Source organism: Sebastes fasciatus, chromosome 15 (genome assembly GCF_043250625.1).
Source record: "Sebastes fasciatus isolate fSebFas1 chromosome 15, fSebFas1.pri, whole genome shotgun sequence".
In the NCBI taxonomy this organism is placed as follows: domain Eukaryota; kingdom Metazoa; phylum Chordata; class Actinopteri; order Perciformes; family Sebastidae; genus Sebastes; species Sebastes fasciatus.
The window spans coordinates 10197826-10461520 of record NC_133809.1 but is presented as its reverse complement, the minus strand read 5'-3'; the positions used below and the strand labels follow the sequence as shown (position 1 = coordinate 10461520).

Sequence of the window (263695 nt, the reverse complement as noted above, 5' to 3'; positions counted from 1 at the left end):
TCTGCAGGATGCAGCGGTCAGGTGACTGTGACTCAGCCTCCAGTAGTGACATCTACTCCAGGATCCACCGTCTCTCTCACCTGTAAGACCAGCCGAGCTGTTTACAAAGACAGTGATGATGCTGATTATTTTACGTTAGGTGATGATGATGAAGAATCTATGCACTGGTATCAACAGAAATCTGGACAGCCTCCAAAGCTCCTAATAAAATATGTGAGCACACGTGAATCAGGAACAGCAGCTCGGTTTAGTGGCAGTGGAAGCAGCTCTGACTTCACTTTGACCATCAGTGGAGTTCAGACTGAAGACGCAGCAGTTTATTACTGTCAGAGTGCCCACCGTATAAACAGTGCTTGGGTGTTCACACAGTGATTTGTAGTCGTACAAAAACCTCCCTCAGTCCGACTGCAGAGACACTGAGCTGTTACAGCAGGAACCGACTGCAGCTGCTGAAGAGGAAGAGACTCTGACACAGACCACTGAACACAGAGCTGACAGGAACCTCACCAAGCACACACTACACATTCACACTAATAACTTCATTAAAAACATTATTAAAATATCTAATAACACATCATGTCCTGTTCACATTTACTCTCAGCTAAAGAGACAAATGTTGCCTGATCACATATTTGAGTCATGATTTATTCCTCCCTAAAAATCAAGTTCACATTATTCTCCACATTGTTTTTAATCAAAAAAAGATGTATTATTTACTTTTCTTTACTGTAATGTAATATCACTCTCTATTCCAATTTAAAAAGGAGAACTATATATATTTACATGATTAATTCAAAGCTTCCCTTACCAAATATAAATTTATTCAAGTGTTCTATTAGTATACTTATTTTAAACTTAAAATAAGAGACTATACTTTCAGTTTATGTTTTTATGTACTTATCAGAGATATATTTAAGTATACTTTGCTTATTACAATTACAGAAAAGTATAGTATACTTGGCTTATACTTTTACTTCTTTTGATCAAGATATACTTAAAAGTATAATTAAGTGTTCTTGCCTTATAGGTCTACAGAAAGGTATACTTGTCTTGTAGTTGTACTAATTTTTTGATAGAGTAGCCTATTAAAGTGTGTGAGAGTTTGTAAACTAATGCTTTGATATGAATTTACTTCAATTCATCAAGAATTGTCTACTTTATTGGATTCTTTGTTCACCGTGGAGACGTGTGAGAAAAATGTATTTTTTTTTTTATCATCACAAAACATCAAGTCAAATAGCAAAAGGAGCAAGTCTCTTTATGTAATACATAAATCATTGGCTAAGTACTATAAGTTAAAGTATACAAAGTGTACTTTCATAAAGTAAAAAGTGGGCTACATGTATATAACTAGTAAACTAACAGTAGTGTGGGGGGTTGACGCTCAATGGTCACCTTGGATTTACTCGTGTACATTTACTTGAGAAGGAAAAACTTCCACAGGACTCCGTTGTAAAAAAGGATAAAAAACAAAAATCTTTATTCCACATTTTTGTAGTATCTTCTTACAGGAGGATTCAAAGCTAAGTTGTCCTAATTAGCAAACTGTACTACGGTAAGAAAACCGTGTGGCTCGGTCCTTAACTTGAGCCTCAACTGAACAAACCACTGTTTGTCAACAGAAAGCTTATATAGTGTTGCCTTTACAAAGTAACACACAAAGACATTGCATCAAGATGAATTAAATCAAATGATCATTAAATGACTTTTAACCTTTTAACATATTAATTACTAGGAATTAACTTATTCAATGAAATCACTTATTTATCTCACATACATAAAATACGGATTGTGCTTATTTATTGAACTAAAACATGTATACTAAACTTGGCTCCCACAGTACACTTATAAATTCACTTGTAGTATAGTTCATATTATATTTGCAGTATAAAATAAAACTTGGATGTAAACTAGTTGTGTACTCAAAGTTTACTACTCTTACATTTAAAGTATACTTTTATAAAGTGTGCCCATTTAGTCCAAAGAAGTATTGAAGTAATGCACTTACAAGTATACTACTAGTACATTGATATTAGTATATTTATTACATAAAGTATATTTGGGATTATACTTGAACTATACTTCAATTTATTTCATAAAATAAACTTGGAAGTATACTTCTTTTTTGTAAGGGATATCAGGTTTAATACTGACATGATCAAGAAGGTATTTTTCATAATGAATATGTTATAAAATAAATACAAAGACACTCATTTATTATAATCCACAGTTTTATTTAATGATGGTTTAATGTTCATGCCACATTTCTGATGAATGAATAGTTTCTCTTTGAGTGAAAATCATTTAATGAACATAAAGAAGAATATGCAGAAGATGAGTATTAGAAAGCAACATGCAGAGTAAAACACTGAGTAGAGAGCTGTGAAACATACAGAAACATGTGAACAGAGGAGATCTGGAGCTTCATCCAGATCTCTGTCAAAGAAGCGGCATCATTTGCAGACAGGAAGTGTTGCTGAAGCTCTACTCTGAGCAGCGGTCAGGCTCCAGGCTTTGAGTGACAGGCCTCTGTCCATTCAGACTGGCCTCACAGCTCACTGAGCACGCCTTCCTCCACTGTTCTGCAAGGAGGCTCAGGGTGCTGCTCCAGCTGTAGTGGCCGTCCCTCCCAAGGACCTCCAGGCTGTGTGACGCCCCTGAGGAGCTGCTGCTGCCCCCCACCTTCCAGCCCAGCGTCCAGGCTGAGGGGAAGCCCCCGCTGGCCAGACACACCAGTGTGGCACTGCCCTGCTTCAGCTCCTCTCTGGAGGGGGGGAGGACGGTCAGGGTGGGCTGCACCACACCCACTGGAGGAGAGAGAGGGGGAGGAGAGGGGGGGAGAAAAGACAAAGCAATGAGAGTGAAGGCTTGGTAATAAAGAAACATCACATCCTGCTCATTTATTATATTTGATCAAATAAAACAGAATAACTTGAGCTGCTGCTGCTGCACTCATAAATCACTCAGTATCTCACCATCAGCCTCATGATTCAAGTGTGAATGCAACTAAAAAGGTTCATCGATGACGATTATTGATGACATCTTCGTATGTGTTTCATAACGTGTGACAGTGAATAACTCGTCCCTGAGATGATTTTCTTCTGTTTAAACTGACAGTTAAATACAGTTAAAACCTTTGTCATCTGTCTCTTTCACTTCCTGTTCACTATATGTAAAATGAATGAACCGTGAACACAAAGATGAGCTGCATTTACCGATAAAATCACATTTGTGTTCAACAGGAATCCACATTAGAATTTAATTCAATATATTGTTTTTTATATTTACAAAATAAACGAATCAAAGAATTTAACAAACACATTTTCTGTAAAGTTTAAATAAATTTGTCTTTAAAATGTTTTTAAAGCCAATATTAAATACATCTAATTACAAATAGAATATTAGAAAAATAATAATTATTAATCTTATTATCTACATTACTGAATGAATATTGATTTCGGTAAAATTTCTTCTCAGATTATGAGATCAGCTTAATAAAACAACATAAATTATCAACAACATAAAACACTGAACTTGATCAAATTACAATGCAGTATTTGATAAAAAAATAATATTTGCTATATGTTGTATAAATAATAAATCTCTGGTACTTATAGTTAATGATGAGTTTGGTTCCTCCACCAAAAGTCCACCACAGTGATACAAACTCATTAAGTGGCCGTACAAAAACCTCCTGCACTGTGACCAAGCATCTATCCACTGAAAATACTCTCTGCTTTCTCAATTAACACAGAAACATTTATACTTTATTGAATCTACAAACATTAAATTAATGATTTCAATTGAAATTATTGTATAAATGAAGATTATTTCTTTAATTTTGCTTTACTTTTCTACACCAGACAGAGAAACGATCACAGTCTCCTTGTAACACAGTCATTTTTAAACAGTTTTATATCAGTTGCTACATGGTTAAATGAACATGATGCTTTTTAATAATAATAATAACTTATAAACTCATATTAAGCAGATCTGAAATATGTTATTTATCTTCAGTAAACCCTGTCAGTAGATTAAAGGCAGACAAACAGACATATCATACCAACTACAGTGGACACAAACTCATCCTTAAATCGTCAACTGCACTTCTAATATAAATATGTTTCTTCTATTATCCATTCAGATGATAGATGGTGTAAATCCAAGCAGTATTCCTCCTGATTTAGTGTCCCACGTTGCCTTCAGTGTGTTGAGAGCAGAGAAATGATTTCCATAGAGAGGAGGCTTTGCATCGTCAGCTGATCCTCCAGTGAACTGAGAAGGTTTATAGTCCTGTGAGTTCAACACTGCAGGACTCAGATGTGTCAGTCAACACAGCAGAAAGCACAACCAGCATGACTCTCATCACCATCCTCATCTGGACGCTGGCCTGCTGCTGTTTTACAGGTTCATTCACTCAGCAACATTTCAGACATGATGTGCTGCCTTTTCTCTCATTTATTTCTGCTGATAAATGAATGATTTGTTTTTGTCTGCAGGATGCAGCGGTCAGGTGACTGTGACTCAGCCTCCAGTAGTGACATCTACTCCAGGATCCACCGTCTCTCTCACCTGTAAGACCAGCCAAGCTGTTTACACAGAGAGTACTTATGGTGATCGTATGTTCTGGTATCAACAGAAATCTGGACAGCCTCCAAAGCTCCTAATAAGATTTGTTAGCACACGTGTATCAGGAACAGCAGCTCGGTTTAGTGGCAGTGGAATCAGATCTGACTTCACTTTGACCATCAGTGGAGTTCAGACTGAAGACGCAGCAGTTTATTACTGTCAGAGTCTCCACCGTATAAACAGTGCTTGGGTGTTCACGCATTGATTTGTAGTCGTACAAAAACCTCCCTCAGTCCGACTGCAGAGACACTGAGCTGTTACAGCAGGAACCGACTGCAGCTGCTGAAGAGGAAGAGACTCTGACACAGACCACTGAACACAGAGCTGACAGGAACCTCACCAAGCACACACTACACATTCACACTAATAACTTCATTAAAAAGATTATTAAAATATCTAATAACACATCATGTTCTGTTCACATTTACTCTCAGCTAAAGAGACAAATGTTGCCTGATCACATATTTGACTCATGATTTCCTCCTACCTAAAAATCAAGTTCTCATTATTCTCCACGTTTTTTTTTTAATTAAAAAAAAAATGTATTATTTACTTTTCTTAACTGTAATGTAATATCACTCTCTATACCAATTTAAAAGGGAGAACTATATATATTTACATGATGAATTCAAAGCTTACCTTACCAAATAGAAGTTTATTCAAGTGTGCTATTTAATATACTTATTTTCAACTTAAAATAGGAGAATATACTTTCAGTTTACTTTTTTATGTACTCATCAGATATACTTAAGTATACTTATCTCATTACAATTACAGTAACGTATAGTATACTTGGATTATACTTTTACTTCTTTTGATCGAGATATACTTAAGAAAAGTATAATTAAGTATTCTTGCCTTATAGGCCTACAGAAAGGTATACTTGACTTGTAGTTGAACTAACTTTTTGATAGAGTAGCCTATTAAAGTGTGTGAGAGTTTGTAAATGAATGTTTTGATATGAATTTACTTCAATTCATCAAGAATTTTCTACGTTGTTGGATTCTTCGTTCACCGTGGAGACATGTGAGAAAAATATATTATTTTTTTTATCATCACAAAACATCGTCAAATAGCAAAAGGAGCAAGTCTCTTTATGTAATACATAAATAATTGGCAAAGTACTATAAGTTAAAGTATACAAAGTGAACTTTCATAAACTAAAAAGTGGGCTACAAGTATATAACTATTAAACTAAGAGTATACCTATTCACTTGTAATATACTTGAACTTTGCTTAACTTCATAAAATATACTTGAAGTATACTACACTGTAAAAACTCTAACTCGTATTTGTTGGCATAAAAAAGCGTTTCAAGTTGTTAAGACTTTGAAATATACGTTATTAACATTTGAGTCAAACATATGAGTCAGTCCAGCAAATCAGACTTTAAGTTGGCGTCAAAACCATTAAGTGAGTTCATAATACTTCTATCTTTCAGTTGTGAACACAGACTGTAGGTTGCAAGTCAACACAAGGGGCGAAAGTTCAGATAACTCTCGTGTCTTTGTTGTGAATGGAGGGAAAGACAACTTTCAGAGTTGAAGTTTGAAGTACTCCGCCTCCAGTCTGTCTGTCTCATGGAGCTCCAGTCTGTCTGCACCGGAGCTGCAGTCTGTCTGTCTGTCTCATGGAGCTGCAGTCTGTCTGTCTCATGGAGCTCCAGTCTGACTCCACACAGGTACGTTTAACTTATTTTTCGTTTGATATAGTTGAAATTGTGTCATATTTGTATTCAGAGTTCTATGGTGTGATACATTAACAGATACTGTAGACATTACCATGACAACAGTTAACGTAAACACTAGTAACGTTAGCTTAATTAGCTAAAGCTAAAGCTAGCGACTAGCTGATGCTAGCGAGGCTTGTATGGACAAGAAGCTTTCAAACAGGGAGGACGTTGTTTCTGACTGGTTAGTCTGAATGGTATTAATGTGTTGTAACGTTACGGTAACGTGTCGGTACAGTATTACAGCTACAGGGGTAGTTAGCTGCGTCCATATGTCAACGGCTAAACTGCGCTACCCGTTAAGCTGTTAATGCTAACGGGACATTGTGGTCATTCTAGCCGGTGTTGGTGAGTAACGGTTGTAACGGTAGTGTTGTTGTTTCAACTAAAGTGTCCGTTAGTTAGCTGAATGCTTCGTGTCTTAACTAGAAAGCCACTAGGAGAGTTTAGACCTCCTCAAGGACAAATGCCCGTCGCCCGTAGCGGCCACAGTCAAGTCCGTCCGCCCGTCTTCCGTCCCCCTCCGGTTAACACTGTTAGCTCTGTCAGCACTATTGCCTCAGATGCACTGACACAACGGGCCTTGTTTTTACGGTGTGCCCCACAATTAGCTCTATTAGCTCTGTTAGCACCGTTAGCCCGGCTAGCCACCGCCATTTCGGCTCTGCACCTCCATGTGTGCTTGTGAGGTCAGAGTGGAGGAGTGGAGCAGTGGAGAGCCATGTGCAGACTCTTCGCATAAGCTATTCTAAAAATTATAACTTCATAACTCCAAATGAATGGGACAGAATATTGTATTAAATTTGTCAAAATACTGTGAATTCCAGAGAGCAGTCTACTGTTTACAATTACATTAAATTGATATGTTTAAAACTTATTAAGAACCTGTTTGAGCGACATTAACCACATCATTAATTATTCTACCACTGCCTGCTTTGCTAATTTCCAGCAAATTGTCACCTTTGTCTTTCAGATTGAAATGAATGCAGTCACAGAAACCTTTCCGGATTTTGCTGCTTTGGTCCATTGGTGGAATTATGGACAATGAGGTTTGAGTGAAAACACACTTTTTTCAATAAGACTGAGCAAAAAATGTGCTTCTCATGCTGTCCACAAAACACCAGCAGATGATGGCATGTCAATTTGATAACCAAAGTCTTTTCAAGCCAGTGTTACATGTGGAGAAAGTAACTGACATCAAAACACCTTCTTTGGATGATGTCCTTTTGCATTTTAGGTCTTTCAAGCTTGTGGAGAACATCTATGCAGACACTGAGATTTTCGATCCTGAGGCTCTCAACAACCATCATCCATTGACTGCATACACAGTGGGAGGGAAGATACTGGTGACCCCAAAAGTGTGCCTGCTGCATTGAAGGGACGCAGAATGGTGAGTATACTGATTACTCTTCATAGATTGAGTCTGTTGCTTCTGCTCTCGTCAGTAGGCACCCCTGTCTTCAAGAACCGGGCAGTGTAACGGGGTATGATGGATGGAAAATGAGCATAAAATACAAACTTGGTAATTACAGGTCCAAGCTACGTAACGCAGGCTGCATTGAGGTCAGCATTAACCGGAGAAGAAGCGGTGAAGATGATGGTGCAGGTCCTTCTTTGAAGAGAGCAAAGCGAGGGGAGATTAACTATGTTCCTGACCACCCAGATACCCATACTGATGACTTGCTGGAGGAGGAAAGACTAGCTCTGGTTGAGGAGTTAAAGAAGAGGAATAAGAATGTTGCACTCATAAAGCAACAGATGGAGGTGACATTCTCCCTGAGGCGCAAGGAGATTGTGGAGCTAGTGCCTATGGTGTCAGAGGTTCAGGAGCGGTGGCCTGCTCTGTTTTACGAGGCAGAGGTAAGCAGCTGAGCCAATAATATATTATGTTGTGTTTCAGATTTAGTCTTTGCAAAATAAGAATCTGAAGTTGTTTACTTCCGTTAACCCTCATCCTACCAACTGGGGTACCGGCAGACCCCAGAGGTATACTTTTTGTCATATCTCACATGCTTTGTTCTATCATTTAAATTTTTCATCACTTTGTCAATCAATTTGTTCCTTATGACTTCATATCATTGTTTTCTGTTTTAATTAGTGATTTTTAAAAATACCAATGTATTGGGGTCCTGGGGGTCCCACCAAAAGCACCCAATTGCAGCCTATGCAGTTAAAATAGGTCAAATATAATAGATAAATCAAATGTTTGCCATGGGTCCTAATTTAACTAATTTATTATTAGTGTAATTAATGTCATCCTTCAGATGACATTAATTACACTAATAATGTTTTGAGATGGCATAAGTTAACATGGTGCTATGATGGTTGTTTCTTACAGCAGATTTTTCTTGGGGACCCCAGGATGAGGGTTAATAAAATACATATTTTAACATGAGGATGGTGTTGAAATTGTATTGACTTTGTATTGGACATTTACGTTTGCTGTTCTGTTGTTGTTCAACAGATCAGGGAAGAGTTTCTTCGGCTCACCAACAAGGACCTAATAGACAACTTCGGAGCAGCCATTAATCAGCACACTCCTAGGCTCCTTAAACTCTATCGGGCTAGGCGGACAGCTTTCCCGCCTGAGATGGATCAACTCCTTAACAGACTGGATGAAGAGGTGAATTTCTAGACTTAATAATCTCATTATTCTGGACATTATGGAAATAAATGTATAAAAAGGAATTTTTTTTTTCTTTTTATAAAGCTGCACTAATCAATATTTTTAAATAAACATTGGGTCAAATTTGAGGTGTTGCTCATAGTGACAAACCATCAGAATAACCCCACTGTACACTACCTAAGGGACAGACAAAGATAGCGACAAGGTGGTGAAGAAAGTGGAACATCTAACAGCTAAGAAGCCAGCTATTTATATCAGGAGTTAAAAGGAGTAAATCTTAAGACTTTCATTCAACAGGTATTTGCTGGATGTGGAAGAGGACAGCTGTTTGCCACATAATCAACCTTATAAGGCCATAATATATCAAGTGTGTGATTGTTTCAGTCTGTTGAGTTCTGCATCTAAGTGGGCAAAAATAAATAAATGCAGCTTTAACACAAACCGGGAAGCATGTTTCCATGTTTGTTCTCAGCTTTCTTCATGTTTGTTACATCTTGGTGTAACTTTTCTCCCAACCCTTTGTGTTTCAGACATCTGACATCACAGCACATCGACAGACTGCAGCCTTGAAGGGCCTCCCCTTGTATCTCCGTAACAGTCATGAGAAGCTGTTCAGGAACTGTCTGGTGAGTGGTTATTAGTAGAAAATGTAAATATTTATTATTATTCTGTTATTAAAAATAGACTCTCTTTGACTTCAACCTTTGCCTCTGCCATTTTGTCCCATTCTAGTCTATCCATCCCAGTATCCTCCTTGTTCTCTTTATCTGTCCCAATGCCCACAGTGTCTTCAAGAGTTGTACTTTGCTTGCTATTAGTTGATTCAATTGGTTTCATGTATATGGGGGTTAAATCTTTGGTTGCGGGGTATGAGATGGAAATGTTTAACCCTAAGAGATCCACATAGACCCGTTTTCGTTTTTTCTTTAGGGGGGACAGCAGGCCAGCAGTATATGTAATTAATTAAAATAAATTGTTCCATGCCCACTTATGTCTCATAAGTTGTTGCAGCATCAAACTACATGTGATTATCATAAAGTGGGCATGTCTGTAAAGGGGAGACTCGTGGGTACCCATAGAACCCATTTACATTCACATATCTGGAGGTCAGAGGTCAAAATGACCCCTTCTTCCCTCTCCTAAATGTAGACTAATTTGGAGCATTATTTAGCCTCCTTCCCGCTAACATGACATGGTTGGTGCCATTGGATTCCTTAGGTTGTCTAGTTTCATATGAGACAGTATCTTCACTCTAGCTTTAAAACTGAGCCGCTACAACCTCTCAAAGACAGTAATGTCGGTCGAGATAGCCGGCGATCCCGCTGGTTTCAGAGGGTTAAAATATCAAACATATAAGTAATTCAAGGTAGGAAATTAGCTTTATACAGTATTTGGAATAATTTGCGTTATAAATTAATCTGAGCCACAGTATTTTAATGCCAAATGTCTTTCAGTTTGATTTACTATTCATGCGTTGGTCATTTTTTGTCTGTCATCACAAGGCCACTGACCCAGAAGAGGAGCAGACGAAGGGCCTCATCGTGGGTATCCTCACTGTGTTGGAGGATGATGACAGTTCAGCTCCTGCAACAGTCATTAATGTTGCTGTTGTTGTAGAAGAAGACATCGTCCTCCAGGATCTCCCTGACCTGCCAACGGCTTTTGCTTACCTCTTTGGGCTGATCTACGCTTTAAACCTCCAGTACCCAAAAGAACTGAGGTACACATTCGAAACCATTCAAAAGGTTTTCATGGGACTTGGAACTGATCTCTGCAAGAGTCCGATCCCTCAAAATCAAACTTCTTCAGTGAATCCACCGAGTTAGCTGATAATGTTGGGTCTGGGACAGTTTTGAATTGCAGAGGTTCCTGTTGCCCCTTGTAGAATGACTTAAATCTCGGTTGCCTGAGATGGATCCTCCTCTACCTCCTCTGATTTTAAGTTCAATCTCCCCACCTCTCCTCTCCCTTTTCCCGTTTCTCCATTTCTCTCGCCATCTTCTTTCCTCTCTCAATCGGTCACCTTAACTTGTCTAACTTTCTTACTTAATTTGCATATTCTCCCAATCTCACTCAAATTCTGACCTCTAAAACTCTCCCCTTCTGTCCAGCCAACACGATAACTGTCTCTGCAACTCACAAACTTGTATCTACCTCGAACTCCTCTTCTATGTCTCATTACCTGCCCATCTCTTGCGCTCCGACGTGCCTGAATGCTCTCTTACATTTATCCTGCACCTTATTGGATATTGTTAACCACGTGGCTTATGTTAAGATTGAATAGTGTGTAAATTGATGACACACACCATTGGGCTGCCTTGTTATTTTATTGTTAAAGTTTTATTAGATTGACAGTTCTGGATCACAGTTGTTCTGTTTGGAGTTCCATTTCAACCCATGAGCTACTTCTTGTGGTAACTGAATCTTCTTATGTTTTGTATTTTATCATGGTTTATTACACGGCGTTGTTGAATACTCGATTCTGATTGGTTAATTACGGCGTTCTGCGGTCTGTTATTTCTTTATAGCAGACCGTTGCTATGGGCGCAGCTCTGATGTCAGACTCTGACAGACCGTTTTGTGTCAAATTATTGATTTCTTAAGTAAGTAGCCGTGTAATAAGCGGGATAATGTACAGCTAGCGGGTCATTGTTGTGAAAGAATCCCCTTCAGGGCGATGCCGCTCAACGTTCCTTTTACAACAATGACCGGCTCGCTGTACATTATCCCTTACGTAGATGAGTGTACTCTTTTTAGTAGTCTCACTGTCGAAGTGCTGACTTTTCCCTTTAACTTTATCTTACTAAGGTCACAACTGCTACCTCATTGTATTATGGTGTTCAAGATGTGATTCATACTAGTATACAATGTTAAGTGCTTCATGTTAGTTAAGTGCTAAGACTGGGACAGTTATGGGTCTCAGCAGTTACTTGGCCTTGTTCCAAAGGTTTGGATAGGCTGTGTTTTAATTAATTAAAAAAAGAAGTTTTGAAGGTAGATGTTGCATCTGTAATTATTTATAATTTGATGGGTAGTTATTGGTCCTAATTTATATATTTGACTTACCTTAACTGTTGCAGTGCACAATTTGAAGTTACTCTAACCTATTCCACTAAATGAACTCAACTGAAATGAAGTGGGTACTATGTACAGGTTTAAGTTACTGCAACTAGAGTTAAGTTAACAGAAGTAAGGATTCAAAGTTGTTACAATATGAAATTATAAATTACTGCAACTTGAGTTGAGTTAACAGAAATGAGAATTGAAAGTTGAGCAAACTCAAAAGCAAAACTTAAAATGTTATGTTTAATTGCCCAACTTAAAACTCTGCTGAAGTTTGTTACTTTACAATTTTGAGTTCTGCTAGCTTTTTTTTTTTTACAGTGTACTTTGTCGTGAGGGTTTTCATTTTCCACAGAGAGGAGAATCAGTTGAAGTTATAAAACCAGTTAATTTCTTTCTACTCTTCATAAAATAAAAGAGCAAACACTTCATGAAGTTATGTATCAGTGAAATCTTTATTAGCAACAACATCAGTGATCAACATGACAGTTATTAAGCTCACTCACATGAAGCTGCTGAGCGACACACATTCCTCTCTAAGTTGTTGTTGTCCAACACTTTACAGCAGTGTTGTTCTCTGTCACACAAAGATTCAGTTTCCTCTATAAGCATTCAAACTGCTATTGATCAGAGCTGCTCCCCCCCACACAGAGCTCCTGTCCTGGGCTTCAGCCGGCCCCTCTAGCCCTTACACTGGCTCCTGTGGAGGGACTGGGTCTGGCTGTGGTCCTTATGAAGGACCCTGCAGGAGTACAGCTCTCCTTCCATCCAGCGCTCCTGGCTCAGGCTCATGGTGCTGCTGCTGCTGTAGCGGCCGCTCTTCTCCTCCTCTGAGCTGCTCAGGACCCCCTCCGTCACCTCCGTACCGTCCACCTGCCAGCTCACCACGGCTCCCTGAGGAGAGTAGCCGGTCAGCAGGCAGGCCAGCGTGGCCGAGCCCCCAGAGAGCTGCTCGGAGGAGGGGGGAAGCAGAGAGACTGAGGGCCTGACCATGGTGCCAGCTGGAGGGGAGAGCAGAGACACACAAGGAGCAGATGAACTTCCACTGTAGGACAGACAGCTGGACATGAGACAGTTATGATACCTGACAGAGGTTAACACTACTGTGGATCAGCTGTGTGCATGATACTGTGATCAGACAGAGGAGAGGAGCTGACACATGGCAGGAAATGAGGGGTTAACATATAAAACACAATAGTAAAACTTTGTTTTATATTTAAAGTAATGAATCTTCTACTGTGGAACTCTTCATAAATATTTAATAATTAATATGCAACATGACTTATCTGTGATTTTAAATGAGAACATTGTATTAATCATTAAATTAAATATTCTTTGTAATGTGTGACAGTAAATGATTCATCGCTGTGATGCAAATGTAACATCTGTATTCAGTTATAGACTTTATCATCTGTCTGTTTCACTTCCTTTTCTCCACTTTAAACTAACGAACTGCGAAGTCAAACTACAGCGATAATAAATGAACATATGAACTCTTAAATTTGTTTTAAAAACATTTGCAACAGTTTTTATACCTAACAATCATTTAAATGTTACAGTAAAACATAAAACATAAATAACTTGAAATTAAATTTTGCCGTTATTTTCTGAACATTAAAATGTTCCTACAACCAATTACAACCAAACTTTACTAAACAAATATCTGATTGGAAAAAAGCGAAAGTTATTCTGCATATATTTCACCATAACATCTTCTTTAATACTAACAGAATATTAATATTAATATTTTCCTAAACTTCAATGCCAGCCAAGCTTAATAGACAGCAAAAAATAATATCAACAACATGTAAATTATCCAAAATAATTTTTCATTTCAAAAAATTCTGATGCAAAATTTAGTATTAAAAGAATATTTCATGTTGTATAAATTAAAAATCTCTGGTACTTACAGTTAATGATGAGTTTGGTTCCTCCACCAAAAGTGTACCACAGTGATACAAACTCATTAAGTGGCCGTACAAAAACCTCCTGCACTGTGAACAAGCATCTATCCACTGAAAATACTCTCTGCTTTTTCAATTAACACATAAACAATTATACTTTATTGAATCTACAAAGATTTATTTAATGAAATGGATTGAAATTATTGTATAAATGAAGATCATTTTTATAATTTTTCTTTATTTTTCTACACCAGACAGAGAAACGATCACAGTCTCCTTGTAACAAAGTCATTTTTTCACAGTTTTATATCAGCTGCTACATGGTTAAATGAACATGATGCTTTTGAATAATAATAACTCATAAACTCATATTAAGCAGAACTGAAATATGCTATTTATCTCCAGTAAACCCTGTCAGTAGATTAAAGGCAGACAAACAGACATATCATACCAACCACAGTGGACACAAACTCATCCTTAAATCCTCAACTGCACTTCTAATATAAATATGTTTCTTCTATTATCCATTCAGATGATAGATGGTGTAAATCCAATCAGTATTCCTCCTGATTTAGTGTCCCACGTTGCCTTCAGTGTGTTGAGAGCAGAGAAATCATTTCCATAGAGAGGAGGCTTTGCATCGTCAGCTGATCCTCCAGTGAACTGAGAAGGTTTATAGTCCTGTGAGTTCAACACTGCAGGACTCAGATGTGTCAGTCAACACAGCAGAAAGCACAACCAGCATGACTCTCATCACCATCCTCATCTGGACGCTGGCCTGCTGCTGTTTTACAGGTTCATTCACTCAGCAACATTTCAGACATGATGTGCTGCCTTTTCTCTCATTTATTTCTGCTGATCAATGAATGATTTGTTTTTGTCTGCAGGATGCAGCGGTCAGGTGACTGTGACTCAGCCTCCAGTAGTGACATCTACTCCAGGATCCACCGTCTCTCTCACCTGTAAGACCAGCCGAGCTGTTCACAGATGGTCTAGTGGAGCTGAGGAGATGCACTGGTATCAACAGAAATCTGGACAGCCTCCAAAGCTCATAATAAGACATGTGAGCACACGTGTATCAGGAACAGCAGCTCGGTTTAGTGGCAGTGGAAGCAGCTCTGACTTCACTTTGACCATCAGTGGAGTTCAGACTGAAGACGCAGTAGTTTATTACTGTCAGAGTGCCCACAGCGGTAATGTGTTCACACAGTGATTTGTAGTCGTACAAAAACCTCCCTCAGTCTGACTGCAGAGACACTGAGCTGTTACAGCAGGAACCGACTGCAGCTGCTGAAGAGGAAGAGACTCTGACACAGACCACTGAACACAGAGCTGACAGGAACCTCACCAAGCACACACCTTATTTTTAATTCTCCTTCTCACTTCAAAGTATAACGTTTACCATTCTCAGATTGGAGCAGAGACTTCTTCTCTACTTTCTCATTTTCTATTCCTTCATTAGCTCCCTGACCATCCTTCACAGTGACAGAGACTAAGGTTGCAAAAGTGTTGTTTATGCCCCAATTCAGAAAATCTGGATTTTTTTTAAAGTACTTTTTTTCATCCGACACCACCTACCTCAAAGCAAACCCCAACTTTGCTCTCATTTCTTGGCTATAAAATATTTTGCTTTTGACTCTAGCCATCGTGTTTAAACAAGCTAGTGGCTGTTCTTGTGTCTCGACCCCAAACCAGGAAGTGTGACCTGTATTCCTTTACCAAATAGAAGTCTATTCAAGTGTGCTATTAGTATATTTATTTTAAACTTAAAATAACACAACAACATTACTTTTTATGTACTTATCAGAGATATAATTAAGATATACTTCTGTACATATACTTCCTCCTGAATGTCAGCTGTCTCCAGTTACAATTCACCATGTAGAAATTAAACAGGTCTCTTCATACAAATACCTGAGTTATGATAGACTCCACCCTATCATGCACCCCTCACATTGAATTTACCTGTAAGAAGATACAGCAGATCATTTACTTTCTTCGCAGACTCAGATTATTTGGAGCCAGTAGCCAGATTATTTTTCTATTTTTCAGTTCAGTGATTCAGAGTGTCCTGTTGTACTGCAGCACAGCCTGGCTCAGTAGTCTATCTGTAAAACTTAAAACTAAACTTTATAGCCAAATCAAAATCTGCACAAAGATCATTGGCCAACCTGTGACAGTCTCCTTTCAAGCAGCTCACAACAAGAGCATGCTCAGACAGGCCAACAGCATCTCTTCTGATCCCTTACATGGTTTAAATGGGGAATATCAACTTCTGCCCTCCAAGAGGCGATTCAGAGTCCCTACATTTAACCTGCATCAGGCTAAAGAACGCTTTTGTCCATCAGTCCATCTGGTTGCTAAATAATAATGAATGTGCTGCTAAAGACATGTAAATCCAGAGGACAGATGGTCAGTTTGTAATGGGTTATGTATGAATAATTGTGATGTGTTTTGTTTTTTTGTCTGATGGGTCTTACTTCTCTGTTTGTTTATGGTAACAGTATGTCTATTGTATGTGTACTTTTTCTCCAACTGAGCTGCCTATGGATGCAAAATGAATTTAGTGCAAACTGACAATAAAGTTGTATCATATAGTAAACTTGTCAGTATGAGCCAAGTATACTTAGACTTTTCCTTATACTTGTCAGTATGAGCCAACTACACTTTGACTTTTCTGTATACTTTAACCCTATTTTATCTACCATACAGGTATCGAGAGGGCACCTTCAATGCGTTTTATAAAAAAAACAAAGAAACATGATGTGACCCCTGACCCATCTGGATTAACAGACTGAAGTACACGATCATGAAAAGAGCTAAGAGTTAGCCAGAGTTGTTGTGAACCTGGACAGCCAGCAGAGAGCAGCCTGCATCTATTTATGACCTTTGGGAAACTTTGCAAAGACAGAAACAGCAGAGAGATGAGGAACAGAGAGTCTAAAGTTTCTACATGTTCTTAGTCAGTCCACAGGGAGACGGAGCCTTGACCTACTCCACCTCATCTCTCCCTTTCAGTTTCACAAGAACAGGTGTGCGTTTGCCTTCTTAAATGTATTTTTGCATGATTTTACTGCATCACTGCTCCTCACAGTTTAAGTTCTCCTGTCACAGAGAGTCTGAACTGTTTTCATGCACTCACACTGAAAACTGCATCAGGATGATGTTGTCAATAACTCTGATTGTCGTGTTGGGTTTTCTGAGTCAGGGTGAGAGATTCTGAAAATGTATCTGACATTGTGGCTTTAATTGATGTCTAATTTATTATCATCTAAACTGCTGATTCTCAAGGTTTATATTTCATTTCTCATTTCAGAGACTTCTGCAAACAAATTTCTGACTCAGGCTGACAAATCCAAGTCTGTTAGTGTTGGAGGGACCGTGAGCATCAGCGCCACAGGGAGTTCAGATATTGGTGCTGATCTCAGTTGGTACCTTCAGAAACCTGGACAGGCTCCCAAACTCCTTATATACACTACATCAACTCTCTTCTCAGGGACTGCGTCTCGATTCAGTGGCAGTAGCTCTGGTTCTGACTACACTTTAACCATCACAGGTGTTCAGACTGACGATGCTGGAGATTACTACTGTCTGGGCGCTCATGGTGGAGCGTTTACACAGTGATTTAGAGCCTTACAAAAACCTCCTTCAGTTTGACTGAAGTGAAACTGGCCTGCTGCAGGTGCAGAGGGTTGGTGAAGAGACTGTGATGAGGAGAACTGGTCCAGTGAACACAACACAAGAGTCATCAAGCAGAACCACAATGAATCTAAATAAAACTGGAACAAACTCACAGACGCTCTTCATCTACAGTTTAAATTTATAATCTTGTCATTCAGTCTCTTTATAAGTAAACTGGGGAGGTTAAACTCTTGCTGGACTATAGCCACTGATATCAAAACATGTTGAAAAGTGTTTCTACAAACAGCTGCACAAAACAATTAATTATTTAATTTTGCTTTACTTTTCTTCACCAGACAGAGAAACGATCACAGTCTCCTTGTAACAAAGTAATTTTTTCATAGTTTTATATCAGTTGCTACATGGTTAAATGAACATGATGCTTTTTAATAATAATAATAATAACTTATAAACTCATATTAAGCAGATCTGAAATATGTTATTTATCTCCAGTAAACCCTGTCAGTAGATTAAAGGCAGACAAACAGACATATCATACCAACCACAGTGGACACAAACTCATCCTTAAATCCTCAACTGCACTTCTAATATAAATATGTTTCTTCTATTATCCATTCAGATGATAGATGGTGTAAATCCAAGCAGTATTCCTCCTGATTTAGTGTCCCACGTTGCCTTCAGTGTGTTGAGAGCAGAGAAATGATTTCCATAGAGAGGAGGCTTTGCATCGTCAGCTGATCCTCCAGTGAACTGAGAAGGTTTATAGTCCTGTGAGTTCAACACTGCAGGACTCAGATGTGTCAGTCAACACAGCAGAAAGCACAACCAGCATGACTCTCATCACCATCCTCATCTGGACGCTGGCCTGCTGCTGTTTTACAGGTTCATTCACTCAGCAACATTTCAGACATGATGTGCTGCCTTTTCTCTCATTTATTTCTGCTGATAAATGAATGATTTGTTTTTGTCTGCAGGATGCAGCGGTCAGGTGACTGTGACTCAGCCTCCAGTAGTGACATCTACTCCAGGATCCACTGTCTCTCTCACCTGTAAGACCAGCCAAGCTGTTTACAGCCACAGTAGTCTTGGTGATTATATGTTCTGGTATCAACAGAAATCTGGACAGCCTCCAAAGCTTCTAATAAGACATGCGAGCACACGTGAATCAGGAACAGCAGCTCGGTTTAGTGGCAGTGGAAGCAGCTCTGACTTCACTTTGACCATCAGTGGAGTTCAGACTGAAGACGCAGCAGTTTATTACTGTCAGAGTGCCCACAGCGGTAATGTGTTCACACAGTGATTTGTAGTCGTACAAAAACCTCCCTCAGTCCGACTGCAGAGACACTGAGCTGTTACAGCAGGAACCGACTGCAGCTGCTGAAGAGGAAGAGACTCTGACACAGACCACTGAACACAGAGCTGACAGGAACCTCACCAAGCACACACCTTATATTTAATTCTGCTTCTCCCTTCAAAGTATAACGTTTACCATTCTCAGATTGGAGCAGAGACTTCTCCTCTAGTTTCTTATGTTCTATTGCTTCATTGGCTCCCTGACCATCCTTCACAGTGACGGAGCCTAAGGTTGCAAAAGTGTTGTTTATGCCCCAATTCAGAAAATCTGGATTTTTTTTAAAGTACTTTTTTTCATCCGACACCACCTACCTCAAAGCCAATCCCAACTTTGCTCTCATTTCTTGGCTATAAAATATTTTGCTTTTTGACTCTAGCCATCGTGTTTAAACAAGCTACTTGGTGTTCTTGTGTCTCGACCCCAAACCAGGAAGTGTGACCTGTATTCCCTACCAAATAGAAGTCTATTCAAGTGTGCTATTAGTATATTTATTTGAAACTTAAAATAACACAACAACATTACTTTTTATGTACTTATCAGAGATATACTTAAGATATACTTCTGTACATATACTTCCTCCTGAACTTCAGCTGCCTCCAGTTACAATTCACAATGTAGAAATTAAACAGGTCTCTTCATACAAATACCTGAGTTATGATAGACTCCACCCTATCATGGACCCCTCACATTGAATTTACCTGTAAGAAGATACAGCAGATCATTTACTTTCTTCGCAGACTCAGATTATTTGGAGCCAGGAGCCAGATTATTTTTCTATTTTTCAGTTCAGTGATTCAGAGTGTCCTGTTGTACTGCAGCACAGCCTGGCTCAGTAGTCTCTCTGTAAAACTTAAAACTAAACTTTATAGCCAAATCAAAATCTGCACAAAGATCATTGGCCAATCTGTGAAAGCCTCCTTTCAAGCAGCTCACAACAAGAGTATGCTCAGACAGGCCAACAGCATCTCTTCTGATCCCTTACATGTTTTAAATGGGGAATATCAACTTCTGCCCTCCAAGAGGCGATTCAGAGTCCTTACATTTAACCTGCATCAGGCTAAAGATCGCTTTTGTCTATCAGTCCATCTGGTTGCTCAATAATAATTAATGTGCTGCTAAAGACATGTAAATCCAGAGGACAGATGGTCATTTTATAATGAGTTATGTATGAATAATTGTGATGTGTTTTGTTTTTTGTCTGATGGGTCTTACTTGTCTGTTTGTTTATGGTAACAGTATGTCTATTGTATACTTTTTCTCAAACTGAGCTGCCTATGGATGCAAAAGGAATTTAGTGTAAACTGAAAATAAAGTTGTATCATATCGTAAACTTGCCAGTATGAGCCAAGTATACTTTGACTTTTCTGTATACTTGTCAGTATGAGCCAAGTATACTTTGACTTTTCTGTATACTTTATCCTATTTTACCTACCATACAGGTATCCAGAGGGCACCTTTAATGCGTTTTATAAAAAAAACAAAGAAACATGATGTGACCCCTGACCCCACAAGACCACAGTGTCACAGCTGAAGCATCTGGATTAACAGACTGAAGTACACGATCATGAAAAGAGCTAAGAGTTAGCCAGAGTTGTTGTGAACCTGGACAGCCAGCAGAGAGCAAACTGCATCTATTTATGGCCTTTGGGAAACTTTGTAAAGACAGAAACAGCAGAGAGATGAGGAACAGAGAGTCTAAAGTTTCTACATGTTCTTAGTCAGTCCACAGGGAGACGGAGCCTCGACTTACTCCACCTCATCTCTCCCTTTCAGTTTCACAAGAACAGCTGTGGGTTTGCCTTCTTAAATGTATTTTTGCATGTTTTTACTGCATCACTGCTCCTCACAGTTTAAGTTCTCCTGTCACAGAGAGTCTGAACTGTTTTCATGCACTCACACTGAAAACTGCATCAGGATGATGTTGTCAATAACTCTGATTGTTGTGTTGGGTTTTCTGAGTCAGGGTGAGAGATTCTGAAAATGTATCTGACATTGTGGTTTTAATTGATGTCTAATTTATTATCATCTAAACTGCTGATTCTCAAGGTTTATATTTCATTTCTCATTTCAGAGACTTCTGCAAACAAGTTTCTGACTCAGGCTGACAAATCCAAGTCTGTTAGTGTTGGAGGGACCGTGAGCATCAGCGCCACAGGGAGTTCAGATATTGGTGCTGATCTCAGTTGGTACCTTCAGAAACCTGGACAGGCTCCCAAACTCCTTATATACTCTACATCAACTCTCTTCTCAGGGACTGCGTCTTGATTCAGAGGCAGTAGATCTGGTTCTCACTACACTTTAACCATCACAGGTGTTCAGACTGACGATGCTGGAGATTACTTCTGTCTGGGCGCCCATGGTGGAGCGTTCACACAGTGATTTAGAGCCGTACAAAAACCTCCTGCAGTTTGACTGAAGTGAAACCGGCCTGCTGCAGGTGCAGAGGGTTGGTGAAGAGACTGTGATGAGGAGAACTGGTCCAGTGAACACAACACAGGAGTCATCAAGCAGAACCACAATGAATCTAAATAAGACTGGAACAAACTCACAGACGCTCTTCCATACACAGTTTAAAATTATAATCTTGTCATTCAGTCTCTTTATAAGTAAACTGGGGAGATTAAACTCTTGTTGGACTATAGCCACTGATATCAAAACATGTTGAAAAGTGTTTCTACCAACAGCTGCACAAAAAAATCTAATATAACAGAAAATTCTAATTTACTAATCTTCATTATAAAAATCCAAAATATTTCATTTTCTAAACAGAGCCTTTCCTTTCAAAATATCACAAAGTAGTAAAAAATACAACCACTAACAAAGAACATGATGTACTAAAAGGTATAGTATATGATGTTTGATACTGATATGACCAAGAAGGTATTTTTCATAATAAATTTATATTAAAGGAAATACAAAGACAGTGACTAATCCACAGTTTTATTTAATGATGGTTTAATGTTCATGCCACATTTCTGATGAATGAACAGTTCATGTTGGAGTGAAACTAAACTAAAATTCAGTTTACTTTGAAAAGTATTGAACATAACATGCAGAAGATCCATATAAGAAAGCAGCCTGCATACTGAATTGAAATTATTGTATAAATGAAGATTAATTATTAAATTTTTCTTTACTTTTCTACACCAGACAGAGAAACGATCACAGTCTCCTTGTAACAAAGTCATTTTTTCACAGTTTTATATCAGTTGCTACATGGTTGAATGAACATGATGCTTTTTAATAAACTTCTAATATAAATATGTTTCTTCTATTATCCATTCAGATGATAGATGGTGTAAATCCAAGCAGTATTCCTCCTGATTTAGTGTCCCACGTTGCCTTCAGTGTGTTGAGAGCAGAGAAATGATTTCCATAGAGAGGAGGCTTTGCATCGTCAGCTGATCCTCCAGTGAACTGAGAAGGTTTATAGTCCTGTGAGTTCAACACTGCAGGACTCAGATGTGTCAGTCAACACAGCAGAAAGCACAACCAGCATGACTCTCATCACCATCCTCATCTGGACGCTGGCCTGCTGCTGTTTTACAGGTTCATTCACTCAGCAACATTTCAGACATGATGTGCTGCCTTTTCTCTCATTTATTTCTGCTGATCAATGAATGATTTGTTTTTGTCTGCAGGATGCAGCGGTCAGGTGACTGTGACTCAGCCTCCAGTAGTGACATCTACTCCAGGATCCACCGTCTCTCTCACCTGTAAGACCAGCCAAGCTGTTTACAGCCACAGTAGTTATGGTCATTATATGTTCTGGTATCAACAGAAATCTGGACAGCCTCCAAAGCTCCTAATAAAATTTGCGAGCACACGTGAATCAGGAACAGCAGCTCGGTTTAGTGGCAGTGGAAGCAGCTCTGACTTCACTTTGACCATCAGTGGAGTTCAGACTGAAGACGCAGCAGTTTATTACTGTCAGAGTTACCATAGCGACCCAGTGTTCACACAGTGATTTGTAGTCGTACAAAAACCTCCCTCAGTCCGACTGCAGAGACACTGAGCTGTTACAGCAGGAACCGACTGCAGCTGCTGAAGAGGAAGAGACTCTGACACAGACCACTGAACACAGAGCTGACAGGAACCTCACCAAGCACACACTACACATTCACACTAATAACTTCATTAAAGAGATTATTAAAATATCTAATAACACATCATGTTCTGTTCACATTTACTCTCAGCTAAAGAGACAAATGTTGCCTGATCACATATTTGAGTCATGATTTCTTCCTCCCTAAAAGTAAAGTTCCCATTATTCTCCACGTATTTTTTAATAAAAAAAAAGATGTATTATTTACTTTTCTTTACTATAATGTAATATCACTCTCTATACCAATTTAAAAAATATAAATATTGATATTTACATGATGAATCTTTAAGCAAGTGTGCTATTAGTATACTGTACTTATTTAAAACTTGAGAGAGAGAGTATACTTTCAGTTTACTTTTTATGTACTTATCAGAGATATACTTATGTATAGTATACTTGGATTATACTTGTCCTTAATCTTTTGATTGAGATATACTTAAGAAAAGTATAATTAAGTATTCTTGCCTTATAAGCCTACAGAAAGGTATACTTGGCTTGTAGTTGTATTAACTTTTTGATAGAGTATCCTATTAAAGTGTGTGAGAGTTTGTAAAAGAATGTTTTGATATGAATTTACTTCAATTCATCAAGAATTTCTTCGTTCACCGTGGAGATGCTGGTAATGTTATGTTGTACAGTTTACACTTCAAAAAAACTTAAATTAATTTCTAATTAAGGTGAACATTTTAAGGGATTGTTGTCCCTTAAAATGCACAAATTTGAAGTGGAAGCATGCAGATGATCAAGTAAAAATCCTTATCAAGGCAGGTTTACTGTATAATAGCCATAGATAATAGCCGATGTAACAGGATCAGCTCCTCTATCACATGCAGAGTCAGTTGAACAGTCTGCAGAGTAAAACACTGCAGATCATGTAAAGTCATAACAAAACACATGGACTTGTTCTCTGTCACTTCCTTGTTGATCGATGATGGAGATTCGAAGTTCGGCAATTTTAAATTGATGCAAAAGGATGAATGATAGTTTTTGTTGTTTGGACCAATGAAACCACACACACATTCATCACACACACACACCTGAGTGACGTATACCTCAGGTCCCACTGGGACTGTTGATGTTTTCCTTCTGTCAACCCTCAGAGGACTGTTTCTCTTATTGTGAAAAGCCTGTCTTGAATGAGCCTAACAAACTGAACCAGGATCAGTCTGTTTCATAAAGACACTCAGAGCTGATCAGAGCCTGAATTCATCAAAATGTGTCAGAGGAGGAAATCAGTCTGAACCGGACAAAAACTTTCAGAGTGACACATGTTTGTTCCCTCTTTTAGGATGAAGAGTGAAAGGATTTTATCAACTTTCCTAACAGGAGATGACTCATATCTCAGCTGAAATGTATCAGAGCTGCAGAGGAGTTTGACCTGTCAGCAGCTGCTGGTGGAGCTCACACTGATGTTTTGGGAACGCTTGATGACATTAAACTTATTCAAAGATCTTTGAATAATATAGACCAACAATACAGACCAACTGAGACAGTTTCTCTGTGCTGAAGCTCTGAGACTGCTGAATGAACAAAGGGCATGGAGGAGACGAGAACTGGAGAACATGGAACAAACACTTGGTGAATATAAAATCAACTAGTAATTGTAGTTGATGTAGTAGTTGCAGTAATAGGTGTCGTAGTTGTAGTTTTATTAGTAGTCATTGTGGTAGCACTAGTAGTTGTTGTAGTAACTTAAGTAGTAGTAGTAGTTGTTTTTGTTGTTGTTGTTGTAGTAGTAGTCATAAAAATGTCATAGTATAGTATGCCATAACAAGTTTTTGTACTTTGTTATTTGTCTTTCTCTGTATAATATCGTTTGGTCTTTTTTATATATGTCCCTGCACATGTCTTCACTTGTTTTGTAATCACTTTATAACACAATAAAAAAATTAAATAATAAAAAGAAAACGTATTCAAAGATCTTTTGGGACAAAAAGCTGAATAATATGATTTATTTATCTATAAACACAACTTTGGGGTGAAGCCCTGAATTTGATTGAAACATTTAAGTCAAGTCAAGTCAATTTTATTTGTATAACCCAATATCACAAATCACAACGTTGCCTTTACAATCTGTACAGGTTACGACACCCCCTGTCCTTTTAAGTACGACCATCTCATCGAATGAGGAAAAACTCCCCTAAAACAACCCCTTTAACAGGGAAAAAATATGGAGGAAACCTCAGGAGGAGCAACAGAGGAGGGATCCCTCTTCCAGGACAGACAGAAGTGCATTTAAGTCCCTTTAAGGGATAGTTACCACTTCTTCAATCAATCTTTAAACCATGCAGATAATGCATTAAAAACCCCTTAACAAGAAAGAGGACTGGTTCAAAATAAAAGCCAGAAAAAATAAAGTTTTTGAAGATTTAAAATAAACTAAATTGAGGAGATAACCAAGAAGAGAATATTGGATCGTGTTTTCTCAACTGTAAGAGCCGTAGAGGGGACATTATCATATTTTATTATTTTTAGGTTTATCCAGCAACATGATCTGACCTCTGACCCTGACCTGAAGTACATGATCAAGAAAAGAGCTAAGGACTGAATACAAAATCAATCTCATGTCAATCTGGAGTTGTTGTGAACCTGCACAGCCAGCAGATGGCACCATTGCTGCACTTTCCTTTTTTTTACACATGATCTGACCCCTGACCCCACAAGACCACAGTGTCACAGCTGAAGCATCTGGATTAACTGACTGAAATACACCATCATGATAAGAGCTAAGAGTTAGCCAGAGTTGTTGTGAACCTGGACAGCCAGCAGAGAGCAACCTGCATCTATTTATGACCTTTGGGAAACTTTGCAAAGACAGAAACAGCAGACCGCATCAGGCTAAAGAATGCTTTTGTCCATCAGTCCATCTGGTTGCTAAATAATAATTAATATGCTGCTAAAGACATGTAAATCCAGAGGACAGATGGTAATTTTGTAATGAGTTATGTATGAATAATTTTAATGTGTTTTGTTTTTTGTCTGATGGGTCTTACTTGTCTGTTTGTCTATGGTAACAGTATGTCTATTGTATGTGTACTTTTTCTCAAACTGAGCTGCCTATGGATGCAAAATGAATTTAGTGCAAACTGACAATGAAGTTGTATCGTATCGTAAACTTGTCAGTATGAGCCAAGTATACTTAGACTTTTCTGTATACTTGTCAGTATGAGCCAAGTATACTTAGACTTTTCTGTATATTTTATCATATTTTATCTACCATACAGGTATCCAGAGGGCACCTTTGCTGTGTTCTTTTTAAAAATAAAAATGATGTGACCCCTGACCCATCTGGATTAACAGACTGAAGTACACGATCATGAAAAGAGCTAAGAGTTAGCCAGAGTTGTTGTGAACCTGGACAGCCAGCAGAGAGCAGCCTGCATCTATTTATGACCTTTGGGGAACTTTGCAAAGACAGAAACAGCAGAGAGATGAGGAACAGAGAGTCTAAAGTTTCTACATGTTATTAGTCAGTCCACAGGGAGACGGAGCCTCGACTTACTCCACCTCATCTCTCCCTTTCAGTTTCACAAGAACAGGTGTGGGTTTGCCTTCTTAAATGTATTTTTGCATGTTTTTACTGCATCACTGCTCCTCACAGTTTAAGTTCTCATGTCACAGAGAGTCTGAACTGTTTTCATGCACTCACACTGAAAACTGCATCAGGATGATGTTGTCAATAACTCTGATTGTCGTGTTGGGTTTTCTGAGTCAGGGTGAGAGATTCTGAAAATGTATCTGACATTGTGGCTTTAATTGATGTCTAATTTATTATCATCTAAACTGCTGATTATCAAGGTTTATATTTCATTTCTCATTTCAGAGACTTCTGCAAACAAGTTTCTGACTCAGGCTGACAAATCCAAATCTGTTAGTGTTGGAGGGACCGTGAGCATCAGCGCCACAGGGAGTTCAGATATTGCTGCTGATCTCAGTTGGTACCTTCAGAAACCTGGACAGGCTCCCAAACTCCTTATATACAAAGCATCAACTCTCTTCTCAGGGACTGCGTCTCGATTCAGTGGCAGTAGATCTGGTTCTCACTACACTTTAACCATCACAGGTGTTCAGACTGACGATGCTGGAGATTACTACTGTCTGGGCTACCATGATGGCAATGTGTTCACACAGTGATTTAGAGCCGTACAAAAACCTCCTTCAGTTTGACTGAAGTGAAACCGGCCTGCTGCAGGTGCAGAGGGTTGGTGAAGAGACTGTGATGAGGAGAACTGGTCCAGTGAACACAACACAAGAGTCATCAAGCAGAACCACAATGAATCTAAATAAAACTAGAATAAACTCACAGACACTCTTCCATATACAGTTTAAACTTATATTATTGTCTCTTTATGTGTAAACTGGGAGGTTAAATTCTTGTTGGACTATAGCCACTGATATCAAAACATGTTGAAAAGTGTTTCTACCAACAGCTGCACAAAACAATCTAATGTAACAAGAGTTGAAACAGAAACAAGATTAAAAAAAAATACAAACATCTCCTGTACTATCAGGTGTAGTATATCAGGTTTGATTATGAGATGATCAATTAGTTATTTTTCATAATGAATATGTTATAAAAAACAAACATTAAATTAATGGTATTAATTAAAATTATTGTATAAATGAAGATTATTTCTTTAATTTTTCTTTACTTTTCTACACCAGACAGAGAAACGATCACAGTCTCCTTGTAACAAAGTCATTTTTCACAGTTTTATATCAGTTGCTACATGGTTAAATGAACATGATGCTTTTATATAATAATAATAACTCATAAACTCATATTAAGCAGAACTGAAATATGTTATTTATCTCCAGTAAACCCTGTCAGTAGATTAAAGGCAGACAAACAGACATATCATACCAACCACAGTGGACACAAACTCATCCTTAAATCCTCAACTGCACTTCTAATATAAATATGTTTCTTCTATTATCCATTCAGATGATAGATGGTGTAAATCCAAGCAGTCTTCCTCCTGATTTAGTGTCCCACGTTGCCTTCAGTGTGTTGAGAGCAGAGAAATGATTTCCATAGAGAGGAGGCTTTGCATCGTCAGCTGATCCTCCAGTGAACTGAGAAGGTTTATAGTCCTGTGAGTTCAACACTGCAGGACTCAGATGTGTCAGTCAACACAGCAGAAAGCACAACCAGCATGACTCTCATCACCATCCTCATCTGGACGCTGGCCTGCTGCTGTTTTACAGGTTCATTCACTCAGCAACATTTCAGACATGATGTGCTGCCTTTTCTCTCATTTATTTCTGCTGATAAATGAATGATTTGTTTTTGTCTGCAGGATGCAGCGGTCAGGTGACTGTGACTCAGCCTCCAGTAGTGACATCTACTCCAGGATCCACCGTCTCTCTCACCTGTAAGACCAGCCAAGCTGTTTATTCCAACTGTGGTGGTGGTGCTCATTGTATGAGCTGGTATCAACAGAAATCTGGAGAGAGTCCAAAGCTCCTCATAAAACAAGTTAGCACAAGGCATTCAGGAACAGCAGCTCGGTTTAGTGGCAGTGGAAGCAGCTCTGACTTCACTTTGACCATCAGTGGAGTTCAGACTGAAGACGCAGCAGTTTATTATTGTCAGAGTCAACATCAAATAAACAGTGCTTGGGTGTTCACACAGTGATTTGCAGTCGTACAAAAACCTCCCTCAGTCCGACTGCAGAGACACTGAGCTGTTACAGCAGGAACCGACTGCAGCTGCTGAAGAGGAAGAGACTCTGACACAGACCACTGAACACAGAGCTGACAGGAACCTCACCAAGCACACACTACACATTCACACTAACAACTTCATTAAACACATTATTAAAATATCTAATAACACATCATGTTCTGTTCACATTTACTCTCAGATAAAGAGACAAATGTTGCCTGATCACATATCTGAGTCATGATTTATTCTTCCCTAAAAAAATAAAGTTCACATTATTCTCCAAGTTTTCCTTAATAAAAAAAAGATGTATTATTTACTTTTCTTTACTGTAATGTAATATCACTCTCTATACCAATTTAAAAAGGAGAACTATATATATGTAAATGATGAATTCAAAGCTTCCCTTACCAAATAGAAGTTTATTCAAGTGTGCTATTAGTATACTTATTTTCAACTTAAAATAAGAGACAATACTTTCAGTTTACTTTTCTTGTACTTATCAGAGATATACTTAAGTATACTTAGCTTATTACAATTACAGTAAAGTATAGTATACTTGGTTTATACTTTTACTTAATCTTTTGATCGAGATATACTTAAGAAAAGTATAATTAAGTGTTCTTACCTTATAGGCCTACAGAAAGGTATACTTGGCTTGTAGTTGTACTAACTTTTTGATAGAGTAGTGTAATGGCAATTTTCATATCTGGAGTTTAACACTGTACCTTTAGATAATCTCAGGGCCTCACATGTTCAACTTCGTCACCATAGGACAGTGACCTGACATTTTAGTTCTCTGTAACTGCAAACAACAGATTGCTGAAATACTTGTTATGTCTTGTGATGCTCTGTTGTCTGCTGTGTGCTGACGCATTGATACACTTTCTATCCTTCTCTTCTTTTCTTCTTTGCACTTATCTTCATGTTATGCTTTAAATGTATAAATGCTGACTACTCTTTGTATTCGGGGCTCACTTGCCACAGTCCACAACAGGTGGCTGTGCTCGTGAGTCCATCTGCAGATGTTTTAGTTATTAATGTATGCCTTTTTATTAAATTCACTGAAAGACAAGTTGTTACGTTGGTTTGTGTCTTGTTTTAACAGAAACTGCCACCACAGTAGCCTCTTAAAGTGTGTGAGAGTTTGTAAACAAATGTTTTGATATGAATTTACTTCAATTCATCAAGAATTTTTTACGTTTTGGGATTCTTCGTTCACCGTGTAGACATGTGAGAAAAATGTATTTCTTTTTTTATCATCAAAAAACATCAAGTCAAATAGCAAAAGGAGAAAGTCTCTTTATGTAATACATAAATCATTGGCTAAGTACTATAAGGTAAAGTATACAAAGTGTACTTTCATAAACTAAAAAGTGGGCTACAAGTATATAACTATTAAACTAAGAGTATACCTATTCACTTGTAGTATACTTGAACTTTACTTAACTTCATAAAATAAACTCTAAGTATACTACTTCTTCGTGAGGGTTTTAATTTTCCACAGAGAGGAGAATCAGTTGAAGTTATAAAACCAGTTAATTTCTTTCTACTCTTCATAAAATAAAAGAGCAAACACTTCATGAAGTTATGTATCAGTGAAATCTTTATTAGCAACAACATCAGTGATCAACATGACAGTTATTAAGCTCACTCACATGAAGCTGCTGAGCGACACGCATTCCTCTCTAAGTTGTTGTTGTCCAACACTTTACAGCAGTGTTGTTCTCTGTCACACAAAGCTTCAGTTTCCTCTACAAGCATTCAAACTGCTATTGATCAGAGCTGCTCCCCCCCACACAGAGCTCCTGTCCTGGGCTTCAGCCGGCCCCTCTAGCCCGTACACTGGCTCCTGTGGAGGGACTGGGTCTGGCTGTGGCCCTGATGGAGGACCCTGCAGGAGTACAGCTCTCCTTCCATCCAGCGCTCCTTGCTCAGGCTCAGGGTGCTGCTGCTGCTGTAGCGGCCGCTCTTCTCCTCCTCTGAGCTGCTCAGGACCCCCTCCGTCACCTCCGTACCGTCCACCTGCCAGCTCACCACGGCTCCCTGAGGAGAGTAGCCGGTCAGCAGGCAGGCCAGCGTGGCCGAGCCCCCAGAGAGCTGCTCAGAGGAGGGGGGAAGCAGAGAGACTGAGGGCCTGACCATGAGGCCAGCTGGAGGGGAGAGCAGAGACACACAAGGAGCAGATGAACTTCCACTGTAGGACAGACAGCTGGACATGAGACAGTTATGATACCTGACAGAGGTTAACACTACTGTGGATCAGCTGTGTGCATGATACTGTGATCAGACAGAGGAGAGGAGCTGACACATGGCAGGAAATGAGGAGTTAACATATAAAACACAATAGTAAAACTTTGTTTTTTATTTAAAGTAATGAATCTTCTACTGTGGAACTCTTCATAAATATCTAATAATTAATATGCAACATGACTTATCTGTGAATTTAAAAAGGAACATTGTATTAATGATCATTGAACTAAATCTTGCTATCTTCTTTATAATGTGTGACAGTAAATGATTCATCGCTGCGATGCAAATGTAACATCTGTATTCAGTTATAGACTTTGTCATCTGTCTGTTTCACTTCCTTTTCACCACTTTGAACTAACGAACTGTGAAGTCAAACTACAGCGATAATAAATGAACATATGAACTCTTAAATTTGTTTTAACGGCATTTGCAACAGATTTTATACCTAACAATCGTTTAAATGTTACAGTAAAACATAAAACATAAATAACTTGAAATTAATTTTTGCTGTTATTTTCTGAACATTAAAATGTTCCTGCAGAACAAATTTACAACCAAACTTTATTAAACAAATAAATTATTGGAAAAAAAGCGAAAATTATTCTGCATATATTTCACCATAACATCTTCTTTAATACTAAAAGAATATACATTTTTTCCTAAACTTCAATGCCAGCCGAGCTTAATAGACAGCAAAAAATAATATCCACATGTAAATTATCCAAAATATTTTTTGTTTTATAAAATTCGGATGCAAAAGTTAGTATTAAAAGAATATTTCATGTTGTATAAATTATAAATCTCTGGTACTTACAGTTAATGATGAGTTTGGTTCCTCCACCAAAAGTCCACCACAGTGATACAAACTCATTAAGTGGCCGTACAAAAACCTCCTGCACTGTGAACAAGCATCTATCCACTGAAAATACTCTCTGCTTTCTCAATTAACACAGAAACATTTATACGTTATTGATTTTACAAACATTAAATGAATGATATGGATTGAAATTATTGTATAAATTAAGATTATTTCTTTAATTTTGCTTTACTTTTCTACACCAGACAGAGAAACGATCACAGTCTCCTTGTAAGAAAGTCATTTTTTCACAGTTTTATATCAGTTGCTACATGGTTAAATGAACATGATGCTTTTTAATGATAATAATTTATAAACCCATATTAAAAAGAATTGAAATATGTTATTTATCTCCAGTAAACCCTGTCAGTAGATTACAGGCAGACAAACAGACATATCATACCAACCACAGTGGACACAAACTCATCCTTAAATCCTCAACTGCACTTCTAATATAAATATGTTTCTTCTATTATCCATTCAGATGATAGATGGTGTAAATCCAAGCAGTATTCCTCCTGATTTAGTGTCCCACGTTGCCTTCAGTGTGTTGAGAGCAGAGAAATCATTTCCATAGAGAGGAGGCTTTGCATCGTCAGCTGATCCTCCAGTGAACTGAGAAGGTTTATAGTCCTGTGAGTTCAACACTGCAGGACTCAGATGTGTCAGTCAACACAGCAGAAAGCACAACCAGCATGACTCTCATCACCATCCTCATCTGGACGCTGGCCTGCTGCTGTTTTACAGGTTCATTCACTCAGCAACATTTCAGACATGATGTGCTGCCTTTTCTCTCATTTATTTCTGCTGATAAATGAATGATTTGTTTTTGTCTGCAGGATGCAGCGGTCAGGTGACTGTGACTCAGCCTCCAGTAGTGACATCTACTCCAGGATCCACCGTCTCTCTCACCTGTAAGACCAGCCAAGCTGTTCCAACTTATAGTGGTGCTAATTGTTTATCTTGGTATCAACAGAAATCTGGAGAGAGTCCAAAGCTTCTAATAAAACTTGTGAGCACACGTGAATCAGGAACAGCAGCTCGGTTTAGTGGCAGTGGAAGCAGCTCTGACTTCACTTTGACCATCAGTGGAGTTCAGACTGAAGACGCAGCAGTTTATTACTGTCAGAGTTACCACAACGGACCAGTGTTCACACAGTGATTTAGAGCCGTACAAAAACCTCCCTCAGTCCGACTGCAGAGACACTGAGCTGTTACAGCAGGAACCGACTGCAGCTGCTGAAGAGGAAGAGACTCTGACACAGACCACTGAACACAGAGCTGACAGGAACCTCACCAAGCACACACTACACATTCACACTAATAACTTCATTAAAAACATTATTAAAATATCTAATAACACATCATGTTCTGTTCACATTTACTCTCAGCTAAAGAGACAAATGTTGCCTGATCACATATTTGAGTCATGATTTCTTCCTCCCTAAAAATCAAGTTCTCGTTATTCTCCACGTTTTAAAAAAAAAAAAAAAGTATTATTTACTTTTCTTTACTGAAATGTAATATCACTCTCTATACCAATTTAAAAAGGAGAACTATATATATATACATGATGAATTCAAAGCTGCCCTTACCAAACAGAAGTTTATTCAAGTGTGCTATTAGTATACTTATTTTCAACTTAAAATAAGACACTATACTTTCAGTTTACTTTTTTATGTACTCATCAGAGATATACTTAAGTATACTTAGCTTAATACAATTATAGTAAAGTATAGTATACTTGGCTTATACTTTTACTTCGTTTGATCGAGATATACTTAAGAAAAGTATAATTAAGTGTTCTTGCCTTATAGGCCTACAGAAAGGTATACTTGGCTTGTAGTCGTACTAACTTTTTGATAGAGAAGCCTATTAAAGTGTGTGAGAGTTTGTAAAAGAACGTTTTGATATGAATTTACTTCAATTCATCGAGAATTTTTTACGTTTTGGGATTTTTCGTTCACCGTGGAGACATGAGAGTAAAATGTATTTTTTTTTTTATCATCACAAAACATCGAGTCAAATAGCAAAAGGAGCAAGTTTCTTTATGTAATACATAAATCATTAGCTAAGTACTATAAGTTAAAGTATACAAAGTGAACTTTCATAAACTAAAAAGTGGGCTCCAAGTATATAACTATTAAACTAAGAGTATACCTATTCACTTGTAGTATACTTGAACTTTACTTAACTTCATAAAATAAACTCTAAGTATACTACTTTGTCGTGAGGGTTTTCATTTTCCACAGAGAGGAGAATCAGTTGAAGTTATAAAACCAGTTAATTTCTTTCTACTCTTCATAAAATAAAAGAGCAAACACTTGATGAAGTTATGTATCAGTGAAATCTTTATTAGCAACAACATCAGTGATCAACATGACAGTTATTAAGCTCACTCACATGAAGCTGCTGAGCGACACACATTCCTCTCTAAGTTGTTGTTGTCCAACACTTTACAGCAGTGTTGTTCTCTGTCACACAAAGCTTCAGTTTCCTCTACAAGCATTCAAACTGCTATTGATCAGAGCTGCTCCCCCCCACACAGAGCTCCTGTCCTGGGCTTCAGCCGGCCCCTCTAGCCCTTACACTGGCTCCTGTGGAGGGACTGGGTCTGGCTGTGGTCCTGATGGAGGACCCTGCAGGAGTACAGCTCTCCTTCCATCCAGCGCTCCTGGCTCAGGCTCAGGGTGCTGCTGCTGCTGTAGCGGCCGCTCTTCTCCTCCTCTGAGCTGCTCAGGACCCCCTCCGTCACCTCCGTACCGTCCACCTGCCAGCTCACCACGGCTCCCTGAGGAGAGTAGCCGGTCAGCAGGCAGGCCAGCGTGGCCGAGCCCCCAGAGAGCTGCTCAGAGGAGGGGGGAAGCAGAGAGACTGAGGGCCTGACCATGGTGCCAGCTGGAGGGGAGAGCAGAGACACACAAGGAGCAGATGAACTTCCACTGTAGGACAGACAGCTGGACATGAGACAGTTATGATACCTGACAGAGGTTAACACTACTGTGGATCAGCTGTGTGCATGATACTGTGATCAGACAGAGGAGAGGAGCTGACACATGGCAGGAAATGAGGAGTTAACATATAAAACACAATAGTAAAACTTTGTTTTATATTTAAAGTAATGAATCTTCTACTGTGGAACTCTTCATAAATATCTAATAATTAATATGCAACATGACTTATCTGTGATTTTAAATGGGAACATTGTATTAATGATCATTAAATTAAATTTCTTTTATAATGTGTGACAGTAAATGATTCATCGCTGCGATGCAAATGTAACATCTGTATTCAGTTATAGACTTTATCATCTGTCTGTTTCACTTCCTTTTCACCACTTTAAACTAACGAACTGTGAAGTCAAACTACAGCGATAATAAATGAACATATGAACTCATAAAATTTGTTTTAACGGCATTTGCAACAGTTTTTATACCTAACAATCGTTTAAATGTTACAGTAAAACATAAAACATAAATAACTTGAAATTAAATTTTGCTGTTATTTTCTGAACATTAAAATGTTCCTGCAGAACAAATTTACAACCAAACTTTATTAAACCAATATATTATTGGAAAAAAAGCAAAAATTATTCTGCATATATTTCACCATAACTTCTTCTTTAATACTAAAAGAATATTAATATTAATATTTTCCTAAACTTCAATACCAGCCAAGATTAATAGACGATAAAAAATATCCACAACATGTAAATTATCCAAAATATTTTTTGTTTTATAAAATTCGGATGCAAAAGTTAGAACTAAAAGAATATTTCATGTTGTATAAATTATAAATCTCTGGTACTTACAGTTAATGATGAGTTTGGTTCATCCACCAAAAGTGTACCACAGTGATACAAACTCATTAAGTGGCCGTGCAAAAACCTCCTGCACTGTGAACAAGCATCTATCCACTGAAAATACTCTCTGCTTTTTATAACAATACAGAAAACTTCTTACTTTATTGAATCTATAAATATTAAATTAATGATATCAATTGAAATTATTGTATAAATGAAGATAATTTATTTAATTTTCTTTACTTTTCTACACCAGACAGAGAAACGATCACAGTCTCCTTGTAACAAAGTCATTTTTAAACAGTTTTATATCAGTTGCTACATGGTTAAATGAACATGATGCTTTTTAATAATAATAATAAGTCATAAACTCATATTAAGCAGATCTGAAATATGTTATTTATCTACAGTAAACCCTGTCAGTAGATCAAAGGCAGACAAACAGACATATCATACCAACCACAGTGGACACAAACTCATCCTTAAATCCTCAACTGCACTTCTAATATAAATATGTTTCTTCTATTTTCCATTCAGATGATAGATGGTGTAAATCCAAGCAGTATTCCTCCTGATTTAGTGTCCCACGTTGCCTTCAGTGTGTTGAGAGCAGAGAAATGATTTCCATAGAGAGGAGGCTTTGCATCGTCAGCTGATCCTCCAGTGAACTGAGAAGGTTTATAGTCCTGTGAGTTCAACACTGCAGGACTCAGATGTGTCAGTCAACACAGCAGAAAGCACAACCAGCATGACTCTCATCACCATCCTCATCTGGACGCTGGCCTGCTGCTGTTTTACAGGTTCATTCACTCAGCAACATTTCAGACATGATGTGCTGCCTTTTCTCTCATTTATTTCTGCTGATCAATGAATGATTTGTTTTTGTCTGCAGGATGCAGCGGTCAGGTGACTGTGACTCAGCCTCCAGTAGTGACATCTACTCCAGGATCCACCGTCTCTCTCACCTGTAAGACCAGCCGAGCTGTTTACAAAGACAGTGATGATGCTGATTATTTTACGTTAGGTGATGATGATGAAGAATCTATGCACTGGTATCAACAGAAATCTGGACAGCCTCCAAAGCTCCTAATAAAATATGTGAGCACACGTGAATCAGGAACAGCAGCTCGGTTTAGTGGCAGTGGAAGCAGCTCTGACTTCACTTTGACCATCAGTGGAGTTCAGACTGAAGACGCAGCAGTTTATTACTGTCAGAGTGCCCACCGTATAAACAGTGCTTGGGTGTTCACACAGTGATTTGTAGTCGTACAAAAACCTCCCTCAGTCCGACTGCAGAGACACTGAGCTGTTACAGCAGGAACCGACTGCAGCTGCTGAAGAGGAAGAGACTCTGACACAGACCACTGAACACAGAGCTGACAGGAACCTCACCAAGCACACACTACACATTCACACTAATAACTTCATTAAAAACATTATTAAAATATCTAATAACACATCATGTCCTGTTCACATTTACTCTCAGCTAAAGAGACAAATGTTGCCTGATCACATATTTGAGTCATGATTTATTCCTCCCTAAAAATCAAGTTCACATTATTCTCCACATTGTTTTTAATCAAAAAAAGATGTATTATTTACTTTTCTTTACTGTAATGTAATATCACTCTCTATTCCAATTTAAAAAGGAGAACTATATATATTTACATGATTAATTCAAAGCTTCCCTTACCAAATATAAATTTATTCAAGTGTTCTATTAGTATACTTATTTTAAACTTAAAATAAGAGACTATACTTTCAGTTTATGTTTTTATGTACTTATCAGAGATATATTTAAGTATACTTTGCTTATTACAATTACAGAAAAGTATAGTATACTTGGCTTATACTTTTACTTCTTTTGATCAAGATATACTTAAAAGTATAATTAAGTGTTCTTGCCTTATAGGTCTACAGAAAGGTATACTTGTCTTGTAGTTGTACTAATTTTTTGATAGAGTAGCCTATTAAAGTGTGTGAGAGTTTGTAAACTAATGCTTTGATATGAATTTACTTCAATTCATCAAGAATTGTCTACTTTATTGGATTCTTTGTTCACCGTGGAGACGTGTGAGAAAAATGTATTTTTTTTTTTATCATCACAAAACATCAAGTCAAATAGCAAAAGGAGCAAGTCTCTTTATGTAATACATAAATCATTGGCTAAGTACTATAAGTTAAAGTATACAAAGTGTACTTTCATAAAGTAAAAAGTGGGCTACATGTATATAACTAGTAAACTAACAGTAGTGTGGGGGGTTGACGCTCAATGGTCACCTTGGATTTACTCGTGTACATTTACTTGAGAAGGAAAAACTTCCACAGGACTCCGTTGTAAAAAAGGATAAAAAACAAAAATCTTTATTCCACATTTTTGTAGTATCTTCTTACAGGAGGATTCAAAGCTAAGTTGTCCTAATTAGCAAACTGTACTACGGTAAGAAAACCGTGTGGCTCGGTCCTTAACTTGAGCCTCAACTGAACAAACCACTGTTTGTCAACAGAAAGCTTATATAGTGTTGCCTTTACAAAGTAACACACAAAGACATTGCATCAAGATGAATTAAATCAAATGATCATTAAATGACTTTTAACCTTTTAACATATTAATTACTAGGAATTAACTTATTCAATGAAATCACTTATTTATCTCACATACATAAAATACGGATTGTGCTTATTTATTGAACTAAAACATGTATACTAAACTTGGCTCCCACAGTACACTTATAAATTCACTTGTAGTATAGTTCATATTATATTTGCAGTATAAAATAAAACTTGGATGTAAACTAGTTGTGTACTCAAAGTTTACTACTCTTACATTTAAAGTATACTTTTATAAAGTGTGCCCATTTAGTCCAAAGAAGTATTGAAGTAATGCACTTACAAGTATACTACTAGTACATTGATATTAGTATATTTATTACATAAAGTATATTTGGGATTATACTTGAACTATACTTCAATTTATTTCATAAAATAAACTTGGAAGTATACTTCTTTTTTGTAAGGGATATCAGGTTTAATACTGACATGATCAAGAAGGTATTTTTCATAATGAATATGTTATAAAATAAATACAAAGACACTCATTTATTATAATCCACAGTTTTATTTAATGATGGTTTAATGTTCATGCCACATTTCTGATGAATGAATAGTTTCTCTTTGAGTGAAAATCATTTAATGAACATAAAGAAGAATATGCAGAAGATGAGTATTAGAAAGCAACATGCAGAGTAAAACACTGAGTAGAGAGCTGTGAAACATACAGAAACATGTGAACAGAGGAGATCTGGAGCTTCATCCAGATCTCTGTCAAAGAAGCGGCATCATTTGCAGACAGGAAGTGTTGCTGAAGCTCTACTCTGAGCAGCGGTCAGGCTCCAGGCTTTGAGTGACAGGCCTCTGTCCATTCAGACTGGCCTCACAGCTCACTGAGCACGCCTTCCTCCACTGTTCTGCAAGGAGGCTCAGGGTGCTGCTCCAGCTGTAGTGGCCGTCCCTCCCAAGGACCTCCAGGCTGTGTGACGCCCCTGAGGAGCTGCTGCTGCCCCCCACCTTCCAGCCCAGCGTCCAGGCTGAGGGGAAGCCCCCGCTGGCCAGACACACCAGTGTGGCACTGCCCTGCTTCAGCTCCTCTCTGGAGGGGGGGAGGACGGTCAGGGTGGGCTGCACCACACCCACTGGAGGAGAGAGAGGGGGAGGAGAGGGGGGGAGAAAAGACAAAGCAATGAGAGTGAAGGCTTGGTAATAAAGAAACATCACATCCTGCTCATTTATTATATTTGATCAAATAAAACAGAATAACTTGAGCTGCTGCTGCTGCACTCATAAATCACTCAGTATCTCACCATCAGCCTCATGATTCAAGTGTGAATGCAACTAAAAAGGTTCATCGATGACGATTATTGATGACATCTTCGTATGTGTTTCATAACGTGTGACAGTGAATAACTCGTCCCTGAGATGATTTTCTTCTGTTTAAACTGACAGTTAAATACAGTTAAAACCTTTGTCATCTGTCTCTTTCACTTCCTGTTCACTATATGTAAAATGAATGAACCGTGAACACAAAGATGAGCTGCATTTACCGATAAAATCACATTTGTGTTCAACAGGAATCCACATTAGAATTTAATTCAATATATTGTTTTTTATATTTACAAAATAAACGAATCAAAGAATTTAACAAACACATTTTCTGTAAAGTTTAAATAAATTTGTCTTTAAAATGTTTTTAAAGCCAATATTAAATACATCTAATTACAAATAGAATATTAGAAAAATAATAATTATTAATCTTATTATCTACATTACTGAATGAATATTGATTTCGGTAAAATTTCTTCTCAGATTATGAGATCAGCTTAATAAAACAACATAAATTATCAACAACATAAAACACTGAACTTGATCAAATTACAATGCAGTATTTGATAAAAAAATAATATTTGCTATATGTTGTATAAATAATAAATCTCTGGTACTTATAGTTAATGATGAGTTTGGTTCCTCCACCAAAAGTCCACCACAGTGATACAAACTCATTAAGTGGCCGTACAAAAACCTCCTGCACTGTGACCAAGCATCTATCCACTGAAAATACTCTCTGCTTTCTCAATTAACACAGAAACATTTATACTTTATTGAATCTACAAACATTAAATTAATGATTTCAATTGAAATTATTGTATAAATGAAGATTATTTCTTTAATTTTGCTTTACTTTTCTACACCAGACAGAGAAACGATCACAGTCTCCTTGTAACACAGTCATTTTTAAACAGTTTTATATCAGTTGCTACATGGTTAAATGAACATGATGCTTTTTAATAATAATAATAACTTATAAACTCATATTAAGCAGATCTGAAATATGTTATTTATCTTCAGTAAACCCTGTCAGTAGATTAAAGGCAGACAAACAGACATATCATACCAACTACAGTGGACACAAACTCATCCTTAAATCGTCAACTGCACTTCTAATATAAATATGTTTCTTCTATTATCCATTCAGATGATAGATGGTGTAAATCCAAGCAGTATTCCTCCTGATTTAGTGTCCCACGTTGCCTTCAGTGTGTTGAGAGCAGAGAAATGATTTCCATAGAGAGGAGGCTTTGCATCGTCAGCTGATCCTCCAGTGAACTGAGAAGGTTTATAGTCCTGTGAGTTCAACACTGCAGGACTCAGATGTGTCAGTCAACACAGCAGAAAGCACAACCAGCATGACTCTCATCACCATCCTCATCTGGACGCTGGCCTGCTGCTGTTTTACAGGTTCATTCACTCAGCAACATTTCAGACATGATGTGCTGCCTTTTCTCTCATTTATTTCTGCTGATAAATGAATGATTTGTTTTTGTCTGCAGGATGCAGCGGTCAGGTGACTGTGACTCAGCCTCCAGTAGTGACATCTACTCCAGGATCCACCGTCTCTCTCACCTGTAAGACCAGCCAAGCTGTTTACACAGAGAGTACTTATGGTGATCGTATGTTCTGGTATCAACAGAAATCTGGACAGCCTCCAAAGCTCCTAATAAGATTTGTTAGCACACGTGTATCAGGAACAGCAGCTCGGTTTAGTGGCAGTGGAATCAGATCTGACTTCACTTTGACCATCAGTGGAGTTCAGACTGAAGACGCAGCAGTTTATTACTGTCAGAGTCTCCACCGTATAAACAGTGCTTGGGTGTTCACGCATTGATTTGTAGTCGTACAAAAACCTCCCTCAGTCCGACTGCAGAGACACTGAGCTGTTACAGCAGGAACCGACTGCAGCTGCTGAAGAGGAAGAGACTCTGACACAGACCACTGAACACAGAGCTGACAGGAACCTCACCAAGCACACACTACACATTCACACTAATAACTTCATTAAAAAGATTATTAAAATATCTAATAACACATCATGTTCTGTTCACATTTACTCTCAGCTAAAGAGACAAATGTTGCCTGATCACATATTTGACTCATGATTTCCTCCTACCTAAAAATCAAGTTCTCATTATTCTCCACGTTTTTTTTTTAATTAAAAAAAAAATGTATTATTTACTTTTCTTAACTGTAATGTAATATCACTCTCTATACCAATTTAAAAGGGAGAACTATATATATTTACATGATGAATTCAAAGCTTACCTTACCAAATAGAAGTTTATTCAAGTGTGCTATTTAATATACTTATTTTCAACTTAAAATAGGAGAATATACTTTCAGTTTACTTTTTTATGTACTCATCAGATATACTTAAGTATACTTATCTCATTACAATTACAGTAACGTATAGTATACTTGGATTATACTTTTACTTCTTTTGATCGAGATATACTTAAGAAAAGTATAATTAAGTATTCTTGCCTTATAGGCCTACAGAAAGGTATACTTGACTTGTAGTTGAACTAACTTTTTGATAGAGTAGCCTATTAAAGTGTGTGAGAGTTTGTAAATGAATGTTTTGATATGAATTTACTTCAATTCATCAAGAATTTTCTACGTTGTTGGATTCTTCGTTCACCGTGGAGACATGTGAGAAAAATATATTATTTTTTTTATCATCACAAAACATCGTCAAATAGCAAAAGGAGCAAGTCTCTTTATGTAATACATAAATAATTGGCAAAGTACTATAAGTTAAAGTATACAAAGTGAACTTTCATAAACTAAAAAGTGGGCTACAAGTATATAACTATTAAACTAAGAGTATACCTATTCACTTGTAATATACTTGAACTTTGCTTAACTTCATAAAATATACTTGAAGTATACTACACTGTAAAAACTCTAACTCGTATTTGTTGGCATAAAAAAGCGTTTCAAGTTGTTAAGACTTTGAAATATACGTTATTAACATTTGAGTCAAACATATGAGTCAGTCCAGCAAATCAGACTTTAAGTTGGCGTCAAAACCATTAAGTGAGTTCATAATACTTCTATCTTTCAGTTGTGAACACAGACTGTAGGTTGCAAGTCAACACAAGGGGCGAAAGTTCAGATAACTCTCGTGTCTTTGTTGTGAATGGAGGGAAAGACAACTTTCAGAGTTGAAGTTTGAAGTACTCCGCCTCCAGTCTGTCTGTCTCATGGAGCTCCAGTCTGTCTGCACCGGAGCTGCAGTCTGTCTGTCTGTCTCATGGAGCTGCAGTCTGTCTGTCTCATGGAGCTCCAGTCTGACTCCACACAGGTACGTTTAACTTATTTTTCGTTTGATATAGTTGAAATTGTGTCATATTTGTATTCAGAGTTCTATGGTGTGATACATTAACAGATACTGTAGACATTACCATGACAACAGTTAACGTAAACACTAGTAACGTTAGCTTAATTAGCTAAAGCTAAAGCTAGCGACTAGCTGATGCTAGCGAGGCTTGTATGGACAAGAAGCTTTCAAACAGGGAGGACGTTGTTTCTGACTGGTTAGTCTGAATGGTATTAATGTGTTGTAACGTTACGGTAACGTGTCGGTACAGTATTACAGCTACAGGGGTAGTTAGCTGCGTCCATATGTCAACGGCTAAACTGCGCTACCCGTTAAGCTGTTAATGCTAACGGGACATTGTGGTCATTCTAGCCGGTGTTGGTGAGTAACGGTTGTAACGGTAGTGTTGTTGTTTCAACTAAAGTGTCCGTTAGTTAGCTGAATGCTTCGTGTCTTAACTAGAAAGCCACTAGGAGAGTTTAGACCTCCTCAAGGACAAATGCCCGTCGCCCGTAGCGGCCACAGTCAAGTCCGTCCGCCCGTCTTCCGTCCCCCTCCGGTTAACACTGTTAGCTCTGTCAGCACTATTGCCTCAGATGCACTGACACAACGGGCCTTGTTTTTACGGTGTGCCCCACAATTAGCTCTATTAGCTCTGTTAGCACCGTTAGCCCGGCTAGCCACCGCCATTTCGGCTCTGCACCTCCATGTGTGCTTGTGAGGTCAGAGTGGAGGAGTGGAGCAGTGGAGAGCCATGTGCAGACTCTTCGCATAAGCTATTCTAAAAATTATAACTTCATAACTCCAAATGAATGGGACAGAATATTGTATTAAATTTGTCAAAATACTGTGAATTCCAGAGAGCAGTCTACTGTTTACAATTACATTAAATTGATATGTTTAAAACTTATTAAGAACCTGTTTGAGCGACATTAACCACATCATTAATTATTCTACCACTGCCTGCTTTGCTAATTTCCAGCAAATTGTCACCTTTGTCTTTCAGATTGAAATGAATGCAGTCACAGAAACCTTTCCGGATTTTGCTGCTTTGGTCCATTGGTGGAATTATGGACAATGAGGTTTGAGTGAAAACACACTTTTTTCAATAAGACTGAGCAAAAAATGTGCTTCTCATGCTGTCCACAAAACACCAGCAGATGATGGCATGTCAATTTGATAACCAAAGTCTTTTCAAGCCAGTGTTACATGTGGAGAAAGTAACTGACATCAAAACACCTTCTTTGGATGATGTCCTTTTGCATTTTAGGTCTTTCAAGCTTGTGGAGAACATCTATGCAGACACTGAGATTTTCGATCCTGAGGCTCTCAACAACCATCATCCATTGACTGCATACACAGTGGGAGGGAAGATACTGGTGACCCCAAAAGTGTGCCTGCTGCATTGAAGGGACGCAGAATGGTGAGTATACTGATTACTCTTCATAGATTGAGTCTGTTGCTTCTGCTCTCGTCAGTAGGCACCCCTGTCTTCAAGAACCGGGCAGTGTAACGGGGTATGATGGATGGAAAATGAGCATAAAATACAAACTTGGTAATTACAGGTCCAAGCTACGTAACGCAGGCTGCATTGAGGTCAGCATTAACCGGAGAAGAAGCGGTGAAGATGATGGTGCAGGTCCTTCTTTGAAGAGAGCAAAGCGAGGGGAGATTAACTATGTTCCTGACCACCCAGATACCCATACTGATGACTTGCTGGAGGAGGAAAGACTAGCTCTGGTTGAGGAGTTAAAGAAGAGGAATAAGAATGTTGCACTCATAAAGCAACAGATGGAGGTGACATTCTCCCTGAGGCGCAAGGAGATTGTGGAGCTAGTGCCTATGGTGTCAGAGGTTCAGGAGCGGTGGCCTGCTCTGTTTTACGAGGCAGAGGTAAGCAGCTGAGCCAATAATATATTATGTTGTGTTTCAGATTTAGTCTTTGCAAAATAAGAATCTGAAGTTGTTTACTTCCGTTAACCCTCATCCTACCAACTGGGGTACTGGCAGACCCCAACGGTATACTTTTTGTCATATCTCACATGCTTTGTTCTATCATTTAAATTTTTCATCACTTTGTCAATCAATTTGTTCCTTATGACTTCATATCATTGTTTTCTGTTTTAATTAGTGATTTTTAAAAATACCAATGTATTGGGGTCCTGGGGGTCCCACCAAAAGCACCCAATTGCAGCCTATGCAGTTAAAATAGGTCAAATATAATAGATAAATCAAATGTTTGCCATGGGTCCTAATTTAACTAATTTATTATTAGTGTAATTAATGTCATCCTTCAGATGACATTAATTACACTAATAATGTTTTGAGATGGCATAAGTTAACATGGTGCTATGATGGTTGTTTCTTACAGCAGATTTTTCTTGGGGACCCCAGGATGAGGGTTAATAAAATACATATTTTAACATGAGGATGGTGTTTAAATTGTATTGACTTTGTATTGGACATTTACGTTTGCTGTTCTGTTGTTGTTCAACAGATCAGGGAAGAGTTTCTTCGGCTCACCAACAAGGACCTAATAGACAACTTCGGAGCAGCCATTAATCAGCACACTCCTAGGCTCCTTAAACTCTATCGGGCTAGGCGGACAGCTTTCCCGCCTGAGATGGATCAACTCCTTAACAGACTGGATGAAGAGGTGAATTTCTAGACTTAATAATCTCATTATTCTGGACATTATGGAAATAAATGTATAAAAAGGAATTTTTTTTTTCTTTTTATAAAGCTGCACTAATCAATATTTTTAAATAAACATTGGGTCAAATTTGAGGTGTTGCTCATAGTGACAAACCATCAGAATAACCCCACTGTACACTACCTAAGGGACAGACAAAGATAGCGACAAGGTGGTGAAGAAAGTGGAACATCTAACAGCTAAGAAGCCAGCTATTTATATCAGGAGTTAAAAGGAGTAAATCTTAAGACTTTCATTCAACAGGTATTTGCTGGATGTGGAAGAGGACAGCTGTTTGCCACATAATCAACCTTATAAGGCCATAATATATCAAGTGTGTGATTGTTTCAGTCTGTTGAGTTCTGCATCTAAGTGGGCAAAAATAAATAAATGCAGCTTTAATACAAACCGGGAAGCATGTTTCCATGTTTGTTCTCAGCTTTCTTCATGTTTGTTACATCTTGGTGTAACTTTTCTCCCAACCCTTTGTGTTTCAGACATCTGACATCACAGCACATCGACAGACTGCAGCCTTGAAGGGCCTCCCCTTGTATCTCCGTAACAGTCATGAGAAGCTGTTCAGGAACTGTCTGGTGAGTGGTTATTAGTAGAAAATGTAAATATTTATTATTATTCTGTTATTAAAAATAGACTCTCTTTGACTTCAACCTTTGCCTCTGCCATTTTGTCCCATTCTAGTCTATCCATCCCAGTATCCTCCTTGTTCTCTTTATCTGTCCCAATGCCCACAGTGTCTTCAAGAGTTGTACTTTGCTTGCTATTAGTTGATTCAATTGGTTTCATGTATATGGGGGTTAAATCTTTGGTTGCGGGGTATGAGATGGAAATGTTTAACCCTAAGAGATCCACATAGACCCGTTTTCGTTTTTTCTTTAGGGGGGACAGCAGGCCAGCAGTATATGTAATTAATTAAAATAAATTGTTCCATGCCCACTTATGTCTCATAAGTTGTTGCAGCATCAAACTACATGTGATTATCATAAAGTGGGCATGTCTGTAAAGGGGAGACTCGTGGGTACCCATAGAACCCATTTACATTCACATATCTGGAGGTCAGAGGTCAAAATGACCCCTTCTTCCCTCTCCTAAATGTAGACTAATTTGGAGCATTATTTAGCCTCCTTCCCGCTAACATGACATGGTTGGTGCCATTGGATTCCTTAGGTTGTCTAGTTTCATATGAGACAGTATCTTCACTCTAGCTTTAAAACTGAGCCGCTACAACCTCTCAAAGACAGTAATGTCGGTCGAGATAGCCGGCGATCCCGCTGGTTTCAGAGGGTTAAAATATCAAACATATAAGTAATTCAAGGTAGGAAATTAGCTTTATACAGTATTTGGAATAATTTGCGTTATAAATTAATCTGAGCCACAGTATTTTAATGCCAAATGTCTTTCAGTTTGATTTACTATTCATGCGTTGGTCATTTTTTGTCTGTCATCACAAGGCCACTGACCCAGAAGAGGAGCAGACGAAGGGCCTCATCGTGGGTATCCTCACTGTGTTGGAGGATGATGACAGTTCAGCTCCTGCAACAGTCATTAATGTTGCTGTTGTTGTAGAAGAAGACATCGTCCTCCAGGATCTCCCTGACCTGCCAACGGCTTTTGCTTACCTCTTTGGGCTGATCTACGCTTTAAACCTCCAGTACCCAAAAGAACTGAGGTACACATTCGAAACCATTCAAAAGGTTTTCATGGGACTTGGAACTGATCTCTGCAAGAGTCCGATCCCTCAAAATCAAACTTCTTCAGTGAATCCACCGAGTTAGCTGATAATGTTGGGTCTGGGACAGTTTTGAATTGCAGAGGTTCCTGTTGCCCCTTGTAGAATGACTTAAATCTCAGTTGCCTGAGATGGATCCTCCTCTACCTCCTCTGATTTTAAGTTCAATCTCCCCACCTCTCCTCTCCCTTTTCCCGTTTCTCCATTTCTCTCGCCATCTTCTTTCCTCTCTCAATCGGTCACCTTAACTTGTCTAACTTTCTTACTTAATTTGCATATTCTCCCAATCTCACTCAAATTCTGACCTCTAAAACTCTCCCCTTCTGTCCAGCCAACACGATAACTGTCTCTCTGCAACTCACAAACTTGTATCTACCTCGAACTCCTCTTCTATGTCTCATTACCTGCCCATCTCTTGCGCTCCGACGTGCCTGAATGCTCTCTTACATTTATCCTGCACCTTATTGGATATTGTTAACCACGTGGCTTATGTTAAGATTGAATAGTGTGTAAATTGATGACACACACCATTGGGCTGCCTTGTTATTTTATTGTTAAAGTTTTATTAGATTGACAGTTCTGGATCACAGTTGTTCTGTTTGGAGTTCCATTTCAACCCATGAGCTACTTCTTGTGGTAACTGAATCTTCTTATGTTTTGTATTTTATCATGGTTTATTACACGGCGTTGTTGAATACTCGATTCTGATTGGTTAATTACGGCGTTCTGCGGTCTGTTATTTCTTTATAGCAGACCGTTGCTATGGGCGCAGCTCTGATGTCAGACTCTGACAGACCGTTTTGTGTCAAATTATTGATTTCTTAAGTAAGTAGCCGTGTAATAAGCGGGATAATGTACAGCTAGCGGGTCATTGTTGTGAAAGAATCCCCTTCAGGGCGATGCCGCTCAACGTTCCTTTTACAACAATGACCGGCTCGCTGTACATTATCCCTTATGAGTGTACTCTTTTTAGTAGTCTCACTGTCGAAGTGCTGACTTTTCCCTTTAACTTTATCTTACTAAGGTCACAACTGCTACCTCATTGTATTATGGTGTTCAAGATGTGATTCATACTAGTATACAATGTTAAGTGCTTCATGTTAGTTAAGTGCTAAGACTGGGACAGTTATGGGTCTCAGCAGTTACTTGGCCTTGTTCCAAAGGTTTGGATAGGCTGTGTTTTAATTAATTAAAAAAAGAAGTTTTGAAGGTAGATGTTGCATCTGTAATTATTTATAATTTGATGGGTAGTTATTGGTCCTAATTTATATATTTGACTTACCTTAACTGTTGCAGTGCACAATTTGAAGTTACTCTAACCTATTCCACTAAATGAACTCAACTGAAATGAAGTGGGTACTATGTACAGGTTTAAGTTACTGCAACTAGAGTTAAGTTAACAGAAGTAAGGATTCAAAGTTGTTACAATATGAAATTATAAATTACTGCAACTTGAGTTGAGTTAACAGAAATGAGAATTGAAAGTTGAGCAAACTCAAAAGCAAAACTTAAAATGTTATGTTTAATTGCCCAACTTAAAACTCTGCTGAAGTTTGTTACTTTACAATTTTGAGTTCTGCTAGCTTTTTTTTTTTTACAGTGTACTTTGTCGTGAGGGTTTTCATTTTCCACAGAGAGGAGAATCAGTTGAAGTTATAAAACCAGTTAATTTCTTTCTACTCTTCATAAAATAAAAGAGCAAACACTTCATGAAGTTATGTATCAGTGAAATCTTTATTAGCAACAACATCAGTGATCAACATGACAGTTATTAAGCTCACTCACATGAAGCTGCTGAGCGACACACATTCCTCTCTAAGTTGTTGTTGTCCAACACTTTACAGCAGTGTTGTTCTCTGTCACACAAAGCTTCAGTTTCCTCTACAAGCATTCAAACTGCTATTGATCAGAGCTGCTCCCCCCCACACAGAGCTCCTGTCCTGGGCTTCAGCCGGCCCCTCTAGCCCTTACACTGGCTCCTGTGGAGGGACTGGGTCTGGCTGTGGTCCTGATGGAGGACCCTGCAGGAGTACAGCTCTCCTTCCATCCAGCGCTCCTGGCTCAGGCTCAGGGTGCTGCTGCTGCTGTAGCGGCCGCTCTTCTCCTCCTCTGAGCTGCTCAGGACCCCCTCCGTCACCTCCGTACCGTCCACCTGCCAGCTCACCACGGCTCCCTGAGGAGAGTAGCCGGTCAGCAGGCAGGCCAGCGTGGCCGAGCCCCCAGAGAGCTGCTCAGAGGAGGGGGGAAGCAGAGAGACTGAGGGCCTGACCATGGTGCCAGCTGGAGGGGAGAGCAGAGACACACAAGGAGCAGATGAACTTCCACTGTAGGACAGACAGCTGGACATGAGACAGTTATGATACCTGACAGAGGTTAACACTACTGTGGATCAGCTGTGTGCATGATACTGTGATCAGACAGAGGAGAGGAGCTGACACATGGCAGGAAATGAGGAGTTAACAAATAAAACACAATAGTAAATCTTTGTTTTATATTTAAAGTAATGAATCTTCTACTGTGGAACTCTTCATAAATATTTAATAATTAATATGAAACATGATTTATTTGTGATTATAAATGGGAACATTGTATTAATGATCATTAAATTAAATCTTCTTTATAATGTGTGACAGTAAATGATTCCTCGCTGCGATGCAAATGTAACATCTGTATTCAGTTAAAGACTTTATCATCTGTCTGTTTCACTTCCTTTTTACCACTTTAAACTAACGAACTGTGAAGTCAAACTACAGCGATAATAAATGAACATATGAACTCTTGAATTAGTTTTAACGGCATTTGCAACAGTTTTTATACCTAACAATCGTTTAAATGTTACAGTAAAACATAAAACATAAGAAACTTGAAATTAAATTTTTCCGTTATTTTCTGAACATTAAAATGTTCCTGCAGAACAAATTTACAACCAAACTTTATTAAACAAATATCTGATTGGAAAAAAATGGAAAATATTCTGCAAATATTTCACCGTAACATCTTCTTTAATACTAAAAGAATATTAATATTAATATTTTCCTAAACTTCAATACCAGCCAAGATTAATAGACAGCACAGAATAATATCCACATGTAAATTATCCAAAATATTTTTTTCATTTTATAAAATTGTGATGCAAAAGTTAGTATTAAAAGAATATTTCATGTTGTATAAATTATAAATCTCTGGTACTTACAGTTAATGATGAGTTTGGTTCCTCCACCAAAAGTCCACCACAGTGATACAAACTCATTAAGTGGCCGTACAAAAACCTCCTGCACTGTGAACAAGCATCTATCCACTGAAAATACTCTCTGCTTTCTCAATTAACACAGAAACATTCATACTTTATTGAATCTACAAACATTAAATTAATGATATGGATTGAAATTATTGTATAAATGAAGATTATTTATATAATTTTGCTTTACTTTTCAACACCAGACAGAGAAACGATCACAGTCTCCTTGTAACAAAGTCATTTTTTCACAGTTTTATATCAGTTGCTACATGGTTAAATGAACATGATGCTTTTTAATAATAATAACTTATAAACTCATATTAATCAGAACTGAAATATGTTATTTATCTCCAGTAAACCCTGTCAGTAGATTAAAGGCAGACAAACAGACATATCATACCAACCACAGTGGACACAAACTCATCCTTAAATCCTCAACTGCACTTCTAATATAAATATGTTTCTTCTATTATCCATTCAGATGATAGATGGTGTAAATCCAAGCAGTATTCCTCCTGATTTAGTGTCCCACGTTGCCTTCAGTGTGTTGAGAGCAGAGAAATGATTTCCATAGAGAGGAGGCTTTGCATCGTCAGCTGATCCTCCAGTGAACTGAGAAGGTTTATAGTCCTGTGAGTTCAACACTGCAGGACTCAGATGTGTCAGTCAACACAGCAGAAAGCACAACCAGCATGACTCTCATCACCATCCTCATCTGGACGCTGGCCTGCTGCTGTTTTACAGGTTCATTCACTCAGCAACATTTCAGACATGATGTGCTGCCTTTTCTCTCATTTATTTCTGCTGATAAATGAATGACTTGTTTTTGTCTGCAGGATGCAGCGGTCAGGTGACTGTGACTCAGCCTCCAGTAGTGACATCTACTCCAGGATCCACCGTCTCTCTCACCTGTAAGACCAGCCAAGCTGTTTACAGCCACAGTAGTTATGGTGATTGTATGTTCTGGTATCAACAGAAATCTGGACAGCCTCCAAAGCTCCTAATAAAATATGTGAGCACACGTGTATCAGGAACAGCAGCTCGGTTTAGTGGCAGTGGAAGCAGCTCTGACTTCACTTTGACCATCAGTGGAGTTCAGACTGAAGACGCAGCAGTTTATTACTGTCAGAGTTACCAAAGCGGACCAGTGTTCACACAGTGATTTGTAGTCGTACAAAAACCTCCCTCAGTCCGACTGCAGAGACACTGAGCTGTTACAGCAGGAACCGACTGCAGCTGCTGAAGAGGAAGAGACTCTGACACAGACCACTGAACACAGAGCTGACAGGAACCTCACCAAGCACACACTACACATTCACACTAATAACTTCATTAAAAACATTATTAAAATATCTAATAACACATCATGTTCTGTTCACATTTACTCTCAGCTAAAGAGACAAATGTTGCCTGATCACATATTTGAGTCATGATTTATTCCTCCCTAAAAATCAAGTTCACATTATTCTCCAAGTTTTTTTAATCACAAAAAGATGCATTATTTACTTTTCTTTACTGTAATGTAATATCACTCTCTATAACAATTTAAAAAAGGAGAACTATATATATTTACGTGATGAATTCAAAGCTGCCCTTACCAAATAGAAGTTTATTCAAGTGTGCTATTAGTATACTTATTTTAAACTTAAAACAAGAGACTATACTTTCAGTTTACTTTTTTATGGACTCATCAGAGATATACTTAAGTATACTTAGCTTATTACAATTACAGAAAAGTATAGTATACCTGGCTTATACTTTTACTTAATCTTTTGATCGAGATATACTTAAGAAAAGTATAATTAAGTATTGTTACCTTATAGGCCTACAGAAAGGTATACTTGTTTTGCAGTTGTACTAACTTTTTGATAGAGTAGCCTATTAAAGTGTGTGAGAGTTTGTAAATGAATGTTTTGATATGAATTCACTTCAATTCATCAAGAATTTTCTGCGTTTTGGGATTCTTCATTCACCGTGAAGATATGAGAGTAAAATGTATTATTTTTTTTTATCATCACAAAACATCAAGTCAAATAGCAAAAGGAGCAAGTCTCTTTATGTAATACATATAAATCATTAGCTAAGTACTATAAGTTAAAGTATACAAAGTGAACTTTCATAAACTAAAAAGTGGGCTACAAGTATATAACTATTAAACTAAGAGTATACCTATTCACTTGTAGTATACTTGAATTTTACTTAACTTCATTAAATAAACTCTAAGTATACTACTTTGTCGTGAGGGTTTTCATTTTCCACAGAGAGGAGAATCAGTTGAAGTTATAAAACCAGTTAATTTCTTTCTACTCTTCATAAAATAAAAGAGCAAACACTTCATGAAGTTATGTATCAGTGAAATCTTTATTAGCAACAACATCAGTGATCAACATGACAGTTATTAAGCTCACTCACATGAAGCTGCTGAGCGACACACATTCCTCTCTAAGTTGTTGTTGTCCAACACTTTACAGCAGTGTTGTTCTCTGTCACACAAAGCTTCAGTTTCCTCTACAAGCATTCAAACTGCTATTGATCAGAGCTGCTCCCCCCCACACAGAGCTCCTGTCCTGGGCTTCAGCCGGCCCCTCTAGCCCTTACACTGGCTCCTGTGGAGGGACTGGGTCTGGCTGTGGTCCTGATGGAGGACCATGCAGGAGTACAGCTCTCCTTCCATCCAGCGCTCCTGGCTCAGGCTCAGGGTGCTGCTGCTGCTGTAGCGGCCGCTCTTCTCCTCCTCTGAGCTGCTCAGGACCCCCTCCGTCACCTCCGTACCGTCCACCTGCCAGCTCACCACGGCTCCCTGAGGAGAGTAGCCGGTCAGCAGGCAGGCCAGCGTGGCCGAGCCCCCAGAGAGCTGCTCAGAGGAGGGGGGAAGCAGAGAGACTGAGGGCCTGACCATGGTGCCAGCTGGAGGGGAGAGCAGAGACACACAAGGAGCAGATGAACTTCCACTGTAGGACAGACAGCTGGACATGAGACAGTTATGATACCTGACAGAGGTTAACACTACTGTGGATCAGCTGTGTGCATGATACTGTGATCAGACAGAGGAGAGGAGCTGACACATGGCAGGAAATGAGGAGTTAACATATAAAACACAATAGTAAAACTTTGTTGTTTATTTAAAGTAATGAATCTTCTACTGTGGAACTCTTATATATCTAATAATTAATATGCAACATGACTTATCTGTGATTTTAAATGGGAACATTGTATTAATGATTATTAAATTAAATCTTTCTATCTTCTTTATAATGTGTGACAGTAAATGATTCATTGCTGCGATGCAAATGTAACATCTGTATTCAGTTATAGACTTTATCATCTGTCTGTTTCACTTCCTTTTCACCACTTTAAACTAACGAACTGTGAAGTCAAACTACAGCGATACTAAATGAACATATGAACTCTTAAATTTGTTTTCACGGCATTTGCAACAGTTTTTATACCTAACAATCATTTAAATGTTACAGTAAAACATAAAACATAAGAAACTTGAAATAAAATGTTGCTTTTATTTTCTGAACGTTAAAATGTTCCTGCAGAACAAATTTACAACCAAACATTATTAAACAAATATATTATTGGAAAAAAAAAGCGAAAATTATTCTGCATATATTTCAACATAACATCTTCTTTAATGCTAAAAGAATATTAATATAAATGTTTTCCTAAACTTCAATATCAGCCAAGTTAAATAGACAGCAAAAATAATATCCACATGTAAATTATCGAAAAATAATTTCTTGTTTCATCAAATTCGGATGCAAAAGATAGTATTAAAAGAATATTTCATGTTTTATAAATAATAAATCTCTGGTACTTACAGTTAATGATGAGTTTGGTTCCTCCACCAAAAGTCCACCACAGTGATACAAACTCATTAAGTGGCCGTACAAAAACCTCCTGCACTGTGAACAAGCATCTATCCACTGAAAATACTCTCTGCTTTCTCAATTAACACAGAAACATTTATATTTTATTGAATCTACAAACATTAAATTAATGATATGGATTGAAATTATTGTATAAATGAAGATTATTTATTTAATTTTTCTTTACTTTTCAACACCAGACAGAGAAACGATCACAGTGTCCTTGTAACAAAGTCATTTTTTCACAGTTTTATATCAGTTGCTACATGGTTAAATGAACATGATGTTTTTTAATAATAATAACTTATAAACTCATATTAAGCATATCTGAAATATGTTATTTATCTCCAGTAAACCCTGTCAGTAGATTAAAAGCAGACAAACAGACATATCATACCAACCACAGTGGACACAAACTCATCCTTAAATCATCAACTGCACTTCTAATATAAATATGTTTCTTCTATTATCCATTCAGATGATAGATGGTGTAAATCCAAGCAGTATTCCTCCTGATTTAGTGTCCCACGTTGCCTTCAGTGTGTTGAGAGCAGAGAAATGATTTCCATAGAGAGGAGGCTTTGCATCGTCAGCTGATCCTCCAGTGAACTGAGAAGGTTTATAGTCCTGTGAGTTCAACACTGCAGGACTCAGATGTGTCAGTCAACACAGCAGAAAGCACAACCAGCATGACTCTCATCACCATCCTCATCTGGACGCTGGCCTGCTGCTGTTTTACAGGTTCATTCACTCAGCAACATTTCAGACATGATGTGCTGCCTTTTCTCTCATTTATTTCTGCTGATAAATGAATGATGTGTTTTTGTCTGCAGGATGCAGCGGTCAGGTGACTGTGACTCAGCCTCCAGTAGTGACATCTACTCCAGGATCCACCGTCTCTCTCACCTGTAAGACCAGCCGAGATGTTTACAGATGGTCTGATGGAGATGAGGATATGTTCTGGTATCAACAGAAATCTGGAGAGAGTCCAAAGCTTCTAATAAAATATGCAAAAAAACCTGTATCAGGAACAGCAGCTCGGTTTAGTGGCAGTGGAAGCAGCTCTGACTTCACTTTTACCATCAGTGGAGTTCTGACTGAAGACGCAGCGGTTTACTACTGTCAGAGTCGCCATCAAATAAACAGTGCTTGGGTGTTCACACAGTGATTTAGAGCCGTACAAATACCTCCTTCAGTTTGACTGAAGTGAAATCGGCCTGTTGCAGGTGCAGAGGGTTGGTGAAGAGACTGTGATGAGGAGAACTGGTCCAGTGAACACAACACAAGAGTCATCAAGCAGAACCACAATGAATCTAAATAAAACTGGAACAAACTCACAGACGCTCTTCCATATAGAGTTTAAACTTATGATCTTGTCATTCAGTCTCTTTATGAGTAAACTGGGGAGGATAAACTCTTGTTGAACTATAGCCACTGATATCAAAACATGTTGAAAAGTGTTTCTACCAACAGCTGCACAAAACAATGAATTATTTAATTTTGCTTTACTTTTCTACACCAGACAGAGAAACGATCACAGTCTCCTTGTAACAAAGTCATTTTTCACAGTTTTATATCAGTTGCTACATGGTTAAATGAACATGATGCTTTTTAATAATAATAATAACTCATAAACTCATATTAATCAGATCTGAAATATGTTATTTATCTCCAGTAAACCCTGTCAGTAGATTACAGGCAGACAAACAGACATATCATACCAACCACAGTGGACACAAACTCATCCTTAAATCCTCAACTGCACTTCTAATATAAATATGTTTCTTCTATTATCCATTCAGATGATAGATGGTGTAAATCCAAGCAGTATTCCTCCTGATTTAGTGTCCCACGTTGCCTTCAGTGTGTTGAGAGCAGAGAAATGATTTCCATAGAGAGGAGGCTTTGCATCGTCAGCTGATCCTCCAGTGAACTGAGAAGGTTTATAGTCCTGTGAGTTCAACACTGCAGGACTCAGATGTGTCAGTCAATACAGCAGAAAGCACAACCAGCATGACTCTCATCACCATCCTCATCTGGACGCTGGCCTGCTGCTGTTTTACAGGTTCATTCACTCAGCAACATTTCAGACATGATGTGCTGCCTTTTCTCTCATTTATTTCTGCTGATAAATGAATGATTTGTTTTTGTCTGCAGGATGCAGCGGTCAGGTGACTGTGACTCAGCCTCCAGTAGTGACATCTACTCCAGGATCCACCGTCTCTCTCACCTGTAAGACCAGCCAAGCTGTTTACGGAGGCAGTTATATGTTCTGGTATCAACAGAAATCTGGAGAGAGTCCAAAGCTTCTAATAACATATGCGAGCACACGTGAATCAGGAACAGCAGCTCGGTTTAGTGGCAGTGGAAGCGGCTCTGACTTCACTTTTACCATCAGTGGAGTTCAGACTGAAGACGCAGCAGTTTATTACTGTCAGAGTCTCCACAATATAAACAGTGCTTGGGTGTTCACACAGTGATTTGTAGTCGTACAAAAACCTCCCTCAGTCTGACTGCAGAGACACTGAGCTGTTACAGCAGGAACCGACTGCAGCTGCTGAAGAGGAAGAGACTCTGACACAGACCACTGAACACAGAGCTGACAGGAACCTCACCAAGCACAAACCTTATTTTTTAATTCTGCTTCTCACTTCAAAGTATAACGTTTACCATTGTCAGATTGGAGCAGAGACTTCTCCTCTAGTTTCTTATGTTCTATTGCTTCATTAGCTCCCTGACCATCCTTCACAGTGACGGAAACTAAGGTTGCAAAAGTGTTGTTTTTGCCCCAATTCAGAAAATCTGGATTTATTTTAAGTACTTTTTTTCATCTGACACCACCTACCTCAAAGCCAATCCCAACTTTGCTGTCATTTCTGGGCTATAAAATATTTTGCTTTTGACTCTAGCCATCGTGTTTCAACAAGCTACTGGCTGTTCTTGTGTCTCGACCCAAACCAGGAAGTGTGACCTGTATTCCCTTACCAAATAGAAGTCTATTCAAGTGTGCTATTAGTATATTTATTTTAAACTTAAAATAACACAACAACATCACTTTTTATGTACTTATCAGAGATATACTTAAGATATACTTCTGTACATATACTTCCTCCTGAATGTCAGCTGCCTCCAGTTACAATTCACCATGTAGAAATTAAACAGGTCTCTTCATACAAATACCTGAGTTATGATAGACTCCACCCTATCATGCACCCCTCACATTGAATTTACCTGTAAGAAGATACAGCAGATTATTTACTTTCTTCGCAGACTCAGATCATTTGGAGCCAGTAGCCAGATTATTTTTCTATTTTTCAGTTCAGTGATTCAGAGTGTCCTGTTTTACTGCAGCACAGCCTGGCTCAGTAGTCTCTCTGTAAAACTTAAAACTAAACTTTATTGCCAAATCAAAATCTGCACGAAGATCATTGGTCAACCTGTGACAGCCTCCTTTCAACCAGCTCACAACAAGAGTATGCTCAGACAGGCCAATAGCATCTCTTCTGATCCCTTACATGTTTTAAATGGGGAATATCAACTTCTGCCGTCCAAGAGGCGATTCAGAGTCCCTACATTTAACCTGCATCAGGCTAAAGAACGCTTTTGTCCATCAGTCCATCTGGTTGCTAAATAATAATTAATGTGCTGCTAAAGACATGTAAATCCAGAGGACAGATGGTAATAGTGTAATGGGTTATGTATGAATAATTGTGATGTGTTTTGTTTTTTTGTCTGATGGGTCTTACTTGTCTGTTTGTCTATGGTAACAGTATGTCTATTGTATGTGTACTTTTTCTCAAACTGAGCTGCCTATGGATGCAAAATGAATTTAGTGCAAACTGAAAATAAAGTTGTATCGTATCGTAAACTTGCCAGTATGAGCCAAGTATACTTAGACTTTTCCTTATACTTGTCAGTATGAGCCAAGTATACTTAGACTTTTCCTTATACTTGTCAGTGTGAGCCAACTATACTTTGACTTTTCTGTATACTTTATCCTATTTTATCTACCATACAGGTATCCAGAGGGCACCTTTAATGCGTTTTATAAAAAAAACAAAGAAACATGATGTGACCCCTGAAGCATCTGGATTAACTGACTGAAGTACATGATGATGAAAAGAGCTAAGAGTTAGCCAGAGTTGTTGTGAACCTGGACAGCCAGCAGAGAGCAGCCTGCATCTATTTATAACCTTTGGGAAACTTTGCAAAGACAGAAACAGCAGAGAGATGAGGAACAGAGAGTCTAAAGTTTTTACATGTTCTTAGTCAGTCCACAGGGAGACGTAGCCTCGACCTACTCCACCTCATCTCTCCCTTTCAGTTTCACAAGAACAGGTGTGTGTTTGCCTTCTTCAATGTATTTTGCATGTTTTTACTGCATCACTGCTCCTCACAGTTTAAGATCTCATGTCACAGAGAGTCTGAACTGTTTTCATGCACTCACACTGAAAACTGCATCAGGATGATGTTGTCAATAACTCTGATTGTCGTGTTGGGTTTTCTGAGTCAGGGTGAGAGATTCTGGAAATGTATCTGACATTGTGGCTTTAATTGATGTCTAATTTATTATCATCTAAACTGCTGATTCTCAAGGTTTATATTTAATTTCTCATTTCAGAGACTTCTGCAAATGAATTTCTGACTCAGGCTGACAAATCCAAGTCTGTTAGTGTTGGAGGGACCGTGAGCATCAGCGCCACAGGGAGTTCAGATATTGGTGCTGATCTCAGTTGGTACCTTCAGAAACCTGGACAGGCTCCCAAACTCCTTATATACGATGTATCAACTCTCTTCTCAGGGACTGCGTCTCGATTCAGAGGCAGTAGATCTGGTTCTCACTACACTTTAACCATCACAGGTGTTCAGAATGACGATGCTGGAGATTACTACTGTCTGGGCCTCCATAGTGGAGGAGTGTTCACACAGTGATTTAGAGCCGTACAAAAACCTCCTTCAGTTTGACTGAAGTGAAACCGGCCTGCTGCAGGTGCAGAGGGTTGGTGAAGAGACTGTGATGAGGAGAACTGGTCCAGTGAACACAACACAAGAGTCATCAAGCAGAACCACAATGAATCTAAATAAAACTGGAACAAACTCACAGACGCTCTTCCATCTACAGTTTAAATTTATAATCTTGTCTCTTTATGAGTAAACTGGGGAGGTTAAATTCTTGTTGGACTATAGCCACTGATATCAAAACATGTTGAAAAGTGTTTCTACCAACAGCTGCACAAAACAATCTAATGTAACAAAAGTTGAATTAAGCTGATTATCTAATTTAAAAGAATACAACTATCTCCTGTACTGTCAGCAGTAGTATATCAGGTTTGATTATGAGATGATCAAGAAGGTATTTTTCATAATGAATATGTTATAAAAAACAAATGTTAAATTAATGATATCAATTGAAATTATTGTATAAATGAAGATTATTTCTTTAATTTTGCTTTACTTTTCTACACCAGACAGAGAAACGATCACAGTCTCCTTGTAATATTGATAACTTATAAACTCATATTAAACAGATCTGAAATATGTTATTTATCTCCAGTAAACCCTGTCAGTAGATTAAAGGCAGACAAACAGACATATCATACCAACCACAGTGGACACAAACTCATCCTTAAATCCTCAACTGCACTTCTAATATAAATATGTTTCTTCTATTATCCATTCAGATGATAGATGGTGTAAATCCAAGCAGTATTCCTCCTGATTTAGTGTCCCACGTTGCCTTCAGTGTGTTGAGAGCAGAGAAATGATTTCCATAGAGAGGAGGCTTTGCATTGTCAGCTGATCCTCCAGTGAACTGAGAAGGTTTATAGTCCTGTGAGTTCAACACTGCAGGACTCAGATGTGTCAGTCAACACAGCAGAAAGCACAACCAGCATGACTCTCATCACCATCCTCATCTGGACGCTGGCCTGCTGCTGTTTTACAGGTTCATTCACTCAGCAACATTTCAGACATGATGTGCTGCCTTTTCTCTCATTTATTTCTGCTGATAAATGAATGATTTGTTTTTGTCTGCAGGATGCAGCGGTCAGGTGACTGTGACTCAGCCTCCAGTAGTGACATCTACTCCAGGATCCACCGTCTCTCTCACCTGTAAGACCAGCCAAGCTGTTTATTCCAACTGTGGTGGTGGTGCTCATTGTATGAGCTGGTATCAACAGAAATCTGGAGAGAGTCCAAAGCTCCTCATAAAACAAGTTAGCACAAGGCATTCAGGAACAGCAGCTCGGTTTAGTGGCAGTGGAAGCAGCTCTGACTTCACTTTGACCATCAGTGGCGTTCAGACTGAAGACGCAGCAGTTTATTACTGTCAGAGTTACCACGCAATAAACAGTGCTGATGTGTTCACACAGTGATTTAGAGCCGTACAAAAACCTCCTTCAGTTTGACTGAAGTGAAACCGGCCTGCTGCAGGTGCAGAGGGTTGGTGAAGAGACTGTGATGAGGAGAACTGGTCCAGTGAACACAACACAAGAGTCATCAAGCAGAACCACAATGAATCTAAATAAAACTGGAACAAACTCACAGACGCTCTTCCATATACAGTTTAAACTTATAATCTTGTCATTCAGTCTCTTTATGAGTAAACTGGGGAGGTTAAACTCTTGTTGGACTTTAGCCACTGATATCAAAACATGTTGAAAAGTGTTTCTACCAACAGCTGCACAAAACAATCTAATATAACAAGAGCTGAAACAGAATCAAGATTATCTAATTTAAAAAATACAACCATCTCCTGTACTATCAGGTGTAGTATCCCGTACAAAAAATAAGTTTATTCATTATTCATTTGTGCTATTAGTATACTTCTTTCAAACTTAAAATAAGAGAATATGCTTTCAGTTTACTTTTTATGTACTTATCAGAGATATACTTAACAAAATTATACTTGAGTATACTTGGCTTATACTGCCAAGTATACAGAAATGTCTCAGTGTACTTGGCAAGTTTAGAGAAAAGTCCAAGTAAACTGAAACGTTTACAGAAAAGTATATTTGTCTAAGTACTATAAGTTCATTTAAAGACAACTTACAAGTATTCTGAAAACTATTTAAACTAGTAGTTTACTGAGAGTATACTTTAAATTGTACTTTCAAAACTAAAAAGTGGGCTACAAGTATATAACTAGTTCACAGTACAAGTTCACTTGTAGTATAGTTCACATTGTAGTTGCAGTACAAAATACAACTTGGATGTAAACTACTTAAAAGTATAATTTTATAAACTTAAAAGTGGACCAATTTAGTCCCAAGAAGTATTGAAGTATTACTAGTAGATTGATATTAGTATACTTATTACATAAAGTATATTTGAGATTATACTTGAACTATACTTAAGTTAATTTCATAAAATAAACTTGGAAGTATACTTCTTTTTTGTAAGGGATATCAGGTTTAATAATGAGATGATCAAGAAGGTATTTTTCATAATGAATATGTTATAAAATAAAAACAAAGACACTCATTTATTATAATCCACAGTTTTATTTAATGATGGTTTAATGTTCATGCCACATTTCTGATGAATGAATAGTTTCTCTTTGAGTGAAAATCATTTAATGAACATAAAGAGGAACATGCAGAAGATGAGTATTAGAAAGCAACATGCAGAGTAAAACACTGAGTAGAGAGCTGTGAAACATGCAGAAACATGTGAACAGAGGAGATCTGGAGCTTCATCCAGATCTCTGTCAAAGAAGCGGCATCATTTGCAGACAGGAAGTGTTGCTGAAGCTCTACTCTGAGCAGCGGTCAGGCTCCAGGCTTTGAGTGACAGGCCTCTGTCCATTCAGACTGGCCTCACAGCTCACTGAGCACGCCTTCCTCCACTGTTCTGCAAGGAGGCTCAGGGTGCTGCTCCAGCTGTAGTGGCCGTCCCTCCCCAGGACCTCCAGGCTGTGTGACGCCCCTGAGGAGCTGCTGCTGCCCCCCACCTTCCAGCCCAGCGTCCAGGCTGAGGGGAAGCCCCCGCTGGCCAGACACACCAGTGTGGCACTGCCCTGCTTCAGCTCCTCTCTGGAGGGGGGGAGGACGGTCAGGGTGGGCTGCACCACACCCACTGGAGGAGAGAGAGGGGGAGGAGAGGGGGGGAGAAAAGACAAAGCAATGAGAGTGAAGGCTTGGTAATAAAGAAACATCACATCCTGCTCATTTATTATATTTGATCATTAAAACAGAATAACTTGAGCTGCTGCTGCTGCACTCATAAATCACTCAGTATCTCACCATCAGCCTCATGATTCAAGTGTGAATGCAACTAAAAAGGTTCATCGATGACGATTATTGATGACATCTTCGTATGTGTTTCATAACGTGTGACAGTGAATAACTCGTCCCTGAGATGATTTTCTTCTGTTTAAACTGACAGTTAAATACAGTTAAAACCTTTGTCATCTGTCTCTTTCACTTCCTGTTCACTACATGTAAAATGAATGAACCGTGAACACAAAGATGAGCTGCATTTACCGATAAAATCACATTTGTGTTCAACAGGAATCCACATTAGAATTTAATTCAATATATTGTTTTTTATATTTACAAAATAAACGAATCAAAGAATTTAACAAACACATTTTCTGTAAAGTTTAAATAAATTTGTCTTTAAAATGTTTTTAAAGCCAATATTAAATACATCTAATTACAAATAGAATATTAGAAAAATAATAATTATTAATCTTATTATCTACATTACTGAATGAATATTGATTTCGGTAAAATTTCTTCTCAGATTATGAGATCAGCTTAATAAAACAACATAAATTATCAACAACATAAAACACTGAACTTGATCAAATTACAATGCAGTATTTGATAAAAAAATAATATTTGCTATATGTTGTATAAATTATAAATCTCTGGTACTTACAGTTAATGATGAGTTTGGTTCCTCCACCAAAAGTCCACCACAGTGATACAAACTCATTAAGTGGCCGTACAAAAACCTCCTGCACTGTGAACAAGCATCTATCCACTGAAAATACTCTCTGCTTTCTCAATTAACACAGAAACATTTATACTTTATTGAATCTACAAACATTAAATTAATGATTTCAATTGAAATTATTGTATAAATGAAGATTATTTCTTTAATTTTGCTTTACTTTTCTACACCAGACAGAGAAACGATCACAGTCTCCTTGTAACACAGTCATTTTTAAACAGTTTTATATCAGTTGCTACATGGTTAAATGAACATGATGCTTTTTAATAATAATAATAACTTATAAACTCATATTAAGCAGATCTGAAATATGTTATTTATCTCCAGTAAACCCTGTCAGTAGATTAAAGGCAGACAAACAGACATATCATACCAACTACAGTGGACACAAACTCATCCTTAAATCGTCAACTGCACTTCTAATATAAATATGTTTCTTCTGTTATCCATTCAGATGATAGATGGTGTAAATCCAAGCAGTATTCCTCCTGATTTAGTGTCCCACGTTGCCTTCAGTGTGTTGAGAGCAGAGAAATGATTTCCATAGAGAGGAGGCTTTGCATCGTCAGCTGATCCTCCAGTGAACTGAGAAGGTTTATAGTCCTGTGAGTTCAACACTGCAGGACTCAGATGTGTCAGTCAACACAGCAGAAAGCACAACCAGCATGACTCTCATCACCATCCTCATCTGGACGCTGGCCTGCTGCTGTTTTACAGGTTCATTCACTCAGCAACATTTCAGACATGATGTGCTGCCTTTTCTCTCATTTATTTCTGCTGATAAATGAATGATTTGTTTTTGTCTGCAGGATGCAGCGGTCAGGTGACTGTGACTCAGCCTCCAGTAGTGACATCTACTCCAGGATCCACCGTCTCTCTCACCTGTAAGACCAACCCTGCTGTTTACACAGAGAGTACTTATGGTGATCGTATGTTCTGGTATCAACAGAAATCTGGACAGCCTCCAAAGCTCCTAATAAGATTTGTTAGCACACGTGTATCAGGAACAGCAGCTCGGTTTAGTGGCAGTGGAATCAGATCTGACTTCACTTTGACCATCAGTGGAGTTCAGACTGAAGACGCAGCAGTTTATTACTGTCAGAGTCTCCACCGTATAAACAGTGCTTGGGTGTTCACGCATTGATTTGTAGTCGTACAAAAACCTCCCTCAGTCCGACTGCAGAGACACTGAGCTGTTACAGCAGGAACCGACTGCAGCTGCTGAAGAGGAAGAGACTCTGACACAGACCACTGAACACAGAGCTGACAGGAACCTCACCAAGCACACACTACACATTCACACTAATAACTTCATTAAAAACATTATTAAAATATCTAATAACACATCATGTTCTGTTCACATTTACTCTCAGCTAAAGAGACAAATGTTGCCTGATCACATATTTGACTCATGATTTCCTCCTACCTAAAAATCAAGTTCTCATTATTCTCCACGTTTTTTTTTTAATTAAAAAAAAAATTTATTATTTACTTTTCTTAACTGTAATGTAATATCACTCTCTATACCAATTTAAAAGGGAGAACTATATATATTTACATGATGAATTCAAAGCTTACCTTACCAAATAGAAGTTTATTCAAGTGTGCTATTTAATATACTTATTTTCAACTTAAAATAGGAGAATATACTTTCAGTTTACTTTTTTATGTACTCATCAGATATACTTAAGTATACTTATCTCATTACAATTACAGAAAAGTATAGTATACTTGGATTATACTTTTACTTCTTTTGATCGAGATATACTTAAGAAAAGTATAATTAAGTGTTCTTGCCTTATAGGCCTACAGAAAGGTATACTTGACTTGTAGTTGAACTAACTTTTTGATAGAGTAGCCTATTAAAGTGTGTGAGAGTTTGTAAATGAATGTTTTGATATGAATTTACTTCAATTCATCAAGAATTTTCTACGTTGTTGGATTCTTCGTTCACCGTGGAGACGTGAGAAAAATATATTAATTTTTTTATCATCACAAAACATCGTCAAATAGCAAAAGGAGCAAGTCTCTTTATGTAATACATAAATAATTGGCAAAGTACTATAAGTTAAAGTATACAAAGTGAACTTTCATAAACTAAAAAGTGAGTTCCAAGTAACTATTAAACTAAGAGTATACCTATTCACTTGTAGTATACTTGAACTTTGCTTAACTTCATAAAATATACTTGAAGTATACTACACTGTAAAAACTCTAACTCGTATTTGTTGGCATAAAAAAGCGTTTCAATTTGTTAAGACTTTGAAATATACGTTATTAACATTTGAGTCAAACATATGAGTCAGTCCAGCAAATCAGACTTTAAGTTGGCGTCAAAACCATTAAGTGAGTTCATAATACTTCTATCTTTCAGTTGTGAACACAGACTGTAGGTTGCAAGTCAACACAAGGGGCGAAAGTTCAGATAACTCTCGTGTCTTTGTTGTGAATGGAGGGAAAGACAACTTTCAGAGTTGAAGTTTGAAGTACTCCGCCTCCAGTCTGTCTGTCTCATGGAGCTCCAGTCTGTCTGCACCGGAGCTCCAGTCTGACTCCACACAGGTACGTTTAACTTATTTTTCGTTTGATATAGTTGAAATTGTGTCATATTTGTATTCAGAGTTATATGGTGTGATACATTAACAGATACTGTAGACATTACCATGACAACAGTTAACGTAAACACTAGTAACGTTAGCTTAATTAGCTAAAGCTAAAGCTAGCGACTAGCTGATGCTAGCGAGGCTTGTATGGACAAGAAGCTTTCAAACAGGGAGGACGTTGTTTCTGACTGGTTAGTCTGAATGGTATTAATGTGTTGTAACGTTACAGTAACGTTACGGTAACGTGTCGGTACAGTATTACAGCTACAGGGGTAGTTAGCTGCGTCCACATGTCAACGGCTAAACTGCGCTACCCGTTAAGCTGTTAATGCTAACGGGACATTGTGGTCATTCTAGCCGGTGTTGGTGAGTAACGGTTGTAACGGTAGTGTTGCTGTTTCAACTAAAGTGTCCGTTAGTTAACTGAAGGCTTCGTGTCTTAACTAGAAAGCCACTAGGAGAGTTTAGACCTCCTCAAGGACAAATGCCCGTCGCCCGTAGCGGCCACAGTCAAGTCCGTCCGCCCGTCTTCCGTCCCCCTCCGGTTAACACTGTTAGCTCTGTCAGCACTATTGCCTCAGATGCACTGACACAACGGGCCGATGGTCGACCGACGGACAGTTTGGGGCCGTCGGTGAGCGTCCGTCGGCCCTGTTTTTACGGTGTGCCCCACAATTAGCTCTGTTAGCTCTGTTAGCACCGTTAGCCCGGCTAGCCACCGCCATTTCGGCTCTGCACCTCCATGTTTGCTTGTGAGGTCAGAGTGGAGGAGTGGAGCAGTGGAGAGCCATGTGCAGACTCTTTGCATAAGCTATTCTAAAAATTATAACTTCATAACTCCAAATGAATGGGACAGAATATTGTATTAAATTTGTCAAAATACTGTGAATTCCAGAGAGCAGTCTACTGTTTACAATTACATTAAATTGATATGTTTAAAACTTATTAAGAACCTGTTTGAGCGACATTAACCACATCATTAATTATTCTACCACTGCCTGCTTTGCTAATTTCCAGCAAATTGTCACCTTTGTCTTTCAGATTGAAATGAATGCAGTCACAGAAACCTTTCCGGATTTTGCTGCTTTGGAATTATGGACAATGAGGTTTGAGTGAAAACACACTTTTTTCAATAAGACTGAGCAAAAAATGTGCTTCTCATGCTGTCCACAAAACACCAGCAGATGATGGCATGTCAATTTGATAACCAAAGTCTTTTCAAGCCAGTGTTACATGTGGAGAAAGTAACTGACATCAAAACACCTTCTTTGGATGATGTCCTTTTGCATTTTAGGTCTTTCAAGCTTGTGGAGAACATCTATGCAGACACTGAGATTTTCGATCCTGAGGCTCTCAACAACCATCATCCATTGACTGCATACACAGTGGGAGGGAAGATACTGGTGACCCCAAAAGTGTGCCTGCTGCATTGAAGGAAAGCAGAATGGTGAGTATACTGATTACTCTTCATAGATTGAGTCTGTTGCTTCTGCTCTCGTCAGTAGGCACCCCTGTCTTCAAGAACCGGGCAGTGTAACGGGGTATGATGGATGGAAGATGAGCATAAAATACAAACTTGGTAATTACAGGTCCAAGCTACGTAACGCAGGCTGCATTGAGGTCAGCATTAACCGGAGAAGAAGCGGTGAAGATGATGGTGCAGGTCCTTCTTTGAAGAGAGCAAAGCGAGGGGAGATTAACTATGTTCCTGACCACCCAGATACCCATACTGATGACTCGCTGGAGGAGGAAAGACTAGCTCTGGTTGAGGAGTTAAAGAAGAGGAATAAGAATGTTGCACTCATAAAGCAACAGATGGAGGTGACATTCTCCCTGAGGCGCAAGGAGATTGTGGAGCTAGTGCCTATGGTGTCAGAGGTTCAGGAGCGGTGGCCTGCTCTGTTTTACGAGGCAGAGGTAAGCAGCTGAGCCAATAATATATTATGTTGTGTTTCAGATTTAGTCTTTGCAAAATAAGAATCTGAAGTTGTTTACTTCCGTTAACCCTCATCCTACCAACTGGGGTACCGGCAGACCCCAACGGTATACTTTTTGTCATATCTCACATGCTTTGTTCTATCATTTAAATTTTTCATCACTTTGTCAATCAATTTGTTCCTTATGACTTCATATCATTGTTTTCTGTTTTAATTAGTGATTTTTAAAAATACCAATGTATTGGGGTCCTGGGGGTCCCACCAAAAGCACCCAATTGCAGCCTATGCAGTTAAAATAGGTCAAATATAATAGATAAATCAAATGTTTGCCATGGGTCCTAATTTAACTAATTTATTATTAGTGTAATTAATGTCATCCTTCAGATGACATTAATTACACTAATAATGTTTTGAGATGGCATAAGTTAACATGGTGCTATGATGGTTGTTTCTTACAGCAGATTTTTCTTGGGGACCCCAGGATGAGGGTTAATAAAATACATATTTTAACATGAGGATGGTGTTGAAATTGTATTGACTTTGTATTGGACATTTACGTTTGCTGTTCTGTTGTTGTTCAACAGATCAGGGAAGAGTTTCTTCGGCTCACCAACAAGGACCTAATAGACAACTTCGGAGCAGCCATTAATCAGCACACTCCTAGGCTCCTTAAACTCTATCGGGCTAGGCGGACAGCTTTCCAGCCTGAGATGGATCAACTCCTTAACAGACTGGATGAAGAGGTGAATTTCTAGACTTAATAATCTCATTATTCTGGACATTATGGAAATAAATGTATAAAAAGGATTTTTTTTTTTCTTTTTATAAAGCTGCACTAATCAATATTTTTAAATAAACATTGGGTCAAATTTGAGGTGTTGCTCATAGTGACAAACCATCAGAATAACCCCACTGTACACTACCTAAGGGACAGACAAAGATAGCGACAAGGTGGTGAAGAAAGTGGAACATCTAACAGCTAAAAAGCCAGCTATTTATATCAGGAGTTAAAAGGAGTAAATCTTAAGACTTTCATTCAACAGGTATTTGCTGGATGTGGAAGAGGACAGCTGTTTGCCACATAATCAACCTTATAAGGCCATAATATATCAAGTGTGTGATTGTTTCAGTCTGTTGAGTTCTGCATCTAAGTGGGCAAAAATAAATAAATGCAGCTTTAACACAAACCGGGAAGCATGTTTCCATGTTTGTTCTCAGCTTTCTTCATGTTTGTTACATCTTGGTGTAACTTTTCTCCCAACCCTTTGTGTTTCAGACATCTGACATCACAGCACATCGACAGACTGCAGCCTTGAAGGGCCTCCCCTTGTATCTCCGTAACAGTCATGAGAAGCTGTTCAGGAACTGTCTGGTGAGTGGTTATTAGTAGAAAATGTAAATATTTATTATTATTCTGTTATTAAAAATAGACTCTCTTTGACTTCAACCTTTGCCTCTGCCATTTTGTCCCATTCTAGTCTATCCATCCCAGTATCCTCCTTGTTCTCTTTATCTGTCCCAATGCCCACAGTGTCTTCAAGAGTTGTACTTTGCTTGCTATTAGTTGATTCAATTGGTTTCATGTATATGGGGGTTAAATCTTTGGTTGCGGGGTATGAGATGGAAATGTTTAACCCTAAGAGATCCACATAGACCCGTTTTCGTTTTTTCTTTAGGGGGGACAGCAGGCCAGCAGTATATGTAATTAATTAAAATAAATTGTTCCATGCCCACTTATGTCTCATAAGTTGTTGCAGCATCAAACTACATGTGATTATCATAAAGTGGGCATGTCTGTAAAGGGGAGACTCGTGGGTACCCATAGAACCCATTTACATTCACATATCTGGAGGTCAGAGGTCAAAATGACCCCTTCTTCCCTCTCCTAAATGTAGACTAATTTGGAGCATTATTTAGCCTCCTTCCCGCTAACATGACATGGTTGGTGCCATTGGATTCCTTAGGTTGTCTAGTTTCATATGAGACAGTATCTTCACTCTAGCTTTAAAACTGAGCCGCTACAACCTCTCAAAGACAGTAATGTCGGTCGAGATAGCCGGCGATCCCGCTGGTTTCAGAGGGTTAAAATATCAAACATATAAGTAATTCAAGGTAGGAAATTAGCTTTATACAGTATTTGGAATAATTTGCGTTATAAATTAATCTGAGCCACAGTATTTTAATGCCAAATGTCTTTCAGTTTGATTTACTATTCATGCGTTGGTCATTTTTTGTCTGTCATCACAAGGCCACTGACCCAGAAGAGGAGCAGACGAAGGGCCTCATCGTGGGTATCCTCACTGTGTTGGAGGATGATGACAGTTCAGCTCCTGCAACAGTCATTAATGTTGCTGTTGTTGTAGAAGAAGACATCGTCCTCCAGGATCTCCCTGACCTGCCAACGGCTTTTGCTTACCTCTTTGGGCTGATCTACGCTTTAAACCTCCAGTACCCAAAAGAACTGAGGTACACATTCGAAACCATTCAAAAGGTTTTCATGGGACTTGGAACTGATCTCTGCAAGAGTCCGATCCCTCAAAATCAAACTTCTTCAGTGAATCCACCGAGTTAGCTGATAATGTTGGGTCTGGGACAGTTTTGAATTGCAGAGGTTCCTGTTGCCCCTTGTAGAATGACTTAAATCTCAGTTGCCTGAGATGGATCCTCCTCTACCTCCTCTGATTTTAAGTTCAATCTCCCCACCTCTCCTCTCCCTTTTCCCGTTTCTCCATTTCTCTCGCCATCTTCTTTCCTCTCTCAATCGGTCACCTTAACTTGTCTAACTTTCTTACTTAATTTGCATATTCTCCCAATCTCACTCAAATTCTGACCTCTAAAACTCTCCCCTTCTGTCCAGCCAACACGATAACTGTCTCTCTGCAACTCACAAACTTGTATCTACCTCGAACTCCTCTTCTATGTCTCATTACCTGCCCATCTCTTGCGCTCCGACGTGCCTGAATGCTCTCTTACATTTATCCTGCACCTTATTGGATATTGTTAACCACGTGGCTTATGTTAAGATTGAATAGTGTGTAAATTGATGACACACACCATTGGGCTGCCTTGTTATTTTATTGTTAAAGTTTTATTAGATTGACAGTTCTGGATCACAGTTGTTCTGTTTGGAGTTCCATTTCAACCCATGAGCTACTTCTTGTGGTAACTGAATCTTCTTATGTTTTGTATTTTATCATGGTTTATTACACGGCGTTGTTGAATACTCGATTCTGATTGGTTAATTACGGCGTTCTGCGGTCTGTTATTTCTTTATAGCAGACCGTTGCTATGGGCGCAGCTCTGATGTCAGACTCTGACAGACCGTTTTGTGTCAAATTATTGATTTCTTAAGTAAGTAGCCGTGTAATAAGCGGGATAATGTACAGCTAGCGGGTCATTGTTGTGAAAGAATCCCCTTCAGGGCGATGCCGCTCAACGTTCCTTTTACAACAATGACCGGCTCGCTGTACATTATCCCTTATGAGTGTACTCTTTTTAGTAGTCTCACTGTCGAAGTGCTGACTTTTCCCTTTAACTTTATCTTACTAAGGTCACAACTGCTACCTCATTGTATTATGGTGTTCAAGATGTGATTCATACTAGTATACAATGTTAAGTGCTTCATGTTAGTTAAGTGCTAAGACTGGGACAGTTATGGGTCTCAGCAGTTACTTGGCCTTGTTCCAAAGGTTTGGATAGGCTGTGTTTTAATTAATTAAAAAAAGAAGTTTTGAAGGTAGATGTTGCATCTGTAATTATTTATAATTTGATGGGTAGTTATTGGTCCTAATTTATATATTTGACTTACCTTAACTGTTGCAGTGCACAATTTGAAGTTACTCTAACCTATTCCACTAAATGAACTCAACTGAAATGAAGTGGGTACTATGTACAGGTTTAAGTTACTGCAACTAGAGTTAAGTTAACAGAAGTAAGGATTCAAAGTTGTTACAATATGAAATTATAAATTACTGCAACTTGAGTTGAGTTAACAGAAATGAGAATTGAAAGTTGAGCAAACTCAAAAGCAAAACTTAAAATGTTATGTTTAATTGCCCAACTTAAAACTCTGCTGAAGTTTGTTACTTTACAATTTTGAGTTCTGCTAGCTTTTTTTTTTTTACAGTGTACTTTGTCGTGAGGGTTTTCATTTTCCACAGAGAGGAGAATCAGTTGAAGTTATAAAACCAGTTAATTTCTTTCTACTCTTCATAAAATAAAAGAGCAAACACTTCATGAAGTTATGTATCAGTGAAATCTTTATTAGCAACAACATCAGTGATCAACATGACAGTTATTAAGCTCACTCACATGAAGCTGCTGAGCGACACACATTCCTCTCTAAGTTGTTGTTGTCCAACACTTTACAGCAGTGTTGTTCTCTGTCACACAAAGCTTCAGTTTCCTCTACAAGCATTCAAACTGCTATTGATCAGAGCTGCTCCCCCCCACACAGAGCTCCTGTCCTGGGCTTCAGCCGGCCCCTCTAGCCCTTACACTGGCTCCTGTGGAGGGACTGGGTCTGGCTGTGGTCCTGATGGAGGACCCTGCAGGAGTACAGCTCTCCTTCCATCCAGCGCTCCTGGCTCAGGCTCAGGGTGCTGCTGCTGCTGTAGCGGCCGCTCTTCTCCTCCTCTGAGCTGCTCAGGACCCCCTCCGTCACCTCCGTACCGTCCACCTGCCAGCTCACCACGGCTCCCTGAGGAGAGTAGCCGGTCAGCAGGCAGGCCAGCGTGGCCGAGCCCCCAGAGAGCTGCTCAGAGGAGGGGGGAAGCAGAGAGACTGAGGGCCTGACCATGGTGCCAGCTGGAGGGGAGAGCAGAGACACACAAGGAGCAGATGAACTTCCACTGTAGGACAGACAGCTGGACATGAGACAGTTATGATACCTGACAGAGGTTAACACTACTGTGGATCAGCTGTGTGCATGATACTGTGATCAGACAGAGGAGAGGAGCTGACACATGGCAGGAAATGAGGAGTTAACATATAAAACACAATAGTAAAACTTTGTTTTTTATTTAAAGTAATGAATCTTCTACTGTGGAACTCTTCTTAAATGTCTAATAATTAATATGCAACATGATTTATCTGTGAATTTAAAAAGGAACATTGTATTAATGATCATTGAACTAAATCTTTCTATCTTCTTTGTAATGTGTGACAGTAAATGATTCATTGCTGCGATGCAAATGTAACATCTGTATTCAGTTATAGACTTTATCATCTGTCTGTTTCACTTCCTTTTCACCACTTTAAACTAACGAACTGTGAAGTCAAACTACAGCGATAATAAATGAACATATGAACTCATTAAATTAGTTTTAACATTTGCAACAGTTTTTATACCTAACAATCATTTAAATGTTACAGTAAAACATAAAACATAAATAACTTGAAATTAAATGTTGCTGTTATTTTCTGAACATTAAAATGTTCCTGCAGAACAAATTTACAACCAAACTTTATTAAACAAATATCTTATTGGAAAAAAAGCGAAAATGATTCTGCATATATTTCACCATAACATCTCCTTTAATACTAAAAGAATATTAATATAAATGTTTTCCTCAACTTCAATACCAGCCAAGCTTAATAGACAGCAAAAAATATGTAAGTTATCCAGAATATTTTTTGTTTTATAAAATTCTGATGCAAAAATTAGTATTAAAAGAATATTTCATGTTGTATAAATTATAAATCTCTGGTACTTACAGTTAATGATGAGTTTGGTTCCTCCACCAAAAGTCACCCACAGTGATACAAACTCATTAAGTGGCCGTACAAAAACCTCCTGCACTGTGAACAAGCAGCTATCCACTGAAAATACTCTCTGCTTTCTCAATTAACACAGAAACAATTATACTTTATTGAATCTACAAACATTAAATTTAATGATATCAATTGAAATTATCGTATAAATGAAGATTAATTATATAATTTTGCTTAACTTTTCTACACCAGACAGAAACGATCACAGTCTCCTTGTAACAAAGTCATTTTTTCACAGTTTTATATCAGTTGCTACATGGTTAAATGAACATGATGCTTTTTAATAATAATAACTTATAAACTCATATTAATCAGATGTGAAATATGTTATTCATCTCCAGTAAACCCTGTCAGTAGATTAAAGGCAGACAAACAGACATATCATACCAACCACAGTGGACACAAACTCATCCTTAAATCCTCAACTGCACTTCTAATATAAATATGTTTCTTCTATTATCCATTCAGATGATAGATGGTGTAAATCCAAGCAGTATTCCTCCTGATTTAGTGTCCCACGTTGCCTTCAGTGTGTTGAGAGCAGAGAAATGATTTCCATAGAGAGGAGGCTTTGCATCGTCAGCTGATCCTCCAGTGAACTGAGAAGGTTTATAGTCCTGTGAGTTCAACACTGCAGGACTCAGATGTGTCAGTCAACACAGCAGAAAGCACAACCAGCATGACTCTCATCACCATCCTCATCTGGACGCTGGCCTGCTGCTGTTTTACAGGTTCATTCACTCAGCAACATTTCAGACATGATGTGCTGCCTTTTCTCTCATTTATTTCTGCTGATCAATGAATGATTTGTTTTTGTCTGCAGGATGCAGCGGTCAGGTGACTGTGACTCAGCCTCCAGTAGTGACATCTACTCCAGGATCCACCGTCTCTCTCACCTGTAAGACTAACCAAGCTGTTTACAGCCAGAGTGGTTATGGTCATTTTATGTTCTGGTATCAACAGAAATCTGGACAGCCTCCAAAGTTCCTAATAAAATATTTGAGCACACGTGTATCAGGAACAGCAGCTCGGTTTAGTGGCAGTGGAAGCAGCTCTGACTTCACTTTGACCATCAGTGGAGTTCAGACTGAAGACGCAGCAGTTTATTACTGTCAGAGTCTCCACCATATAAACAGTGCTTGGGTGTTCACACAGTGATTTGTAGTCGTACAAAAACCTCCCTCAGTCCGACTGCAGAGACACTGAGCTGTTACAGCAGGAACCGACTGCAGCTGCTGAAGAGGAAGAGACTCTGACACAGACCACTGAACACAGAGCTGACAGGAACCTCACCAAGCACACACTACACATTCACACTAATAACTTCATTAAAAACATTATTAAAATATCTAATAACACATCATGTTCTGTTCACATTTACTCTCAGCTAAAGAGACAAATGTTGTCTGATCACATATTTGAGTCATGATTTCTTCCTCCCTAAAAATCAAGTTCACATTATTCTCCAAGTTTTTTTTTTAATAAAAAAAAAGATTTATTATTTACTTTTCTTTACTATAATATAATATCACTCTTTATACTAATTTAAAAAGGAAAATATTAATATTTACATGATGAATCCAAAGCAAGTGTGCTATTAGTATACTTAATTTAAACTTAAAACAAGAGAGTATACTTTTAATTTACTATTTATGTACTTATCAGAGATATACTTAAGTATACTTAGCTTATACAGACAATTACAGAAAAGTATAATATACTTGGCTTATACTTTTACTTAATCTTTTGATCGAGATATACTTAAGAAAAGTATAATTAAGTATTCTTGCCTTATAAGCCTACAGAAAGGTATACTTGGCTTGTAGTTGTATTAACTTTTTGATAGAGTAGCCTATTAAAGTGTGTGAGAGTTTGTAAACAAATGTTTTGATATGAATTTACTTCAATTCATCAAGAATGTTCTACGTTGTTGGATTCTTCGTTCACCGTGGAGACATGTGAGAATTTTTTTTTTTTTTTTTTTATCATCACAAAACATCAAGTCAAATAGCAAAAGGAGCAAGTCTCTTTATGTAATACATAAATCATTAGCTAAGTACTATAAGGTAAAGTATACAAAGTGAACTTTCATAACCTAAAAAGTGGGCTACAAGTATATAACTATTAAACTAAGAGTATACCTATTCACTTGTAGTGTACTTTACTTAACTTCATTAAATAAACTCTTAGTATACTACTTTGTCGTGAGGGTTTTCATTTTCCACAGAGAGGAGAATCAGTTGAAGTTATAAAACCAGTTAATTTCTTTCTACTCTTCATAAAATAAAAGAGCAAACACTTCATGAAGTTATGTATCAGTGAAATCTTTATTAGCAACAACATCAGTGATCAACATGACAGTTATTAAGCTCACTCACATGAAGCTGCTGAGCGACACACATTCCTCTCTAAGTTGTTGTTGTCCAACACTTTACAGCAGTGTTGTTCTCTGTCACACAAAGCTTCAATTTCCTCTACAAGCATTCAAACTGCTATTGATCAGAGCTGCTCCCCCCCACACAGAGCTCCTGTCCTGGGCTGCAGCCGGCCCCTCTAGCCCTTACACTGGCTCCTGTGGAGGGACTGGGTCTGGCTGTGGCCCTGATGGAGGACCTTGCAGGAGTACAGCTCTCCTTCCGTCCAGCGCTCCTGGCTCAGGCTCAGGGTGCTGCTGCTGCTGTAGCGGCCGCTCTTCTCCTCCTCTGAGCTGCTCAGGACCCCCTCCGTCACCTCCGTACCGTCCACCTGCCAGCTCACCACGGCTCCCTGAGGAGAGTAGCCGGTCAGCAGGCAGGCCAGCGTGGCCGAGCCCCCAGAGAGCTGCTCGGAGGAGGGGGGAAGCAGAGAGACTGAGGGCCTGACCATGGTGCCAGCTGGAGGGGAGAGCAGAGACACACAAGGAGCAGATGAACTTCCACTGTAGGACAGACAGCTGGACATGAGACAGTTATGATACCTGACAGAGGTTAACACTACTGTGGATCAGCTGTGTGCATGATACTGTGATCAGACAGAGGAGAGGAGCTGACACATGGTAGGAAATGAGGGGTTAACAAATAAAACACAATATTAGAACTTTGTTTTTTATTTAAAGTAATGAATCTTCTACTGTGGAACTCTTCATAAATATCTAATAATTAATATGCAACATGATGTATCTGTGATTTTAAATGGGAACATTGTATTAATCATTAAATTAAATATTCTCTGTAATGTGTGACAGTAAATGATTCATCGCTGTGATGCAAATGTAACATCTGTATTCAGTTAAAGACTTTATCATCTGTCTGTTTCACTTCCTTTTCTCCACTTTAAACTAACGAACTGCGAAGTCAAACTACAGCGATACTAAATGAACATATGAACTCTTAAATTTGTTTTAAAAACATTTGCAACAGTTTTTATACCTAACAATCATTTAAATGTTACAGTAAAACATAAAACATAAATAACTTGAAATTAAATTTTGCCGTTATTTTCTGAACATTAAAATGTTCCTACAACCAATTACAACCAAACTTTACTAAACAAATATCTGATTGGAAAAAAGCGAAAGTTATTCTGCATATATTTCACCATAACATCTTCTTTAATACTAACAGAATATTAATATTAATATTTTCCTAAACTTCAATGCCAGCCAAGCTTAATAGACAGCAAAAAATAATATCAACAACATGTAAATTATCCAAAATAATTTTTCATTTCAAAAAATTCTGATGCAAAATTTAGTATTAAAAGAATATTTCATGTTGTATAAATTATAAATCTCTGGTACTTACAGTTAATGATGAGTTTGGTTCCTCCACCAAAAGTGTACCACAGTGATACAAACTCATTAAGTGGCCGTACAAAAACCTCCTGCACTGTGAACAAGCATCTATCCACTGAAAATACTCTCTGCTTTCTCAATTAACACAGAAACATTTATACTTTATTGAATCTACAAAGATTTATTTAATGAAATGGATTGAAATTATTGTATAAATGAAGATCATTTTTATAATTTTTCTTTACTTTTCTACACCAGACAGAGAAACGATCACAGTCTCCTTGTAACAAAGTCATTTTTTCACAGTTTTATATCAGCTGCTACATGGTTAAATGAACATGATGCTTTTGAATAATAATAACTCATAAACTCATATTAAGCAGAACTGAAATATGCTATTTATCTCCAGTAAACCCTGTCAGTAGATTAAAGGCAGACAAACAGACATATCATACCAACCACAGTGGACACAAACTCATCCTTAAATCCTCAACTGCACTTCTAATATAAATATGTTTCTTCTATTATCCATTCAGATGATAGATGGTGTAAATCCAAGCAGTATTCCTCCTGATTTAGTGTCCCACGTTGCCTTCAGTGTGTTGAGAGCAGAGAAATGATTTCCATAGAGAGGAGGCTTTGCATCGTCAGCTGATCCTCCAGTGAACTGAGAAGGTTTATAGTCCTGTGAGTTCAACACTGCAGGACTCAGATGTGTCAGTCAACACAGCAGAAAGCACAACCAGCATGACTCTCATCACCATCCTCATCTGGACGCTGGCCTGCTGCTGTTTTACAGGTTCATTCACTCAGCAACATTTCAGACATGATGTGCTGCCTTTTCTCTCATTTATTTCTGCTGTAAATGAATGATTTGTTTTTGTCTGCAGGATGCAGCGGTCAGGTGACTGTGACTCAGCCTCCAGTAGTGACATCTACTCCAGGATCCACCGTCTCTCTCACCTGTAAGACCAACCCTGCTGTTTACAGTGACAGTAGTTATGGTCATTATATGTTCTGGTATCAACAGAAATCTGGACAGCCTCCAAAGCTCTTAATAAAATATGCGAGCACACGTGAATCAGGAACAGCAGCTCGGTTTAGTGGCAGTGGAAGCAGCTCTGACTTCACTTTGACCATCAGTGGAGTTCTGACTGAAGACGCAGCAGTTTATTACTGTCAGAGTCTCCATTTGATAAGCAGTGCTCTGGTGTTCACACAGTGATTTGTAGTCGTACAAAAACCTCCCTCAGTCCGACTGCAGAGACACTGAGCTGTTACAGCAGGAACCGACTGCAGCTGCTGAAGAGGAAGAGACTCTGACACAGACCACTGAACACAGAGCTGACAGGAACCTCACCAAGCACACACTACACATTCACACTAATAACTTCATTAAAAACATTATTAAAATATCTAATAACACATCATGTTCTGTTCACATTTACTCTCAGCTAAAGAGACAAATGTTGCCTGATCACATATTTGAGTCATGATTTCTTCCTCCCTAAAAATCAAGTTCACATTATTCTCCACGTTTTTTTTTGTTTTATCAAAAAAAATATTATTTACTTTTCTTTACTATAATGTAATATCACTCTCTATACCAATTTAAAAAGGACAACTATATATATTTACATGATGAATCCAAAGCTTCCCTTACCAAATACAAGTTTATTCAAGTGTGCTATTAGTATACTTATTTTCAACTTAAAATAAGAGAGTATACTTTCAGTTTAATTTTTATGTACTTATCAGATATATACTTAAGTATACTTTGCTTATTACAATTGCAGAAAAGTATAATATACTTGGCTTATACTTTTACTTCTTTTGATTGAGATATACTTAAGAATAGTATTATTAAGTGTTCTTGCCTTATAGGCCTACAGAAAGGTATACTTGACTTGCAGTTGTACTAACTTTTTGATAGAGTAGCCTATTAAAGGGTGTAAGAGTTTGTAAACTAATGTTTTGATATGAATTTACTTCAATTCATCAAGAATTTTCTACGTTGTTGGTTTCTTCGTTCACCGTGGAGACATGTGAGAAAAATATATTAATTTTTTTATCATCGCAAAACATCAAGTCAAATAGCAAAAGGAGCAAGTCTCTTTATGTAATACATAAATCATTAGCTAAGTACTATAAGGTAAAGTATACAAAGTGTACTTTCATAAACTAAAAAGTGGAATGCAAGTATATAACTATTAAACTAAGAGTATACCTATTCACTTGTAGTATACTTGAACTTTACTTAACTTCATTAAATAAACTCTAAGTATACTACTTTGTCGTGAGGGTTTTCATTTTCCACAGAGAGGAGAATCAGTTGAAGTTATAAAACCAGTTAATTTCTTTCTACTCTTCATAAAATAAAAGAGCAAACACTTCATGAAGTTATGTATCAGTGAAATCTTTATTAGCAACAACATCAGTGATCAACATGACAGTTATTAAGCTCACTCACATGAAGCTGCTGAGCGACACACATTCCTCTCTAAGTTGTTGTTGTCCAACACTTTACAGCAGTGTTGTTCTCTGTCACACAAAGCTTCAGTTTCCTCTACAAGCATTCAAACTGCTATTGATCAGAGCTGCTCCCCCCCACACAGAGCTCCTGTCCTGGGCTTCAGCCGGCCCCTCTAGCCCATACACTGGCTCCTGTGGAGGGACTGGGTCTGGCTGTGGTCCTGATGGAGGACCCTGCAGGAGTACAGCTCTCCTTCCATCCAGCGCTCCTGGCTCAGGCTCAGGGTGCTGCTGCTGCTGTAGCGGCCGCTCTTCTCCTCCTCTGAGCTGCTCAGGACCCCCTCCGTCACCTCCGTACCGTCCACCTGCCAGCTCACCACGGCTCCCTGAGGAGAGTAGCCGGTCAGCAGGCAGGCCAGCGTGGCCGAGCCCCCAGAGAGCTGCTCAGAGGAGGGGGGAAGCAGAGAGACTGAGGGCCTGACCATGGTGCCAGCTGGAGGGGAGAGCAGAGACACACAAGGAGCAGATGAACTTCCACTGTAGGACAGACAGCTGGACATGAGACAGTTATGATACCTGACAGAGGTTAACACTACTGTGGATCAGCTGTGTGCATGATACTGTGATCAGACAGAGGAGAGGAGCTGACACATGGCAGGAAATGAGGGGTTAACAAATAAAACACAATATTAGAACTTTGTTTTTTATTTAAAGTAATGAATCTTCTACTGTGGAACTCTTCATAAATATCTAATAATTAATATGCAACATGATGTATCTGTGATTTTAAATGGGAACATTGTATTAATGATTATTAAATTAAATCTTTCTATCTTCTTTATAATGTGTGACAGTAAATGATTCATCGCTGCGAAGCAAATGTAACATCTGTATTCAGTTATAGACTTTATCATCTGTCTGTTTCACTTCCTTTTCTCCACTTTAAACTAACGAACTGTGAAGTCAAACTACAGCGATACTAAATGAACATATGAACTCATTAAATTAGTTTTAACAACATTTGCAACAGTTTTTATACCTAACAATCGTTTAAATGTTACAGTAAAACATAAAACATAAATAACTTGAAATTAAATTATGCTGTTATTTTCTGAACATTAAAATGTTCCTGCAGAACAAATTTACAACCAAACTTGATTAAACAAATATATTATTGGAAAAAAAGCGAAAATTATTCTGCATATATTTCACCATAACATCTTCTTTAATACTAAAATAATATTAATATTAATATTTTCCTAAACTTCAATACCAGCCAAGCTTAATAGACAGAAAAATATAATATCCACATGTAAATTATCCAAAAATATTTTTTGTTTTATAAAATTCAGATGCAAATTTTAGTATTAAAAGAATATTTCATGTTGTATAAATTATAAATCTCTGGTACTTATAGTTAATGATGAGTTTGGTTCCTCCACCAAAAGTCCACGACAGTGATACAAACTCATTAAGTCCACTGAAAATACACTGCTTTCTCAATTAACACAGAAACATTTATATTTTATTGAATCTATGAATATCAAATTAATCATATCGATTGAAATTATTGTATAAATGAAGATTATTTATTTAATTTTGCTTTACTTTTCTACACCAGACAGAGAAACGATCACAGTCTCCTTGTAACAAAGTCATTTTTTCACAGTTTTATATCAGTTGCTACATGGTTAAATGAACATGATGCTTTTTAATAATAATAACTTATAAACTCATATTAATCAGATCTGAAATATGTTATTTATCTCCAGTAAACCCTGTCAGTAGATTAAAGGCAGACAAACAGACATATCATACCAACCACAGTGGACACAAACTCATCCTTAAATCCTCAACTGCACTTCTAATATAAATATGTTTCTTCTATTATCCATTCAGATGATAGATGGTGTAAATCCAAGCAGTCTTCCTCCTGATTTAGTGTCCCACGTTGCCTTCAGTGTGTTGAGAGCAGAGAAATGATTTCCATAGAGAGGAGGCTTTGCATCGTCAGCTGATCCTCCAGTGAACTGAGAAGGTTTATAGTCCTGTGAGTTCAACACTGCAGGACTCAGATGTGTCAGTCAACACAGCAGAAAGCACAACCAGCATGACTCTCATCACCATCCTCATCTGGACGCTGGCCTGCTGCTGTTTTACAGGTTCATTCACTCAGCAACATTTCAGACATGATGTGCTGCCTTTTCTCTCATTTATTTCTGCTGATAAATGAATGATTTGTTTTTGTCTGCAGGATGCAGCGGTCAGGTGACTATGTCTCAGCCTCCAGTAGTGACACCTACTCCAGGATCCACCGTCTCTCTCACCTGTAAGACCAGCCAAGCTGTTTACAGACACAGTAGTTATGGTGATTATATGAACTGGTATCAACAGAAATCTGGACAGCCTCCAAAGTTTCTAATAAGACTTGTGAGCACACGTGAATCAGGAACAGCAGCTCGGTTTAGTGGCAGTGGAAGCAGATCTGACTTCACTTTGACCATCAGTGAAGTTCAGACTGAAGACACAGCAGTTTATTACTGTCAGAGTTACTACAGCGGTGGTGTGTTCACACAGTGATTTGTAGTCGTACAAAAACCTCCCTCAGTCCGACTGCAGAGACACTGAGCTGTTACAGCAGGAACCGACTGCAGCTGCTGAAGAGGAAGAGACTCTGACACAGACCACTGAAAACAGAGCTGACATGAACCTCACCAAGCACACACTACACATTCACACTAACGCTCCTAAAACAACCATTACTGCCTCATCTATAAGTCTTAATCTTAAGACACCATATGCAATTTAATGGGAATTAATGCCATTAAGTAAATGAAATAATTAGGCCTTTTCAACTCTCTTTCGTTGCGTTAAATTCACAAGAGTGCAGTGTTGATCAGATGTAGGATCGCAAACAGGCATTGAAAGCCTCATTAGTCTCATGTAAACCACCCAGTACACACATCCTGTTTTACACCCGCGTCACACAGGTGGAACTACATACTACATTACACCTCTGTGTACATATATTACTTCCCTTATTCCCTTATTTTATGAAGTAAAGTTCAAGTATATATTCCCCAAGTATACTTTATGTAGTAAGTATACTAATATCAATGTACTAGTATAGTATACTTGTAAGTTTACTACTTTAATACTTCTTGGGACTAAATTGGCACACGTTTTAGTTCATAAAAGTATACTTTTACGTATACTTTAAGTATAAGAATAGTAAACTTTGAGTACACGACTAGTTTACACATAAGTTTTATTTTGTACTGAGACTATACTATAAATAGACTGATAGTTTGCTAGTTTTTTATTTGTAGTCATCTTTTTAGTTTATGAAAGCACTTTAAAGTATACTCTCAACAAATTACTAGTTTACTAGTTTTTAAACTGTAAGTATACTTGTATATACTTGGACTCGAGTTGCACTTAAGTCGCGCACACAGTGACTTGAGACTTGCAAAAGATGACTTGTGAGCATCTCTGCTTTTTCGTTCATGAAAGTATACTTTGTACACTTTAACTTATAGAACTTTGCCAATGATTTATATATTACATAGAGACTTGCTCCTTTTGCTATTTGACTTGTGATGAGATTAAAAAAAAAATACAATGTGTTGTTCTCGCATGTCTCCATGGTGAACGGATAATCCAAAAACTTCATAAATTAAGTAAATTCACATCAAAACATCCTTTTACAAACCTTCTCTATAGTGACAAAAAGTAGTCTAAAGTTTATTAAATGTTAGTATGCTGAGTGTGCTAGCACACAGACTAATAATAGTATACTTAAGAGTGTTAAAATGGAATAACTGTTATACATTAATTGTACAAAAGCATCACAAAAGACTCAACTTTATGTGTGTTTTACATAATACATCCTGTTTACATTCAGTTTTCCCATCTGGAATTTCAACAAAATTACATTTACTATTTTATATTTATTTATGTTTATATTTAAGTCCTATATTTTAACTACACTATTTCATGCCTTAGATTATTATTTTGCTTTTACTTAACTTGTGTGATTTCCTCCTTTTTATACATATTCTATGAGCATTGTTGAAGGAACCCGAGACCAAAGATTTCCATTGCCCATTACTTCTGAATTGACGAATAAATAATCTTTTACCTTGTACTTATAAGTCACTTTGAATAATGTGAAGCATCATTGTGCAACATCATGCACCAGATGTCAGGTCTTGTGCAGGGTCTTCATCTCTAGAGTCATACAGATCATACACTATTAAGCATTTCCCAGTAAAATAACAGTAAAGAATCGGCAGCAGGGTGCCTGATGTTACTTTAAAATTAACATTATTATACTGTCGCTGAAATTCACAGCTTTGTACTGTTAATGAAAAATACAGTTTGAACTGTTTTTTTTATTATTAATTTCACAGTATTTTATGGTTAATTTACTGTTTAAAGATACATTATATAGCTGTTTTTCCACCTTTCTTTTACATTATCTTACTGATTTGTTTTAATGCACTATTTAGGTTGTATTTTTTACATACATTTTAATAAACATAATTTTTTGCCTACATGAATAGACTTAGCAGGTTACAGACATAGGAATAGTCACACTAAATGCAATTAAAGGCACTTGTTAGGAAAAAGGCTATAATAGACTTGTTGACACTTTTCCTTAAATGTCTGTCTCTAGCTGGCTACAAGCACAGAATGCAAACCAGAACAACATGTGAGTGAAGAACAGTAAAGCTAATTCACTGATTTTCCAATAATGTACAATGTACAAGCCTCACATGTGCAGATCAGGTCCCAGGATTAAAAAAATACTGCATGAAACTGTTACTGATGATACTTTAGACAGTTGATCAGCAGTAAAGTGATGTTTTTTAAGAATGCATTATAGTTCAGTTAAAAAACGGCCTATAATTTAACAGGTTTTCTTTTGTATTAACAGTAAAGCACTGTTTTTAGCAATAACAGGTTAATACTGTTGAAATCCTGCTGTAAATGAACAGCAATTGTTTACAGTGTAGTGCACCTCTCGCTGTGTAAAACAGAGGTTGCATTGCCTCTTCAAACCACAGACATGTTTCCGCATTCTTTGGAGAAGTTGATCTTTGCTCATAAAGGAAGTTGTCATGTCTATAAAACAAATCACGTGCCTCCAGCCCTCCCCCTCTTCTTCATCACACAGGTTTTATATTTACTTTACATGCTGTACAGTAATAGGCTTCATGGTTCAGTAATGACTGCGCCAGCTTCATGTTAGTGCGTCATCCTCTCGGCTCTTAACAAGGTCTAATAATGAGCGATCGGAGAAGAAAAACATTGAAAACAATACTTCAGTTGACGTGTCAACTTCTGTGGGTATGTATAAGACTTTATCAGTGTTTTACAGCATCTTGCATTGTTTTTTTGTATTCTGCCACTAATTAATGAAGTTACCATTTATTCAATATAGCTGCCATGTAGAAGAAACCACCTCTATTTGATGTGTCTATTTGGCTTTTTTAATAGAGTCTCTCATGTCAGATGTCACATGACACAAGAGTGCATGTGTGCGCATGTATTTTCAGAGACAGGAACTATAGGGGAGACCGGGGTTGGTTGGCACACTTTCCACTAGTGATGGCGAGCTGAAGCTTCATGAAGCATTGAAGCTTTCCGGCAAATTGGTTCGGAAAAGGGTTCATTTCTCGAGGCTTCATGTGCACACGAAACCACCTGGTGGTCAAATAGTGTAAAACAGACAGATATGATCTTAACCATGTGATAAGATAAGATAAGATAAGATATTCCTTTATTAGTCCTGCAGTGGGGACATTTGCAGTGTACAGCAGCAAAGGGGGTAGTGCAAAAAACAAGATACGAACCATTTAAATAGAAGGAAGTATACAAATAGGAGCAGTATATACAGTATTGACAATAAACAGACTATTAACAAAATTGCACAAGTGGAAAATGATATTGCACAGTGAGAATGAATGAAATTCCACCTGAAAATATCAGGTTATTGTCAGTTTTTGGTGTGTAAGTGTAAGTGGTCTACTGGGACCACAGATCTGTGATATACTGTATTTTGTGTCAGTAAAGGCTGTTGGGAATGACTATAAACAATGAAAAAAAATATATAACCATGTTATCCATTCATATCTATATAATATATAATACAATGTCTATTTTCTAGTAAGTATATTATGAGTATATAACATATAATAAACTGTAATTGTTTTGTGAGGAATGCATCTTATGTGTGTAAACCAATCCTTTGGTCAATAATTGTATTGTAGTGTAGGGTAATATAATATAATAATGGCAGGTGGGGTAATATTAGTGTTCTGTGTCACTTCTGGAAAGTGGCATTGGTTCAAACAGGGAAGATCTGAACCACTTCCTGAACCAGTCAGCGGTATGGCCGAGCAGCGAGGCTTCGGACGTCATCAATGACGTCATTGGTCTAAAACGATACAAGCCTCGATACAAGCGCGTCGCGGAAAACTTCCTGGATTACTCAACACACGCTCCGAAGCCTCGGCACAGCACGTAACATCACTACTTTTCACTCAAAGTTAGACAGACATTATATTGAAATTGTAGACTACCTTTCAGCCTTGGAAATGTGTCCCACATTATCCCACACAAACATACTCTTTGTCCCACACATTTGTTTTTTGTCGGGATCTGGTCACCCTATTATAGAGCTCAGCTATACTTGAATATGTTTTAAAGGTCCCATATTGTAAAAAGTGAGATTTTCATGTCTTTTTTTAAATTTTAAAGCAGGTTTAAGTGCTATATAAATACTGTGAAAGTATCAAAACGCTCAATATACGGAGAAACACACACAGCCTGTATTCAGAAATTGTGCGTTTGAAACAAGCTGTTAGGATTTCTGTCCATTTGTGATGTCACAAATATACAATATTTAGACCATTACACGGTTTTAAACGTAAACATTCTAAATGTGTCTCAGTTTGTTTCCTGTTGCAGTGGATGTAAATAACATCAGCTGACAGGAAGTAAACATGGACCCTAGCTGTTGCCTAGCAACGCAATTCTGTTGCAATTCCATTGCAATTCCATTGAAATGCACTAAAACTGAGCGTTTCAGACAGAGGGTGAATACAGGTATATTCAGACAGACGGTACGAGGAAAATATATATTTTTAACATTAAAGGGACTGTTTGTAACTTTTTAAGCGTATAAATGTAGCGGGTCGGCACACATGCACGTTTGCATATGCGCGCTCGCGTGTGGCCGGAGCCTCGTCTCCGCTGCCTGCTCTCCTTCACTCAGACAGCGCGTGCGTCCTCGCTGTCTCGTTCCACCTTTAGAAGTGAACGCGCGCTCACTACACACTGCAGAAGAGTTAGTTTAGCTCTGAGAATATCTAGTGAATGTAGAGTGGATGTTTGTGCAGAAATAAATGCTGCAGCTCCTCCAGACCAACAGAGGTTTTCCGTGTCTTGTGAAGTGACTGGGCTCCTCAACGAGTTACGTTATCGTCTCGTTACCGACCGGGTGCCGGTGTCTTCGGCTGCCGGCTGCGGTCGGGAGGCGATAACGTAACTCGTTGAGGAGCCCTGCTGCTGAAGCCTGCGCTGAGCAGGAAAAGCCAACACTAGGATCAGCATTGACTCATGGAGAGACCTTCGTCTGGTCAGCTAACATTCCTGCCAAGCAAGTGAAATATAGAGTGATATTATGGTTTTAGCTGACGTCTGTCGCCTCACTGTTTTGAGCGATGCTCGTTCATGTCTATGTAGAGCGAGCAAACGCGAGCTCGACGCTAACTTTCGTTGATTTCAAGGCCACAGGTGTCGCTGTTAAGCAGCATTTCTGAATCTTACAAATAGTCCCTTTAAAGCATGTAAACATGTCCTAGTAAAAAACCCAAAATACAAGTATGAACTTGAAAATGAGACATGATATGAGACCTTTAATGTACACAAATGTTTTCTAAAATTGTGTGATTCAAGTCATGTTGCATCATTTTGGGTTTGGTTGCTATAGTTACAAAAAAATGAAGCAACCAATAGGAACAATTATTTAATTCAAACAAAACCAGAAAACATGAACATTTAATAGAACATCTGCCCATTTATAAAACCAAACAACATTTTTAAGCAATTCATCAGGAATGTATAACTACTTCTGCCATTCACCATTCAAAATAATAATAAACTAACAATATAAACATTGTTTTTATTTAGGGCTGTCAATCGATTAAAATATTGAACTGTCCATAATTAAAATCATGATTAATCAAAAATTAATCACACATTTATTATCTGTTCAAAATGCACCTGAAAGGGAGATTTGTCAAGTACTTAATACTCTTATCAACATGGGAGTGGGCAAATATGCTTGTTTTATGGAAATGTATGTATATATTTATTATTGGTAATCAATTAACAACACAGAACAATGACAAATATTGTCCAGAAACCCTCACAGGTACTGCATTTAGCATAAAACATATGTTCAAATCATAACATGGCAAACTGCAGCCCAACAGGCAACAACAGCTGTCAGTGTGTCAGTGTGCTGACTTGACTATGACTTGCCCCAAAACTGCATGTGATTATCATAAAGTGGGCATGTCTGTAAAGGGGAGACTCGTGGGTACCCATAGAACCCATTTTCATTCACATATCTTGAGGTCAGAGGTCAAGGGACCCCTTTGAAAATGGCCATGCCAGTTTTTCCTCTCCAAAATTTAACCTAACTTTGGAACGTTATTTAGCATCCTTCCCGACAAGCTGACATGACATGGTCTCAGATTAATAACAGGGCATACACAGCTTGAGGATGGTATCAGGAACCAACTTTCTCATGTTGAATTAACTGAAATCGTCATTTTTAAATCCCTTACAGAGCAACAGTAGCTCTATAATAGACACGAGTTTCCCCAGCCCTGCAAGTAAGAGTGTGGTATTGATCTTCTCATCTGACTCCAGCAAGAAAACAAATAAACATTTCTACCGAATCGTCAAATTTTTCCTTTATCCCTTAAAAAAAGGATGGAGGAATTTCAAATGGGGGCTGATGAAATATTCTGTTTTAATATATTATTTTTATTTACCAGGTGTTGGGGTTGGTGGTGGGCCTGAGTGGAATCTACCTGCTGATGAAGTACAGACAGAGCAGCATATTTTTCTCTCACAGCTACATCACCCTGCCAGCTGTCTTCGCACTCACCAGCGCTGCGTTCCTCTTGGCCAGCGGTTTCCTCGGCTCGTTGCTGAGCCTCAGGGATTCCACCTTTCTGCAGGGACTGGTGAGGTTGTGTGTGTCAGTGTGGGAATCTGTATGTACATCAGTGTTTTGACTGTTCATAATAAAATGTTTTTCTTCTCCAGTTTGTTTATCTGCTAGTTTTGGTCTTTTGTCTGGAAAGTACGGCTTCAGCGTTGGCTTATTTTCACTCTACACAGGTATAAAAGTTACACAAACAAATCACATGCTGGACAATTGTGCTTAAATGACAAAGCAGATTATTCTGGAATAATTGCATGTTTATACGTTCTTTGTGTCTATACTGCCTTTTTGTTTAGCTGGATTCAGAGATAGCTCCCCTCAGTGGAGTGTTTCAGAAATACACAGGCAGCAGCCAGGACCCCAACTCTCGAGCTGTGGATGCTACACAAGAAGAGGTGTGTGTTCAGTCATAACTCATGTCAATTGGGTTGCATAGGCATCCAGATGCCCCCAAGCATGTTTGTATCTTGTGTGCAAAATGTGTAAAAATGATGTAGCATTTCAAAAAAGTCACATGAAAGTCCTGCGACTACTTCACTCAGAGCAGCTGTCAATCACAGCCGTCAATCATGACGTTTCACTCCTGTTTTATAGCATCAAAATGACTAATTAAAACCAAACCTATCAGAATAAATAACACTTGAACATACATCAGCGTGATAAGAACTTCCTAAAATGACAGAAACTATCTTTGGGAAAAATGTATTTGATGTGTACTTTGACTTTTTCGTTTGACTCATGTCCCATCCGCTAACATAGAGGGGGCGGGATTTATGACCTATACTGCAGCCAGCCACCAGGAGGCGATCAAGATGTTTTGGCTTCACTTTTGGGAAGCTGTCATGTCGTCCATCTTTATAGTCTAAGAATACAAGCAGCAACAACTGTAGCTGAGTGGTATGTTCAGTATTCAAGTGACTTGGGGTAGCACTTCCTCTAAAGACCACTAGAATCCGTCTTAGGAAATCTCTCATCTTCCCTTGATGGCAATTGGGATTTTTTTTCCCCATTAAGAGGATATTTAGGCTTAAAGAAGGGTATTTGTCTTGTTTGACAGTTTCACTGTTATAGTTAGCCCTCATTTGCTCCACAAAATCATCCATTCAAAAGCGGTGCCATCACAACCACGTTAACTGATGATCAATATTTTGGAAGTGATGGATATTTTGTCCTTTGGTACCCGTTAGTTGCAGTGTTGTGGTATCCATGACTACAGGGACTGGATGGAAACCTCCTGGTTTAACCGCACTGGAGGACTCTGGGTTCCTCACAGCTGCTGCAACTCTACTTTCCCCTCCTGCAACGGCACTGTGGACCAGCCCTGGCAGCTTTACACAAAGGTAGACATGTGCATCCATAAATTCAACACTTATAAACATAAAAAAAAAAAAAAACTTCAGCATGAAAGTCTGATTGGGCCCCTCTGTTTCTCTGTCTTTCTTTTTGAATGTCTCTCTCTTTCAGGGCTGCCAGGTGAAGCTGGAGATGAGCTTACAGTTTGTGCTGAGTTTTATCATCTGGGGCTCCCCGCTGGTTTTCCTGGTGGAGGTGCGAAAGATTTTATAACATTTTCGGACTGTTTATTCTGTATACACTTGGTCTAGAATGCAATTATATTTGTTAACAGTAAAATAACTATTAAATACATTTTAATTAACTTATTAACATATCAATTTACCATTTATAAATGATGGTTAATATAAAGTGTTATTATTGGACACAATGGAAAATGTGTCTGTCAAGTTTTAGAGGTTAATTATTGTGCATTGTTTAATTTGGTTGTTAACCAGAGTACTATTCTCATTTCCTCTTATCATGCAGGTTGTTTTGTTTGTGAATGTGGCACAGCTGATGAGGGACCAACCACTGATGGATTATCAAGTACTGGGCAAAAACTAAAGATACTGTGACAGATGGGACAGCATTGTACTTTGCACAGATACTGTACTACTGCATAGTACAATATGTCATATTGTATCATGGAAATCAAATTATTATCAGGATTGCTGTTAGAATAATCATTCCTGAGCTGCACACCTCTCACCTGCCCCACTACTGCTGATTAATACATGTTTATTCCAGTGCACTTACAAAACATGTGACATAAAAGTGATGAAATATATTTTGTGTAATGCAGTTGTATTGTGAATTATTGCTATTTCTGAAAAAGACTTCAGGTTGAAGGTACAGGTCTCTTTTTGCCAACCTGTGCCTGAGCTTTGTTAAACAAATCATGATATGTGATATGATGGTTTGTGTATGGTTACATTGTGTTGCCCTTGATTCTTGATTGTCTGTGTGTTATTACTGCATACAGAGCACTTTTTTTTACTGTCTCTATTATAATGTTTTTGTAATATTTGTCTGAAATTGACAAATCTCCTGAAGGGACAATAAACTAAACTAAACCTAATTTCCTTGCACTGTGCTGTTGATTACACTTGCATTGCATACTTCATGATCTGAATAGTTGAACCTTGTATGTACGACATTTTATATCGCCTCTATGCTTCACTGTCTTTATTTTAAATATAATATAATAAATAAATAAATTAATTAATTAATAAAAAAATATGCCATTAAATGAAACAAATATAATATTAAAAATAAATATAGGCATTAATTAATTAAAATGTACTGCCCCCTCCTTTGCATAATGAGGCAGAAATGCATTAATAAATATATCATGCATAAATAAATACATACAATTTAATGATGAAAAAAATTCATTTAAAAGTTAATATAAATAAATAAATAAAAAGGAAATTAAATTGAAGAGTAAATGGATAGATGAATTAATACAAAGATAAATAAATTAAGAAGCAAATTAAAACAGAAATATAAATGTCACATTTTATCAATTAATTAATGCCTACATTTTATTTTCAATAGTATTTTTGATTCACTTAATGGCATATTTATCTATGGAGTCATTCATTTTTTTATTTTTATTTTGGCAGGTTCCGTTCTCCATATTTTCCACTGTTGGACCAACACAGGTAATGTAACATAGATCAAATCATATATCTGATGATGTGTCTGTTACTGCATGGTTTATTTGCAATTAATCTGTATTAATATTTCCAATTAAAATGCTTATAGAGCTAACATTGTTGGTCTCCATAAGATTACAATTCCTTACAAACTGTGCAAATTGCACCCGAACAAATAGCATATTCTTTCGGTGTGATTGGGTATCATAGATTTCTGAATGAACTGAATATATGACAGCAACACACTGTTTAGGCATTTTAGTTGATGAAAAATTAAATTGGAAAAAACATATACATTTTATTTGTAATAAAACTGTGAAGTCACTAGGAATCATCAGTAAACTAAGAAGTTTCACAAATGTTTCTTGTTTATTAACCTTATATTATTCCATGATTTATCCCTATTTGATTTATGGTAATATTGTTTGGGCAAATACGTACCCCTCCAATCTTCATAAACTTCATTTGTTGCAAAAACGATTTGTAAGACTAGCAACTTTGTCAAACTCTAAGGAGGCCTCTGCTCCACTGTTCAGGAAACTGAACATTCTTTCAGTTTATGACATAGATATTCATCAGATATGTGTGTTTATATATAAATATATGTTCTTGCCTTCTTCTTCTTTACCATCATCGTTTAGCAACTTCTTTAAATCTAATTCTCAAATTCATTCACATTAATCATCTTCACCTGGACATGGCCAGTACTCCCTAAGATTTCATGGTGTACAAATATGGAACACCAAAATACATGTTATCAAAAGCTTGTTATCCGTAGAACATTTTAAAAGGAAATTATCATCACATTTAATTATGTCTAATTATCTTTGGATATGTTTCGATATATTTTCTTTTCTTCTGTACTGTTTTTTGTATGTATTGTTTTTATTGGATTGTTTTCCACTGTTTGGTTAGGTTTTTCTGCACATTTTGTGTACTGTTTAACTTTTGTTGTATTTTTAAAATTATGTTAGTTTAGATCTTTTTTTCTTTTTTGTTATTGTTTTTTCTCTCTCCTGAGGTTGGGGGTAGAGGTCCTTTGTGTAAGCCTGTGGCTTCTTGACCTCTCCTGACATATTTCTTGTTTTTTTTCATTGACTGGATTTTGTGCAGTTTTATATATGTGCAAATAAATAAATAAATAAATAGCTCTATCTTGTTGTTTTCGGAGAGCATGTTGACCACGCTGTCTGTTCTGCAGAGGCGTGGCTGCTGGCCGCTGGCCGGCGGAGAGTGGGCGTGGTGGTTTTTGTCACGTCGCTCCTTCCTTCCTCGCTTTCTTTACTACGTGAGGCTGCCTTGGAGGGAACGTCGCTAAGAAAAGGATAACTAGGAGAAGGGAGCATAAACAACAACAACAACTACCCTCTAAAAGCTGGTAATGCTTCAATGCTTCCAAAAGCTTCTCAGCTGTATTATATATATATATATATATATATAGATATATGTGTGTCGACGTGTTTTAGGGTTATAGGAAGATGCGAATGACCGCCATGTTGCTCTGGCGGCCCTTGGAGCCGTTACTTAGCTTAGCGGTGGCTAAAGTTAGCCGTCGGTTAGCTTAGCGTTAGCCTTTGGTTAGCCTAACGGTAGCTAACGTTAGCCTTTGGAGCCGTTGGTTAGTTTAGCGGTGGCTAACGTTAGCTGTTGGTTAGCTTAGCGGTGGCTAACGTTGGTTAGCTTGGTGGTAGCTAACGTTAGCCTTTGGAGCCCTTGGTTAGCTTAGCGGTAGCTAACGTTAGCCTTTGGTTAGCTTAGCGCTAGCTAGCGTTAGCCTTTGGTTAGCTTAGCGGTAGCTAACGTTAGCCTCGGAGCCGTTGCTTAGCTCAGCGGTGGCTAACGTTAGCCTCCGTGGCCTGTTAGCAGGCAGCTGGGGTTTGGGCGCGGGGACATTCATCTGAAGCTCTCTAAACTAGTGGCCCGGTGCTTTACATTAGCTAACCGGGAGGACGTATGGCCACGTAATCTAATGTTCTTCAGCTACATGGTGGACGTGTGTTTCTCTGGAGGTACTGTAGTGTATAATGCTGGTATTGTGTCCTGTTTTTAGTCGCACCTGGTTGGACACATGTTTACCCTTCTCATTAGAGGAGGCAGTGAGCATGCAGCTGGCTAACATGCTAATAACGCTAAACAGGCCTCTGCACGTTCACGAGTTGGGGGTCTAGCTAACTCGTGAAATTGATGTGCTCTTGGCCAGTAATAAAAAACAAAGGTATGTGGCTGCAGAAGACAATGTCAAAGCTATTTATGTAGTAATTTTAAAGTTAACCGCCTTTAATGGCCCAATATGTGACGTTAACCTGAAGGCAATGTCGCCCGTTTGCAGCACTGGATACACATCTGCTTCAGCTGCTGTCTCAGAGCAAAAGAGTAATGTTACTCATCCAGAGAAAGCAAGACAAGCTGCGAGACACTTAGCTGTTGTTTCCACTGTAGTTTGCAGTTATTCACTCTAATAATGTACGTCCAAAATACTGACCTAAGCCTCATGCCACAGCTCCAATCTGACACGCCTCTTTCCACTGGATACTGAACAACATAACAGCACACTAAGACTAGTTTGACACTAGTGCTTATTACTTAAAAATGTAGGGGGAAAAGTATAGAAAAATACTTCCTTTCATCGCCATCATATTCATTGATATTATTCTTTTTAATTCCTTAAAATTAGCCCTGGTTGTGAGGATCCAACAGGAGGTTTCCATCTTTTATGTTTACCATGATAACACTGTGGTTATGCCAGCAACATTTAATACAACCTTTAAATTGGTAACTGTACACAGCAAATAGGTGGTGGCATCCATCCATCCATCCATCTTCAACCGCTTATCTGGGATCGGGTCAGCTCCAGCAGGGGACCCCAAACTTCCCTTTCCCGGGCCACATTAACCAGCTCTGACTGGGGGATCCCGAGGCGTTCCCAGGCCAGAGTAGAGATATAATCTCTCCACCTAGTCCTGGGTCTTCCCCGTGGTCTCTTCCCAGCTGGTCGTGCCTGGAACACCTCCCAAGGGAGGCGCCCAGGAGGCATCCGTGCTAGATGCCCGAACCACCTCAACTGGCTCCTTTCGACGCAAAGGAGCAAGGACTCTACTCCGAGTCCCTCACGGATGACTGAGCTTCTTACCCTATCTCTAAGGGAGACGCCAGCCACCCTCCTGAGGAAACCCATTTCGGCCGCTTGCACCCGCGACCTCGTTCTTTCGGTCATGACAGGGTGGTGGCATCCAGCTTTTTGTATTGGCAAAGGTGTGAGAGTAAATGGCTGCCAACCTCTGTGTATGTTCTGTTTTATCCAATTTGACAGTCACATGAGACTCGGGATGTCACGGTACCAGAAATCTAGTAGTCGATACCAATACCAGTAAATGTACACGATTCTCGATACCACGGTAAAAAAAACCCAATAAATCCAATGTAATTCAACACGCACTCCTTTATTAAAACATTTGAACATTACAAAAAACAGAAGCATGTAGCCTTAAAGTAATAAATAAAAAGAAACGTCTATTAACATTGCAAAACAGAACAGTGGCATGTAGCCTTCAAGTATTTAAAAGAAACACTCTTATCTGGATGTCTGTCTTAGAGGTGCTTTGCTAAATTGGAAGTATTTCCTCCTTTGGAAAGAAAAGCACGACGGCACCGTTACTGCACCGCATACTGTTTTTTGCGAATCTATTATTACTCCTTGTAAATCCGCCTCGAACGCAAAGTACTTCCATACCCGACTCTTGCTACTTGTTTTCTCAACGAGTTGAAGTGGAGGTAGCGCTGCAGCAGCTGCCATCTTTCACGTCTTGTGTTGTTGTTGTTTTCTTCCGTGCTGTTACGTCATTTCACGGCAGATGAGAACACTTGTTGTGTATACTGCCCCCATTAGATCCGGAAGAATCGCATCTCCAGTACCTCCGCTCCGGTACCAAATGACCATTACAGGCATCGTTCGGTACCCACATTGTTGGAATTTTGGTACCGAGTCGGTTCTCGTGACATCCCTACATGAGACTGACCACCAAGCTGAACTGGCTAAAGCTACAATCCAGAAAAGTCAATACTGCAGATCACACAAGCCAGCATAAGCTGCCCGGTTACATGCTGACTAATTTCATGATACAGTAGCGGTAACCAACCGATATGGCTCAAAACTACAGCGAGAAGCCCTGTACACTCTGCAACATACAGGAAATAATGGCAGCATGCAATGCAAACAGTACAGATTGATCACTAGAAGAAGAAGCCAGTTGTAATCTGCAGAAATTAAAGGCACAATTCAACTGGAAGAGCCTTTTAAGCTATATAATATAGGGATACACCAATCTAACTTTTTTAGTCCCGGTAGCGATAACTGGGTTTTGGCTATGAGACGATACCGAGTACTGTCCGATACCAGTGTTTAATTAATGAGCTGTATGCCTCACTGTGTGTAAGTGACTGGGATCATTCTTTTATGTGTAAGGCAACATCGGGCTTGACTTAAACACTGCTTTCTTAACTTTGTAAAACAAAATGTGACAAATACATACATAGATATACATTTATTTAATTGTTATTTATTATTAAAATAATAAATCGTACCCTAGCAACTTGGCAAAAAAAACTTCAAAATTTACAGGAATTACAATTCAAATGTAAACCTTTTTAATGCAACAGCATATTGGTCAAAACTTTAACAGTAATCAAAATTACAGTATATAATATATATATATAGTATATTAACATGAAATCAAATTGAATAGCTTTGAAATCAAATTGAATAGCTTGGCCCGATTTTCACCGATATCCGATCACGTATTGGTATCGGTGCATCCCTAATAAAATAGTTATCTGGGAGGTCTGCCCTACTTTTTGTTGAACTTTTCCATATGGGGCCCTCAAAGACTTGAAAACCATGTGGAACTATTATATAGATTTCTGGTGATTTTGTGTGTTTACTTCTTGAAAAAACAGGTGTTTGTCACCCATTTGGTTGTCAAGTGTATGTCTTTTTAATGTTGTGTTCTTCAGATGGCAAGTTTGATAGGTTGCTCACTGCCACGTTGACCGAGTTGTTTTGATTTTGTCTTCAGCCTCAGGAGCAGTGAAGTGTCTTCATGGCAGTTCGTCGAGGACACATTAAGTACTTGAAAGTGAGTATGAGATCTCGGCACCCATTTCAAACAGCACTGCAGTATGTGACCTTATCAACTGAATATTAACAGTACGACCAGATATTTCTGGTGTCGATGTGGTTTGCAAAGAATTGAATGCTCAAGTCCTGTTATGTGATGGCAAGAAATTTGGCTGCAGGAAATGTTCCTACTCTAAAAGGATGTCACAACTGTACACAGTGATCTGTTGTTATTTTGCTGGAACTAATGATTTGAAATGAGACGGCATTAAGAGAAATCTAAAACACTCACACATGCCAGCTCCCGCCAGCTATGCCCATGTTTACTGGTTTAATACAGGACTCCCATTCATCCTCTCAGGCAGTGTATCTTGCCCACCAGAATACACAATCGCAACCCTTCTCTTGCATGAATGGACCTCTGTCAGGTTGACCGCTAGACTGGTCCCCTTTCAGGCCTGATCCCGTTTCAGCCACCAGGACACGCTCTGCTGAACAGATAGCGGAAGCAACTTTTTAAAAAAAGTATTTTGAAGTCAGGCTCTGTTCTTGTTGTGGGCACTTTACATTGTCAACTAAACTGATTTCAGACCCTATAGACTGGTTATCAGACTAGACTGCAGACCGACATGTGACTGAGGTCATCTGGTGTTAAAAGAGTTACTTACCTACTTTGCAAATGTAAAACTTGTGCTGCATGTGTCCTTTATATTGCATGACATTCCGTAGTTTAAATTTCAAGCTGGCTTAGTGTTAACCACTAGCTACATTGAGACAAATTTGCAGTTTAAATCCAGTCACATGCTTGTGTAATATAATTAGTTACCATTATGTGGCCTTTAAAGCATTTATCCCCTGGTTTTCTGTTGCATTGAAAACTGTAATTACATTGCATGGGCATACTTGTCCCTTTTCGACCAAAAATGTACCAGGAATTATGGAACATTACTTTTTGTGTTTGGACCACATTTGAAGAGCTGTGAAGATAAGGCAAATTAGATGAATGGCGGTTTAAAAAACTGTCTTTCAAACACAAGGAAACGACGACGCAGCAGCGTCATCATGTTTTTTTATTTCTTTTTTTTATTTACTGTGGTGTGACTCTGTATGTCTCTTTTTCATTCATTCATTATATTCAACTCAAACATCAGAGACAGAAAGGGCTTTGGAAATTACCACTCCTGTACTAAGGCTATGCCATATGGCCAAATCATGATATAAGTAATTTTATATCTCGATAATAGTGTCTATACTAAAACCTTTATTTAACTAGGAAGTCATATTGAGATTAAAACTTCTTTTACAAGTGAAACCTAGCCAAGACAGGGTCAAATAAGAGCACCCAACACATAACAAGTCAAAAACATTGAATCATAACAGCAACAATAGGAAATATAGGTATACATCATGATATATATATATATACATATATATATATATCATTCAATAACTAAATAGTTTATATGAAATAAGCACATGGTAAAGCCTATTTTTGTATACTACTGTGTGAATTAAATACATGACAAATGAAAAGTACTGAGTATTTTCTAACTTTAAGAACTTGGGTGTAAAATAAACATACGTTTTAAGTGAAATTACAGAAAAAATAAAAATAAATATAGGCTTAGCTTATGTCACGATAGAAACAATATAGAAAAATATATATACGATAGACATTTTTATTTAGTTTTGACGTCATATTGCCCAGCCATACTCCTGGACAAGGGACCTTTTCGTTTAGGAACTAAACGTAGTTCCCGGTTCCTCCAGTCAAATAGTAATTCTATTTACTTTTCATGAATTTGCTTAATACTTAAGAGGTTAACCACAAACGCATCTTTTTTAAAGAGTAGAAGCGGGAATTTTTTTTTTTCAATTTTAAGTATTCATTTTCTTTTCAGTTTCTTTAGTCTTATTAGTGTTTGTGCAGCAAAACCTTTTTAAGACCCGTGGAGGGCTCCAACTAATGATTATTTAATTATGGATTAATTTGCTGAATGATTTATCAATTAATTGATTAACTGCTTTATCTATAAAATCTTGGAAAATAGTGAAAAATGCCCACTATAGATTCCCAGAGCCAGCATGTCGTATTGTTTTATTCCACCAACAGTCATCAATTCAAAGATTTATTAAGATTTTTATCGTATGTGGAAAAGAAAATATCGAATCGTCAAGGTTTTAGAAGCAGCGACCACTTAATGTTTGGCCTTTTTGCTTGAAAAATGTTGCTTTTCTGTCGAACAAAAGATCAGCTAATCGTTTCAGCTCTAGATCTGCGCACCCTGGGTACTTATCTTGCTTTGCGTTTTCTGGCCCACCAGGCCGACTTGCAGGAGGTGTATGACATGTCGAACGGTTACGAAGACCACATGGGAGGGGACGATGGGAAGGACTCCAAGACCAACCTGATAGTGAACTACCTGCCTCAGAGCATGTCGCAGGACGAGCTGCGGAGCCTCTTCACCAGCATCGGAGAAGTGGAGTCTGCCAAGCTGATACGAGACAAAGTCGCAGGTATGCTCCTCTCTGAAGCAATAAGACCTGTGACAGACCAGATGGACGCTTAAACACAAGAGTTTGTTTTAAAAGATTAGTTACAACCTCTCAATATGTGGTGGTTCAGTTTTATCACTTAAAGAATGGCCTATCACTCATTTTCAAATGACCTTTATTGGCAGGATATCTATTTTCTGGCTCCTCAGTGATTTTTATAATGTAATTTTATTTAAAAGACATCTCAAATTGATTTCCTGTTTGAGTTGGGTAGTAGTTTGCTCAGTTTTTCCACCACCATAGACTTGTTTTATTTATTCCAACCAGTCCTGTAGACAGTCTTTGTTTGTTTGTTTAGACAAGCATGCAATGTTAAGATTTGTTTTTGTTTTTAAATATTTATTTGTTTGCAGATTTTTTTGAACTATACAACGTTTTTTTGTTTTATTTTATTGTTTTCCTTTTTTTTTCTCTAGGCCACAGTTTAGGGTACGGATTTGTTAACTATCTTAACCCTAGTGATGCAGACAGAGCTATCAGTACTCTGAATGGACTAAGGCTACAGTCCAAAACTATCAAGGTAACGTGCAATAAGGTTGTCTACAATTCTCAAACCAAAGATGTCATGTCATATAACTCCTGTGGCTCCTGTGCTGTCCGCTAACTAGCTAGTACATGTCAGCCCGAGGAAGTGATACTGCTTTTACAGCTCACTTACTGCCCAATCTGACATGTCTGTTGAGTTTGACTTTAATCTTACTTATTTTATTTGACACATTCTGTCAAATTCAATGTATTTCATGTATTTAATTCCTAAAAAAAGTACCTTTTCAATCAGTTTGATTTCATTTTTTTTGTTGCTGTAGTGTTCTTTTATGCTTATAATTTTTGCTCAGACTGAAGACTTAATACCTGAAACCAATTATCAGATAATTTTATTTAGTTTTCTTTTATAGTCCAAAAGTTTGAATAAATAAACAAAACATTTCAGTTGCATTAGTTGATGAATGTAACTTATAAAACACAGATATAATTGCAAAAATTGCTAAATTGTCAACAGTTCCATAGATTTAAGTACTCATTGTACTTTCAATAGTTTTTTTGTTACTTTGTTTTGTACATATGCATCAGTAGAGTATTAATCGGGCAATTGTTGCTTCCTGTTGCTAGGTTTCATACGCACGGCCCAGCTCTGATACTATAAAGGATGCCAACCTGTATATCAGCGGCCTGCCGAAGGCCATGTCCCAGAAGGATGTGGAGGACATGTTTTCACGTTATGGACACATCATTAACTCCCGTGTACTTGTTGACCAGGCCACAGGTACTACAGGTAAATGACTTCCTTATCGTTCAAAAATTCTCTTCAGTAACATATAGTGCCTTTTGTTAAAAAAAAAAACTGTAGTTATGCTGCTTGTATGAGAATTGGCAGTCACCAGCTGCTGTCTTGTACCCAGGGGCGTCCCGCGGCGTGGCTTTTATCAGGTTTGACAAGCGGGCAGAGGCTGAGGAGGCCGTCAAAAACCTGAACGGCCAAAAACCACCTGGAGCATCTGAGCCGATCGTAGTGAAATTTGCTGCCAATCCAAACCAGGTGAAGAACACGCAGATCATCTCTCAGCTCTACCACAACCAGTCCCGGCGCTTCGGAGGGCCCGTACACCACCAGGCACAGCGGTTTAGGTAAGAGAAGTTGTGAACGTTTACATTCACTGAAAAGGACTTGATCTTACTTTAAGCCACAACTAGTTTCAGACAGAGAGACGACATTTGAACCTTTTGTTCTGCGATATAAAATAGGTCGGTAAATATCCCACTCGTGAATTTTCAAGCTTTTACGTGTCTTAAAAGAGGTGGTCGCTAACAAGTGGCTAAATGAGACTACTAAATGTCATCACTTCGACTCGTCTGCCTTTACAGCCTCGTTGTGTATACTCGTGCTCAAGCGACCGTGGTGTAGTTGGTTTATAGCCCAACGTTAGCTTTTTACTTCCGGCAATTGCATTCACACTTCAAAAATTAAAAAAGTGGTGTTCATTTGTGGAGATTATCTTGCTGAACAAAGTGTGTAAGTATTATAAACATGTTTGCCACAGAGTTTTTTTTCTGCAATAATCCAAAACCCAATAGAAAAATCCCATTGGGTGTTTGTCAAGGGAACCAGTGCAATGCTAACTTCCTGGTTGGTCTTCTTCCCTTCACCACTCTATTAATAGAGAACATAATCATTAGTTGTGGCCCTAAAATAAACTGGTCATTATATTACTAAAGAAACTGTTGTGGTAGTAACAGACTTTCACTTTGTTTTCAATGTTATTGATTAATCCACAAGTAAACATTGTCATTTCCAGGTTCTCCCCCATGGGCGTTGATCACATGAGCAGTGTGGGAAGTGTCAGCGTCCCCGGGAACTCCACCTCCGGCTGGTGCATCTTCATCTACAACCTGGGCCAAGACGCCGACGAGAGCATCCTCTGGCAGATGTTTGGCCCCTTCGGCGCCGTCACCAACGTCAAGGTGATCCGCGACTTCAACACCAACAAGTGCAAGGGGTTCGGCTTCGTCACCATGACGAACTACGAGGAGGCGGCCATGGCCATCGCCAGCCTGAACGGCTATCGGCTCGGAGACAAGATCCTGCAAGTGTCCTTTAAGACCAGCAAGGGCCACAAGTAGAGAGAGCTAGACATTCGGGTGTAGAGGAGAGATGGGAATGACCTGCGCCAGGCTTTTATAGCAGAGAGCAGAAGTATTCATAGTCTGGCACATCTGTTTGGGTTTTAGTGTATTCAGAGTTAAACGAGATGTTCACTCTTCTGCACCTTTGTACTTGTCTAAAAGTGTTTAGGCTGTTTTTTTTTTTTTTTTCATCATTATACTCATGCTTGGGGCTTGAGGACACTCAGTAGTTTTAATTTTTAGTGAGGGGATGATGAGGCCAAAATCCCATGACACCCCCCCAAGATAACTTTTTGAAAATTATCTAAAAAGCTAAAATACTGTCCGTATGTGTTGCATGTATAACTGTGTCGACTAGATAAAGGAGGCAGTGGTTCTGAGCAGTGCACTAAAAGATATGCTGCCCCACAAATAGTCCTCCAAGTGTTGACATTTTCGTCTAAAGAAGGTGAGGAACAATATTTTGCTCGTAGCCAGTGGTTGTTTCGTTTTGGGAAAGCAGTGCTCTGTTCTGGATCCTCATCATAAGTAGAAATAGATGCCTTAAATTATCATCCAGTGGACACACAGACCTACAATACCGCTCACTGTCTTGAGTCAATCTAAGAGCAACGCACTTTTAACCAATCCGCTTTAGGTTACTATAAATATCAGTCTTTTTGATGTTAATCTATGACTTTTTCCTCACCCTCCTACCAGGTTAACAATTTTAAACATAACAAGCTGGAGGGAAATGTTTTTGTTTTATTATCCCTGTGTAAAGTGTCTTTTTATTATTTCAGGAGAGTCCTGTTGAATATGAACCCCAGTCAATGAGTAGGGAATTGAGATGGACCAAAGGCAGGGAGAGATTTGATCCTATTACCAGAAGAGTTTCTGAGCAGATTTAAGGTAAATTTATACCTTTTTTTTGTTTTATTTTAAGAGGTACTAAGGATATATCTGACTGAGAGCAACATCACTTTAACTCAGTATGTCGTTCTGTTTTCTTTTATTTCGAGTTAATTTTTTTGTTTTGAATATTTCTTTCTTTCTGAAGGCATCGATTTCTATTTGTTACAATGTAAGTTACAAACTTGTTTTAACGAGTGCTTATCTCAAGTTTGGAGACAAATGAATGGCCTTTGTTATTGATTTCAGTTTTGATTTGCTTTCTTTTCTTCCTTTCTTTTGTTTTTGGTTGTTTCACTTTGAGCATAAACCATTAAATTTTATTTCTTTTCGCCGAAAGTTTTGTTTGGTTTGTTTCTTTTTTTTATTTACCTTTTTTTAGATTTCGTTTGGAGTTTTGTTCTATTATTTTTCTAGTAGCAAATCTGCATTGTTGATAAAAGATCAAGAAAAACAGGCTGTTAGGAAAAACGTCTGAGACGGAAACAATATATGGACCAATGTTGGTTGTCAGAGAAAAGATTATTTAACCTGTACACAGACACTTGAAGAAAAGGGATTGTCCTGAAGACATTTCATGAAGTAACTTCTCTAAGATTGGCGTTTACGTTTGAACCACTTAACATAATTAGCAAGTTGAAGCTGTATGTTGACACCTTTGGTACAGTTGTCTTTTCAGCAGTTATTTATTGACATCTGGATCAGTAAATCTGTGTTTTAATACCCGGCATGTCAGCTAGTTTTCTAAAGTGAAACCAGATTTGTTGTTTGATATTTCAACATGGCAAATAAGTATACACCGTTCACTCAAAGATTTAGGCTTTCATACCCAAACCCATTGCTCCGATCTTTGTCTTATTACTTTTACTTGCTCAGTAAAACACTTTTTATATGATCCATTTAGAAAAGATCTTTGGCATATCACAGCTCTTCTTTAATCTTCTAATAGTGATGAATTTGGTAGATTGTCTTGTTCTCCAAGGTGGTTGAAAAGTTTACCATTACCATCGGTACCGTCTTTGTTCTTGATTTAACCTTACCACAAATTGAACAGAGGATCCACTTGGTGATAGTTACAAATATCAAATCATTTTTGGGAACAGTAATTGCTCACATTTATAAGGATTCACTTTTAAAAAACTTTTTTTCCCCCCCAGCAGTAATTCCCCTGATGCTTCTGTAAATGCCTCTTTAATCTGTGTGCCCCCTCTGAAAGGAGTATTTCCATTACAAGCTTCAGATTTTGGTCTTAAAAGTGCTTTTTAATTTAGTAATTCCATCTTATTTTTGTGTCACAATCCTTAACTTTGTGCAATATTTCGTGGCTTGCGCAAAGCAGGTAATAGAAAGTTGTTATAGTCGTGGACTGTCATCTTTTTTTATAATTTCTCTTTTCTACTGACGTTTTTATGTTACTGCTTAGTTTTTTCAGCAGTCTAGTTGGAATTGCATGAATGCCGCAAGCGTTTTTGTTTTAGGGGCAGTCAGAATAAACTGCATTCCGCCTTAATTTATAAGTGGGAATGGTGTATTTTACATCAGAGGAGGCGCAACTATTTATTTGACAATGTATGCGATCATACTTGTTACTTATTGGAGTGTTTTTTTTAATGGATTCTATTGTTTTCTTGGTTTTGAAGGACACTAAGTTGAAGTCCATTAAATGTCTTCTAACATTGGATCATTTCAATAAAAAAACACAGTGGCTTTTCAGAATTGAAAGAATTAAATGTCTCTTCAGAAGCTTATTGTGAATTTGCTGCAAGTGATTTTTATTGACAAATGCCACATGTGTGGACATGTGCATGCACAGTTGGACTTTTATTTTTTATATTTAATATTTTGTATGTTACATCAGTAAGCATTGTTGCAGAATGACTATTTCCTATTTTACAAATGAGCATGATGTGAGGGAACACATCTTGTATGTCAACTGGCCTTCAGCTCACCACATGATATTGGTCCAGTTATTACCTTCTGAGACCAGATGGGGGAGACATGTCTGCATATTTTCTCATGCAACATATTTACTGTAACTGACACCGCCATTCAACACTGACTACATTTTCTGCAGCATTTTTAGTGGCTGTTTGCATTTAATTTCCACTTCATGTTATAATTTAGTAAGGAGGAAAAACTGCCTTCACCTAAATAGAATATAACAATACAATTTCAGAAATGTTTTCCATCATTAAGGTTATCAGTAAGATGGCCTCAATCAACATCTTGGGGACAAAAAGGGATAATTGAAAAGGTTCTTCAGTTCCACCTCAAGAAATCTCTTCTCGCCTCCAAACACCCTGAAGAATTACAGGACTAATCTGGAGTTAACACCTCGACATGGGCACAGGACGAGCTGGGCTGGGCTGCACCTCCAAGCCTGACCCATGCAACCTCAGCAGCCATAGTCACCATGACGAAGATCATGCAATTGATGATTTATGGGCTTAGTTTTTCTCTTTTTTCTTTCCATTAGATTTGGTCAGTTTTACGTTAATATGACATTGCTACCACTTTGAGTGGCAAAAGTTGGACATTTCAAACAATTTATCTGGTGCTTTTCGCTATCAATTTTGACTGTATGCTGATCTTTATAGTGTATTTACTGTTTATACAGTAATATAATAAAAAAAATTGTGTGGGGCTGATGTTTAGCACAATGGTTTCCAAACTTTTTCACATCAAGGACCCCTAAACTGACACAAATTAGACCCCCATTTGATAATATTTTGTTCCAGGACCCCCCATCTGATGGGATTCTTGCTTTTAGATGTTTTATTACAGGTGTATGAAACCCTTGACCAAAATAGTGAATAGTCATAGAGAGATAAGATAAAACTTTAAGTAACTTTAAAAAATTGTTTTGCTAGATATTGCTCAAAAATTACAACAACATAAGAATAAAAAATGTGTGAATATATGTGTGAATGAGTAATGAATATAGTGTATAAGAAGTAATATCAGAATAATTAATAGAATAACAAAAGTAAGATACATTAAGTAAAATAAATTAACTAAAATAGACTAAAATATTGCACATGATATTGAGTAATATTGGAAATGATATTGAAAAAAGTAGTATTGTGCCAAAATGTTCTGTCATTGTGTTACTTATGGACGAAATTATATCTGTATTTATTATTAAAGATATATTATAGCTATATAGCTAAAAGTAATTAATGGTTGAGATGTCAAGCTATTTTTTCTTCTTTCTTTCTGTTAAAAGTAGAAGTACTGCCTTGGGTTCGCAGACCTCACTGATCTAACCCACAACAGGTCCTAATAAAGTTGTAAAAATAGTTTTGCAGAATTAAGTCTAAAAATAAAACTACTCATTGACAGGACTTGAAGTACAGCATGGTTTTTATTAGAAAAAAACAAAATTCAAAGCATAGGTATAAAAACACAAATAATGTTGCTGGGATCATGTAAATATTTTTTGTTATTAACGTCTATCCATATAAATACCTTGTTCACTTCAACCAAATTCATTTGCTCGTTTGTTTTACTTTCAAGTCTTTCAGGTTCTCAGAATTATTGTCAAAACTGAGATCATGTTAAGGCAACTCAAAACCTTGATCAAACTTCATTAGGACAGGCCTACTGTGAAAGTGTCGTCGCTATAACTGATAAATGCTAATCTCCATCTAGTGCGTGTCATAGTGCAACACATTATCATGTCTGCGCATTCAGAGTTTAGGTTACATGTGAAACTTAATGCATTTCCTCACAGTCAGAACTGAATGGAAACATAATATATCAAGTAATGAAGTTTTCAGCATGGCACTGGCAAAATCTATTGAAGCCGCTAAACCCTGACACCACAATATACTCAAACTTTGGTCTCATTTAGAACAGAAACCTAATATTAACTGGATTTTTTTGGGCCTCAGTCAGATGATGGTCTCTTTGATCCAAAGAGGTGAATCTTATGTGCTGTAGAAGGCAGTTTCCCATCCTGTGAAAGTGTCTCAGACGTGGCAGAGGTTGTAGTTGCCCACAGGTCTCTCCAGCACGTTTTCTCCATCCACCTCAAACACATAATCGCAGCGGTGTGTGATCAGAGGGGTATCAGACATCGCCACGCTCTGATTGCCGAAGGAGATTACTGTGTCTCTCTGTAGGGAGGAAGTCACCAAGTTAGTTAACTTTGTAAAAATAGTTCTCACAGGTTTGCTTTTTCTAGAATTACATGAAAATGATTTATAAAATAATTGTGAAATTGAATACGATGAGGTAAAAAAATGTCCCTTATAATTAGCAGTAACATTTTCTATTACATCCTATTCACAATTTTGTGTGAGTGTGAATACTGTTTAGATTAGATGACAACTAAGTACATAGGCCTAGACTAAAGCAGTACATCAATTTGCAACCGTGTTGATGTTTAAAAAGCCAACGACGCACAAACTAATGCACCAACAAAATTATTGAAAAATTACAGTTATTAAGTAGTAATACATGGTTCCAAATTATATCAAAAAGTCAAAACAAGGGGGTAAAAAATGTCTCATGCCCTAAAAAGCTGCATCTCAGTCCACATTTCCAGTGCCCTGACTAATTCAAAGGCCCTGAAAACACATTTTCATAATAACAGCTGTGGGTTTCCTACATGAACAGTTGCATAAACATTTATTTCAATCGAGATTTCTGTATTTGTGTTTTTGTCAATGCTTTTCTCTTTTAAAGTGGGCCGGGCTCAGCTGGAAAAGCTGATGTCACATATTTCCACGCACCAAGTTTAGCAAAATAATGTAATAACAGTTTTTGTTTTGTTGTTATTATTATTATTGATACCGCTGTCCAAACCATATGTACACGCATTCCTGATAAAGTAGATTAGCTGAGTTTTTAGCCATGCTACTGCCATCACTTTGGATAGCGCCATCATGAGGTCTTAATTCGTCGACTTTGCTTTATGACCAAATACCTGCAAAATTAATGCCATTCTTATCGGCGTCAGCTGTACTCAGGCTGATCTCATACACCGTACTTTGTGTCTAATCAGCAAATGTTAGCATGCTAACATGCTAAACTAAGATGGTGAACATGGTAAAACATTCGGTGCGTTCCAATACCCGTACTACCATACTATTTAGTGTGAGGGTCAAATTTCAAGGCGCTATGTTATGATGTAGTAGTCATGGAATAGTAGTATGTTTTAATTGTATGCATACTGCATGCAACAGTATGTACATTGTAAGGGCAGCTGCAGTATGTACTAAAAGTAAAAAGAAAAAGTTAGTGTTGTTTTTCCATTATAGTTTCTTAATATTTAATAGTATAGTTTAGAGAAATACTTGAGATTTCAAATACAATTTTCAGGAATTTTAAATCTTCACATGTGCATGTGTAGTTTAACCTCAACAAATAGAAATTGTCCTCTTACCCGGCTGGGGCAAGCTCCATAAGTGGTTTCCGTAGGGGTAGGGGTTGCAGCAGCAGGGGCTTCCGTCTCAAAGTCCTTCCGACATAAATGAGCCATAATCCCAGCAGCTAAGGCATCACCAAGAACATTGATCATCGTCCGGAACCGATCGCTGAGAATGAGAGAGAAAAAAATCATTTACACATTGCCCCAACAGTCCCTATAACACCCACGTATGCTCTGAATAGTATAATCATTCTTGTGGGACTCACAGAACCCAATCGATGGCCACAATCAGAGAGATGTCAGCAGGCGGCAACCCCACAGAGGTCAGGACAATCACCATGGTAACCAGACCGGCTTGAGGTATCCCAGCTGCCCCGATGCTGGCTGCTGTTGCCGTTATACTGAAGAGACAAGAGCCGGGGATGTTAGTGATGTAAAACAAATTGGTCCTCAACACAAAGAACTAATGAGCTCAGTGGTCCTTCTCACCTAATAGTGACCAGCTGGCCAAAGTCCAAGTCGTACTCATTGACCTGAGCGATAAAGATAGCCGCCACTGCCTCGTACAGGGCTGTCCCATCCATGTTGATGGTAGCTCCCACGGGCAGCACGAAGCGAGCGATCTGCCGGTCCACGCCACAGTTCTCCAGGAGACACTTCATGGTGATGGGCAATGTGGCTGAGCTGCAGAGGGAGAGAACAAGAGGAAATGGTTGGTTGGTCAGGCTACTCAGTCGGCTTCAGTCCCAAACATGACCAACTACAATTTACAGTACATATTTCTAGGATTAAAAAATACATGCTGGGCTACCAGAAATCATTAAAAAAAACATTCTCTCCTTACCTGGATGACGTGGCTAGTGCAATGACAAGAGCCTGCAGCAGCCCTCTGATGTAGGTGAAGGGGTTTTTGCGAGTGAAGAAGTAGTAGAAGAACGGCAGCAGGATGAGGCCGTGCACAAACAAACCAGACAGGACCGTGATGAAGTACATTCCCAGCTTCTCTCCCAGGTGGGCCGGGTCGTGCATATCCAGGATCTTCCCTGCCACAAGGAACACAATGCCGAAGGGGAAGTACCTGCATGGAGGAGAGAAGATAACCCTTTCAGCACAACCTCAAGACACACCGGGCATTTCAACACTTGTTGCTGTGACAAATAAAACCTTGGAATTTTTTTATGATAACATTTTGGGGAAGGCTCTTTCCTCTTTTAACGCCGATTCGACTGTTATCAGGCCATTAAATGGGCGTTATCGGTTGCAATAAGCACGATAGATGTGGGTCAGTAGGGTCCTACTACGTTGTAAAAGTGAAACTTAAAAGCAACACTTTAGGTTTAAACAACAAAACTACAACTTCTTTAGGTTTAGGATCAAAACTACAACTTCTTTAAGTATAGTCAACAAAAACACTTAGTAAGGTTTAGGCTACAAAACTACAACCTCTTTAGGTTTAGGAAGCAAAACTACAACTTCTTTAGGTTTAGACAACAAAACTGCAACTTATTTAGGTTTAGGAAACAAAACTACACCTTAAGGTTTAGTCAACGAAACTACAACTTCTTTAGGTTTAGGAGACAAAACTACACCTTTAGGTTTAGACAACAAAACTACACCTTTAGGTTTAGGCAACAAAACTAGAACTTCTTTTGGTTTAGACAACAGAACTGCACCTTTAGGTTTATGCAACAAAACTACACCTTTAGGTTTAGGCAACAAAACTTAAACTTCTTTAGGTTTAAACAACAGAACTGCACCTTTAGGTTTATGCAACAAAACTACACCTTTAGGTTTAGGCAACAAAACTTAAACTTCTTTAGGTTTAGACAACAAAACTACACCTTTAGGTTTAGGAAACAAAACTACAACTTCTTTATGTTTAGGCAACAAAAACACTTAGGCATCAAAACTTTTAACTTCTTTAGGTTTAGGCAACAAAACTATAACGTCTTTAGGTTAGGCAACAAAAACACTTAGTAAGGTTTAGGCAACAAAACTACAACTTCTTTAGGTTTAGACAGACGTTAGAGGTTGCTGTTGTGTTCTTTCATACCTTCTTTCGGTGATCTACCATGTGAATAGATGATAAAAAACATCTATTGGTTGTAGTAGGCCCCTAATGACCACACTTATGGTGCTTATAGCGACCGATAACACCTATTTAATAGCCTTAACTTGACAATGCCTGCACATCCCTGCACAATTCCAGGTCCACAAAGAAAGGTTTTTCCATGTCTGGTGTGGAAGAATTTGACTGGCCTGACCTCAACCCCATCCAGCACCTTTGGGATTAATTGGATCGGCGACTGTGAGCCTTATCGGGCCTTATCCCCCAGCAGCACTGCCAGACCTTGCTAATGCTCTTGGGGCTGAATAGGAGGAAATCCCTGCAACCAACCTCCAGAAGCGTGGAGGCCGTTATAGTAGCAGATGCCTTTGGAATTAGATGTTCAAAAATGGTCAGGTGTCTGCATACTTTGTATGATGCTATCCCAACCAATTGTATTTACATTCAAGATTATTCAGCACTAATCTTATTTATGTCTCTTTGCTGCATTCACTCAAATGTAATCCGAGAGTCGACTCATCAGCTCCCGTGAGAAGCACGAAGGACACTTGACTTGTTGCTGTGTGAGATTTATTTTTAGATATAATCTGGCTCTGTCGTGCATCTGTCTTCTTTTGGGATGTATGTGTGTGACAGTCGTCACAAAGAGAGTGTGTGTGTGTGTGTGTGTGTGTGTGTGTGTGTGTGTGTGTGTGTGTGTGTGTGTGTGTGTGTGTGAGAATGCAATCTTACCACATAGCAGCGTTAATAATCTTCATGACGCACTCGTTGATGCACTGACACACGTTGACCAACGGCGCTCCACGTTCTCCCATCTTCCCCAGCAGCAGACCTGAGAACAGACGGTACATTTTCATGTGAGTTTGGTAATTATAGTACCGCTGTCTTACAAGTCAACCCTGATAAAAAGTTTATAATAACTTAATTGATGGGTAATAGATAATTGACTAATGCTTTATAGATCAGATATATGAGCAACTTTTGCTAGGTCCAGTTGGCTGGTTATCATGTCTGCAATTGTTCTGAAACAATCTGAAGATACTTGTTCACTTGAGTAAACTTACTTTACTTACTTTTGGCTACTTTATACTTATTCTCCACTACATTTCAGTAGGAAATACTGCACTATTTATTCCACTACATTTATCTGAGAGATTTTACATAAAATAAACGATAAATAATCAGTATACAGAAGGCCCAAAGAAGAAACATGATGCAATATGTCTAAAAAAAAAAGAAGAAGCAAAAATGAGAGAAAAGTCCCAAAAGATTTGTTCAGATTTGTGTAGCAGAACTTGACCCTTAAATTTTTTCTGTGACACTCTGGAGAGGATAGGTGGGAGACTACACTACCTAACTATTAGGGCTGTCAATCGATTACAATAGTTAATCGCAATTAATCGTACATTTTTTATCTGTTCAAAATGTTCCTTAAAGGGAGATTTGTCATGTATTTAAGACTCTTATCAACATGAAAGTGGGCAAATATGCTGCTTTATGCAAATGAATGTATATATTTATCATTGTAAATCAGTTAACAACACAAAAAAGTGAGAAATATTGTCCAGAAACCATCCCAGGTACTGCATTTAGCATAAAGAATATGCTCAAATCATAACATGGCAAACTGCAGCCCAACAGGCAACAACAGCTGTCAGTGTGTCAGTGTGCTGACTTGACTGACTTGCCCCAAACTGCATGTGATTATCATAAAGTGGGCCTGTCTGTAAAGGGGAGACTCGTTGGTACCCATAGAACCCATTTTCATTCAGATCTCTGGAGGTCAGAGGTCAAGGGACCCCTTTGGAAATACCCATGACAATTTTTTCTTGCCAAAATGGATTCCTTAGATCTTCTAGTTTCATATGATACCAATATCTTCAGTCTAGCGTCTAAAATTGAGCCTGCTACAACCTAAAAGTCGCAAGTTACGTTACTGCGTTAAAGAAATTAAAACGTTAAAACGAATTTGCGTTAACGCGTTATTACCGCGTTAACTTTGACAGCCCTACTAACTATATATAACTGCAACAGTAAAATGCTGCTTACATTGCATCAGAAACAATCTAATAACATCATATATGATATCATTTTTCTGCAGAATCAGTATACTTACTTTCGAATCTTTAAGTAGGCTATATTTTGCCAATGATACCTCTGTGTTTTTACTTAAGTAAAGAATGAATACTTGTGAAATAATAAGTTTGGTAACTGCAAAAAGCTCCTTTGAAGTCAGTTCATCTATCTGATTAACTAAATAGACAAAAAGACAAAGAGTCAGTGTTGGATAAACACCAGCCAGGGTTGTTTTGTTTTTTTCACAATCTGGCAACCCAAATTGATTGTTATGGCTTATAATGTAATGAATGTAATCTGGTTGATACATAAAGCATTGATTAACAATCAAGGAAGTCATTAATTACAACTTATAAACACTTTATGGAGGCCGACCTATTGAGCTGTGTGATCGTCTTACCCATGGTGGCCGAGAAGATGACGATCCCCAGTACGTTCATGCCCTTGCTGGTACTGGGGACGATTTTATACTTGATGTCGGGGGCCGGGGTGATCTCCAGGAAGACTGGGTGGCCCAGTTGAGGGTTGTGGTAGTCGGGCATGACGTACACATAGTTAGCCTGAGATTCTTTCGCATCAGCGTTCTGTACAATAGGTACCAGGTCCGTTCGGTACTGGAGTTGCATGAAACAGAACAACCACAGAGGTTTTGTTAATATGCGTAAACATTGAATTAATGAACAGTATTGTACAATCAATTGTGAGTTTCCTCCCTTTGTCCACTCACCTGCTGAAAAGTTGCTTCAATTAGATTTGACGGGATCATGTTCCTAGAAAAGACAACATACAGACAAATATATCAGATCATGTCTGCATGGAAATATACAATATTCAACCTACAGTATGACTTTTTAAAACTGGTGCATGACTTATTTCAATAAACAGCATTTGTGTATGTTTTTACTTTGGCAAGGTTCATTCTAGATATTGGAAACAGCCCTTCTCGTGCAATTTACACAATTTGCTTGTGCTTTACTTGAATGTTTCTATTTCACGTCACTTTATACTTCCACACCACTTCCTTTAAGAGGAAATGTTTACTTAACTACACTCATTTGACTGTTAAAGTTACTTGTTATTTTACAAATAAAGTTTTTACATGGAAAACAAAATCAACTTATAAAAATACAATGCATTGTTACAAATCAAAACCCCCAATTGTATATAATAGGAGCTACATTAGCTCCACAAACAGTAAAATACATGTTAATTCATCATTTTAATTGTAAACCACTTACAATGGGCATTTGTCTGCATGGACTGCTACCACTACTTTTGATACTTCAAGTACATTTTATATGTATTTTACTAAACTAACATTTTCAAAGCGGACATTTCTATTATGTGGAAATGCTACTTTTAATTACATGATTTATCAGAATATTTCTACTGGCTGTTGGAATTACTTTAAATTAAAGGGACTGTATGTAAGTTTTTAAACGTTTTTTATTGACAGTGTGTGAACAGGTTGTAACCTAACATCAAAAATTAGACTTTATTTCTCAAGTCGGCTTTTAATGTGAAAAATGCGGGCCGTTTTTTTTCGGGAAAATCCAAAGGATGTGATGTCATGTGTGCTCGTGAGTGCCTTTATTTTTAGCTTTCCGTTAACGCCAACAAAAGACAGCTCAGACTCCAACACCAACTCCATGGAAGCATAGAAAAAACAAAGTTCTATCTAGTGAAGCCCATCTTGCAAAACAAGAATGTGAACAACGTCGGGGTGTGTGAGACAACGTGCGAGCAGCAGAGCAGAACAGAGTTAGTTTGGCTTTGAGAATATCAGTGGAAGTTGCAGTTTGTGCAGAAACAAATGCTGCAGCTCCTCAAGACCAACAGAAGTTTCCCTCGTCTTGTTTCCCTGCTGCTGAGTGGAGTGACGTCGGGGGTTAACTCCGGAGCGAGTAACGTTATTGAGTCCGGCCCAGGAGACCAAAACTACGGTGTCTCCCCCATGGAAGCAGGAAAAGTTGACACTAGTATCAACATCGGCCGGGCCTTTGATTCATGGAGGGACCTTCGTTTGGTAAGCTAACATTACTGCCAAGCATGAGAAATATATAGTGATATCGTGATTTTAGTGTGTCGCCTCACTGTTTTGACCAATGCTCGCTTGCGTATACGAAGTCTACAAGCGCGAGCAACAGGACGCGGACTGTCGCTGACTTAACGGCCACAGGTGTCACTGTTAACAAGCAATTTCTGATTCTTACATCTATCCCCTTTAGTTCTCAGATAAAAGCCGTTAGTTAAATAAAAAGCGAGTCTCTAATGATGGACGTGGTCGTGGTCGCCTCGAACAAATAAAGGCCGGCCCCAATTACTGTGCAGGCACAAGAGTAGCACAAAGTAAACTCCAGCGAAACCAGTAGACACATGTTCACGCAACACAGAGAAACAGGGAGAGGCATTCACATGTGGTGGAAGGTGCACAGGGATTGCATTAATACAACATACGTCAATGACATTGAACTCGGGGAAACAAGCTCGTCAAACACGTAAGAGGACTGAAACGTACACCTGACCTTTGTTACAGCAACAGATACAGCTCACTAATAATAATCAGGTTTAAGACGAAGGTTACGATTAGTGGATTTCTGCTGTCTCTATCGCCGCGTAACGCTGCTGCACAAGGACCTTCTGAGAAAGTGCAGGCTTAATGGATCACAATTAACTGTCTCCCTATTCTTAGCCGACCTGCTGCGTAAGAGTGACACTGCAACTGTCTTACAGGCACATTTTTTTCCTTCTCTTTAATTTAATGCTGAAACGTTTCCCCTGCTGACAAAAAGGTGTAGATTCAGATTCTGATTGGTGTTATCATATGTAATAATTCAAATATGCTGCCAGGCCTAGGAAGGAGGTTATGTTTTCACCGGCGTTTGTTGGTTTGTTGGTTTGTCCGTTTGGACGATTACTCCAAAAGTCTGTGATGGATTTGAATGAAAGTTTTTGGAGGGGTGGGGTGTGGCACAATGAACAATCCATTTGGTGGCGATCCGGGTCATGATCCGTCTTCGGGAATTATTTTTAATAACTCCGCTCAGCCTGTGCATTAACACAACATGCTTTAAGACATACTGATGACACGTTCAGGTCGCAGCGGGGGGACAGCGACGTACAGCTCATCTCAACATAAACAAAAACACGTGGATTATGGCGCAAGCTGAACGCCGCAGGGGGGGGCAGCGACGTACATGAAACCTGCCTTGGCGGAGGTCTGCGCTCTCCAAGTGCACTTCTAGTTATATATTTTCTGGTGTTCACTGAATGGTAGAAGAAACCACACTTTCAGGAAGCTTTACTCGCTGAGAATTTCCTGATGCCTGACATTGTTTAGTTGTGAGAGCTATTCCAGGATTCAAACTGATCCCTTGAGATTGTGTGATTAGGGAGCTTCCTGTTCCTGAGGGACAGCACGGCGAGGTCAAAATGTCAGAACTGGATCTGTACTGGATTTAATTGGTCTGCACTGGTTTTCCTCAGGGGTTAGAGGGTATTACACAGCAAATCCTCAGCAGGATGGAGTGGGAAAATCGTGAATCTCCTGAAAAGCCTGAACCAAGAGGGGGCTTTTTTTCATTTTATGGAAGAATTGAAGGTGGTAAACTTTTTCCAGTCATTGGATATTTTCCAAGACCCCAAGTATGTCACTAGTGAACTTCACTCAGGAATATTCTGAATCCTAAAGACTTTGGTGATCCCCTGACCTTTCCTCTATAGCGTCACCAGCAGGTTAAAGTTTTCACTTATCTAGTGATGTACGTTTATCTCAACATCCAGATGGATTGGCACCGAAGTTCGCTTACTTCTGTTGTCATTGCGAGCATTAGCTTTCAGCTCAGAATACAGCCTCACAGAGCCGATAGCATGGCTGTAAACTCTTTTTCATCCTGAAGGGAGGAATTATATTGCATCATGTCAGAGGTCAGGTACAGACAGTGGGCTACCTCCGAGTCTGAAAAGTCAAGCCAATGCTGAAGTGCCTTAAACGTGCATTCTTTCTAACAGCCAGCAGGGGGCGACTCCTCTGGTTGCTCAAAGAAGTCTGATTGTATAGAAGTCTATGAGAAAATGAGCCTACTTCTCACTTGAGTTATTACCTCAATAAACATTGTAAACCAGCCCTGTCTCCTAAAAATTACATTCCCATGCAACTAAATTGCATTCTGAATTATGTTTGGAAGGAAACGTATTTCGTTGCGGATTACGTTTGTCTTTTAAGTCTGCGGACGGCTGCAGCAAGTGACGTAGAGCAACGAGCGATGCGCAGAGCAGGTGACGTAGTATATCGAGCGGCCGTGAATGAAAATGTGTTGAATAAAAACATTATTGAATTATAACGGGTATAACAAGTAGGAAAGTCCACTACTGGTGGACGGGAGGGGAGATGGATTGATCCAGAAAACACCAGACTGTCCTCCAGGAGACCTTAGTTCATGTCCATAAAGCAGGGTATGCTTTAGGGCGTGGCTGTCTTGTTATTGACAGGTCGCTACCACAGCGCTGTCCTGTTGTCCATTGTCTGTTGTCCGTGTTTTCGTCTTACAACTTTAACCCTTTCACAGTGTGTTTTCAGTTCATGAACGTTAATTGTAATATCGCCTAAAAATGTCTTATTCAGCGTACTTAGCTCCACCCTCTCGTGTCACTTCTGGTTGCAAAATACAAGATGAGGACGGGCAAAAACCAAGATGGCGACAGTTCCCATCACTATGTTCACTTTGACAAAGTGTGTTTGTGTCTGTCAGTGTTTACCTGATGAGGTCCAGCAGAGCGTCAGCGGAGGTCATAACAGGCCCTGAACTTGAATGGTGGCCGTCCTTCTCTGAGCCCGTCCCCGGGTGAATGATGAGCACCAGCACGATGCCGACGATGACAGCGATGAAGGTCGTCCACAGGTAGTAGGTGATGGTCAGTACTCCCAGCCGACCGCTTGCCTTCGTGTCCATGGCTGACAGGCCGGACATAAGACTGGATGGGAAAACAGGAGGTGTCCAATTATTGTTTTTTTTAACTAATTTCAAAAGTGAACCACCAGGATTAGTCAGACTTTTTACATCTAAAGACATATTCTCCAACAAAATATATATATATATATATATGTTTTATTATTAACTAACATTTGTACTCATATTACTTCTTTGAAAATGGAGCTTCAGATGTGTAACAAATATAAATCAATCTGTATATATATACTGTAAAAGGACTTCCAGGTGACGAGATGTGAATAATGTTTATCTGTTGGTTTATTGGAGGAGTGGTGCTTTTCATAATTCTTCTCTGACCCGGGTAATGTGACCACTTTAATATAACACGCTTCAAAACATGGCAGCTGTTCGCAGTTGTATTTCACCATGCCATTTGTCTGGATTTACACATAGTGAAGACTTTTTCTTACCTGGAGGTGATGAGCGGCAGAATCAACATCTTTAACATCCTCATCAGCAGTTCTCCGGGGAAGGAGAAGTAGATCTTAGCCTGTGTGTGAGAGAGAAACACCTGAAGCAAACCTTGTTTCTACGACAGTAAGGACCAAATTACTTTTGCTTGCATTGAAACACCCCTTTAAAGGGAACATTTCAGGGGGGGCGTTTAAAGAAATGGAATATAATATTCATAACTATGTTTTCTTTAGTGTATATTCACCTGAAACTAAGAATCACTGTGTTTTCGTTAGAATGAGCCCTTCAGATTTACTCAGCCGCCGTCTGACTTCTGTTGGCGTTACCATGGTTTTGCACTCGGCGGCTCACATTACCGCAGTTTTTGGAAACAGTAAGCAGAGGGGCACTCAGTTGGTTGCAATCTGAAACCCCTAGATGCCGCTAAATCCTACACACTGTCTCTTTAAATGTTTTTTTTCCTGAAATAATGTTTCATATTTTTTTTTATTTGCCTCATTTGAGTGTAGCTTGTATGTTAATTGTCCTTATTCCCAATCGGCAGGTAAAACAACTGCTTTGTCCCTGTGTTGCAATCTGCTATTTGTGTTTCACAGATTCTTTCTCTGCTCAGCAGATTTCGATGCTGAATGTTTTTTGGAGCTTCTGCCAGCACACAAGGTTACCTGGCTGAACACACTGGGCACTAATCATTGATTCAGCCTCTGCCAAAACACATAAGCTACCAGGTTCATTTAGAGCATCTTACTGTACATTACACAGTAGCATAACGTCGGGAGTACATGCAGCCTTTTAACAGACATTTAAACATTTCTAAATGATTTGATGCATATTGGAGAAAAAATTTATGAGAGAAATTGCTCATAAAATGAAAACAAAATAGATTTTTTTGTCCATTGTTAGCAAATAGTTGCCTATTTACACATCCAACAGTTACAGAGCATCATGAACTTGTTTGGAGTTGTGTTTCTTGCCATCTGATGAATTTAAGTTCAAAATTCACTCTCTTTTAGCTCTGTTTTGGTCTCCACCAACAACCAAGGGCCATTTTTGGTTCTTTAGCTGCTAAATGCTCCACTATGTTCACCAGCTAGTTATAAACTGTGTATATCTGATGTTTGGTGCTGAGCAGGTATGGGCTACAGTGGGGTTTTTGACCTTTTTTTTTTTTTTAACCCATTTCAGCCCGCAACTGAATTTTTTTTAATTTCCTTTACTGGAAGTGTTCTCTGGACTTGCCTAAGCACAAATGTGAAGAAATATTCCAAATCGGTCAACCCGATTGCCTGAAAAGTGAGTTTTTTCTTATGCTAAATCTAGTATTTGGGCACATGGGAGTACTGTTCTGTTATATTTTAGGGGAAAAACAGTAGTCCCATGTGCCCAAAGACTAGATATAGCATGATAAGAAAACGGCTGTATCTCAGAAACTACAACGAGCACAATCAAGTATTTGTTATCTATGAACTCATAACAAATTGAATATGAAAAATATGCACCCATATGCAGTGTAAAAAAATATGGAAAACATTTAATAAACACAATGTTAGCGTTTTTCCTAATTCTTCCAAAAAAAATCCTATTAATAAAAGTGTGATTTTTTTCATGTGATGTAAACATTTGAAAGTTGTACTCTTAGATTCTTGCCCAAATGATGTCCATACCAAATTCAAGAATTTTGACCATGTTGTGGCATTATTGCTTATCATACTAAATATAGTCTTTGGGCACATCTGAAAAGTGCTCAGGTGCTCCAGTGTTAATATAAAAATATTGATTATAGCAGCTTTAACTATTTCTGCTTCCCTGTTTTTCCTGATCTTTTGCTTCTATACCTGCTTCCACTCACACTATTACATAAGTGGCTTTAACTACAGTCTCAGGACAGACTGGCTGTTACTTAACATCCTGGGTGTAGAGGTTTTCTTTGCACACCGTGTGTTAAACATCCCACCACAGTCTATCCAGGTAATAATAGGCAATATAATGGAAGTCTGTAAGTCATCCATTCCTACCTGTGTGGACAGGTTGAACGTCCTGAGGAGAAATCCGAGCACACAGCCCGTCACTACAGCAAAGACCGAGAGCGTCAGCAGGCCGTTCCTCTTCAAGTAGTCCTTCGCGTACGCCCTGGATTTCAACGACACCATATTCTTCATCACCTTTTTCAACCATTCCATCATGACTCAGGCTCGGTCCGTATCCCAGCAGACCCCCCCTCCCCCCTGAGGTATCCAAATCTGCTGAGTGAGTGAGGTAGATCAGTATGTACCCCACAGGATCTGAGGCGGAGGACAGCTAGTGATTTCTGATCAAATTATGGGTCCTGTCTCACACTGAGGAACTCACCCAGACTGAGAGAGCAAGTGTTGACCAACTGATTCCTGGTGCCTAAAAGGATTATCCCTATCCCAGTGGCTTCCCCGCAGCCACTCAGGCTTATCAAAGAGGCTCAGCACCGATTAGCTCCACCGTTCATAGCTCATTATGAGTTATTACAACCCGCCTCCGAGTCATCCCCCTCATGAAACGTGGCTCTTTGACCTCTGTGACTCGCATTTTGTTGGATATGTTATGTTCTAGCAGTGTCGCCTCACAGCAAGAGGGTCGTGGGGGTCACAGGGTCGCTTGGGGCCCTTCTGTGTGGAGTTTGCATGTTCTCCCCGTGTTAGCGTTTTTCTCCGGGTTCTCCGGTCTCCTCCCACAGTCCAAAGACATTCATTAATTGTTAATTGTTGACTCTAATAAGGTAGGTGTGAATGTCAGCGTGATTGGTTGTCTGTCTCTATGTGTCAGCCCTGTGATAGTCTGGCGACCTGACCAGGGTGTACCCCGCCTTTGCCCCATGTCTGAATAGGATAAGCGGTTACAGATAATGTATGTATGTATATTCTACATGCTCCAATCAGTCAGATTTGGGGTTCATTAACTAATTAGATGACACTAATATACTCACAAGACGAACGTTATTAGCTTAGTTTTGTCTTGCTTTTGTTTGGCTTTCTGTTGTCATATTGCCTTGTATCCTGTCAAAGCACTTTGTAACCTCTGTTTTTAAAGGTGCTATATAAATAAAGTTATTATTATTATTGAAAGGAATTATGAATAAGACAACAAAAATTTAACTTTTGGTATTGTTTCTATGATCACTGGTATAACAGTGCTGCAGGAATGAGTCCTAAGATTTGGAAATGAGTTAGCATTTTAGGTCTGTGGTTAACACAAGCTTCAGAGACTTTAACGTTTTCGTCTACGGTTAAAATACGTCAGTAAGTATCCCACTCGAGAATTTTGAAGCTTTTATGTGTCTTAAAAAAGACGGTTGCTAACAAGTGGCTAAATGAGGCTACAAAACGTCATCACGCCGACTCGTCCTTTACAAGCTTTTACAGCCTCGTTGTGTATACTTGCGTTCATGCGTCTGTGGTGTAGTTTGCTTATAGCCTAACGTTAGCTTTATACTTCTGGTGATTGCATTTACACTTCAAAAATCATAAAAGCTGTGTTCATTTGTGAAGATTATCTTGAACAAAACACGTGAGTATCATAAACGTGTGTTTGCCACAGAGCTGCAATAATCCAAAACCCAATGGAAAAATCTCATTGGCTTCTTGTCGAGGGAACCCAGGGCGGCGCTAACTTCCTGGTTGGCCTACAAAACGTACGTCACTCTATTGATGCTTTCTAAGGACATAATAATGGTGAGTTTTGATTTCACTAAGAGTACATGAAGGAGTTGGCAGGATTACCAGAGGCCAAAGGTAAGACGCCAGCATCAGTCCTCTGTGTTCAGGACATGCCCTGTCACTTGTCCTCTGGTCTTACATGACGTTAGGCTGTATCGTCTGTGTAGGGATCAGGGCGTGCACCGAGAGGCCTTAACGTCAGGACTTGGCATTTTAATTGGCAAATAATGCCTTGTTGGCCCAGAGAAGCAGCCTCAGAGGACTTTAAGGCTGAATGTGTTTGCAGACTAGTGATAGCTGCCATGTTGGTGGATATTTTCGCTGTAATTTCAGCATCTCTAAAAGGTGGAATCAGATTAATTTACGTATGGCTGTAGATGATAGGAAAATAATCTAGAGGAATACATATATATATATATAAAAAGAAAAAAAAACAGTGGGATATGAGCTACAGTACCAAGAGGGCTGTTAACATCATGGCATGCCATTGTTATAAGCTTCCCAAGTTGTGTCTATTGTCACATGTTGTTTGCATGTCTTGTTAATTCTGTAGTCGGCCTACTGGATGTCTGCTGCCGTCACAGTGTGCATGCTGACCTGGGAACAGATCCAAAGTTGTCTCTCTCCTGTCCAACAATGTCTGCCTACGTCAGCTGTAACCAATCCAATAACGTTTAATCCTCGACTTGAACAATGCACGCAGGAAGATCATCGAATGGTACAGAAGGGACACACTCAGTTTGTTTGTGAGCTTTTTCCCCTGCAAAATTTAAATCTTAATTACCATAAATCCAAAAAGGTATTCTAAATTTAGCCCTAAAATAAACAAACAATCCCCCAAATTAACACCAAAATGGTCCAACTTTAGAGCCCATCACTCCACACACACACACACTCTCACACACATCCTTAAAGTGGCTATGGTCAATATTTTGATAATAACAATTATCAAATGGCAATATGAAAGCGGTTTCTCGTAGTGATGAACCTACAGAGAATTACCACCCATATCTGCTGCAGGAACCATGAAAGTCTATAGAACATTTTGTGCAAATCCACCAATTACATGTGGGTGGTCCTACAACAGGAGTCAGGAGATCACATAAGTCTTTGTAGCAGATCTTCTGGGCACCGTGAATATCTGAACCCAAATTTCATGAAAATCCATCCAATAGCTTTGGAGACATTTGACTAAAAACTAAAAGATCAATCTCATGGTGGTGCTAAAGTTAAAGTCAGTAGGATTAATCCTCAGGGGACCATGAACATCTGTATGTTGCTGAGTGAATGAACTTGAATGAAAAAATAATTGTATTAAGATATACAGTATATTTTCCTCTAAAATGTAATGGAGTAGAAAGAGAATATAGCAGAAAGAAGAATACTCCAAAAGTACCTCAAAAATGCACTTGAGTAAATGTACTTTGTTTTTCTTTGTGATCAAATTTGATTGATTTTAAAGATATGCATTGGGAATTATTAACAATAACAAAAGAAAAAATCCATAATTCAAAACCAAACATTAATTGAAAATAATGACAATAATAATAATAATAATAATAATAATAATAATAATAATAATAGATAGATACCCTCCAAAAAAAATATTAATGAATAAATAAAAAATAAAATAAGAAATTACAAAACTAGCTAATGGTGACTCCCATCCCTCAAAATAGATCTCCATTTAATACACTATGGGATATGTTATGATACAATTAAGTTACATCAATTTGGGGATTTTACTTAAGGTCCCTGTTCAGCAATGCAGGCAGACCAGAAACACACAGATGCGACCTCTGTAATCGAGACTGCCACTCTCGCATAGGGCTTTTTAGCCACAAGAGACGCTGTACCAGACAGCCAGATCCGTAGGATGCGCCAACCATGGTCATATCCTGACCAACGGAGGCCTATTATTGTTTATATTCTAAAAGTAAGTAGTTTTATATCTTCTAGACTTCTATCTGTGGAAAATAACACGCAACTATTAGTTTCACTATCGTAATTTGTGAGGACAGGGGGGAGACAGGGGAATAAAATATAAAGCAGTTCTTGTGCTAATGTATAAAATTCATCATGATGTCATTAAAGGTTTTTAGTTTTGTTTTTTTTTTGCTCAATAAACACACTGAAATGTACAGTATGATGTGACTATACTGTGTAGTGTGAATGTGTAGTGTGTGCTTGGTGAGGTTCCTGTCAGCTCTGTGTTCAGTGGTCTGTGTCAGAGTCTCTTCCTCTTCAGCAGCTGCAGTCGGTTCCTGCTGTAACAGCTCAGTGTCTCTGCAGTCGGACTGAGGGAGGTTTTTGTACGACTACAAATCACTGTGTGAACACACCACCGCTGTGGACACTCTTACAGTAATAAACTGCTGCGTCTTCAGTCAGAACTCCACTGATGGTCAAAGTGAAGTCAGAGCCGCTTCCACTGCCACTAAACCGAGCTGCTGTTCCTGATACACGTCTGCTCGCATATCTTATTAGAAGCTTTGGACTCTCTCCAGATTTCTGTTGATACCAGCTCATACAATCAGCATTACTACTACAACTTGCAACAGCTCGGCTGGTCTTACAGGTGAGAGAGATGGTGGATCCTGGAGTAGATGTCACTACTGGAGGCTGAGTCACAGTCACCTGACCGCTGCATCCTGCAGACAAAAACAAATCATTCATTTATCAGCAGAAATAAATGAGAGAAAAGGCAGCACATCATGTCTGAAATGTTGCTGAGTGAATTAACCTGTAAAACAGCAGCAGGCCAGCGTCCAGATGAGGATGGTGATGAGAGTCATGCTGGTTGTGCTTTCTGCTGTGTTGACTGACACATCTGAGTCCTGCAGTGTTGAACTCACAGGACTATAAACCTTCTCAGTTCACTGGAGGATCAGCTGACGATGCAAAGCCTCCTCTCTATGGAAATCATTTCTCTGCTCTCAACACACTGAAGGCAACGTGGGACACTAAATCAGGAAGAATACTGCTTGGATTTACACCATCTATCATCTGAATGGATAATAGAAGAAACATATTTATATTAGAAGTGCAGTTGAGGATTTAAGGATGAGTTTGTGTCCACTGTGGTTGGTATGATATGTCTGTTTGTCTGCCTTTAATCTACTGACAGGGTTTACTGGAGATAAATAACATATTTCAGTTCTGCTTAATATGAGTTTATAAGTTATTATTATTATTATTAAAAAGCACCATGTTCATTTAAACATGTAGCAACTGATATAAAACTGTGAAAAAATGACTTTGTTACAAGGAGACTGTGATCGTTTCTGTCTGGTGTAGAAAAGTAAAGCAAAATTATATAATTAATCTTCATTTATAAAATAATTTCTATCCATGTCATTAAATAATTTTTTGTAGATTCAATAAAGTATAAATGTTTCTGTGTTGATTGAGAAAGCAGAGAGTATTTTCAGTGGATAGATGCGTGTTCACAGTGCAGGAGGTTTTTGTACGGCCACTTAATGAGTTTGTATCACTGTGGTGGACTTTTGGTGGAGGAACCAAACTCATCATTAACTGTAAGTACCAGAGAATTATTATTTATACAACATGAAATATTCTTTTAATACTAACTTTTGCATCACATTTTGATAAAACAAAAAAAATATTTTGGATAAGTTACATGTTTTGGATATTTTTTATCGTCTATTAATCTTTGCTGATATTGAAGTTTAGAAAAACATTTATATGAATATTCTTTTAGTATTAAAGAAGATGTTATGGTGAAATATATGCAGAATAATTTTCGCTTTTTTTCCAGTCAGATATTTGTTTAATAAAGTTTGGTTGTAAATTTGTTCTGCGGGAACATTTTAATTTTCAGAAAATAACGGCAAAATCTAATTTCAAGTTATTTATGTTTTATGTTTTACTGTAACATTTAAACGATTGTTAGGTATAAAAACTGTTGCAAATGTTGTTTAACATTTAAGAGTCCATATGTTCATTTAGTATCGCTGTAGTTTGACTTCACAGTTCGTTAGTTTAAAGTGGAGAAAAGGAAGTGAAACAGACAGATGATAAAGTCTATAACTGAATACAGATGTTACATTTGCATCGCAGCGATGAATCATTTACTGTTACACATTATAAAGAATATTTAAATTAATGATCATTAATACAATGTTCCCATTTAAATTCACAGATAAGTCATGTTGCATATTAATTATTAGATATTTATGAAGAGTTCCACAGTAGAAGATTAATTACTTTAAATATAAAACAAAGTTTTACTATTGTGTTTTATATGTTAACTCCTCATTTCCTGCCATGTGTCAGCTCCTCTCCTCTGTCTGATCACAGTATCATGCACACAGCTGATCCACAGTAGTGTTAACCTCTGTCAGGTATCATAACTGTCTCATGTCCAGCTGTCTGTCCTACAGTGGAAGTTCATCTGCTCCTTGTGTGTCTCTGCTCTCCCCTCCAGCTGGCACCACGGTCAGGCCCTCAGTCTCTCTGCTTCCCCCCTCCTCTGAGCAGCTCTCTGGGGGCTCGGAGGAGGCCACGCTGGCCTGCCTGCTGACCGGCTACTCTCCTCAGGGAGCCGTGGTGAGCTGGCAGGTGGACGGTACGGAGGTGACGGAGGGGGTCCTGAGCAGCTCAGAGGAGGAGAAGAGCGGCCGCTACAGCAGCAGCAGCACCCTGAGCCTGAGCCAGGAGCGCTGGATGGAAGGAGAGCTGTACTCCTGCAGGGTCCTCCATCAGGGCCACAGCCAGACCCAGTCCCTCCACAGGAGCCAGTGTAAGGGCTAGAGGGGCCGGCTGAAGCCCAGGACAGGAGCTCTGTGTGGGGGGGAGCAGCTCTGATCAATAGCAGTTTGAATGCTTGTAGAGGAAACTGAAGCTTTGTGTGACAGAGAACAACACTGCTGTAAAGTGTTGGACAACAACAACTTAGAGAGGAATGTGTGTCGCTCAGCAGCTTCATGTGAGTGAGCTTAATAACTGTCATGTTGATCACTGATGTTGTTGCTAATAAAGATTTCACTGATACATAACTTCATGAAGTGTTTGCTCTTTTATTTTATGAAGAGTAGAAAGAAATTAACTGGTTTTATAACTTTAACTGATTCTCCTCTCTGTGGAAAATGAAAACCCTCACGACAAAGTAGTATACTTAGAGTTTATCTTATGAAGTTAAGTAAAGTTCAAGTATACTACAAGTGAATAGGTATACTCTTAGTTTAATAGTTATATACTTGTAGCCCACTTTTTAGTTTATGAAAGTTCACGTTGTATACTTTAACTTATAGTACTTAGCTAATGATTTATATGTATTACATAAAGAGACTTGCTCCTTTTGCTATTTGACTTGATGTTTTGCGATGATAAACAAATTGATATATTTTTCTCACATGTCTCCACGGTGAACGAAGAATCAAACAACGTAGAAAATTCTTGATGAATTGAAGTAAATTCATATCAAAACATTAATTTACAAACTCTAACACACTTTAATAGGCTACTCTATCAAAAAGTTAGTACAACTACAAGCCATGTATACCTTTCTGTAGGTGTATAAGGTAACAATACTTAATTATACTTTTCTTAAGTATATCTCGATCAAAAGATTAAGTAAAAGTATAACTCAAGTATATTATACTTTTCTGCAATTGTAATGAGCTAAGTATACTTAAGTATATCTCTGATAAGTACATAAATAGTAAATTAAAAGTATACTCTCTTGTTTTAAGTTTAAATTAAGTATACTAATAGCACACTTGCTTTGGATTCATCATTTAAATAACAATATTTCTCGTTTTTAAATTGGTATAAAGAGCGCTATTACATTATAGTAAAGAAAAGTAAATAGTACATCTTTTTTTTATTAAAAAAAACAACTTGGAGAATAATGTGAACTTTACTTTAAGGGTGGAAGAAAGCATGACTCAGATATGTGATCAGGCAACATTTGTCTCTTTAGCTGAGAGTAAATGTGAACAGAACATGATGTGTCATTAGATATTTTAATAATCTTTTTAATGAAGTTATTAGTGTGAATGTGTAGTGTGTGCTTGGTGAGGTTCCTGTCAGCTCTGTGTTCAGTGGTCTGTGTCAGAGTCTCTTCCTCTTCAGCAGCTGCAGTCGGTTCCTGCTGTAACAGCTCAGTGTCTCTGCAGTCGGACTGAGGGAGGTTTTTGTACGGCTCTAAATCACTGTGTGAACACATTACTGCTGTGGCGACTCTGACAGTAATAAACTGCTGCGTCTTCAGTCAGAACTCCACTGATGGTCAAAGTGAAGTCAGAGCTGCTTCCACTGCCACTAAACCGAGCTGCTGTTCATGATACACGTTGGTTCGCATATTTTATTAGAAGCTTTGGAGACTGTCCAGATTTCTGTTGATACCAGTGCATCCAGTCATCTCCATCACTGTCTCTGTAAACAGCAGGGTTAGTCTTACAGGTGAGAGAGACGGTGGATCCTGGAGTAGATGTCACTACTGGAGGCTGAGTCACAGTCACCTGACCGCTGCATCCTGCAGACAAAAACAAATCATTCATTTATCAGCAGAAATAAATGAGAGAAAAGGCAGCACATCATGTCTGAAATGTTGCTGAGTGAATGAACCTGTAAAACAGCAGCAGGCCAGCGTCCAGATGAGGATGGTGATGAGAGTCATGCTGATTGTGCTTTCTGCTGTGTTGACTGACACATCTGAGTCCTGCAGTGTTGAACTCACAGGACTATAAACCTTCTCAGTTCACTGGAGGATCAGCTGACGATGCAAAGCCTCCTCTCTATGGAAATCATTTCTCTGCTCTCAACACACTGAAGGCAACGTGGGACACTAAATCAGGAGGAATACTGCTTGGATTTACACCATCTATCATCTGAATGGATAATAGAAGAAACATATTTATATTAGAAGTGCAGTTGAGGATTTAAGGATGAGTTTGTGTCCACTGTGGTTGGTATGATATGTCTGTTTGTCTGCCTTTGATCTACTGACAGGGTTTACTGTAGATAAATAACATATTTAAGATCTGCTTAATATGAGTTTATTAGTTTTTATTATTATTAAAAAGCATCATGTTCATTTAACCATGTAGCAACTGATATAAAACTGTGAAAAAATGACTTTGTTACAAGGAGACTGTGATCGTTTCTCTGTCTGGTGTAGAAAAGTAAAGCAAAATTAAATAAATAATCTTCATTTATACAATAATTTCAATTGATATCATTAATTTAATATTTGTAAATTCAATAAAGTATAAATGTTTCTGTGTTAATTGAGAAAGCAGAGAGTATTTTCAGTGGATAGATGCTTGTTCACAGTGCAGGAGGTTTTTGTACGGCCACTTAATGAGTTTGTATCACTGTGGTACACTTTTGGTGGAGGAACCAAACTCATCATTAACTGTAAGTACCAAAGATTTTATAATTCATACAACATGAAATATTCTTTTAATACTAACTTTTGCAACAGAATTTTATAAAACAAAAAATATTTTGGATAATTTACATGTGGATATTATTTTTTGCTGTCTATTAAGCTTGGCTGGTATTGAAGTTTAGGAAAATATTAATATTAATATTCTTTTAGTATTAAAGAAGATGTTATGGTGAAATATATGCAGAATAATTTTCGCTTTTTTTCCAATCAGATAATTGTTTAATAAAGTTTGGTTGTAAATTTGTTCTGTAGGAACATTTTAACGTTCAGAAAATAACAGCATAGTTTAATTTCAAGTTATTTATGTTTTATGTTTTACTGTAACATTTAAATGATTGTTAGGTATAAAAACTTTTGCAAATGCTGTTAAAACAAATTTAAGAGTTCATATGTTCATTTAGTATCGCTGTAGTTTGACTTCACAGTTCGTTAGTTTAAAGTGGTAAAAAGGAAGTGAAACAGACAGATGATAAAGTCTTTAACTGAATACAGATGTTACATTTGCATCGCAGCGATGAATCATTTACTGTCACACATTACAAAGAAGATTTAATTTAATGATCATTAATACAATGTTCTCATTTAAAATCACAGATAAATCATGTTGCATATTAATTATTAGATATTTATGAAGAGTTCCACAGTAGAAGATTCATTACTTTAAATAAAAAACAAAGTTTTACTATTGTGTTTTATTTGTTAACTCCTCATTTCCTGCCATATGTCAGCTCCTCTCCTCTGTCTGATCACAGTATCATGCACACAGCTGATCCACAGTAGTGTTAACCTCTGTCAGGTATCATAACTGTCTCATGTCCAGCTGTCTGTCCTACAGTGGAAGTTCATCTGCTCCTTGTGTGTCTCTGCTCTCCCCTCCAGCTGGCACCATGGTCAGGCCCTCAGTCTCTCTGCTTCCCCCCTCCTCTGAGCAGCTCTCTGGGGGCTCGGCCACGCTGGCCTGCCTGCTGACCGGCTACTCTCCTCAGGGAGCCGTGGTGAGCTGGCAGGTGGACGGTACGGAGGTGACGGAGGGGGTCCTGAGCAGCTCAGAGGAGGAGAAGAGCGGCCGCTACAGCAGCAGCAGCACCCTGAGCCTGAGCCAGGAGCGCTGGATGGAAGGAGAGCTGTACTCCTGCAGGGTCCTCCATCAGGACCACAGCCAGACCCAGTCCCTCCACAGGAGCCAGTGTAAGGGCTAGAAGGGCCGGCTGAAGCCCAGGACAGGAGCTCTGTGTGGGGGGGAGCAGCTCTGATCAATAGCAGTTTGAATGCTTGTAGAGGAAACTGAAGCTTTGTGTGACAGAGAACAACACTGCTGTAAAGTGTTGGACAACAACAACTTAGAGAGGAATGTGTGTCGCTCAGCAGCTTCATGTGAGTGAGCTTAATAACTGTCATGTTGATCACTGATGTTGTTGCTAATAAAGATTTCACTGATACATAACTTCATGAAGTGTTTGGTCTTTTATTTTATGAAGAGTAGAAAGAAATTAACTGGTTTTATAACTTCAACTGATTCTCCTCTCTGTGGAAAATGAAAACCCTCACGACAAAGTAGTATACTTAGAGTTTATTTTATGAAGTTAAGTAAAGTTCAAGTATACTACAAGTGAAAAGGTATACTCTTAGTTTAATAGTTACATACTTGGAGCCCACTTTTTAGTTTATGAAAGTTCACTTTGTATACTTTAACTTATAGTATTTAGCTAATGATTTATATGTATTACATAAAGAGACTTGCTCCTTTTGCTATTTGACTTGATGTTTTGTGATGATAAAAAAAAAAAAATCTTCTCACATGTCTCCACGGTGAATGGAGAATCAATCAAAAGATTAACTACAAGTATACCTTTCTGTAATTGTCTGTATAAGCTAAGTACACTTAAGTATATCTCTGATAAGCAAAAGTAAACTGAAAGTATACTCTCTCTCTCTCTCAGGTTTAAAATAAGTATACTAATAGCACACTTGCTTTGGATTCATCATGTAAATATCAATATTTCTATTTTTTAAATGGGTATAGAGAGTGATATTACATTATAGTAAAAAAAGTAAATAATATATCTTTTTTTTTATTAAAAAAAAAAATTCGGAGAATAATGTGAACTTGATTTTTAGGGAGGAATAAATCATGACTCAAATATGTGATCAGGTAACATTTGTCTCTTTAGCTGAGAGTAAATGTGAACAGAACATGATGTGTTATTAGATATTTTAATAATGTTTTTAATGAAGTTATTAGTGTGAATGTGTAGTGTGTGCTTGGTGAGGTTCCTGTCAGCTCTGTGTTCAGTGGTCTGTGTCAGAGTCTCTTCCTCTTCAGCAGCTGCAGTCGGTTCCTGCTGTAACAGCTCAGTGTCTCTGCAGTCGGACTGAGGGAGGTTTTTGTACGACTACAAATCACTGTGTGAACAGATTAGCACTGTTTATATAGTGGAAACTCTGACAGTAATAAACTGCTGCGTCTTCAGTCTGAACTCCACTGATGGTCAAAGTGAAGTCAGAGCTGCTTCCACTGCCACTAAACCGAGCTGCTGTTCCTGATACACGTGTGCTCGCATATCTTATTAGGAGCTTTGGAGGTTGTCCAGATTTCTGTTGATACCAGTGCATCCAGTCATCTCCATCACTGTCTCTCTTAACAGCAGGGTTGATCTTACAGGTGAGAGAGACGGTGGATCCTGGAGTAGATGTCACTACTGGAGGCTGAGTCACAGTCACCTGACCGCTGCATCCTGCAGACAAAAACAAATCATTCATTTATCAGCAGAAATAAATGAGAGAAAAGGCAGCACATCATGTCTGAAATGTTGCTGAGTGAATGAACCTGTAAAACAGCAGCAGGCCAGCGTCCAGATGAGGATGGTGATGAGAGTCATGCTGGTTGTGCTTTCTGCTGTGTTGACTGACACATCTGAGTCCTGCAGTGTTGAACTCACAGGACTATAAACCTTCTCAGTTCACTGGAGGATCAGCTGACGATGCAAAGCCTCCTCTCTATGGAAATGATTTCTCTGCTCTCAACACACTGAAGGCAACGTGGGACACTAAATCAGGAGGAATACTGCTTGGATTTACACCATCTATCATCTGAATGGATAATAGAAGAAACATATTTATATTAGAAGTGCAGTTGAGGATTTAAGGATGAGTTTGTGTCCACTGTGGTTGGTATGATATGTCTGTTTGTCTGCCTTTAATCTACTGACAGGGTTTACTGGAGATAAATAACATATTTAATATCTGCTTAACATGAGTTTATGACTTATTATTATTAAAAAGCATCATGTTCATTTAACCATGTAGCAACTGATATAAAACTGTGAAAAAATGACTTTGTTACAAGGAGACTGTGATCGTTTCTCTGTCTGGTGTAGAAAAGTAAAGCAAAATTAAAGAAATAATCTTCATTTATACAATAATTTCAATCCATATCATTAATTTAATGTTTGTAGATTCAATAAAGTATAAATGTTTATGTGTTAATTGAGAAAGCAGAGTAGATGCTTGTTCACAGTGCAGGAGGTTTTTGTACGGCCACTTAATGAGTTTGTATCACTGTGGGTGACTTTTGGTGGAGGAACCAAACTCATCATTAACTGTAAGTACCAGAGATTTATAATTTATACAACATGAAATATTCTTTTAATACTAACTTTTGCATCCGAATTTTATAAAATGAAAAATATTTTGGATAATTTACATGTGGATATTATTTTTTGCTGTCTATTAAGCTTGGCTGATATTGAAGTTTAGGAAAATATTAATATTAATATTCTGTTAGTATTAAAGAAGATGTTATGTTGAAATATATGCAGAATAATTTTTACTTTTTTCCAATAATATATTTGTTTAATAAAGTTTGGTTGTAAATTTGTTCTGCAGGAACATTGTAACGTTCAGAAAATAACAGCAAAATTTAATTTCAAGTTATTTATGTTTTATGTTTTACTGTAACATTTAAATGATTGTTAGGTATAAAAACTGTTGCAAATGCTGTTAAAACAAATTTAAGAGTTCATATGTTCATTTAGTATCGCTGTAGTTTGACTTCACAGTTCGTTAGTTTAAAGTGGTAAAAAGGAAGTGAAACAGACAGATGATAAAGTCTATAACTGAATACAGATGTTACATTTGCATCGCAGCGATGAATCATTTACTGTCACACATTATAAAGAAGATTTAATTTAATGATCATTAATACAATGTTCCCATTTAAAAATCACAGATAAATCATGTTGCATATTAATTATTAGACATTTAAGAAGAGTTCCACAGTAGAAGATTCATTACTTTAAATAAAAAACAAAGTTATACTATTGTGTTTTATATGTTAACTCCTCATTTCCTGCCATGTGTCAGCTCCTCTCCTCTGTCTGATCACAGTATCATGCACACAGCTGATCCACAGTAGTGTTAACCTCTGTCAGGTATCATAACTGTCTCATGTCCAGCTGTCTGTCCTACAGTGGAAGTTCATCTGCTCCTTGTGTGTCTCTGCTCTCCCCTCCAGCTGGCACCATGGTCAGGCCCTCAGTCTCTCTGCTTCCCCCCTCCTCTGAGCAGCTCTCTGGGGGCTCGGCCACGCTGGCCTGCCTGCTGACCGGCTACTCTCCTCAGGGAGCCGTGGTGAGCTGGCAGGTGGACGGTACGGAGGTGACGGAGGGGGTCCTGAGCAGCTCAGAGGAGGAGAAGAGCGGCCGCTACAGCAGCAGCAGCACCCTGAGCCTGAGCCAGGAGCGCTGGATGGAAGGAGAGCTGTACTCCTGCAGGGTCCTCCATCAGGACCACAGCCAGACCCAGTCCCTCCACAGGAGCCAGTGTAAGGGCTAGAGGGGCCGGCTGAAGCCCAGGACAGGAGCTCTGTGTGGGGGGGAGCAGCTCTGATCAATAGCAGTTTGAATGCTTGTAGAGGAAACTGAAGCTTTGTGTGACAGAGAACAACACTGCTGTAAAGTGTTGGACAACAACAACTTAGAGAGGAATGTGTGTCGCTCAGCAGCTTCATGTGAGTGAGCTTAATAACTGTCATGTTGATCACTGATGTTGTTGCTAATAAAGATTTCACTGATACATAACTTCATGAAGTGTTTGCTCTTTTATTTTATGAAGAGTAAAAAGAAATTAACTGGTTTTATAACTTCAACTGATTCTCCTCTCTGTGGAAAATGAAAACCCTCACGACAAAGTAGTATACTAAGAGTTTATTTTATGAAGTTAAGTAAAGTTCAAGTATATTACAAGTGAATAGGTATACTCTTAGTTTAATAGTGTAGCCCACTTTTTAGTTTATGAAAGTTCACGTTGTATACTTTAACTTATTGTACTTAGCTAATGATTTATGTATTACATAAAGAGACTTGCTCCTTTTGCTATTTGACTTGATGTTTTGTGATGATAAAAAAAAAAAATCTTCTCACATGTCTCCACGGTGAATGGAGAATCAATCAAAAGATTAACTACAAGTATACCTTTCTGTAATTGTCTGTATAAGCTAAGTACACTTAAGCATATCTCTGATAAACAAAAGTAAACTGAAAGTATACTCTCTCTCTCTCAAGTTTAAAATAAGTATACTAATAGCACACTTGCTTTGGATTCATCATGTAAATATGAATATTTATATTTTGTAAATTGGTATAGAGAGTGATATTACATTAAAGTAAATAAAAGTAAATAATAAATCTTTTTTTATTAAAAAAAAGATACGGAGAATAATTTGAACTTGATTTTTATGGAGGAAGAAATCATGACTCAAATATGTGATCAGGTAACATTTGTCTCTTTAGCTGAGAGTAAATGTGAACAGAACATGATGTGTTATTAGATATTTTAATAATGTTTTTAATGAAGTTATTAGTGTGAATGTGTAGTGTGTGCTTGGTGAGGTTCCTGTCAGCTCTGTGTTCAGTGGTCTGTGTCAGAGTCTCTTCCTCTTCAGCAGCTGCAGTCGGTTCCTGCTGTAACAGCTCAGTGTCTCTGCAGTCGGACTGAGGGAGGTTTTTGTACGACTACAAATCACTGTGTGAACACATCAGCACTGTTTATATAGTGGAGACTCTGACAGTAATAAACTGCTGCGTCTTCAGTCTGAACTCCACTGATGGTCAAAGTGAAGTCAGAGCTGCTTCCACTGCCACTAAACCGAGCTGCTGTTCCTGATTCACGTGTGCTCACATATCTTATTAGGAGCTTTGGAGGCTGTCCAGATTTCTGTTGATACCAGTGCATATATTCATCATCATCACCACCGAATATAAAATCTTCACCATCACTGTCTCTGTAAACAGCTTGGCTGGTCTTACAGGTGAGAGAGACGGTGGATCCTGGAGTAGATGTCACTACTGGAGGCTGAGTCACAGTCACCTGACCGCTGCATCCTGCAGACAAAAACAAATCATTCATTGATCAGCAGAAATAAATGAGAGAAAAGGCAGCACATCATGTCTGAAATGTTGCTGAGTGAATGAACCTGTAAAACAGCAGCAGGCCAGCGTCCAGATGAGGATGGTGATGAGAGTCATGCTGGTTGTGCTTTCTGCTGTGTTGACTGACACATCTGAGTCCTGCAGTGTTGAACTCACAGGACTATAAACCTTCTCAGTTCACTGGAGGATCAGCTGACGATGCAAAGCCTCCTCTCTATGGAAATCATTTCTCTGCTCTCAACACACTGAAGGCAACGTGGGACACTAAATCAGGAGGAATACTGCTTGGATTTACACCATCTATCATCTGAATGGAAAATAGAAGAAACATATTTATATTAAAGTGCAGTTGAGGATTTAAGGATGAGTTTGTGTCCACTGTGGTTGGTATGATATGTCTGTTTGTCTGCCTTTAATCTACTGACAGGGTTTACTGGAGATAAATAACATATTTCAGATCTGCTTAATATGAGTTTATAAGATGTTATTATTATTAAAAAGCATCATGTTCATTTAAGCATGTAGCAACTGATTTAAAACTGATAAAAAATTACTTTGTTACAAGGAGACTGTGATCGTTTCTCTGTCTGGTGTAGAAAAGTAAAGAAAAATTAAAGAAATAATCTTCATTTATGCAATAATTTCAATCCATATCATTAATTTAATGTTTGTAGATTCAATAAAGTATGAATGTTTCTGTTTTAATTGAGAAAGCAGAGAGTATTTTCAGTGGATAGATGCTTGTTCACAGTGCAGGAGGTTTTTGTACGGCCACTTAATGAGTTTGTATCACTGTGGTACACTTTTGGTGGAGGAACCAAACTCATCATTAACTGTAAGTACCAGAGATTTATAATTTATACAACATGAAATATTCTTTTAATACTAACTTTTGCATCACAATTTTATAAAATGAAAAAAATATTTTGGATAATTTACATGTGGATATTATTTTGTGCTGTCTATTAAGCTTGGCTGGTATTGAAGTTTAGGAAAATATTAATATTAATATTCTTTTAGTGTTAAAGAAGATGTTATGGTGAAATATATGCAGAATAATTTTCGCTTTTTTTCCAATCAGATATTTGTTTAGTAAAGTTTGGTTGTAAATTTGTTCTGCAGGAACATTTTAATGTTCAGAAAATAACAGCAAAATTGAATTTCAAGTTTCTTATGTTTTATGTTTTACTGTAACATTTAAACGATTGTTATGTATAAAAACTGTTGCGAATGCCGTTAAAACTAATTCAAGAGTTCATCTGTTCATTTAGTATCGCTGTAGTTTGACTTCACAGTTCGTTAGTTTAAAGTGGTGAAAAGGAAGTGAAACAGACAGATGATAAAGTCTATAACTGAATACAGATGTTACATTTGCATCGCAGCAATGAATCATTTACTGTCACACATTACAAAGAAGATTTAATTTAATGATCATTTATACAATGTTCCCATTTAAAATCACAGATAAGTCATGTTTCATATTAATTATTAGATATTTATGAAGAGTTCCACAGTAGAAGATTCATTACTTTAAATAAAAAACATAGTTTTATTATTGTGTTTTATTTGTTAACTCCTCATTTCCTGCCATGTGTCAGCTCCTCTCCTCTGTCTGATCACAGTATCATGCACACAGCTGATCCACAGTAGTGTTAACCTCTGTCAGGTATCATAACTGTCTCATGTCCAGCTGTCTGTCCTACAGTGGAAGTTCATCTGCTCCTTGTGTGTCTCTGCTCTCCCCTCCAGCTGGCACCATGGTCAGGCCCTCAGTCTCTCTGCTTCCCCCCTCCTCTGAGCAGCTCTCTGGGGGCTCGGCCACGCTGGCCTGCCTGCTGACCGGCTACTCTCCTCAGGGAGCCGTGGTGAGCTGGCAGGTGGACGGTACGGAGGTGACGGAGGGGGTCCTGAGCAGCTCAGAGGAGGAGAAGAGCGGCCGCTACAGCAGCAGCAGCACCCTGAGCCTGAGCCAGGAGCGCTGGATGGAAGGAGAGCTGTACTCCTGCAGGGTCCTCCATCAGGACCACAGCCAGACCCAGTCCCTCCACAGGAGCCAGTGTAAGGGCTAGAGGGGCCGGCTGAAGCCCAGGACAGGAGCTCTGTGTGGGGGGGAGCAGCTCTGATCAATAGCAGTTTGAATGCTTGTAGAGGAAACTGAAGCTTTGTGTGACAGAGAACAACACTGCTGTAAAGTGTTGGACAACAACAACTTAGAGAGGAATGTGTGTCGCTCAGCAGCTTCATGTGAGTGAGCTTAATAACTGTCATGTTGATCACTGATGTTGTTGCTAATAAAGATTTCACTGATACATAACTTCATGAAGTGTTTGCTCTTTTATTTTATGAAGAGAAAGAAATTAACTGGTTTTATAACTTCAACTGATTCTCCTCTCTGTGGAAAATGAAAACCCTCACGACAAAGTAGTATACTTAGAGTTTATTTTATGAAGTTAAGTAAAGTTCAAGTATACTACAAGTGAATAGGTATACTCTTAGTTTAATAGTGTAGCCCACTTTTTAGTTTATGAAAGTACATTTTGTATACTTTAACTTACAGTACTTAGCTAATGATTTATATGTATTACATAAAGAGACTTGCTCCTTTTGCTATTTGACTTGATGTTTTGTGATGATAAAAAAAATTAATATATTTTTCTCACACGTCTCCATGGTGAACGAAGAATCCAACAACGTAGAAAATTCTTGATGAATTGAAGTAAATTCATATCAAAACGTTCTTTTACAAACTCTCACACACTTTAAGAGGCTACTCTATCAAAAAGTTAGTACCACTACAAACCAAGTATACCTTTCTGTAGGCCTATAAGGCAAGAATACTTAATTATACTTTTCTTAAGTATATCTTGATCAAAAGATTAAGAACAAGTATAATCCAAGTATACTATACCTTTCTGTAATTGTCTGTATAAGCTAAGTATACTTAAGTATATCTCTGATAAGTACATACAAATTAAACTGAAAGTATATACTCTCTCTCTCTTAAGTTTAAAATAAGTATACAAATAGCACACTTGCTTTTGATTCATCATGTAAACATCAAAATTTCTCATTTTTAAATTGGTATAGAGAGTGATATTACATTACAGTAAAGACAATTTTAATTAAAAACAATGTGGAGAATAATGTGAACTTTACTTTTACCTAGGAAGAAATCATAACTCAAATATGTGATCAGGCAACATTTGTCTCTTTAGCTGAGAGTAAATGTGAACAGAACATGATGTGTTATTAGATATTTTAATAATGTTTTTAATGAAGTTATTAGTGTGAATGTGTAGTGTGTGCTTGGTGAGGTTCCTGTCAGCTCTGTGTTCAGTGGTCTGTGTCAGAGTCTCTTCCTCTTCAGCAGCTGCAGTCGGTTCCTGCTGTAACAGCTCAGTGTCTCTGCAGTCGGACTGAGGGAGGTTTTTGTATGACTACAAATCACTGTGTGAACAGATGAGCGCTGTTTATATAGTGGAAACTCTGACAGTAATAAACTGCTGCGTCTTCAGTCTGAACTCCACTGATGGTCAAAGTGAAGTCAGAGCTGCTTCCACTGCCACTAAACCGAGCTGCTGTTCCTGATTCACGTGTGCTCGCATATCTTATTAGAAACTTTGGACTCTCTCCAGATTTCTGTTGATACCAGTGCATATAATCACCATTACTGTTTCTGTAAACAGCTTGGTTGGTCTTACAGGTGAGAGAGACGGTGGATCCTGGAGTAGATGTCACTACTGGAGGCTGAGTCACAGTCACCTGACCGCTGCATCCTGCAGACAAAAACAAATCATTCATTTATCAGCAGAAATAAATGAGAGAAAAGGCAGCACATCATGTCTGAAATGTTGCTGAGTGAATGAACCTGTAAAACAGCAGCAGGCCAGCGTCCAGATGAGGATGGTGATGAGAGTCATGCTGGTTGTGCTTTCTGCTGTGTTGACTGACACATCTGAGTCCTGCAGTGTTGAACTCACAAGACTATAAACCTTCTCAGTTCACTGGAGGATCAGCTGACGATGCAAAGCCTCCTCTCTATGGAAATCATTTCTCTGCTCTCAACACACTGAAGGCAACGTGGGACACTAAATCAGGAGGAATACTGCTTGGATTTACACCATCTATCATCTGAATGGATAATAGAAGAAACATATTTATATTAGAAGTGCAGTTGAGGATTTCAGGATGAGTTTGTGTCCACTGTGGTTGGTATGATATGTCTGTTTGTCTGCCTTTAATCTACTGACAGGGTTTACTGGAGATAAATAACACATTTCAGATCTGCTTAATATGAGTTTATGAGTTATTATTATTAAAAAGCATCATGTTCATTTAACCATGTAGCAACTGATATGAAACTTAGAAAAAAAAATACTTTGTTACAAGGAGACTGTGATCGTTTCTCTGTCTGGTGTAGAAAAGTAAAGCAAAATTTAAGAAAAAATCTTCTTTATACAATAATTTTCAATTCAGTGAGCATGCTGCTTTCTTATATGGATCTTCTGCATGTTATGTTCAATACTTTTCAAAATAAACTGAATTTTAGTTTAGTTTCACTCCAACATGAACTGTTCATTCATCAGAAATGTGGCATGAACATTAAACCATCATTAAATAAAACTGTGGATTAGTCACTGTCTTTGTATTTCCTTTATTATATATTTATTATGAAAAATATAGTCTTGGTCATCTCAGTATCAAACATCATATACTATACCTTTTAGTATATCAGGTTTACATAAATAGTACTTTGTTAGTGGTTGTATTTTTTTTACTACTTTGTGATATTTTGAGAGGAAAGGCTCTGTTTAGAAAATGAAATATTTTAGATTTTTAAAAAGAAAATGGTAAATTGGAATTTTCTTTTATATTATATTGTTTTGTGCAGCTGTTGGTAGAAACACTTTTCAACATGTTTTGATATCAGTGGCTATAGTCCAACAAGAGTTTAACCTCCCCAGTTTACTCATAAAGAGACTGAATGACAAGATTATAAGTTTAAACTGTAGATGGAAGAGCGTCTGTGAGTTTATTCCAGTTTTATTTAGATTCATTGTGGTTCTGCTTGATGACTCTTGTGTTGTGTTCACTGGACCAGTTCTCCTCATCACAGTCTCTTCACCAACCCTCTGCACCTGCAGCAGGCCGGTTTCACTTCAGTCAAACTGAAGGAGGTTTTTGTACGGCTCTAAATCACTGTGTGAACACATAGCTACCATGGTAGCCCAGACAGTAGTAATCTCCAGCATCGTCAGTCTGAACACCTGTGATGGTTAAAGTGTAGTGAGAACCAGATCTACTGCCTCTGAATCGAGACGCAGTCCCTGAGAAGAGATTCGATGTATAGTATATAAGGAGTTTGGGAGCCTGTCCAGGTTTCTGAAGGTACCAACTGAGGTCAGCACCAATATCTGAACTCCCTGTGGCGCTGATGCTCACGGTCCCTCCAACACTAACAGATTTGGATTTGTCAGCCTGAGTCAGAAACTTGTTTGCAGAAGTCTCTGAAATGAGAAATGAAATATAAACCTTGAGAATCAACAGTTTAGTTGATAATAAATTAGACATCAATTAAAGCCACAATGTCAGATACATTTTCAGAATCTCTCACCCTGACTCAGAAAACCCAACACGACAATCAGAGTTATTGACAACATCATCCTGATGCAGTTTTCAGTGTGAGTGAATGAAAACAGTTCAGACTCTCTGTGACATGAGAACTTAAACTGTGAGGAGCAGTGATGCAGTAAAAACATGCAAAAATAAATTGAAGAAGGCAAACCCACACCTGTTCTTGTGAAACTGAAAGGGAGAGATGAGGTGGAGTAAGTCGAGGCTCCGTCTCCCTGTGGACTGACTAAGAACATGTAGAAACTTTAGACTCTCTGTTCCTCATCTCTCTGCTGTTTCTGTCTTTGCAAAGTTTCCCAAAGGTCCTAAATAGATGCAGGCTGCTCTCTGCTGGCTGTCCAGGTTCACAACAACTCTGGCTAACTCTTAGCTCTTTTCATGATTGTGTACTTCAGTCTGTTAATCCAGATGGGTCAGGGGTCACGTAATTTTTATTTTTAAAAAGAACGCAGCAAAGGTGCCCTCTGGATACCTGTATGGTAGATAAAATATGATAAAGTATACAGAAAAGTCTAAGTATACTTGGCTCATACTGACAAGTTTACGATACAATACAACTTTATTGTCAGTTTGCACTAAATTCATTTTGCATCCATAGGCAGCTCAGTTTGAGAAAAAGTACACATACAATAGACATACTGTTACCATAAACAAACAGACAAGTAAGACCCATCAGACAAAAACAAAACACATCACAATTATTCATACATAACCCATTACACTATTACCATCTGTCCTCTGGATTTACATGTCTTTAGCAGCACATTCATTATTATTTAGCAACCAGATGGACTGATGGACAAAAGCGTTCTTTAGCCTGATGCAGGTTAAATGTAGGGACTCTGAATCGCCTCTTGGACGGCAGAAGTTGATATTCCTCATTTAAAACATGTAAGGGATCAGAAGAGATGCTGTTGGCCTGTCTGAGCATACTCTTGTTGTGAGCTGCTTGAAAGGAGACTGTCACAGGTTGGCCAATGATCTTCGTGCAGATTTTGATTTGGCTATAAAGTTTAGTTTTAAGTTTTACAGATAGACTACTGAGCCAGGCTGTGCTGCAGTACAACAGGACACTCTGAATCACTGAACTGAAAAATAGAAAAATAATATGGCTACTGGCTCCAAATGATCTGAGTCTGCGAAGAAAGTAAATGATCTGCTGTATCTTCTTACAGGTAAATTCAATGTGAGGGGTCCATGATAGGGTGGAGTCTATCATAACTCAGGTATTTGTATGAAGAGACCTGTTTAATTTCTACATTGTGAATTGTAACTGGAGGCAGCTGACATTCAGGAGGAAGTATATGTACAGAAGTATATCTTAAGTATATCTCTGATAAGTACATAAAAAGTAATGTTTTTGTGTTATTTTAAGTTTCAAATAAATATACTAATAGCACACTTGAATAGACTTCTATTTGGTAAAGGAATACAGGTCACACTTCCTGGTTTGGGGTCGAGACACAAGAACAGACAGTAGCTTGTTTAAACACGATGGCTAGAGTCAAAAGCAAAATATTTTATAGCCCAGAAATGAGAGCAAAATTGGGATTGGCTTTGAGTTAGGTGGTGTTGGATGAAAAAAAGTACTTTAAAAAAAATCCAGATTTTCTGAATTGGGGCATAAACAACACTTTTGCAATCTTAGTCTCTGTCACTGTGAAGGATGGTCAGGGAGCTAATGAAGCAATAGAACATAAGAAACTAGAGGAGAAGTCTCTGCTCCAATCTGAGAATGGTAAACGTTATACTTTGAAGTGAGAAGCAGAATTAAAAATAAGGTGTGTGCTTGGTGAGGTTCCTGTCAGCTCTGTGTTCAGTGGTCTGTGTCAGAGTCTCTTCCTCTTCAGCAGCTGCAGTCGGTTCCTGCTGTAACAGCTCAGTGTCTCTGCAGTCGGACTGAGGGAGGTTTTTGTACGACTACAAATCACTGTGTGAACACTGGGTCGCTATGGACACTCTTACAGTAATAAACTGCTGCGTCTTCAGTCTGAACTCCACTGATGGTCAAAGTGAAGTCAGAGTTGCTTCCACTGCCACTAAACCGAGCTGCTGTTCCTGATTCACGTTGGTTCGCATATTTTATTAGGAGCTTTGGAGTGTCTCCAGATTTCTGTTGATACCAGAACATATAACTGCCTCCGTGAACAGCTTGGCTGGTCTTACAGGTGAGAGAGACGGTGGATCCTGGAGTAGATGTCACTACTGGAGGCTGAGTCACAGTCACCTGACCGCTGCATCCTGCAGACAAAAACAAATCATTCATTGATCAGCAGAAATAAATGAGAGAAAAGGCAGCACATCATGTCTGAAATGTTGCTGAGTGAATGAACCTGTAAAACAGCAGCAGGCCAGCGTCCAGATGAGGATGGTGATGAGAGTCATGCTGGTTGTGCTTTCTGCTGTGTTGACTGACACATCTGAGTCCTGCAGTGTTGAACTCACAGGACTATAAACCTTCTCAGTTCACTGGAGGATCAGCTGACGATGCAAAGCCTCCTCTCTATGGAAATCATTTCTCTGCTCTCAACACACTGAAGGCAACGTGGGACACTAAATCAGGAGGAATACTGCTTGGATTTACACCATCTATCATCTGAATGGATAATAGAAGAAACATATTTATATTAGAAGTGCAGTTGAGGATTTAAGGATGAGTTTGTGTCCACTGTGGTTGGTATGATATGTCTGTTTGTCTGCCTTTAATCTACTGACAGGGTTTACTGGAGATAAATAACATATTTCAGTTCTGATTAATATGAGTTTATAAGTTATTATTATTAAAAAGCATCATGTTCATTTAACCATGTAGCAACTGATATAAAACTGTGAAAAAATGACTTTGTTACAAGGAGACTGATCGTTTCTCTGTCTGGTGTAGAAAAGTAAAGCAAAATTATATAAATAATCTTCATTTATACAATAATTTCAATCCATATCATTAATTTAATGTTTGTAGATTCAATAAAGTATGAATGTTTCTGTGTTAATTGAGAAAGCAGAGAGTATTTTCAGTGGATAGATGCTTGTTCACAGTGCAGGAGGTTTTTGTACGGCCACTTAATGAGTTTGTATCACTGTGGTGGACTTTTGGTGGAGGAACCAAACTCATCATTAACTGTAAGTACCAGAGATTTATAATTTATACAACATGAAATATTCTTTTAATACTAACTTTTGCATCACAATTTTATAAAATGAAAAAAATATTTTGGATAATTTACATGTGGATATTATTCTGTGCTGTCTATTAATCTTGGCTGGTATTGAAGTTTAGGAAAATATTAATATTAATATTCTTTTAGTATTAAAGAAGATGTTACGGTGAAATATTTGCAGAATATTTTCCATTTTTTTCCAATCAGATATTTGTTTAATAAAGTTTGGTTGTAAATTTGTTCTGCAGGAACATTTTAACGTTCAGAAAATAACAGCAAAATTTAATTTCAAGTTATTTATGTTTTATGTTTTACTGTAACATTTAAATGATTGTTAGGTATAAAAACTGTTGCAAATGCCGTGAAAACAAATTTAAGAGTTCATATGTTCATTTAGTATCGCTGTAGTTTGACTTCACAGTTCGTTAGTTTAAAGTGGTAAAAAGGAAGTGAAACAGACAGATGATAAAGTCTATAACTGAATACAGATGTTACATTTGCATCGCAGCGATGAATCATTTACTGTCACACATTATAAAGAAGATTTAATTTAATGATCATTAATACAATGTTCCCATTTATAATCACAAATAAATCATGTTTCATATTAATTATTAGATATTGATAAAGATTTCCACAGTAGAAGATTCATTACTTTAAATATAAAACAAAGATTTACTATTGTGTTTTATTTGTTAACTCCTCATTTCCTGCCATGTGTCAGCTCCTCTCCTCTGTCTGATCACAGTATCATGCACACAGCTGATCCACAGTAGTGTTAACCTCTGTCAGGTATCATAACTGTCTCATGTCCAGCTGTCTGTCCTACAGTGGAAGTTCATCTGCTCCTTGTGTGTCTCTGCTCTCCCCTCCAGCTGGCACCATGGTCAGGCCCTCAGTCTCTCTGCTTCCCCCCTCCTCTGAGCAGCTCTCTGGGGGCTCGGCCACGCTGGCCTGCCTGCTGACCGGCTACTCTCCTCAGGGAGCCGTGGTGAGCTGGCAGGTGGACGGTACGGAGGTGACGGAGGGGGTCCTGAGCAGCTCAGAGGAGGAGAAGAGCGGCCGCTACAGCAGCAGCAGCACCCTGAGCCTGAGCCAGGAGCGCTGGATGGAAGGAGAGCTGTACTCCTGCAGGGTCCTCCATCAGGACCACAGCCAGACCCAGTCCCTCCACAGGAGCCAGTGTAAGGGCTAGAGGGGCCGGCTGAAGCCCAGGACAGGAGCTCTGTGTGGGGGGGAGCAGCTCTGATCAATAGCAGTTTGAATGCTTGTAGAGGAAACTGAAGCTTTGTGTGACAGAGAACAACACTGCTGTAAAGTGTTGGACAACAACAACTTAGAGAGGAATGTGTGTCGCTCAGCAGCTTCATGTGAGTGAGCTTAATAACTGTCATGTTGATCACTGATGTTGTTGCTAATAAAGATTTCACTGATACATAACTTCATGAAGTGTTTGCTCTTTTATTTTATGAAGAGAAAGAAATTAACTGGTTTTATAACTTCAACTGATTCTCCTCTCTGTGGAAAATGAAAACCCTCACGACAAAGTAGTATACTAAGAGTTTATTTTATGAAGTTAAGTAAAGTTCAAGTATACTACAAGTGAATAGGTATACTCTTAGTTTAATAGTTATATACTTGTAGCCCATTTTTTAGTTTATGAAAGTTCACTTTGTATACTTTAACTTATAGTACTTAGCTAATGATTTATATGTATTACATAAAGAGACTTTCTCCTTTTGCTATTTGACTTGATGTTTTGTGATGATAAAAAAAATAATAAATTTTTCTCACATGTCTTCACGGTGAACGAAGAATCCAAAAACGTAGAAAATTCTTGATGAATTGAATTAAATCCATATCAAAACATTCATTTACAAACTCTCACACACTTTAATAGGCTACTCTATCAAAAAGTTAGTACAACTACAAGACAAGTATACCTTTCTGTAGGCCTATAAGGTAACAATACTTAATTATACTTTTCTTAAGTATATCTCAATCAAAAGATTAAGTAAACGTATAATCCAAGTATGCTACGCTTTTCTGTAATTGTCTGTATAAGCTAAGTATACTTAATTATATCTCTGATAAATACATACAAATTAAACTGAAAGTATATACTCTCTCTCTCTCAAGTTTAAAATAAGTATACTAATAGCACACTTGCTTTGAATTCATCATGTAAACATCAATATTTCTCATTTGTAAATTGATATAGAGAGTGATATTACATTATAGTAAAGAAAAGTAAATAATATTTTTTATTTTATTAAAAACAATGTGGAGAATAATGTGAACTTTACTTTTACCTAGGAAGAAATCATAACTCAAATAAGTGATCAGGCAACATTTGTCTCTTTAGCTTAGAGTAAATGTGAACAGAACATGATGTGTTATTAGATATTTTAATAATGTTTTTAATGAAGTCATTAGTGTGAATGTGTAGTGTGTGCTTGGTGAGGTTCCTGTCAGCTCTGTGTTCAGTGGTCTGTGTCAGAGTCTCTTCCTCTTCAGCAGCTGCAGTCGGTTCCTGCTGTAACAGCTCAGTGTCTCTGCAGTCGGACTGAGGGAGGTTTTTGTACGACTACATATCACTGTGTGAACACACCACCGCTATGGTAACTCTGACAGTAATAAACTGCTGCGTCTTCAGTCTGAACTCCACTGATGGTCAAAGTGAAGTCAGAGCTGCTTCCACTGCCACTAAACCGAGCTGCTGTTCCTGATTCACGTGTGCTCACAAGTTTTATTAGAAGCTTTGGAGGCTGTCCAGATTTCTGTTGATACCAGTGCATACGATCACCATAACTACTGTCACTGTAAACAGCTCGGCTGGTCTTACAGGTGAGAGAGACGGTGGATCCTGGAGTAGATGTTACTACTGGAGGCTGAGTCACAGTCACCTGACCGCTGCATCCTGCAGACAAAAACAAATCATTCATTGATCAGCAGAAATAAATGAGAGAAAAGGCAGCACATCATGTCTGAAATGTTGCTGAGTGAATGAACCTGTAAAACAGCAGCAGGCCAGCGTCCAGATGAGGATGGTGATGAGAGTCATGCTGGTTGTGCTTTCTGCTGTGTTGACTGACACATCTGAGTCCTGCAGTGTTGAACTCACAGGACTATAAACCTTCTCAGTTCACTGGAGGATCAGCTGACGATGCAAAGCCTCCTCTCTATGGAAATGATTTCTCTGCTCTCAACACACTGAAGGCAACGTGGGACACTAAATCAGGAGGAAGACTGCTTGGATTTACACCATCTATCATCTGAATGGATAATAGAAGAAACATATTTATATTAGAAGTGCAGTTGAGGATTTAAGGATGAGTTTGTGTCCACTGTGGTTGGTATGATATGTCTGTTTGTCTGCCTTTAATCTACTGACAGGGTTTACTGGAGATAAATAACATATTTCAGTTCTGCTTAATATGAGTTTATAAGTTATTATTATTATTAAAAAGCATCATGTTCATTTAACCATGTAGCAACTGATATAAAACTGTGAAAAAATGACTTTGTTACAAGGAGACTGTGATCGTTTCTCTGTCTGGTGTAGAAAAGTAAAGAAAAATTAAACAAATAATCTTCATTTATACAATAATTTCAATTGATATCATTAAATAAATATTTATATATTCAATAAAGTATAATTGTTTCTGTGTTAATTGAGAAAGCAGAGAGTATTTTCAGTGGATAGATGCTTGTTCACAGTGCAGGAGGTTTTTGTACGGCCACTTAATGAGTTTGTATCACTGTGGTGGACTTTTGGTGGAGGAACCAAACTCATCATTAACTGTAAGTACCAGAGATTTATAATTTATACAACATGAAATATTCTTTTAATACTAACTTTTGCATCACAATTTTATAAAATGAAAAAATTATTTTGGATAATTTACATGTGGATATTATTTTGTGCTGTCTATTAAGCTTGGCTGATATTGAAGTTTAGGAAAATATTAATATTAATATTCTGTTAGTATTAAAGAAGATGTCATGGTGAAATATATGCAGAATAATTTTCGCTTTTTTTCCAATCAGATATTTGTTTAATAAAGTTTCGTTGTAAATTTGTTCTGCAGGAATATTTTAACGTTCAGAAAATAACAGCAAAATTTAATTTCAAGTTATTTATGTTTTATGTTTTACTGTAACATTTAAACGATTGTTAGGTATAAAAACTGTTGCAAATGCTGTTAAAAAAATTTAAGAGTTCATATGTTCATTTAGTATCGCTGTAGTTTGACTTCACAGTTCGTTAGTTTAAAGTGGAGAAAAGGAAGTGAAACAGACAGATGATAAAGTCTTTAACTGAATACAGATGTTACATTTGCATCGCAGCAATGAATCATTTACTGTCACACATTATAAAGAAGATAGAAAGATTTAATTTAATGATCATTAATACAATGTTCTCATTTAAAATCACAGATAAGTCATGTTGCATATTAATTATTAGATATTTATGAAGAGTTCCACAGTAGAAGATTCATTACTTTAAATAAAAAACAAAGTTCTACTATTGTGTTTTATATGTTAACTCCTCATTTCCTGCCATGTGTCAGCTCCTCTCCTCTGTCTGATCACAGTATCATGCACACAGCTGATCCACAGTAGTGTTAACCTCTGTCAGGTCTCATAACTGTCTCATGTCCAGCTGTCTGTCCTACAGTGGAAGTTCATCTGCTCCTTGTGTGTCTCTGCTCTCCCCTCCAGCTGGCACCATGGTCAGGCCCTCAGTCTCTCTGCTTCCCCCCTCCTCTGAGCAGCTCTCTGGGGGCTCGGCCACGCTGGCCTGCCTGCTGACCGGCTACTCTCCTCAGGGAGCCGTGGTGAGCTGGCAGGTGGACGGTACGGAGGTGACGGAGGGGGTTCTGAGCAGCTCAGAGGAGGAGAAGAGCGACCGCTACAGCAGCAGCAGCACCCTGAGCCTGAGCCAGGAGCGCTGGATGGAAGGAGAGCTGTACTCCTGCAGGGTCCTCCATCAGGACCACAGCCAGACCCAGTCCCTCCACAGGAGCCAGTGTAAGGGCTAGAGGGGCTGGCTGAAGCTCAGGACAGGAGCTCTGTGGGGGGGGGGAGCAGCTCTGATCAATAGCAGTTTGAATGCTTGTAGAGGAAACTGAAGCTTTGTGTGACAGAGAACAACACTGCTGTAAAGTGTTGGACAACAACAACTTAGAGAGGAATGTGTGTCGCTCAGCAGCTTCATGTGAGTGAGCTTAATAACTGTCATGTTGATCACTGATGTTGTTGCTAATAAAGATTTCACTGATACATAACTTCATCAAGTGTTTGCTCTTTTATTTTATGAAGAGTAGAAAGAAATTAACTGGTTTTATAACTTCAACTGATTCTCCTCTCTGTGGAAAATGAAAACCCTCACGACAAAGTAGTATACTTCAAGATTATTTTATGAAGTTAAGCAAAGTTCAAGTATACTACAAGTGAATAGGTATACTCTTAGTTTAATAGTTATATACTTGTAGCCCATTTTTTAGTTTATGAAAGTTCCCTTTGTATACTTTAACTTATAGTACTTAGCTAATGATTTATATGTATTACATAAAGAGACTTTCTCCTTTTGCTATTTGACTTGATGTTTTGCGATGATAAACAAATTGATATATTTTTCTCACATGTCTCCACGGTGAACGAAGAATCTAACAACGTAGACAATTCTTGATGAATTGAAGTAAATTCATATCAAAATATTCATTTACAAACTCTCACACACTTTAAGAGGCTACTCTATCAAAAAGTTAGTACAACTACCAGTCAAGTATACCTTTCTGTAGGCCTATAAGGCAAGAATACTTAATTATACTTTTCTTAAGTACACTGAAAAAAGTCAATCACCTGTGTCATTCATTTAAAGTGCATTTCTATATTGGTCTGATTGAAAATCATGCTTTCTGGTTTAAACCAGTTTTTTTCACTTTGCTTTAAAGCAAATAATACTCCCCCTGGAGTAAAGTAAAGCAATAATTTAACTCAAATAGTATTTTCACTTCAAGCCAGAGATTTTCATGTCATGTGACCACATGACGTCACATCAGCTCGCTCCTTCGTGAAGTTTACTGTCTGCCATTACCTCGCTTCAACAGAGAGGACGACTGCTGTTCAAGAAAACTCTTTTAAACAAGGTAGGAACTCTAAATTGTGTTGTTTTTAGGGGCACATGTGTTTTCCGTGTACATTTATGGTTAGTGGCAGGATGGACAACTATTTTACACTGTCTCTTGTATTTTGCGCGGGTGTTAGCTAACACTAGCTAAACCAGGTTATCTGCTTTAATGTGTCATGTAGAGAGAAACCTTTCTTTTCCAACGTTTGACAAGTGCTAAGTCAATACTGGAGATAATGTTAATGCTAATGTTATTTTCTCCGGACATTGTCCGGAGTTCACATGAGAAAAGTGCTCGGGAGAGGCCTGGCTGTGTTATACCGGGAGACCGGGAGAAGGGTAGAGGGCCGGCGGGTCTGGACATGTTTCTACCAGGGCGGGGCTGGGCTCCTCCGCCGCTCTCACACACAGAGACACACAGAGAGCTGCAGCAGCAGAGCCAGGTGAGGAGGACTAGGTGAAACTCCGCGGACACTTTAACGTTACTGAATTGACGACCATAATGAACGTTACTGTAAGTGTCATAAACCTTTGGAGTAAAAACGAAATCAATTTATTAAAACTTGTGTTTAACAAACAAAACGTAATTTGACGGAGGTGACGCACGTTCACCGGCCGTCTCATCCACAGCCGGTCTGTTTACAGCCTCAGCTCGCTGTCTGGTTACTGCATGGAACCTCGTTTATTTTAAAAGTTAGGTATCCCATGTCTGAAAAGGCCAGAAAAAACATGCAGCTCCCCCCAGACCCCCACCTCCCTCTATCAGGGTACCCTCCAGACCCCCACCTCCCTCTATCAGGGTACCCTCCAGACCCCCACCTCCCTCCATCAGGGTACCCTCCAGACCCCCACCTCCCTCTATCAGGGTACCCTCCAGACCCCCACCTCCCTCTATCAGGGTACCCTCCAGACCCCCACCTCCCTCTATCAGGGTACCCTCCAGACCCCCACCTCCCTCCATCAGGGTACCCTCCAAGCAGTGAATCTGCTCAGATAAGCAATTAGAAAATGAGAGACTGACACTTTTAAGCGAAGTGAAGAAGCGAAACAACCGTGCAGTGATAAAGGACAAAATGAACAAGACCTTTTCACTGCGAAGACAGGACATTGTGGGAAAAGAATCAGGAGTGGAAGAGTTGAAAGAGAGATGGCCTGCATTGTTCACAATGGATGAGGTAAGTAACTTCAGTGGTGGCCTGTAAAGTAAATGATATTATCCCCTATCATAAGAAACCTACTTGATGTCAAAAATAAGATTTCACACACCACACCGCTGTAATGTAACGTGTAATGTAAGAACATTTGCATGTGCTATTTTGTTTTTTAAAGATTAATGCTGAATTCATGAGGATCACAACTGTTCCACTTCAACTGCGATTCCTGGCGTCCTTGGACAAGCACCACAGCAAGCTGATTGACATCATCAGAAACAAGGGAGGAGTTGTCAGGGAGAAGACCTGGAACATACTGAAAGTTCTTGATCAAGTATGTACTGGTACATACAATACACAAAAATGTGCCTTATATCACATAAATAGTAACATTGTAAATAGAAGCAATAGTGCTCATCTTGTCAACACATTTGATTGTGGAGTTAGATTACACGTTGGAAGATGTACTACGTTTATCTTCTCAGTTTGACGGGCCTTTTAACTGGTTTGCTAAAAGCATTTGTAAATCACAATCGCTGTAACTCCCATATGTGCATTATGTAGTGTTTGAATCTTCAGGTTACACCGATAAGTTGCAAAATTGGACAGCATAGTTTTGCATTATATGTGTGTGTTTGTGCTCTCACCTAGAGCCTCGAGGTGAATCAAAAAAGAGTGTCTGCTGAAGTGCCTTATTCTGTACCTTGGGGAAGACGTGGACAAACTTATCAAGGAGTATCTGGTAAGTAGTTTTGCATGAATCACTTAAGCTTTAGACAAGATAAAACATTGAATATTCAAACTTTAAAGCTCATATACATGGTGTCAGTTCCTATAAAAATAGTCAAACGTATCATACATTCATGTACCGTACATTTGACTATGCCTATAATTATTGTGGAGTTCTCTGCCCCCCCAGTGGTCATTAATCCTCATGTTTTTTTAGAATTTAATATGTCTAACACAACGACTAAAGTGTATGTGCTAGTTTATATGTAATATTTTGTAAAACGCTATAGTGTGGCTATATTTGGCTGGAACGTATTAAGATATTTTAAGTGCAGTGTGAAATAATTGTCACTTCAGAGCAGCAGCAGTGCAGATGGATCAGCAAAAGCCTGAACATAAAATCAATATTATATCCAAATATTGGATTGTGGAAAGTGTCAGTCTGTGGCCAGATTGAAATTAATGAAAATATGAAGACACAAGGCAGTTGTATCTTTTAACATTATAGTGAATCTTATAGTAGTATATATGCTACTGTATTGTACTATTTAAGATGTTATAACTTTTTGGATATAGGTTTTATTAATACGTGTACCAATGCTTTATTTGCGATAAAGTCAAATGTTTGCTATGAGGAAAATATTTGGAGGAGCTGCCATTAATCTGCTGGACTTTGCAAGTCATTAACATTTTCGCATCACTAGAACCCCAATTTAAGTTTTTTATTGAGATTTGATTGAGAGAATTGTTTGTATAGATATTTTCTTGTATTGGTACATCAGTCAGTGGTTTCATCAGAATCGTTTTCTCATAAATGTCTTGTTTTTTATCAGGTTGTGCAGAAGGATGAAGCTGAAACCGAGCTTGAGAGGTGTACAATGGCAGTGTTTGTCATCAGGGAGGAGGAGGATCCTCTCCAGCCACCACATGACATTGGGATTGTTCTTGAAGGTGTGGAAGTCCTTAATGAGTTGCCATCGGTCGCACATGCATGTGCCATGTTATTTGGCTTCATCTATGCTCTAAACTTGAGCTATCCAGGTGAGCTCAAATACACTTTTGATGCACTACAGAAAATATTCATGGAGATAGAGCCAAAGAAAATGACACGCAAAGTGTGCAGTCTGAGTGTCAAGCTCTAAATACTGGATCAATCAAGAAAGACATTTGGATACAGCATGTTTTTTGTTCTGTTTTATAGCTTGTATTCAAATACATTCCAAGATGATGGAAGAGTTTCATTGTTAATTGTAAATAAGAGAGAGAAACAGACTTTAATTCAAAACTGGCTCCAGAGGATGCATTGCCAGCAAAAAAAAAGTGGAAAGGCCAACGACATACCTAACAGAGACTGTCACTTTTAAGTGATGTGAAGAAGCGAAACAACTGTGCAGTGATAAAGGACAAAATGGACAAGACTTTTTCACTGCAAAGACAGGACATTATGGGAAAGGAATCAGGAGTGGAAGAGTTGAAAGATAGATGGCCTTAATTTCAGATTTTCCCTGTTAACAGAATTATTTCTGTGGTATAAATATTGTGGCACTGTTATTAACACTGAAATGTGAATAATGCTAAATTCACAATGACCAGCAATTCAGTACTAGTAATGGTAATGTTCTTAAACTGACTTATGCACAAAAGAGCAAGCTTTGTTCATAGATTGCACCCCCAGCAATTGAACTGCACTTTTCCTTGGTTGTTTTTTTGGGTCTCTTGATCTCACATTTGTAATGGTTCAAAATAATGTGACATTCATACATTCTGGTCATTTTATCAAAGGATAGTCAAGTTTTAACACTGTTAGAATCTATTTTTACATTTCTTAATGGCTATTACATTACATATCTCAGGTTCTAAAGGAGAGATGTACAAACCCGTTTCACATGTTAAGATATCTGTGGTTAAGGTTACAGAAAGGTTGCATAAGGTTTAAAAAACATTGAAAAGATCATGATTTATTTGATTTTATAGTTACTATGTATTTTTCCTCAAGTGTTGAGTATACTTGCTAGCTTTATTGGCCGCACAATTCATTGTGGGTTTCCTTTTTTGGGGGGGTTTTTTCTTCTTTTTTTTAGTACATAACAGAAAGGTGATGCATATTTTAAAAAGACATCACAATAAACATTTAGGTATTTGAAGAGAATATTCCTGTCTTTATTAATAGTAAACTAAACTAAACATTGTCTGTAACAAAATGTTTTTTTAATTTGATCTTATGTGAAACTTCTACTAGCTTTTGTTTATGTGAAAATGTAAGTTGTAAAAAAGCAAAAAATGATATTATATTGACACAGATAAAGTATCATTTTGGCTTGCAACTAAAGAAAATATATTGATTAAGGTAAATTAAAATTTTAGTTTGTTTGTACTGAATCAGAAATTTGACTTGAGAAAACTTAATAAAACTAGATGTAAAAAATTAGAGCATTTTAATTAGTTTATTCCAAAGTAAAACTCTACTTGGATGTAATAGTAAATATTAGTTTTATCCAAAATGAAAAATTAAGTTGTAACAAAGTAAAAAAAATAGTTTATGGTCTTCATAATAAATAATCTTTTTACTTTGTGTGAATGTAAGTTTTTGACTTTGGCCAAACAAATATTTTGATTTATATTAAATCATAATTACGGTTTCAACCAAATCATAAATACAATTTGAGAAAAACTAATAAATTTAGCTGTAAAAAATTAGAGCAATTTTTTAAAGTTGATCCAAAGTACAATTTTTTTCAGTGTATATCTCGATCAAAAGATTAAGTAAACGTATAATCCAAGTATACTATACTTTTCTGTAATTGTCTGTATAAGCTAAGTATACTTAATTATATCTCTGATAAGTACATACAAATTAAACTGAAAGTATATACTCTCTCTCAAGTTTAAAATAAGTATACAAATAGCACACTTGCTTTTGATTCATCATGTAAATGTGACAGGGTCAAAAATGACTTGTGCATGTTTTATGTTTTATGGTTGATTTTATTCTATTTTGCATGTTTTTATGGTTTTTATTCTATTGTGTGTTTTTTATCCCTGCATGTTGGTTGTTTTGATTGCTTTTAATACGTAAATTGAAGTGTTTTTAAGTCATGAACTGGAATGAGACCCATGGACAGCCACACCCCCAAAGACACTGATTAGGAGAGGAGCGGCAGGTGTGGCGGAGAGCCTGCAATTAGCAGGATGCAGCACAGGTGGAGAGGACAAAAGGAGAGAACGGCTTGCAGCAGAGGAGGAGATCTTCAGTCAGAGACAGTCCAGAGACAGCAGTGCAGCAGAAAAGCCCTCCTGCTACTACCTACCAGCCCAGCGACCTGAGAGTCCTGTGAGACTACATGCAGCAGACCGTGTCCGCCAACGCAGATTCACTCAAAAAACTTTCGGACGGTGCTGGAGAGACGGCCGAGACGGGCAGACGGCTGTGGGAGTACGGGAGGAGCTAAGACGCGGACACGAGGAGGATCGCTGGATTGGATTGGACTAGATTGGACTGAACTGGATTAAAGAGCTGGATTGGACTTCATTGGACTGGACTTTTTATAGGGTTTTTAACCTTGTTGCTAGTAACATTTTATTCCTTTTAGCTTTTAGATTAAACATTCATTTTTAGACCCATGCTATTTTAATTGCAATAAATCTGGTTTTAAATTGATTTAAACTTCTGCCTGTGTTTTTAACTCTGCTCCCCTGATGTAAAAGAACCTGAATTTATCAGAGTCCTAGGCTCCAAGTATTTCCTAGGTGGCGTTGTCGGCTCTAAGCAAAAACATTAATTGTAAATCTAACTGGTACTTTAAGTTGCGGCCTTGCCATTGGCTGTTGGGCCCGGGCCACATAAACATCAAAATTTCTCATTTGTAAATTGGTATGGAGAGTGATATTACATTACAGTAAAGAAAAGTAAATAATACATTTTTTTTATTAAAAACAATGTGGAGAATAATGTGAACTTGATTTTTAGGGAGGAAGAAATCATGAGTCAAATATGTGATCAGGCAACATTTGTCTCTTTAGCTGAGAGTAAATGTGAACAGAACATGTGTTATTAGATATTTTAATAATGTTTTTAATGAAGTTATTAGTGTGAATGTGTAGTGTGTGCTTGGTGAGGTTCCTGTCAGCTCTGTGTTCAGTGGTCTGTGTCAGAGTCTCTTCCTCTTCAGCAGCTGCAGTCGGTTCCTGCTGTAACAGCTCAGTATCTCTGCAGTCGGACTGAGGGAGGTTTTTGTACGACTACAAATCACTGTGTGAACACACCAGCACTGTTTATTTCATGGTAACTCTGACAGTAATAAACTGCTGCGTCTTCAGTCTGAACTCCACTGATGGTCAAAGTGAAGTCAGAGCTGCTTCCACTGCCACTAAACCGAGCTGCTGTTCCTGATTCACGTGTGCTCGCAAGTGTTATTAGGAGCTTTGGAGGCTGTCCAGATTTCTGTTGATACCAGAACATATAACTGCCTCCGTAAACAGCATTGCTGGTCTTACAGGTGAGAGAGACGGTGGATCCTGGAGTAGATGTCACTACTGGAGGCTGAGTCACAGTCACCTGACCGCTGCATCCTGCAGACAAAAACAAATCATTCATTTATCAGCAGAAATAAATGAGAGAAAAGGCAGCACATCATGTCTGAAATGTTGCTGAGTGAATGAACCTGTAAAACAGCAGCAGGCCAGCGTCCAGATGAGGATGGTGATGAGAGTCATGCTGGTTGTGCTTTCTGCTGTGTTGACTGACACATCTGAGTCCTGCAGTGTTGAACTCACAGGACTATAAACCTTCTCAGTTCACTGGAGGATCAGCTGACGATGCAAAGCCTCCTCTCTATGGAAATGATTTCTCTGCTCTCAACACACTGAAGGCAACGTGGGACACTAAATCAGGAGGAATACTGCTTGGATTTACACCATCTATCATCTGAATGGAAAATAGAAGAAACATATTTATATTAGAAGTGCAGTTGAGGATTTAAGGATGAGTTTGTGTCCACTGTGGTTGGTATGATATGTCTGTTTGTCTGCCTTTAATCTACTGACAGGGTTTACTGGAGATAAATAACATATTTCAGTTCTGCTTAATATGAGTTTATGAGGTATTATTAAAAAGCATCATGTTCATTTAACCATGTAGCAACTGATATAAAACTGTGAAACAATGACTTTGTTACAAGGAGACTGTGATCGTTTCTCTGTCTGGTGTAGAAAAGTAAAGCAAAATTATATAATTAATGTTCATTTATACGATAATTTCAATTGATATCATTAATTTAATGTTTGTAGATTCAATAAAGTATGAATGTTTCTGTGTTAATTGAGAAAGCAGAGAGTATTTTCAGTGGATAGATGCTTGTTCACAGTGCAGGAGGTTTTTGTACGGCCACTTAATGAGTTTGTATCACTGTGGTACACTTTTGGTGGAGGAACCAAACTCATTAACTGTAAGTACCAGAGATTTTTAATTTATACAACATGAAATATTCTTTTAATACTAACTTTTGCATCCGAATTTTATAAAAGAAAAAATATTTTGAATAATTTACATGTTGTGGATATTATTTTTTGCTGTCTATTAAGCTTGGCTGATATTGAAGTTGAGGAAAACATTTATATTAATATTCTTTTAGTATTAAATAAGATGTTATGGTGAAATATATGCAGAATAATTTTCACTTTTTTTCCAATTAGATATTTGTTTAATAAAGTTTGGTTGTAAATTTGTTCTGCAGGAACATTTTAACGTTCAGAAAATAACAGCAAAATTTAATTTCAAGTTTCTTATGTTTTATGTTTTACTGTAACATTTAAACGATTGTTAGGTATAAAAACTGTTGCAAATGCTGTTAAAAGAGTTCATATGTTCATTTAGTATCGCTGTAGTTTGACTTAACAGTTCGTTAGTTTAAAGTGGAGAAAAGGAAGTGAAACAGACAGATGATAAAGTCTATAACTGAATACAGATGTTACATTTGCATCACAGCAATGAATCATTTACTGTCACACATTATAAAGAAGATTTCATTTAATGATCATTAATACAATGTTCCTATTTAAAACAGATAAATCATGTTGCATATTAACTATTAGATATATAAGAAGAGTTCCAGAGTAGAAGATTCATTACTTTAAATAAACAACAAAGTTTTACTATTGTGTTTTATATGGTAACTCCTCATTTCCTGCCATGTGTCAGCTCCTCTCCTCTGTCTGATCACAGTATCATGCACACAGCTGATCCACAGTAGTGTTAACCTCTGTCAGGTATCATAACTGTCTCATGTCCAGCTGTCTGTTCTACAGTGGAAGTTCATCTGCTCCTTGTGTGTCTCTGCTCTCCCCTCCAGCTGGCACCATGGTCAGGCCCTCAGTCTCTCTGCTTCCCCCCTCCTCTGAGCAGCTCTCTGGGGGCTCGGCCACGCTGGCCTGCCTGCTGACCGGCTACTCTCCTCAGGGAGCCGTGGTGAGCTGGCAGGTGGACGGTACGGAGGTGACGGAGGGGGTCCTGAGCAGCTCAGAGGAGGAGAAGAGCGGCCGCTACAGCAGCAGCAGCACCCTGAGCCTGAGCCAGGAGCGCTGGATGGAAGGAGAGCTGTACTCCTGCAGGGTCCTCCATCAGGACCACAGCCAGACCCAGTCCCTCCACAGGAGCCAGTGTAAGGGCTAGAGGGGCCGGCTGAAGCCCAGGACAGGAGCTCTGTGTGGGGGGGAGCAGCTCTGATCAATAGCAGTTTGAATGCTTGTAGAGGAAACTGAAGCTTTGTGTGACAGAGAACAACACTGCTGTAAAGTGTTGGACAACAACAACTTAGAGAGGAATGTGTGTCGCTCAGCAGCTTCATGTGAGTGAGCTTAATAACTGTCATGTTGATCACTGATGTTGTTGCTAATAAAGATTTCACTGATACATAACTTCATGAAGTGTTTGCTCTTTTATTTTATGAAGAGTAGAAAGAAATTAACTGGTTTTATAACTTCAACTGATTCTCCTCTCTGTGGAAAATGAAAACCCTCACGACAAAGTAGTATACTTAGAGTTTATTTAATGAGGTTAAGTAAAGTTCAAGTATACTACAAGTGAATAGGTATACTCTTAGTTTAATAGTTATATACTTGTAGCCCACTTTTTAGTTTATGAAAGTTCACTTTGTATACTTTAATTTATAGTACTTAGTTAATGATTTATATGTATTACATAAAGAGACTTTCTCCTTTTGCTATTTGACTTGATGTTTTGTGATGATAAAAAAAGAAATACATTTTTCTCACATGTCTCCACGGTGAACGAAGAATCCAACAACGTAGAAAATTCTTGATGAATTGAAGTAAATTCATATCAAAACATTCATTTACAAACTCTCAAACACTTTAATAGGCTACTCTATCAAAAAGTTAGTGCAACTACAAGTCAAGTATACCTTTCTGTAGGCCTACAAGGCAAGAATACTTAATTATACTTTTCTTAAGTATATCTCGATCAAAAGATTAAGTAAAAGTATAATCCAAGTATACTATACATAAGTATATCTCTGATAAGTACATAAAAATTCAACTGAAAGTATACGCTCTCTCTCTCAAGTTTAAGATAAGTATACTAATAGCACACTTGCTTTTGATTCATCATGTAAACATCAATATTTCTCATTTTTAAATTGGTATAGAGAGTGATATTACATTACAGTAAAGAAAAGTAAATAATACATTTTTTTTTTTTATTAAAAACAATGTGGAGAATAACAAGAACTTGATTTTTAGGGGGGAATAAATCATGGCTCAAATATGTGATCAGGCAACATTTGTCTCTTTAGCTGAGAGTAAATGTGAACAGAACATGATGTGTTATTAGATATTTTAATAATCTTTTTAATGAAGTTATTAGTGTGAATGTGTAGTGTGTGCTTGGTGAGGTTCCTGTCAGCTCTGTGTTCAGTGGTCTGTGTCAGAGTCTCTTCCTCTTCAGCAGCTGCAGTCGGTTCCTGCTGTAACAGCTCAGTGTCTCTGCAGTCGGACTGAGGGAGGTTTTTGTACGACTACAAATCACTGTGTGAACACTGGGTCGCTGTGGTAACTCTGACAGTAATAAACTGCTGCGTCTTCAGTCAGAACTCCACTGATGGTCAAAGTGAAGTCAGAGCTGCTTCCACTGCCACTAAACCGAGCTGCTGTTCCTGATTCACGTGTGCTCACATATTTTATTAGGAGCTTTGGACTCTCTCCAGATTTCTGTTGATACCAGAACATATAATCACCATAACTACTGTATCTGTAAACAGCTCGGCTGGTCTTACAGGTGAGAGAGACGGTGGATCCTGGAGTAGATGTCACTACTGGAGGCTGAGTCACAGTCACCTGACCGCTGCATCCTGCAGACAAAAACAAATCATTCATTTATCAGCAGAAATAAATGAGAGAAAAGACAGCACATCATGTCTGAAATGTTGCTGAGTGAACGAACCTGTAAAACAGCAGCAGGCCAGCGTCCAGATGAGGATGGTGATGAGAGTCATGCTGGTTGTGCTTTCTGCTGTGTTGACTGACACATCTGAGTCCTGCAGTGTTGAACTCACAGGACTATAAACCTTCTCAGTTCACTGGAGGATCAGCTGACGATGCAAAGCCTCCTCTCTATGGAAATCATTTCTCTGCTCTCAACACACTGAAGGCAACGTGGGACACTAAATCAGGAGGAATACTGCTTGGATTTACACCATCTATCATCTGAATGGATAATAGAAGAAACATATTTATATTAGAAGTGCAGTTGAGGATTTAAGGTTGAGTTTGTGTCCACTGTGGTTGGTATGATATGTCTGTTTGTCTGCCTTTAATCTACTGACAGGGTTTACTGGAGATAAATAACATATTTCAATTCTTTGTAATATGGGTTTATAAATTATTATTATTAAAAAGCATCATGTTCATTTAAACATGTAGCAACTGATATAAAACTGGGAAAAAATGACTTTGTTACAAGGAGACTGTGATCGTTTCTCTGTCTGGTGTAGAAAAGTAAAGCAAAATTATATAATTAATCTTCATTTATACATAATTTCCATCCATTTCATTAATTTAATATTTATAGATTCAATAAAGTATAATTGTTTATGTGTTAATTGAAAAGGCAGAGAGTATTTTCAGTGGATAGATGCTTGTTCACAGTGCAGGAGGTTTTTGTACGGCCACTTAATGAGTTTGTATCACTGTGGTGGACTTTTGGTGGAGGAACCAAACTCATCATTAACTGTAAGTACCAGAGATTCATAATTTATACAACATGAAATATTCTTTTAATACTAACTTTTGCATCCGAATTTGATGAAACAAGAAATTATATTTGGATAATTTACATGTGGATATTATTTTTTGCTGTCTATTAATCTTGGCTGGCATTGAAGTTTAGGAAAATATTAATATTAATATTCTTTTAGTATTAAAGAAGATGTTATGGTGAAAATATATGCAGAATAATTTTTGCTATTTTTCCAATAATATATTTGTTTAATAAAGTTTGGTTGTAAATTTGTTCTGCAGGAACATTTTAATGTTCAGAAAATAACAGCAAAATTTAATTTAAATTTTCTTATGTTTTATGTTTTACTGTAACATTTAAATGATTGTTAGGTATAAAAACTGTTGCAAATGCCGTTAAAACTAATTTAAGAGTTCATATGTTCATTTAGTATCGCTGTAGTTTGACTTCACAGTTCGTTAGTTTAAAGTGGTGAAAAGGAAGTGAAACAGACAGATGATAAAGTCTACAACTGAATACAGATGTTACATTTGCATCGCAGCAATGAATCATTTACTGTCACACATTACAAAGAAGATTTAATTTAATGATCATTAATACAATGTTCCACTTTAAAATCACAGATAAGTCATGTTGCATATTAACTATTAGATATATAAGAAGAGTTCCACAGTAGAAGATTCATTACTTTAAATAAAAAACAAAGTTTTACTATTGTGTTTTATATGTTAACTCCTCATTTCCTGCCATGTGTCAGCTCCTCTCCTCTGTCTGATCACAGTATCATGCACACAGCTGATCCACAGTAGTGTTAACCTCTGTCAGGTATCATAACTGTCTCATGTCCAGCTGTCTGTCCTACAGTGGAAGTTCATCTGCTCCTTGTGTGTCTCTGCTCTCCCCTCCAGCTGGCACCATGGTCAGGCCCTCAGTCTCTCTGCTTCCCCCCTCCTCTGAGCAGCTCTCTGGGGGCTCGGCCACGCTGGCCTGCCTGCTGACCGGCTACTCTCCTCAGGGAGCCGTGGTGAGCTGGCAGGTGGACGGTACGGAGGTGACGGAGGGGGTCCTGAGCAGCTCAGAGGAGGAGAAGAGCGGCCGCTACAGCAGCAGCAGCACCCTGAGCCTGAGCCAGGAGCGCTGGATGGAAGGAGAGCTGTACTCCTGCAGGGTCCTCCATCAGGACCACAGCCAGACCCAGTCCCTCCACAGGAGCCAGTGTAAGGGCTAGAGGGGCCGGCTGAAGCCCAGGACAGGAGCTCTGTGTGGGGGGGAGCAGCTCTGATCAATAGCAGTTTGAATGCTTGTAGAGGAAACTGAAGCTTTGTGTGACAGAGAACAACACTGCTGTAAAGTGTTGGACAACAATAACTTAGAGAGGAATGTGTGTCGCTCAGCAGCTTCATGTGAGTGAGCTTAATAACTGTCATGTTGATCACTGATGTTGTTGCTAATAAAGATTTCACTGATACATAACTTCATGAAGTGTTTGCTCTTTTATTTTATGAAGAGAAAGAAATTAACTGGTTTTATAACTTCAACTGATTCTCCTCTCTGTGGAAAATGAAAACCCTCACGACAAAGTAGTATACTTAGAGTTTATTTTATGAAGTTAAGTAAAGTTCAAGTATACTACAAGTGAATAGGTATACTGTTAGTTTAATAGTTATATACTTGTAGCCCACTTTTTAGTTTATGAAAGTACACGTTGTATACTTTAACTTATAGTACTTAGCTAATGATTTATATGTATTACATAAAGAGACTTGCTCCTTTTGCTATTTGACTTGATGTTTTGCGATTATAAAAAAATGTATACATTTTTCTCACGTCTCCACGGTGAACGAAGAATCGAACAACGTAGAAAATTCTTGATGAATTGAAGTAAATTCATATCAAAACATCAATTTACAAACTCTCACACACTTTAATAGGCTACTCTATCAAAAAGTTAGTACAACTACCAGTCAAGTATACCTTTCTGTAGGCCTATAAGACAAGAACACTTAATTATACTTTTCTTAAGTATATCTCGATCAAAAGATTAAGTAAACGTATAATCCAAGTATGCTACGCTTTTCTGTAATTGTCTGTATAAGCTAAGTATACTTAATTATATCTCTGATAAGTACATACAAATTAAACTGAAAGTATACTCTCTCTCTCTCAAGTTTAAAATAAGTATACAAATAGCACACTTGCTTTGGATTCATCATGTAAACATCAAAATTTCTCCTTTGTAAATTGGTATAAAGAGTGATATTACATCACAGTAAAGAAAAGTAAATAATATATTTTTTTTTATTAAAAACACTTGGAGAATAATGTGAACTTGATTTTTAGGTAGGAATAAATCATGACTCAAATATGTGATCAGGCAACATTTGTCTCTTTAGCTGAGAGTAAATGTGAACAGAACATGATGTGTTATTAGATATTTTAATAATGTTTTTAATGAAGTTATTAGTGTGAATGTGTAGTGTGTGCTTGGTGAGGTTCCTGTCAGCTCTGTGTTCAGTGGTCTGTGTCAGAGTCTCTTCCTCTTCAGCAGCTGCAGTCGGTTCCTGCTGTAACAGCTCAGTGTCTCTGCAGTCGGACTGAAGGAGGTTTTTGTACGACTACAAATCACTGTGTGAACACATTACCGCTGTGGTAACTCTGACAGTAATAAACTGCTGCGTCTTCAGTCAGAACTCCACTGATGGTCAAAGTGAAGTCAGAGCTGCTTCCACTGCCACTAAACCGAGCTGCTGTTCCTGAATCACGTGTGCTCGCATATTTTATTAGAAGCTTTGGAGTCTGTCCAGATTTCTGTTGATACCAGAACATACAATCACCATAACTACTAGATCTGTAAACAGCCTGGTTGGTTTTACAGGTGAGAGAGACGGTGGATCCTGGAGTAGATGTCACTACTGGAGGCTGAGTCACAGTCACCTGACCGCTGCATCCTGCAGACAAAAACAAATCATTCATTGATCAGCAGAAATAAATGAGAGAAAAGGCAGCACATCATGTCTGAAATGTTGCTGAGTGAATGAACCTGTAAAACAGCAGCAGGCCAGCGTCCAGATGAGGATGGTGATGAGAGTCATGCTGGTTGTGCTTTCTGCTGTGTTGACTGACACATCTGAGTCCTGCAGTGTTGAACTCACAGGACTATAAACCTTCTCAGTTCACTGGAGGATCAGCTGACGATGCAAAGCCTCCTCTCTATGGAAATCATTTCTCTGCTCTCAACACACTGAAGGCAACGTGGGACACTAAATCAGGAGGAATACTGCTTGGATTTACACCATCTATCATCTGAATGGATAATAGAAGAAACATATTTATATTAGAAGTTTATTAATAAGCATCATGTTCATTCAACCATGTAGCAACTGATATAAAACGGTAAAAAAATTACTTTGTTACAAGGAGACTGTGATCGTTTCTCTGTCTGGTGTAGAAAAGTAAAGAAAAAATAAATAATTAATCTTCTTTATACAATAATTTTCATTTCAGTGTGCATGCTGCTTTCTTATATGGATCTTCTGCATGTTATGTTCAATACTTTTCAAAATAAACTGAATTTTAGTTTAGTTTCACTCCAACATGAACTGTTCATTCATCAGAAATGTGGCATGAACAATAAACCATCATTGAATAAAACTGTGGATTAGTCACTGTCTTTGTATTTCCTTTATTATATATTTATTATGAAAAATATAGTCTTGGTCATCTCAGTATCAAACATCGTATACTATACCTTTTAGTATATCAGGTTTACATAAATAGTACTTTGTTAGTGGTTGTATTTTTTGTACTTCTTTGTGATATTTTGAAAGGAAAGGCTCTGTTTAGAAAATGAAATATTTTGGATTTTTAAAATGAAGAATAGTAAATTGGAATTTTCTTTTACATTAGATTGTTTTGTGCAGCTGTTGGTAGAAACACTTTTCAACATGTTTTGATATCAGTGGCTATAGTCCAACAAGAGAACAAGAGTTTATCCTCCCCAGTTTACTCATAAAGAGACTGAATGACAAGATTATGAGTTTAAACTGTATATGGAAGAGTGTCTGTGAGTTTGTTCTAGTTTTATTTAGATTCATTGTGGTTCTGCTTGATGACTCTTGTGTTGTGTTCACTGGACCAGTTCTCCTCATCACAGTCTCTTCACCAACCCTCTGCACCTGCAGCAGGCCGGTTTCACTTCAGTCAAACTGAAGGAGGTTTTTGTACGGCTCTAAATCACTGTGTGAATCCATAGCTACCATGGTAGCCCAGACAGTAGTAATCTCCAGCATCGTCAGTCTGAACACCTGTGATGGTTAAAGTGTAGTCAGAACCAGAGCTACTGCCACTGAATCGAGACGCAGTCCCTGAGAAGAGAGTTGATGCTTGGTATATAAGGAGTTTGGGAGCCTGTCCAGGTTTCTGAAGGTACCAACTGAGATCAGCACCAATATCTGAACTCCCTGTGGCGCTGATGCTCACGGTCCCTCCAACACTAACAGACTTGAATTTGTCAGCCTGAGTCAGAAACTTGTTTGCAGAAGTCTCTGAAATGAGAAATGAAATATAAACCTTGAGAATCAACAGTTTAGATGATAATAAATTAGACATCAATTAAAGCCACAATGTCAGATACATTTTCAGAATCTCTCACCCTGACTCAGAAAACCCAACACGACAATCAGAGTTATTGACAACATCATCCTGATGCAGTTTTCAGTGTGAGTGCATGAAAACAGTTCAGACTCTCTGTGACAGGAGAACTTAAACTGTGAGGAGCAGTGACGCATTAAAAAAATGCAAAAATACATTAAAAAAGGCAAACCCACGCCTGTTCTTGTGAAACTGAAAGGGAGAGATGAGGTGGAGTAGGTAGAGGCTCCGTCTCCCTGTGGACTGACTAAGAACATGTAGAAACTTTAGACTCTCTGTTCCTCATCTCTCTGCTGTTTCTGTCTTTGCAAAGTTTCCCAAAGGTCATAAATAGGCTGCTCTCTGCTGGCTGTCCAGGTTCACAACAACTTTGGCTAACTCTTAGCTCTTTTCATGATCGTGTACTTCAGTCTGTTAATCCAGATGCTTCAGCTGTGACACTGTGGTCTTGTGGGGTTAGGGGTCAGATCATGTGTAAAAAAAAAAGAAAAGTGCAGCAATGGTGCCCTCTGCTGGCTGTGCAGGTTCACAACAACTCCAGATTGACATGAGATTGATTTTGTATTCAGTCCTTTGCTCTTTTCTTGATCATGTACTTCAGGTCAGGGTCAGAGGTCAGATCATACAGGCTCTTACATTTGAGAAAACACGATCCAATATTCTCTTATTGGTTATCTCCTCAATTTAGTTTTTTTAAAACCCTCCGTCTTCTGGCTTTTATTTTTTCAATCAGTCCTCTTTCTTGTTAAGGGTTTTAAATGTATTATTTGCATGGTTTGAAGATTGATTGAAGAAGTGGTAACTATCCCTTAAAGGGACTAAAATTGCACATCTGTCTGTCCTGGAAGAGGGATCCCTCCTCTGTTGCTCTTCCTGATGTTTCTTCCATATTTTTTCCCTGTTAAAGGGGTTGTTTTGGGGGGAGTTTTTCCTCATTCGATGAGATGGCCATACTTAAAAGGACAGGGGGTTTTCCCCAAAAGATCCTTGAATAAGTTTAATGTCATCAAGCGTTCCCAAAACATCCGTGTGAGCTCCACCAGCAGCTGCTGACAGGTTAAACTCCTCTGCAGCTCTGATACATTTCAGCTGAGATATGAGTCACTTCCTGTTAGGAAAGTTGATAAAATCCTTTCACTCTTCATCCTAAAAGAGGGAACAAACATGTGTCACTCTGAAAGCTTTTGTCCGGTTCAGACTGATTTCCTCCTCTGACACGTTTTGATGAATTCAGGCTCTGATCAGCTCTGAGTGTCTTTATGAAACAGACTGATCCTGGTTCAGTTTGTTAGGCTCATTCAAGACAGGCTTTTCACAATAAGAGAAACAGTCCTCTGAGGGTTGACAGAAGGAAAACATCAACAGTCCCAGTGGGACCAGGTATACGTCACTCAGGTGTGTGTGTGTGATGAATGTGTGTGTGGTTTCATTGGTCTAAACAACAAAAACTATTATTCATCCTTTCGCATCAATTTCAAATTGACGAAGTTCGAATCTCCATCATCGATCAACAAGGAAGTAACAGAGAACAAGTCCATGTGTTTTGTTATGACTTTACATGATCTGCAGTGTTTTACTCTGCAGACTGTTCAACTGACTCTGCATGTGATAGAGGAGCTGATCATGTTACATCGGCTATTATCTATGGCTATTATACAGTAAATCTGCCTTGTTAAGGCTTTTTATTTGATCATCTGCATGCTTTCACTTAAAATTTGTAGCTACCTTGGATAGTTCACCTTAATTAGAAATCCATTTAAGTTTTTTTGAAGTGTAAAATGTACAACATAACATTAAACGCATCTCCATGGTGAACGAAGAAATTCTTGATGAATTGAAGTAAATTCATATCAAAACATTCTTTTACAAACTCTCACACACTTTAATAGGCTACTCTATCAAAAAGTTAATACAACTACAAACCAAGTATACCTTTCTGTAGGCCTATAAGGCAAGAATACTTAATTATACTTTTCTTAAGTATATTTCAATCAAAAGATTAAGTACAAGTATAATCCAAGTATACTATACTTAAGTATATCTCTGATAAGTACATAAAAAGTAAACTGAAAGTATCCATTCTCTCTCTCTCAAGTTTTAAATAAGTACAGTATACTAATAGCACACTTGCTTAAAGATTCATCATGTAAATATCAATATTATATTTTTTAAATTAGTATAGAGAGTGATATTACATTATAGTAAAGAAAAGTAAATAATACATCTTTTTTGGATTAAAAACAATGTGGAGAATAACAAGAACTTGATTTTTAGGGAGGAATACATCATGACTCAGATATGTGATCAGGCAACATTTGTTTCTTTAGCTGAGAGTAAATGTGAACAGAACATGATGTGTTATTAGATATTTTAATAATCTCTTTAATGAAGTTATTAGTGTGAATGTGTAGTGTGTGCTTGGTGAGGTTCCTGTCAGCTCTGTGTTCAGTGGTCTGTGTCAGAGTCTCTTCCTCTTCAGCAGCTGCAGTCGGTTCCTGCTGTAACAGCTCAGTGTCTCTGCAGTCGGACTGAGGGAGGTTTTTGTACGACTACAAATCACTGTGTGAACACATAACCGCTATGGTAACTCTGACAGTAATAAACTGCTGCGTCTTCAGTCAGAACTCCACTGATGGTCAAAGTGAAGTCAGAGCTGCTTCCACTGCCACTAAACCGAGCTGCTGTTCCTGATTCACGTGTGCTCGCATATCTTATTAGGAGCTTTGGACTCTCTCCAGATTTCTGTTGATACCAGCTCATACAATCAGCATTACTACTACAAGTTGGAACAGCAGGGTTGATCTTACAGGTGAGAGAGACGGTGGATCCTGGAGTAGATGTCACTACTGGAGGCTGAGTCACAGTCACCTGACCGCTGCATCCTGCAGACAAAAACAAATCATTCATTGATCAGCAGAAATAAATGAGAGAAAAGGCAGCACATCATGTCTGAAATGTTGCTGAGTGAATGAACCTGTAAAACAGCAGCAGGCCAGCGTCCAGATGAGGATGGTGATGAGAGTCATGCTGGTTGTGCTTTCTGCTGTGTTGACTGACACATCTGAGTCCTGCAGTGTTGAACTCACAGGACTATAAACCTTCTCAGTTCACTGGAGGATCAGCTGACGATGCAAAGCCTCCTCTCTATGGAAATCATTTCTCTGCTCTCAACACACTGAAGGCAACGTGGGACACTAAATCAGGAGGAATACTGCTTGGATTTACACCATCTATCATCTGAATGGATAATAGAAGAAACATATTTATATTAGAAGTGCAGTTGAGGATTTAAGGATGAGTTTGTGTCCACTGTGGTTGGTATGATATGTCTGTTTGTCTGCCTTTAATCTACTGACAGGGTTTACTGGAGATAAATAACATATTTCAGATCTGCTTAATATGAGTTTATAAGTTATTATTATTAAAAAGCATCATGTTCATTTAACCATGTAGCAACTGATATAAAACTGTGAAAAAATGACTTTGTTACAAGGAGACTGTGATCGTTTCTCTGTCTGGTGTAGAAAAGTAAAGCAAAATTAAAGAAATAATCTTCATTTATACAATATTTTCAATCCATATCATTAATTTAATGTTCATAGATTCAATAAAATATAAATGTTTCTGTGTTAATTGAGAAAGCAGAGAGTATTTTCAGTGGATAGATGCTTGTTCACAGTGCAGGAGGTTTTTGTACGGCCACTTAATGAGTTTGTATCACTGTGGTTGACTTTTGGTGGAGGAACCAAACTCATCATTAACTGTAAGTACCAGAGATTTATAATTTATACAACTTGAAATATTCTTTTAATACTAACTTTTGCATCAGAATTTTATAAAATTAAAATAATATTTTGGATAAATTACATGATGCGGATATTATTTTGATGTCTATTAAGCTTGGCTGATATTGAAGTATAGGAAAATATTAATGTTAATATTCTTTTAGTATTAAAGAAGAAGTTATGGTGAAATATATGCAGAATAATTTCACTTTTTTTCCAATCAGATATTTGTTTAATAATGTTTGGTTGTAAATTTGTTCTGCAGGAACATTTTAATGTTCAGAAAATAACAGCAAAATTTAATTTGAAGTTTCTTATGTTTTATGTTTTACTGTAACATTTAAACGATTGTTAGGTATAAAAACTGTTGCAAATGCCTTTAAAAGAGTTCATATGTTCATTTAGTATCGCTGTAGTTTGACTTCACAGTTCGTTAGTTTAAAGTGGTAAAAAGGAAGTGAAACAGACAGATGATAAAGTCTATAACTGAATACAGATGTTACATTTGCATCGCAGCGATGAATCATTTACTGTCACACATTACAAAGAAGATTTAATTTAATGATCATTAATACAATGTTCTCATTTAAAATCACAGATAAATCATGTTCCATATTAATTATTAGATATTTATGAAGAGTTCCACAGTAGAAGATTCATTACTTTAAATAAACAACAAAGTTTTATTATTGTGTTTTATTTGTTAACTCCTCATTTCCTGCCATGTGTCAGCTCCTCTCCTCTGTCTGATCACAGTATCATGCACACAGCTGATCCACAGTAGTGTTAACCTTTGTCAGGTATCATAACTGTCTCATGTCCAGCTGTCTGTCCTACAGTGGAAGTTCATCTGCTCCTTGTGTGTCTCTGCTCTCCCCTCCAGCTGGCCTCATGGTCAGGCCCTCAGTCTCTCTGCTTCCCCCCTCCTCTGAGCAGCTCTCTGGGGGCTCGGCCACGCTGGCCTGCCTGCTGACCGGCTACTCTCCTCAGGGAGCCGTGGTGAGCTGGCAGGTGGACGGTACGGAGGTGACGGAGGGGGTCCTGAGCAGCTCAGAGGAGGAGAAGAGCGGCCGCTACAGCAGCAGCAGCACCCTGAGCCTGAGCCAGGAGCGCTGGATGGAAGGAGAGCTGTACTCCTGCAGGGTCCTCCATCAGGGCCACAGCCAGACCCAGTCCCTCCACAGGAGCCAGTGTAAGGGCTAGAGGGGCCGGTTGAAGCCCAGGACAGGAGCTCTGTGTGGGGGGGAGCAGCTCTGATCAATAGCAGTTTGAATGCTTGTAGAGGAAACTGAAGCTTTGTGTGACAGAGAACAACACTGCTGTAAAGTGTTGGACAACAACAACTTAGAGAGGAATGTGTGTCGCTCAGCAGCTTCATGTGAGTGAGCTTAATAACTGTCATGTTGATCACTGATGTTGTTGCTAATAAAGATTTCACTGATACATAACTTCATGAAGTGTTTGCTCTTTTATTTTATGAAGAGTAGAAAGAAATTAACTGGTTTTATAACTTCAACTGATTCTCCTCTCTGTGGAAAATGAAAACCCTCACGACAAAGTAGTATACTTAGAGTTTATTTAATGAGGTTAAGTAAAGTTCAAGTATACTACAAGTGAATAGGTATACTCTTAGTTTGATAGTGTAGCCCACTTTTTAGTTTATGAAAGTTCGATTTGTATACTTTAACTTATAGTACTTAGCTAATGATTTATATGTATTACATAAAGAGACTTGCTCCTTTTGCTATTTGACTTGATGTTTTGTGATGATAAAAAAAGAAATACATTTTTCTCACATGTCTCCACGGTGAACAAGAAACCAAAAACGTAGAAAATTCTTGATGAATTGAAGTAAATTCATATCAAAACATTCGTTTACAAACTCTCACACCCTTTAATAGGCTACTCTATCAAAAAGTTAGTGCAACTACAAGACAAGTATACCTTTCTGTAGACCTATAAGGCAAGAATACTTAATTATACTTTTCTTAAGTATATCTCGATCAAAAGATTAAGTAAAAGTATAAGCCAGGTATACTATACTTTTCTGTAATTGTCTGTATAAGCTAAGTATACTTAATTATATCTCTGATAAGTACATAAATAGTAAATTAAAAGTATACTCTCTTGTTTTAAGTTTAAATTAAGTATACTAATAGCACACTTGCTTTGGATTCATCATGTAAATATTAATATTTCTCCTTTTTAAATTGGTATAAAGAGTGATATTACATTATAGTAAAGAAAAGTAAATAATACATATTTTTTTATTAAAAAAAAAACGTTGGAGAATAATGTGAATTTGATTTTTAGGGAGGAAGAAATCATGATTCAGATATGTGATCAGGCAACATTTGTTTCTTTAGCTGAGAGTAAATGTGAACAGAACATGATGTGTCATTAGATATTTTAATAATGTTTTTAATGAAGTTATTAGTGTGAATGTGTAGTGTGTGCTTGGTGAGGTTCCTGTCAGCTCTGTGTTCAGTGGTCTGTGTCAGAGTCTCTTCCTCTTCAGCAGCTGCAGTCGGTTCCTGCTGTAACAGCTCAGTGTCTCTGCAGTCGGACTGAGGGAGGTTTATGTATGACTACAAATCACTGTGTGAACACATTAGCACTGTTTATCCAAAGGATACTCTTACAGTAATAAACTGCTGCGTCTTCAGTCTGAACTCCACTGATGGTCAAAGTGAAGTCAGATCTGCTTCCACTGCCACTAAACCGAGCTGCTGTTCCTGATTCACATGTGCTCGCATATTTTATTAGGAGCTTTGGAGGCTGTCCAGATTTCTGTTGATACCAGAACATATAATGACCATAACTACTGTGGCTGTAAACAGCTCGGTTGGTCTTAAAGGTGAGAGAGACGGTGGATCCTGGAGTAGATGTCACTACTGGAGGCTGAGTCACAGTCACCTGACCGCTGCATCCTGCAGACAAAAACAAATCATTCATTGATCAGCATACTGTATATAAGTATACTAATATCTACCTACTAGTAATACTTCAATACTTCTTGGGACTAAATTGGCCCACTTTTAAGTTTATAAAAGTATACTTTTAAGTAGTTTACATCCAAGTTGTATTTTGTACTGCAACTATAATATGAACTATACTACAAGTGAACTTGTACTGTGAACTAGTTATATACTTGTAGCCCACTTTTTAGTTCATGGAAGTACACTTTAAAGTATACTCTCAGTAGTTTAAATAGTTTAAATAGTTTTCAGAATACTTGTAAGTTGTCTTTAAGTGAATTTATAGTACTTAGCCAAATATACTTTTCTGTAAACGTTTCAGTTCACTTGGACTTTTCTCTATACTTGCCAAGTACACTGAGACATTTCTGTATACTTGGCAGTATAAGCCAAGTATACTCAAGTATAATTTTGTTAAGTATATCTCTGATAAGTACATAAAAAGTAAACTGAAAGCATATTCTCTTATTTTAAGTTTGAAAGAAGTATGCTAATAGCACAAATGAATAAACTTATTTTTTGTACGGGATACTACACCTGATAGTACAGGAGATGGTTGTATTTTTTTAAATTAGATAATCTTGATTCTGTTTCAACTCTTGTTATATTAGATTGTTTTGTGCAGCTGTTGGTAGAAACACTTTTCAACATGTTTTGATATCAGTGGCTATAGTCCAACAAGAGTTTAACCTCCCCAGTTTACTCATAAAGAGACTGAATGACACGATTATCAGTTTAAACTGTATATGGAAGAGTGTCTGTGAGTTTGTTCCAGTCTTATTTAGATTCATTGTGGTGCTGCTTGATGACTCTTGTGTTGTGTTCACTGGACCAGTTCTCCTCATCACAGTTTCTTTACCAACCCTCTGCACCTGCAGCAGGCCGGTTTCACTTCAGTCAAACTGAAGGAGGTTTTTGTACGGCTCTAAATCACTGTGTGAACACATCAGCACTGTTTATGACATGAACACTCTGACAGTAATAAACTGCTGCGTCTTCAGTCTGAACTCCACTGATGGTCAAAGTGAAGTCAGAGCTGCTTCCACTGCCACTAAACCGAGCTGCTGTTCCTGATTCACTTGTGCTTGCATATGTTATTAGAAGCTTTGGACTCTCTCCAGATTTCTGTTGATACCAGAACATCCAGTCATCTCCATCATTGTCTCTGTTAACAGCTTGGCTGGTCTTACAGGTGAGAGAGACGGTGGATCCTGGAGTAGATGTCACTACTGGAGGCTGAGTCACAGTCACCTGACCGCTGCATCCTGCAGACAAAAACAAATCATTCATTTATCAGCAGAAATAAATGAGAGAAAAGGCAGCACATCATGTCTGAAATGTTGCTGAGTGAATGAACCTGTAAAACAGCAGCAGGCCAGCGTCCAGATGAGGATGGTGATGAGAGTCATGCTGGTTGTGCTTTCTGCTGTGTTGACTGACACATCTGAGTCCTGTAGTGTTGAACTCACAGGACTATAAACCTTCTCAGTTCACTGGAGGATCAGCTGACGATGCAAAGCCTCCTCTCTATGGAAATCATTTCTCTGCTCTCAACACACTGAAGGCAACGTGGGACACTAAATCAGGAAGAATACTGCTTGGATTTACACCATCTATCATCTGAATGGATAATAGAAGAAACATATTTATATTAGAAGTGCAGTTGAGGATTTAAGGATGAGTTTGTGTCCACTGTGGTTGGTATGATATGTCTGTTTGTCTGCCTTTCATCTACTGACAGGGTTTACTGGAGATAAATAACATCGTGTTCATTTAACCATGTAGCAACTGATATAAAACTGTGAAAAAATTACTTTGTTACAAGGAGACTGTGATCGTTTCTCTGTCTGGTGTAGAAAAGTAAAGAAAATTAAAGAAATAATCTTCATTTATACAATAATTTCAATTTATATGATTAATTTGATATTCATAGAATCAATAAAATATAAATGTTTCTGTGTTAATTGAAAAAGCAGAGAGAATTTTCAGTGGATAGCTGCTTGTTCACAGTGCAGGAGGTTTTTGTACGGCCACTTAATGAGTTTGTATCACTGTGGTACACTTTTGGTGGAGGAACCAAACTCTCATTAACTGTAAGTACCATTTAATTCATACAACATATAGCAAATATTATTTTTTATCAAATATTGTATTGTAATTTGATCAAGTTTAGTTTTGTTGTTGTTAATAATTTATGTTATTTTATAAAGCTAGTCTCTTAATGTGTGAAGAATAGTTACCGAGATCAATATGCATTCAGTAATGTAGATAATAAGACTAATAATTATTATTTCTTTCTAATATTCCATTTGTAAAAAGATGTATTTAATATTGGCTTTAAAAACATTTGAAAGATAAATTTAATCAAACTTTACACAAAATGTGTTTTTTAAATTCTTTGATTCGTTTATTTTGTAAATATCAAAAACAATATATTGATTTAAAATGTGATGTGGATTCCTGTTGAACACAAATGTGATTTTATCGGTCAATGCAGCTCATCTTTGTGTTCACGGTTCATTCATTTTACATGTAGTGAACAGGAAGTGAAAGAGACAGATGACAAAGGTTTTAACTGTATTTAACTGTCAGTTTAAACAGAAGAAAATCATCTCAGGGACGAGTTATTCACTGTCACACGTTATGAAACACATACGAAGATGTCATCAATAATCGTCATCGATGAACCTTTTTAGTTGCATTCACACTTGAATCATGAGGCTGATGGTGAGATACTGAGTGATTTATGAGTGCAGCAGCAGCAGCTCAAGTTATTCTGTTTTATTTGATGAAATATAATAAATGAGCAGGATGTGATGTTTCTTTATTACCAAGCCTTCACTCTCATTGCTTTGTCTTTTCTCCCCCCCTCTCCTCCCCCTCTCTCTCCTCCAGTGGGTGTGGTGCAGCCCACCCTGACCGTCCTCCCCCCCTCCGTAGAGGAGCTGAAGCAGGGCAGTGCCACACTGGTGTGTCTGGCCAGCGGGGGCTTCCCCTCAGCCTGGACGCTGGGCTGGAAGGTGGGGGGCAGCAGCAGCTCCTCAGGGGCGTCACACAGCCTGGAGGTCTTGGGGAGGGACGGCCACTACAGCTGGAGCAGCACCCTGAGCCTCCTTGCAGACCAGTGGAGGAAGGCGGGCTCAGTGAGCTGTGAGGCCAGTCTGAATGGACAGAGGCCTGTCACTCAAAGCCTGGAGCCTGACCGCTGCTCAGAGTAGAGCTTCAGCAACACTTCCTGTCTGCAAATGATGCCGCTTCTTTGACAGAGATCTGGATGAAGCTCCAGATCTCCTCTGTTCACATGTTTCTGCATGTTTCACAGCTCTCTACTCAGTGTTTTACTCTGCATGTTGCTTTCTAATACTCATCTTCTGCATGTTCTTCTTTATTTTCATTAAATGATTTTCACTCAAAGAGAAACTATTCATTCATCAGAAATGTGGCATGAACATTAAACCATCATTAAATAAAACTGTGGATTATAATAAATGAGTGTCTTTGTATTTATTTTATAACATTCATTTTGAAAAATACCTTCTTGATCATCTCAGTATTAAACCTGATATCCCTTAAAAAAAAGAAGTATACTTCCAAGTTTATTTATGAAATTAACTTAAGTATAGTTCAAGTATAATCCCAAGTATACTTTATGTAAATAAGTATACTAATATCAATGTACTAGTAATACTTCAATACTTCTTGGGACTAGATTGGCCCACTTTTAAGTTTATAAAATTATACTTTTAAGTAGTTTACATCCAAGTTGTATTTTGTACTGCAACTATAATGTGAACTATACTACAAGTGAACTTGTACTGTGAACTAGTTATATACTTGTAGCCCACTTTTTAGTTTTTGAAAGTACACTTTAAAGCATACTCTCAGTAAACTACTAGTTTAAATAGTTTTCAGAATACTTGTAAGTTGTCTTTAAGTGAACTTATAGTACTTAGCCAAATATACTTTTCTGTAAACGTTTCAGTTTACTTGGACTTCTCTCTATACTTGCCAAGTACACTGAGACATTTCTGTATACTTGGCAGTATAAGCCAAGTATACTCAAGTATAATTTTGTTAAGTATATCTCTGATAAGTACATAAAAAGTAAACTGAAAGCATATTCTCTTATTTTAAGTTTGAAAGAAGTATGCTAATAGCACAAATGAATAATGAATAAACTTCTTTTTTGTATGGGATACTACACCTGATAGTACAGGAGATGGTTGTATTATTTTTTAAATTAGATAATCTTGATTCTGTTTCAACTCTTGTTATATTAGATTGTTTTGTGCAGCTGTTGGTAGAAACACTTTTCAACATGTTTTGATATCAGTGGCTAAAGTCCAACAAGAGTTTAACCTCCCCAGTTTACTCATAAAGACACAAGATTATAAGTTTAAACTGTTTATGGTAGAGTGTCTGTGAGTTTGTTCCAGTTTTAATTAGATTCATTGTGGTTCTGCTTGATGACTCTTGTGTTGTGTTCACTGGACCAGTTCTCCTCATCACAGTCTCTTAACCAACCCTCTGCACCTGCAGCAGGCCGGTTTCACTTCAGTCAAACTGAAGGAGGTTTTTGTACGGCTCTAAATCACTGTGTGAACACCCAAGCACTGTTTATATAGTGGAGACTCTGACAGTAATAAACTGCTGCGTCTTCAGTCTGAACTCCACTGATGGTGAAAGTGAAGTCAGAGCTGCTTCCACTGCCACTAAACCGAGCTGCTGTTCCTGATTCACGTGTGCTCGCATTTTTTATTAGAAGCTTTGGACTCTCTCCAGATTTCTGTTGATACCAGTGCATATAACTGTTTCCGTAAACAGCTCGGCTGGTCTTACAGGTGAGAGAGATGGTGGATCCTGGAGTAGATGTCACTACTGGAGGCTGAGTCACAGTCACCTGACCGCTGCATCCTGCAGACAAAAACAAATCATTCATTTATCAGCAGAAATAAATGAGAGAAAAGGCAGCACATCATGTCTGAAATGTTGCTGAGTGAATGAACCTGTAAAACAGCAGCAGGCCAGCGTCCAGATGAGGATGGTGATGAGAGTCATGCTGGTTGTGCTTTCTGCTGTGTTGACTGACACATCTGAGTCCTGCAGTGTTGAACTCACAGGACTATAAACCTTCTCAGTTCACTGGAGGATCAGCTGACGATGCAAAGCCTCCTCTCTATGGAAATCATTTCTCTGCTCTCAACACACTGAAGGCAACGTGGGACACTAAATCAGGAGGAATACTGCTTGGATTTACACCATCTATCATCTGAATGGATAATAGAAGAAACATATTTATATTAGAAGTGCAGTTGAGGATTTAAGGATGAGTTTGTGTCCACTGTGGTTGGTATGATATGTCTGTTTGTCTGCCTTTAATCTACTGACAGGGTTTACTGGAGATAAATAACATATTTCAGATCTGATTAATATGAGTTTATGAGTTATTATTATTAAAAAGCATCATGTTCATTTAACCATGTAGCAACTGATATAAAACTGTGAAAAAATTACTTTGTTACAAGGAGACTGTGATCGTTTCTCTGTCTGGTGTAGAAAAGTAAAGAAAATTATATAAATAATCTTCATTTATACAATAATTTCAATTGATATTATTAATTTAATGTTTGTAGATTCAATAAATTATAAATGCGTCTGTGTTAATTGAGAAAGCAGAGAGTATTTTCAGTGGATAGATGCTTGTTCACAGTGCAGGAGGTTTTTGTACGGCCACTTAATGAGTTTGTATCACTGTGGTACACTTTTGGTGGAGGAACCAAACTCATCATTAACTGTAAGTACCAGAGATTTATAATTTATACAACATGAAATATTCTTTTAATACTAACTTTTGCATCCGAATTTGATGAAACAAGAAATTATTTTTGGATAATTTACATGTGGATATTATTTTTTGCTGTCTATTAAGCTCGGCTGATATTGAAGTTTAGGAAAATATTAATATTAATATTCTTTTAGTATTAAAGAAGATGTTATGGTGAAAATATATGCAGAATAATTTTTGCTATTTTTCCAATAATATATTTGTTTAATAAAGTTTGGTTGTAAATTTGTTCTGCAGGAACATTTTAATGTTCAGAAAATAACAGCAAAATTTAATTTCAAGTTTCTTATGTTTTATGTTTTACTGTAACATTTAAACCATTGTTAGGTATAAAAACTGCTGTAAATGTTGTTAAAACAAATTTAAAAGTTCATATGTTCATTTATTATCGCTGTAGTTTGATTTCACAGTTCGTTAGTTTAAAGTGGAGAAAAGGAAGTGAAACAGACAGATGATAAAGTCTATAACTGAATACAGATGTTACATTTGCATCACAGCGATGAATCATTTACTGTCACACATTATAAAGAAGATACAAAGATTTAATTTAATGATCATTAATACAATGTTCCCATTAAAATCACAGATAAGTCATGTTGCATATTAATTATTAGATATTTATGAAGAGTTCCACAGTAGAAGATTAATTACTTTAAATAAAAAACAAAGTTTTACTATTGTGTTTTATATGTTAACTCCTCATTTCCTGCCATGTGTCAGCTCCTCTCCTCTGTCTGATCACAGTATCATGCACACAGCTGATCCACAGTAGTGTTAACCTCTGTCAGGTATCATAACTGTCTCATGTCCAGCTGTCTGTCCTACAGTGGAAGTTCATCTGCTCCTTGTGTGTCTCTGCTCTCCCCTCCAGCTGGCACCATGGTCAGGCCCTCAGTCTCTCTGCTTCCCCCCTCCTCTGAGCAGCTCTCTGGGGGCTCGGCCACGCTGGCCTGCCTGCTGACCGGCTACTCTCCTCAGGGAGCCGTGGTGAGCTGGCAGGTGGACGGTACGGAGGTGACGGAGGGGGTCCTGAGCAGCTCAGAGGAGGAGAAGAGCGGCCGCTACAGCAGCAGCAGCACCCTGAGCCTGAGCCAGGAGCGCTGGATGGAAGGAGAGCTGTACTCCTGCAGGGTCCTCCATCAGGACCACAGCCAGACCCAGTCCCTCCACAGGAGCCAGTGTAAGGGCTAGAGGGGCCGGCTGAAGCCCAGGACAGGAGCTCTGTGTGGGGGGGAGCAGCTCTGATCAATAGCAGTTTGAATGCTTGTAGAGGAAACTGAAGCTTTGTGTGACAGAGAACAACACTGCTGTAAAGTGTTGGACAACAACAACTTAGAGAGGAATGTGTGTCGCTCAGCAGCTTCATGTGAGTGAGCTTAATAACTGTCATGTTGATCACTGATGTTGTTGCTAATAAAGATTTCACTGATACATAACTTCATGAAGTGTTTGCTCTTTTATTTTATGAAGAGTAGAAAGAAATTAACTGGTTTTATAACTTCAACTGATTCTCCTCTCTGTGGAAAATGAAAACCCTCACGACAAAGTAGTATACTTCAAGTTTATTTAATGAAGTTAAGTAAAGTTCAAGTATACTACAAGTGAATAGGTATACTCTTAGTTTAATAGTTATATACTTGTAGCCCATTTTTTAGTTTATGAAAGTTCACGTTGTATACTTTAACTTATAGTACATAGGTAATGATTTATATGTATTACATAAAGAGACTTGCTCCTTTTGCTATTTGACTTGATGTTTTGCGATGATAAAAAAATTAATAAATTTTTCTCACACGTCTCCACGGTGAACGAAGAACCCAACAACGTAGAAAATTCTTGATGAATTGAAGTAAATTCATATCAAAACATTCATTTACAAACTCTCACACACTTTAATAGGCTACTCTATCAAAAAGTTAGTACAACTACAAGCCAAGTATACCTTTCTGTAAGACAAGAACATTTAATTATACTTTTCTTAAGTATATCTCAATCAAAAGAAGTAAAAGTATAAGCCAAGTATACTATACTTTTCTGTAATTGTATACGCTAAGTATACTTAGGTATATCTCTGATAAGTACATAAAAAAGTAAACTGAAAGTATAGTCTCTTATTTTAAGTTGAAAATGAAGTATACTAATAGCACACTTGAATAAACGTCTATTTGGTAAGGGAAGCTTTGAATTCATCATGTAAATATCTATAGTTCTCCCTTTTAAATTGGTATAAAGAGTGATATTACATTACAGTAAAGAAAAGTAAATAATACATATTTTTTTGATTAAAGAAACTTGGAGAATAATGTGAACTTTACTTTTAGGGAGGAAGAACTCATGACTCAGATATGTGATCAGGTAACATTTGTCTCTGTCGTATCTTTTCTGCGACAGTGCTGTTGAAGTGATGATGAAGGATGCTCCGAGGACACTGTTCTTGCTGGTAAAATAGAGTTTATTACAAACAAGCCACACATGTCATACGGACGTCGCGAGCAGTCCGGAGGCCTCCAGTCGAATATGAAAGTCCTGCAGCTTGGGGGCCCCCGACCACCTTATATCGGGTTCAGGCCCTCCAATCACCGAGCTAAGATATGAACTCATGTCTTAGGTATCTCCTACATGTTTATCTTTCAGCCCCTGGCCTTTGCCCTACTTCTTTCACATATGTTTACAATTAGGGGCCTCTCAGTCCGGCATCAGACCTGAAAATATACCACATATTCCCCCCTTCGAGACTTAACAAAGTCTCGAAAAAATAAGAGAAGAAACATACAGGTGTATCAACATGACAAATTTAACAACCTGTCCTTATTACCATTGAAACAACTTTATGGAGTATAAAAGTGAGAGTGAAAAACCTGTCAGGCAGCTAATCTTTCTTGAACAATGTATTAAACAATGTATACAGGAAAATTCTCTCACGGTCCCTCTGCCAAGGCGACCATACATAATACTCCATAATACTGAAATACAGAATTTTAGCAATTTGTATATGGAACTGATTTAAGCAATGCATATGGAACTCTCAGCAAATTAAAACAAAACAAATGTCCAAAGTCAGGCTGGTCGACCCATCGCACCCTTCTATGAACCTTTTCCTGCCTACCCCACTGTCCCTAAACATCGAGAAAAAGAAAAAGAAAACATCTGAGGTCCCATTATATTTAGAAACCATCATTTCTCAAGCATGTAATACACAAAAAAGAAAATTCCTTTTCAATAACACTAAGGTAACATCTCAGAGAAGACATAAGACTGTATAACGCTGTAGTTTCTCAGCCGCCTTGACGCCGGTGTAGTATCGATGACGTCTTGACTCTGGATGTTGTATCGACAGTCCACGTTCGGAGTTCCTCAGGCCATTCGTATTTTCATGTTTGAAATGTCTGAATCCATTCAGCCCCTCGGAGTCCCTGACAATCCACCACCCTCACAGTGTTCTTCCCCAATATGTTCTAGAATGAAAGAAAAGAAAACCAGTATCTTTTGCATACAGAACAGATACAAATTAAAACATCAAACACAGAATTAGATAAGTAAAAATGTAAATATTGTCCATTAATCATATTGTTCATTTGTTGCCATATCCCCCCTTCGAGACTAAACAAAGTCTCGAAAGAGCAACACACCAGCAACACTACAAACTACACAAGCAAAAACAGAGGTAAATAATAGGAGTATGTTTTAAAATGGATATTCCTCCACCAATTCGATCTTTATTGCGTCATCCTCATCCACGTCCGTGTCAGCTTCGTGTAATAATGGCATCAGCGTTTGATCGCCGGGCAGTACAACTCCAACCCATTTAATTATCATAGCCTTTGCAAAGGTCAACAACAGCGTGCAAAAACAAAACATCACGCACAACGACAGAACGAGCGCTACCGAAACCTGAACTAACACTGCTCCTAGTGGCCCCAATTTATCCCGCAACCAAGCATTTGCAGACCATCCCGCGTCTTCTGATGGGCCAAACGCATCTCTTATGAGCTTCAATGCCCCTATGACACTAGTCATATTATCAGAACTATCGGGAATCAAAGTGTAGCAAGCATCTCCTGTTAAATTTAAAGCAACACATAAGCCCCCTTGTTTGGCCAAAATATAATCAAGAGCCATGTCATGTTTCAGCAACGTCAGTCTGTGACTTCTCTGGGTGTTTGACAACAATTCGAAACCTCTTATAGTTTCGTTTGCAAAGCCCTGTAAGGTGTATGTAATGTTGTCGATGTGATCTGCCAAGAACGTCACACCATACCATGGAAAAAATCCTATACCCCACTTCTCTCCTAAACTTATTCTCCAATGGAAGGATTCCAACTTGTGAAACTGTGCCAACTCACGTTTTCTCCTACTACTTGAAGCGACATCAGATTGGACCCCCTCTGTCCCTACTCCCTTCTGGATAGTAAGAACCTCATATGGAAGTTTCAACAGTGACATATAACAGCATCCTGTCCACCCATATGGTAGAAATATGTATGCCTTATTACCACAGACCCACCAAATATCCTTGAAATTCCCTATAGTCACATTCCCTGGCAATATCTGGTTATGTACCCTCAAAATTGTCTTCTTTTTGTGTTGTGATGCCTGAAAAGACGCTTCATACGAATCATTACTATTCCCACGTTCCATTTTACCCAAGTCCATCATATATTTATCACACTTTGATAACCCCATAAACGTTCCCGGCCCTTCATGAGTTGTATTTGAACAAAAACAGCTGGTAGCTCCCACTGCTGTCACCTCCATTATATCAGGGACCGCTGTTCTGATATCTTCATGCTGATCACGTATATTTACATATGGTAAACCTGCCACCCAAGAACAAGTCAATCTAGGCTTAAAAAGGTTCATTGCTAAAGCCATCACTTTATCCACTGATGATTGCTGTTGATACAAGAGCCATGATAATGCATAATTTTGACACATAGTGGTTAGTGGTTCTGGTATAGTCTCTAAAATCGAAGGCCATGAGCTTGGCGATCGGATTTTCACCAGATACGGACCATCCGTTTTCACAACCGATCTTACGGAGTGGGTTACTTGCTGAAACCATAAGTTCCTACCTGCCCACGGGTCTGCGATTTGTAACACTGAAGGATCAAACCCAAATGCCTTCCATTTAGTGTCTCTCTTCTGCAATACATGGTTCTGTTCAAACATCTCCTGTGATATCTGATCTGAGTCAACAAACTCCTTTCCCATATCTAAAATATTCCTCTGAACAGTCTCAGATGAATTTCCAACCTTCACTTCCTCAATCTCCTTCCTACTACCCACACTAATCCCCATCTCCAACATAGACTTCCGTCTCTCATTTACCATCTCTTTCACTTTCAAGGATACTTTATCAAGTGTCTGTGTCACATTCTCCAATTTCCTAGGCGTTAATATTACCGCCAAGGCAGTACTCTGATTGGAAGCATTATCATTATTTATTGATTTCAAATTTAAAGTAGCAGCCTCTGAGCTGGACGTAGATGACTCTACATCCTTTTCTTCTATCCTCTGTTCTCTAACTTCAACAATGTCATTGCTTCTGTTCACTCTGGGCTCTATTTTTGACACTTGCTTCTCGACTAAATTAACCACATCCTTAAAGGTCCAAGATGTCATATTAGATGTCTGCGTTGTATTTACAAATGTCGTAGATGCCACGGATGTCGTCACTGTTGTAACATTCATCCCCTTTGAAGTCATAATTAGAGTAGTAGCCAGAGTCGGTGTATGAACATTCTTAGTTGTTTTTGGAACTAATGTAACAAGCTTTATCTGTGTACTAATCACCTTTGGAGTGGTTACTGTAGTAAATTGTTTCTGAACTTCTTTAGTACCCCTAGAAACTCCAATAGGCCCCAAATCTTTTATCAGGAGTGACACTCTACGAGTCACACGCCCTGTGATCCAATAATTTTGATATGGAACAAATTTAAACTCCGGATCTTCATAAGAACACATGTATTCTCCTTCGTCTTCCCGAGTAACGTTACGCAGGACAAGGGAACAATCATCTTTAATTTTTATCCACCTAACCTCATTAAACAAAATATACTTCCTCTGACCACGAGGCACAACGTCATCGTCCGGTCTTGTCAACAACAAATCTTCACCACGACTATTTTCCCATTTGGGAAACAAGTTCCCTCCATTATTCCATCTCCCACACTGACAAGGAAGGTAAGCTGTTCCTCCTACCCTAGCTCTGATCACAGTACTCAAATGAGGTGACGTTATAGATATCACCTGAGGCGCCTTTGTAGTTACATGTGACGCATTTATACTTTCAATAGCTTTTGCCATTGAAGGAGTAGATTTCTCTTCCCTCTGTCCAGCTTTCGTCTGGAGAGTTGATGTCATCGTTGTCAATTCTCTTGTTTCCCCAACCTCTTGTGAATCTATACTCTTATTCCCCCCTAGTATTACTAGAGACACCACGCGAACTCCAAATCCTAGCTCGGACAGCTCACTTCCAATATGTCGATCGTAAAAAGAACACCTGTAATCACCTTGATCTTCCTGTTGAGGCTTATATACATAGAGACTACAGTCTCCCTCAACCTTCACTCTCCTTTTGTCATTAACTAATGTATACTTCCCTAATGGTACTGTCTCTGACAGATCTAGGATCTTACCATGGTTATCTTCCCACTGAACTCTGAGTTTCCCTTTACCACTGTTTTCTTCTGTACACTGACATGGAAGCCTAACTGACTGTCCCAAGGTTACTTCAACCCTGGTTCTAATAACGGTCTGGTTTGACTCTTCTCCTAACTGGTCTCGGGCTCCTTGGTCTGGCTGGATCCCTGGGTTGTCCTGCAGCGGAGTCACCGCCCTTTGATATCTCTGGCGCTTTGCAGGCAACTGAAATAGGCCCTGCTGGGTCTGGGACATGTTGAAAGACAATGTCTCTAAATCTTCTGTCCTGTCCATCAACTGCCGAGTCATTTCTGGCATCATCAGGAATGTGTACAGAAACATCAACATTGTCCACAACCTGGGTGATCTCTCCTTCTGAATTCTGACTCTGGGGATTTTCATGCATCTGCCCTTCGGCTGCCTGTTCTCCCTCATTTTGTTCCACAGAGTCATCTCGACTCTGTGTGGGTTGTACCTCTTCTCTGGGTGCTTTGACGCAGTGCGATAAATGATACCAAGTTGGAGACCCCTTAACCTGGACCGCGGTTCCAGTACTGCGAACCACTTCAAACGGTCCCTCACGGCGTTCGTTATACCACTTCCGTCTAAACACCTTCACGAACACCGTGTCTCCAGGTTGCACTGTGATCCTTTTTTGCGCATCGAGCTTCTCCTGCACCTCCTCCTTAGTTTGCCTGTCAGACACATATGTGGATATTCTTTTATGTAGATTAACCATGTATGTGACATACGTTTGCATTTCATCTTCCAAAAGGGCCAAACTTGGACCTTTACCACTTGTCCGCAGACAAGGCGTTGGCATCAGTCTTCCTGTAACCAACTCATGAGGTGTCATGTGTAAATCGCGGAGCTCACTAGAGCGACATACCATTAACGCCAATGGAAGTGCTGCAATCCAGTTTAACCCCGTGTGCTGGCATATTTTGACAATACGATTCTTCAGAACCCCATTCATTCTCTCGCAGATTCCTTGACTACGTGGGCTATAGATTGCCCCAAGACGCTGTTTGATTCCTAGTTTTTGCAAAATCAATTTCACCGTCTTATCCACAAACTCTTTCCCATTGTCTGAGGATATTCGATCTGGAAGTCCCCACCTGCTTATGACCTCTCTGCATAAGAACTTGGCAACCGATTGAGCATCCTTTCGTTTTGTTGGACAGGCCTCAGGCCATCGTGAAAATCTGTCCACCACGACTAGCATGTACCTTTTCCCTTCAATCGGTTTTATCATGTCAACATAGTCTATAACTAGTTCCCGCATAGGACCTCTTGGAGTTGGGATGTGGCCAGGAGGAACCGGCACTCCCCTCCGAACATTGTTTTTCAGACAGATAGTACACCTGCCTATGACATAATCAATCTGTTCAAGCAAACATGGTGCCCAAAAACCATACTCTTTCGTGATCTTTCTCTTCACTTCCCCCCTTGCAACGTGAGCTAAGCCATGCGCCTCCTGAATCATCAGACCCAACAGGTCTGGAGGTGATAGTACCAGCCCCTCATGAGTTCTCCAAAGTCCAGTAGAATCTCGGGTGGCACCTCGGTCTAGCCACAGCTGTTTGTCCATTTCAGGAGCAGCTTCCTGCATTAAAATCACATCTTTGAGTGTAATTTTGTCTTCCAAGTTCACTTCATGCGTGACGAGGAGAACTTTGCCCAATTTATCTGCTCCAGTGACTGCTTTTGCAGCTTCATCAGCCGCTCTGTTCCCTTGTGAAACCCTTGACGCATCCTTCTTATGTGCCGCACATTTAGCTATTGCTATTTCTTTAGGCTTCATCATAGCATGCAACAATTTCATGATCTGGGCGTGATGCTGTATCGGCGAACCATCCGTTTTCTTAAACCCTCGGTTCTTCCACACTGCTCCAAACAAGTGGCACACATTATGTGCATATGCAGAGTCAGTGTATATCGTCACTCGCTTCCCTTCTGCCAACAAACATGCTTCAGTTAGCCCCACCAGCTCAGCAAGTTGTGCAGATGCAGGCTGTGGTATCTCTTCAGCCTTCTCAACTGTAAATCCAGTTCCTTGGGCTTTTACTATCGCATAGCCGGCCCTTAATTTATCGCCCACACGATAACAAGACCCATCAGTCCAATACTCCAGGTCTACCACATGCAATGGGAGAGCTTGTAAATCTGATCTAAGCCTAGAGTATTTCTCTGCTTCTTGAACACAATCGTGTGGCTCACCGTCTTCTGGAGTTGGCAAATTCTCTGCTGGATTTACCGTAACACACCTTGCTAGGGTAACATCTTCCTGCTCTAAGAGCCTATGATAGTCTCTGAGCCTAGACATGGTCAAGTTGTTCTTACCATAGTTCAAAAGATTTCTTAGACTATGATGTGTAAGAATTGTCACTGGATAACCCATTGTTACAGATGATGCTTTATTGTACATTAGAGAAACTCCCACCATAGCTCTGTAACACAGTGGTAACCCTAGCTCTACTTCTGAATAAGCCGTGGAGTAATACGAAATAGGTTGAGGACTCGTACCCGTACCCGTTGGTTGACAAAGAACTGCACATGCATATTTACCCCCAATGGAAGTAGATACATATAACACAAAATTCTTAGAGTAGTCTGGAATTGCTAGCGCCGGAGCCTCTTGCAACTTCTTTTTTGTCGTTTCAAATGCCAAAAGGCCATCATGTGTCCAGGACAGATTACAGTGTAGCTTAGCATTCCCAGTATCTTTGATCATAGCTCTTAAAGGCCCCGTCAAGCTAGCATAATCCTCAACCCATGCTGAGGAATATCCTGCAATACCAAGGAATGTCATCATCTCTCGGACTGTTCTGGGTTTTGGAGCCTTACGAATAGCCTCCACGTGAATATCAGAGATGCTTCTGTGTCCCTGCGTTATTGTTTGACCCAAATAGATTACCTTCTCCTGACAATACTGCAGTTTCTTCAGAGAGGCCTTGTGGCCCTTCTCTGCCAGTATTTGTAGCAATTTAATTGAGTCCTTTTTGCATGTCTCCTCATCTGGTGAACAAATGATGATGTCGTCCACGTATTGAATTACATTGCTTTTTAGTACCTGCTCTATCCCCTCCAAATCGTCTTTCACTATTTTATTGAAAATGTGAGGACTATGTTTGAATCCTTGTGGCAGTCTCTCATACTCATAAGATTGTCCATTGTACGTGAACCCAAATAACCCTTGGCTTTCCCTACTGAGTGGAACACTGAAAAACGCACCACATAAATCTAACACTGTGAAATGTGTCGCTTTTGGCGGAAGTTGGGCTAGCAAAGTATGTGGATCCGGCACCTCTGCTGGAAAATCAACCACCACTTCATTGACCGCTCTTAGATCATGTGTTAGGCGATATGAATCATCTGGCTTCTTTATCGGCAACAAAGGCGTGTTGCTCTGGGGATCCTGTGTTATCTTTAACACCCCCGCCTTAAGAAGTCCCTCAATCTGTGGTTCAATTCCTCGGATTGCCTCTTCACTCAGTGGATACTGGTTCTTCCACGGTGGTTTGACTCCTGGTCGGAGTTCAACTCTCACTGGTTGAGCTGACTTCACAAGTCCAATATCCGTATTATGCCGAGCCCATAAACATTCTGGAACTTGTTGTAGCATCTCTTCTCTCATTGAGTCTGAGTCCATCTTAGCACTGCAGATGGATTCATGTGTCATTCGCACGGTTTGTGGCTGTCCTAGTCCTTGAGCAGAGATCATAATCTTAATGAATCTCTGATCCTCACTCGTCCAGATGGCAAGATTCTCTGTTACTGGTGTAAAAACAGCTTTTTCAGCCTCCGCCATCATTTCTCCCACTTGCTTCTGGGTATGTTCTTCACGCACCCACAAGGTCACATGTGGGACACTCTTCTCGATATCAAACTCTTTGTCCAAATAGTCATCTTTGTGTATTTTCATAGCTGCTCCTTGTGGTCCCAAAATTATACAGCCTGAATTTATTTGAACTTGTTTTGGTTGTCGGCTCAACCATTCTTCTGCGTTTATTTGAGCATCATCATTGAAATACTGGAGCGTGCAGTGAAATGGATACTCTGGAAGCTTTGCGTCGGGCATATTTGCGGTGATAAACTTTTCCCACAACTTAACCGGCTCAAAAAAATCTGCACTGAGATTTCCAATCCAAAATACCGACGACGCTCCAGTCTCTGTTGTCATCAATAATTGGTGAACCCTCTCGTTCGGCATTTCCACCAGACAGCCGTCTGGCGTGCATTTTATTGTACACCCCAATTTACACATAGCATCTCTTCCCAAAAGCGCAATAGGTGTATGTTCTGATACCAATATGGGTAACGTAATCTTCTTCTTTTTATAGCTGATCTCGATTGGTTTAGTGAGAGGAACTAGCTGTTTTACTCCCTCGAACCCGATTGTCCGAATCAATTGATCAGACATGGGGAGATGTATAGCATCTTCAGGCCGAATACAGGTAAAAGCAGCTCCGCTGTCCGCCATCACTTCCACTGGACGATTATTCACTTTTACCTCTATTGTTGGATCTTCCTCCGGCCCTGATACTACCAGCTGACACCCCCCTCTCGAGTCTTCCGGGCACCCCTAGTAACCAGGTTCCGGGCCCCTGTAAGGGTTCACCGGTCCTCTGGGTGACCTTGATTGGCCCCTGAATCCTCCCCTGAATCCTCCTCTGAAGTTTCCTCCTCTGATGTTTCCTCCGGGCCTGTTGCACTCGCGAGCGAAATGGCCTTGTTGTCCACAAGTATAACATCCGGTTGATTGCTGTTGAAAGTTTGGATTAAACCTTCCTCCTCTTCCGAAATTTCTTTGATCTCTTCCTCTCCAGGTCTGCGCTTGATCAAAGGCTGGCTGTGGGTAGGTGACAACTGGAACCACCGGCGGTGGCTGGAACGCTTGGAGCTGAACCTGGTTCGGCTGTGGTAGTGGTACTATTTGATTTAGTGGAGCCTGATTCTGCATAACCAGAGCCTGCTTCTTCTCCATCCTCTTGTTATCCGTCAGTTGTATTTGATTAAGTTTCCTGAGGGTCTCTTGGTCCTGGTCTTTTTGATCATGTTCCTTTTTCCTATACAGCTCAACTTGGTGGGCTATATGAGCCGCATAAACCCTCTTTTCCATGCTTCCAAGACCAACCACCTCTGCCAATTTGCTTCTCACTGGCAGGGGCAACCCCTTCTGTATTCTGGTTCGCAAAATCGACTGCTCCATTTGATTCAAATCCGGGTCATTTCCTGTGATACTTCTCCACACTTGATGAACTCTCGACACATAGGCCCTCGGGTTTTCCTCATGTCCCAGTGGATCAATAAAAATATTGTCAGGATGTACGTTTGTCGGAAATGTGTCTTTCAGCGCCCTGCACACTGGGCCTCTACTTGCAGCAAACAGCTCTGAATCATTCACAGCAGTTCCCACATATCGATTAAGTCCAGCTTTCTGTAGAATATCTTCCATAGCGTGAATTCCAATGAGGCAGGCCAAGAGTCTCTTTATATCTCCCATGGCCAGTTGCTCTCCCACTGTGATTTCTTCCAACTTCGAAATCCAAGGATGTGCTCCATCTTCAAGAGTAGGTAACTTTTCGCGTATGTTTGACATATCTGTATTCTGCCAAGGCTTGTACTCCAACTTCCGTCCTCGGATAATGACTGGACAGATTTTTCCAGTCTCCTTCTTGTTTCTTGAGCGCAATGCATATCTCATAGCTGGTTTTGGGGAGCTCTTCTTCTGTAACTCTTTTTTCTGTCTATACAGTTCCTCCAATTGTTCTTCCAACGTTCCTTGGCGATCAGGGCTGGGACTTCTATCCAAGCATGAAAAGCATTCCTCTATGCTTCTTTCGATTTCTCTCATAGTTTTCCGTGCATCCTCTTCATGGCCCTCTTCATGGCCCTCTTCCTCCTCACTGTCATCAGAGTTATCATTTCCTCTTATTTCCGCTCTTGACAACATCCGCCTGACTTCAGGGTCATATCCTCCTCTGCACCCTTCCTGATCGCTTTGGTCACTCTCGTTTCCATGGTCCCGCTTTTGCCTCCTAGACCCAAACTTTGTTTTACTCTTACTTTTGGATCTTGGATACATCGTTATAGTTGTCTCCGCTCGTCCTGTTTCTATTATTCTGTCCTCCTCGTTTCTGATACGGTAGTCACCTTCCTGACTGATCACCGGGATTTGAGGATAGATTTTCTTAGCCATCGTCTTTACCTCATAGGGTGGTGGTCCCATCACAGGGTTCATGTGTGAGAACGATGAATTGGTGTCTTTCCTTAGTTTTTCTGTTTGTTCTGTGTTTTGTTTTATTTCTTCTTCAACTTTATCCCTCTTATCGTTTGCAGCTTTGATCAGTTTCTGTCCCTCATCTTCAAATAACTGGAGAATGCCAAGCTCCACTTGCCTCTTCTCTTTGCGTTTTATCCCCTTTTTTCCCTTCTTTTGCTCAGCTTTGTATGTCGATACAAGTACTAGCATTATTCTAATTACATCTGGGTTAAGCGTCCCCTCTATTGGCCATGGTTGGTCAATTTCAGGCCAGCGTTTGTGCCATTTTTCCGATATTTTTGCAATGTTTGCGATGCCCCTAATTAAAGGATTATTCTTCTGTACTATCTCAACAGGAGTGATTACTTTCAGATTTTTAGTGTTCTTCTTCCCCATTATAACGGCTTCCTTATGTTCCGTTATTGTACTTTAAGAAGTAATTGCTGAAATTAAAAACTACTCAAGGCTTATTTAGATTACTTCCCCCCCTTTTTTTTTTTTTTTTTTTTTTTTTTTTTTTTTTAAATCCAATTACCCAATTAATCAATTAACCAATTATCCAATTAACCAATTAACCAATTAACCAATCAATCAACTAACCAATCAGTCAATCAACAATTTATCCGATTATCCAACCAATCAGTTAACCAATTATCCAATTAACCAATTGATCAACTAGCCAATCAGTCAATCAACAATTTATCCGATTATCCAACTCCTCAATTAATCAACAAATTAACCAGTCATCTAATCAATCAATATTCAGCTCAAATCTTCAAACAGTCACCACCTTGAATGTCCACCACATCACAGATCAGACAAACTACGCACCATAACATACATGAACATCTGTAATTGTCAGTAGAGGTTAGACTCAACAATCATATGCCATTAATTAATCAAATGCATTCACTGATCAATCCGTTGCCAAGTTTTCTATTAATTCATTCATTTATTTCTCCTAACTGAGCAGGTCAGTTTCCTCTTAGGCTTAATAAATGAAAGCAGGTCCATATGTGTACCATCAATATTGCTTATGACTGAGAACACACACACATATGGAAATGCAGGTTTTGTTTTTGTTAAAGAGTTTGTGTATAAGTTGTACCGGCCTTTTTAGTAGATTGACCTGGAAAGCCTTCCAAGTCGACGTCAGCAATCCCCCCTCCGTGATGTGCCGGCCCTCTGCCTTGTCTCCCGTCTCAATTCTCACTCACCATAAATGACATAACAGACAAGGAACAGGCAATGATTTAGTCTCTTGTGAACCCATAGGTCCCTTTAACAGCATCATACATTATATTCCTAACTTAAACCCCTTATCTAAACATTAAAGAACCCCACTGGACCAAACAGTTCAAATGGCAAAGGAATTTTCTGTATCTCCCAAGAAAGGGTCATCGAAAGGAATTTTGGGAAGAGAGAGAGAGAGAGAGAGAGAGAGAGAGAGAGGGAGGGGGTTTCAATCACTACCCTTCTTAAACGAAGTTCATGGTTTTATACATTCTTTATTCTTATTATTATATGTTTCTATTCTTTTCCAAGGGTTATACGGGTACTGCAGTTACACAACTCCACTTTATTTGTCCTGGTTTATAGTTATTATCTTATGTGTATGCGTTTATCGTAACCAGGCTCATTTCAGTGGCTCATCGTTTTATTCTTTTACTGTATCTCCCGGAAGTCCCTCTTTTGCAGAGAAAACAAGCGTCCACTCCTACCGGCCGTGTCATCACGCCCAACGGCGTGAGTGACAGCGGAGATCCAGAGAGGGTGCGCTTCGATCTCTGATCCAGAGCAATTCCCACAATCAACAGCTTATGTTTTACATTATTTAATTAATTTAGTCTTCTGGAAACAGAAGCTCATGGTTTTAAACAATACATCATTAGTCTTCTAACCATTTTATGGCCCACATCTGGACTCCATCAGCAGCCAAATGTCACACACACATTTACGCACCCACATTTTCCCTTCTGCTCCCCTCAAAGTAAACACACTCCCACCTTTTTTCCCACTCCAACACTCCAACGCACATACATCCAGACTCCAACGCACACCCATTTTTCTCAACTGCACCCTTCCATCCCAAAGTAAACACGCACCCACATTTTCTTCACTTGAACTTTTAGATATATTCCTATGCATGCTTTCTGCCGCTATTTCCTTACTTTTTCTCGTAAATTTCTGCTACCCATGAGATGTAAAATTTTTCGACGAGAAGTTACTTCTTGAATCACCGTTCGTCAACAGCGTCAGAGTGGTAACTGTCAATCGAATTGTGATTCTACACTCTCCAGTTATTAACTGACCATCAGATGTTGTTTCAGGTTTTAATTTGGCCCATACTACAATGCTCCTCACCTGAGGGCCCTATCCTATCCGATTTGCGGCTTGTCATATGATCATTTCCTTTATTTCCTTTATTTCCTTTATTTCCTTATCTCTCTTAACACTCTTTACATTTATTTATTCAAATTACCTGGATCCAGGTTTCCCAATTTTGTCTTTCTAAGTTAATTCCGGACTATGTCAGAGCCATCGTTACGCAGTGGCTAATATGCATGCGTCTTACCGTTAAGAAGTTTAGGGCCCCTCTTCATTAATCCTGCACGATACTTTTTAACCACCTTATCGTTACCATAAAGCTATTCTAAACTATTCCTTGTATTTCTCATACTTCTTTTCTTCCCTTTATATCTTTTCTCTATTCATTCCCCCTTTTTTCATTAAATTTAGCACGGAGCCTCACTTTAAACATCAAATCAACAGTACATGTCTATAACCAGAAGGTTCTTAATTTACGGTGTGTCCAAACAACTCCACATAACAGCCCCAATTAATGACCAGCATTCAATGAGTGATCTCACCGTTCTGTGAAGTTGTGCTGATGGTCACCTCCGATCCTGTTCGTGACGCCAAATTATGTCGTATCTTTTCTGCGACAGTGCTGTTGAAGTGATGATGAAGGATGCTCCGAGGACACTGTTCTTGCTGGTAAAATAGAGTTTATTACAAACAAGCCACACATGTCATACGGACGTCGCGAGCAGTCCGGAGGCCTCCAGTCGTATATGAAAGTCCTGCAGCTTGGGGGCCCCCGACCACCTTATATCGGGTTCAGGCCCTCCAATCACCGAGCTAAGATATGAACTCATGTCTTAGGTATCTCCTACATGTTTATCTTTCAGCCCCTGGCCTTTGCCCTACTTCTTTCACATATGTTTACAATTAGGGGCCTCTCAGTCCGGCATCAGACCTGAAAATATACCACATCTCTTTAGCTGAGAGTAAATGTGAACAGAACATGATGTGTTATTAGATATTTTAATAATGTTTTTAATGAAGTTATTAGTGTGAATGTGTAGTGTGTGCTTGGTGAGGTTCCTGTCAGCTCTGTGTTCAGTGGTCTGTGTCAGAGTCTCTTCCTCTTCAGCAGCTGCAGTCGGTTCCTGCTGTAACAGCTCAGTGTCTCTGCAGTCGGACTGAGGGAGGTTTTTGTACGACTACAAATCACTGTGTGAACACTGGTCCGCTGTGGTAACTCTGACAGTAATAAACTGCTGCGTCTTCAGTCTGAACTCCACTGATGGTCAAAGTGAAGTCAGAGCTGCTTCCACTGCCACTAAACCGAGCTGCTGTTCCTGATTCACGTGTGCTCGCAAGTTTTATTAGGAGTTTTGGAGGCTGTCCAGATTTCTGTTGATACCAGGACATAAAATGACCATAACTACTGTGGCTGTAAACAGCTTGGCTGGTCTTACAGGTGAGAGAGACGGTGGATCCTGGAGTAGATGTCACTACTGGAGGCTGAGTCACAGTCACCTGACCGCTGCATCCTGCAGACAAAAACAAATCATTCATTTATCAGCAGAAATAAATGAGAGAAAAGGCAGCACATCATGTCTGAAATGTTGCTGAGTGAATGAACCTGTAAAACAGCAGCAGGCCAGCGTCCAGATGAGGATGGTGATGAGAGTCATGCTGGTTGTGCTTTCTGCTGTGTTGACTGACACATCTGAGTCCTGCAGTGTTGAACTCACAGGACTATAAACCTTCTCAGTTCACTGGAGGATCAGCTGACGATGCAAAGCCTCCTCTCTATGGAAATCATTTCTCTGCTCTCAACACACTGAAGGCAACGTGGGACACTAAATCAGGAGGAATACTGCTTGGATTTACACCATCTATCATCTGAATGGATAATAGAAGAAACATATTTATATTAGAAGTGCAGTTGAGGATTTAAGGATGAGTTTGTGTCCACTGTGGTTGGTATGATATGTCTGTTTGTCTGCCTTTAATCTACTGACAGGGTTTACTGGAGATAAATAACACATTTCAAATCTGTTTAATATGAGTTTATAAGTTATTATTAGTATTAAAAAGCATCATGTTCATTTAACCATGTAGCAACTGATATAAAACTGTGAAAAAATTACTTTGTTACAAGGAGACTGTGATCGTTTCTCTGTCTGGTGTAGAAACGTAAAGCAAAATTAAATAAGTATTCTTCTTCATACAATCATTTTCAATTCAGTGTGCATGCTGCTTTCTTATATGGATCTTCTGCATGTTATGTTCAATACTTTTCAAAGTAAACTGAATTTTAGTTTAGTTTCACTCCAAAATGAACTTTTCATTCATCAGAAATGTGGCATGAACAATAAACCATCATTAAATAAAACTGTCGATTATAATAAATGAGTGTGTTTGTATTTATTTTATAACATATTTATTATGGAAAAATACCTTCTTGGTCATCTCAGTATCAAACCTCATATACTATACCTTTTAGTGTATCAGGTTTATATAAATAGTACTTTGTTAGTGGTTGTATTTTTTTTACTACTTTGTGATATTTTGAAAGGAAAGGCTCTGTTTAGAAAATGAAATATTTTGGATTTTTAAAATGAAAAATGGTAAATTGGAATATTCTGTTACATTAGATTGTTTTGTGCAGCTGTTGGTAGAAACACTTTTCAACATGTTTTGATATCAGTGGCTAAAGTCCAACAAGAGTTTAACCTCCCCAGTTTACTCATAAAGAGACTGAATGACAAGATTATAAGTTTAAATTGTGTATATGAAGAGCGTCTGTGAGTTTATTCCAGTTTTATTTAGATTCATTGTGGTTCTGCTTGATGACTCTTGTGTTGTGTTCACTGGACCAGTTCTCCTCATCACAGTCTCTTCACCAACCCTCTGCACCTGCAGCAGGCCGGTTTCACTTCAGTCAAACTGAAGGAGGTTTTTGTACGGCTCTAAATCACTGTGTGAACACATCGCCAGTATGGAGGCCCAGACAGTAGTAATCTCCAGCATCGTCAGTCTGAACACCTGTGATGGTTAAAGTGTAGTGAGAACCAGATCTACTGCCTCTGAATCGAGACGCAGTCCCTGAGAAGAGATTCGATGTATAGTATATAAGGAGTTTGGGAGCCTGTCCAGGTTTCTGAAGGTACCAACTGAGGTCAGCACCAATATCTGAACTCCCTGTGGCGCTGATGCTCACGGTCCCTCCAACACTAACAGACTTGGATTTGTCAGCCTGAGTCAGAAACTTGTTTGCAGAAGTCTCTGAAATGAGAAATGAAATATAAACCTTTAGAATCAGCAGTTTAGATGATAATAAATTAGACATCAATTAAAGCCACAATGTCAGATACATTTTCAGAATCTCTCACCCTGACTCAGAAAACCCAACACGACAATCAGAGTTATTGACAACATCATCCTGATGCAGTTTTCAGTGTGAGTGAATGAAAACAGTTCAGACTCTCTGTGACATGAGAACTTAAACTGTGAGGAGCAGTGATGCAGTAAAAACATGCAAAAATAAATTGAAGAAGGCAAACCCACACCTGTTCTTGTGAAACTGAAAGGGAGAGATGAGGTGGAGTAAGTCGAGGCTCCGTCTCCCTGTGGACTGACTAAGAACATGTAGAAACTTTAGACTCTCTGTTCCTCATCTCTCTGCTGTTTCTGTCTTTGCAAAGTTTCCCAAAGGTCCTAAATAGATGCAGGCTGCTCTCTGCTGGCTGTCCAGGTTCACAACAACTCTGGCTAACTCTTAGCTCTTTTCATGATTGTGTACTTCAGTCTGTTAATACAGATGGGTCAGGGGTCACGTAATTTTTATTTTTAAAAAGAACGCAGCAAAGGTGCCCTCTGGATACCTCTATGGTAGATAAAATATGATAAAGTATAAGGAAAAGTCTAAGTATACTTGGCTCATACTGACAAGTTTACGATACGATACAACTTTATTGTCAGTTTGCACTAAATTAATTTTGCATCCATAGGCAGCTCAGTTTGAGAAAAATTATACAATAGACATACTGTTACCATAAACAAACAGACAAGTAAGACCCATCAGACAAAAAACAAAACACATCACCATTATTCATACATAACTCATAATAAAATGACCATCTGTCCTCTGGATTTACATGTCTTTAGCAGCACATTAATTATTATTAAACAACAAGATGGACTGATGGACAAAAGCGTTCTTTAGCCTGATGCAGGTTAAATGTAGGGACTCTGAATCGCCTCTTGGACGGCAGAAGTTGATATTCCCCATTTAAAACATGTAAGGGATCAGAAGAGATGCTGTTGGCCTGTCTGAGCATGCTCTTGTTGTGAGCTGCTTGAAAGGAGGCTGTCACAGGTTGGCCAATGATCTTCGCGCAGATTTTGATTTGGCTATAAAGTTTAGTTTTACGTTTTACAGATAGACTACTGAGCCAGGCTGTGCTGCAGTACAACAGGACACTCTGAATCACTGAACTGAAAAATAGAAAAATAATCTGTCTACTGGCTCCAAATGATCTGAGTCTGTGAAGAAAGTAAATGATCTGCTGTATCTTCTTACAGGTAAATTCAATGTGAGGGGTGCATGATAGGGTGGAGTCTATCATAACTCAGGTATTTGTATGAAGAGACCTGTTTAATTTCTACATGGTGAATTGTAACTGGAGGCAGCTGACATTCAGGAGGAAGTATATGTACAGAAGTATATCTTAAGTATATCTCTGATAAGTACATAAAAAGTGATGTTGCTGTGTTATTTTAAGTTTCAAATAAATATACTAATAGCACACTTGAATAGACTTCTATTTGGTAAGGGAATACAGGTCACACTTCCTGGTTTGGGGTCGAGACACAAGAACAGCCAGTAGCTTGTTTAAACACGATGGCTAGAGTCAAAAGCAAAATATTTTAAAGCCCAGAAATGAGAGCAAAATTGGGATTGGCTTTGAGTTAGGTGGTGTTGGATGAAAAAAAGTACTTTAAAAAAAATCCAGATTATCTGAATTGGGGCATAAACAACACTTTTGCAATCTTAGTCTCTGTCACTGTGAAGGATGGTCAGGGAGCCAATGAAGCAATAGAACATAAGAAACTAGAGGAGAAGTCTCTGCTCCAATCTGAGAATGGTAAACGTTATACTTTGAAGTGAGAAGCAGAATTAAAAATAAGGTGTGTGCTTGGTGAGGTTCCTGTCAGCTCTGTGTTCAGTGGTCTGTGTCAGAGTCTCTTCCTCTTCAGCAGCTGCAGTCGGTTCCTGCTGTAACAGCTCAGTGTCTCTGCAGTCGGACTGAGGGAGGTTTTTGTACGACTACAAATCACTGTGTGAACACTGGTCCGCTATGGACACTCTTACAGTAATAAACTGCTGCGTCTTCAGTCTGAACTCCACTGATGGTCAAAGTGAAATCAGAGCTGCTTCCACTGCCACTAAACCGAGCTGCTGTTCCTGAATGTCTTATGCTCACATGTCTTATTAGGAGCTTTGGAGGCTGTCCAGGTTTCTGTTGATACCAAAACATACATTGACCATGAGTACACCCTCCAACAGCTTGGCTGGTCTTACAGGTGAGAGAGACGGTGGATCCTGGAGTAGATGTCACTACTGGAGGCTGAGTCACAGTCACCTGACCGCTGCATCCTGCAGACAAAAACAAGTCATTCATTTATCAGCAGAAATAAATGAGAGAAAAGGCAGCACATCATGTCTGAAATGTTGCTGAGTGAATGAACCTGTAAAACAGCAGCAGGCCAGCGTCCAGATGAGGATGGTGATGAGAGTCATGCTGGTTGTGCTTTCTGCTGTGTTGACTGACACATCTGAGTCCTGCAGTGTTGAACTCACAGGACTATAAACCTTCTCAGTTCACTGGAGGATCAGCTGACGATGCAAAGCCTCCTCTCTATGGAAATCATTTCTCTGCTCTCAACACACTGAAGGCAACGTGGGACACTAAATCAGGAGGAATACTGCTTGGATTTACACCATCTATCATCTGAATGGATAATAGCAGAAACATATTTATATCAGAAGTGCAGTTGAGGATTTAAGGATGAGTTTGTGTCCACTGTGGTTGGTATGATATGTCTGTTTGTCTGCCTTTATCTACTGACAGGGTTTACTGTAGATAAATAACACATTTCAGTTCTGCTTAATATGAGTTTATGACTTATTATTATTATTAAAAAGCATCATGTTCATTTAACCATGTAGCAACTGATATAAAACTGCGAAAAATGACTTTGTTACAAGGAGACTGTGATCGTTTCTCTGTCTGGTGTAGAAAAGTAAAGAAAAATTAAATAACTAATCTTCATTTATACAATAATTTCAATTGATATCATTAATTTTATATGTATGGATTCAATAAAGTATAATTGTTTATGTGTTAATTGAGGAAGCAGAGAGTATTTTCAGTGGATAGATGCTTGGTCACAGTGCAGGAGGTTTTTGTACGGCCACTTAATGAGTTTGTATCACTGTGGTTGACTTTTGGTGGAGGAACCAAACTCATCATTAACTGTAAGTACCAGAGATTTATAATTTATACAACTTGAAATATTCTTTTAATACTAACTTTTGCATCCGAATTTTATAAAACAAAAAATATTTTGGATAACTTACATGTGGATATTATTTTTTGCTGTCTATTAAGCTTGGCTGATATTGAAGTTGAGGAAAACATTTATATTAATATTCTTTTAGTATTAAAGAAGATGTTATGGTGAAATATATGCAGAATCATTTTCGCTTTTTTCCAATAAGATATTTGTTTAATAAAGTTTGGTTGTAAATTTGTTCTGCAGGAACATTTTAACATTCAGAAAATAACAGCAAAATTGAATTTTAAGTTATTTATGTTTTATGTTTTATTGTAACATTTAAACGATTGTTAGGTATAAAAACTGTTGCAAATGTTGTTAAAACTAATTTATGAGTTCATATGTTCAGTTAGTATCGCTGTAGTTTGACTTCACAGTTCGTTAGTTTAAAGTGGTAAAAAGGAAGTGAAACAGACAGATGATAAAGTCTTTAACTGAATACAGATGTTACATTTGCATCGCAGCGATGAATCATTTACTGTCACACATTATAAAGAAGATAGAAAGATTTAATTTAATAATCATTAATACAATGTTCCCATTTAAAATCACAGATAAGTCATGTTGCATATTAATTATTAGATATATAAGAAGAGTTCCACAGTAGAAGATTCATTACTTTAAATAAAAAACAAAGTTTTACTATTGTGTTTTATATGTTAACTCCTCATTTCCTGCCATGTCTCAGCTCCTCTCCTCTGTCTGATCACAGTATCATGCACACAGCTGATCCACAGTAGTGTTAACCTCTGTCAGGTATCATAACTGTCTCATGTCCAGCTGTCTGTCCTACAGTGGAAGTTCATCTGCTCCTTGTGTGTCTCTGCTCTCCCCTCCAGCTGGCACCATGGTCAGGCCCTCAGTCTCTCTGCTTCCCCCCTCCTCTGAGCAGCTCTCTGGGGGCTCGGCCACGCTGGCCTGCCTGCTGACCGGCTACTCTCCTCAGGGAGCCGTGGTGAGCTGGCAGGTGGACGGTACGGAGGTGACGGAGGGGGTCCTGAGCAGCTCAGAGGAGGAGAAGAGCGGCCGCTACAGCAGCAGCAGCACCCTGAGCCTGAGCCAGGAGCGCTGGATGGAAGGAGAGCTGTACTCCTGCAGGGTCCTCCATCAGGGCCACAGCCAGACCCAGTCCCTCCACAGGAGCCAGTGTAAGGGCTAGAGGGGCCGGCTGAAGCCCAGGACAGGAGCTCTGTGTGGGGGGGAGCAGCTCTGATCAATAGCAGTTTGAATGCTTGTAGAGGAAACTGAAGCTTTGTGTGACAGAGAACAACACTGCTGTAAAGTGTTGGACAACAACAACTTAGAGAGGAATGTGTGTCGCTCAGCAGCTTCATGTGAGTGAGCTTAATAACTGTCATGTTGATCACTGATGTTGTTGCTAATAAAGATTTCACTGATACATAACTTCATGAAGTGTTTGCTCTTTTATTTTATGAAGAGTAGAAAGAAATTAACTGGTTTTATAACTTCAACTGATTCTCCTCTCTGTGGAAAATTAAAACCCTCACGACAAAGTAGTATACTTAGAGTTTATTTTATGAAATTAAGTAAAGTTCAAGTATACTACAAGTGAATAGGTACACTCTTAGTTTAATAGTTATATACTTGTAGCCCACTTTTTAGTTTATGAAAGTTCACTTTGTATACTTTAATTTATAGTACTTAGTTAATGATTTATATGTATTACATAAAGAGACTTGCTCCTTTTGCTATTTGACTTGATGTTTTGTGATGATAAAAAAAGAAATACATTTTTCTCACACGTCTCCACGGTGAACGAAGAATCCAACAACGTAGAAAATTCTTGATGAATTGAAGTAAATTCATATCAAAACATTCATTTACAAACTCTCAAACACTTTAATAGGCTACTCTATCAAAAAGTTAGTACAACTACCAGTCAAGTATACCTGTTCTGTAGGCCTATAAGGCAAGAACACTTAATTATACTTTTCTTAAGTATATCTCGATCAAAAGATTAAGTAAACGTATAATCCAAGTATGCTACGCTTTTCTGTAATTGTCTGTATAAGCTAAGTATACTTAATTATATCTCTGATAAGTACATACAAATTAAACTGAAAGTATACTCTCTCTCTCTCAAGTTTAAAATAAGTATACAAATAGCACACTTGCTTTGGATTCATCATATAAACATCAAAATTTCTCCTTTGTAAATTGGTATAAAGAGTGATATTACATCACAGTAAAGAAAAGTAAATAATATATTTTTTTTTATTAAAAACACTTGGAGAATAATGTGAACTTGATTTTTAGGTAGGAATAAATCATGACTCAAATATGTGATCAGGCAACATTTGTCTCTTTAGCTGAGAGTAAATGTGAACAGAACATGATGTGTTATTAGATATTTTAATAATGTTTTTAATGAAGTTATTAGTGTGAATGTGTAGTGTGTGCTTGGTGAGGTTCCTGTCAGCTCTGTGTTCAGTGGTCTGTGTCAGAGTCTCTTCCTCTTCAGCAGCTGCAGTCGGTTCCTGCTGTAACAGCTCAGTGTCTCTGCAGTCGGACTGAAGAAGGTTTTTGTACGACTACAAATCACTGTGTGAACACACCACCGCTATGGTAACTCTGACAGTAATAAACTGCTGCGTCTTCAGTCAGAACTCCACTGATGGTCAAAGTGAAGTCAGAGCTGCTTCCACTGCCACTAAACCGAGCTGCTGTTCCTGATTCACGTGTGCTCGCATATTTTATTAGAAGCTTTGGAGTCTGTCCAGATTTCTGTTGATACCAGAACATACAATCACCATAACTACTGGATCTGTAAACAGCCTGGTTGGTCTTACAGGTGAGAGAGACGGTGGATCCTGGAGTAGATGTCACTACTGGAGGCTGAGTCACAGTCACCTGACCGCTGCATCCTGCAGACAAAAACAAATCATTCATTTATCAGCAGAAATAAATGAGAGAAAAGGCAGCACATCATGTCTGAAATGTTGCTGAGTGAATGAACCTGTAAAACAGCAGCAGGCCAGCGTCCAGATGAGGATGGTGATGAGAGTCATGCTGGTTGTGCTTTCTGCTGTGTTGACTGACACATCTGAGTCCTGCAGTGTTGAACTCACAGGACTATAAACCTTCTCAGTTCACTGGAGGATCAGCTGACGATGCAAAGCCTCCTCTCTATGGAAATCATTTCTCTGCTCTCAACACACTGAAGGCAACGTGGGACACTAAATCAGGAGGAATACTGCTTGGATTTACACCATCTATCATCTGAATGGATAATAGAAGAAACATATTTATATTAGAAGTTTATTAATAAGCATCATGTTCATTCAACCATGTAGCAACTGATATAAAACGGTAAAAAAATGACTTTGTTACAAGGAGACTGTGATCGTTTCTCTGTCTGGTGTAGAAAAGTAAAGAAAAAATAAATAATTAATCTTCTTTATACAATAATTTTCATTTCAGTGTGCATGCTGCTTTCTTATATGGATCTTCTGCATGTTATGTTCAATACTTTTCAAAATAAACTGAATTTTAGTTTAGTTTCACTCCAACATGAACTGTTCATTCATCAGAAATGTGGCATGAACAATAAACCATCATTGAATAAAACTGTGGATTAGTCACTGTCTTTGTATTTCCTTTATTATATATTTATTATGAAAAATATAGTCTTGGTCATCTCAGTATCAAACATCGTATACTATACCTTTTAGTATATCAGGTTTACATAAATAGTACTTTGTTAGTGGTTGTATTTTTTGTACTTCTTTGTGATATTTTGAAAGGAAAGGCTCTGTTTAGAAAATGAAATATTTTGGATTTTTAAAATGAAGAATAGTAAATTGGAATTTTCTTTTACATTAGATTGTTTTGTGCAGCTGTTGGTAGAAACACTTTTCAACATGTTTTGATATCAGTGGCTATAGTCCAACAAGAGAACAAGAGTTTATCCTCCCCAGTTTACTCATAGAGAGACTGAATGACAAGATTATGAGTTTAAACTGTATATGGAAGAGTGTCTGTGAGTTTGTTCTAGTTTTATTTAGATTCATTGTGGTTCTGCTTGATGACTCTTGTGTTGTGTTCACTGGACCAGTTCTCCTCATCACAGTCTCTTCACCAACCCTCTGCACCTGCAGCAGGCCGGTTTCACTTCAGTCAAACTGAAGGAGGTTTTTGTACGGCTCTAAATCACTGTGTGAACACATAGCTACCATGGTAGCCCAGACAGTAGTAATCTCCAGCATCGTCAGTCTGAACACCTGTGATGGTTAAAGTGTAGTCAGAACCAGAGCTACTGCCACTGAATCGAGACGCAGTCCCTGAGAAGAGATTCGATGTATAGTATATAAGGAGTTTGGGAGCCTGTCCAGGTTTCTGAAGGTACCAACTGAGATCAGCACCAATATCTGAACTCCCTGTGGCGCTGATGCTCACGGTCCCTCCAACACTAACAGACTTGAATTTGTCAGCCTGAGTCAGAAACTTGTTTGCAGAAGTCTCTGAAATGAGAAATGAAATATAAACCTTGAGAATCAACAGTTTAGATGATAATAAATTAGACATCAATTAAAGCCACAATGTCAGATACATTTTCAGAATCTCTCACCCTGACTCAGAAAACCCAACACGACAATCAGAGTTATTGACAACATCATCCTGATGCAGTTTTCAGTGTGAGTGCATGAAAACAGTTCAGACTCTCTGTGACAGGAGAACTTAAACTGTGAGGAGCAGTGACGCATTAAAAAAATGCAAAAATACATTTAAGAAGGCAAACACACACCTGTTCTTGTGAAACTGAAAGGGAGAGATGAGGTGGAGTAGGTAGAGGCTCCGTCTCCCTGTGGACTGACTAAGAACATGTAGAAACTTTAGACTCTCTGTTCCTCATCTCTCTGCTGTTTCTGTCTTTGCAAAGTTTCCCAAAGGTCATAAATAGGCTGCTCTCTGCTGGCTGTCCAGGTTCACAACAACTTTGGCTAACTCTTAGCTCTTTTCATGATCGTGTACTTCAGTCTGTTAATCCAGATGCTTCAGCTGTGACACTGTGGTCTTGTGGGGTTAGGGGTCAGATCATGTGTAAAAAAAAAAGAAAAGTGCAGCAATGGTGCCCTCTGCTGGCTGTGCAGGTTCACAACAACTCCAGATTGACATGAGATTGATTTTGTATTCAGTCCTTTGCTCTTTTCTTGATCATGTACTTCAGGTCAGGGTCAGAGGTCAGATCATACAGGCTCTTACATTTGAGAAAACACGATCCAATATTCTCTTATTGGTTATCTCCTCAATTTAGTTTTTTTAAAACCCTCCGTCTTCTGGCTTTTATTTTTTCAATCAGTCCTCTTTCTTGTTAAGGGTTTTAAATGTATTATTTGCATGGTTTGAAGATTGATTGAAGAAGTGGTAACTATCCCTTAAAGGGACTAAAATTGCACATCTGTCTGTCCTGGAAGAGGGATCCCTCCTCTGTTGCTCTTCCTGATGTTTCTTCCATATTTTTTCCCTGTTAAAGGGGTTGTTTTGGGGGGAGTTTTTCCTCATTCGATGAGATGGCCATACTTAAAAGGACAGGGGGTTTTCCCCAAAAGATCCTTGAATAAGTTTAATGTCATCAAGCGTTCCCAAAACATCCGTGTGATCTCCACCAGCAGCTGCTGACAGGTTAAACTCCTCTGCAGCTCTGATACATTTCAGCTGAGATATGAGTCACTTCCTGTTAGGAAAGTTGATAAAATCCTTTCACTCTTCATCCTAAAAGAGGGAACAAACATGTGTCACTCTGAAAGCTTTTGTCTGGTTCAGACTGATTTCCTCCTCTGACACGTTTTGATGAATTCAGGCTCTGATCAGCTCTGAGTGTCTTTATGAAACAGACTGATCCTGGTTCAGTTTGTTAGGCTCATTCAAGACAGGCTTTTCACAATAAGAGAAACAGTCCTCTGAGGGTTGACAGAAGGAAAACATCAACAGTCCCAGTGGGACCAGGTATACGTCACTCAGGTGTGTGTGTGCGTGTCTGATGAATGTGTCTGTGGTTTCATTGGTCTAAACAACAAAAACTATTATTCATCCTTTCGCATCAATTTCAAATTGACGAAGTTCGAATCTCCATCATCGATCAACAAGGAAGTAACAGAGAACAAGTCCATGTGTTTTGTTATGACTTTACATGATCTGCAGTGTTTTACTCTGCAGACTGTTCAACTGACTCTGCATGTGATAGAGGAGCTGATCATGTTACATCGGCTATTATCTATGGTTATTATACAGTAAACCTGCCTTGTTAAGGCTTTTTACTTGATCATCTGCATGCTTTCACTTAAAATTTGTAGCTACCTTGGAACGTTCACCTTAATTAGAAATCCATTTAAGTTTTTTTGAAGTGTAAAATGTACAACATGACATTACACACATCTCCACGGTGAACGAAGAAATTCTTGATGAATTGAAGTAAATTCATATCAAAACATTCTTTTACAAACTCTCACACACTTTAATAGGATACTCTATCAAAAAGTTAGTACGACTACAAGCCAAGTATTCTTTTCTGTAGGCCTATAAGGGAAGACCACTTAATTATACTTTTCTTAAGTATATTTCAATCAAAAGATTAAGTACAAGTATAATCCAAGTATACTATACATAAGTATATCTCTGATAAGTACATAAAAAGTAAACTGAAAGTATCCATTCTCTCTCTCTCAAGTTTTAAATAAGTACAGTATACTAATAGCACACTTGCTTAAAGATTCATCATGTAAATATCAATATTATATTTTTTAAATTAGTATAGAGAGTGATATTACATTATAGTAAAGAAAAGTAAATAATACATCTTTTTTGGATTAAAAACAATGTGGAGAATAACAAGAACTTGATTTTTAGGGAGGAATACATCATGACTCAGATATGTGATCAGGCAACATTTGTTTCTTTAGCTGAGAGTAAATGTGAACAGAACATGATGTGTTATTAGATATTTTAATAATCTCTTTAATGAAGTTATTAGTGTGAATGTGTAGTGTGTGCTTGGTGAGGTTCATGTCAGCTCTGTGTTCAGTGGTCTGTGTCAGAGTCTCTTCCTCTTCAGCAGCTGCAGTCGGTTCCTGCTGTAACAGCTCAGTGTCTCTGCAGTCGGACTGAGGGAGGTTTTTGTACGACTACAAATCACTGTGTGAACACCCAAGCACTGTTTATGATAAGGGCACTCTGACAGTAATAAACTGCTGCGTCTTCAGTCTGAACTCCACTGATGGTCAAAGTGAAGTCAGAGCTGCTTCCACTGCCACTAAACCGAGCTGCTGTTCCTGATTCACGTGTGCTCGCAAGTTTTATTAGGAGTTTTGGAGGCTGTCCAGATTTCTGTTGATACCAGGACATAAAATGACCATAACTACTGTGGCTGTAAACAGCTTGGCTGGTCTTACAGGTGAGAGAGACGGTGGATCCTGGAGTAGATGTCACTACTGGAGGCTGAGTCACAGTCACCTGACCGCTGCATCCTGCAGACAAAAACAAATCATTCATTGATCAGCAGAAATAAATGAGAGAAAAGGCAGCACATCATGTCTGAAATGTTGCTGAGTGAATGAACCTGTAAAACAGCAGCAGGCCAGCGTCCAGATGAGGATGGTGATGAGAGTCATGCTGGTTGTGCTTTCTGCTGTGTTGACTGACACATCTGAGTCCTGCAGTGTTGAACTCACAGGACTATAAACCTTCTCAGTTCACTGGAGGATCAGCTGACGATGCAAAGCCTCCTCTCTATGGAAATCATTTCTCTGCTCTCAACACACTGAAGGCAACGTGGGACACTAAATCAGGAGGAATACTGCTTGGATTTACACCATCTATCATCTGAATGGATAATAGAAGAAACATATTTATATTAGAAGTGCAGTTGAGGATTTAAGGATGAGTTTGTGTCCACTGTGGTTGGTATGATATGTCTGTTTGTCTGCCTTTAATCTACTGACAGGGTTTACTGGAGATAAATAACATATTTCAGATCTGTTTAATATGAGTTTATGAGTTGTTATTATTATTAAAAAGCATCATGTTCATTTAACCATGTAGCAACTGATATAAAACTGTGAAAAAATGACTTTGTTACAAGGAGACTGTGATCGTTTCTCTGTCTGGTGAAGAAAAGTTAAGCAAAATTATATAATTAATCTTCATTTATACAACAATTTCCATCCATGTCATTAAATAGATCTTTGTGGATTCAATAAAATATAAATATTTCTGTGCTAATTGAGAAAGCAGAGAGTATTTTCAGTGGATAGATGCTTGTTCACAGTGCAGGAGGTTTTTGTACGGCCACTTAATGAGTTTGTATCACTGTGGGTGACTTTTGGTGTTGGAACCAAACTCATCATTAACTGTAAGTACCAGAGATTTATTATTTATACAACATGAAATATTCTTTTAATACTAAATTTTGCATCCGAATTTTATGAAATGAAAAATATTTTTGGATAATTTACATGTGGATATTATTTTTTGCTGTCTATTAATATTGGCTGGTATTGAAGTTTAGGAAAATATTAATATTAATATTCTTTTAGTATTAAAGAAGATGTTATGTTGAAATATATGCAGAATAATTTTTACTTTTTTCCAATAATATATTTGTTTAATAAAGTTTGGTTGTAAATTTGTTCTGCAGGAACATTTTAATGTTCAGAAAATAACAGCAAAATTTAATTTCAAGTTATTTATGTTTTATGTTTTACTGTAACATTTAAATGATTGTTAGGTATAAAAACTGTTGCAAATGTCGTTAAAACTAATTTAAGAGTTCATATGTTCATTTAGTATCGCTGTAGATTGACTTCACAGTTCGTTAGTTTAAAGTGGAGAAAAGGAAGTGAAACAGACAGATGATAAAGTCTTTAACTGAATACAGATGTTACATTTGCATCACAGCGATGAATCATTTACTGTCACACATTATAAAGAAGATTGAAAGATTTAATTTAATGATCATTAATACACTGTTCCCATATAAATTCACAGATAAATCATGTTGCATATTAATTATTAGATATTTATGAAGAGTTCCACAGTAGAAGATTCATTACTTTAAATAAAAAACAAAGTTTTACTATTGTGTTTTATATGTTAACTCATCATTTCCTGCCATGTGTCAGCTCCTCTCCTCTGTCTGATCACAGTATCATGCACACAGCTGATCCACAGTAGTGTTAACCTCTGTCAGGTATCATAACTGTCTCATGTCCAGCTGTCTGTCCTACAGTGGAAGTTCATCTGCTCCTTGTGTGTCTCTGCTCTCCCCTCCAGCTGGCACCACGGTCAGGCCCTCAGTCTCTCTGCTTCCCCCCTCCTCTGAGCAGCTCTCTGGGGGCTCGGAGGAGGCCACGCTGGCCTGCCTGCTGACCGGCTACTCTCCTCAGGGAGCCGTGGTGAGCTGGCAGGTGGACGGTACGGAGGTGACGGAGGGGGTCCTGAGCAGCTCAGAGGAGGAGAAGAGCGGCCGCTACAGCAGCAGCAGCACCCTGAGCCTGAGCCAGGAGCGCTGGATGGAAGGAGAGCTGTACTCCTGCAGGGTCCTCCATCAGGGCCACAGCCAGACCCAGTCCCTCCACAGGAGCCAGTGTAAGGGCTAGAGGGGCCGGCTGAAGCCCAGGACAGGAGCTCTGTGTGGGGGGGAGCAGCTCTGATCAATAGCAGTTTGAATGCTTGTAGAGGAAACTGAAGCTTTGTGTGACAGAGAACAACACTGCTGTAAAGTGTTGGACAACAACAACTTAGAGAGGAATGTGTGTCGCTCAGCAGCTTCATGTGAGTGAGCTTAATAACTGTCATGTTGATCACTGATGTTGTTGCTAATAAAGATTTCACTGATACATAACTTCATGAAGTGTTTGCTCTTTTATTTTATGAAGAGTAGAAAGAAATTAACTGGTTTTATAACTTCAACTGATTCTCCTCTCTGTGGAAAATGAAAACCCTCACGACAAAGTAGTATACTTAGAGTTTATTTTATGAAGTTAAGTAAAGTTCAAGTATACTACAAGTGAATAGGTATACTCTTAGTTTAATAGTTATATACTTGTAGCCCACTTTTTAGTTTATGAAAGTACATTTTGTATACTTTAACTTATAGTACTTAACTAATGATTTATGTATTACATAAAGAGACTTGCTCCTTTTGCCATTTGACTTGATATTTTGTGATGATAAAAAAAAAAAAAAATTCTCACATGTCTCCACGGTGAACGAAGAATCCCAAAATGTAGAAAAGTCTTGATGAATTTAATTAAATTCATATCAAAACATTCGTTTACAAACTCTCACACACTTTAATAGGCTACTGTATCAAAAAGTTAGTACGAATACAAGCCAAGTTTACCTTTCTGTAGGCCTATAAGACAAGAACAATTAATTATACATTTCTTAAATATATCTCGATCAAAAGATTAAGTACAAGTATAAGCCAAGTACTATACTTTTCTGCAATTGTCTGTATAAGCTAAGTATACTTAAGTATATCTCTGATAAGTACATTAAAAAGTAAAATGAAAGTATAGTCTCTTGTTTTAAGTTTAAATTAAGTATACTAATAGCACACTTGAATAAACTTCAATTTGGTAAGGGAAGCTTTGAATTCATCATGTAAATATCAATATTTATATTTTTTAAATTGGTATAGAGAGTGATATTACATTATAGTAAAGAAAAGTAAATAATACATATTTTTTTTATTTAAAAAAACGTGGAGAATAATGTGAACTTGATTTTTAGGGTGGCAGAAATCATGACTCAAATATGTGATCAGGCCAAATTTGTCTCTTTGGCTGAGAGTAAATGTGAACAGAACATGATGTGTTATTAGATATTTTAATAATGTTTTTAATGAAGTTATTAGTGTGAATGTGTAGTGTGTGCTTGGTGAGGTTCCTGTCAGCTCTGTGTTCAGTGGTCTGTGTCAGAGTCTCTTCCTCTTCAGCAGCTGCAGTCGGTTCCTGCTGTAACAGCTCAGTGTCTCTGCAGTCGGACTGAGGGAGGTTTTTGTACGACTACAAATCACTGTGTGAACCCTATTCCACTATGGTCACTCAGACAGGAGTAAACTGCTGCGTCTTCAGTCTGAACTCCACTGATGGTCAAAGTGAAGTCAGAGCTGCTTCCACTGCCACTAAACCGAGCTGCTGTTCCTGAATGTCTTATGCTCGTATGTCTTATGAGGAGCTTTGGAGACTGTCCAGGTTTCTGTTGATACCAGAACAGACATAAACCAACACCGCCACAGATGTAAACAGGCTCACTAATCTTGCAGGTGAGAGAGACAGTGGATCCTGGAGTAGATGTCACTACTGGAGTCTGAGTCAAAGTCACCTTACCGCTGCATCCTGCAGACAAAAACAAATCATTCATTTATCAGCAGAAATAAATGAGAGAAAAGGCAGCACATCATGTCTGAAATGTTGCTGAGTGAATGAACCTGTAAAACAGCAGCAGGCCAGCGTCCAGATGAGGATGGTGATGAGAGTCATGCTGGTTGTGCTTTCTGCTGTGTTGACTGACACATCTGAGTCCTGCAGTGTTGAACTCACAGGACTATAAACCTTCTCAGTTCACTGGAGGATCAGCTGACGATGCAAAGCCTCCTCTCTATGGAAATCATTTCTCTGCTCTCAACACACTGAAGGCAACGTGGGACACTAAATCAGGAGGAATACTGCTTGGATTTACACCATCTATCATCTGAATGGATAATAGAAGAAACATATTTATATTAGAAGTGCAGTTGAGGATTTTAGGATGAATTTGTGTCCACTGTGGTTGGTATGATATGTCTGTTTGTCTGCCTTTAATCTACTGACAGGGTTTACTGGAGATAAATAACATATTTCAGATCTGATTAATATGAATTTATAAATTATTATTATTATTAAAAAGCATCATGTTCATTTAACCATGTAGCAACTGATATAAAACTGGGAAAAAATGACTTTGTTACAAGGAGACTGTGATCGTTTCTCTGTCTGGTGAAGAAAAGTAAAGCAAAATTAAAGAAATAATCTTCATTCATACAAAAATTTCAATTTATATCATTAAATAAATATTTATAGATTCAATAAAGTATGAAGTTTTCTGTATTGTTATAAAAAGCAGAGAGTATTTTCAGTGGATAGATGCTTGTTCACAGTGCAGGAGGTTTTTGTACGGCCACTTAATGAGTTTGTATCACTGTGGTGGACTTTTGGTGGAGGAACCAAACTCATCATTAACTGTAAGTACCAGAGATTTATAATTTATACAACATGAAATATTCTTTTAATACTAAATTTTGTATCCGAATTTTATAAAACAAAAAATATTTTGGATAATTTACATGTTGTGGATATTATTTTTTGCTGTCTATTAAGCTTGGCTGATATTGAAGTTTAGGAAAATATTAATATTAATATTCTTTTAGTATTAAAGAAGATGTTATGGTGAAATATATGCAGAATAATTTTCGCTTTTTTTCCAATCAGATATTTGTTTAGTAAAGTTTGGTTGTAATTGGTTGTAGGAACATTTTAATGTTCAGAAAATAACAGCATAATTTAATTTCAAGTTATTTATGTTTTATGTTTTACTGTAACATTTAAACGATTGTTAGGTATAAAAACTGTTGCAAATGTTGTTAAAACTAATTCAAGAGTTCATATGTTCATTTAGTATCGCTGTAGTTTGACTTCACAGTTCGTTAGTTTAAAGTGGTGAAAAGGAAGTGAAACAGACAGATGATAAAGTCTTTAACTGAATACAGATGTTACATTTGCATCGCAGCAATGAATCATTTACTGTCACACATTACAAAGAAGATTTAATTTAATGATCATTAATACAATGTTCTCATTTAAAATCACAGATTAGTCATGTTGCATATTAATTATTACATATTTATGAAGAGTTCCACAGTAGAAGATTCATTACTTTAAACAAAAAACAAAGTTCTACTATTGTGTTTTATATGTTAACTCCTCATTTCCTGCCATGTGTCAGCTCCTCTCCTCTGTCTGATCACAGTATCATGCACACAGCTGATCCACAGTAGTGTTAACCTCTGTCAGGTATCATAACTGTCTCATGTCCAGCTGTCTGTCCTACAGTGGAAGTTCATCTGCTCCTTGTGTGTCTCTGCTCTCCCCTCCAGCTGGCACCATGGTCAGGCCCTCAGTCTCTCTGCTTCCCCCCTCCTCTGAGCAGCTCTCTGGGGGCTCGGCCACGCTGGCCTGCCTGCTGACCGGCTACTCTCCTCAGGGAGCCGTGGTGAGCTGGCAGGTGGACGGTACGGAGGTGACGGAGGGGGTCCTGAGCAGCTCAGAGGAGGAGAAGAGCGGCCGCTACAGCAGCAGCAGCACCCTGAGCCTGAGCCAGAAGCGCTGGATGGAAGGAGAGCTGTACTCCTGCAGGGTCCTCCATCAGGACCACAGCCAGACCCAGTCCCTCCACAGGAGCCAGTGTAAGGGCTAGAGGGGCCGGCTGAAGCCCAGGACAGGAGCTCTGTGTGGGGGGGAGCAGCTCTGATCAATAGCAGTTTGAATGCTTGTAGAGGAAACTGAAGCTTTGTGTGACAGAGAACAACACTGCTGTAAAGTGTTGGACAACAACAACTTAGAGAGGAATGTGTGTCGCTCAGCAGCTTCATGTGAGTGAGCTTAATAACTGTCATGTTGATCACTGATGTTGTTGCTAATAAAGATTTCACTGATACATAACTTCATGAAGTGTTTGCTCTTTTATTTTAATGAAGAGTAGAAAGAAATTAACTGGTTTTATAACTTCAACTGATTCTCTTCTCTGTGGAAAATGAAAACCCTCACGAAGAAGTAGTATACTAAGAGTTTATTTAATGAAGTTAAGTAAAGTTCAAGTATACTACAAGTGAATAGGTATACTCTTAGTTTAATAGTTATATACTTGTAGCCCACTTTTTAGTTTATGAAAGTTCACTTTGTATACTTTAACTTATAGTACTTAGCCAATGATTTATGTATTACATAAAGAGACTTGCTCCTTTTGCTATTTGACTTGATGTTTTGTGATGATAAAAAAAAAAGTTCTTCTCACATGTCTCCACGGTGAACGAAGAATCAATCAAAAGATTAACTACAAGTATACCTTTCTGTAATTGTCTGTATAAGCTAAGTACACTTAAGTATATCTCTGATAAGCAAAAGTAAACTGAAAGTATACTCTCTCTCTCTCTCAGGTTTAAAATAAGTATACTAATAGCACACTTGCTTTGGATTTATCATGTAAATATCAATATGTATATTTTGTAAATTGGTATAGAGAGTGATATTACATTAAAGTAAAGAAAAGTAAATAATACATCTTTTGTTATTAAAAGAAAACTAATGTGAACTTTACTTTTAGGTAGGAATAAATCATAACTCAAATATGTGATCAGGCAACATTTGTCTCTTTAGCTGAGAGTAAATGTGAACAGAACATGATGTGTTATTAGATATTTTAATAATCTTTTTAATGAAGTTATTAGTGTGAATGTGTAGTGTGTGCTTGGTGAGGTTCATGTCAGCTCTGTGTTCAGTGGTCTGTGTCAGAGTCTCTTCCTCTTCAGCAGCTGCAGTCGGTTCCTGCTGTAACAGCTCAGTGTCTCTGCAGTCGGACTGAGGGAGGTTTTTGTACGACTACAAATCACTGTGTGAACACAGCAGCACTGTTTATAGCGTGGAAACTCTGACAGTAATAAACTGCTGCGTCTTCAGTCTGAACTCCACTGATGGTAAAAGTGAAGTCAGAGCTGCTTCCACTGCCACTAAACCGAGCTGCTGTTCCTGATACACGTGTGCTCACATATCTTATTAGAAGCTTTGGACTCTCTCCAGATTTCTGTTGATACCAGCTCATACAATCAGCATTACTACTACAAGTTGGAACAGCTTGGCTGGTCTTACAGGTGAGAGAGACGGTGGATCCTGGAGTAGATGTCTCTACTGGAGGCTGAGTCACAGTCACCTGACCGCTGCATCCTGCAGACAAAAACAAATCATTCATTTATCAGCAGAAATAAATGAGAGAAAAGGCAGCACATCATGTCTGAAATGTTGCTGAGTGAATGAACCTGTAAAACAGCAGCAGGCCAGCGTCCAGATGAGGATGGTGATGAGAGTCATGCTGGTTGTGCTTTCTGCTGTGTTGACTGACACATCTGAGTCCTGCAGTGTTGAACTCACAGGACTATAAACCTTCTCAGTTCACTGGAGGATCAGCTGACGATGCAAAGCCTCCTCTCTATGGAAATCATTTCTCTGCTCTCAACACACTGAAGGCAACGTGGGACACTAAATCAGGAGGAATCCTGCTTGGATTTACACCATCTATCATCTGAATGGATAATAGAAGAAACATATTTATATTAGAAGTGCAGTTGAGGATTTAAGGATGAGTTTGTGTCCACTGTGGTTGGTATGATATGTCTGTTTGTCTGCCTTTGATCTACTGACAGGGTTTACTGTAGATAAATAACATATTTAAGATCTGCTTAATATGAGTTTATTAGTTTTTATTATTATTAAAAAGCATCATGTTCATTTAACCATGTAGCAACTGATATAAAACTGTGAAAAAATGACTTTGTTACAAGGAGACTGTGATCGTTTCTCTGTCTGGTGTAGAAAAGTAAAGCAAAATTAAATAAATAATCTTCATTTATACAATAATTTCAATTGATATCATTAATTTAATATTTGTAAATTCAATAAAGTATAAATGTTTCTGTGTTAATTGAGAAAGCAGAGAGTATTTTCAGTGGATAGATGCTTGTTCACAGTGCAGGAGGTTTTTGTACGGCCACTTAATGAGTTTGTATCACTGTGGTACACTTTTGGTGGAGGAACCAAACTCATCATTAACTGTAAGTACCAAAGATTTTATAATTCATACAACATGAAATATTCTTTTAATACTAACTTTTGCAACAGAATTTTATAAAACAAAAAATATTTTGGATAATTTACATGTGGATATTATTTTTTGCTGTCTATTAAGCTTGGCTGGTATTGAAGTTTAGGAAAATATTAATATTAATATTCTTTTAGTATTAAAGAAGATGTTATGGTGAAATATATGCAGAATAATTTTCGCTTTTTTTCCAATCAGATAATTGTTTAATAAAGTTTGGTTGTAAATTTGTTCTGTAGGAACATTTTAACGTTCAGAAAATAACAGCATAGTTTAATTTCAAGTTTATTATGTTTTATGTTTTACTGTAACATTTAAACGATTGTTAGGTATAAAAACTGTTGCAAATGCCGTCAAAACAAATTCAAGAGTTCACATGTTCATTTAGTATCGCTGTAGTTTGACTTCACAGTTCGTTAGTTTAAAGTGGAGAAAAGGAAGTGAAACAGACAGATGATAAAGTCTATAACTGAATACAGATGTTACATTTGCATCGCAGCAATGAATCATTTACTGTCACACATTACAAAGAAGATTTAATTTAATGATCATTAATACAATGTTCCCATTTAAAATCACAAATAAATCATGTTTCATATTAATTATTAGATATTTATGAAGAGTTCCACAGTAGAAGATTCATTACTTTAAATAAAAAACATAGTTTTATTATTGTGTTTTATTTGTTAACTCCTCATTTCCTGCCATGTGTCAGCTCCTCTCCTCTGTCTGATCACAGTATCATGCACACAGCTGATCCACAGTAGTGTTAACCTCTGTCAGGTATCATAACTGTCTCATGTCCAGCTGTCTGTCCTACAGTGGAAGTTCATCTGCTCCTTGTGTGTCTCTGCTCTCCCCTCCAGCTGGCACCATGGTCAGGCCCTCAGTCTCTCTGCTTCCCCCCTCCTCTGAGCAGCTCTCTGGGGGCTCGGCCACGCTGGCCTGCCTGCTGACCGGCTACTCTCCTCAGGGAGCCGTGGTGAGCTGGCAGGTGGACGGTACGGAGGTGACGGAGGGGGTCCTGAGCAGCTCAGAGGAGGAGAAGAGCGGCCGCTACAGCAGCAGCAGCACCCTGAGCCTGAGCCAGGAGCGCTGGATGGAAGGAGAGCTGTACTCCTGCATGGTCCTCCATCAGGACCACAGCCAGACCCAGTCCCTCCACAGGAGCCAGTGTAAGGGCTAGAGGGGCCGGCTGAAGCCCAGGACAGGAGCTCTGTGTGGGGGGGAGCAGCTCTGATCAATAGCAGTTTGAATGCTTGTAGAGGAAACTGAAGCTTTGTGTGACAGAGAACAACACTGCTGTAAAGTGTTGGACAACAACAACTTAGAGAGGAATGTGTGTCGCTCAGCAGCTTCATGTGAGTGAGCTTAATAACTGTCATGTTGATCACTGATGTTGTTGCTAATAAAGATTTCACTGATACATAACTTCATGAAGTGTTTGCTCTTTTATTTTATGAAGAGTAGAAAGAAATTAACTGGTTTTATAACTTCAACTGATTCTCCTCTCTGTGGAAAATGAAAACCCTCACGACAAAGTATTATACTTAGAGTTTATTTTATGAAGTTAAGTAAAGTTCAAGTATACTACAAGTGAATAGGTATACTCTTAGTTTAATAGTTATATACTTGTAGCCCACTTTTTAGTTTATGAAAGTACACGTTGTATACTTTAACTTATAGTACTTAGCTAATGATTTATATGTATTTCATAAAGAGACTTGCTCCTTTTGCTATTTGACTTGATGTTTTGCGATTATAAAAAAATGTATAAATTTTTCTCACATGTCTCCATGGTGAACGAAGAATCGAACAACGTAGAAAATTCTTGATGAATTGAAGTAAATTCATATCAAAACATCAATTTACAAACTCTCACACACTTTAAGAGGCTACTCTATCAAAAAGTTAGTACAACTACCAGTCAAGTATACCTTTCTGTAGGCCTATAAGACAAGAACACTTAATTATACTTTTCTTAAGTATCCATCCATCCATCTTCAACCGCTTATCCGGGATCGGGTCGCGGGGGCAACAGCTCCAGCAGGGGACCCCAAACTTCCCTTTCCCGGGCCACATTAACCAGCTCTGACTGGGGGATCCCGAGGCGTTCCCAGGCCAGAGTAGAGATATAATCTCTCCATCTAGTCCTGGGTCTTCCCCGTGGTCTCCTCCCAGCTGGTCGTGCCTGGAACACCTCCCAAGGGAGGCGCCCAGGAGGCATCCGTGCTAGATGCCCGAACCACCTCAACTGGCTCCTTTCGACGCAAAGGAGCAAGGACTCTACTCCGAGTCCCTCACGGATGACTGAGCTTCTTACCCTATCTCTAAGGGAGACGCCAGCCACCCTCCTGAGGAAACCCATTTCGGCCGCTTGCACCCGCGACCTCGTTCTTTCGGTCATGACCCAACCCTCATGACCATAGGTGAGAGTAGGAACGAAGATTGAACGGTAGATCGAGAGCTTTGCCTTCCGGCTCAGCTCTCTTTTCGTCACAACGGTGCGGTAAAGCGAATGCAATACCGCCCCTGCTGCTCCGATTCTCCGACCAATCTCACGTTCCATCGTCCCCTCACTCGCGAACAAGACCCCGAGATACTTAAACTCCTTCACTTGGGGTAAGGACTCATTCCCTACCCGGAGTAGGCAAACCACCGGTTTCCTGCTGAGAACCATGGCCTCAGATTTAGAGGTGCTGATTCTCATCCCGACTGCGTCACACTCGGCTGCGAACCGATCCAGTGAGTGCTGGAGGTCGCAGACCGATGATGCCAACAGGACCACATCATCTGCAAAAAGCAGCGATGAGATCCTCAGCACACCGATCTGCAAACCCTCCTCCACCCGACTACGCCTCGATATCCTGTCCATGAATATCACGAACAGGATTGGTGACAAAGCGCAGCCCTGGCGGAGGCCAACCCCCACCGGAAACGAGTCCGACTTTTTGCCGAGGATCCGAACACAGCTCTCGCTTTGGGCGTACAGGGATTGGATGGCCCTGAGAAGTGCCCCCCTCACCCCATACTCCCGCAGCACCCCCCACAGTATCTCCCGGGGGACCCGGTCATATGCCTTCTCCAAGTCCACAAAACACATGTAGACTGGATGGGCATACTCCCAGGCCCCCTCCAGGATCCTTGCGAGAGTGAAAAGCTGGTCCGTTGTTCCACGGCCAGGACGGAATCCGCATTGTTCCTCTTCGATCTGAGGTTCGACTATTTCTTAAGTATATCTCGATCAAAAGATTAAGTAAACGTATAATCCAAGTATGCTACGCTTTTCTGTAATTGTCTGTATAAGCTAAGTATACTTAATTATATCTCTGATAAGTACATACAAATTAAACTGAAAGTATACTCTCTCTCTCTCAAGTTTAAAATAAGTATACAAATAGCACACTTGCTTTTGATTCGTCATGTAAACATCAATATTTCTCCTTTGTAAATTGGTATAAAGAGTGATATTACATTACAGTAAAGAAAAGTAAATAATATATTTTTTTTATTAAAAACACGTGGAGAATAATGTGAACTTGATTTTTAGGTAGGAATAAATCATGACTCAAATATGTGATCAGGCAACATTTGTCTCTAGCTGAGAGTAAATGTGAACAGAACATGATGTGTTATTAGATATTTTAATAATCTTTTTAATGAAGTTATTAGTGTAAATGTGTAGTGTGTGCTTGGTGAGGTTCCTGTCAGCTCTGTGTTCAGTGGTCTGTGTCAGAGTCTCTTCCTCTTCAGCAGCTGCAGTCGGTTCCTGCTGTAACAGCTCAGTGTCTCTGCAGTCGGACTGAGGGAGGTTTTTGTACGACTACATATCACTGTGTGAACACAGCAGCACTGTTTATGACATGACCACTTTTACAGTAGTAAACTGCTGCGTCTTCAGTCTGAACTCCACTGATGGTCAAAGTGAAGTCAGATCTGCTTCCACTGCCACTAAACCGAGCTGCTGTTCCTGATACACGTGAGCTCACATATCTTATTAGGAGCTTTGGAGGCTGTCCAGATTTCTGTTGATACCAGTGCATATCATCTCCATCACTGTCTCTGTAAACAGCAGGGTTAGTCTTACAGGTGAGAGAGACGGTGGATCCTGGAGTAGATGTCACTACTGGAGGCTGAGTCACAGTCACCTGACCGCTGCATCCTGCAGACAAAAACAAATCATTCATTTATCAGCAGAAATAAATGAGAGAAAAGGCAGCACATCATGTCTGAAATGTTGCTGAGTGAATGAACCTGTAAAACAGCAGCAGGCCAGCGTCCAGATGAGGATGGTGATGAGAGTCATGCTGGTTGTGCTTTCTGCTGTGTTGACTGACACATCTGAGTCCTGCAGTGTTGAACTCACAGGACTATAAACCTTCTCAGTTCACTGGAGGATCAGCTGACGATGCAAAGCCTCCTCTCTATGGAAATCATTTCTCTGCTCTCAACACACTGAAGGCAACGTGGGACACTAAATCAGGAGGAATACTGCTTGGATTTACACCATCTATCATCTGAATGGATAATAGAAGAAACATATTTATATTAGAAGTTTATTAATAAGCATCATGTTCATTCAACCATGTAGCAACTGATATAAAACGGTAAAAAAATGACTTTGTTACAAGGAGACTGTGATCGTTTCTCTGTCTGGTGTAGAAAAGTAAAGAAAAAATAAATAATTAATCTTCTTTATACAATAATTTTCATTTCAGTGTGCATGCTGCTTTCTTATATGGATCTTCTGCATGTTATGTTCAATACTTTTCAAAATAAACTGAATTTTAGTTTAGTTTCACTCCAACATGAACTGTTCATTCATCAGAAATGTGGCATGAACAATAAACCATCATTGAATAAAACTGTGGATTAGTCACTGTCTTTGTATTTCCTTTATTATATATTTATTATGAAAAATATAGTCTTGGTCATCTCAGTATCAAACATCGTATACTATACCTTTTAGTATATCAGGTTTACATAAATAGTACTTTGTTAGTGGTTGTATTTTTTGTACTTCTTTGTGATATTTTGAAAGGAAAGGCTCTGTTTAGAAAATGAAATATTTTGGATTTTTAAAATGAAGAATAGTAAATTGGAATTTTCTTTTACATTAGATTGTTTTGTGCAGCTGTTGGTAGAAACACTTTTCAACATGTTTTGATATCAGTGGCTATAGTCCAACAAGAGAACAAGAGTTTATCCTCCCCAGTTTACTCATAGAGAGACTGAATGACAAGATTATGAGTTTAAACTGTAGATGAAGAGCGTCTGTGAGTTTGTTCTAGTTTTATTTAGATTCATTGTGGTTCTGCTTGATGACTCTTGTGTTGTGTTCACTGGACCAGTTCTCCTCATCACAGTCTCTTCACCAACCCTCTGCACCTGCAGCAGGCCGGTTTCACTTCAGTCAAACTGAAGGAGGTTTTTGTACGGCTCTAAATCACTGTGTGAACACATAGCTACCATGGTAGCCCAGACAGTAGTAATCTCCAGCATCGTCAGTCTGAACACCTGTGATGGTTAAAGTGTAGTCAGAACCAGAGCTACTGCCACTGAATCGAGACGCAGTCCCTGAGAAGAGATTCGATGTATAGTATATAAGGAGTTTGGGAGCCTGTCCAGGTTTCTGAAGGTACCAACTGAGATCAGCACCAATATCTGAACTCCCTGTGGCGCTGATGCTCACGGTCCCTCCAACACTAACAGACTTGAATTTGTCAGCCTGAGTCAGAAACTTGTTTGCAGAAGTCTCTGAAATGAGAAATGAAATATAAACCTTGAGAATCAACAGTTTAGATGATAATAAATTAGACATCAATTAAAGCCACAATGTCAGATACATTTTCAGAATCTCTCACCCTGACTCAGAAAACCCAACACGACAATCAGAGTTATTGACAACATCATCCTGATGCAGTTTTCAGTGTGAGTGCATGAAAACAGTTCAGACTCTCTGTGACAGGAGAACTTAAACTGTGAGGAGCAGTGACGCATTAAAAAAATGCAAAAATACATTAAAAAAGGCAAACCCACGCCTGTTCTTGTGAAACTGAAAGGGAGAGATGAGGTGGAGTAGGTAGAGGCTCCGTCTCCCTGTGGACTGACTAAGAACATGTAGAAACTTTAGACTCTCTGTTCCTCATCTCTCTGCTGTTTCTGTCTTTGCAAAGTTTCCCAAAGGTCATAAATAGGCTGCTCTCTGCTGGCTGTCCAGGTTCACAACAACTTTGGCTAACTCTTAGCTCTTTTCATGATCGTGTACTTCAGTCTGTTAATCCAGATGCTTCAGCTGTGACACTGTGGTCTTGTGGGGTTAGGGGTCAGATCATGTGTAAAAAAAAAAGAAAAGTGCAGCAATGGTGCCCTCTGCTGGCTGTGCAGGTTCACAACAACTCCAGATTGACATGAGATTGATTTTGTATTCAGTCCTTTGCTCTTTTCTTGATCATGTACTTCAGGTCAGGGTCAGAGGTCAGATCATACAGGCTCTTACATTTGAGAAAACACGATCCAATATTCTCTTATTGGTTATCTCCTCAATTTAGTTTTTTTAAAACCCTCCGTCTTCTGGCTTTTATTTTTTCAATCAGTCCTCTTTCTTGTTAAGGGGTTTTAAATGTATTATTTGCATGGTTTAAAGATTGATTGAAGAAGTGGTAACTATCCCTTAAAGGGACTAAAATTGCACATCTGTCTGTCCTGGAAGAGGGATCCCTCCTCTGTTGCTCTTCCTGATGTTTCTTCCATATTTTTTCCCTGTTAAAGGGGTTGTTTTAGGGGGAGTTTTTCCTCATTCGATGAGATGGCCATACTTAAAAGGACAGGGGGTTTTCCCCAAAAGATCCTTGAATAAGTTTAATGTCATCAAGCGTTCCCAAAACATCAGTGTGAGCTCCACCAGCAGCTGCTGACAGGTTAAACTCCTCTGCAGCTCTGATACATTTCAGCTGAGATATGAGTCACTTCCTGTTAGGAAAGTTGATAAAATCCTTTCACTCTTCATCCTAAAAGAGGGAACAAACATGTGTCACTCTGAAAGCTTTTGTCCGGTTCAGACTGATTTCCTCCTCTGACACGTTTTGATGAATTCAGGCTCTGATCAGCTCTGAGTGTCTTTATGAAACAGACTGATCCTGGTTCAGTTTGTTAGGCTCATTCAAGACAGGCTTTTCACAATAAGAGAAACAGTCCTCTGAGGGTTGACAGAAGGAAAACATCAACAGTCCCAGTGGGACCAGGTATACGTCACTCAGGTGTGTGTGTGATGAATGTGTGTGTGGTTTCATTGGTCTAAACAACAAAAACTATTATTCATCCTTTCGCATCAATTTCAAATTGACGAAGTTCGAATCTCCATCATCGATCAACAAGGAAGTAACAGAGAACAAGTCCATGTGTTTTGTTATGACTTTACATGATCTGCAGTGTTTTACTCTGCAGACTGTTCAACTGACTCTGCATGTGATAGAGGAGCTGATCCTGTTACATCGGCTATTATCTATGGTTATTATACAGTAAACCTGCCTTGTTAAGGCTTTTTACTTGATCATCTGCATGCTTTCACTTAAAATTTGTAGCTACCTTGGAACGTTCACCTTAATTAGAAATCAATTTAAGTTTTTTTGAAGTGTAAAATGTACAACATAACATTACACACATCTCCACGTTGAACGAAGAAATTCTTGATGAATTGAAGTAAATTCATATCAAAACATTCTTTTACAAATTCTCACACACTTTAATAGGCTACTCTATCAAAAGGTTAGTACAACTACAAGCCAAGTATTCTTTTCTGTAGGCCTATAAGGCAAGAATACTTAATTATACTTTTCTTAAGTATATCTCAATCAAAAAAATAAGTACATGTATAATCCAAGTATACTATACATAAGTATATCTCTGATAAGTACATAAAAAGTAAACTTAAAGTATCCATTCTCTCTCTCTCAAGTTTAAAATAAGTACAGTATGCTAATAGCACACTTGCTTAAAAATTCATCATTAACTATCAATATTTCTCCTTTTTAAATTGGTATAGAGAGTGATATTACATTATAGTAAAGAAAAATAAATAATACATCTTTTTTTTTTATAAAACAAAACGTGGAGAATAATGTGAACTTGATTTTTAGGGATGAAGAAATCATGACTCAAATATGTGATCAGGCAACATTTGTCTCTTTAGCTGAGAGTAAATGTGAACAGAACATGATGTGTTATTAGATTTTTTAATAATGTTTTTAATGAAGTTATTAGTGTGAATGTGTAGTGTGTGCTTGGTGAGGTTCCTGTCAGCTCTGTGTTCAGTGGTCTGTGTCAGAGTCTCTTCCTCTTCAGCAGCTGCAGTCGGTTCCTGCTGTAACAGCTCAGTGTCTCTGCAGTCGGACTGAGGGAGGTTTTTGTATGACTATAAATCACTGTGTGAACACCCAAGCACTGTTTATGATAAGGGCACTCTGACAGTAATAAACTGCTGCGTCTTCAGTCTGAACTCCACTGATGGTCAAAGTGAAGTCAGAGCTGCTTCCACTGCCACTAAACCGAGCTGCTGTTCCTGATTCACGTGTGCTCGCAAGTTTTATTAGGAGCTTTGGAGGCTGTCCAGATTTCTGTTGATACCAGGACATAAAATGACCATAACTACTGTGGCTGTAAACAGCTTGGCTGGTCTTACAGGTGAGAGAGACGGTGGATCCTGGAGTAGATGTCACTACTGGAGGCTGAGTCACAGTCACCTGACCGCTGCATCCTGCAGACAAAAACAAATCATTCATTTATCAGCAGAAATAAATGAGAGAAAAGGCAGCACATCATGTCTGAAATGTTGCTGAGTGAATGAACCTGTAAAACAGCAGCAGGCCAGCGTCCAGATGAGGATGGTGATGAGAGTCATGCTGGTTGTGCTTTCTGCTGTGTTGACTGACACATCTGAGTCCTGCAGTGTTGAACTCACAGGACTATAAACCTTCTCAGTTCACTGGAGGATCAGCTGACGATGCAAAGCCTCCTCTCTATGGAAATCATTTCTCTGCTCTCAACACACTGAAGGCAACGTGGGACACTAAATCAGAAGGAATACTGCTTGGATTTACACCATCTATCATCTGAATGGATAATAGAAGAAACATATTTATATTAGAAGTGCAGTTGAGGATTTAAGGATGAGTTTGTGTCCACTGTGGTTGGTATGATATGTCTGTTTGTCTGCCTTTAATCTACTGACAGGGTTTACTGGAGATAAATAACATATTTCAGTTCTGATTAATATGAGTTTATAAGTTATTATTATTAAAAAGCATCATGTTCATTTAACCATGTAGCAACTGATATAAAACTGTGAAAAAATGACTTTGTTACAAGGAGACTGTGATCGTTTTTCTGTCTGGTGTAGAAAAGTAAAGCAAAATTAAAGAAATAATCTTAATTTATACAATAATTTCAATTAATACCATTAATTTAATGTTTGTTTTTTATAACATATTCATTGTGAAAAATACCTAATTGATTATCTCATAATCAAACCTGATATACTACACCTGATAGTACAGGAGATGGTTGTATTTTTTTAAACTACATAATCTTGTTTCTGTTTCAACTCTTGTTATATTAGATTGTTTTGTGCAGTTGTTGGTAGAAACACTTTTCAACATGTTTTGATACCAGTGGCTAAAGTCCAACAAGAGTTTATCCTCCCCAGTTTACTCATAAAGAGACAATAATATAAGTTTAAACTGTATATGAAGAGTGTCTGTGAGTTTGTTCCAGTTTTATTTAGATTCATTGTGGTTCTGCTTGATGACTCTTGTGTTGTGTTCACTGGATCAGTTCTCCTCATCACAGTCTCTTCACCAACCCTCTGCACCTGCAGCAGGCCGGTTTCACTTCAGTCAAACTGAAGGAGGTTTTTGTACGGCTCTAAATCACTGTGTGAATCCATAGCTACCATGGTAGCCCAGACAGTAGTAATCTCCAGCATCGTCAGTCTGAACACCTGTGATGGTTAAAGTGTAGTGAGAACCAGAGCTACTGCCACTGAATCGAGACGCAGTCCCTGAGAAGAGAGTTGATGCTTTGTATATAAGGAGTTTGGGAGCCTGTCCAGGTTTCTGAAGGTACCAACTGAGATCAGCACCAATATCTGAACTCCCTGTGGCGCTGATGCTCACGGTCCCTCCAACACTAACAGACTTGGATTTGTCAGCCTGAGTCAGAAATTCATTTGCAGAAATCTCTGAAATGAGAAATGAAATATAAACCTTGAGAATCAACAGTTTAGATGATAATAAATTAGACATTAATTAAAGCTACAATGTCAGATACATTTTCAGAATCTCTCACCCTGACTCAGAAAACCCAACACGACAATCAGAGTTATTGACAACATCATCCTGATGCAGTTTTCAGTGTGAGTGCATGAAAACAGTTCAGACTCTCTGTGATACGAGAACTTAAACTGTGAGGAGTAGTGATGCAGTAAAATCATGCAAAAATACATTTAAAAAGGCAAACACACACCTGTTCTTGTGAAACTGAAAGGGAGAGATGAGGTGGAGTAAGTCGAGGCTCCGTCTCCCTGTGGACTGACTAAGAACATGTAGAAACTTTAGACTCTCTGTTCCTCATCTCTCTGCTGTTTCTGTCTTTGCAAAGTTTCCCAAAGGTTATAAATAGATGCAGGCTGCTCTCTGCTGGCTGTGCAGGTTCACAACAACTCCAGATTGACATGAGATTGATTTTGTATTCAGTCCTTAGCTCTTTTCTTTGATCATGTACTTCAGGTCAGGGTCAGAGGTCAGATCATACAGGCTCTTACAGTTGAGAAAACACGGTCTAATATTCTCTTCTTGGTTATCTCCTACATTGAATTTTTTTAAAACTCTCCGTCTTCTGGCTTTTATTTTGAACCAGTCGTCTTTCCTGTTAAGGCAAGGCAGCTTTATTTGTAGAGCACATTTCAGCAACAGAGCAATTCAAAGTGCTTTACATAAACATTCAAAAACATTGCGACAAAGTGCAAAAGAACATTAAGACATAATTAAAACAGTTATAAAAACATAAAAACATTAAAACATTAAAGATTAGAAAATAAAAATAAGCTAAAAATAAAAGCTAGGATTGAAGTTAAAAAAGAATAAAACACAAAAGAGTAAAAGCTCTAATGCAGTATAAGATCATTATCTGGTTTAATTAAAGGCAGCAGCAAACAGGAACGTTTTAAGCTTTGTTTTAAAAGAACTTAGAGTTGTAGCGGTCCTGCAGTTTTCTGGGAGCTTGTTCCAAATATTTGGTGCATAAAAACTGTTAAGGGGTTTTAATGGATTATCTGCATGGTTTAAAGATTGTTTGAAGAAGTGGTAACTATCCCTTAAAGGGACTTAAATTGCACATCTGTCTGTCCTGGAAGAGGGATCTCTCCTCTGTTGCTCTTCCTGAGGTTTCGTCCATATTTTTTCCCTGTTAAAGGGGTTGTTTTGGGGGGAGTTTTTCCTCATTCAATGAGATGGTCGTACTTAAAAGGACAAGGAGTGTCGTAACCTGTTCAGATTGTAAAGGCAAAGTTGTGATTTGTGATATTGGGTTATGCAAATAAAATTGACTTGACTTGACTTAAATGTTTCAATTGTAGGGACCTGCCATTTCTGGTGAAAAAGACAATGAACTGTGCTTCTCAGGATCCTTGATTATGCAGCCATTGGCTGTGGATTAAGCTCAGTCGCTATTGGCTACTGTAGCATTTCACACATAGGTGTGAAATTCACCCAGGACAAAACCAGAGGAATCTCTTTGTTCCTCCTCTTTCTGCTCATTCTCCTCATCTCTCCTGACCTGCGAGAGGTGAGCTGCTGCTCTCCAGACCGGAAGTAGTACTGCTTCTAATCTATGGCCTGTTAGGAAACAGCCATCCATAGGAACACAAGGAAACCAAAAGGCAGACGACGCGAGAGCCTGCCTTTGACCAACTAACTTCAAGCAACAACTTGATTGGAGCATAGCAAAGACGACATCTTTGACTTGGAACCACTACTTCAACACATGGAATTACAAACCCTTTTCTTCCATGGATTGGTAACGTAGTGGGCTTACCTTAGAATTAGCAATCGCACATGGCTGAGCAAGACTGTTCAACTTTTATTTCTAGAAAGTACTTGTATTGATTTGGTTTAATGTTATTCATTGAGTTTGACTGGTGATTTATCTGTATTTGATATTTGGGTAACTGGCTTCGCCACATCTGATGTGTTTAGTTTATGGTTCACATAGACAAGGTCTTGCATGCAAACTAACCATCTTTTCTAACCCACTGCATATCTAACACACATTAAGATCACATACATAAACTGTGAATTAGTTAATCACAAACATACAGCTTCAGATAATCTTAACCCCCACATCACGCCATCTTGTCTCTCTCCCTCTCTCTCTCTCTCTCTCTCTCTCTCTCTCTCTCACACACACACACACACACACACACACACACACACATAAACACACACACACACACACACACACACACACACACACACACACACACACACACACACATGCGTACACACTGTGTTTGGTTTGTTTAGTTTAGTTATTTAGTTAGATTAATATTGTGTTTTAAACCTTCATTATCTTGTAAATAAATGTTTGTGGAATATACATGCTGGTCTCTTTAATGTTGCACAAGAGTGAATAATGCCAACCTCTGCTATGTCAAGAACTTCAATATACTTCAACCTTTACTATCTATTTTGGTTATAGTTATTAATTTAATTATTAATCAAAGTTCCAAATTGATAGTTTAGCATATACAATGAGACTATATTAACGTTTTGGTCATTTGCCCTGATTCCAGGGTGGTGCCCCGTTTATTATTAATGTTTATTGATAATCTTTATTAATATTAATAATTATATTATTATTTGTTAATTAATTTTCTAATAACCAAAACCTGTTACAGCCAAATCCCTACACAATCAAATTCAGGGCTTCACCCCAAAGTTGTGTTAATGGATGACAAAATAATATTATTCAGCTTTTTTTCCCCAAAAGATCTTTGAATACGTTTAATGTCATCAAGCGTTCCCAAAACATCCGTGTGAGCTCCACCAGCAGCTGCTGACAGGTTAAACTCCTCTGCAGCTCTGATACATTTCAGCTGAGATATGAGTCACCTCCTGTTAGGAAAGTTGATAAAATCCTTTCACTCTTCATCCTAAAAGAGGGAACAAACATGTGTCACTCTGAAAGCTTTTGTCTGGTTCAGACTGATTTCCTCTTCTGAGACGTTTTGATGAATTCAGGCTCTGTGTCTTTATGAAACAGACTGATCCTGGTTCAGTTTGTTAGGCTCATTCAAGACAGGCTTTTCACAATAAGAGAAACAGTCCTCTGAGGGTTGACAGAAGGAAAACATCAACAGTCCCAGTGGGACCAGGTATACGTCACTCAGGTGTGTGTGTGTGTGTGTGATGAATGTGTGTGTGGTTTCATTGGTACAAACAACAAAAACTATCATTCATCCTTTCAAATCAATTTCAAATTGCCGAAGTTCGAAGCTCCATCATCGATCAACACGGAAGTAACAGAGAACAAGTCCATGTGTTTTGTTATGACTTTACATTATCTGCAGTGTTTTACTCTGCAGACTGTTCAACTGACTCTGCATGTGATAGAGAAGCTGATCCTGTTACATCGGCTATTATCTATGGTTATTATACAGTAAATCTGCCTTGTTAAGGCTTTTTACTTGATCATCTGCATGCTTTCACTTAAAATTTGTACATAGGAAGGGATAACAATCCCTTAAAATGTTCATCTTAATAAGGAATTAATTTAAGTTTTTTTGAAGTGTAAAATGTACAACATAACATTACACGCATCTCCACGGTGAACGAAGAAATTCTTGATGAATTGAAGTAAATTCATATCAAAACATTCTTTTACAAACTCTGACACACTTTGAAAAGGCTACTCTATCAAAAAGTTAATACAACTACAAGCCAAGTATTCTTTTCTGTAGGCCTATAAGGCAAGAATACTTAATTATACTTTTTCTAAGTATATCTCAATCAAAAAATTAAGTACATGTATATTCCAAGTATACTATACTTAAGTATATCTCTGATAAGTACATAAAAAGTCAAATGAAAGTATACACACTCTCTCTCTCAAGTCTTAAATAAATAAAGTATACTAATAGCACACTTGCTTAAAGATTCATCATTAAATATCAATATTTCTCATTTGTAAATTGGTATAGAGAGTGATATTACATTATAGTAAAAATAAGTAAATAATACATCTTTTTTTTATAAAACAAAACTTGGAGAATAACAAGAACTTGATTTTTTGGGAGGAAGAAATCATGAGTCAAATATGTGATCAGGCAACATTTGTCTCTTTAGCTGAGAGTAAATGTGAACAGAACATGATGAGTTATTCGATATTTTAATAATGTTTTTAATGAAGTTATTAGTGTGAATGTGTAGTGTGTGCTTGGTGAGGTTCCTGTCAGCTCTGTGTTCAGTGGTCTGTGTCAGAGTCTCTTCCTCTTCAGCAGCTGCAGTCGGTTCCTGCTGTAACAGCTCAGTGTCTCTGCAGTCGGACTGAGGGAGGTTTTTGTACGACTACAAATCACTGTGTGAACACAGCAGCACTGTTTATTTCATGGTAACTCTGACAGTAATAAACTGCTGCGTCTTCAGTCTGAACTCCACTGATGGTCAAAGTGAAGTCAGAGCTGCTTCCACTGCCACTAAACCGAGCTGCTGTTCCTGATTCACGTGTGCTCGCAAGTTTTATTAGGAGTTTTGGAGGCTGTCCAGATTTCTGTTGATACCAGGACATAAAATGACCATAACTACTGTGGCTGTAAACAGCTTGGCTGGTCTTACAGGTGAGAGAGACGGTGGATCCTGGAGTAGATGTCACTACTGGAGGCTGAGTCACAGTCACCTGACCGCTGCATCCTGCAGACAAAAACAAATCATTCATTTATCAGCAGAAATAAATGAGAGAAAAGGCAGCACATCATGTCTGAAATGTTGCTGAGTGAATGAACCTGTAAAACAGCAGCAGGCCAGCGTCCAGATGAGGATGGTGATGAGAGTCATGCTGGTTGTGCTTTCTGCTGTGTTGACTGACACATCTGAGTCCTGCAGTGTTGAACTCACAGGACTATAAACCTTCTCAGTTCACTGGAGGATCAGCTGACGATGCAAAGCCTCCTCTCTATGGAAATCATTTCTCTGCTCTCAACACACTGAAGGCAATGTGGGACACTAAATCAGGAGGAAGACTGCTTGGATTTACACCATCTATCATCTGAATGGATAATAGAAGAAACATATTTATATTAGAAGTGCAGTTGAGGATTTAAGGATGAGTTTGTGTCCACTGTGGTTGGTATGATATGTCTGTTTGTCTGCCTTTAATCTACTGACAGGGTTTACTGGAGATAAATAACATATTTCAGTTCTGATTAATATAAGTTTATAAGTTATTATTATTAAAAAGCATCATGTTCATTTAACCATGTAGCAACTGATATAAAACTGTGAAAAAATGACTTTGTTACAAGGAGACTGTGATTGTTTTTCTGTCTGGTGTAGAAAAGTAAAGCAAAATTAAAGAAATAATCTTAATTTATACAATAATTTCAATTAATACCATTAATTTAATGTTTGTTTTTTATAACATATTCATTGTGAAAAATACCTAATTGATTATCTCATAATCAAACCTGATATACTACACCTGATAGTACAGGAGATGGTTGTATTTTTTTAAACTACATAATCTTGTTTCTGTTTCAACTCTTGTTATATTAGATTGTTTTGTGCAGTTGTTGGTAGAAACACTTTTCAACATGTTTTGATACCAGTGGCTAAAGTCCAACAAGAGTTTATCCTCCCCAGTTTACTCATAAAGAGACAATAATATAAGTTTAAACTGTATATGGAAGAGTGTCTGTGAGTTTGTTCCAGTTTTATTTAGATTCATTGTGGTTCTGCTTGATGACTCTTGTGTTGTGTTCACTGGATCAGTTCTCCTCATCACAGTCTCTTCACCAACCCTCTGCACCTGCAGCAGGCCGGTTTCACTTCAGTCAAACTGAAGGAGGTTTTTGTACGGCTCTAAATCACTGTGTGAATCCATAGCTACCATGGTAGCCCAGACAGTAGTAATCTCCAGCATCGTCAGTCTGAACACCTGTGATGGTTAAAGTGTAGTGAGAACCAGATCTACTGCCTCTGAATCGAGACGCAGTCCCTGAGAAGAGAGTTGATACTCTGTATATAAGGAGTTTGGGAGCCTGTCCAGGTTTCTGAAGGTACCAACTGAGATCAGCACCAATATCTGAACTCCCTGTGGCGCTGATGCTCACGGTCCCTCCAACACTAACAGACTTGGATTTGTCAGCCTGAGTCAGAAATTCATTTGCAGAAATCTCTGAAATGAGAAATGAAATATAAACCTTGAGAATCAACAGTTTAGATGATAATAAATTAGACATTAATTAAAGCTACAATGTCAGATACATTTTCAGAATCTCTCACCCTGACTCAGAAAACCCAACACGACAATCAGAGTTATTGACAACATCATCCTGATGCAGTTTTCAGTGTGAGTGCATGAAAACAGTTCAGACTCTCTGTGATACGAGAACTTAAACTGTGAGGAGCAGTGATGCAGTAAAATCATGCAAAAATACATTTAAAAAGGCAAACACAAAGCTGTTCTTGTGAAACTGAAAGGGAGAGATGAGGTGGAGTAAGTCGAGGCTACGTCTCCCTGTGGACTGACTAAGAACATGTAGAAACTTTAGACTCTCTGTTCCTCATCTCTCTGCTGTTTCTGTCTTTGCAAAGTTTCCCAAAGGTCATAAACAGATGCAGGCTGCTCTCTGCTGGCTGTCCAGGTTCACAACAACTCTGGCTAACTCTTAGCTCTTATCATGATCGTGTACTTCAGTCTGTTAATCCAGATGCTTCAGCTGTGACACTGTGGTCTTGTGGGGTCAGGGGTCAGATCATGTGTAAAAAAAAAAGAAAAGTGCAGCAATGGTGCCCTCTGCTGGCTGTGCAGGTTCACAACAACTCCAGATTGACATGAGATTGATTTTGTATTCAGTCCTTTGCTCTTTTCTTGATCATGTACTTCAGGTCAGGGTCAGAGGTCAGATCATACAGGCTCTTACAGTTGAGAAAACACGATCCAATATTCTCTTATTGGTTATCTCCTCAATTTAGTTTTTTTAAAACCCTCCGTCTTCTGGCTTTTATTTTTTCAATCAGTCCTCTTTCTTGTTAAGGGGTTTTAAATGGATTATTTGCATGGTTTAAAGATTGATTGAAGAAGTGGTAACTATCCCTTAAAGGGACTAAAATTGCACATCTGTCTGTCCTGGAAGAGGGATCCTCCTCTGTTGCTCTTCCCTATGTTTCTTCCATATTTTTTCCCTGTTAAAGGGGTTGTTTTGGGGGGAGTTTTTCCTCATTCGATGAGATGGTCGTACTGAAAAGGACAGGGGGTTTTCCCCAAAAGATCTTTGAATAAGTTTAATGTCATCAAGCGTTCCCAAAACATCCGTGTGATCTCCACCAGCAGCTGCTGACAGGTTAAACTCCTCTGCAGCTCTGATACATTTCAGCTGAGATATGAGTCACTTCCTGTTAGGAAAGTTGATAAAATCCTTTCACTCTTCATCCTAAAAGAGGGAACAAACATGTGTCACTCTGAAAGCTTTTGTCCGGTTCAGACTGATTTCCTCCTCTGACACGTTTTGATGAATTCAGGCTCTGATCAGCTCTGAGTGTCTTTATGAAACAGACTGATCCTGGTTCAGTTTGTTAGGCTCATTCAAGACAGGCTTTTCACAATAAGAGAAACAGTCCTCTGAGGGTTGACAGAAGGAAAACATCAACAGTCCCAGTGGGACCAGGTATACGTCACTCAGGTGTGTGTGTGATGAATGTGTGTGTGGTTTCATTGGTCTAAACAACAAAAACTATTATTCATCCTTTCGCATCAATTTCAAATTGACGAAGTTCGAATCTCCATCATCGATCAACAAGGAAGTAACAGAGAACAAGTCCATGTGTTTTGTTATGACTTTACATGATCTGCAGTGTTTTACTCTGCAGACTGTTCAACTGACTCTGCATGTGATAGAGGAGCTGATCCTGTTACATCGGCTATTATCTATGGTTATTATACAGTAAACCTGCCTTGTTAAGGCTTTTTACTTGATCATCTGCAAGCTTTCACTTAAAATTTGTAGCTACCTTGGAACGTTCACCTTAATTAGAAATCAATTTAAGTTTTTTTGAAGTGTAAAATGTACAACATAACATTACACACATCTCCACGTTGAACGAAGAAATTCTTGATGAATTGAAGTAAATTCATATCAAAACATTCTTTTACAAATTCTCACACACTTTAATAGGCTACTCTATCAAAAGGTTAGTACAACTACAAGCCAAGTATTCTTTTCTGTAGGCCTATAAGGCAAGAATACTTAATTATACTTTTCTTAAGTATATCTCAATCAAAAAAATAAGTACATGTATAATCCAAGTATACTATACATAAGTATATCTCTGATAAGTACATAAAAAGTAAACTTAAAGTATCCATTCTCTCTCTCTCAAGTTTAAAATAAGTACAGTATGCTAATAGCACACTTGCTTAAAAATTCATCATTAACTATCAATATTTCTCCTTTTTAAATTGGTATAGAGAGTGATATTACATTATAGTAAAGAAAAATAAATAATACATCTTTTTTTTTTATAAAACAAAACGTGGAGAATAATGTGAACTTGATTTTTAGGGATGAAGAAATCATGACTCAAATATGTGATCAGGCAACATTTGTCTCTTTAGCTGAGAGTAAATGTGAACAGAACATGATGTGTTATTAGATTTTTTAATAATGTTTTTAATGAAGTTATTAGTGTGAATGTGTAGTGTGTGCTTGGTGAGGTTCCTGTCAGCTCTGTGTTCAGTGGTCTGTGTCAGAGTCTCTTCCTCTTCAGCAGCTGCAGTCGGTTCCTGCTGTAACAGCTCAGTGTCTCTGCAGTCGGACTGAGGGAGGTTTTTGTATGACTATAAATCACTGTGTGAACACCCAAGCACTGTTTATGATAAGGGCACTCTGACAGTAATAAACTGCTGCGTCTTCAGTCTGAACTCCACTGATGGTCAAAGTGAAGTCAGAGCTGCTTCCACTGCCACTAAACCGAGCTGCTGTTCCTGATTCACGTGTGCTCGCAAGTTTTATTAGGAGCTTTGGAGGCTGTCCAGATTTCTGTTGATACCAGGACATAAAATGACCATAACTACTGTGGCTGTAAACAGCTTGGCTGGTCTTACAGGTGAGAGAGACGGTGGATCCTGGAGTAGATGTCACTACTGGAGGCTGAGTCACAGTCACCTGACCGCTGCATCCTGCAGACAAAAACAAATCATTCATTTATCAGCAGAAATAAATGAGAGAAAAGGCAGCACATCATGTCTGAAATGTTGCTGAGTGAATGAACCTGTAAAACAGCAGCAGGCCAGCGTCCAGATGAGGATGGTGATGAGAGTCATGCTGGTTGTGCTTTCTGCTGTGTTGACTGACACATCTGAGTCCTGCAGTGTTGAACTCACAGGACTATAAACCTTCTCAGTTCACTGGAGGATCAGCTGACGATGCAAAGCCTCCTCTCTATGGAAATCATTTCTCTGCTCTCAACACACTGAAGGCAACGTGGGACACTAAATCAGAAGGAATACTGCTTGGATTTACACCATCTATCATCTGAATGGATAATAGAAGAAACATATTTATATTAGAAGTGCAGTTGAGGATTTAAGGATGAGTTTGTGTCCACTGTGGTTGGTATGATATGTCTGTTTGTCTGCCTTTAATCTACTGACAGGGTTTACTGGAGATAAATAACATATTTCAGTTCTGATTAATATGAGTTTATAAGTTATTATTATTAAAAAGCATCATGTTCATTTAACCATGTAGCAACTGATATAAAACTGTGAAAAAATGACTTTGTTACAAGGAGACTGTGATCGTTTTTCTGTCTGGTGTAGAAAAGTAAAGCAAAATTAAAGAAATAATCTTAATTTATACAATAATTTCAATTAATACCATTAATTTAATGTTTGTTTTTTATAACATATTCATTGTGAAAAATACCTAATTGATTATCTCATAATCAAACCTGATATACTACACCTGATAGTACAGGAGATGGTTGTATTTTTTTAAACTACATAATCTTGTTTCTGTTTCAACTCTTGTTATATTAGATTGTTTTGTGCAGTTGTTGGTAGAAACACTTTTCAACATGTTTTGATACCAGTGGCTAAAGTCCAACAAGAGTTTATCCTCCCCAGTTTACTCATAAAGAGACAATAATATAAGTTTAAACTGTATATGAAGAGTGTCTGTGAGTTTGTTCCAGTTTTATTTAGATTCATTGTGGTTCTGCTTGATGACTCTTGTGTTGTGTTCACTGGATCAGTTCTCCTCATCACAGTCTCTTCACCAACCCTCTGCACCTGCAGCAGGCCGGTTTCACTTCAGTCAAACTGAAGGAGGTTTTTGTACGGCTCTAAATCACTGTGTGAATCCATAGCTACCATGGTAGCCCAGACAGTAGTAATCTCCAGCATCGTCAGTCTGAACACCTGTGATGGTTAAAGTGTAGTGAGAACCAGAGCTACTGCCACTGAATCGAGACGCAGTCCCTGAGAAGAGAGTTGATGCTTTGTATATAAGGAGTTTGGGAGCCTGTCCAGGTTTCTGAAGGTACCAACTGAGATCAGCACCAATATCTGAACTCCCTGTGGCGCTGATGCTCACGGTCCCTCCAACACTAACAGACTTGGATTTGTCAGCCTGAGTCAGAAATTCATTTGCAGAAATCTCTGAAATGAGAAATGAAATATAAACCTTGAGAATCAACAGTTTAGATGATAATAAATTAGACATTAATTAAAGCTACAATGTCAGATACATTTTCAGAATCTCTCACCCTGACTCAGAAAACCCAACACGACAATCAGAGTTATTGACAACATCATCCTGATGCAGTTTTCAGTGTGAGTGCATGAAAACAGTTCAGACTCTCTGTGATACGAGAACTTAAACTGTGAGGAGTAGTGATGCAGTAAAATCATGCAAAAATACATTTAAAAAGGCAAACACACACCTGTTCTTGTGAAACTGAAAGGGAGAGATGAGGTGGAGTAAGTCGAGGCTCCGTCTCCCTGTGGACTGACTAAGAACATGTAGAAACTTTAGACTCTCTGTTCCTCATCTCTCTGCTGTTTCTGTCTTTGCAAAGTTTCCCAAAGGTTATAAATAGATGCAGGCTGCTCTCTGCTGGCTGTGCAGGTTCACAACAACTCCAGATTGACATGAGATTGATTTTGTATTCAGTCCTTAGCTCTTTTCTTTGATCATGTACTTCAGGTCAGGGTCAGAGGTCAGATCATACAGGCTCTTACAGTTGAGAAAACACGGTCTAATATTCTCTTCTTGGTTATCTCCTACATTGAATTTTTTTAAAACTCTCCGTCTTCTGGCTTTTATTTTGAACCAGTCGTCTTTCCTGTTAAGGCAAGGCAGCTTTATTTGTAGAGCACATTTCAGCAACAGAGCAATTCAAAGTGCTTTACATAAACATTCAAAAACATTGCGACAAAGTGCAAAAGAACATTAAGACATAATTAAAACAGTTATAAAAACATAAAAACATTAAAACATTAAAGATTAGAAAATAAAAATAAGCTAAAAATAAAAGCTAGGATTGAAGTTAAAAAAGAATAAAACACAAAAGAGTAAAAGCTCTAATGCAGTATAAGATCATTATCTGGTTTAATTAAAGGCAGCAGCAAACAGGAACGTTTTAAGCTTTGTTTTAAAAGAACTTAGAGTTGTAGCGGTCCTGCAGTTTTCTGGGAGCTTGTTCCAAATATTTGGTGCATAAAAACTGTTAAGGGGTTTTAATGGATTATCTGCATGGTTTAAAGATTGTTTGAAGAAGTGGTAACTATCCCTTAAAGGGACTTAAATTGCACATCTGTCTGTCCTGGAAGAGGGATCTCTCCTCTGTTGCTCTTCCTGAGGTTTCGTCCATATTTTTTCCCTGTTAAAGGGGTTGTTTTGGGGGGAGTTTTTCCTCATTCAATGAGATGGTCGTACTTAAAAGGACAAGGAGTGTCGTAACCTGTTCAGATTGTAAAGGCAAAGTTGTGATTTGTGATATTGGGTTATGCAAATAAAATTGACTTGACTTGACTTAAATGTTTCAATTGTAGGGACCTGCCATTTCTGGTGAAAAAGACAATGAACTGTGCTTCTCAGGATCCTTGATTATGCAGCCATTGGCTGTGGATTAAGCTCAGTCGCTATTGGCTACTGTAGCATTTCACACATAGGTGTGAAATTCACCCAGGACAAAACCAGAGGAATCTCTTTGTTCCTCCTCTTTCTGCTCATTCTCCTCATCTCTCCTGACCTGCGAGAGGTGAGCTGCTGCTCTCCAGACCGGAAGTAGTACTGCTTCTAATCTATGGCCTGTTAGGAAACAGCCATCCATAGGAACACAAGGAAACCAAAAGGCAGACGACGCGAGAGCCTGCCTTTGACCAACTAACTTCAAGCAACAACTTGATTGGAGCATAGCAAAGACGACATCTTTGACTTGGAACCACTACTTCAACACATGGAATTACAAACCCTTTTCTTCCATGGATTGGTAACGTAGTGGGCTTACCTTAGAATTAGCAATCGCACATGGCTGAGCAAGACTGTTCAACTTTTATTTCTAGAAAGTACTTGTATTGATTTGGTTTAATGTTATTCATTGAGTTTGACTGGTGATTTATCTGTATTTGATATTTGGGTAACTGGCTTCGCCACATCTGATGTGTTTAGTTTATGGTTCACATAGACAAGGTCTTGCATGCAAACTAACCATCTTTTCTAACCCACTGCATATCTAACACACATTAAGATCACATACATAAACTGTGAATTAGTTAATCACAAACATACAGCTTCAGATAATCTTAACCCCCACATCACGCCATCTTGTCTCTCTCCCTCTCTCTCTCTCTCTCTCTCTCTCTCTCTCTCTCACACACACACACACACACACACACACACACACACATAAACACACACACACACACACACACACACACACACACACACACACACACACACACACACACACATGCGTACACACTGTGTTTGGTTTGTTTAGTTTAGTTATTTAGTTAGATTAATATTGTGTTTTAAACCTTCATTATCTTGTAAATAAATGTTTGTGGAATATACATGCTGGTCTCTTTAATGTTGCACAAGAGTGAATAATGCCAACCTCTGCTATGTCAAGAACTTCAATATACTTCAACCTTTACTATCTATTTTGGTTATAGTTATTAATTTAATTATTAATCAAAGTTCCAAATTGATAGTTTAGCATATACAATGAGACTATATTAACGTTTTGGTCATTTGCCCTGATTCCAGGGTGGTGCCCCGTTTATTATTAATGTTTATTGATAATCTTTATTAATATTAATAATTATATTATTATTTGTTAATTAATTTTCTAATAACCAAAACCTGTTACAGCCAAATCCCTACACAATCAAATTCAGGGCTTCACCCCAAAGTTGTGTTAATGGATGACAAAATAATATTATTCAGCTTTTTTTCCCCAAAAGATCTTTGAATACGTTTAATGTCATCAAGCGTTCCCAAAACATCCGTGTGAGCTCCACCAGCAGCTGCTGACAGGTTAAACTCCTCTGCAGCTCTGATACATTTCAGCTGAGATATGAGTCACCTCCTGTTAGGAAAGTTGATAAAATCCTTTCACTCTTCATCCTAAAAGAGGGAACAAACATGTGTCACTCTGAGAGCTTTTGTCCGGTTCAGACTGATTTCCTCTTCTGAGACGTTTTGATGAATTCAGGCTCTGTGTCTTTATGAAACAGACTGATCCTGGTTCAGTTTGTTAGGCTCATTCAAGACAGGCTTTTCACAATAAGAGAAACAGTCCTCTGAGGGTTGACAGAAGGAAAACATCAACAGTCCCAGTGGGACCAGGTATACGTCACTCAGGTGTGTGTGTGTGTGTGTGATGAATGTGTGTGTGGTTTCATTGGTACAAACAACAAAAACTATCATTCATCCTTTCAAATCAATTTCAAATTGCCGAAGTTCGAAGCTCCATCATCGATCAACACGGAAGTAACAGAGAACAAGTCCATGTGTTTTGTTATGACTTTACATTATCTGCAGTGTTTTACTCTGCAGACTGTTCAACTGACTCTGCATGTGATAGAGAAGCTGATCCTGTTACATCGGCTATTATCTATGGTTATTATACAGTAAATCTGCCTTGTTAAGGCTTTTTACTTGATCATCTGCATGCTTTCACTTAAAATTTGTACATAGGAAGGGATAACAATCCCTTAAAATGTTCATCTTAATAAGGAATTAATTTAAGTTTTTTTGAAGTGTAAAATGTACAACATAACATTACACGCATCTCCACGGTGAACGAAGAAATTCTTGATGAATTGAAGTAAATTCATATCAAAACATTCTTTTACAAACTCTGACACACTTTGAAAAGGCTACTCTATCAAAAAGTTAATACAACTACAAGCCAAGTATTCTTTTCTGTAGGCCTATAAGGCAAGAATACTTAATTATACTTTTTCTAAGTATATCTCAATCAAAAAATTAAGTACATGTATATTCCAAGTATACTATACTTAAGTATATCTCTGATAAGTACATAAAAAGTCAAATGAAAGTATACACACTCTCTCTCTCAAGTCTTAAATAAATAAAGTATACTAATAGCACACTTGCTTAAAGATTCATCATTAAATATCAATATTTCTCATTTGTAAATTGGTATAGAGAGTGATATTACATTATAGTAAAAATAAGTAAATAATACATCTTTTTTTTATAAAACAAAACTTGGAGAATAACAAGAACTTGATTTTTTGGGAGGAAGAAATCATGACTAAAATATGTGATCAGGCAACATTTGTCTCTTTAGCTGAGAGTAAATGTGAACAGAACATGATGTGTCATTAGATATTTTAATAATCTTTTTAATGAAGTTATTAGTGTGAATGTGTAGTGTGTGCTTGGTGAGGTTCCTGTCAGCTCTGTGTTCAGTGGTCTGTGTCAGAGTCTCTTCCTCTTCAGCAGCTGCAGTCGGTTCCTGCTGTAACAGCTCAGTGTCTCTGCAGTCGGACTGAGGGAGGTTTTTGTACGACTACAAATCACTGTGTGAACACAGCAGCACTGTTTATTTCATGGTAACTCTGACAGTAATAAACTGCTGCGTCTTCAGTCTGAACTCCACTGATGGTCAAAGTGAAGTCAGAGCTGCTTCCACTGCCACTAAACCGAGCTGCTGTTCCTGATTCACGTGTGCTCGCAAGTTTTATTAGGAGTTTTGGAGGCTGTCCAGATTTCTGTTGATACCAGGACATAAAATGACCATAACTACTGTGGCTGTAAACAGCTTGGCTGGTCTTACAGGTGAGAGAGACGGTGGATCCTGGAGTAGATGTCACTACTGGAGGCTGAGTCACAGTCACCTGACCGCTGCATCCTGCAGACAAAAACAAATCATTCATTTATCAGCAGAAATAAATGAGAGAAAAGGCAGCACATCATGTCTGAAATGTTGCTGAGTGAATGAACCTGTAAAACAGCAGCAGGCCAGCGTCCAGATGAGGATGGTGATGAGAGTCATGCTGGTTGTGCTTTCTGCTGTGTTGACTGACACATCTGAGTCCTGCAGTGTTGAACTCACAGGACTATAAACCTTCTCAGTTCACTGGAGGATCAGCTGACGATGCAAAGCCTCCTCTCTATGGAAATCATTTCTCTGCTCTCAACACACTGAAGGCAACGTGGGACACTAAATCAGGAGGAAGACTGCTTGGATTTACACCATCTATCATCTGAATGGATAATAGAAGAAACATATTTATATTAGAAGTGCAGTTGAGGATTTAAGGATGAGTTTGTGTCCACTGTGGTTGGTATGATATGTCTGTTTGTCTGCCTTTAATCTACTGACAGGGTTTACTGGAGATAAATAACATATTTCAGTTCTGATTAATATAAGTTTATAAGTTATTATTATTAAAAAGCATCATGTTCATTTAACCATGTAGCAACTGATATAAAACTGTGAAAAAATGACTTTGTTACAAGGAGACTGTGATTGTTTTTCTGTCTGGTGTAGAAAAGTAAAGCAAAATTAAAGAAATAATCTTAATTTATACAATAATTTCAATTAATACCATTAATTTAATGTTTGTTTTTTATAACATATTCATTGTGAAAAATACCTAATTGATTATCTCATAATCAAACCTGATATACTACACCTGATAGTACAGGAGATGGTTGTATTTTTTTAAACTACATAATCTTGTTTCTGTTTCAACTCTTGTTATATTAGATTGTTTTGTGCAGTTGTTGGTAGAAACACTTTTCAACATGTTTTGATACCAGTGGCTAAAGTCCAACAAGAGTTTATCCTCCCCAGTTTACTCATAAAGAGACAATAATATAAGTTTAAACTGTATATGGAAGAGTGTCTGTGAGTTTGTTCCAGTTTTATTTAGATTCATTGTGGTTCTGCTTGATGACTCTTGTGTTGTGTTCACTGGATCAGTTCTCCTCATCACAGTCTCTTCACCAACCCTCTGCACCTGCAGCAGGCCGGTTTCACTTCAGTCAAACTGAAGGAGGTTTTTGTACGGCTCTAAATCACTGTGTGAATCCATAGCTACCATGGTAGCCCAGACAGTAGTAATCTCCAGCATCGTCAGTCTGAACACCTGTGATGGTTAAAGTGTAGTGAGAACCAGATCTACTGCCTCTGAATCGAGACGCAGTCCCTGAGAAGAGAGTTGATACTCTGTATATAAGGAGTTTGGGAGCCTGTCCAGGTTTCTGAAGGTACCAACTGAGATCAGCACCAATATCTGAACTCCCTGTGGCGCTGATGCTCACGGTCCCTCCAACACTAACAGACTTGGATTTGTCAGCCTGAGTCAGAAATTAATTTGCAGAAATCTCTGAAATGAGAAATGAAATATAAACCTTGAGAATCAACAGTTTAGATGATAATAAATTAGACATTAATTAAAGCTACAATGTCAGATACATTTTCAGAATCTCTCACCCTGACTCAGAAAACCCAACACGACAATCAGAGTTATTGACAACATCATCCTGATGCAGTTTTCAGTGTGAGTGCATGAAAACAGTTCAGACTCTCTGTGATACGAGAACTTAAACTGTGAGGAGTAGTGATGCAGTAAAATCATGCAAAAATACATTTAAAAAGGCAAACACAAAGCTGTTCTTGTGAAACTGAAAGGGAGAGATGAGGTGGAGTAAGTCGAGGCTACGTCTCCCTGTGGACTGACTAAGAACATGTAGAAACTTTAGACTCTCTGTTCCTCATCTCTCTGCTGTTTCTGTCTTTGCAAAGTTTCCCAAAGGTCATAAACAGATGCAGGCTGCTCTCTGCTGGCTGTCCAGGTTCACAACAACTCTGGCTAACTCTTAGCTCTTATCATGATCGTGTACTTCAGTCTGTTAATCCAGATGCTTCAGCTGTGACACTGTGGTCTTGTGGGGTCAGGGGTCAGATCATGTGTAAAAAAAAGAAAAGTGCAGCAATGGTGCCATCTGCTGGCTGTGCAGGTTCACAACAACTCCAGATTGACATGAGATTGATTTTGTATTCAGTCCTTTGCTCTTTTCTTGATCATGTACTTCAGGTCAGGGTCAGAGGTCAGATCATACAGGCTCTTACAGTTGAGAAAACACGATCCAATATTCTCTTATTGGTTATCTCCTCAATTTAGTTTTTTTAAAACCCTCCGTCTTCTGGCTTTTATTTTTTCAATCAGTCCTCTTTCTTGTTAAGGGGTTTTAAATGGATTATTTGCATGGTTTAAAGATTGATTGAAGAAGTGGTAACTATCCCTTAAAGGGACTAAAATTGCACATCTGTCTGTCCTGGAAGAGGGATCCCTCCTCTGTTGCTCTTCCCTATGTTTCTTCCATATTTTTTCCCTGTTAAAGGGGTTGTTTTGGGGGGAGTTTTTCCTCATTCGATGAGATGGTCGTACTGAAAAGGACAGGGGGTTTTCCCCAAAAGATCTTTGAATAAGTTTAATGTCATCAAGCGTTCCCAAAACATCCGTGTGATCTCCACCAGCAGCTGCTGACAGGTTAAACTCCTCTGCAGCTCAGATACATTTCAGCTGAGATATGAGTCACTTCCTGTTAGGAAAGTTGATAAAATCCTTTCACTCTTCATCCTAAAAGAGGGAACAAACATGTGTCACTCTGAAAGCTTTTGTCTGGTTCAGACTGATTTCCTCCTCTGAGACGTTTTGATGAATTCAGGCTCTGATCAGCTCTGAGTGTCTTTATGAAACAGACTGATCCTGGTTCAGTTTGTTAGGCTCATTCAAGACAGGCTTTTCACAATAAGAGAAACAGACCTCTGAGGGTTGACAGAAGGAAAACATCAACAGTCCCAGTGGAACCAGGTATACGTCACTCAGGTGTGTGTGTGTGATGAATGTGTGTGTGGTTTCATTGGTCCAAACAACAAAAACTATCATTCATCCTTTCGCATCAATTTCAAATTGACGAACTTCGAATCTCCATCATCGATCAACAAGGAAGTAACAGAGAACAGGTAAGTCCAGGTGTTTTGTTATGACTTTACATGATCTGCAGTGTTTTACTCTGCAGACTGTTCAACTGACTCTGCATGTGATAGAGGAGCTGATCATGTTACATCGGCTATTATCTATGACTATTATACAGTAAACCTGCCTTGTTAAGGCTTTTTACTTGATCATCTGCATGCTTTAACTTAAAATTTGTAGCTACCTTGGAACATTCACCTTAATTAGAAATCAATTTAAGTTTTTTTGAAGTGTAAAATGTACAACATGACATTACAGGCGTCTCCACGTTGAACGAAGAAATTCTTGATGAATTGAAGTTAATTCATATCAAAACATTAGTTTACAAACTCTCACACACTTTAATAGGCTACTCTATCAAAAAATTAGTTCAACTACAAGACAAGTATACCTTTCTGTAGGCCTATAAGGCAAGACTAGTTAATTATACTTTTTTTAAGTATATCTCAATCAAAAGATTAAGAACAAGTATAATCCAAGTATACATTACTTTTCTGTAATGTCTGTATAAGTTAAGTATACTTAAGTAGATCTTTGAAAAGTACATAAAAAGTAAACTGAAAGTATACTCTCTCTCTCTCTCTCTCTCTCTCTCTCAAGTTTTCAATAAGTACAGTATACTAATAGCACACTGGCTTAAATATTCATCATGTAAATATCAATATTTCTATTTTTTAAATTGGTATAGAGAGTGATATTACATTATAGTAAAGAAAAGTAAATAATACATCTTTTGTTATTAAAACAAAACTTGGAGAATAACAATAACTTTACTTTTAGGTAAGAATAAATCATGACTCAAATATGTGATCAGGCAACATTTGTCTCTTTAGCTGAGAGTAAATGTGAACAGAACATGATGTGTTATTAGATATTTTAATGATCTTTTTAATGAAGTTATTAGTGTTAATGTGTAGTGTGTGCTTGGTGAGGTTCCTGTCAGCTCTGTGTTCAGTGGTCTGTGTCAGAGTCTCTTCCTCTTCAGCAGCTGCAGTCGGTTCCTGCAGTAACAGCTCAGTGTCTCTGCAGTCGGACTGAGGGAGGTTTTTGTACGACTACAAATCACTGTGTGAACACATAACTGCTGTGGTAACTCTGACAGTAATAAACTGCTGCGTCTTCAGTCTGAACTCCACTGATGGTCAAAGTGAAGTCAGAGCTGCTTCCACTGCCACTAAACCGAGCTGCTGTTCCTGATTCACGTGTGCTCACAAGTTTTATTATGAGCTTTGGAGGCTGTCCAGATTTCTGTTGATACCAGAACATATAATCACCATAACTACTGTGGCTGTAAACAGCTCGGCTGGTCTTACAGGTGAGAGAGACGGTGGATCCTGGAGTAGATGTCTCTACTGGAGGCTGAGTCACAGTCACCTGACCGCTGCATCCTGCAGACAAAAACAAATCATTCATTTATCAGCAGAAATAAATGAGAGAAAAGGCAGCACATCATGTCTGAAATGTTGCTGAGTGAATGAACCTGTAAAACAGCAGCAGGCCAGCGTCCAGATGAGGATGGTGATGAGAGTCATGCTGGTTGTGCTTTCTGCTGTGTTGACTGACACATCTGAGTCCTGCAGTGTTGAACTCACAGGACTATAAACCTTCTCAGTTCACTGGAGGATCAGCTGACGATGCAAAGCCTCCTCTCTATGGAAATCATTTCTCTGCTCTCAACACACTGAAGGCAACGTGGGACACTAAATCAGGAGGAATACTGCTTGGATTTACACCATCTATCATCTGAATGGATAATAGAAGAAACATATTTATATTAGAAGTTCATTAAAAAGCATCATGTTCATTTAACCATGTAGCAACTGATATAAAACTGTGAAAAAATGACTTTGTAACAAGGAGACTGTGATCGTTTCTCTGTCTGGTGTAGAAAAGTAAAGCAAAATTAAGTAAATAATCTTCTTTATACAATAATTTTCAATTCAGTGTGCATGCTGCTTTCTTATATGGATCTACTGCATGTTATGTTCAATACTTTTCAAAATAAACAGAATTTTAGTTTAGTTTCACTCCAACATGAACTGTTCATTCATCAAAAATGTGGCATGAACATTAAACCATCATTAAATAAAACTGTGGATTAGTCACTGTCTTTGTATTTCCTTTAATATATATTTATTATGAATAATACCTTCTTGGTCATCTCAGTATCAAACATCATATACTATACCTTTTAGTACATCATGTTCTTTGTTAGCGGTTGTATTTTTTTACTACTTTGTGATATTTTGAAAGGAAAGGCTCTGTTTAGAAAATGAAATATTTTGGATTTTTAAAATGAAGAATGGTAAATTTAAATTTTCTGTTATATTAGATTGTTTTGTGCAGCTGTTGGTAGAAACACTTTTCAACATGTTTTGATATCAGTGGCTATAGTCCAACAAGAGTTTAACCTCCCCAGTTTACTCATAAAGAGACTGAATGACAGGATTATAATTTTAAACTGTAGATGGAAGAGCGTCTGTGAGTTTGTTCCAGTTTTATTTAGATTCATTGTGGTTCTGCTTGATGACTCTTGTGTTGTGTTCACTGGACCAGTTCTCCTCATCACAGTCTCTTCATCAACCCTCTGCACCTGCAGCAGGCCGGTTTCACTTCAGTCAAACTGAAGGAGGTTTTTGTACGGCTCTAAATCACTGTGTGAACACATAAGCACTGTTTATGACATGAAAACTCTGACAGTAATAAACTGCTGCGTCTTCAGTCAGAACTCCACTGATGGTCAAAGTGAAGTCAGAGCTGCTTCCACTGCCACTAAACCGAGCTGCTGTTCCTGATTCACGTGTGCTCGCATATGTTATTAGGAGCTTTGGACTCTCTCCAGATTTCTGTTGATACCAGAACATACAATCAGCATTACTACTACAAGTTGGAACAGCAGGGTTGATCTTACAGGTGAGAGAGACGGTGGATCCTGGAGTAGATGTCACTACTGGAGGCTGAGTCACAGTCACCTGACCGCTGCATCCTGCAGACAAAAACAAATCATTCATTTATCAGCAGAAATAAATGAGAGAAAAGGCAGCACATCATGTCTGAAATGTTGCTGAGTGAATGAACCTGTAAAACAGCAGCAGGCCAGCGTCCAGATGAGGATGGTGATGAGAGTCATGCTGGTTGTGCTTTCTGCTGTGTTGACTGACACATCTGAGTCCTGCAGTGTTGAACTCACAGGACTATAAACCTTCTCAGTTCACTGGAGGATCAGCTGACGATGCAAAGCCTCCTCTCTATGGAAATCATTTCTCTGCTCTCAACACACTGAAGGCAACGTGGGACACTAAATCAGGAGGAATACTGCTTGGATTTACACCATCTATCATCTGAATGGATAATAGAAGAAACATATTTATATTAAAAGTGCAGTTGAGGATTTAAGGATGAGTTTGTGTCCACTGTGGTTGGTATGATATGTCTGTTTGTCTGCCTTTAATCTACTTACAGGGTTTACTGGAGATAAATAACATATTTCAGATCTGATTAATATGAGTTTATAAGTTATTATTATTAAAAAGCATCATGTTCATTTAACCATGTAGCAACTGATATAAAACTGTTTAAAAATGACTTTGTTACAAGGAGACTGTGATCGTTTCTCTGTCTGGTGTAGAAAAGTAAAGCAAAATTAAAGAAATAATCTTCATTTATATAATAATTTCAATTGATATCATTAATTTAATGTTTGTAGATTCAATAAAGTATAATTGTTTATGTGTTAATTGAGAAAGCAGAGAGTATTTTCAGTGGATAGATGCTTGTTCACAGTGCAGGAGGTTTTTGTACGGCCACTTAATGAGTTTGTATCACTGTGGTGGACTTTTGGTGGAGGAACCAAACTCATCATTAACTGTAAGTACCAGAGATTTATAATTTATACAACATGAAATATTCTTTTAATACTAACTTTTGCATCAGAATTTGATGAAACAAGAAATTATCTTTTGATAATTTACATGTGGATATTATTTTTTGCTGTCTATTTAACTTGGCTGGTATTGAAGTTTAGGAAAATATTAATATTAATATTATTTTAGTATTAAAGAAGATGTTATGGTGAAATATATGCAGAATAATTTTCGCTTTTTTCCAATCAGATATTTGTTTAGTAAAGTTTGGTTGTAAATTTGTTCTGCAGGAACATTTTAATGTTCAGAAAATAACAGCAAAATTTAATTTCAAGTTATTTATGTTTTATGTTTTATTGTAACATTTAAACAATTGTTATGTATAAAAACTGTTGCAAATGCCGTTAAAACAAATTCAAGAGTTCATATGTTCATTTATTATCGCTGTAGTTTGACTTCACAGTTCGTTAGTTTAAAGTGGAGAAAAGGAAGTGAAACAGACAGATGATAAAGTCTATAACTGAATACAGATGTTACATTTGCATCGCAGCAATGAATCATTTACTGTCACACATTACAAAGATTTAATTTAATGATCATTAATACAATGTTCCCATTTAAAATCACAGATAAATCATGTTGCATATTAATTATTAGATATTTATGAAGAGTTCCACAGTAGAAGATTCATTACTTTAAATAAAAAACAAAGTTCTACTATTGTGTTTTATATGTTAACTCCTCATTTCCTGCCATGTGTCAGCTCCTCTCCTCTGTCTGATCACAGTATCATGCACACAGCTGATCCACAGTAGTGTTAACCTCTGTCAGGTATCATAACTGTCTCATGTCCAGCTGTCTGTCCTACAGTGGAAGTTCATCTGCTCCTTGTGTGTCTCTGCTCTCCCCTCCAGCTGGCACCATGGTCAGGCCCTCAGTCTCTCTGCTTCCCCCCTCCTCTGAGCAGCTCTCTGGGGGCTCGGCCACGCTGGCCTGCCTGCTGACCGGCTACTCTCCTCAGGGAGCCGTGGTGAGCTGGCAGGTGGACGGTACGGAGGTGACGGAGGGGGTCCTGAGCAGCTCAGAGGAGGAGAAGAGCGGCCGCTACAGCAGCAGCAGCACCCTGAGCCTGAGCCAGGAGCGCTGGATGGAAGGAGAGCTGTACTCCTGCAGGGTCCTCCATCAGGACCACAGCCAGACCCAGTCCCTCCACAGGAGCCAGTGTAAGGGCTAGAGGGGCCGGCTGAAGCCCAGGACAGGAGCTCTGTGTGGGGGGGAGCAGCTCTGATCAATAGCAGTTTGAATGCTTGTAGAGGAAACTGAAGCTTTGTGTGACAGAGAACAACACTGCTGTAAAGTGTTGGACAACAACAACTTAGAGAGGAATGTGTGTCGCTCAGCAGCTTCATGTGAGTGAGCTTAATAACTGTCATGTTGATCACTGATGTTGTTGCTAATAAAGATTTCACTGATACATAACTTCATCAAGTGTTTGCTCTTTTATTTTATGAAGAGTAGAAAGAAATTAACTGGTTTTATAACTTCAACTGATTCTCCTCTCTGTGGAAAATGAAAACCCTCACGACAAAGTAGTATACTTAGAGTTTATTTTATGAAGTTAAGTAAAGTGAATAGGTACACTGTTAGTTTAATAGTTATATACTTGTAGTCCATTTTTTAGTTTATGAAAGTACACTTTGTATACTTTAACTTACAGCCAATTATTTATATATTACATAAAGAGACTTGCTCCTTTTGCTATTTGTCCTGATGTTTTGTGATGAAAAAAAAAAATTAATGAAATTTTCTCAAATGTCATCAAGGTGAGCGAAGAATCCAAAAATGTAGAAAATTCTTGATGAACTGAAGTAAATTCATATCAAAACATTCTGTAACAAACTCTCACACACTTTAATAGGCTACTCTATCAGAAAGTTAGTACGACTACAATCCATGTTTAACTTTCTCTAGGCCTATAAGGCAAGAATACTTAATTATACTTTTCCTAAATATATCTCGATCAAAAGATAAAGTAAAAGCATAATCCAAGTAGACTATACTTACAGCGGGTAAAATAAGTATTGAACACGTCACCATTTTTCTCAGTAAATTTATTACCAAAGGTGCTACTGACATGAAATTTTCACCAGATGTTGGTAACAACCCAAGTAATCTATACATACAAAGAAACCAAAACAAATAAGTTCAGAAATAAAGGTATGTGTAGTAGTGTGAAATGACACAGGGAAAAAGTATTGAACATGCTTACTGATATTTATTTAATACTTTGTACAAAAGAATTTGTTGGTAATGACAGCTTCAAGACGCCTCCTGTATGGAGAAACTAGTCGTATGCATTGCTCAGGTGTGATTTTGGCCCATTCTTTCACACAAACAGTCTTCAAATCTTGAAGGTTTGGTGGGCCTCTTCTATGAACTCTGATCTTCAGTTCTTTGCATAGATTTTCAATTGGATTCAAGTCAGGTGATTGGCTGGGCCATTCTAGCAGCTTTATTTTCTTTCTCTGAAACCAATTGAGAGTTTCCTTGGCTGTGTGTTTGGGATCATTGTCTTAATGAAATGTCCACCCTCGTTTCATCTTCATCATCCTGGTAGATGGCAGCAGATTTTTATCAAGAATGTCCCGGTACATTTTTCCATTCATCCTGCCTTCAATTATGTGAAGTTTGCCAGTACCGTATGCTGAAAAGCAGCCCCACACCATGATGTTCCCACCTCCAAACTTCACTGTTGGTGTGGTGTTTTTAGGGTGATGTGCAGTGCCATTTGTCCTCCAAACATGGTGTGTATTATGGCATCCAAAGAGTTAAACTTTGCCCTCATCTGACCAGACTATATTCTCCCAGTATTTCACAGGCTTGTCCAAATGTTGTGCAGCAAACTTTAAACGAGCTTCAACTTGCTTTTTCTTCAGCAATGGAGTCTTGCGTGGTGAGCGTGCATACAGGCCATGGCGGTTGAGTGCATTACTTATTGATTTCTTTGAAACAATTGTACCTGCTAATTCCAGGTCTTTCTGAAGGTCTCCACAAGTGGTCCTTGGCTCTTGGACAACTCTTCTGATAATTCTTTTCACTCCTCTGTCAGAAATCTTGCAAGGAGCACCTGGTTGTGGCACCTCCCTTTCTTCATGTGTTCAATACTTTTCCCTGTGTCATTTCACATTATTACACATAACTTAATTTCTAAACTTATTTCTTTTGGTTTCTTTGTATGTATAGATTACTTGGGTTGTTACCAACATCTGGTGAACATTTCATGTCAGTAGCACCTTTGGAAATATATTTACTGAGGAAAATGGTGACGTGTTCAATACTTATTTTACCCGCTGTAAGTATATCTCTGATAAGTACATAAAAATTTAACTGAAAGTATAGTCCCTCTCTCAAGTTTTAAATAAGTATACAAATAGTACACTTGCTTTGGATTCATCATGTAAATATTAATATTTCTCCTTTTTAAATTAGTATAGAGAGTGATATTACATTATAGTAAAGAAAAGTAAATAATACATCTTTTTTGATAAAACAAAATTTGGAGAATAATGTGAACTTGATTTTTAGGGAGGATGAAATCATAACTCAAATATGTGATCAGGCAACATTTGTCTCTTTAGCTGAGAGTAAATGTGAACAGAACATGATGTGTTATTAGATATTTTAATAATCTCTTTAATGAAGTTATTAGTGTGAATGTGTAGTGTGTGCTTGGTGAGGTTCCTGTCAGCTCTGTGTTCAGTGGTCTGTGTCAGAGTCTCTTCCTCTTCAGCAGCTGCAGTCGGTTCCTGCTGTAACAGCTCAGTGTCTCTGCAGTCGGACTGAGGGAGGTTTTTGTACGACTACAAATCACTGTGTGAACACTGGTCCGCTGTGGAAACTCTGACAGTAATAAACTGCTGCGTCTTCAGTCAGAACTCCACTGATGGTCAAAGTGAAGTCAGAGCTGCTTCCACTGCCACTAAACCGAGCTGCTGTTCCTGATTCACGTGTGCTTGCATATCTTATTAGAAGCTTTGGAGGCTGTCCAGATTTCTGTTGATACCAGAACATACAATCACCATAAATACTGTGGCTGTAAACAGCTCGGTTGGTCTTACAGGTGAGAGAGACGGTGGATCCTGGAGTAGATGTCACTACTGGAGGCTGAGTCACAGTCACCTGACCGCTGCATCCTGCAGACAAAAACAAATCATTCATTGATCAGCAGAAATAAATGAGAGAAAAGGCAGCACATCATGTCTGAAATGTTGCTGAGTGAATGAACCTGTAAAACAGCAGCAGGCCAGCGTCCAGATGAGGATGGTGATGAGAGTCATGCTGGTTGTGCTTTCTGCTGTGTTGACTGACACATCTGAGTCCTGCAGTGTTGAACTCACAGGACTATAAACCTTCTCAGTTCACTGGAGGATCAGCTGACGATGCAAAGCCTCCTCTCTATGGAAATCATTTCTCTGCTCTCAACACACTGAAGGCAACGTGGGACACTAAATCAGGAGGAATACTGCTTGGATTTACACCATCTATCATCTGAATGGATAATAGAAGAAACATATTTATATTAGAAGTGCAGTTGAGGATTTAAGGATGAGTTTGTGTCCACTGTGGTTGGTATGATATGTCTGTTTGTCTGCCTTTAATCTACTGACAGGGTTTACTGGAGATAAATAACATATTTCAGTTCTGATTAATATGAGTTTATAAGTTATTATTATTAAAAAGCATCATGTTCATTTAACCATGTAGCAACTGATATGAAACTTAGAAAAAAAATACTTTGTTACAAGGAGACTGTGATCGTTTCTCTGTCTGGTGTAGAAAAGTAAAGAAAAGTAAAATAATTAATCTTCTTTATACAATCATTTTCAATTCAGTATGCATGCTGCTTCTTATATGGATCTTCTGCATGTTATGTTCAATACTTTTCAAAATAAACTGAATTTTAGTTTAGTTTCACTCCAACATGAACTGTTCATTCATCAGAAATGTGGCATGAACATTAAACCATCATTAAATAAAACTGTGGATTAGTCACTGTCTTTGTATTTCCTTTATTATATATTTATTATGAAAAATATAGTCTTGGTCATCTCAGTATAAAACATCATATACTATACCTTTTAGTATATCAGGTTTACATAAATAGTACTTTGTTAGTGGTTGTATTTTTTTGATACTTTGTGATATTTTGAAAGGAAAGGCTCTGTTTAGAAAATGAAATATTTTGGATTTTTAAAAAGAAAAATGGTAAATTGGAATTTTCTGTTATATTATATTGTTTTGTGCAGCTGTTGGTAGAAACACTTTTCAACATGTTTTGATATCAGTGGCTATAGTCCAACAAGAGTTTAACCTCCCCAGTTTACTCATAAAGAAACTGAATGACAAGATTATAAGTTTAAACTGTGTATGGAAGAGCGTCTGTGAGTTTATTCCAGTCTTATTTAGATTCATTGTGGTTCTGCTTGATGACTCTTGTGTTGTGTTCACTGGACCAGTTCTCCTCATCACAGTCTCTTCACCAACCCTCTGCACCTGCAGCAGGCCGGTTTCACTTCGGCCAAACTGAAGGAGGTTTTTGTACGGCTCTAAATCACTGTGTGAACACTCCTCCACCATGGTCGCCCAGACAGTAGTAATCTCCAGCATCGTCAGTCTGAACACCTGTGATGGTTAAAGTGTAGTCAGAACCAGAGCTACTGCCACTGAATCGAGACGCAGTCCCTGAGAAGAGATTTGATGTAGAGTATATAAGGAGTTTGGGAGCCTGTCCAGGTTTCTGAAGGTACCAGTGGAGAGTACTACCAATATCTGAACTCCCTGTGGCGCTGATGCTCACGGTCCCTCCAACACTAACAGACTTGGATTTGTCAGCCTGAGTCAGAAATTTGTTTGCAGAAGTCTCTGAAATGAGAAATGAAATATAAACCTTGAGAATCAGCAGTTTAGATGATAATAAATTAGACATCAATTAAAGCCACAATGTCAGATACATTTTCAGAATCTCTCACCCTGACTCAGAAAACCCAACACGACAATCAGAGTTATTGACAACATCATCCTGATGCAGTTTTCAGTGTGAGTGCATGAAAACAGTTCAGACTCTCTGTGACATGAGAACTTAAACTGTGAGGAGCAGTGATGCAGTAAAAAAATGCAAAAATACATTAAAAAAGGCAAACCCACACCTGTTCTTGTGAAACTGAAAGGGAGTGATGAGGTGGAGTAAGTCGAGGCTACGTCTCCCTGTGGACTGACTAAGAACATGTAGAAACTTTAGACTCTCTGTTCCTCATCTCTCTGCTGTTTCTGTCTTTGCAAAGTTTCCCAAAGGTCCTAAATAGATGCAGGCTGCTCTCTGCTGGCTGTCCAGGTTCACAACAACTCTGGCTAACTCTTAGCTCTTTTCATGATCGTGTACTTCAGTCTGTTAATCCAGATGGGTCAGCTGTGACGCTGTGGTCTTGTGGGGTCATGGATCAGATCATGTTATTTTTCTTTTTTTAAATGCAGCAAAGGTGCCATCTGCTGGCCGTGCAGGTTCACAACAACTCCAGATTGACATGAGATTGATTCATCAGTCCTTAGCTCTTTTCTGGATCATGTACTTCAGGTCAGGGTCAGAGGTCAGATCATGTTGCTGGATAAACCTAAAAATAATAAAATATGATAATGTTCCCTCTACGGCTCTTACAGTTGAGAAAACACGATCCAATATTCTCTTCTTGGTTTTCTCCTCAATTTAGTTTTTTTAAAACCCTCCGTCTTCTGGCTTTTATTTTCAATCAGTCCTCTTTCTTGTTAAGGGGTTTTAAATGGATTATTTGCATGGTTTAAAGATTGATTGAAGAAGTGGTAACCATCCCTTAAAGGGACTAAAATTGCACATCTGTCTGTCCTGGAAGAGGGATCCCTCCTCTGTTGCTCTTCCTGATGTTTCTTCCATATTTTTTCCCTGTTAAAGGGGTTGTTTTGGGGGGAGTTTTTCCTCATTCGATGAGATGGTCGTACTTAAAAGGACAGGGGGTTTTCCCCAAAAGATCTTTGAATAAGTTTAATGTCATCAAGCGTTCCCAAAACATCCGTGTGAGCTCCACCAGCAGCTGCTGACAGGTTAAACTCCTCTGCAGCTCTGATACATTTCAGCTGAGATATGAGTCACCTCCTGTTAGGAAAGTTGATAAAATCATTTCACTCTTCATCCTAAAAGAGGGAACAAACATGTGTCACTCTGAAAGCTTTTGTCCGGTTCAGACTGATTTCCTCCTCTGAGACGTTTTGATGAATTCAGGCTCTGATCAGCTCTGAGTGTCTTTATGAAACAGACTGATCCTGGTTCAGTTTGTTAGGCTCATTCAAGACAGGGTTTTCACAATAAGAGAAACAGTCCTCTGACGGTTGACAGAAGGAAAACATCAACAGTCCCAGTGGAACCAGGTATACGTCACTCAGGTGTGTGTGTGTGATGAATGTGTGTGTGGTTCCATTGGTCCAAACAACAAAAACTATCATTCATCCTTTTGCATCAATTTCAAATTGCCGAAGTTCGAATCTCCATCATCGATCAACAATGAAGTGACAAAGAACAAGTCCATGTGTTTTGTTATGACTTTACATGATCTGCAGTGTTTTACTCTGCAGACTGTTCAACTGACTCTGCATGTGATAGAGGAGCTGATCATGTTACATCGGCTATTATCTATGGTTATTATACAGTAAACCTGCCTTGTTAAGGCTTTTTACTTGATCATCTGCATGCTTTCACTTAAAATTTGTACTTTTTAAGGGATAACAATCCCTTAAAATGTTCACCTTAATTAGAAATTAATTTAAGGTTTTTTGAAGTGTAAACATAACATTACACGCATTTACATATTAATTTGTACGTTAAAGGACCTGATTTTTTCAATTAAGATGCGAATTTGAGGTTAATTAATGGCTAAATGAATGGATTGGTGTATATAAGAGGGCTTTAATTTTTTATCTTCGCATTTTAAGGGTTTTAAAAAAAAAACAACTCAAATGCTTTAGTTTCTTGCTATTTTCAGTTTACACAGCATCAAATATAGCACTTAAACCTGCAGGCTGCAGAATGTTTTTGGCATCGTTGGGCAAAAATTCCATAATGACCTTTCAGCATATTGTGATTTAAGTGTTCTGAGAGATAACTAGACTTCTGTACCTCCTCATGGCTCTGTTTTTAAGGCTTTTAAAAAATCTAGCCTGTGACGGGAGACTTTGGCCAATCACAGGTCATTTCTAGGGTGTGACGATTCACTCATCAGCTCATGATACGATACGATACACGATATTGGGTTCACGATCTCAATACGATACGATATTATAACAATCATTTTAACAAGACTTGAATGATGAAAATATATGACAGAAAAATTTGCTCAAGACACAAAATGGAAAACAATGCCGTTGTTTGCCCTATAGTTCCATTTTTTATGGTATCAGTTGTTCCTCCTGTCCTCTTTCCTCATGTCTTCCATCAGTCAGTATCAGTCCTTCCTCCTGTCCTCTGCTGATGTCACTCATCAGGTAACGTTATGGCAGGGGGTTAAGTGTTTTAAAAAAAACAAAAAAAAACTCAAATGCTTTAGTTTCTTTATCTTTAAATTACTTCAGTCTTCCACAGTATGGTGAGTTTTTTAGCTGTTAAAAAGGGCTCCAGAAAGTTGCCTTTAGTCCATAGCACAAACCGGGTTGGTGTCTAGAAGGTAACCCACGAGTTGGGGAAACTCTTGCGAGATCGTTAAGGTACAGGCATTGATCACGAATAGTTAAGGTTATGATAATAACACATTTATGTTTCATGCAAAAAACTGCATGTGATTATCATAAAAAAGGGGAGACTCGTGGGTACCCATAGAACCCATTTTCATTCACATATCTTGAGTTCAGAGGTCAAAGGGACTCCTTTTGAAAATGGCATGCCAGTTTTTCCTCGCCAAAATTTTATTCCAACTTTGGAGCGTTATTTAACCTCTTTCCCCAACAAGCTTGCATTACATGGTTGTTACCAATGGATTCATTAGGTTTTCCGCAGGTCCCAGAGGGTTAAAATGCGTCAGTTTATGGACTGCATTTCTTTCATTTGCTACTTTAATGTTTTTTTTTTATGTGAATCTTTAACTTAAACCCTCACAAGAAAAGATTAAGTAACCATGATAATTCCCTATAGGAGTGGTACGAGGCTGGGTTTAGCATGGACATTAAAAACACCATAAAGGAGAATAAAGCTCTAATGCTTTATTATTACCTTGTTTGACTGGGTTAAGGTTTTTTTTTTAAAAAGAAAAACCTCAAAGGCTTTAGTTTCTTTATCTTTAAATTGTTTTAGTCTTCCATAGTATGGTGAGTCTTTTTTAGCTGTTAAAAAGGGCTCCAGAAAGTTACCTTCAGTCCACAGCACAAACCGGGTCGGTGTCTAGAAGGTAACCCACGAGTTGGGGGAAACTCTCGCGAGATCGTCAAGGTACAGGCATTGATCTCGAATAGTTAAGCTTAGGCGTTGACCTCGAAATGGTTAAGGTGAGTTATTGATCTCGAATTGTTGAGGTTAAGCATTGATCTCGAATAGTTAACTTTAGGATAGGTTGGACGGGTAGAAAATATCGCGAGAGTTCCTGAAGTTTTTGCCAGATTTCGCAATTTGAGGGCTACCCTCTAGAGACACTGATAACACAAACCGTTGTTTAATCACCTGCTGCAGTGAACGGAGCTCTGTGATTGGCCAGCAGAGGAACGTTACTCACCGGAGCTCTGTGATTGGTCAGTGGTCGACTGCTAAGCTCCTCCCCCTTACTGCCACAACTCAGGGGGAGTCAGCAGCCAGCCATCCAGCGGCCAGTTTTCGGGCAAATAACCAAACCCAAGGTTAGTAAAATAAGTGTATTTTAACGCATAACTCGAGCGTCGGCACGTATAACAGTTGGTGCTGTTTTTCTGTGCGGTTTTGTGTCGACAGGCTCAGGAAAAAGCCCTAAAATGAGTCATTTTAAGGAGCGCTTCGTGACTCTGCTCCACGAGAAGAACTTTGTCACAGATCAGTTGGCGACGCTGGAGCAGAAAACGGGAATGAAGAGAGAGTATATCGCTCTGGGTGAGTTAAATAACGGCTCGGGGAGACAAGAAAACACAACTAAACTTTAGTTAATGTTTGTGTGTGTACTTTGGTAATTGTTGGAGATAATACTGAACTCGCTTAGCGGTTTAAAATCGCCTCCAAAAGCTATCTAACATTACATTCTTTGTGACTGTTTAGCAACAGTTGAGCTGATAAGTTTTCACTCAAACTGCAACTGGCAGCCGGTTGTGGTCATCACTGTTGCATGAGTTGTTTTCAGTGTGGTTTCATATCCTGTCTTGGCTGGCTCATTTTTATTACCCATCCCATGAATACCAAAGTTCATCTAGCTTTATGCCACAAGATTAGAATTGGTACATAGCTATAATCCTCCTTACACACACCTATATTATGATGGACACAGTGCACTTTCATAGACTAAGCTACTGGAGTTACTCTGCACTATACTCATTTTTAACAGTCTCTTCTGCAAAATATTAATTTTTAACAGTCTCTTCTGCACTATAGTCACTTTTTAACAGTCTCTTCTGCACTATAGTCACTTTTTAACAGTCTCTTGTGCACTATAGTCACTTTTTAACAGTCTCTTCTGCACTATAGTCACTTTTTAACAGTCTCTTCTGCACTATAGTCACTTTTTAACAGTCTCTTGTGCACTATAGTCACTTTTTAACAGTCTCTTCTGCACTATAGTCACTTTTTAACAGTCTCTTCTGCACTATAGTCACTTTTTAACAGTCTCTTCTGCACTATAGTCACTTTTTAACTGTCTCTTCTGCACTATATTCACTTTATAACAGTCTCTTCTGCACTATACTCATTTTTAACAGTCTCTTCTGCACTATACTCATTTGGAACAGTCTCTTCTGCACTATAGTCACTTTATAACAGTCTCTTCTGCACTATACTCACTTTATAACAGTCTCTTCTGCACTATACTCACTTTTTAACAGTCTCTTGTGCACCATACTCATTTTTAACAGTCTCTTCTGCGCTATATTCACTTTTTTAATAGTTTTGTATCACAGCTCTTACCCTGCACTATATTCAGTTTTAACAGTTTTCTTCATCTCCTTGTATTTTTATATCTGGTATATTTTTTTTGTACTTTGCACTACTAACTTTTTTACTGCCTTTTTACTTACATGTTTTGCACAATGGAACTGTGATACTGGAAACTTGAATTTTCCTTGGGATCAATAAAGTTAACCTCTATCTATCTATCTATCTATCTATCTATCTATCTATTTCAATATATTGCTGTTGCAATGAACTGCTTGTAACATCCCACCAGCAGCTGGTCCCAGGGGGTATTTTTATCACGTCCTGAAATATCCAGTGCAATGTATGCATAGAGATGGCAGGAGATTCTAGGATGACTGGTTATTCAACTGTTTGTTCTCAGTTAGCTTTTAGGAGTTGTGTTTTGACACAGCTCTGTTGTCAGTTTGCACAGTAGAAGTCATTGTCAATAAAGGCCTTACACCCTCAGGCTACAGTATGTAGTGAACGTTTTGTCTACGATGCCACTCAGTTACAGGAAACATGTTAGCCAGCGTGACCTACTTTTAAAATTGATTTACACAGATTAAATGTTTACAGGATAATGTAAATATGCATGTGAACAACCAATTTCAAGGTCACAGAGGACGAGGATGTTATCTGTGTATGTGTGTATTCAACAGCAAACTGTTTGCAAATAGCTCTGAGGATGTTTGCTATTTTCAGTTTACACAGCATCAAATATAGACTTTAAACCTGCAGGAGGCAGAATGTTTTTGACATCGCTGGGCAACAATTCCATAATGACCTTTCAGCATATTGTGATTCAGGTGTTCTGAGGTGAATAGATTTTATTCCCACCTCTACAATTTGTTGGTGCTTATCGTTTCGACCGGCATTTCCTGTGATACCGATGTATCTGTGATAAGCTAATATGGGTTGTTATATAAAACCCAGGCGGATTTCTATGATCAGAAAACTTCAATTTAGTAGGTTCAGTTGGTGGCAGTTAAAGCTCAGTCAGATCTGCATTCAAATACTTCCATGTTTTTGTATCACAAAACTGGCTTGCAAAACAAATACCGAGAATTGTAATGTATGCAAATATCACTTGACTTGTCTCTACCTTTCTTTTAGCAGAAGGTAGAAGCAGACAGAGCAGCACCTTGACTTGTCCTGTTTGCAGAAGTGTCTTGTTTGCTTGTTGGTGAAACAACAGCCATTCATTTGATACTTTGGCCGTTGCAGGCTTGTTACAAACGTGTACACTGATAATGGGTTGCATTGCATGCAAGAAATTCTTTCCTGTTTGTTGTTGTACTTTGCCTTGGTCCGGACATGTCAGTCGAACAGAGTTACAAAGCAGTGTCCCTTAAACTGTCCACTGTTTAGCTGAGAAACGTCTCACGTTCATGCTGACTCATGTGACACTCTGAAGTGGGAATTTGCTGACTGGAGTCGAGATGTCTCACCATCTCTACTGTGTATGATGCAGCCAAACTCACTGAGTGAGTGGCCGTGGTTTGTTAACTTCATGTTTTTAAGGCCAACTTCAACCCCCCTTATCCACTGTACTCCTAACAATAGGTTTTTGTGGTGCTAAGAGGAACTTCAGCTGAACTACTACTCCTGCAACTCTAATGATTAGTTTGAGTCACACATTACAGTGTTACACAACTGTGTCACGGCTTTTGTGGCCTTCTTTCCATGAGGAGGACATTTTATTCAGGGCTGTAAAATCTGTGTCAGGTCACATGAATGCATTGTTCATTTTCTTCATTTCTTAGAGCAGTTCAGGAGTTGCTTTCTCACAGTGCAGAGCCAGATGGATCCTGCAGTCAGCTTTGTATTATTCATCACTGACTAATAGAAAACATCAGTTTATGATTTTCTTATTCAAAGCGTTGTTGTGCAGACTGGAGTGTCCTTTATGTCAGCCGTTGTCTCTTCAGGGTCTTCCATTTCAAACCAGTTCTTCCAGTTTTACCTTCATTAGAGAGAGAGAGATCAGCAGACTGGGAATTGCATGGACATTTGTATATGAGCTGGGACAAACAAATGAGATGCAAAGAGCAGGCAATGGTTAGAACAGTATCAAAGGCTTTCAGTGCTCTGGATACCGTGTGACTTTATTATGCCTATAACAGGTCTGGTAGTTGAATTTGATATCAACAGTTGAGCTTTGCATACATTTAAAAATTTTGAATGCATTACTCGCATCTATAGCTGCTTGAGGGTTAGACATCATTCCCCTTGACTTGTTTTGCCTCAAACCTGTCTCCAGGTTTGCATGAAAACAGAGTTCCCACAGATACAAAAGCTCTGAAAAAGATTTGCGTTTTGAAATTTTCTTATAAGCCTGGGAGTGTTTTGAAGAGATAGAAAAAACAAGATAAGATAATATATTCCTTTATTAGTCCCGCAGTGGGGAAATTTGCAGTGTATAGCAGCAAAGGGGATAGTGCAAAAAACAAGAAGCATCAGATAACACAGTAAAAAAAATAGCTAAACAAAGTGAAACAAAATATGAACCATTTAAATAGAAAGGAGTATAAAACAAATAGGAGCAGTATATACAGTATTGACAATAAACAGACTATTAAAAAATTGCACAAGTGGAAAATGATATTGCACAGTGAGAATGAAATGAAATTCCACCTGAAAATATTGCACATTATGAATTACACCTGAGTAGTAATAATGATATTGCACAGTCATTATACAGTATAGTGCAGTTATTGTCAGTATTTGGTGTGTAAGTGTATGTGGTCTACTGGGAGCAGTGCTGGTTGTGGAACGTGACTAGTTTTGAGAAATCAATCACTAATGGAAGAAATGGATGGGCTAAAATGGCTGGTCAGACTGCAGTGAATTTGCTTTGAAGTCAGCATCTTGCTGCCAGCTAACCAGCAAGCTCTTTAAGCTCTGAGGGATTATACAATGCAGACAACTTGCTATTGTTAAAGCTAGGGACACACCAAGAAAACATCAAAGAACTAGCGACAACAAAGGCCACCAGCTGCGTTGCCTCACGGCGCCTTTGTCTTGGCCGTCAAGTTGCACTTAA

The 263695-nt window shown here is 38.4% G+C and overlaps 9 protein-coding genes, 2 long non-coding RNA genes and 22 gene segments (V, D, J or C); 22 read left to right on the top strand and 11 right to left on the bottom strand.

Moving 5' to 3' along the window:
* Positions 1-6250: 6250 nt before the first annotated feature.
* Positions 6251-11114, top strand: LOC141783877 (uncharacterized). Of its 4 annotated transcripts, none has more exons than XM_074661491.1 (6): positions 6251-6310; positions 7332-7407; positions 7596-8218; positions 8823-8981; positions 9515-9610; positions 10487-11114. In XM_074661491.1, the coding sequence occupies exons 3-6, from the start codon at positions 7859-7861 to the stop codon at positions 10808-10810; spliced, it is 939 nt and encodes a 312-aa protein (XP_074517592.1). In that variant the 5' UTR covers positions 6251-6310; positions 7332-7407; positions 7596-7858; the 3' UTR covers positions 10811-11114. The 4 variants fall into 4 exon arrangements, with proteins under 4 accessions (XP_074517592.1, XP_074517591.1, XP_074517590.1 ...); XM_074661490.1 differs by lacking the exon at positions 6251-6310 and adding an exon at positions 6317-6542; XM_074661489.1 differs by lacking the exon at positions 6251-6310 and adding an exon at positions 6317-6706.
* Positions 11115-12483: 1369 nt separating this feature from the next.
* Positions 12484-13655, bottom strand: LOC141783904 (Ig kappa chain C region, B allele-like). The segment is given in 1 exon segment: positions 12484-13655. A coding segment is annotated over 1 exon segment (387 nt).
* Positions 13656-30300: 16645 nt separating this feature from the next.
* On the bottom strand, positions 30301-31940 carry LOC141783901 (Ig lambda-1 chain C region-like). The segment is given in 2 exon segments: positions 30301-30870; positions 31785-31940. A coding segment is annotated over 1 exon segment (312 nt).
* Positions 31941-32482: 542 nt separating this feature from the next.
* LOC141783881 (Ig kappa chain V-III region MOPC 63-like) lies at positions 32483-176740 on the top strand. The segment is given in 4 exon segments: positions 32483-32573; positions 56548-56859; positions 161796-161831; positions 176147-176740. Coding segments are annotated over 4 exon segments (723 nt in total).
* On the bottom strand, positions 34160-35684 carry LOC141783887 (Ig lambda-1 chain C region-like). The segment is given in 2 exon segments: positions 34160-34724; positions 35638-35684. A coding segment is annotated over 1 exon segment (312 nt).
* LOC141784023 (immunoglobulin lambda constant 1-like) lies at positions 38727-43528 on the bottom strand. The segment is given in 4 exon segments: positions 38727-39320; positions 40129-40253; positions 41086-41176; positions 43504-43528. Coding segments are annotated over 4 exon segments (564 nt in total).
* On the top strand, positions 42764-47859 carry LOC141783876 (uncharacterized). 4 transcript variants are annotated; one of them, XM_074661486.1, is made up of 6 exons: positions 42764-42823; positions 43845-43920; positions 44109-44731; positions 45336-45494; positions 46028-46123; positions 47000-47859. In XM_074661486.1, exons 3-6 carry the CDS (start codon positions 44372-44374, stop codon positions 47321-47323), a joined length of 939 nt encoding a protein of 312 aa, XP_074517587.1. In that variant the 5' UTR covers positions 42764-42823; positions 43845-43920; positions 44109-44371; the 3' UTR covers positions 47324-47859. The 4 variants fall into 4 exon arrangements, with proteins under 4 accessions (XP_074517587.1, XP_074517586.1, XP_074517585.1 ...); XM_074661485.1 differs by lacking the exon at positions 42764-42823 and adding an exon at positions 42830-43055; XM_074661484.1 differs by lacking the exon at positions 42764-42823 and adding an exon at positions 42830-43219.
* Positions 48993-50611, bottom strand: LOC141783893 (Ig lambda-1 chain C region-like). The segment is given in 2 exon segments: positions 48993-49557; positions 50471-50611. A coding segment is annotated over 1 exon segment (312 nt).
* On the bottom strand, positions 52853-255868 carry LOC141783884 (immunoglobulin kappa light chain-like). Its single transcript, XM_074661495.1, has 4 exons — positions 255719-255868; positions 255137-255434; positions 63274-63311; positions 52853-53422 (listed from the first exon to the last, which is right to left on the bottom strand). The coding sequence occupies exons 1-4, from the start codon at positions 255795-255797 to the stop codon at positions 53103-53105; spliced, it is 735 nt and encodes a 244-aa protein (XP_074517596.1). The 5' UTR covers positions 255798-255868; the 3' UTR covers positions 52853-53102.
* Positions 67417-70996, top strand: LOC141783878 (uncharacterized). Its single transcript, XM_074661493.1, has 4 exons — positions 67417-67868; positions 68473-68631; positions 69165-69260; positions 70137-70996. Exons 1-4 carry the CDS (start codon positions 67509-67511, stop codon positions 70458-70460), a joined length of 939 nt encoding a protein of 312 aa, XP_074517594.1. The 5' UTR covers positions 67417-67508; the 3' UTR covers positions 70461-70996.
* On the bottom strand, positions 75969-248955 carry LOC141783883 (Ig kappa chain V-III region MOPC 63-like). The segment is given in 4 exon segments: positions 75969-76533; positions 77443-77477; positions 248311-248635; positions 248728-248955. Coding segments are annotated over 4 exon segments (732 nt in total).
* LOC141783903 (Ig lambda-1 chain C region-like) lies at positions 79828-81286 on the bottom strand. The segment is given in 1 exon segment: positions 79828-81286. A coding segment is annotated over 1 exon segment (387 nt).
* LOC141783880 (Ig kappa chain V-III region MOPC 63-like) lies at positions 81977-130801 on the top strand. The segment is given in 4 exon segments: positions 81977-82066; positions 82159-82469; positions 125420-125471; positions 130232-130801. Coding segments are annotated over 4 exon segments (735 nt in total).
* tspan37 (tetraspanin 37) lies at positions 85045-91564 on the top strand. The gene is made up of 7 exons (XM_074661494.1): positions 85045-85256; positions 88979-89170; positions 89253-89327; positions 89448-89546; positions 90339-90491; positions 90616-90699; positions 90973-91564. Exons 1-7 carry the CDS (start codon positions 85194-85196, stop codon positions 91048-91050), a joined length of 744 nt encoding a protein of 247 aa, XP_074517595.1. The 5' UTR covers positions 85045-85193; the 3' UTR covers positions 91051-91564.
* elavl1a (ELAV like RNA binding protein 1a) lies at positions 93370-105073 on the top strand. Of its 5 annotated transcripts, none has more exons than XM_074661472.1 (7): positions 93370-93522; positions 97217-97277; positions 99574-99774; positions 100230-100333; positions 100924-101086; positions 101214-101439; positions 102108-105073. In XM_074661472.1, exons 2-7 carry the CDS (start codon positions 97241-97243, stop codon positions 102430-102432), a joined length of 1056 nt encoding a protein of 351 aa, XP_074517573.1. In that variant the 5' UTR covers positions 93370-93522; positions 97217-97240; the 3' UTR covers positions 102433-105073. The 5 variants fall into 5 exon arrangements, with proteins under 5 accessions (XP_074517573.1, XP_074517575.1, XP_074517577.1 ...); XM_074661474.1 differs by having other exon boundaries at positions 93371-93522; positions 97217-97276; positions 99582-99774; positions 102108-103665; XM_074661475.1 differs by lacking the exon at positions 93370-93522 and adding an exon at positions 93984-94153 and having other exon boundaries at positions 97217-97276; positions 99582-99774; positions 102108-103665.
* On the bottom strand, positions 107298-121302 carry slc1a8b (solute carrier family 1 member 8b). 2 transcript variants are annotated; one of them, XM_074661470.1, is made up of 11 exons: positions 120265-121302; positions 118246-118325; positions 117603-117818; positions 113572-113614; positions 113245-113458; positions 111501-111600; positions 109545-109778; positions 109190-109384; positions 108967-109101; positions 108716-108866; positions 107298-107444 (listed from the first exon to the last, which is right to left on the bottom strand). In XM_074661470.1, exons 1-11 carry the CDS (start codon positions 120430-120432, stop codon positions 107298-107300), a joined length of 1683 nt encoding a protein of 560 aa, XP_074517571.1. In that variant the 5' UTR covers positions 120433-121302. The 2 variants fall into 2 exon arrangements, with proteins under 2 accessions (XP_074517571.1, XP_074517572.1); XM_074661471.1 differs by having other exon boundaries at positions 107298-107474; positions 108767-108866.
* LOC141783907 (Ig lambda-1 chain C region-like) lies at positions 132907-134435 on the top strand. The segment is given in 2 exon segments: positions 132907-132953; positions 133866-134435. A coding segment is annotated over 1 exon segment (312 nt).
* On the top strand, positions 137351-138099 carry LOC141783896 (Ig lambda-1 chain C region-like). The segment is given in 1 exon segment: positions 137351-138099. A coding segment is annotated over 1 exon segment (387 nt).
* On the top strand, positions 143960-146017 carry LOC141783895 (Ig lambda-1 chain C region-like). The segment is given in 2 exon segments: positions 143960-144534; positions 145448-146017. A coding segment is annotated over 1 exon segment (312 nt).
* On the top strand, positions 147782-149868 carry LOC141783905 (Ig lambda-1 chain C region-like). The segment is given in 2 exon segments: positions 147782-148376; positions 149298-149868. A coding segment is annotated over 1 exon segment (312 nt).
* LOC141783910 (uncharacterized) lies at positions 152530-155160 on the top strand. Its single transcript, XR_012597376.1, has 2 exons — positions 152530-152601; positions 153422-155160. It is a non-coding gene; the product is annotated as an uncharacterized LOC141783910 (long non-coding RNA).
* LOC141783902 (Ig lambda-1 chain C region-like) lies at positions 158854-159505 on the top strand. The segment is given in 1 exon segment: positions 158854-159505. A coding segment is annotated over 1 exon segment (387 nt).
* On the top strand, positions 162467-163316 carry LOC141783889 (Ig lambda-1 chain C region-like). The segment is given in 1 exon segment: positions 162467-163316. A coding segment is annotated over 1 exon segment (387 nt).
* Positions 169765-176740, bottom strand: LOC141783909 (uncharacterized). Its single transcript, XR_012597375.1, has 2 exons — positions 175367-176740; positions 169765-170281 (listed from the first exon to the last, which is right to left on the bottom strand). It is a non-coding gene; the product is annotated as an uncharacterized LOC141783909 (long non-coding RNA).
* Positions 170205-171726, top strand: LOC141783908 (Ig lambda-1 chain C region-like). The segment is given in 2 exon segments: positions 170205-170251; positions 171157-171726. A coding segment is annotated over 1 exon segment (312 nt).
* On the top strand, positions 178898-180537 carry LOC141783892 (Ig lambda-1 chain C region-like). The segment is given in 2 exon segments: positions 178898-179045; positions 179968-180537. A coding segment is annotated over 1 exon segment (312 nt).
* Positions 199848-202328, top strand: LOC141784022 (Ig lambda-1 chain C region-like). The segment is given in 2 exon segments: positions 199848-199884; positions 201759-202328. Coding segments are annotated over 2 exon segments (357 nt in total).
* Positions 208637-210783, top strand: LOC141783886 (Ig lambda-1 chain C region-like). The segment is given in 1 exon segment: positions 208637-210783. A coding segment is annotated over 1 exon segment (393 nt).
* Positions 212845-214645, top strand: LOC141783897 (Ig lambda-1 chain C region-like). The segment is given in 2 exon segments: positions 212845-213163; positions 214076-214645. A coding segment is annotated over 1 exon segment (312 nt).
* Positions 215992-218285, top strand: LOC141783899 (Ig lambda-1 chain C region-like). The segment is given in 2 exon segments: positions 215992-216802; positions 217716-218285. A coding segment is annotated over 1 exon segment (312 nt).
* LOC141784021 (uncharacterized) lies at positions 222130-225784 on the bottom strand. The gene is made up of 4 exons (XM_074661707.1): positions 225697-225784; positions 225274-225604; positions 222714-222904; positions 222130-222606 (listed from the first exon to the last, which is right to left on the bottom strand). The coding sequence occupies exons 1-4, from the start codon at positions 225746-225748 to the stop codon at positions 222296-222298; spliced, it is 885 nt and encodes a 294-aa protein (XP_074517808.1). The 5' UTR covers positions 225749-225784; the 3' UTR covers positions 222130-222295.
* Positions 249353-250996, top strand: LOC141783891 (Ig lambda-1 chain C region-like). The segment is given in 2 exon segments: positions 249353-249516; positions 250427-250996. A coding segment is annotated over 1 exon segment (312 nt).
* Positions 255869-259262: 3394 nt separating the features above from the next.
* Positions 259263-263695, top strand: part of LOC141783885 (receptor expression-enhancing protein 5) — a 13372-nt gene continuing 8939 nt past the window's right edge. For 2 of the 3 annotated variants that reach the window (XM_074661498.1, XM_074661496.1), the window contains exons 1-2: positions 259264-259415; positions 259507-259641. In XM_074661498.1, the coding sequence (XP_074517599.1) occupies positions 259527-259641 (115 nt within the window). In that variant the 5' untranslated portion in view covers positions 259264-259415; positions 259507-259526. Of the gene's footprint in view, positions 259416-259506; positions 259642-263695 lie in introns of all 3 variants that reach the window. The other variant, XM_074661499.1, reaches the window with a different exon arrangement.

Excerpts from the sequence above, each read along its gene's own strand:
- LOC141783877 (XM_074661491.1), top strand. The coding sequence starts at position 7,859 with ATGAGCATAAAATACAAACTTGGTAATTACAGGTCCAAGCTACGTAAC. Across the intron at positions 8,219-8,822 it reads CTCTGTTTTACGAGGCAGAG|ATCAGGGAAGAGTTTCTTCG; the intron begins GTAAGCAGCTGA and ends GTTGTTCAACAG. Across the intron at positions 8,982-9,514 it reads TTAACAGACTGGATGAAGAG|ACATCTGACATCACAGCACA; the intron begins GTGAATTTCTAG and ends TTTGTGTTTCAG.
- LOC141783876 (XM_074661486.1), top strand. The coding sequence starts at position 44,372 with ATGAGCATAAAATACAAACTTGGTAATTACAGGTCCAAGCTACGTAAC. Across the intron at positions 44,732-45,335 it reads CTCTGTTTTACGAGGCAGAG|ATCAGGGAAGAGTTTCTTCG; the intron begins GTAAGCAGCTGA and ends GTTGTTCAACAG. Across the intron at positions 46,124-46,999 it reads AGCTGTTCAGGAACTGTCTG|GCCACTGACCCAGAAGAGGA; the intron begins GTGAGTGGTTAT and ends TGTCATCACAAG.
- LOC141783878 (XM_074661493.1), top strand. The coding sequence starts at position 67,509 with ATGAGCATAAAATACAAACTTGGTAATTACAGGTCCAAGCTACGTAAC. Across the intron at positions 67,869-68,472 it reads CTCTGTTTTACGAGGCAGAG|ATCAGGGAAGAGTTTCTTCG; the intron begins GTAAGCAGCTGA and ends GTTGTTCAACAG. Across the intron at positions 69,261-70,136 it reads AGCTGTTCAGGAACTGTCTG|GCCACTGACCCAGAAGAGGA; the intron begins GTGAGTGGTTAT and ends TGTCATCACAAG.
- tspan37 (XM_074661494.1), top strand. The coding sequence starts at position 85,194 with ATGAGCGATCGGAGAAGAAAAACATTGAAAACAATACTTCAGTTGACG. Across the intron at positions 89,328-89,447 it reads CTTATTTTCACTCTACACAG|CTGGATTCAGAGATAGCTCC; the intron begins GTATAAAAGTTA and ends CTTTTTGTTTAG. Across the intron at positions 90,492-90,615 it reads CCTGGCAGCTTTACACAAAG|GGCTGCCAGGTGAAGCTGGA; the intron begins GTAGACATGTGC and ends TCTCTCTTTCAG.
- elavl1a (XM_074661472.1), top strand. The coding sequence starts at position 97,241 with ATGGCAGTTCGTCGAGGACACATTAAGTACTTGAAAG. Across the intron at positions 97,278-99,573 it reads ACACATTAAGTACTTGAAAG|CCCACCAGGCCGACTTGCAG; the intron begins TGAGTATGAGAT and ends TGCGTTTTCTGG. Across the intron at positions 99,775-100,229 it reads GATACGAGACAAAGTCGCAG|GCCACAGTTTAGGGTACGGA; the intron begins GTATGCTCCTCT and ends TTTTTTCTCTAG.
- slc1a8b (XM_074661470.1), bottom strand. The coding sequence starts at position 120,432 with ATGATGGAATGGTTGAAAAAGGTGATGAAGAATATGGTGTCGTTGAAA. Across the intron at positions 113,615-117,602 it reads GCTCTGCTGGACCTCATCAG|GAACATGATCCCGTCAAATC; the intron begins GTAAACACTGAC and ends TGTCTTTTCTAG. Across the intron at positions 109,102-109,189 it reads GGCCAGCTGGTCACTATTAG|TATAACGGCAACAGCAGCCA; the intron begins GTGAGAAGGACC and ends TTGTCTCTTCAG.
- LOC141784021 (XM_074661707.1), bottom strand. The coding sequence starts at position 225,748 with ATGACTCTCATCACCATCCTCATCTGGACGCTGGCCTGCTGCTGTTTT. Across the intron at positions 225,605-225,696 it reads GGCCTGCTGCTGTTTTACAG|GATGCAGCGGTCAGGTGACT; the intron begins GTTCATTCACTC and ends TTTTGTCTGCAG. Across the intron at positions 222,905-225,273 it reads AGTGCTTGGGTGTTCACACA|TTTCACAAGAACAGGCGTGG; the intron begins GTGATTTATAGT and ends TCTCCCTTTCAG.
- LOC141783884 (XM_074661495.1), bottom strand. The coding sequence starts at position 255,797 with ATGTTCTTAGTCAGTCCACAGGGAGACGTAGCCTCGACTTACTCCACC. Across the intron at positions 255,435-255,718 it reads TTTCAGTTTCACAAGAACAG|AGACTTCTGCAAACAAATTT; the intron begins GTGTGGGTTTGC and ends TTCTCATTTCAG. Across the intron at positions 53,423-63,273 it reads AACCAAACTCATCATTAACT|CTGGCACCATGGTCAGGCCC; the intron begins GTAAGTACCAGA and ends TCTCCCCTCCAG.